At 39.7% G+C, this 288358-nt stretch overlaps 2 protein-coding genes and 2 pseudogenes across 13 annotated transcripts; 2 read left to right on the top strand and 2 right to left on the bottom strand.

Annotated features, from left to right (window-relative positions):
* Positions 1–56102: 56102 nt before the first annotated feature.
* LOC128113196 (sodium-dependent phosphate transporter 1-like) lies at positions 56103–56713 on the top strand (annotated as a pseudogene).
* A 125-nt stretch (positions 56714–56838) lies between these two features.
* Positions 56839–107220, bottom strand: LOC128113195 (integrin alpha-5-like; annotated as a pseudogene).
* Positions 107221–117890: 10670 nt separating this feature from the next.
* Erap1 (endoplasmic reticulum aminopeptidase 1) lies at positions 117891–165398 on the top strand. 2 transcript variants are annotated; one of them, XM_052743738.1, is made up of 20 exons: positions 117892–118089; positions 135819–135983; positions 140196–140733; positions 145413–145551; positions 148089–148223; positions 150208–150328; positions 151449–151603; positions 152166–152279; positions 153380–153511; positions 153815–153946; positions 154069–154140; positions 155916–156070; positions 157407–157486; positions 158273–158456; positions 159663–159819; positions 160485–160669; positions 161835–161996; positions 162469–162609; positions 163033–163114; positions 165146–165398. In XM_052743738.1, exons 3-20 carry the CDS (start codon positions 140213–140215, stop codon positions 165296–165298), a joined length of 2820 nt encoding a protein of 939 aa, XP_052599698.1. In that variant the 5' UTR covers positions 117892–118089; positions 135819–135983; positions 140196–140212; the 3' UTR covers positions 165299–165398. The 2 variants fall into 2 exon arrangements, with proteins under 2 accessions (XP_052599699.1, XP_052599698.1); XM_052743739.1 differs by lacking the exon at positions 135819–135983 and having other exon boundaries at positions 117891–118089.
* A 3075-nt stretch (positions 165399–168473) lies between these two features.
* Cast (calpastatin) lies at positions 168474–266334 on the bottom strand. Of its 11 annotated transcripts, none has more exons than XM_052743742.1 (32): positions 265907–266332; positions 253247–253309; positions 240870–240935; positions 216013–216072; positions 212440–212505; positions 211844–211882; positions 210183–210239; positions 209591–209704; positions 208120–208206; positions 204775–204843; positions 203494–203592; positions 202081–202161; positions 201471–201506; positions 200778–200864; positions 200558–200647; positions 199562–199663; positions 196355–196438; positions 195375–195422; positions 193889–193984; positions 192449–192544; positions 190524–190625; positions 189944–190027; positions 186412–186462; positions 186174–186245; positions 180980–181096; positions 178668–178772; positions 177105–177197; positions 175698–175733; positions 175120–175194; positions 173178–173249; positions 170720–170777; positions 168474–169063 (listed from the first exon to the last, which is right to left on the bottom strand). In XM_052743742.1, the coding sequence occupies exons 1-31, from the start codon at positions 265979–265981 to the stop codon at positions 170733–170735; spliced, it is 2367 nt and encodes a 788-aa protein (XP_052599702.1). In that variant the 5' UTR covers positions 265982–266332; the 3' UTR covers positions 168474–169063; positions 170720–170732. The 11 variants fall into 11 exon arrangements, with proteins under 11 accessions (XP_052599702.1, XP_052599701.1, XP_052599703.1 ...); XM_052743741.1 differs by having other exon boundaries at positions 175120–175212; positions 265907–266331; XM_052743743.1 differs by lacking the exon at positions 265907–266332 and adding an exon at positions 265260–265403 and having other exon boundaries at positions 175120–175212.
* Positions 266335–288358: the final 22024 nt, after the last annotated feature.

Below are 288358 nucleotides of genomic sequence, written 5' to 3'. Positions count from 1 at the left end.
TGTGTTTCCTATATAGCCAGAACAGTCAGCTTGCTCAGAACTAAAGAACTGTGCTTCCTACACACAAGGGCCATATCGAATTCAACTCTGCTCAGGAAACGGCAAGAACAGTAGTTTCTCTTGCGTCCAATACACTGCATTTGCTGGGATAAGACGCGAGTGCTATTTGCACTGTGTAAGGCCAAGTGAGCACAATAGTGAATCTCCTTACCAGAAAACAACTCTTGCTGCTAGGACCAGAAACTGCATGTGATTCAACTCCGTGGATTTCAACTCTAGCTTGCCTTAAAAGAAACATACTCTGCTTTTGAGAAAGCAGCACTCTTCTACTCTACTCTGTTTCCTATAGAGCCAGAACAGTCAGCTTGCTCAGAACCAAAGAACTGTTCTTCCTACACAAAAGCTCCATATCTACTTGAACTCTCCTTAGGAAACTTACAAAAACAGTAGTTTCTCTTGCGTCCATAACACTGCATTTGCTGGGATAAGACGCGAGTGCTATTTGCAATGTGTATGGCCAATTGAGCACAATAGTGAATCTCCTTACCAGAAAACAACTCTTGCTGCTAGGACCAGAAATTGCATGTGATTCAACTCCGTTTATGAAAGGGAATTAAACTATGGCTCGCCTTACAAGAAACACACTCTGCTTTTGAGAAAGCAGACTCTTCTACTCTCCTGTGTTTCCTATAGAGCCAGAACAGTCAGCTTGCTCAGAACCAAAGAATTGTGCTTCCTACACACAAGGGACATATCTAATTCAACTCTGCTTAGGAAACTGACATGAACAGTAGTTTCTCTTGCGTCCAATACACTGCATTTGCTGGGAACAGACGCGAGTGCTATTTGTACTGTGTATGGCCAAATGAGCACAATAGTGTATCTCCTTACCAGAAAACAACTCTTGCTACTAGGACCAGAAACTGCATGTGATTCAACTCCGTGGAATTCAACTCTAGCTTGCCTTAAAAGAAACACACTCTGCTTTTGAGAAAGCAGCACTCTTCTACTCTACTCTGTTTCCTATAGAGCCAGAACAGTCAGCTTGCTCAGAACCAAAGAACTGTGCTTCCTACACACAAAGGCCATATCTAGTTCAACTCTGCTTAGGAAACTGAAAAGAACATTAGTTTCTCTTGCGTCCAATACAATGTACTTGCTGGGAACAGATGCGAGTGCTATTTGCACTGTTTATGACCTATTGAGTACAATAGTGACTCTCCTTACCAGAAAACAACTCTTGGTGCTAGGACCAGAAACTGCATGTGATTCAACTCCGTTTATGAAAGGGAATTCAACTCTAGCTTGCCTTACAAGAAACACACTCTGCTTTTGAGAAAGCAGCACTCTTCTACTCTACTGTGTTTCCTATATAGCCAGAACTGTCAGCTTGCTCAGAACTAAAGAACTGTGCTTCCTACACACAACGGCCATATCGAATTCAACTCTGCTTAGGAAACTGACAAGAACAGTAGTTTCTCTTGCGTCCAATACAGTGCAATTGCTGGGTACAGACGCGAGTACTATTTGCACTGTGTATGGCCAAATGAGCACAATAGTGAATCTCCTTACCAGAAAACAACTCTTGGTGCTAGGACCAGAACCTGCATGTGATTCAACTCCGTTTATGAAAGGGAATTAAACTCTAGCTTGCATTACAAGAAACACACTCTTCTTTTGAGAAAGCAGCACTCTTCTACTCTACTGTGTTTCCTATATAGCCAGAACAGTCAGCTTGCTCAGAACTAAAGAACTGTGCTTCCTACACACAAGGGCCATATCTAATTCAACTCTGCTTAGGAAACTGACAAGAACAGTAGTTTTTCTTGTTTCCAATACACTGCACTTGCTGAGAACAGAAGCGAGTGCTATTTGCACTGCGTATGGGGAATTGAGCACAATAGTGACACTCCTTGCCAGAAAACAACTCTTGCTGCTAGGACCAGAAACTGCATGTGATTCAACTCCGTGGATTTCAACTCTAGCTTGCCTTAAAAGAAACACACTCTGCTTTTGAGAAAGCAGCACTCTTCTACTCTACTCTGTTTTCCTATAGAGCCAGAACAGTCAGCTTGCTCAGAACCAAAGAACTGTGCTTCCTACACAAAAGCTCCATATCTACTTGAACTCTCCTTCGGAAACTGACAAAAACAGTAGTTTCTCTTGCGTCCAATACACTGCATTTGCTGGGAACAGACGCGAGTGCTATTTGCAATGTATATGGCCAATTGAACACAATAGTGAATCTCCTTACCAGAAAACAACTCTTGCTGCTAGGACCAGAAATTGCATGTGATTCAACTCCGTTTTGAAAGGGAATTAAACTCTGGCTCGCCTTACAAGAAACACACTCTGCTTTTGAGAAAGCAGACTCTTCTACTCTACTGTGTTTCCTATATTGCCAGAACATTCAGCTTGCTCAGAACCAAAGAATTGTGCTTCCTACACACAAGGGCCATATCTAATTCAACTCTGCTTAGGAAACTGACAAGAACAGTAGTTTCTCTTGCGTCCAATACACTGCATTTGCTGGGAACAGACGCGAGTGCTATTTGCAATGTGTATGGCAAATTGAGCACAATAGTGAATCTCCTTACCAGAAAACAACTTTTGCTGCTAGGACCAGAAACTGCATGTGATTCAACTCCGTGGAATTCAACTCTAGCTTGCCTTAAAAGAAACACACTCTGCTTTTGAGAAAGCAGCACTCTTCTACTCTACTCTGTTTCCTATAGAGCCAGAACAGTCAGCTTGCTCAGAACCAAAGAACTGTGCTTCCTACACACAAAGGCCATATCTAGTTCAACTCTGCTTAGGAAACTGAAAAGAACAGTAGTTTCTCTTGCGTCCAATACAATGCACTTGCTGGGAACAGATGCGAGTGCTATTTGCACTGTTTATGACCTATTGAGTACATTAGTGACTCTCCTTACCAGAAAACAACTCTTGGTGCTAGGACCAGAAACTGCATGTGATTCAACTCCGTTTATGAAAGGGAATTCAACTCTAGCTTGCATTACAAGAAACACACTCTTCTTTTGAGAAAGCAGCACTCTTCTACTCTACTGTGTTTCCTATATAGCCAGAACAGTCAGCTTGCTCAGAACTAAAGAACTGTGCTTCCTACACACAAGGGCCATATCTAATTCAACTCTGCTTAGGAAACTGACAAGAACAGTAGTTTTTCTTGTTTCCAATACACTGCACTTGCTGAGAACAGAAGCGAGTGCTATTTGCACTGCGTATGGGGAATTGAGCACAATAGTGACACTCCTTGCCAGAAAACAACTCTTGCTGCCTGGACCAGAAACTGCATGTGATTCAACTCCGTGGATTTCAACTCTAGCTTGCCTTAAAAGAAACACACTCTGCTTTTGAGAAAGCAGCACTCTTCTACTCTACTCTGTTTCCTATAGAGCCAGAACAGTCAGCTTGCTCAGAACCAAAGAACTGTGCTTCCTACACAAAAGCTCCATATCTACTTGAACTCTCCTTCGGAAACTGACAAGAAACAGTAGTTTCTCTTGCGTCCAATACACTGCATTTGCTGGGAAAAGACGCGAGTGCTATTTGCAATGTGTATGGCCAATTGAGCACAATAGTGAATCTCCTTACTAGAAAACAACTCTTGCTGCTAAGACCAGAAATTGCATGTGATTCAACTCCGTTTATGAAAGGGAATTCAACTCTAGCTTGCCTTAAAAGAAACACACTCTGCTTTTGAGAAAGCAGCACTCTTCTACTATACTGTGTTTCCTATATAGCCAGAACTGTCAGCTTGCTCAGAACTAAAGAACTGTGCTTCCTACACACAAGGGCCATATCGAATTCAACTATGCTCAGGAAACTGGCAAGAACAGTAGTTTCTCTTGCGTCCAATACACTGCATTTGCTGGGATAAGACGCGAGTGCTATTTGCACTGTGTAAGGCCAAGTGAGCACAATAGTGAATCTCCTTACCAGAAAACAACTCTTGCTGCTAGGACCAGAAATTGCATGTGATTCAACTCCGTTTATGAAAGGGAATTAAACTCTGGCTCGCCTTACAAGAAACACACTCTGCTTTTGAGAAAGCAGCACTCTTCTACTCTACTGTGTTTCCCATAGAGCCAGAACAGTCAGCTTGCTCAGAACCAAAGAACTGTGCTTCCTACACACAATGGCCATAACTAGTTCAACTCTGCTTAGGAAACTGACAAGAACAGTAGTTTCCCTTGCGTCCAATACAGTGCACTTGCTGGGTACAGACGCGAGTGCTATTTGCAGTGTGTATGGCCAAATGAGCACAATAGTGAATCTCCTTACCAGAAAACAACTCTTGGTGCTAGGACCAGAAACTGCATGTGATTCAACTCCGTTTATGAAAGGGAATTAAACTCTAGCTTGCATTACAAGAAACACACTCTTCTTTTGAGAAAGCAACACTCTTCTACTCTACTGTGTTTCCTATATAGCCAGAACAGTCAGCTTGCTCAGAACTAAAGAACTGTGCTTCCTACACACAAGGACCATATCTAATTCAACTCTGCTTGGGAAAGTGACAAGAAGAGTAGTTTTTCTTGTTTCCAATACACTGCACTTGCTGGGAACAGACGCGAGTGCTATTTGCACTGTTTATGACCTATTGAGTACAATAGTGACTCTCTTTACCAGAAAACAACTCTTGGTGCTAGGACCAGAAACTGCATGTGATTCAACTCCGTTTATGAAAGGGAATTCAACTCTAGCTTGCCTTACAAGAAACACACTCTGCTTTTGAGAAAGCAGCACTCTTCTACTATACTGTGTTTCCTATATAGCCAGAACAGTCAGCTTGCTCAGAACTAAAGAACTGTGCTTCCTACACACAACGGCGATATCGAATTCAACTCTGCTTAGGAAACTGACAAGAACAGTAGTTTGTCTTGCGTCCAATACACTGCATTTGCTGGGATAAGACGCGAGTGCTATTTGCACTGTGTAAGGCCAAGTGAGCACAATAGTGAATCTCCTTACCAGAAAACAACTCTTGCTGCTGGGACCAGAAATTGCATGTGATTCAACTCCGTTTATGAAAGGGAATTAAACTCTGGCTCGCCTTACAAGAATCACACTCTGCTTTTGAGAAAGCAGCACTCTTCTACTCTACTGTGTTTCCTATAGAGCCAGAACAGTCAGCTTGCTCAGAACCAAAGAACTGTGCTTCCTACACACAATGGCCATAACTAGTTCAACTCTGCTTAGGAAACTGACAAGAACAGTAGTTTCTCTTGCGTCCAAGACAATGCACTTCCTGGGTACAGACGCGAGTGCTGTTTGCAATGTGTATGGCCAATTGAGCACAATAGTCAATCTCCTTACCAGAAAACAACTCTTGGTGCTAGGACCAGAAACTGCATGTGATTCAACTCCGTGGAATTCAACTCTAGCTTGCCTTAAAAGAAACACACTCTGCTTTTGAGAAAGCAGCACTCTTCTACTCTACTCTGTTTCCTATAGAGCCAGAACAGTCAGCTTGCTCAGAACCAAAGAACTGTGCTTCCTACACACAAAGGCCATATCTAGTTCAACTCTGCTTAGGAAACTGAAAAGAACAGTCGCTTGTCTTGTGTCCAATACACTGCACTTGCTGGGAACAGACGCGACTGCTATTTGCACTGTTTATGGCCTATTGAGCACAATAGTGACTCTCCTTACCAGAAAACAACTCTTGGTGCTAGGACCAGAAACTGCATGTGATTCAACTCCGTTTATGAAAGGGAATTCAACTCTAGCTTGGCTTACAAGAAACACACTCTGCTTTTGAGAAAGCAGCACTCTTCTACTCTACTGTGTTTCCTATATAGCCAGAACAGTCAGCTTGCTCAGAACTAAAGAACTGTGCTTCCTACACACAAGGGCCATATTGAATTCAACTCTGCTCAGGAAACTGGCAAGAACAGTAGTTTCTCTTGCGTCCAATACACTGCATTTGCTGGGATAAGACGCGAGTGCTATTTGCACTGTGTAAGGCCAAGTGAGCACAATAGTGAATCTCCTTACCAGAAAACAACTCTTGCTGCTAGGACCAGAAACTGCATGTGATTCAACTCCGTGGATTTCAACTCTAGCTTGCCTTAAAAGAAACATACTCTGCTTTTGAGAAAGCAGCACTCTTCTACTCTACTCTGTTTCCTATAGAGCCAGAACAGTCAGCTTGCTCAGAACCAAAGAACTGTTCTTCCTACACAAAAGCTCCATATCTACTTGAACTCTCCTTAGGAAACTTACAAAAACAGTAGTTTCTCTTGCGTCCATAACACTGCATTTGCTGGGATAAGACGCGAGTGCTATTTGCAATGTGTATGGCCAATTGAGCACAATAGTGAATCTCCTTACCAGAAAACAACTCTTGCTGCTAGGACCAGAAATTGCATGTGATTCAACTCCGTTTTGAAAGGGAATTAAACTCTGGCTCGCCTTACAAGAAACACACTCTGCTTTTGAGAAAGCAGACTCTTCTACTCTACTGTGTTTCCTATAGAGCCAGAACAGTCAGCTTGCTCAGAACCAAAGAACTGTGCTTCCTACACACACGGGCCATATCTAGTTCAACTCTGCTTAGGAAACTGAAAAGAACAGTAGTTTCTCTTGCGTCCAATACAATGCACTTGCTGGGAACAGACGCGAGTGCTATTTGCACTGTTTATGGCCTATTGAGCACAATAGTGACTCTCCTTACCAGAAAACAACTCTTGGTGCTAGGACCAGAAACTGCATGTGATTCAACTCCGTTTATGAAAGGGAATTCAACTCTAGCTTGGCTTACAAGAAACACACTCTGCTTTTGAGAAAGCAGCACTCTTCTACTCTACTCTGTTTCCTATAGAGCCAGAACAGTCAGCTTGCTCAGAACTAAAGAAGTGTGCTTCCTACACACAACGGCCATATCGAATTCAACTCTGCTTAGGAAACTGACAAGAACAGTAGTTTTTCTTGTTTCCAATACACTGCACTTGCTGAGAACAGAAGCGAGTGCTATTTGCACTGCGTATGGGGAATTGAGCACAATAGTGACACTCCTTGCCAGAAAACAACTCTTGCTGCTAGGACCAGAAACTGCATGTGATTCAACTCCGTGGATTTCAACTCTAGCTTGCCTTAGAAGAAACACACTCTGCTTTTGAGAAAGCAGCACTCTTCTACTCTACTCTGTTTCCTATAGAGCCAGAACAGTCAGCTTGCTCAGAACCAAAGAACTGTGCTTCCTACACAAAAGCTCCATATCTACTTGAACTCTCCTTCGGAAACTGACAAGAAACAGTAGTTTCTCTTGCGTCCAATACACTGCATTTGCTGGGAAAAGACACGAGTGCTATTTGCAATGTGTATGGCCAATTGAGCACAATAGTGAATCTCCTTACCAGAAAACAACTCTTGCTGCTAAGACCAGAAATTGCATGTGATTCAACTCCGTTTATGAAAGGGAATTCAACTCTAGCTTGCCTTAAAAGAAACACACTCTGCTTTTGAGAAAGCAGCACTCTTCTACTATACTGTGTTTCCTATATAGCCAGAACTGTCAGCTTGCTCAGAACTAAAGAACTGTGCTTCCTACACACAAGGGCCATATCGAATTCAACTATGCTCAGGAAACTGGCAAGAACAGTAGTTTCTCTTGCGTCCAATACACTGCATTTGCTGGGATAAGACGCGAGTGCTATTTGCACTGTGTAAGGCCAAGTGAGCACAATAGTGAATCTCCTTACCAGAAAACAACTCTTGCTGCTAGGACCAGAAATTGCATGTGATTCAACTCCGTTTATGAAAGGGAATTAAACTCTGGCTCGCCTTACAAGAAACACACTCTGCTTTTGAGAAAGCAGCACTCTTCTACTCTACTGTGTTTCCCATAGAGCCAGAACAGTCAGCTTGCTCAGAACCAAAGAACTGTGCTTCCTACACACAATGGCCATAACTAGTTCAACTCTGCTTAGGAAACTGACAAGAACAGTAGTTTTTCTTGTTTCCAATACACTGCACTTGCTGAGAACAGAAGCGAGTGCTATTTGCACTGCGTATGGGGAATTGAGCACAATAGTGACACTCCTTGCCAGAAAACAACTCTTGCTGCTAGGACCAGAAACTGCATGTGATTCAACTCCGTGGATTTCAACTCTAGCTTGCCTTAAAAGAAACACACTCTGCTTTTGAGAAAGCAGCACTCTTCTACTCTACTCTGTTTCCTATAGAGCCAGAACAGTCAGCTTGCTCAGAACCAAAGAACTGTGCTTCCTACACAAAAGCTCCATATCTACTTGAACTCTCCTTCGGAAACTGACAAGAAACAGTAGTTTCTCTTGCGTCCAATACACTGCATTTGCTGGGAAAAGACGCGAGTGCTATTTGCAATGTGTATGGCCAATTGAGCACAATAGTGAATCTCCTTACCAGAAAACAAGTCTTGCTGCTAAGACCAGAAATTGCATGTGATTCAACTCCGTTTATGAAAGGGAATTCAACTCTAACTTGCCTTAAAAGAAACACACTCTGCTTTTGAGAAAGCAGCACTCTTCTACTATACTGTGTTTCCTATATAGCCAGAACTGTCAGCTTGCTCAGAACTAAAGAACTGTGCTTGCTACACACAAGGGCCATATCGAATTCAACTATGCTCAGGAAACTGGCAAGAACAGTAGCTTCTCTTGCGTCCAATACACTGCATTTGCTGGGATAAGACGCGAGTGCTATTTGCACTGTGTAAGGCCAAGTGAGCACAATAGTGAATCTCCTTACCAGAAAACAACTCTTGCTGCTAGGACCAGAAATTGCATGTGATTCAACTCCGTTTATGAAAGGGAATTAAACTCTGGCTCGCCTTACAAGAAACACACTCTGCTTTTGAGAAAGCAGCACTCTTCTACTCTACTGTGTTTCCCATAGAGCCAGAACAGTCAGCTTGCTCAGAACCAAAGAACTGTGCTTCCTACACACAATGGCCATAACTAGTTCAACTCTGCTTAGGAAACTGACAAGAACAGTAGTTTCCCTTGCGTCCAATACAGTGCACTTGCTGGGTACAGACGCGAGTGCTATTTGCAGTGTGTATGGCCAAATGAGCACAATAGTGAATCTCCTTACCAGAAAACAACTCTTGGTGCTAGGACCAGAAACTGCATGTGATTCAACTCCGTTTATGAAAGGGAATTAAACTCTAGCTTGCATTACAAGAAACACACTCTTCTTTTGAGAAAGCAACACTCTTCTACTCTACTGTGTTTCCTATATAGCCAGAACAGTCAGCTTGCTCAGAACTAAAGAACTGTGCTTCCTACACACAAGGACCATATCTAATTCAACTCTGCTTAGGAAAGTGACAAGAACAGTAGTTTTTCTTGTTTCCAATACACTGCACTTGCTGGGAACAGACGCGAGTGCTATTTGCACTGTTTATGACCTATTGAGTACAATAGTGACTCTCAGTACCAGAAAACAACTCTTGGTGCTAGGACCAGAAACTGCATGTGATTCAACTCCGTTTATGAAAGGGAATTCAACTCTAGCTTGCCTTACAAGAAACACACTCTGCTTTTGAGAAAGCAGCACTCTTCTACTATACTGTGTTTCCTTTATAGCCAGAACAGTCAGCTTGCTCAGAACCAAAGAACTGTGCTTCCTACACACAACGGCGATATCGAATTCAACTCTGCTTAGGAAACTGACAAGAACAGTAGTTTGTCTTGCGTCCAATACACTGCATTTGCTGGGATAAGACGCGAGTGCTATTTGCACTGTGTAAGGCCAAGTGAGCACAATAGTGAATCTCCTTACCAGAAAACAACTCTTGCTGCTGGGACCAGAAATTGCATGTGATTCAACTCCGTTTATGAAAGGGAATTAAACTCTGGCTCGCCTTACAAGAATCACACTCTGCTTTTGAGAAAGCAGCACTCTTCTACTCTACTGTGTTTCCTATAGAGCCAGAACAGTCAGCTTGCTCAGAACCAAAGAACTGTGCTTCCTACACACAATGGCCATAACTAGTTCAACTCTGCTTAGGAAACTAACAAGAACAGTAGTTTCTCTTGCGTCCAAGACAATGCACTTGCTGGGTACAGACGCGAGTGCTGTTTGCAATGTGTATGGCCAATTGAGCACAATAGTGAATCTCCTTACCAGAAAACAACTCTTGGTGCTAGGACCAGAAACTGCATGTGATTCAACTCCGTGGAATTCAACTCTAGCTTGCCTTAAAAGAAACACACTCTGCTTTTGAGAAAGCAGCACTCTTCTACTCTACTCTGTTTCCTATAGAGCCAGAACAGTCAGCTTGCTCAGAACCAAAGAACTGTGCTTCCTACACACAAAGGCCATATCTAGTTCAACTCTGCTTAGGAAACTGAAAAGAACAGTCGCTTGTCTTGTGTCCAATACACTGCACTTGCTGGGAACAGACGCGAGTGCTATTTGCACTGTTTATGGCCTATTGAGCACAATAGTGACTCTCTTTACCAGAAAACAACTCTTGGTGCTAGGACCAGAAACTGCATGTGATTCAACTCCGTTTATGAAAGGGAATTCAACTCTAGCTTGCCTTACAAGAAACACACTCTGCTTTTGAGAAAGCAGCACTCTTCTACTCTACTGTGTTTCCTATATAGCCAGAACAGTCAGCTTGCTCAGAACTAAAGAACTGTGCTTCCTACACACAAGGGCCATATCGAATTCAACTCTGCTCAGGAAACTGGCAAGAACAGTAGTTTCTCTTGCGTCCAATACACTACATTTGCTGGGATAAGACACGAGTGCTATTTGCACTGTGTAAGGCCAAGTGAGCACAATAGTGAACCTCCTTACCAGAAAACAACTCTTGCTGCTAGGACCAGAAACTGCATGTGATTCAACTCCGTGGATTTCAAATCTAGCTTGCCTTAAAAAAAACATACTCTGCTTTTGAGAAAGCAGCACTCTTCTACTCTACTCTGTTTCCTATAGAGCCAGAACAGTCAGCTTGCTCAGAACCAAAGAACTGTTCTTCCTACACAAAAGCTCCATATCTACTTGAACTCTCCTTAGGAAACTTACAAAAACAGTAGTTTCTCTTGCGTCCATAACACTGCATTTGCTGGGATAAGACGCGAGTGCTATTTGCAATGTGTATGGCCAATTGAGCACAATAGTGAATCTCCTTACCAGAAAACAACTCTGGCTGCTAGGACCAGAAATTGCATGTGATTCAACTCCGTTTTGAAAGGGAATTAAACTCTGGCTCGCCTTACAAGAAACACACTCTGCTTTTGAGAAAGCAGACTCTTCTACTCTACTGTGTTTCCTATAGAGCCAGAACAGTCAGCTTGCTCAGAACCAAAGAACTGTGCTTCCTACACACACGGGCCATATCTAGTTCAACTCTGCTTAGGAAACTGAAAAGAACAGTAGTTTCTCTTGCGTCCAATACAATGCACTTGCTGGGAACAGACGCGAGTGCTATTTGCACTGTTTATGGCCTATTGAGTACAATAGTGACTCTCCTTACCAGAAAACAACTCTTGGTGCTAGGACCAGAAACTGCATGTGATTCAACTCCGTTTATGAAAGGGAATTCAACTCTAGCTTGCCTTACAAGAAACACACTCTGCTTTTTAGAAAGCAGCACTCTTCTACTCTACTGTGTTTCCTATATAGCCAGAACAGTCAGCTTGCTCAGAACCAAAGAATAGTGCTTCCTACACACAAGGGCCATATCGAATTCAACTCTGCTTAGGAAACTGACAAGAACAGTAGTTTCTCTTGCGTCCAATACACTGCATTTGCTGGGAACAGACGCCAGTGCTATTTGCAATGTGTATGGCCATTTGAGCACAATAGTGAATCTCCTTACCAGAAAACAACTCTTGCTGCTAGTACCAGAAATTGCATGTGATTCAACTCCGTTTATGAAAGGGAATTAAACTATGGCTCGCCTTACAAGAAACACACTCTGCTTTTTAGAAAGCAGACTCTTCTACTCTCCTGTGTTTCCTATAGAGCCAGAACAGTCAGCTTGCTCAGAACCAAAGAATTGTGCTTCCTACACACAAGGGCCATATCTAATTCAACTCTGCTTAGGAAACTGACATGAACAGTAGTTTCTCTTGCGTCCAATACACTGCATTTGCTGGGAACAGACGCGAGTGCTCTTTGCACTGTGTATGGCCAAATGAGCACAATAGTGAATCTCCTTACCAGAAAACAACTCTTGCTACTAGGACCAGAAACTGCATGTGATTCAACTCCTTGGAATTCAACTCTAGCTTGCCTTAAAAGAAACACACTCTGCTTTTGAGAAAGCAGCACTCTTCTACTCTACTCTGTTTCCTATAGAGCCAGAACAGTCAGCTTGCTCAGAACCAAAGAACAGTGCTTCCTACACACACGGGCCATATCTAGTTCAACTCTGCTTAGGAAACTGAAAAGAACAGTAGTTTCTCTTGCGTCCAATACAATGCACTTGCTGGGAACAGACACGAGTGCTATTTGTACTGTTTATGGCCTATTGAGCACAATAGTGACTCTCCTTACCAGAAAACAACTCTTGGTGCTAGGACCAGAAACTGCATGTGATTCAACTCCGTTTATGAAAGGGAATTCAACTCTAGCTTGCCTTACAAGAAACATACTCTGCTTTTGAGAAAGCAGCACTCTTCTACTCTACTGTGTTTCCTATATAGCCAGAACAGTCAGCTTGCTCAGAACTAAAGAACTGTGCTTCCTACACACAAGGGCCATATCGAATTCAACTCTGCTTAGGAAACTGACAAGAACAGTAGTTTTTCTAGTTTCCAATACACTGCACTTGCTGAGAACAAAAGCGAGGGCTATTTGCACTGCGTATGGGGAATTGAGCACAATAGTGACATTCCTTGCCAGAAAACAACTCTTGCTGCTAGGACCAGAAACTGCATGTGATTCAACTCCGTGGATTTCAACTCTAGCTCGCCTTAAAAGAAACACACTCTGCTTTTGAGAAAGCAGCACTCTTCTACTCTACTCTGTTTCCTATAGAGCCCGAACAGTCAGCTTGCTCAGAACCAAAGAACTGTGCTTCCTACACACAAGGGCCATATCTAATTCAACTCTGCTTAGGAAACTGACAAGAACAGTAGTTTCTCTTGCGTCCAATACAGTGCAATTGCTGGGTACAGACGCGAGTGCTATTTGCACTGTGTATGGCCAAATGAGCACAATAGTGAATCTCCTTACCAGAAAACACTCTTGGTGCTAGGACCAGAACCTGCATGTGATTCAACTCCGTTTATGAAAGGGAATTAAACTCTAGCTTGCATTACAAGAAACACACTCTTCTTTTGAGAAAGCAGCACTCTTCTACTCTACTGTGTTTCCTATATAGCCAGAACAGTCAGCTTGCTCAGAACTAAAGAACTGTGCTTCCTACACACAAGGGCCATATCTAATTCAACTCTGCTTAGGAAACTGACAAGAACAGTAGTTTTTCTTGTTTCCAATACACTGCACTTGCTGAGAACAGAAGCGATTGCTATTTGCACTGCGTATGGGGAATTGAGCACAATAGTGACACTCCTTGCCAGAAAACAACTCTTGCTGCTAGGACCAGAAACTGCATGTGATTCAACTCCGTGGATTTCAACTCTAGCTTGCCTTAAAAGAAACACACTCTGCTTTTGAGAAAGCAGCACTCTTCTACTCTACTCTGTTTCCTATAGAGCCAGAACAGTCAGCTTGCTCAGAACCAAAGAACTGTGCTTCCTACACAAAAGCTCCATATCTACTTGAACTCTCCTTCGGAAACTGACAAGAAACAGTAGTTTCTCTTGTGTCCAATACACTGCATTTGCTGGGAAAAGACGCGAGTGCTATTTGCAATGTGTATGGCCAATTGAGCACAATAGTGAATCTCCTTACCAGAAAACAACTCTTGCTGCTAAGACCAGAAATTGCATGTGATTCAACTCCGTTTATGAAAGGGAATTCAACTCTAGCTTGCCTTAAAAGAAACACACTCTGCTTTTGAGAAAGCAGCACTCTTCTACTATACTGTGTTTCCTATATAGCCAGAACTGTCAGCTTGCTCAGAACTAAAGAACTGTGCTTCCTACACACAAGGGCCATATCGAATTCAACTATGCTCAGGAAACTGGCAAGAACAGTAGTTTCTCTTGCGTCCAATACACTGCATTTGCTGGGATAAGACGCGAGTGCTATTTGCACTGTGTAAGGCCAAGTGAGCACAATAGTGAATCTCCTTACCAGAAAACAACTCTTGCTGCTAGGACCAGAAATTGCATGTGATTCAACTCTGTTTATGAAAGGGAATTAAACTCTGGCTCGCCTTACAAGAAACACACTCTGCATTTGAGAAAGCAGCACTCTTCTACTCTACTGTGTTTCCCATAGAGCCAGAATAGTCAGCTTGCTCAGAACCAAAGAACTGTGCTTCCTACACACAATGGCCATAACTAGTTCAACTCTGCTTAGGAAACTGACAAGAACAGTAGTTTCTCTTGCGTCCAATACAGTGCACTTGCTGGGTACAGACGCGAGTGCTATTTGCAGTGTGTATGGCCAAATGAGCACAATAGTGAATCTCCTTACCAAAAAACAACTCTTGGTGCTAGGACCAGAAACTGCATGTGATTCAACTCCGTTTATGAAAGGGAATTAAACTCTAGCTTGCATTACAAGAAACACACTCTTCTTTTGAGAAAGCAACACTCTTCTACTCTACTGTGTTTCCTATATAGCCAGAACAGTCAGCTTGCTCAGAACTAAAGAACTGTGCTTCCTACACACAAGGACCATATGTAATTCAACTCTGCTTAGGAAACTGACAAGAACAGTAGTTTTTCTTGTTTCCAATACACTGCACTTGCTGAGAACAGAAGCGAGTGCTATTTGCACTGCATATGGGCAATTGAGCACAATAGTGACACTCCTTGCCAGAAAACAACTCTTGCTGCTAGGACCAGAAACTGCATGTGATTCAACTCCATGGATTTCAACTCTAGCTTGCCTTAAAAGAAACACACCCTGCTTTTGAGAAAGCAGCACTCTTCTACTCTACTCTGTTTCCTATAGAGCCAGAACAGTCAGCTTGCTCAGAACCAAAGAACTGTGCTTCCTGCACACAAAGGCCATATCTAGTTCAACTCTGCTTAGGAAACTGAAAAGAACAGTAGTTTCTCTTGCGTCCAATACAATGCACTTGCTGGGAACAGACGCGAGTGCTATTTGCACTGTTTATGGCCTATTGAGTACAATAGTGACTCTCTTTACCAGAAAACAACTCTTGGTGCTAGGACCAGAAACTGCATGTGATTCAACTCCGTTTATGAAAGGGAATTCAACTCTAGCTTGCCTTACAAGAAACACACTCTGCTTTTGAGAAAGCAGCACTCTTCTACTATACTGTGTTTCCTATATAGCCAGAACAGTCAGCTTGCTCAGAACTAAAGAACTGTGCTTCCTACACACAACGGCCTTATCGAATTCAACTCTGCTTAGGAAACTGACAAGAACAGTAGTTTCTCTTGCGTCCAATACACTGCATTTGCTGGGATAAGACGTGAGTGCTATTTGCACTGTGTAAGGCCAAGTGAGCACAATAGTGAATCTCCTTACCAGAAAACAACTCTTGATGCTGGGACCAGAAATTGCATGTGATTCAACTCCGTTTATGAAAGGGAATAAACTCTGGCTCGCCTTACAAGAATCACACTCTGCTTTTGAGAAAGCAGCACTCTTCTACTCTACTGTGTTTCCTATAGAGCCAGAACAGTCAGCTTGCTCAGAACCAAAGAACTGTGCTTCCTACACACAATGGCCATAACTAGTTCAACTCTGCTTAGGAAACTGACAAGAACAGTAGTTTCTCTTGCGTCCAAGACAATGCACTTGCTGGGTACAGACGCGAGTGCTGTTTGCAATGTGTATGGCCAATTGAGCACAATAGTGAATCTCCTTACCAGAAAACAACTCTTGGTGCTAGGACCAGAAACTGCATGTGATTCAACTCCGTTTATGAAAGGGAATTCAACTCTAGCTCGCCTTACAAGGAACACACTCTGCTTTTGAGAAAGCAGCACTCTTCTACTCTACTGTTTTTCCTATAGAGCCAGAACAGTCAGCTTGCTCAGATGTAAAGAACTATGCTTCCTACACACAAGGGCCATATCTAATTCAACTCTGCTTAGGAAACTGACAAGAACAGTAGTTTCTCTTGCGTCCAATACACTGCACTTGCTGGGAACAGACGCGAGTGCCCTTTGTACTGTGTATGGCCAATTGAGCACAATAGTGACTCTTCTTACTGCTAGGACCAGAAACTGCATGTGATTCAACTCCGTTTATGAAAGGGAATTCGAATGTAGCTCGCCCTAGAAGAAACACACTCTGCTTTTGAGAAAACAGCACTCTTCTACTCTACTGTGTTTCCTATAGAGCCAGAAGGTTCAGCTTACTCAGATCCAAAGAACTGTGATTCCTACACACACATGGCATATCTAGTTCAACTCTGCTTAGGAATCTAAAAAGAACAATAGCTTCTCTTGCGTCCAATTCACTGCACTTGCTGGCAACAGACGCGAGTGCAATTTGCACTGGGTATGGCCAATTGAGCACAATACTGGCTCTCCTTACCAGAAAACAACTTTTGCTGCTAGGACCACAAACTGCATGTGATTCAACTCCGTTTATGAAAGGGAATACAACTCTAGCTCGCCTTACAAGAAACACACTATGTTTTTGAGAAAGCAGCACTCTTCTACTCTACTGTGTTTCCTATAGAGCCAGAACAGTCAGCTTGCTCAGAACCAAAGAACTGTGCTTCCTAAACAAAAGGGCCATATCTAGTTCAACTCTGCTTAGGAAACTGACAAGAACAGTAGTTTCTCTTGCGTCCAATACACTGCACTTGCTGGCAACAGAAGCGAGTGCTCTTTGCACTGGGTATGACCAATTAAGCACAATAGTGACTCCCCTTACCAGAAAACAACTCTTGGTGCTAGGACCAGAAACTGCATGAGATTCAACTCCGTATATGAAAGGGCATTAAACTCTAGCTCTATTTGCACTGGATGAGCACAATAGTGACTCTCCTTACCAGAAAACAACTTTTGCTGCTAGGACCAGAAACTGCATGTGATTCAACTCCGTGTATGAAAGGGAATTCAACTCTAGCTCGCCTTACAAGAAACACACTCTGCTTTTGAGAAAGCAGCACTCTTCTACTCTACTGTGTTTCCTATAGAGCCAGAACAGTCAGCTTGCTCAGAACCAAAGAATTGTGCTTCCTAAACAAAAGGGCCATATCTAGTTCAACTCTGCTTAGGAAACTGACAAGAACAGTAGTTTCTCTTGCGTCCAATACACTGCACTTGCTGGCAACAGAAGCGAGTGCTCTTTGCACTGGGTATGGCCAAATGAGCACAATAGTGACTCCCCTTACCAGAAAACAACTCTTGCTGCTAGGATCAGAAACTGCATGTGATTCAACTCCGTTTATGAAAGGGAACTCAACTATAGCTCGCCTTACAAGAGACACACTCTGCTTTTGAGAAAGCAGCACTCTTCTACTCTACTGTGTTTCCTATAGAGCTAGAACAGTCAGCTTCCTCAGAACCAAAGAACTGTGCTTCCCACACACTCGTGGCATATCTAGTTCAACTCTGCATAGGAAACTAACAAGAACAGTAGCTTCTCTTGCGTCCAATACACTGCACTTGCTGGGAACAGACGGGAGTGCTGTTTGCACTGGGTATGGCCAATTGAGCACAATAGTGACTCTTCTTACTGCTAGGACCAGAAACTGCATGTGATTCAACTCCGTTTATGAAAGGGAATTGGAATGTAGCTCGCCCTAGAAGAAACACACTCTGCTTTTGAGAAAACAGCACTCTTCTATTCTACTGTGTTTCCTATAGAGCCAGAAGGTTCAGCTTGCTCAGATCCAAAGAACTGTGATTCCTACACACACGAGGCATATCTAGTTCAACTCTGCTTAGGAATCTAACAAGAACAATAGCTTCTCTTGCGTCCAATTCACTGCACTTGCTGGGAACAGACGCGAGTGCAAATTGCACTGGGTATGGCCAATTGAGCACAATAGTGGCTCTCCTTACCAGAAAACAACTCTTGCTTCTAGGACCAGATACTGCATGTGATTCAACTCCATTTATGAAAGGGAATTCAACTCTAGCTCGCCTTACAAGAAACACACTCTGCTTTTGAGAAAGCAGCACTCTTCTACTCTACTCTGTTTCCTATAGAACCAGAAGGTTCAGCTTGCTCAGAACCAAAGAACTATGATTCCTACACACACGGGCCATATCTAGTTCAACTCTGCTTAAGAAACTGACAAGAACAGCAGCTTTTCTTGCGTCCAATACACTGGACGTGCTGGGAACAGACGCGAGTGCTATTTGCACTGGGTATGGCCAAATGAGCACAATAGTGACTCCCCTTACCAGAAAACAACTCTTGCTGCTTGGACCAGAAACTGCATGTCATTCAACTCCGTATATGAAAGGGCATTCAACTCTAGCTCTATTTGCACTGGATGAGCACAATAGTGACTCTCCTTACCAGAAAACGACTTTTGCTGCTAGAACCAGAAACTGCATGTGATTCAACTCCGTTTATGAAAGGGAATTCAAATCTAGCTCGCCTTACAAGAAACATACTCTGCTTTTGAGAAAGCAGCACTCTTCTACTCTACTGTGTTTCCTATAGAGCCAGAACAGTCAGCTTGCTCAGAACCAAAGAACTGTGCTTCCTAAACAAAAGGGCCATATCTAGTTCAACTCTGCTTTGGAAACTGACAAGAACAGTAGTTTCTCTTGCGTCCAATACACTGCACTTGCTGGCAACAGAAGCGAGTGCTCTTTGCACTGGGTATGACTAAATAAGCACAATAGTGACTCCCCTTACCAGAAAACAACTCTTGCTGCTAGGACCAGAAACTGCATGTGATTCAACTCCGTATATGAAAGGGCATTCAACTCTAGCTCTATTTGCACTGGATGAGCACAATAGTGACTCTCCTTACCAGAAAACAACTTTTGCTGCTAGGACCACAAACTGCATGTGATTCAACTCCGTTTATGAAAGGGAATTCAACTCTAGCTCGCCTTACAAGAAACACACTCTGCTTTTGGAAAGTAGCACTCTTCTACTCTACTGTGTTTCCTATAGAGCCAGAACAGTCAGCTTGCTCAGAACCAAAGAACTGTGCTTCCTAAACAAAAGGACCATATCTAGTTAAACTCTGCTTAGGAAACTGACAAGAACTGTAGTTTCTCTTGCGTCCAATACACTGCACTTGCTGGGAACAGACGCGAGTGCTGTTTGCACTGGGTATGGCCAATTGAGCACAATAGTGACTCTTCTTACTGCTAGGACCAGAAACTGCATGTGATTCAACTCCGTTTATGAAAGGGAATTGGAATGTAGCTCGCCCTAGAAGAAACACACTCTGCTTTTGAGAAAACAGCACTCTTCTACTCTACTGTGTTTCCTATAGAGCCAGAAGGTTCAGCTTGCTCAGATCCAAAGAACTGTGATTCCTACACACACGTGGCATATCTAGTTCAACTCTGCTTAGGAATCTAACAAATACAGTAGCTTCTCTTGCGTCCAATACTGTGCACTTGCTGGGAACAGAAGCGAGTGCTATTTGCACTGGGTATGGCCAAATGAGCACAATAGTTACCCCCCTTCCAGAAAACAACTCTTGCTGCTAGGACCGGAAACTGCATGTGATTCAACTCAGTTTATGAAAGGGAATTCAACTCTAGCTCGCCTTACAAGACACACACTCTGCTTTTGAGAAAGCAGCACTCTTCTACTCTACTCTGTTTCCTATAGAGCCAGAACAGTCAGCTTGCTCAGAACCAAAGAACTGTGCTTCCTAAACAAACGGGCCATATCTAGTTCAACTCTGCTTAGGAAACTGACAAGAACAGTACCTTCTCTTGCGTCCAATACACTGCACTTGCTGGGAACATTCGCGAGTGCTATTTGCACTGTGTATGGACAATTAAGCACAATAGAGACTCTCCTTACCAGAAAACAACTCTTGCTACTAGGACCAGAAACTGCATGTGATTCAACTCCCTTATTGAAAGATATTTCAACTCTAGCTCGCGTTACAAGAAACACACTCTGCTTTTGAGAAAGCAGCACTCTACTACTCTACTGTGTTTCCTATAGAGCTAGAACAGTCAGCTTCCTCAGAACCAAAGAACTGTGCTTCCTACACACTCGTGGCATATCTAGTTCAACTCTGCTTAGGAAACTGACAAGAACAGTAGTTTATCTTGCGCCCAATATACTGCACTTGCTGGGAACAGACGCGAGTGCTATTTGCACTGGGTATGGCCAATTGAGCACAATAGTGACTCTCCTTACCAGAAAACAACTCTTGCTGCTAGGACCAGAAACTGCATGTGATTCAACTCTCTTTATGAAATGGAATTCAACTCTAGCTCGCCTTACAAGAAACACACTCTGCTTTTGAGAAAGCAGCACTCTTCTACTCTACTGTGTTTCCTATAGAGCCAGAACAGTCAGCTTGCTCAGAACCAAAGAACTGTGCTTACTACACACACGTCTCATATCTAGTTCAACTCTGCTTAGGAAACTGACAAGAACAGTAGTTTCTCTTGCGTCCAATACAATGCACTTGCTGGGAACATTCGCGAGTGGTATTTGCACTGGGTATGGACAATTAAGCACAATAGTGACCCCCTTACCAGAAAACAACTCTTGCTGCTAGGACCAGAAACTGCATGTGATTCAACTCCGTTTATGAAGGGGAGTCCAACAATAGCTCGTCTTACAAGAAACACCTTCTACTTTGGAGAAAGGAGCCCTCTTCTACTCTACTGTATTTCCTATAAGACCAGAACAGTGAGCTTGCTCAGAACAAAATAACGGTGCTAACTACAAACGCGGCCCATATCTAGTTTAGCTCTGCTTAGGAAACTGACAAGAACAGTAGCTTCTCTTCCATCCAATACACTGAACTTGGTGGGAAAAAAATTGGATTGCAATTTGCACTATGTATCCCAATGGGAGTACACTAGTGACTTTCCTTGTCAGAAAACAACTCAAGCTCATAGGAATAGAAACTGTATGGGATTCAAATCCATTTATGAAGGGTAAACCAACACTAGCTCGCATTATATGAAACACACTCTGCTTTGAAAAAAGAGCAATCATCTACTCTACGGTGTTTCCTATAGAGACAGAACAGTGAGCTTTATCAGAACAGAAGAACTGTCCTAAGTACAAACACGGGCCATATCCAGTTCAACTCTGCTTAGGAAACTGACAAGAACAGTAGCTTCTATTTCATCCAATGCACTGCCCTTGCTGGGAACAGTGCGATTTGCACTGTGTATGGCAATGGGAGCACACTAGTGACATGCCTTACCAGAGAACAACGAAAAACAGCATGTGATTCAACTCCATTTATAAAGGAGAAACCAATACTAGCTCGCCTTACAAGAAACACACTCTGCTTTGGAGAAAGGAGCACTGTTTTACTCTACTGTGTTTCCTGTAGGACCAGAAGTGTGAGCATTCTCAGAACAAAAGAACTGTGCCTCCTACACACACGGGCCATATCTACTTCAACTCTGCTTAGTAAATTGAAGAGAACAGTAGCTTCTCTTCCGTCAAATACACTGCACTTGCTGGGAAAAGACGCAAGTGCTACTTGACTTGTGTATGGCAATGGGAGCATATTACTGACGTTCCATAACAGAAAACAACTCTTGTTCGTAGGACCAGAAACAGCATGTGATTCAACTCCATTTATGAACGGGAAACCATCACTATCTCCTCTTATAAGAAACACAGTCTGCTTCTGAGAAAGGAGCACTCTTCTACTCTACTGTGTTTCCTATAAGGCCAGAATGGTGAGCTTCTTTAGAGCCAAAGAACGGTGCTCCGTACACACGGGCCATATCTAGTTCAACTCTGCTTAGGAAACTGACAAAAAATGTAGCTTCTCTTCCGTCCAATACACTGCACTTGCTGGGAACAGACACGAGTGCTATTTGCACTGTGCATGGCAATTGTGAGTCTCCTTAAAAGAAAATAACTCTTGCTCATAGGCCCAGAAACTGCATGTTATTTAACTTCGTTTATGAAGGGGAAACGAACACTACCTCGCTTTTCAAGAAACACACTCTGCTATTGAGAAACGAGCACTCTTCTACTCTACTGTGTTTCCTATAGGGCCAGAACAGTTAGCTTGCTCAGAACAAAAGAACTGTGCTTCCTACACACATGGCCCATATCTAGTTCAAATCTGCTTAGGAAACTGACAAGAACAGTAGCTTCTATTCAACCCAATACACAGCACTTGCTGCGAACAGTGCTATTTTCACTGTGTAAGGCAATGGGAGCACACTAGTGACTTTCCTTACCAGAAAAAAACTCTTGCTCATGGGACAAGTAACTGCATGTGATTCAACTCCTTTTATGAAGGGTAAAACAATACTACCTCGCCTTACAAGAAACACACTGTGCTTTTGAAAAATGAGCACTCTTCTACTCTACTGTGATTCCTATAGGGCCAGAACAGTGAGTTTCCTCAGAACAAAAGAACTCTGCTTCCTAGACACATGGGGCATATCTAGTTCAACTCTGCTTAGGAAACTGACAAAACAGTAGCTTCGCTTCCATCCAATACACTGCACTTGCTGGGAACAGTGCTATTTGCACTGTGCATCTCGATGGGAATGCACTAGTGATTCTCCTTACCAAAAAACAACTCTTGCCCCTAGGACCACAATCTGCATGTGATTCAACTCGCTTTATAAAGGGGAAAAAAACACTAGCTTCCTTTTCAAGAAACATACGCTGCATTTGACAAAGTAGCCCTCTACTGTGATTCCTGGAGGGCCTGAACAGTGAGCTTGCTTAGAACAAAAGAACTGTGTTTCCTACACACAGGGCACAAATCTAGTTCAACTCTGCTTACGAAACTGACAAGAACAGTAGCTTCTCTTCTGTCCAATACACTGCACTTGCTGGGAATATTCAAGAGTGCTATTTGCACTGTGTATTGCAATGGAAACACTCTACTGACGTTCCTTACCAGAAAAAAACAACTTTTACTTGTAAGACCAGAAGCTGCATGTGATTCAACTCTGTTTATGAAGGGGAAACCAACACTAGCTCAGCTTATATGAAAAATACTCTACTTTTGAGAAAGGAGCAATCTTCTACTCTACTGTAATTCCTATAGGGCCAGAACAGTGAGCTTCCTCAGAACAAAAGAACTGTTCTTCCTAGACACACGGGCCATATCTAGTTCAACTCTGCTTAGGAACCTGACAATTGCAGTAGCTTCTATCCCTTCCAATACACTTGACATGCTGGGAACAGATCGAGTGCTATTTGCACTGTGTATGGCAATGGGAGTGCATTTGTGACTTTCCTTACCTGAAAATAACTCTTGTTCGTAGGACCACAAATTGCATGTGATTCAACACAGTTTATGAAGGGGAAATCAACACTAGCTCACAATACAAGAAACATACTCTGCTTTTGAGAAAGGAGCACTCCTCTACTCCACTGTGTTTCCTATAGGGCCAGAGCAGTGTGCATGATCAGAACAACAGAACTGTGTTTCCTACACACACGGGCCACATCTCGTTCATCTCCGGGTAGGAAACTGACAAGAAGAGCAGCTTCTCTTGCGTTCAATACACTGCACTTGCTGGGAACATACAGGAGTAATATTTGTACTGTGAATGACAATGGGAGAATAATAGTGACTTTCCTTACCCAAAAAGAACTTTTGCTCCTAGGACGAGAACCTAAAAGTGATTCAACTTCATATGTGAAGTGTAGGCAGCACTGGCTCGCCTTATGAGAAACACACTCTGCTTTTGAGAAAGGAGCACTCTTCTACAACACTGTGTTTCCTATAGAGCCAGAACAGTGAACTTACTCAGAACAAAAGAACTGTTTTTCCCAAGTACACGTGTCATATATAGTTCAACTCTGCTAAAAAAATGACAAGAACAGTAGCTTCCCTTGCGTCAAATACACTGCACTTGCTGGGAAAATACAAGAGAGATATTTGTACTGTGTATGGCAATGGGAGCATATTAGTGACTTTCCTTTTCCGAAAAGAACTTTTGCTCCTAGGACGAGAACCTGCATGTGATTCAACATAGTTTATGAAGGGGAATTCAGTGCTAGCTCGCCTCATGAGAAACACACTCTGCTTTTCAGAAAGGAGCACTCTTTTACTCTACTGTGTTTCAAATTGGGCCAGAACAGTGAGATTGCTCAGAACAAATGAACTGTGCTTCCTACACTCATGGACCATATCTAGTTCAACTCTGCTTAGGAAACTGACAAGAACAGTAGCTTCTCTTTCGTCCAATAGAGTGCACTTGCTGGGAACACATGTGAGTGCTATTTGCACTAGGTATGGCAATGGGAGTGCAATAGTAACTTTCCTTACGCAAAAAGAATTGTTGATCCAAGGATCAGAAATTGCATGTGATTCAACTCCGTTTATGAAGGGGAATTCAGCACTAGCTCGCCTTGTGGAAAAGACACTCTGCTTTTGAGAAAGGAGCACTCTTCTACTCCATTGTGTTTCCTATTGGGCCAGTACAGTGAGCCTGCTCAGAACAAAAGAACTGTGCTTCCTACACACACGGGCCATATCTAGTTCAACTCTGCTGAGGAAACTGACAAGAGCAGTAGATTCTCTTGCGTCCAATACACTGCACTTGCTGGGAACATACACGAGTGCTATTTGCATTGTTTTTGGCAATGGGACCACAATAGTGACTTTCCTTACCCGAAAAAAACTGTTGATCCTAGAACCAGAAACTGCATGTGATTCAACTCCATTTATAAAGGGGAATTCAGCACTAGCTGGCCTTTTGAGAAACACACTCTGCTTTTGAGAAAGGAGTACTCTTCTACTCTACTCTGTTTACTGTAGGGCCAGAACAGTGAGCTTGCTCAGAACAAAAGAACTGTGCTTCCTACACACACGGGCCATATCTAGTTCAACTCACCTTTAGAAATTGACAAGAACAGTAGCTTCTCTTGGGTCCAATTCAGTGCACTTCCTGGGTACATATGTGAGTGCTATTTGCACTGTGTATGGCAATGGGACCCCAATAGTGACTTTGCTTACTCGAAAAGAACTGCTGCTCCTAGAAACAAAAAATGCATGTGATTCAACTCCATAGGAGGGGGAATTCAGGACTAGCTCGCCTTACAATAAACACACTCTGATTTTGAGAATGGAGCACTCTTCTACTCCTCTATGTTTCCTATAAGGCCAGGACAGTGAGCTTGCTCAGAACAAAAGAAATGTGCTTCCTAAACAAAAGGGCCATATCTAGGTAAACTCTCCTTTGAAACTGACAAGAACTGTAGCTTCTCTTGCATCCAATACACTGCACTTGCTGGGAACAGACGCGTGTGCAATTTGTACTGTGTATGGCAATGTGAGCTCAATAGTGACTTTCGTACCCGAGAAGAACTTTTGATCCTAAGACCAGAAACTGCATGTGATTCAACTCCGTTTATGAAGAAGAATTCAGCACTAGCTCACCTTATGAGAAACACACTCTCCTTTTGAGAAAGGAGCACTCTTCTACTCCACTGTGTTTCCTATTGGGCCAGAACAGTGAGCTTGCTCAGAACAAAAGAACTGTGTGCTTCCTACACACACGGGCCATATCTAGTTCAACTCTGCTTAGGAAACTGACAAGAGCAGTAGCTTCTCTTCCGTCCAATACCCTGCACTTGCTGGCACCATACATGAGTGCTATTTGCACTGTGTATGGCAATGTTAGTACAATAGTGACTTACCATACCCGAAAAGAACTATTGTTCGTAGGACCAGAAACTGCTTGTGATTCAACTCGATTATGAAGGGGAATTCAGCACTAGCTCGACTTGTGAGAAACACACTCTACTTTTGAGAAAGGAGCACTTTTCCACTCTACTCTTTTTCCTATAGGGCCAGAACAGTGAGCTTGCTCATACATAACAAAAGAACTGTGCTTCCTACTCCAAAGTGCCATATCTAGTTCAACTCTGCTAAAACACTGACAAGAACAGTAGCTTCTCTTGGGTCCAATACAGTGCACTTGCTGGGCACATACACGAGTGAGTGCTATTTGCGCAATATATGGCACTGGGAGCACAATAGTGACTTTCCTGCTCTTAGGATGAGAACCTGCATGTGATTCAACTTCGTTTATGAAGGGGAATTCAGCACTAGCTTGCCTTATGAGAAACACACTCTGCTTTTGAGAAAGAAGCACTCTTCTACTCTACTGTGTTCCCTATAGTGCCAGGAAAAAAGAAGTGTCCTTCCTACACACTTGGGCAATACCTAGTTCAACTCTCCTAAGGAAACTGACAAGAACAGTAGCTTCTCTTGCGTCCAATACACTGCACTTGCTGGTACCAGGCACGAGTGCTATTTACACTATTTATGGCAATGGGAGCACAATAGTGACTTTCATTACCCAAAAAGAACTGTTGCTCCTAGAACCAGAAATTGCATGTGATTCAACTCCATTTATGAAGGGGAATTCAGCACTAGCTCAGCTTTTAGAAACACACTCTGCTTTTGAGAAAGGAGCACTCTTCTACTCCACTGTGTGTCTTATATGGTCAGAACAGTGAGCTTGCTCAGAACAAAAGACCTGTGCTTCCTACACACAAGGGACATATCTAGGTCAACTCTGCTTAGGAAGCTGACAAGAGCAGTAGCTTCTCGTGGGTCCAGTACAGTGCACTTGATGGGACCATGTAGGACAAGAAACATCATTGGATTCAACTCCATTTTTGATGGGGAAATTACCAATGAGTTAGTTGCCTTCCAAGAAAAACACTCTGCTTTTGAAAAAGGAGCTGTCTTCTAATATACTGTGTTTCCTATAGAGCCAGAGTAGTGATCTTGCTCAGAGTAAAAGAAATGTGCTTCCTACATGCACAGGCCATATATAGTTCAACTCTTCTTAGGAAACTAAGTGGAACCATAGCTTCTCTTACATCAAATACACTGTGCTTGTTGGGAACAGACGCGAGTGCTATTTGCACTTTTTATCTCAAAGGCAGCCCAATAGTGACTTTCATTACCTGAAAAGAAGTTTTGCTTGTAAGACAAGAGACGTCATGAGATTCACCTCCATGTATGAAGGGCAAATAATCACTGACTTGCCTTACAAGAAACACAAGAAACACACTCTGCTTTTGAGAAAGGAGCACTCTTCTGTTCTACTGTGTTTCCTATAGAGCCAGAATAGTGAGCCTGCTCAGACCGAAAGAACTGTGCTTTCTACACACACGGGCCATGTCTAGTTCAACTCTGCTTAGGAAACTGAGAATAACATTAGCTTGTTCCATCCAATGCACTCTACTTGCTGGGAACAGTACAAGGGCTACTTCGACTGTGTATCTCATTGGGAGCTCAATAGTGTTTCTCCTTCCCCAGAGAGATCTGTTGCTCCTAGGACAAGTGACACCATGTGAATCAACTCTGTTTTGGAGGGAATTAAACACTAGACTGTCTTACAAGAAAAACACTCTTATTTTGAGAAAGGAGCACTCTTCTACTCCACTGTGTTTCCTATAGGGCCAGAACAGCGAGCTGGCACAGAACAAAAGAATTGTGCTTCCCACACACAGACCATATCTAGTTCAACTCTGCTTATGAAACTGAGAACATTATCTTCTCTTCCATCCAATGCACTGTAATTGTTGGGAAAACACGCAAGTGCTATTTCCACTGTGTTTCTCCAAGGAAGCCCAATAGTGATTTTCCATATCTGAAAAGAACTGTTGCTCATAAGAAAATAGACAGCTTGTGTTTCAACTCCATTTATGAAAGTGAATTCAACACTGTGTTGCCTTACAAGAAACCCACTCTCCTTAGAGTAGGAGCACTCTTGTTCACTAATGTGTTTCCAAAACATGCCTAGCAGTTTGCTTGTTGAGACCAAAAGTACTATGCTTCCTACACACACGGGCCATATCTAGTTCAACTCTTCTAAGAACATGAGAAGAACCATAGTTTCTCTTCCATCCAATACACTGTTATTTCTGGGAACAGAGGGTAGTGCTTTTTCCACTGTGTATCTCAATGGGAGCCCAAGAGTGACTTTTCTTACCTTAAAAGGTCTTTTGCTTGTAGGAGAAGACACAATCATGTGATTCAACCCTGTTCATGAAGGAGAGTTCTACACTGAGTTGCCTTACAAGAAAAACACTCTGCTTTTAGGAAGGGAGCACTCTTCTGCTTTACTGTTTTCTATACAGCCAGAACAGTTAGCTTGCTCAGAACAAAAGATTTGTGCTTCCTACACATGGGCCATACCTTATTAAATTCTGCTTAGAAAACTGAGAACACTGTAGCTTCTCTTTCATCCAATGCACTGTACTTGCTGGGAAGAGACGTTAGTTCTATTTCTACTGGGTATCTCAATGGGAGTCTAATAGTGACTTTCCTCAACCTAAAAGAACTGTTGCTCATAAAAAAAAAAGACAGCATGTGATTCAACTCTGTTTAGGAAGGGAATTTCCACCCTGGGTTGCCTTTCAAGAAACACACCCTACTTTTGAGAAAGAAGCACTCTTCTATTCTTCCATGTTTCCTCTACAGCCAAAACAGTGAGCTTGCTCAGAACAGTAGAGCTGTGCTTCCTACTCACACTGGGATTATCGAGTTTAACTCTGGTTAGGAAACTGAGAAGAATACTATTTTCTCTCCCATCCAATGCACTGTGCTTGTGGGCAACAGACGCGAGGTCTCTCTCCACTCTCTGTCTCAATGTAAGCCCAATAATGTCTTTAATTAAAAGAAAAGAACAATTGGTCATAGGACAAGAGCTAGCATATGATTCTACTCCATTTATGAAGGGGAATTCAACACTGAGTTGCCTTATGAGAAACACACTCTGCTTTCAAGACAGGAGCACTCTTCTACTCTACTGTGTTTTCTATACAGCCAGAACAGTGAGCTTGCTTAGAAAAAAAGAACTGTGCTTATTAAACACAAGGGCCATATCTAGTTCCACTCTGCTTAGGAAACTCAGAACAATAGTAACTTCTCTTCCATCCAATGTGCTGTACTTGCTGGGATCAGATGCAAGGGCTATTTCCACTGTGTGTCTCAATGGGAGCCCAATAGTGACTTTGCTTACCCAAAAAGACGGTTGCTCATAGGCAAGAGACAGCATGTGATTCAACTCTGTTTAGGAAGGGGCATTCAACACTAAGATGCCTTACAATATACACACTCGGCTTTTTACAAGGAAGCACTCTTCTACTGTACTGTATTTCCTATAAAGCCATAACAGTGAGGTTGCTCAAAACAACAACAACAAAAAACTATGCTTCCTAAACACTCGGGCCATATCAAACTCAACTCTGATTAAGAAATGGTAAAGAATAGTAGCTTCTGTTCCATCCAATGCACTGTACTTGCTAGGAACAGACCCGAGGGTTATTTCCTCTTTGTATCTCAATGGGGGCCAAATAGTGACTTGCCTTACCAAAAAAGAACTGTTGCTTGTAGGACAAGAGACGGCATGTGATTCAACTCCATTTATGAAAGGGAAGTCAAACCTGAGTTGCCTTAGAAAAAACACACTCTTCTTTTGAGAAAGGAGAACTTTTTTAATATACTGTTTTTCCTATAGAGCCAGTACAGTGAGCATGCTCAGAAAAAAAGATCTATGCCTCCTACACATGGGCCATATCTAGTTCAACTCTGCTTAGGAAACTGACAAGAACATTAGCTTCTCTTCCATTTGATGCACTGTGTTTGCTGGGAACAGAGGCTAGTGCTTTTTCCACTGTGTATCTCAATGGGAGCCCAAGAGTGTCTTTCCTTACCTGTAAAGATCTGTTGTTTGTAGTTCAAGACAGAACCATGTGATTCAACCCTGTTTATGTTGGGGAATTCAATTCTGAGTTGCCTTAAGAGAAACATACTCTGATTTTGAGAAAGGAACACTCTTCTACTCTACTGTGTTTCCTGTACAGCCAGAACAGTGAGCTGGCTCAGAACAAAAGAACTGTGCTTCCTACACACACGGGTCACATCTAGTTCAACTCTGCTTAGTAAACTGAGAAGAACAGTAGCTTCACTTCTGTCCAATGCACTGCACTTGCTGGGAACATATGTGAGTGCTATTTCCACTGTGTATCTCAATGGGAGCCCAATGGTGACTTTTCTTACCCAAAAAGAACTGTTGCTTGTAGGACAAGAGACAGCATGTGATTCAACTCCGTAAATGATGTTGAATTTCAGCCTGAGTTGCTTTACAAGAATCATGCTCAGCTTTTGAGAAAGGAGCACTCTTCTATTCGACTGTGTTTCCTGTACAGTCAGATCAGTGAGCTTGCTCAGAACATAAGAACTGTCCTTCCTACACATGGGCCATATCGAATTCACTTCTGCTTACGAAGCTGAGAGTAATAGTAGCTACTCTTCCATCCAATTCTCTATACTTTTTGGGAACAGACACTATATCTATTTTGTCTGTGTATATCAATTGGAGTCCAATAATGACTTTTTTTAGTTGAAAAGAACTGTTTCTGTTAGGAAAAGCAACAGCATGTGACTCAACTTGGTTTATGAAGGGGAATTCAATCCTGTGTTTTCTTACAAGAAACACACTCCGCCTTTGAAAAAGGAGCACTCTTGTACTCTACTTTGTTTCCTCTACAGCCAGAACAGTGAGCTAGCTTAGAACAAAAGAACTGTGCTTCCTACACACAGGACATATCTAGTTCAACTCTGCTTAGGAATCTGACAAGAACAGTGTCTTCTCTTCCATCCAATGCACTGTACTTGCTGGGAACAGGCACGAGGGCTATTTGCACTGTGTATCTCAATGGCACCCAATAGTGACTTTCCTTACCCAAAAAGAATTGTTGCTTGTAGGACAAGAGACAGCATGTGATTCAACTCTGTTCATGAAGGGGAATTCAACCCTGAGTTGCCCTACAAGAAACACACTCTGCCTTTGATAAAGGAGCACTCTTCTACTCTGCTGTTTTTCCTATACAGCCAGAACAGTTAGCTTTCTCAAAAAAAAAAAAAAAGAACTGTGCTTCCTACAGACAGTGGCCACATCTAGTTCAACTCTGTGTAGGAAACTGAGAATATCAGTATCTTCTCTTCCATCCAATGCACTGCACTTGCTGGGAACCGATGCGAGTGCCATTTCCACTGTGTTTCTCAATGGGAGCCCAATAATGACTATCCTTTTTTTAAATTTTATTTTATAATTTAATTTAATTACATGTCAGCCATGGATTCACTTTTTCTTCCTCTTTGCCCTCACCGCCTTCCCCTAGCCCACCCCCCATTCCCATCTCCTCCATTGCAAAGACTCTCCTGAGGATTGACTTAAACTTGTAGATTCTGTCCAGGCAGGTCCAGTCCTCTCCTTCCAGGCTGAGCCAAGTGTGCCTGTATCAGCCCCAGGTTCCAAACAGCCAGCTCATGCACTGAGGACAGTTTCCGGTCCCACTGCCTGGATGCCTCTCACACAGACCAAGCTAATCAACTGTCTCACTTATCCAGAGGGCCTTTTTCAGCTGGGGGTTCCTCAGCTATTGGTTCATAGTTCATGTGTTTCCATTCATTTGGCTCTTTGTCCCTGTCCTTTTTCCAACCTTGGTCTCAACAATTCTCGCTCATACAAACCCTCCTCTTTCTCACCAACTGGACTCCCAGAGCTCCACCTGGGGCCTGGCCATGGATCTCTGCATTCGTTTCCCTAAGTCATTGGATGAGGTTTCTAGCATGGCAATTAGGGTGTTTGGCCATCCTATCAGCAGTGTATATCATTTCGGGCTGTGTCTTGACCATTGTTAGTAGTCTATTGTGGAGATATCCCTGTGGATTTCTGTGGACCTCTCTAGAACCCTGCTTCTTCTTATTCTCATGTGGTCTTCATTTACCATGGTCTCTTATTCCTTGTTCTCCCCCTCTGTTCTTGATCCATCTGGGATCTCCAGCTCCCCCAAGCTCTCTTTCCCTCGACACTTGCCCTTCATTACCCCCACTCACGTCCAGGTTGTCCATGTAGATCTCATCCATTTCTCTGTCATTGGGCAATCCCTGTGTCTTTCCTGGGGTCCTTCTCTCTAGGTAGCCTCCCCAGAGTTGTGAGTAGCAGTCCAGTCATCCCTGCCTTACATCTAGTATCCTCCTATGAGTGAGTACATACCATGTTTGTCTATCTGAGTCTGGGTTACCTCACTCAGGATGATTTTTTCTAGATCCATCCATTTGCCTGCAAACCTCATGATGTCATTGTTTTTCTCTGCTGAGTAGTGTTCCATTGTGTATATGTACCACATTTTATTTATCCATTCTTCAGTTGAAGGGCATCTAGGTTTTTTCCAGGTTCTGGCTATTACAAACAATGCTGATATGAACATAGCTGAGCAAGTGCCCTTGTGGTATGATTGACCATTCCTTGGGTATATACCCAAGAGTGGTATAGCTGGATCTTGGGGGAGATTGATTCCCAATTTTCCAAGAAAGAGCCATATTGATTTCCAAAGTGGTTATACAAGCTTGCATTCCCACCAGCAGTGGAGGAGAGTTCCCCTAGCTCCACATCCTCTCCAGCATAAGGTGTCTTCAGTGTTTTTGATCTTAACCATTCTGACAGGCATAACATGGTATCTCAGAGTCATTTTGATTTGCATTTCCCTGATGATTAGGGATGTTGAGCAATTCCTTAAACGTCTTTCAGCCATTTGAGCTTCCTCTGTTGAGAATTCTCTGTTTAGTCCTGTAGCCCATTTCTTAATTGGACTGTTAGGCATTTTGATGTCTAATTTCTTGAGTTCTTTATATATTCTGGATATCAGTCCTCTGTCAGATGTGGGGTTGGTGAAGACCTTTTCCCATTCTGTAGGCTATTGCTTTGCCTTGTTGACCATATCCTTTGCTCTACAAAAGCTTCTTAGTTTCAACAGGTCCCATTGACTGATTGTTTCTCTCAGTGTCTTTGCTACTGGTGCTGTATTTAGGAAGTGATTTTCTATGCCAATGTGTTCAAGACTACTTCCTAATTTCTCTTCTATCAGGTTCAGAGTAATTGGATTTATGTTGAGGTCTTTGATCCACTTGGACTTAAGTTTTGCGCATGGTGACAGATATGGATCTTTTCGCAGCCTTCTACACGTTGATATCCAGTTATGCCAGCACCATTTGTTGAAGATGCTTTCTTTTTTCCATTGTACAGTTTTGGCTTCTTTGTCAAAAATTATATGTTCATAGGTGTGCGGATTAATGTCAGAGTCTTCAATTAGATTCCATTGATCCACATATCAGTATTTATGCCAGTACCAAGCTGTTTTTACTACTGTAGCTCTACAGTAGAGCTTGAGGTCAGGGATCATATTGCCTCCAGAGGTTGTTTTATTGTACAGGATTCTTTTGGCTATCCTGGGTTTTTTGTTTTTCCATGTGAAGTTGAGTATTATTCTTTCCAGGTCTGTGAAGAATTGTGTTGGTATTTTGTTGGGGATTGCATTGAATCTGTAGATTGCTTTAGGTAAGATTGCCATTTTTACTATGTTATTCCTGCCTATCCATGAGCATGGGAGATCTTTCCATTTTCTGACATCTTCTTCAATTTCTTTTTTCAGGGACTTAAAGTTCTTGTCATATAGGTCCTTCACTTTCTTGGTTAGTGTTACCCCAAGGTATTTTATATAATTTGTGGCTATTGTAAAGGGTGATGTATCTCTGATTTCCTTCTCAGCCTATTTGTCAATTGTATACAGGAAGGCTACTGATTTTTTTTTGAGTTGATCTTATATCCTGCTATGTTGCTGAAGGTGTTTATAAGTTATATCAGTTCCTTGGTTGAATCTTTGGGGTCACTCAAGTATACTATCATGTCATCTGCAAATAGGGAAAGCTTGACTTCTTCCTTTCCAATTTGTATCCCCTTAATCTCCTTATGTTGTCTTATTGCTCTGGCTACAACTTCAAGTACTATATTGAATAAATATGGGGAGAGAGGACAGCCTTGCCTCATTCCTGATTTTAGTGGAATTGCTTTGAGTTTCTCTTCATTTAATTAGATGTTGGCTGTTGGCTTGCTGTAAATTGCCTTTATTATGTTTAGGTATGTTCCCTGTATTCCCGATCACTCCAAGACCTTTATCATGAAGGAGTGTTGGATTTTGTCAAATGCCTTTTCTGCATCTAGTGAGATGATCATGGGGTTTTTTTTCTTTGAGTTTGTTTATATGGTATATTACATTGATGGACTTTCATATTTCATATGTTGAACCACCCTTGCATCCCTGGGATGAAGCCTACTTGATCATGGTGGATAATTGTTTTGATCTGTTCTTGGAGTCTGTTTGCCAGTATTTTATTGAGTATTTTTACATCAATGTTCATGAGGGAGATTGGTTTGTAGTTCTCTTTCTTTGTTGCATCCTTGTTTGGTTTAGGAATCAGGGTAATTGTAGCCTCATGGAAGGAGTTTGGTAATGTTCCTTCTGTTTCTATTGTGTGGAACAATTTAAAGAGTATTGGTATTAACTCTTCTTTGAAGATCTGGTAGAATTCTGTGCTGAAACCATCTGATCCTGGGCTTTTTTTTGGTTGGGAGACTTTTAATGACTGATTCTATTTCCTTAGGGGTTACTGGACTATTTAAATAGCTTATCTGGTCTTGATTTAACTTAGGTTTGTAATACCTATCCAGAAAATTATCCATTTCTTTCAGATTTTCCAGTTTTGTGGAGTAGAGGCTTTTGAAGTATGACCTGATGATTCTCTGTATTTCCTCATTGTCTGTTGTTATGTCTCCCTTTTCAATTCTGATTTTGTTAATTTGGATGCTCTCTCTCTGTCTTTTGGTTAAGACTTGTCTATCTTGTTGATTTTCTCAAAGAACCAACTCTTTGATTATTAATTTTTTGTGTTGGTTTTTTTTGTTTCTATTTTATTGATTTCATCTCTCAATTTGATAATTTCCTGGCGTCTATTCTTCCTGGGAGACTTTGCTTCTTCTTGTTCTAGAGCTTCCAGGTACGCTTTTAAGTCACTTAGTGTGAGATTTCTCCAACTTCTTTATGTGACCATTTAGTGCTATGAATTTCCCTCTTAGCATTGATTTCATAGTGTCCCATAAGTTTGGGTATGTGGTGTCTTCATGTTTGTTGATCTCTATGAAGTCTTTAATTTCTTTCTTTATTTCTTCCTTAACCCATTGGTGATTCAGTTGAGCATTGTTCAGTTTCCGTGAGATTGTAGGTTTTCTGTAGTTTCTGTTGTTGTTGAAATCTAACTTTAAACCATGGTGCTCTGATAGAACACAGGAGGTTATTCCAATTGTTTTGTATCTGTTGAGATTTGCTTTGTGGTCAAGTATGTGGTCGATTTTAGAGAAGGTTCCATAGGGTGCTGAGAAGAAAGTATATTCTTTTTTATTAGGATGGAATGTTCTGTAGATATCGATTAAGTCCATTTGAGTCATAACATCAGTTAAGTTCTTTATTTCTCTGTTAAGTTTTGATTTGGGAGATCTGTCCAGTGGTGAAAGTGAGGTATTTAAGTCTCCCACTATTAATGTATGGGGTTTTATATGTGGCTTAAGCTTTAGTAATGTTTCTTTTATGTATGTGGGTTCCCTTGTGTTTGGGGCATAAATGTTTAGAATTGAAACTTCATCTTGGTGGATCTTTCCTGTGATGAGTATGTAATGTTCTTCTTGATCTCTTTTGATTGATTTTAGTTTGAAGTCTATTTTACTGGATATTAGGATGGCTACACCCACTTGCTTTTTAAAACCATTTGATTGGAAAGTCTTTTCCCAGGCTTTTATTTTAGGTAGTGTTTATCTTTGAATTTGAGGTGTGTTTCTTGTATGCAGCAGAAAGATGGGTCCTGCTTTCATATCCATTCTATAAGCCTGTGTCTTTTTATAGGTGAATTAAGTCCATTGAAATTAAGGAATATTAATGACCAGTGATTGTTCATTCCTGTAATTTTTTGGTTGTAGTGTGTGTGTGCTTCTCTTCTTTGGGGTTTATTGCTGTCGCATTATCTATTGCCTGTGTTTTCAAGGGTGTATCTGACTTCATTAGGTTGGAATTTTCCTTCTAGTGCTTTCTGTAGGGTTGGGTTTGTGGATAAGTATTGTTTAAATCTGGCTTTGTCTTGGACTGTCTTGTTCACTCTGTCTATGATGATTGAAAGTTTTGCTGGGTATATTAGTCTAGGCTGGCATCCATGGTCTCTTAGTGTCTGCATTACATCTGTCCAGGTCCTTCTGGCTTTCAAAGTCTCCATTGAGAAATCTAATTGGGTGTTATCCTGATGGGTTTGCCTTTATAAATCACTTGGCCTTTTTCCTTTGCTGCTCTTAATATTCTTTCTTTATTCTGTACATTTAGTTGTTTAATTATTATGTGGCAATGGGACGTTTTTGGGAGGTCTAGTCTGTTTGATGTTCTATAGGCTTCTTGTATCTTCATAGGCATTTTCTTCTTTAAGTTGGGAAAGTTTTCTTCTTTGATCTTATTGAATATATTTTCTGTGCCTTTGAGTTGGTATTCTTCTCCTTCCTCTATCCCTATTATTCATAAGTTTGGTCTTTTCATGGTGTCCCAAATTTCTTGGACATTTTGGGCCATGACTTTGTTAACTTTAGTGTTTTCTTTGACTGATGAATCTATTTCTTCTACTGTATCTTCACCACAAGAGATCCTCTTTTCCATCTCTTGCATTCTGTTGGTTATACTTGCATCTGAAGTTCCCGTTGGTTTCCTCAGATTTTCAATTTCCAGCATTCCCTCTGTTTGTGTCTTCTTCATTTTTTCTATTTCCCTTTTCAGGTCTTGGACTGTTTCCTTCATCTGTTTCGTTGCTTTCTCATGATTTTCTTTCAGGGATTTATTGTTTTCTTCTGCTTTATTTGTCCTTTCCTCTAGTTTTTTTTATAGCATTCTTCCCATTTTTTGTTTGTCTTTTCCTCAATTTCATTTTTGATTTCTTCTATATAAGGCTCTAGCCACTTCATGATGTTATTCATAAGGTTGCTTTCTTCTGCTTCTTCCATTTTGTGATGTTCAGGTCTAGCTGATGGAGGAAGGCTAGGTTCTGGTGATGCTGTATTGCTCTTCATTTTGTTGTATGTACTTCTGCCTTGACATCTGCCCATCTCTTTGTGGATTTGTTCTTGGTCTTATTAGCACTCTTGGTCCAGACAGAGCTGACAGATTCAGGAAGCCTCTCTCTGGTCCCAATGGAAGCTCTCTTGTCCAGATGGGAGCTCTGGGGAGGGATGGGAGCTGGGGGCTGGTCTCTACATCTCAGAAAGTGGCTGGGGTCTCAGGCGGATGGGCATGGGGGCAGGGCATGGAGATTGCAGGGTCTGCTGAGGATCTTGGAGAAGGGGAACCTTCCCAGTTGGAGTGGAGGAGATCCTTCCCGATGGCCAGAACCTGGGGCCAAGTTGAGCAGATCTTTCCCGGAATGGCTGGTGTCCAGGGATGGGACCTAGTGGCAGGCCTCTCTGGGTATGAGCCCAGGCACTCACCCCTTTTCCAGATGGGAGGTCTGGGGCAGGATCAGCATTTGAATTTAATGATATTAACTCAATGATACAAATAATAAGAATGAGTTGAACTGACAATATTGATTTTCCACTTCTTTCTGCCTATTGAAATCCAGAAACCCACTCCCTAGCACCTACCATCCACTCTATTAGTTGTGCAAGAGTTTTGTTAGCATTCAATATGTTCAAGGCCAAGAAACTACTGTCACAGAGTACTCTTCAATAAATATTCAAGAGTTACTGAATAAATATGTGCACATGAATTATAATAATCTGAAATCTATATAGATCTCAACTTATACCTCGGCAGATACCTTTCTTTCTGGTGATGAAGATATGAGCAAAGTTATTTTGTTTGCCCTCAGGAGTTTGCAGCTTAGCAGAAAACTAGAACAGATGTGTGTCCCATGCCATGCTAGTGTTATGGGGCTGTGTAGCAGGCAAACTCCCTTAATCTGGAATAGTCTTCATGAAACTAACAGAGGCTGGTTGTCTTGTGAGGGAACTATTAAAGCAAAAAGCAATGAGTAGATAGAGAGCAAGGGGAGTCATTGAAGACAGAGGGAGCAGGATATGTAAGCTAGGGAGGAGTGTGGTGTGTTAAAACAAACATCTGGACAAGTCTAGAAGGCCTGTAGCAGGGTGAGGGAGGTTGTATGGAAATAAGGCCCCAAAGGAAGCAGAGGCCAGGATTTGGGGCTTAATTCCAATGTCAATTGGAGACAATTTTAAACTTTTAAACAGGAAATGACACCATTCTTTCTTTGAAAATCATACTTTGGCTCCTGTGGCAGACTCCATTACTGTGAAATTCAACACATCTAAACTTAGTTGCTTACAACAAACAATGTCTTTCAGTTTCTGAGGTGCAAGAGTCCACACACAGCTCAGATGGCATCACTAGCTTGACACTCTCAAGGCTGTAACTGAGATTCTACCCAGATCTGCTGTCACCCCTGGTGAATGACTCAGGAAGGTCCCTTGTCTACATCCACTCATTGCTGCTCACAGCACCCATATTTTGTGGAATATTGGATGGAGACCTTCAGGTTCTTGATGGCTGTTGTGGGAGACTTCACTCAGTTTATTGTCTGTCTCCCAGACAGCTGACATAATGGCATTTGGCTTCCCTCAGAAAAAGCAAATGAGAAGTGATAGACTGAGGTGAAAACTAAAGACTGTTTTTGGTAGCTTATTTTGGAAGTTTTCCCATATTCTATTAGGAGAAAGGGGGCAGATAACATCAGAAGTTAGGGACATTTGAGAGCTGCCACCTTGGAGGCTATTATTACTACTATTCAGCAGAGAAAAAAATAGAGTTTGAGCTTTTGTGGTGACAATAAGAATAGAAATAAATGTTAATAATATTTCTTTTTTTTAAGTAGCAGAGTTATTTAGAAGAATAGAATACCCCTCATGGTATTGGTAGAGCATGATGGTTAGATATTGGAGGTAAAAGGATGAGGCTTCTCAGGAAGTGTACAGATTTCATTTGTGAGGTCATGAGTAGATGGCAATCCTATGCATTTGAAGTATAGTGTACATGTCTGTAATGTCAGCACTTTAGAGGTAGAGGTAGGGGAATCAGGAGTTCAAGGCCAGCATTAGCAACACAGGAAATTTGAAGCTAGCCTATGCTAGAAAATGGAGAGGGGTATTGTTGGAAGACAGTCCAAGAATGGAGTCGAACAAGGGGAATTCTGAATGCTTGTGAGAAAACAAGACAAGAGTCTTGTGACCTCAAAAACATGGAATTGTTCTTGGAATGTGTTTATGTGCCCCTCCCAGGAGTAGTGGATAGGAGTGACTAGATTATTATTACAGGTGGCTGTTGCTATTTGATTATATGCCTGTATTGAAAAACATGTTTTTGATGCATGCAGCTTGTTCCTGTGATTGCATATAGCTTTAACTCATGAAAATTCTATTAAGGTGACCTTTCTTAACCATCAGAGTATAAATTGTCTGATGTCCTGAATAAAGTTGGTGATTGCATGAGACTTTAGTCTGTCTCATTTATTGGTGCTGTTCTCCCAGATCCTATCACCTTTAGAGTGGTAAGCAAGTGGTGCCATGAATCAGGGACCTGAAGTCAACTCTGAGATAAGAGAGTGGGGGCCTCACACAAGGAGGTGAGTGGGAAACCAGAGAAGGCTTTGCATTATGATGAACTTGTGCATCATTTTTTAAAGAAAGTAGGAACACATATATTGGAATTACAACTATTAGATAGATTGCAAGTTGTTTCTTTATTATAATCCCTGTTTTGCAGAAAAGGAAACTTTAGATGGAGAAGTATGGGACAGAGTCCAAAAGAGTATTGGAAAGGCATGTAAACAAGAGAAAAAAATCCGTGTTCCGTTTTGGGTCACTTGGGAATTAATTTGGACTGTTTCCAAAATGCTTAAGGAAGATAAGGAGCATATTAATCACACTGGAGAGATGCCTAATTCCTTACAGGAATATAAATTGGATGATCTAATCTTAAAATTGATAAAGGAGGAGTTTTTTCCCATTCAGGCAAAACTGAAACTAAAAGCAATGCACCAATAACTATGCTGGTGACAGCTCCACTCAGTTCCTTTAGATATATATCCCCCATTGCCTAAATATGACCATGAAGTATTGGGGTGAGGAATTTGATAGTCAATCTAATCTTGAATGCTCTTCACTTTGGAGAGTCTATGAAAAAGCTAACTTTATAACCTAGGCAAGCTAGAGCACAGCGGGGAGGAAAAGGAATTTGTTTACACCTAACTATGCACTCACCTGTCTATTTAAAACTCAAGAAAGAGTGGGGGCATTGGACAGTCCTCACTTACTCTCTCAAGAGGCAAAGGAAGAACTACAGCTATTTAAAACCAGACTAAAATTGGCATTTGTGTATTGTGTGGCTCCTTCACTGCCTTTAAACTTACTTATTTTTCCCGCTAAATTGTCTCCTGCAGGTATCTTTCAAATGGATTTTTCTGTACCATAAAGACAATAGAATAGTAACTGCTTACCTTAGTCTTCTTGCTCAATTAGTAAATCAGGTGAGGACCTGATATCAACAGTTACATGGATTTGAACCTTGCTATATTATATTACCCTTAATGAACAAACAGTTTTTAAGAGCTTTATAGAACTCTATGGATTTTCAAATTTCACTTGAAGATTGTCATGGAAGGGTAGGAAATCACTATCCATCTGATAAACTTTGGGATTTTCTTATACAAACTAAATTTGTGATTACAAAGTTGTCAACCTTCTCCCATTCCACAGGCAGATACTTATTCATGCTTATTCAGGGATTCATGCTCTGTATATTCATCAATCTATTATTACTTCTTTATACTCAGCCCAACAGGTGGAACTGGCTGTTTTGATTCATCTATCATGGCTAATTTATAAATCCTTTAATATAATTTCAGATTCTGTTTATGATGTAGGATTATTTCCAACAATAGACACATACTCAGGCACACTCTAATCTCCCTGGTTTTATTGCAGAAGGAAATAAGGAGCTGATGCATTAACCTGCCCTATTTTTACTTCTCCAGAAGAAAGTTGGAAGGGGTATGCATCTGTCATTGCTGATGGATCCACTGAAACATGGATTCCTCTTTGGCTCCTTCAGCCCTGGCCATCAAGAATAACAGTGGAGGTGAGGAGGGAGTGAAAATCATCAGGAAGACAGCAAATCCCCAGCTAAAAGGCAAAGTGAGATATCGACTATACCATCAGAAGTCAAGTCTGCCCACCTGGAGCCAAGTTGAGGCCCTGGGTGCCAAGGGAGAAGTTATTCTATGAAACATACAGTGTCACCTGAGAATCTCTTTCTGCTGATGCTAGCTGCTTTGACCTGTGCATCTGTGGTAAGTGCCTCTGAGCATACATATTGGTCCTACATTCCTCATCCTCCTTTGCTTCAACTTGTAGATTGGATGGATCCAGCTCCTGTTATCTTTCCTAACAACTGTGTTTATGACTAGATCTTGGGACTCTAATAGACCCATTTATTCATCTGACAAAGGGACTGTCAGGATTTCCTTCCCATTTGCATAACACATCATAACATGTGTTCCTATTAAAGGCAAATATGAACTTATATTCCACAAGATGCTAGAACTGCTAATGTTATGGGTCTCTTTTCACACTGTTTTCTAGATTTTTTTAAAATTGGTATAATGTAGCTAATAATACTGGGAGTAGTTTAGATCTCTGTTCTATACAGCAGAGTATCACATACAGGGCTTTCACTGTTCCAGTGGAATTTGTTTGCTTATTGGACACTCATGCGTCAAATGACAATGAGATTTATCTACAACATCTCGAATCAAAACCAATCTGGATATGCTGATCCTAAAAAAGTAAAAAGGGGAAGACATCCGCACTTTTATGCTCCTTTCTCCCAGATTCTACTACTTTTAGAGTAGTAAACAACATATCACTTATCATGATATGGTGCCAGTATACAGAGATGGAACATGCAATTTTAGGCATATTAGGGGTCAAGTGCCTATAAGGTAATTAACTTTAATATAAAGTAGGTAATTCAATTCCAAAAGTTGGAACTCATGAAAAAGTTGTGGGTTAGATGATTTTGGCATTTGTCACCCACTACAGGGTTGGTAATTAAATGCTGTCTTAGGTCTGGTTCACAGGAGGCACAAATTTTCTCAATAACAAAGAATCTTTGGCAATGAGGTGGATAGTTTCTTTCTAACCTACTTATTGGTTTTTGGATTCATGTCATCTACAACTGGATATACAGCACTTCATAATGACGACATCCTAACATAGTACTCCAAATTCACATTGTGTCGCCAGATTGGTACTTCAGGTAGTTTAATCTTTATTGGAATAGTAATACCTGGATTACCTCACAAATGGCAGCCAATGGATTCTATGCCCCTAATCCCATGATGACATCTCCTCGAACATGAAGTGAGTTTATTAATCTGAAGAAATATTCAGAATCCCATAATCCTAAGGTACATACTCCTGAGTGTCTGGAGAGTGGGTGTTTCTGACGCATTGTGCTGGAAGTTTCTCCAGATGAATGCCTCCCACCTGCGGTCCTGTAGCTGCTGTTCTCTCACATCTTGCTTCTCCTGGTGGTGGCTCACAGCTTCTGCCTCACATCCACCATTCTCAGTTTGAATGTACTGCCTAACCTTATTCTGCCTTGTCATTGGCCTAACAGCTTTATTTATCAACAAATGAGAGCAACATATGTTCACAGCCTGCAGAAAGACATCCCACAGAACTTCCCCTTTTCTTTCCAATTGAAAAGGAAGGCTTCAACTTTAATATAGTAAAATTGTATATAATAGAACAGTTATCAATCAAGAATTACAGTTACAATAATTACAGTTACAATATCTACTCTATTTGTATTTAATAAAATTAGAGAAAATATTCATCATCTATCCTATATTTTTGAGTCTAAAGTTTTATATCAAATTTACCTTTTATTGTAACCTAAGAAAACTATAACTATCTAGTCTTCAACTTCATCAAGACCCCAGAAAGATATAATATTACCTAAGTAAACAGGAAGTGCATTGTAAGCAATTTCCAAAATTCTAGAAATAACAGAGACATCTGGCTACTTGGACCATCACTCAAATTTCCTTTGTTACATTGGGACATTGCTGGGGATGGCATATAAGATGCCTGATGTGCTACCAGCAGAGATAGGAGAAAAGGGGACCCAAGACTGTGGACCACCAACCCTCCGTGTGTTCCCATTCAGATCTTCTGCATAGCATGCCTCTAGAGGGCCACAGCAGAAATGCCTACATGTCCCAAGGTTATGCTTTATGGTATGCACATGTCATGCTCTCCTCTATATAAATACTTCTTGTAATACTAGTCTTTTTCTTCTATCTGATCTTCATGTTCTGTGTTCCTAGATCAATGTTGATTTCTGTGATACAGGAAAGGAGTGAAGTAAATTTCACTGAAAATTATACACAGATGATCATCCAGGCTGGGGCTAAGGCAGTTATGCAGTTCATGGGAAAGAACCTGCAGCCTGGGGAAGCTTTCCAGGTTTGGATAAACTGTACCAAATGTGTGGTCAACTATAGCACTTGGTATGTGTATTAACACACTGGACTCAAATTGGCCATGATGAATAATTCAGTTTCTGAGGATATTCCGAGGGCATTGTGTAAAACTTGAGACCCTAAGGGGTATTGGCTGAAGACTGTGGATGGAGTAACATATAGATGGGATGACAAACTGAAAGTGTGGGAACCTAGAATAGGAGGAAAATAGGGGCCTCCACCAAGAAAGGGAGATGGCAACTTTAATACAGATATTTTTGATTCCTCCTGAAGGAGTGTGGAGACAATGTTGTAAATGATGGAGTGATTGCTACAAGTTTTATTGGGTTCCTAGATTAATAAGTGTTGCCAATAAAGGTGAGCTTCCTTTCTTGGAAGCTCTGAAAATTGGATCAGGTCTTCCTTGGAATTGTTGGGATATTGAAGGACAGAAGTTGCTGACTTGCAGTGACAGATTTTTTGTCTGAGGTCATTGTGGCCCACCAGTCATGGGGCTTGGTGATTGTAGAGGGCTGAGGAGGACCCTAGGTGGCTGCAGGGGTCTTGAGGTTGGAGCAGGCTGTGTGAGAAGGAAATGACTGGTACATTGACCACTGTTCTTATTTTTACCTTTTTTGTGAAATAGCATGTTGCTAGCCTCTGAGTCAAATGCTCAGAAGATTGTATAATCATTAATAATAAAAACAGATTATGCTTGCTTTGGTGTTAAATCTGGGATAGTTCCTGTGTTTAGTAAAAGACGATGAAGGATATATTGGTGATTTTCTAAGAATAACCTTTGGAATCATGAGAATATTCTGTATTGGGTGATTTCCCCTTTTCTTTTTGTTACCCCTTGCTTATGATAATAAAAGACTGAGGTTACCAGGGTAAAAGCAGAAGCTAAGAGAAGCTAGGGAAACTAAAAAAACTGTAGCAGAGAAGCCACTTAGCAACTGCAGAAGCTCAAAGTGACCTGTCAGCTTTCACAAACACTGTCTCTGAGTCATTGCTATGCCTTCCAGGTATCTCATCGGTCAGATCCCCGAAACTGTTGAGGCTGGTCCCCAGCAGGACATTCATCATCAGCCTATAGGCCTAGAGCCTCTGGCATAGTTTTCAGTGAAGCAGAAAATTTGGAGGATTGTTTCACCTATTTTGGCAATTCATCAGTCACTTTTCTCTGTGTCTTGCAGAATGTCTAGCAGTTTCTTCTGTGAAGCAGGAAACTAAAGGACCATCTTGCCCTGTTTTGTCCATGTTCAGTTGTCATTTTCCTATGGGTCATGCACATCCAGTTTATATAACATACTGTCAAGCAGTCCAGGCAAGAGCATTTTCTTGCCCAAATGGCTAATCTTTTCCACATTGTAAGCAAACTCCATAACGAGTTTCTTCAATGCCCATCATCTTCTTTGAAGTAATTGGTGCTGCCAAGAGCAGCTATGTCTCACTGTCCAGAAAAGTGTAAGTTATTAAAACATTTAAAATGCCATATTTGGTATGTCTTTGAGGTGTTTGAAAATCACCTACCTAATTGAAATATATCTCTGGATATCTAGAAAATCTAATTAACATGACTACAAGTTTGAATATTATAGATGACTATTAATTTGTATTTTTAACTATACATTATATTTTTAAATGAACTGCATAAACATAATACCTTAAACAAGAATAGATATATATATATACAGTATAACAAAATTAGCTTTAAATTTGTATCAATAAACTGAAATCCATACCAATATAAAATATTTTGAGATTAACTGTTCAGTTTTTTGGATTAAAGTAGATTCAATAATCTACCCTTTTATCCTATCATTTCTATATCACTCCATGGACAGAAAGACAAATTATAGCCAGAAAACAAGTCATTCCTTTAATCCAGTTACTACAATTTTCAGAATAGAAGCAGAATAATTTGCAACCAAACAATATAAGGGAGATAGTAGTGTATCAGGTCTCAGCATCTTTATTTCTGACAGGGACACTGACACAGATGAGCAGGAACAGAGAGAATGTACTCCTTCCTAGAATAGCCCATGCATGGTTGGCAACCAACTAAATTGCTTGATTTGTAAATTATACTGAAATTTCATAATTTCCAATCTCATGGTTTTTCACTATTACCACTTGAATTCAATCTCACAATGTTTTTCTCTTATAAAAATGACTCCAAGTACAATACAGGTGTGGCATATACACATATCATTTATTAAGTTAAGATGATATTTTCTGGACTGTGCAATGTTTGTTTTAAAACAAATAGCATACTTCCTGTTTTCATAAACCAGGGATAAGGGTGAAAATGAATTGTAACTACCTTTGTACAACCACATGTGGGACAGGCTCTCCAGCTGAAACTAGCTCTTGATTTTCAGACCCTTGGAAGAAATGAAGAACTTGGGCAACCATACTGTCTGCAGTTTGAAACATAACCAGTAATGAGATGATGCCCCCCCTTTTTTCTACAAAGTGTGTTACCAGTAGCTTCTAACCAAACATACCAAGCCAAGGTTGAGACAGTGGCTTGGGACTTTGAATCTCAGATTTTACATGTTTTTAAATTTCTTCTCTTTCTATGGATTTTAATATGAAATCAGATATCTATAGCCACAATTTCATGTGTTACCATTTACTTATGGTGATATTTTATTTGTACTGAAATGTGATTTTATTTGTATGTTAATAAATAAAGTTGCCTGGGGGTCAGAGCTAACAGCAAGCCATTTACCAGAAGTCTGAGAGTGGTAGCACACGCCCTTAATCCCAATCACATGACAGGCAGATCTCTGTGTTCAAGGACACAGCCAGCATGGAGACACATGCCTTTAATCTCAATACCAACCATAGAGACCTGGAGGTCTGTATAGACAGACAGTGAAGAGGAGGTCATGTGGTTGGGTTTACAACCAATGAGAAGGCAGAACAGAAAGTCAATAAAAAGACAGACACACAAGAAGTAGTCTCTTTCTGAAGGGAAGGACAACAGCAACAGCGAGGGGTAAGAAGGCCGTCTTGGTCTTAGATCTTGGCTGCTGCTCTAACCTCTTGGGCTTTTAACTCCGCATTTGGCTCTGTGTTTCTTATTTAATAAAACCATTCAGAATTACATCTACATTTACTCATGTATAATATACCATTTACAAAACAGGAATATCTATTTATCTTATTTTTCAGAGCTAGATTTGGCCATGTGACTTGTGAAAGCAAAAGAAATATAGCAGAAGGGAACACAAGTCCATCTCATCCAGGGGACACATGTCTGTCCCATCCAGGCAGAAGCTCAAGAGCCAGCCTGTTGTACTTTTGTTATGCTGTCTCTACTCTGTGGCTGTGACCAGTGTAGATCCCAGCTGCTTTCTCAGGCTGGGTCCCTGGGTGATGATAAAGTGACAGGAAGCAGAGTCCTCAAGCAACACTGGCAGGAACTAACTGTATCAGGAGCAAGAAAAAAGCCCTTGTCACTGTAGGCCACTGCAATTTGGTGTCATTTGTCTCCACAGCATAATCAAATCAACCTGTTTTGATTGATGAAGGGTATATATATATCTACTGAATACCTACATTATGTTGGAAATATTTTTACAAGAAAGAAATATTGAAGGAAAGATAGTATGGGAATAACAAGAAAAATTTGGTGGAAAACAGTCTTTAAATTGTTAGTAGCACTAGATGAAAATAACCCACTTGTTCTTTTATGTTTAAACATATGCTGCTACAAAAATGATCAAATATTTTGTTTTAAGTGATTCAGGTTAGGGAAGTGGGTGGAAGAGTTGGGATCACAACATAATAAATACAAAGACGTTGAAAGTCTCAAAAAGTAAATGAGCAGAAATGCCTCTAATCTCAGAGCAGCACAGCTGGTGAGTGGGAATTTGTGACTCTTCATCTCAGTTAAACTTCATTTCTCCACCTGTGATCACTTCTCAAAGAAGTGAACCATCATGTCCCTGATATCACTCAATGGTCTCTGAAATTCCCATGAGGCAGGTAAGGTAAACTGTAGAACATTGTCTGTGACTTGAGGAACATTCTCATTGGTGCTTAGAACTTTACTACACTTATGTACATGTTGTGATTAGAAAGAAGTACCTGTCTCTGTCCAAAGAGTGTTCTCCACAGAGGAATGTGTGGTGTGGTTTAAAAAGTCTGTTGAAAGGATACTGTGATGTTATCTCAAAGAAATTCAGGACAGATTACTTCACATGTATCATGAAAGTTGTTTTTGGTGGGTGTGTGTGTGTGTGTGTGTGTGTGTGTGTGTGTGTGTGTGTGTGTAACAGAAATGTTTCAAACAGTTGTTTTCAGGGGTCCAGAGAGCTTGGTCTTCTGGCTTCAATTTCTCTCACATAGGAGAAGTGGGAAGTATCTGTGGCCACCAGCAGGTTTAGCACATTGCTCCTTCAAAAATAATTTAATTATTCTTTGACAGTTTCATACATGCATATAATATGTTTTGATCATATTTACCCTTCTTATCCCTCCCTCTTTCCAAACATCACCAAATTCCCTTTCCAACTTCATGTTGTTTTAAGCCAGTGATTCTCCACCTTCCTAATGTTGCAACCCTTTATATGTTGTGGTGGCCCAAAACCATAATTTTTTTCATACCTGAATTTTTGCTACTGTTATAAATTATAATGTAAATATCTGTGTTTCCAATGATCTTGGGTGACCCCTGTGAAAATGTTGCTTGACTCCTAAAAGGGTTGTGACCCACCAGTGGGATCCTCTGTCTTAAACAAACCCTCACTGAGTCTAATTCATATCCCCTGCATGCATAGGAGTGAAGACCTATATCAGTTTTCTGTTGACCCATTGCCAAGGCAACTTATGAAAGAGTTTATTTGAGCTTATAGTCTCAGAGATTTAGAGTCCATGATGGCTGGACAGAGGAAGCAGGTAACAGATATGGCATCTAGAGCAGAAGCTAAGGGTTTATATCTTGAACCACAAGCACAAACCAGAAAGAGTAAACTGGGAATGGCATGTGACTTTGAAACCTCAAAGCCCATGTCTAGTGACTTGCTTTCTTCAGTTAGGACACACCTCCTGAACCTACTCAAACAGTGCCACCATGGAGACCAAGTATTCAGACATCTGAGTGCATGGGGGTAGAGGGCACATGATATTCCAACTATTACAGCAGATATCCACTGGAGCATGAACCACTTATCAGGGGACACACCTCCTATCAAGAGAATTGACTTTCCCCAGCACCCATAAACTACTGAATCTTCTCAGCTAGCAGTAGGGCCTTGGGACCCTTTCCCCACTCCATTCTGCAATGTTGAGAGTGGCTTGATTTTGTTCAGGTCTCATGCAAGGCAACTCCAACTGTCCTGAGTCCATGATTGTAATGAGTACATCTATTTTAACATAGTTACCAGAACAGCACTAATTCAGTCAACCTATATGAATTAGAATCTTGGTAAGGAGTGCTTACATTTTCTGGATGTATGTGCTATCACATGGGCAGTGTAAGAGATTGGTATCGGCTCAAGATCCCAAAGATCAAGTTCTCAACACAAAGGAAATTTATTTGCCCCAGGGGTACAAAGGGAAGGGGATAAGGGACAAAGACAGCAGATAGAGGACAAGGGAGAGGGGAAAGAGGTATTTGTCCCAGAGTGTGACAAAGGACTGCCTCTGGATAGAGGAGACAGACATGATCCACAGGAAAATGATGATTTATAGAGGTAAAAGGTGAAACCCTGTTTTAGGATGAGGTATTTAATTTTAATTGGGCATGTTAATGAGGTGAACCAAAGGGGACTTTTGATACTAGAACTTCGTAATCAGTCTCGGGAGGAAGAAATGACCAAGTAATGGAAAAGACCTTGGTGGCTAGCTTTAGGAGTGTAATCTAACAGTTTTTATCAAGGTAGAGAGAATTGGGGAGAAGGGAAAGGCCTGCCAGAGCCATATTTTCCATGCTGGAACTGGCTAGAGTCCCTTCAGGCAGCATTTTCTACAACTCCAGAGGGAAACAAATATTACAAAAGAATGTATTATTTAAAAATAAATCAATATTTTAAGGTTTGTCTTTGAAAAAGTTCAAGAAGAAAACCCAAAAATTTAGTCAGGTAGGCAGAGAAATAAAGGAATAAATTACATTTTGTCATCAGTTTGACTGGTATATACACCATTTGCCTAAGAATGGCTTGTGCACAGATGACAAATTCAAACATATGTGACCCTTTCCACTATTGATCTTCCTGCTGTGGTGACTGATTTTATATGTCATAGTGACTGGCTTAGGGACACCTAGGTTTCTAGGTGTGTTCATAGGAATATTTTAAAAAGCAACTGACACTGAATCTGCAAAGTGAATGATGACATTTCCTGACCAGTGTGGGCATTTTTCTCCCACCTACCAAACCCCTTCATTCAACAAAAAGATGAAGAACATAAATCTGCTGTCTCTTCTGGATCTGGGCCATCCACCTCTGCCCATGGAATCACAGCTCCTGCATCTCAGGCCTCCGGACTCCCAGAGTCACACCAGTGCCTTGATAGTGTTGCTCCATTTTCTCCTAAAGTCCCATGGTTGGAACAGAATTCCCACAGCCCCTTTCCAGGAAGTACTCCTCACTTTGGTGTTAGTATTCTGAAAATTCACAATACTTTGGCAACAATCCCTTGAAGCACTTAGTTCATCCCTGAGCACAATAATTGGTTCATTTTTAGACTTTCATTATTAAAAAGTTGACAGTGTGGGCTGTAGAGACGGCACAGCTGGCAAAGTGCTTGCACTGTAAGCATGAAGACATGAGCTTGACCTCCAGCTTCCAAGATAAAAAACAAAGCAAAACAAAACAAAACTGGGTGTGATGGTGCTCACTTATAATGCCAGAACTGAGGAAGAGGAGGAGGATCTCAGGAGCTCATCAGATACACAGCTTTGTGTACATGTGAAAGACTCTGTTTCCTTAAAGGAAAGTGGACGGTGCCTGATAAGTTTACACCTGAGGTGGTCCTTTGGCTCCCACACTGGCACATACATGTGTATGAGCACCCACATGTACATGGATACACATGCATTCCACATTCCACAATACACATACAAAGGTTTGTATTCTTCATCTTTCATCTTTGATATCACCCCTCTATACACCCTGTGTGTGTATATGTGTGTGTATACATGTATGTATATATTTCCTAGAATATATATATATTCCCTAGAATACTATTGTGTAATCTTCCTACTCATGCTTCTCTTTTTTATAGTTTGTTTTTCTTATAATCTGCTTCATTATGTGAATTTAGTTTTAAATACTTGTCTGTTTCTTCTCTCTATGTAAATAAAAAATTGTTTTAGAGTTTCCTTCTTCCTGTGAAGACTTTATCTAAGTTGTTGGTTGTAATATCATCCCCTAACCTTCAGGGTGGGCTCTCTCTTCCAGTCCCTGGCAGGCTCCAGCTGTCTGTCTGGAAGCTGCAAGTCTGGGCTTTGCTCTGCCTTGCTGCAGCTGAGCTATGTTGCCAGTGAACATCTAGCACAAAATCCTTGAGACTTCCTTCTCATGAGATAATACTCAGAGAAAAATGGCATAATCTCCTTTCTGATGTTGAATCACTCAGCTGCCAGAAACCAAAGATGCAAGCAATAGGAGATGTGTGGGAATCTCATTGTTCAGGGCAAATTCTACTCACTGCATCTCTTAGAAGACTTCCTCTCTATCCACATTTGACTTTTTGTCTCTATCCCTTCTAAGCACCTTATATTTTCATCTGTTAAATTGTTTATTCTGTATTGTCGCTGATTAAGCTATGAGATTATATCAAAGCTAGCTCTTCTCTCTTTATATTCACTGCTAGATTCCCAAAGTCTGAAAACCATGCCTTGCAGATGGTAGTATGCAATTTTTAAAAAATCATAGAATGAATTAAGGTAGACCACGTGAAATTTCTGCTACTCAACTCACTTTAGCTACAAAGCACTGGTTTCAGGTAGTTCATGCCAAATGATAAAGAACCTGAGTGGCTAAGAGGCACAGCCATTTTCTTGTGACAAAGAACCCATAATAGGAGGCATTGGATATCTTTTATGATTTGTTCTGTAAAAGTTGTCTTGTAACTAGTAAGCACAGACCCAGAAACGCTAAATTATTCTGTGACTTTCCCAAGAGCCTATGATGCTCAGCAATCGTAGAACTGGGACCATAGTCTGGTATATACCAAGCACTGTTATCAGCTCTTGCAAAAAACAAAACAGCAACAACAACACAAAAGATGACTAAAATTGATGACTAAGCATTTCTGGGAGTGAGGAAGATAAAAACAAGCAAGCAGACCCAGCAGACCATTAAATAGAATTGTTCTGCACTTCCTACAATTTCAGCTAAAGGCCCAAAACTGAAGACACTGTAGCATGAACCTTTTCAAAATAAAGAGAGTGTGTGGAGCTGCTGTATCCATTCTCCATACACAGACTCCCTATCCTCTCTGGGAAAGGAATGCTGATTCTCAGTAAAGGATCAGCTAAGCAGGGAGAGAGAGCACTGCTGTTTCATCTCACCCTCTCCTTCTGGGGCTGAGACACAGCAGAGCACAGATTTCTTTCATTAGAAGGTGCACTTCTTATTCAGAAGATTGAACATGGTGGAATCACAAAGCAAGTCTACAGAGAGACCAGCAAAAGTAAATCATAACTTCCAATTTTCCCTGTAGAAAAACCAAGAGGGCCTGAGGAGCTATCATGAAAATCTCCCTGGAAGTCCAGTCAGACAGCACCCCTAGCCTTATGCAGACCTATAGGAAGAAGCCTCTACCATCTGACTCACTTCCAGTTCCTGGTATCCATCTTCATTTTACAGGAAATATAGAACACCCACTGAGCAGATGGCAGTCCCCCTATGGGACTGAAACACACTGCCTTGAAATCCACAGCTGCAGTGGCAACAGCTATTGACCTGAGCTAGCAAGTGTCACTTTTCCATTAGCTCAATGTTCACCAGGCCATCTGCAGCTCAGAGCTAAGCAAATGGAGCCATTTTTCCATGGTTGGCTAATTTCCATAGGTTGTTATGTAGAAAAGCTGATAAGCCATGATTGCTGCAAAAGGAGATGTGGGGTGTCAGAGGTCCAGCCAAAGTTTCCAGGAAGGTCATCATTGAAAAGGCTGCTCAGTAAGTGCCCAGAGATATTGTACTAATCCTGCAGCATCCTGAGGCAAAGGATGTATCTGCTGGGATTGTTGTCGAATAACCATTAGATATGAGGGAGAACTTGGTGTATCCACATTTACTATATTTTCTGATAGAAAATGTGGTCCCTTTTTTTTCACACACATTGGCAACCAGTGTTATGGAGTAAAGTATCTTATAAGATGACTAGACTTTAAAGGTGGAAAATAGTACTCTTAATGTTTGTCTTCTAGTAGAAAGTTGAATGACAAAGAGAAAAGCCCATTCTGGACATTGTGTTCTTATTGCTTATCACAGCATCCATCACATAGCAGGTGCTCTACAAATGCCTGAGGGACAAATGTGTAATAATCCATACACATTCCTCAGGAATTTTAGGCTATAGCCCAGATGGTGAGTCTATAAAGGGCACACCTATGATTCCAGACCTTGTGAGGCACAAGGAGAGGAACCACTGCAAATGGAAAGCCAGTCTATACTGCGAGTTCCAGGTCAGCCAGGAGTATGTAGGATCCTGACTCAAAAAAAAAAAAAACAACAGAAAAAAATAAATAAACAAACAGAGGAGACTGGGGAGATGGCTCAGTAGATAATGTGCTTGTGGTGTATCTCAGTGGGAGCCCAAAAGTGACTTTCCTTATCCGAAAAGAACTGTTGCTCGAAGGACAAGAGACAGCATATGATTCATCTCCGTTTATGAAGGGGAAATTAACACTGAGTTGCCTTACAAGAAACACACTCTGCTTTTGAGAAAGGAGCTCTCTTCTACTCTACTGTTTTTCCTATAGAGCCAGAACAGTGAGCTTGCTTAGAACAAAAGAACTGTGCTTCCTACACACACGGTCCATATCTTGTTCAACTCTGCTTAGGAAACTGAGAACAGTAGCTTCTCTTCCAAATTCTTTAAGGGAAAGTTTCATTTGCTCTTTAAAGGCCTCTGTAGATAAAATTATAAATGGTCTTAGTAAATAAGAAACACAGAGCCAAATACAGAGTTGAAGCCTAAGAGATCAGAGCACTAGCAAAGCCCAAGACTACCTTTAGCTTACCAGTTGCTGTTGTCTCTTCCCCTGAGAGAGAGACCGTCTCCTGTGTGACCTTTCTTTTTATTTCCTTTCTATTCTACCTTCTCATTGGCTCTAAACCCAACCACATGATTTCCTTTTCACTGCCTGTCTATAGAGACCTCCAGGTCTCTATGGTTGGTACTGGGATTAAAGGTTCAAGTCACCACTTGGCTGTGTTCTTGACCACACAGAGACTCTGCCTGCCATGTTATCAAATTAAGGGCATGTGCCACCACCACTGGACTTCTGTTAAATGGCTTGCTTTTAGCTCTGATCCTCAGGCAACTTTATTTTTTAACATACAAATAAAATCCCATTTCAGCACCATAGGACTCTACAATCTTCTTAAAGTCATTTTTATGTTTGATTTCTTCTGCTTCTTCTGCTTTGGGATGTTCAGGTCTTGCTGATGTAGCACCACTAGGTTCTGATGGTCCCATATTGGTCTTTACGTTGTCGACTACATTTTTGTACTGCCATCTTCCCATCTCTTCCTTCACTCAATGCAAATGGTGTCTGTGTCTGAGGGAGTCTCTTTTAGTCCGACTGATATTCTTGGTCTAATAGGAGCTCTTCGTCTAATCCAGGCTCTTTGTCTAATTGGTGCTGGTGGATTCTGTGTCTTAGTTCAATGGGCACCAGTGGGCTCTGTCTCAGGGAGCAGCTATTCCTGTTCCCAGTCAGTGCAGGGTGAGCTTATGACTCCGATTGTCACTGGTGTCACAGGGGGGTGTTTTCTTGGTGAAGAGGCAACCGGTTGGTCCCTGGGACTCCAACGGCTTGGGGGAGGGGCACAGAACCTTGGTTTTTGTATTAAAGCAGATTCTATAATTTACCCTTTTATCCTATCATTTCTATATCATACATTTCTGTATCATATCCCTCTTTCTTCTTTTAGAAAGAGATTGACTATGACCTATAACAATTTGTAATCAACCCACTAACAAAGATAAACATCCATAATCCATTTTTTTGGAATGTGGGCATAGTTTTCTAGCCTACTTGCTGCTGATTGGGGCTGCTGGTAGTCTTATGGGAACTCAAAGGAAATTTAGGATTATGGTCAAGTCCTGACTGGGGTTGTCTGAGAGGCTGGATTATCTTGGCCAGCAGCCTTGAATCTGTTCTGGATGTTGGATCATCTGGGCCATCTGTTCCAACTGGAGATTTTTTAGGGGGTCTTGTTCAATGAAACCATATTAACCTAAAAGAAATCCACAGCTTCTCATATTCTGTGAAAACAAAAGCAGAATCTCTTTTCCAAAGCAACATATCCTTAGACACAAATTTTGAAGTCTAGATACCTTTAAAATATACATATTGGTTTAACTTAGCCCCTACAATCATTTGTCTCTCTGCAGTTTAAAAATCCCAAAGACAACACAATAATATGCAATATCTAGACTCTCTGTGTAATTCCATCTTTATGTGACTTACCTTTTATATTACTTTTTCTGTCTTTTTAAAGGCATTATTTTTAATTATTTATTTCTTTATGTAAAGACTGCCTATACTTTTTTCCTCTCCCTTCCAAGCCTATGTACATTTTTATACACACTGTAAACCATTTAGAGGTTTTATTCCATCTGAATCTGTCTTATTGTATATCTGTAATCTTTTTCCAACCAGGAGAGATTTTGAATTGTTAAGCTGCTTGGCTAGGACTGAATCTGCAGCTTTGTCCACTGGCCCTGCCCAATTTGGCTTCCCAACATGGCAGAGGTACATTTACTGCCAGTTCTGGGAGCCATACTTATTGCCAACTCTCAGAAGCAGTGGGTCTATGCTTCATCAAACAGCATGTAGCCTAGTAACTTTTCTTGTCTGTACTAGAAAAAACTAAAACCACCACAAAGCATGCTGCATGGCAGGCTTGGAGATGTCTTTGTGTACCTTGGTGGAAATCCACCATGTTATAGCTCAAGCCTACATGCCAAGGCACCTCTACATCATGGCTCACATGAGATACAACTAGGAAGCTGTTTTTTAAGCTCCATTCTAGAATCTTTTCTTAAGTCCTCTCAGGTTTTAGGTGGAAACTCTTGCCACCATGTATGGGTGCCAAATGTAGCCAGAATTTTCTACGTGCCTCCTGGTCATACCACTCTTCAAGGGAGCTTTTTCTGTTACCCAGACCCATCTCAGCCTTAATATTTATGCTCATCTCAGATTCAGAGTGAAGGTTAGACACAGCATTGCAGTAACTGGTGTAGCTGTCCATTTGAATCTGCTTCTTGGTATCTGTATTAGAACATGTTTTTTTATTACAAACTGTCCTATGGCTCAGGCTTCTTGCTAGCTAGCATCTTCAAAACTGTGGGCTCTCCCTTGCTGGGGGCAAAAGTGAGTGAAACCATATGGAATGGCTTGATTAATGTGGAGATGTACAATTCAACTTAAGGCTTGCTCATGGCTGGCTCTGTTAGTGCTATGTTTGGTGCCTCTGTGTGACAATTAGTGGCTTTGTTTTTGAAGCTCCCCATTTCTGGGACCGACTGTATTGTTAGTACAACCATTGGTTTCTCCCTCGTGGCAAAGGGGCAAAAGGGTGTCAAGTGGTCTGAACTAATAAAAATTGTGATGTCTTGGTTCATTTCTCCACTGATTTCTGGTATTATGTCTGGAATTTTATTCTTCCTTGTTCATGCATTCATCCTCCATAAGGTGTATCCAGTTCCTAATGGCTTACATGCTTTATCACTTTTTATGCCTGCACAATCGGAATAAACCTCTTTTCCATTATGTAAACTGGAGCACTATTGCTGGGCTTTGACAAACTTCTTCTGTGGGGTACCATCCTCATCTCAGTAGGTTTACAGTTTTCTGTACCCTTTTTGTCTGGTTCTTTGTATATCCCAGTATGAAGAGAAAAATTGAATGAGAAATAAAGTCTAGTCCCTCCAAAAGTCTCTTAATGGAAAAAAAAGAACAACTTGAAAGAAGACCATGAAGAAACAAAGATATTTCTTGGGGATACTGAGAATAGAAATCATGTGTCTGAGGTGGCATGTGCCTCTGGGCCTCTCCAGGTTGTGGTAGAGTAGAGAATAGTGTAATTCAAACTGGGGACCTGGAGGAAACTCCAGAGCAAGAGCAGCTTCCCATGGACTTGAAGGAGGAGACCACCATAGATGGTACCATCAATGGTGTAGTGCAGTTGCCTAATGGGAACCTTGTTCAGTTAAGTCAAACAGTCAGCAATAAGATCAACCCCTTCAAAGACCCAAGAGGGAAATATTACCTGAGAAAACATAAAGTGCAAGCAAGCAACTTCCAAAAAAATTGCACTAATTAACAGAGGCAGCTGGCAGGCTGGATAGTCACCTAATGTTTCTCAACACCATTGGGGCATCCATTTTTGGCTATAGATCTAGAATATATGATAGACCATTATCAGAAGTAGGAATTTTGAATGTAGATGGAAGTTTTTCTGCATCCTGCCTGGTCCTGCAGTCACTTGGTCCCAAGTAAACACATAGAAGCTTATATTAATTACAGACTGTGTGGCCTATGGCTCAGGCTTCTTGCTAGCTAACTCTTACAACTTAACTCAACCCATTCCTATTAAGCTATGTTTTGCCATGTGGCTTTGTGTCATTACCTGTTCTCTCACATCTTGCTTCTCCTGGCGGTGGCTCACAGCATTTATCTGACTCCTTTCCTTTTGCTCTATCTCACTTGGATTTCCATCTGGCTCCATCCTGCCTTGCCATAGGCCAATGCAACTTTATTTATTAGCCAATGGGAGCAATAGTGTACAGAAAAAACCCACAGCTTATCTCTCATATTTTGTTTGTAGCAGCAGTGTCAATTCTTCCTCCTCATGTAGATAGAACTGTGGAATAATCACAACAGGGCTACAAAACTCTGGCAGGGAGTGTCTATGCAGGGAGTTATCATTATCTTACACAAAAGAAAAAGGAGAGAGGTGATATATATTGGTTTGGAACATATATGTGTTAGTGAGACTTTGGTAGTGAGTAGGCTTCTTGGACTGGAAGTGAAAACTGAATAGTTGGATAACTGATCAAATAGGAGATTATCTGACAGATAAGAGTCAGTGAAACATTTTTGTGGTCCCAGGGTAAAGGAGAGTGATATTGACCAATACAGCTGTCAGCAGAAGTCTATTGCTTGATGTGCAAAAGAAACAGTGAGAGACATAAAATATCTTGGGGTAACTCTAACCAACCAAGTTAAAGACCTATATGACAAGAACTTTAAGTCTTTAAAGAAAGAAATTGAAGAAGATATCATAAAATGGAAAGATCTCCCATGCTCTTGTATAGGTATGATTAACATAGTAAAAATGGCAGTCTTACCAAAAGCAATCAACAAACTCAATGTAGATTAACCAACCGTCTTATTAAATAAGAAACACAGAATGAATGCAAAGAAGAAAGCCAAGAGATCAGAGCTAAGAGCCTTACCCGCCTGCTGCAGCTATCCTCTTTAGCCAAGAGACCTCTCCGAAAAAGACCTACTTTCTGTCTGTTTGTCTTTACATAGACTTTCTGTTCTGCCTTCTCATTGGTTGTAAACCCAACTACGTGACTGCCTCGTCACTGCCTGTCTGTATAGACCTCCAGACACATATTGGAGCATGTGTCGCAAATGCTGGCTGTATCCTTGAACACAGAGAGATCTACCTAGCTCTGCCTACCAAGTGCTGGGATTAAAGGCATGTGCTACAAATGCCCAGCTCTGCTATGGCTTGCTATTAGCTCGGACCCCCGGGCAACTTTATTTATTAACATACAATTAAAATCACATTTCAGTACAAATAAAATACCACCATAGACTCAATCCAATTTCCATCAAAATCTCAACACAACTCTCTACAGACATTGAAAAAATAAAATTAAACTTAATGTGGAAAAACAAAAAACCCAGGATAGCTAAAACAATCCTGTACAGTAAAAGAACTTCTAGAGGTATCACCATCCCAGACTTCAAGCTCTACTATAGAGCTGTAGTAATAAAAACCATTTGGTAGTGGCATAAAAACAGACACAAGCATCAATGAAATTGAATGGAAGACCCTGACACAAATCCATACACCTATGAACACTTGATTTTTGAACAAAGAAACCAAAATTATACAAAGAAAAAAATAAAGCATCTTCAACAAATGGTGCTAGCATAACTAGATGTCAACATGTAGAAGAATACAAATGGATCTATATCTGTCACCCTGCACTCAAGTCCAAGTGTAGACTGAAGTTTCTTGGTCTTACCTAGTCCTGCACAGAAGCAGCCATTTTTATAAAATAATCACTCAGAGACTTAATATTAATTACAAACTGTTTGGTCTATGCCTCAGGCTTATTGCTAGCTAGCTATTACATCTTTTTTTATTTTATGTAAGAGACTTTCTAGTCATTTTACATATCAGCCATGGTTTCCCCTGTACTCCCTCCTCCCACCCCCAACCTTCCCCCCAATCCACCCCTATTCCCACCTCCTCCAAGGCAAGGTCTCCCCTGGGGAGCCAGCCCAGCCTGGTACATTCAGTTGAGGCAGGTCCAGTCCTCTGCTCCCTACACCAAGGCTGAGCAAAGTGTCTCAGCATAGACCGTAGGTTCCAAAAAGCCAACTCATGCACCAAGGACAGGTCCTGGTCCCACTGCCTGGGGGCCTCCTAAACAGTTCAACCTAATCAACTGTCTCACTTATCCAGAGGGCCCGGTCCAGTTCCATGGGGGCTCCTCGCTATTGGTTCACGGTTCATGTGTTTCTGCTGGTTTGGCTATTTGTACCTGTGCTTTTCCCAATCATGGTTTCCATAGCTCTTGCTCATATAATTCCTCCTCTCTTTCAGCAATTGGACTCCTGGAGTTCCACCTGGGGCCTGGCTATGGATCTCTGCATCTGCTTCCATCAGTCACTGGATAAGAGTTCTATCATGACAGTTAGGGTGTTCAGCCATCAGATCAACAGAGTAGGTCATCTCAGGCATTCTCTTGACCATTTCCAGTAGTCTATAGTGGAATCATCTTTCCTTTGTGGATTTCTGGGGACCTTTCTAGCACTCTGATTCTTCCTATTCCCATGGAGTCTTCATTTATCATGGTATCTATTTCCTTGTTCTCCCACTCTGTTCCTGATCCAGCTGGGATCTCCCACTGCCCTAAGCTCTCTTTCCCCTGACCCTTGCCCTCCATTACCGCCCCTCCCCATCACCCCAGTTTGCTCATGGAGATCTCATCCATTCTCTGTCACTGGGAAATCGCTGTATCTTTCTTAGGGTCCTCTTTACTAGGCTAGCTATTACATCTTAAATTAACCCATTTCAATTAATCTATGTATCATCATGTGTCTCATAGCTTTAACTGTGTTCTATTACATCTTGCTCCCATGGTAGCTCACAGTGTCTCCATGACACTGCCTTTCTTCACTCTGTATCCCTCCTGGATTTCCCACCTGGCTGTATCCTGTGTTGCCATAGGCCAAAACAGTTTCTTTACTAACCAATAATAGCAACATATATTCACAGCATATAGAAAGACCATCCCACAGCACTTTCCTTTTTCTGTCTAATCAAAAAGAGTATTTTTAACTTTAACATAGTAAAATTACCTATAACAAAACAATTATTAAGAATTACAGTTACAGCCAGGTGGCAGTGGTGCATGCCTTCGATCCCAGCACTTGGGAGGCAGAGGCAGGTGAATCTCTGTGAATTCAAGGTCAGACTGGGCTACAGAGTGAGCTCTAGGAAAGACACCAAAACTACACAGAGAAAACAAACAAACAGAAAAAGAATTACAGTTAAAATATCTATTCTACTTTTATTTGGCAAAAATTAAAAAAAATATTCTATCATCTATCCTATATTTGTGAGTCTAAATTTTCATATCTAATTTACCTTTCATCATAACCAAGGACAACTATAATAAAGTACATCAAAGACCCAAGAAGAATATATTAAAAGGATATATAAAATTCTTAAAACATTTTAAATGTCATATTCTGTAGGTCTTTGATGTGTTTCAAGATTATCTACCTAATTGAAATATACCTTTGTATGCCTAAAAAACAACTAAATGATGATAAGTTTGATTATCATAGATGATTATTAATCTGTATTTCTTAATAATATAATTTTAAATGAGTTGCATAAACATAATACCTCAAACAAGAGCAGAAATATACCTTAAAATTGTATTAATAAACAAAAATCCATACCAATGTAAAGTATTTTGAGATTAACAGTTGTTTTTTAGATTCAAGTAGATTTAATAATCAACCTTTTCCCATAATTTCTATATCATATCCCCCTTTAAATAAAATAAACATTCTATGGAATATCTTTCTGTATGCTGTGAACATATGTTGTTCTCATTGGCTAATGAATAAGCTGCTTTGGCCCATGGCAAGGCAGCTTAGAGGCAGGAGGAAAATCCAAGGAGGAAGACAGGAAAGAAAAAGGTGGAGTCTGGAGAGACACCAACCTGCTGCCCAAGCAGCAACATACTAGCAGGCCAGAAAAGCCATGGAACACATGGCAAAAAATAGATTAATAGTAATGGGTTAATTTAAGATATAAAAGCTAGCTAGCAGGAGGCCTGCCATAGGCCATACAATTGTAAATATTACTAAGCCTCTGAGGATTATTTTATAAGTGGCTTTGGGACTGCCAGGCTGGGTGGGACCATGAGGCTGAGTGGGACTGAAGAAAACTTACAGCAACATTTGGCTGCCCAACATTTAGAGATTCTAAAACAGAGCCAAAAGCAGTTTCCTATTTCATGTCTCACGTGAGCCTCAGTACAAAAATGCCACAGTATGCCAAAGTACAGAGACATGACAGCATTCAGGCTTGAGTGCAGCATGGTGGATTCCCACATGAGTACACAGTGCTGTCTCCAAGATGCATAGCATGCTGCATGGCAGATTCAGCTTTTCCTTATACAGGCAAAAAGAGTTTATGAGCCAACTGCATGCTTCCTGATGGAAGTATGGACCACAGAGTTGGCAGGGTAAGCGTGACTCTCTTGGGTACCTCTGCCATGTAAAAAAAGCTGAAGTGAGTGGACTCAGCAGCCAGGGTTGCCACTTCAATCTGAGACACGCTACAGTTTGCCATGATCATAAAAAGATTATAGATACACAAAAGACAGATTCAGATGGAATAAACATCTAAATGGTTTACATTATGTGTAAAAATGTATGTAAACAATTTTTATCAACAAATCCAGTCCTACAGAAAGCACTAGAAGGAAAAATCCCACCTAAGGAAGTTAGATACACCCATGAAAACACAGGCAATAGATAATCTCACATCAACAAACACCAAAGAAGAGAAACACACAGCACTACCAACTAAAAAAAAAAAACCCAACCAAACAAAAATTAACAATCACTGCTCATTAATATCCCTTAATATCAATGGACTTAATTCACCTATAAAAAGACAAGGCTAACAGAATGGTTACAAAAGCAGGACCCATCTTTCTGCTGCATACAAGAAACATACCTCAACTTCAAAGACAGACACTACCTCAGAGTAAATGCCTGGGAAAAGTCTTTCCAATCAAATGGACTTAAGAAGTAAGCTGGTATAGCTATCCTAATATCCAACAAAATAAACTTCAAATTAAAATCAATCAAAAGAGATTGAGAAGGGCATTACATACTAATCACAGAAAAGATCCAAGATGAAGTTTCAATTTTGAACATGTATGCACCAAATACAAGGGCACCCACATTTGTAAAAGAAACATTACTAAAGCTTAAATTACACATCAAATCCCTCACATTAATAGTGGGAGGCTTCAACACCCCACTCCCACCACTGGACAGATCTGCCAGATTGAAACTTAACAGAGAAATAAAAAACCTAACTAATGTTATGACTTAAATGGACTTAATCAATATCTACAGAACATTTCACCCTAACAAAAAAGAATATACCTTCTTCTCAGCATCCCATAGAACTTTCTCTAAAATTGACCAATACTCCATCACAAAGCAAATCTCAACAGATACAAAAAATTGGAATAACCTCCTGTATTCTACTGGACCACCATGGATTAAAGTCAGATTTCAACAACAACAAAAATTACAGAAAGCCTACAATCTTATGGAAACTGAATAATGCCCAAATGAATCATCAATATGTCAAGGAAGAAATAAAGAAATTAAAGACTTCCTAGAGTTCAATGAAAATGAATGTACTACATACCCAAACTTATGGAACACTATGAAATCAGTGCTAAGAAGAAATTTCATAGCACTAAATGCCCACATAAAGAAGATGGAGAAATCTCACAGTAGTGACTTAATGGCACACCTGAAAGCTCTAGAACAAGAAGAAGCAAAGTCACCCAGGAAGAATAGACACCAGAAAATAATCAAATTGAGAGCTGAAATCAATAAAATAGAAACAAAAAGAACAATACAAAGAATCAATGAAACAAAGAGTTCTTTCTTTGAGAAAATCAAGATAAACAAGCCCTTATCCAGACTAACCAAAAGGCAGAGAAAGAGCATCCAAATCAACAAAATCAGAAATGAAAAGGGAGACATAACAACAGACAATGAGGAAATACAGAGAATCATCAGGTCATACTTCAAAAACCTATACTCCACTAAATTGGAAAATCTGGCCGGGCAGTGGTGGCGCACGCCTTTAATCCCAGCACTCGGGAGGCAGAGCCAGGCGGATCTCTGTGAGTTCGAGGCCAGCCTGGACTACCAAGTGAGTTCCAGGAAAGGCGCAAAGCTACACAGAGAAACCCTGTCTCGAAAAACAAAAAATAACAAAAAAAAATTGGAAAATCTGAAAGACATGGACAATTTTATGGATAGGTATGACATACCAAAGTTAAATCAAGACCAGATAAACAATTTAAACAAACCAATAACTCCTAAGGATATAGAAACGGTCATTAAAATCTCCCAACAAAAAATCCCAGGACCAGATGGTTTCAGCACAGAATTCTACCAGATTTTCAAAGAAGAGCTAATACCAATACTTTTGAAATTGTTCCACACAATAGAAACAGAAGTAATGTTACCAAACTCTTTTTATGAGGCTACAGTTACTCTGATTCCCAAGCCACATAAAGATGCAACAAAGAAAGAGAATTACAGACCAATCTCCCTCATGAATATTGATGCAAAACTACTCAATAAAATATTGGCAAACAGACTCCAAGAAAACATCAAAAACATTATCCACAATGATCAAGTGGGCTTCTTCCCAGGGATGCAAGGATGGTTCAACAGACAAAAATCTGTCAATATAATACACCATATAAACTAACTGAAAGAAAAAAAACCCACATAATCATTTCATTACATGCTAAAAAGGCCTTTGACAAAATCCAACACCCATTCATGATAAAGGTCTAGAAAGATCAGGAACACAGGGAACATACCTAAACATAATAAAGGCAATTTACAGCAAGCAAATAGCCAACATCAAATTAAATGGAGAGAAACTCAAAGTGATTCCACTAAAATTAGGAATAAGACAAGGCTCCCTACTCTCCCCATATTTATTCAATATAATACTTGAAGTTCTAGCCAGAGCAATAAGACAACAAAAGGAGATCAAGGGGATACAAATTGGAAAGAAAGAACTGAAACTTTCACTATTTGCAGATGATATATGCAGATAGTATACATAAGTGATGCCAAAAATTCCACCAAGGAACTCCTACAGCTGATTAACACCTTCAGTAATGTGGCAGGGTACAAGATTAACTAAAAGAAAAACCAGTAGCCCTCCTATATACAAATGATAAATGGGCTGAGAAAGAAATCAGAGAAACATCACCCTTTACAATAGCCACAAATAATACAAAATACCTTGGGGTAACTCTAACCAAGCAAGAGAAAGACCTGTATGACAAGAACTTTAAGTCTTTGAAGAAAGAAATTGAAGAAGATATCAGAAAATGGAAAGATCTCCCATGTTCATGAATAGGTAGGATTAACATAGTAAAAATGGCAACCTTACCAAAAGCAATCTACAGATTCAATGCAATCTCCAACAAAATCCCAACACAATTCTTCACAGACCTGCAGAGAACAACAATCAACTTCATTTGGAAAACAGAAAACCCAGAATAACTAAAAGAATCCTGTACAACAAAGCCACCTCTGGAGGCATCACCGTCCTTGACATCAAGCTCTACTATAGAGCTATAGTAATAAAAACAGTTTGGTATTAGCATAAAAACGAGCATGTGAAGCAGTAGAATCGAATTGAAGACCCTGAAATTAACCCACAAACCTATGAACACCTGATTTTTGACAAAGAAGCCAAAATTGTACAATGGAAAAAATAAAGCATCCTCAACAAATAGTGCTGGCATAACTGGATATCAACATGTAGAAGATTGCAAATACATCCATATCTGTCACCATGCACAAAACTCAAGTCCAAGTGGATTAAAGACTTCAATATAAAACCAGTTACTCTGAACCTGATAGAAGAGAAACTAGGAAGTAGTCTTGAACGCATTGGCACCAGTGATCATTATCTAAATATAACACCAGTAACACAGACACTGAGAGCAACAATTAATAAATGGGACCTCTTGAAACTGAGAAGCTTTTGCAGGGCAAATGACACAGTCAATAAGACAAAACAACACCCTACAGAATGGGAAAAGATCTTCACTATCCCCACATATGACAGAGAGCTGATACCCAGAATATATAAAGAACTCAAGAAACTAGACATCAAAATACCTAACAGTCCAATTAAAAAATGGGCTATAGAGCTAAACAGAGAATTCTCAACAGAAGCATCTCAAATGGCTGAAAGACATTTAAGGAATTGCTCAACATCCTTAGTCATCAGGGAAATACAATTTAAAATGACTCTGAGATACCATCTTATACCCGTCAGAATGGCTAAGATCAAAAGCACTGAAGACAGCTTATGTTGGAGAGGATGTGGAGCAAGGAGAACCCTCCTACACTGTTGGTGGGAATCAGTATGGCACTTTCTCAGAAAATTAGGAATCAATCTCCCTCAAGACCCAGCTATACCACTCTTGGGCATATACCCAAGGTATGCTCTATCATACCACAAGGACACATACTCAACTATGTTCATAGCAGCATTATTTGCATTAGCCAGAATCTGGAAACAATCTAAATGCCCTTCAATTGAAGAATGGATAAATAAAATGTGGTACATATACACAATGGAGTACTACTCAGCAGAGAAAAACAACGACATCATGAGGTTTGCAGGCAAATGGATGGAACTAGAAAATATCGTCCTGAGTGAGAAAACCCAGACTCAGAAGGACAAACATGGTATGTACCCACTCATAAGTGGATACTAGATATAAATTAAAGGATAATCAGGCAACAACCCACAACTCCAGAGAAGCTAACTAACAGGGAAGATCCAAAGAGTGATGCATGGACCACCCTGGGAAGGGGAAATAAATGAGATCTCTGTAAGTAAACTGGGGATGAGGGGTGGGAAATGGAGGGTAGGGGGCAGGGGATGAGAACATAAGGGAATGGGATGGTTGAGCTGGAATAGGGTGGGAGGAGGAAAGCAATGAAAGAGATACCATGATAGAGAGAGATGTCATGGGGATAGAGAGAAACCTGGTGCTAAGGAAGTTGCCAGAAATCCCCAAGGATGACCCCAGCCTGGACTACTAGCAACAGTGGAGAGGGTGCCCAAACTGAACTGGATTGCCCCAGTGAATACCCTAACTGTCATCACAGAGCTTTTCTCCAATGACTGATGGAAGCAGATGCAAAGATCCACAGCCAATCACCAGGCATAGCTCCAGGAGTCCAGTCAAAGAGAGAGAAGAGGGATTTTATGAGCAAGTGCATCAGAATCATGATGGGGAAGCATGCAGAAATAACCAAACCAAACTAGAGGGAACTCATGAAAGTTGGATCAATGACTGTGGAGCCTACATGGGACTGGACTTGGCCCTCTGCATGTCAAGAGAGTTGTTCAGCTTGATCTGATTGGGGGAGGGGGCTGGCAGTAGGATCAGAATCCATCTCTGGTGCATGAGTGGGCTTTTTGGAGCCCACTACTTATGATGGGACACCTCGTGCAGCCTTGAGGCAGGGGTAAGGGCTTGAACTTGCCTCTACTGGATATGCCTCCCCATGGGAGGCGTTGCCTTCTTGTGGGTGGGAGTGGAGGGTGGGTTGGGAGGGGGAAGTTGGGGGGACAGGAGGAGGGGAGAGGGGGATCTTTGACTGGTGTGTAAAATGAATGAAAAAATTTCTTAATAAAAAAAGGGGGGAAATAAAGTATATATGTTGGTTTAGCTTAGCAGCCCCCACAATCAAATGTTTCTCTGCAGTTAAAAATCCCAAAGATTATCAAGGGCTGTTGAGAGCCAGCTTCACAGCCCTCTCAGAGTTTAAAGGGAAGGCTACTGCCAGCATAAGGCTCAAAGTTTCTGAGGGTGAAAAAAAAACTCTCACTCCATGCTTCTTCATGCCAATTTCTTTATTAATCCTCTTGTGCTACAATGTTTTTCGGGTTTTTATACACACATACAACAAAGGCAGTTTTCTAGCAATTAAAAAGTTACAGAGCTAGAATTTTTTCTCAGGAATATGAAACAGATAGGGGTTATCCCATGTGTCATCATCAGCATTTTTTTTATTGTTCTGGGGAGGCATGACTAGAACAGCACCTGGGCAGCACCGAGAGGCAGAAAAGCTGATTCAATAAGCTTCTAAATTCTAAGGAACTTTGTGCTTGATACTACACTGCTAGGTTAATACCCTGTATCAATAAAGCAAGGTGAGAACAGGTATAGGGAATTAATAGTTTTTAGGGTAGATGGAGGTTAGCACTTTTCCAAGTCAGCAGGAGAAGTTAGGGCACTCACTCTCTCTTAACAGGAGGGATGGGAATCAAATGAGCTTGGACGTCCCTTTATCTCTGAAAATGTGATATATTTGAATGATTCCCTTCCTGACCACATATCCTACCAAATTGGAGATAATCACAGGGAGCTAGTTTCTAATGTTTGTCTCAGGGAATGGAGCAGAAATTAAATCATGGGAACCAAGGTTATTGATGGTGTGGCTAGATTCTCATGCCAAAAGTCCCACAGAGTGGAGAAGTCACCCAATATGGGGCACATGGGAAAAATTGTTCACAATAATTTACACACTGCTGGGTCTTTTTTGGGGATGGGTCCCATTCAAAGAGGGGAGAGCTTATGGTTTCACAAGAGATTCACTGCAAGAACAGACATAATAAAAGGCAATATTCCTAGCATCTTCTGACTGGGTCTCCTCCATCAGAATGTATTAACTCTGGTGGGTTTCTTCTGCTTTATCAGCTGAAATCCTACTGTACCATAGCAACAGACAATAAAATAATATAGAGTATCCAGACTCTCTGTGTTTTTTTCGATCTTTACATGGCTTTTTTTTTATTACTTTACTACCTTTTTAAGGATTTTACTTTGTTATTTTAAAACTATATATTTCTTTTTTATGACTGTCTATATCTTCTCTTTTCTCTTTCAAGCCTGTGCATTTTTTAAACAGACTGTGACCAATTTAGTGTTTTGTTTTTATCTGAATCTGTTTTATTGTGTTTCTTTTTACCTTAAACTTCCATGTAGCATGCTGCCAGAGCTTGTATTGATATCTTAAGCCTGCAGGCAATGGCTGGAAGAAGGCTCTCTGTACCACAGCTCAAGTGGGAGACTGTGGGAGCCTGCCACACCACTTACCTCATGGTGGCTGGTGGTCAGCTCCACCTCACAGGCAGCTGAGGGGAGATCCATCTCTGCACTGCTGCTGGCATGAGACTAGGAAGCCCAGTTCAGCCCAGTCCCATCTGGAAGCAGCCTTGTTTTATAAAATAATCACTCAGAGCTGGGCAGTGGTGGCTCATGCCTTTAATCCCAGCACTTGGGAGGCAGATGCAGGCAAATCTCTGTGAGTTTGAGGCCATCTTGGGCTATAGAGTGAGTTCCAGTACAGGCTCCAAAGCTACACAGGGAAACCCTGTCTTGAAAAATCAAAACAAAAACAAAAACAAAAACACTCAGAAGCTTAATATTAATTACAAACTGTCTATGGCTCAGGTTTATTGCTAACTAGCTATTACATCTTAAATAAACCCATTTCTATTCATCTCTGTATCGATACATGTCTTGTGGTTTTATCTGTGTTTTATTACATCTTGTTCCCTTGGCAGCTCCCAGTGTCTCCCCAACTCTGCTTTTCTTTTCTCTGTATCTCTCTTGGATTTCCCACCTGGCAATATCATGTGTTGCCATAGGCCAAAACAGCTTCTATATTAACCAATAGTAGCAACACATATTCACAGCATATATAAAGACCATCCTATAGCATCCAAGTGGATCAAAGACCTCAACACAAATCCAGTTACACTAAACCTGATAGAAGAGAAAGTGGGAAGTAGCCTTGAACACATTGGCACAAGAGACAACTTCCTGAATATAACACCCATAGCACAGACCCTGAAATCAACAATTAATAAATGGGACCTCCTGAAACTGCAAAGCTTTTGTAAGGCAAAGGATACCATGAATAAGACAAAACAGTAGCCCACAGAATTAGAAAAGATCTTCATAAACTCCACATCTAACAGAGGACTGATCTCCAATATATATAAAGAACTCAAGAAACAGACATCAAAATACCAAATAATCCCACTAAAAATGGGGTACAGATTTAAACATAGCATTCTCAGCAGAAGAATCTCAAATGGCCAAGATACACTTAATGAGTTATTCAATACCCTTAGCTGTTAGGGAAATGCAAATCAAAATGACTCTGAGATAACATCTTTCACCTGTCAGAATGGCTAAGAACAAAAACACTGACAGCCTACATTAAAGAGGATGCCCACATAAGGGGAACACTCCTACACTGATGGTGTGAGTGCAAACTTGTACAGCCACTTTGGAAATTAGTATGATGGTTTCTCAGATAATTGGGAATCAATCTTCCTCAAGACCCAGAAGTACCGCTCTTGGTCAAATACCCAAAGGATGCTCAATTATATCACAAGGATACTTGCTCAACTATGTTCACAGCAGTATTATTCATAACAGTCAGAACCTGTAAATAATTAATATGCCCCTCAATTGAAGAATGGATAAAGAAAATGTGGTACATTTACACAATGGAGTATTACTCAGTAGAAAAAAAAAACATGGCATCATGAAATTTGGAGGCAAATGGATGAAATTTTTAAAAAAAAAATCCTGAGTGATATAACCCAGACACAGAAAAACATGGTATGTACTCATTCATTAGTGGATATTAGATGTAAAGCAAGAGATATTCAGACTACAACCCACAGCCCCCCAGAGATGGTAAAAAGGAGGACACTAACAGGGATGCATGGATTTCCCTGGGAAGAGGAAATAGATGATATCTCCTGGGTAAACTAGGAGAAGGGCGGGGTAGAAGGGAGGGGATAGGGGATAGGAACATGAGGGATGGGGATGGTTGAGTTTGGGATGGCACAGAGGAGGGGAGTAATGAAAGAGATATCTTGATAGAGGGAGCCATTATGGGGTTAGGAAGAAACCTGGTGCCAGGGAAGCTCCCAGGAATCCACAAAGATGATCTCTGTTAAGACTCCTTGAAATAATGGAGAGGGTGCCTAAACTGGCCTTCTCCTGTGATCAGATTAGTGAATACCCTAACTGTCATCATAGAACCTTTATCCAGTAACTGATGGAAGCAGATGAAGAGATCCACAGCCAAGTACCAGATCAAGCTCCTGGAGTGCAGTTGAAGAGAGAGAGGATTATATAAGCAGAGGGGATGTCAAGATAATGACAGGGAAACTCACAAATAGCTGACCTGAGCTAGTTGGAGTTTACGGACTCTGGACTCCCAGCTAGGGAGCCTACATAGGATGGACCTAGGCCCTCTCCATGTGGATGACAGTTGTGTAACTTGGTCTGTTTGTGGGGTCTCTATCAGTGGGATCAACACCTGTCCCTGGCATATGAGCTGGCTTTTTAGAACCTATTACTCATTCTGGGATGCCTTGCCCACTCTTGATGCAGGGGGAGGAGCTTGGTCCTGTCTCAACTTGATATGCCATGCTTTGTTGACTCCCATGGGAGGCTTTTCCTGTTCTGAACGGAGATGAAGGAGAAGTGGGGAGGGGGGAGGTAGAAGGGAGGAGAGGAGGGAGGGGAAATTGGTTGGTATGTAAAACAAATTTTAAAAATTTAATTAAAAAGAATATTTTTACAGGTTAGTGTGGACTGGGAGTTCCACACCAGCTGTTGAGAAATATAAATATCAGCAGAGGAATGTGCAGCATAACCAGTGGTATATAGTTTTTCCACTACTCCTGTTTTTATGTTTTATTCCAGGAGTCATTAATAATATAATAGGTTTTGAAACAGGAACGGCATCCTTGTTTGGGGCAGTCCATTGACCCAATCTCTTGTTTTTTTCCACTCATAGATTTCCTGAAGGAAAAACATCAGTGATAGGTGTTGGGTTGAGAATTGGGGAGTTGAGCAGTTGCAGGACAGGCCTGTAATATAACAAAGACTGTGATTATAATAGCAGAGAGTATGCTTGGGGTGGGGATTATGGCTTGGGCAGTGGCCACCAGATTATGGATGTCCTTTCAGACATCCTTGCAGAACAAGAACATCTCCTTTGTCCCTGACCATTCAGTGAGAGGCAGGTCATGTTTCTGGTTGGCAGGGTGATGTCAGACATTTCTGGCTGGACCCAAATAGGCCTTGATTGGACCTTTCTGTGGAAAAAAACAAAACACTTTCTTTTGTGAGAAGGGAGTCAGGTCTCTTTCATATTTTATCCATGGGGTAATGCCATCTTACCAAGAAGGGAGGATATTTAGAGTTTTTTTGTGTTGTTCTTTTTGTTTTTAAGTTGAGTCCTTAGAGTTTCATGGGTTTTGGTTTGGGTTGGGTTTTTGGTTTTTTATGATCCCTTGTCCCTGGGGATTGTAAGGAATCCCCAATGGGCAATCTCCCATTGTGGGCAGAAGGCCTTAAATTGGAGGCTAGTAAGTGGGGCCATTGTTAGCTTTTTGTTAAATTTAGGACAAGGTATGGGAACCATACCCTATAACAAATAGGGACTGAGGGATACTGGGAGAACCTGGCAATCAGGTCTAGCTTTGATATGTTAAATAGGCACCTCAGCCTCTTTTCCTAGGTTTGAAACAGATAAACATTAGGGACAGAAGATAAAGTTTAAAATTGGCTTTTATTAAAATTTTAAATACTGATCAAGATGGATTCTAGTTTACAGTAGGATCTAATAACCATCAGGCTAATGAAACCCAGATAGGAACTATCATTTAGTTATTATATTAATGAGCCAATAGTAATTAAGAGAAAGCAGAAGGGTCAAAGGCCTTGTGAGGAACAATATCTCTTTGTTCTGCATAAAGCAGGCCAAGTGTTTTATCATATTATTGAACAATTTTAATGAATCTACCTGTTGATAAATTTGAACCCATGTGTGTGTGTGTGTGTGTGTGTGTGTGTGTGTGTGTGTGTGTGTGTGTGTCAGTTGGCATTATAGGTAGTCATTGTATCCCCTATGTCAGGGAGTTTTCTTTTGACTTAGTCTTATCTAGCAATTGTGATGGGGGCAGGGACGATATACTCTCTTCTGTTAGCTGCTTTCAGCTGAACTGAGGCATAGGTTGTCAGTGCCCAGGAAGGCTGAAAGGTTGGGCAATGGGGCATTTATTAAATACATTTAATTATCTGCTCTAGGTGAGGGGACAGGGAGCATTCATATCAGCTGGACTGGTTCACATAAGTTTTCAGCAAGTCCAAATCTCAGCAGCTTGTAGTTTACAGGTTCCAGACTGGGTAGAAGTTAAAATTTGGAGCTTAAGAAAAATATTACATTTGAAACCTTTTTGGTTGATTTGTTGACAGATGGATTCAAGCCTTATGACTCTCATTCTTTGAAGCTTATATAAATTTCAGTTTACCAAAGGAGATGGAAGTTTTAGATATATAAGTATTACCATTGTATTGAAATCCACATTGTAGAGAAGTCAGTTAATTGGTGTCTGCAAAACAGCTAGAACAGAGCCGGGTGGTAGTGGTGCACGCCTTTAATCCCAGCACTCAGGAGGCAGAGGCAGGTGGATCTTTGTGAGTTCAAGGCCAGCCTAGTCTACAGAGCGAGGTCCAGGAAAGGCACAAAGCTACACAGAGAAACCCTGTCTTGAAAAACCAAACAAACAAACAACAAAAAAAACCCAGCTGGAACAGATTTACACATCTTGGGGTCATAGAAAAGACTATGGCTTTGGTTAAAAAGCATGAACATTTTTCCTATGACCAGAGAGTCAGATAAAGGTTGGACAGAGACGTCTTTAGTGTGACGAGAAGCACCTTTAAGTCTATATTTAGAGAACAACCAAAGGAAACTTAAAATTGAGCTTATGACTAAACAATGAGTAGTCAGTGTTTTCAGAACAAGATTAATAGCTTGTTAGAACTCCATTTGTTAATGTTAAAACTCTGAAATTTTGAAATCTTAGCATAATAATAGCATAGGATGGAAAAGAAATTTGAAACATTTTTATATACCTTAAGTCATCTTTATAACTTTACAAATTGTACTCATCTATTTATCTGAAAACACCCTTTTAGATCTACCACCCAGATCTTAATGTTCTCAGACTTCTGTAACTTGCATTTATACACCTTAATACATCTTCTTAGACTGTAGAACATTTTTATAGATCCTCACAACTTAAGGTTTAAACTTTATACTTTTTTTTAAAATCTAATCATTTGCCAGGAGACATAGATGGTTGATTACTGAGAGCAGTCATTGTAGAGTGAGTTCCTTTAAATAATGGAATAGTAAAATGTTACATTGAAATTTGTTTTGTAGGTTTATCTCTATTCTAAGTCTGGTAACAAGGTACACTGTATCTAGACCTAGTAGGAGCTCTAGGAGAATGAGGCCTGAGACCTGAATTTTACTCACAAAGAGAACTGAGAAGGAAGCTGAAGTTTTGTTGTTGTTAAAGGTACTTATTTATCAAGATTATATTATAGTAAAATCTTTTATGAACTTAAAATGTCTTAAAAACAGTAAATATTTTTAAAAGCTGTTTCTTAAATTATGTCTCACATTTTTGTAATTTAAATGTAAAGTTTTGAAAGTTCCCCTTAAGATCTTTCAAAAATAAAGTACATAAAGTTTAAGATCTTTCAAAAATAAAGTACCATTTTTTACTTCAAGAAGAAAAAACAGAGCACAACCATAATCCACAGGAGGTAAAAGCAAGCTCTAATCATGTAGATTATTGATTATTTTATATTTGAGATTTATTTATATACCTTATTTTTAGGACAAGACAGGAATTATCACACAAAAGTCTATCCTAATATAAAAATATCTTGGAGACCTGTTGTTGTCTCCTTGGTTGTCCCATTCCATGTGGTCACCTTTAAATGTATGGTGGTGAAGTCACATGGCATTCATCTTCTCCAACCCCATCAAAAATGGTGACCACCCATGTGGCTGTCTAGAGATGGCAGCAAGCCACATGTTGCTTATATGCCAGAATGGGATCATGGCACACATCTCTTTAAGATTACCTATGCACACATCTCTTTAAGATTACCTATGCACCGGGCAGTGGTGGCGCACGCCTTTAATCCCAGCACTCGGGAGGCAAAGGCAGGTGGATCTCTGTAAGTTTGAGGCCAGCCTGTTCTACAGAGCGAGATCCAGGAAAGGCGCAAAGCTACACAGAGAAACCCTGTCTCGAAAAACCAAAAAAAAAAAAGATTACCTATGCATTGATTTTTAACTATCAACCACATGTTACTAGTTAACCCTTTTTACAGATTTAACAGATTTTTAATGAAATTCAATGAAATGAACTTATAAATATTGAAGTGTAGAATGTTTACACAAACAAGTCTAGTTTTTTGGCAGTTCTGCTTTGCTCTCTGTGCCATGAAATTCAATCTGACACAAGGCATAAACATGCTTGAATCTACAGGAGGGAAGAGCCAGACCCCAACTCTAGAAACAGGTTTTTAATAAAATAGAACACCAAAAAACATCTAAGTTTTTGCTGAACACACAAGAATACACAAACAAATTTTCTAATGACACAGATTTCTCAAGAAATAGACAAACAAAAACTTCTCATGGAAAGGATAGTTTGTTTCTAATTATATAGATTTTTAAACCATGCCTAATGGGCAACTTATAAATCTTGAGATAAGAATTAACAGCATAACTTTAAAATATAGAGAAAAGACTTTTAGTGTCTTTTAGGCTTCTGCAGACAGGATCATAGCTCATGGGAGAGGGAAGGGAGCAGAAAAGGAGATCTCCACGTGGTGCTTCAGGCTGTAGGAGCCAACCTAGCACACACATGTATGGGGGAGAAACAGCAGTTGCAGGTACTGCAGGCAGGGGTGGCTGTTAGTTTTTCGGCTGCAAGGAAATGTCACGAAACATGACAGAATCCGCTAACAAGAGTTTTATTAAAGGTAAAGGGACAGAGAGTGAACAGGCCTGCGGGAAGCACGTGTGTGGAGAAGAAGAAGGAACCGGGAACATGGCGCCGGATTTTAAAGGCTGGGCATGGACAGATCAGCATCACTACTACACGCAAGCGCGTAGATCACACGGCCACGTTGCGTGCCTACGTAGCCAATAGAACGTCACAGATCTTGGTCACGCAAGATGCCCTGACCCGGAAATGGCTATCCTGACCTGGAGCTGGCTAGGCGGAAGTGTCCAGGTCCGCCAGGCATCCTGGTCACAAGAGATGCCCTGACCCAGAAATGGCTATCCTGACCTAGATCTGGCTAGGTGGAAGTGTCTGCCAGGCATATGCGAACAAGCCTGACCGTGGGGGTGTGTTGTAAACCTTTCAGTGGCTCTCCCCGCACTCTGAAAGGAACAGTAATTCTGGTAGGAAATGAACCCCTTTTGGAAGGGAAAACATCTGTATGGGTGGAGCACCAAGTGGGGGCAGGGCGCTGAGAACACTGTGTGGATATCTGGCTCCCTCATCCCTGGGATTAATTTCAGCAAGCACTCTTGCTGGGGAGTATCTGCATGCATGCTGCAAAGGCAGCAGCTTTAGACATTGCAGGAAAGGGCAGGAGCCTCTCCATTTCTGACTCCCATGTTGTAACAAAAATACCGACATGAAATTTATATAGTTTAGGGAGAGGGAGAGAGCATAGAGAAACAAGCAGGTTTGGGAGCAAAGGAAAAGGAGTAGAAAGTGGAGAATTACTTTTTATTTTTTGATTGCTCATACCCATGCCTCAGCAGAAGTGGCCTGTGACCCTGCCCATGCTATAGTGGCAGCCCTCAGCAGGTGGCTATGACACCCCCTATTGCCCACCCCTCACTAATAATGGGGCTCTTCAGTATTCTGTGGGCACCACAAGGAAGTTTATTGCCTACTTCAGAATGCTCTGAGTACACCAAGGGGAATCTATTGCCCAGTTCTGGATGCTTTGGAAATTGTATAAAACTCTATTGCCCTTATCTGGATGCTCTGGGTGCTTCCCAGGCATCTGCATGGGGACTTATCATTTTCTTCTCGATACTTTGGGTATCATTCCCATCTGCTCTCTGAAAGTACTTCATGGGAACCTATCACCCTCTTCTGGATGTTTTGGGTACTGCATCACATCTAACCCTATTCTGCATGCTTTCTGTGGTGGTGTGAATGAATACAGCTTCCATAGCATCATAGATTCAAGTACTTGGTTACCAGGGAAGGGCATTATTTGAAAAAATTAGGAGATATGGCCTTGTTGGAGGAGGTGTTCCACTGGAGGTTACAAAAAGCCCATTTGAAGCACAGAGCCTCTCCCTTCTGTCAGCTGATCTGGGTATAGAGACACTATGACCACAGCAACTCTTATAAAGGAAGAAAAACATTTAATTGGGGTTGACTTAGAGTTTCAGAAGTTTAGCCCATTATTATCATGATTGGAAGCATGGCAGTGTGCAGGCAGACATGGTGCAGGATAAGGGAGCTGAGAGTTCTACATCTTGACCTGCAGGCAGCAGACAAAGACTGTGTGCCACCCTGGGCATAGCTTGAGCATATGAGACCTCAAAGCCTGCCCCCACAGTGACACATTTCCTCCAACAAAGCCTCTTAATAGTGCCACTCCCTATGGGTCAAGCTTTCAAACATGTGACTCATTCTCTGAATCTCACCGTGGTGGATATAACAGAAGGATAGATCTTGTTTTCAAATCCAATCTGTTAGTCTGTGTTTTGAGGAGGGATTTGAGACCATTGATATTGAGAGTTACCACTCTGGCCTCCATCTGTGCACCCACCTATACACAGGTACCCACACACATGTCAGTATGTGTATACACATAAGAAAGTTTCAAATTAAAACATCATTTTAGATGTAATCCCAGAGTATATAAAAATTTACAAGATTAATATATATATATATATATATATATATATGTGTGTGTGTGTGTATATATGTATATATACACACACACACATTCTAAACTTTGTTAAGGAATTAATGGTCATATAGTGTACTAACTAATTCTAGAAAGAAAAAAGGCTTCAATTAGCTGCCTATACATGTCTTTGTGTTCGAGTCTTTTATCAGTTTTCTGCAGGAAATCACGGCCAGGCCTAACATCAACTGAAATCTCCAGGAAGAAGATGGGGCCCCACAACAACAACAATTCCACGTGGACAATAATAATATCACTAAGCTGACAAACATCTACAGATCACCTTTGAACTACAAAGTGCTCAGAGCAATTTTGAGATGGCTAGCTGAGATGATCCAGTCTCAAAGACTACTTTGAATAAGGATGAGATAAACCCTGCATTATACACAGACTGGATAATGAATGATATAGTTACCTTTCCTAGAATTTGACAATTAACCTAAAATTTTTCATTTCAGGATAAAGATACCTTCACCCATACCCAGCAGGAAGCAATTTAAAGAATACGACACCCACATTCCCAAAGAGGTGGTGTGGAGCGGGTGGTTTTTTTGGTCTTTTAATGGGTTTTGGGTCTGGGATAATTTTCATTGTTTAGGGGGGTTGGTTACAAGCTGGTGTCAAGGGTTAGGAAAAGGGCTAAGCAAAGGAGATTAGATTTAAGGTTCTTGTTTTAAAAAAAAGAAAAGAAAATTACTAGTGTTAAATACTTTACATTGGATTGGATTGTTTTATATTATATACAAATTATATATATTGAAATTGATATTGTTAGAAAATGTTATATGTATATTTCTAATTGTACTTATACCATTCATTTAACAATGTAATGCAATTTTCTGATCCTTGAATGTTATTATTACCAACTATAAGGATATAAAGAAATGAAAGTTAGTAGTTAGACATTATAGTAGAACTTGTAGTCATATTAGGTATGTTTTCAAGATTAAGCAGATATAATTTAGATAGACAAGTCATCTTCAAACCCTTCAGAGATCTACAGAATATGGCATTTAAAATGTTTTAATAACTTAGAAAATTTTTCTTTGACTATGAGACATGTCGGCTCCTGGCAGTACCAATCTACTTCAGAGAAAATATGGGCATTGAAGAACCTGCATATGGAGTTAACTTTCATTGTGGCAGAAGTTAGCCACTGGAAAACAAAGTATCCTCAAATCAACTGCTGATAACAGGACAAAATGGACAGACAGGACACGAAACAAAGGACTACTGATTCTTGCCAAAACAAGTGTGGTTACGGCTTTATCAAAAGTCATTTTCTAAAACCAGGACAATATGGCACCATCCCTGAAGTGGCCTTCGCAATCTGGAAAAGGTACAGTGCCCTTTTCTTGGAAGGTAGCTGAACAGGCAGTGGGCTGATGGCTTCTGATGTGCAGTGGAACGACAGCTGAAACAGTTATTCTTGAAGAGTAACTAAACTCATACCTCTCAATAGTAGACTGGCATTTAATAGAAGGATATGGAGAAGAATGGGATGCTGAGATGAAGCCACATACACACATAGCCAAGAAGAATGGACAGCTGAATTAAAAAAAAATCAGTTTCCAGAATTTTTAAATCCTGAATCATGACATGACACTAGTGGAATTCAGGTGTTTCTGGTACATGGACTGCTCTCACCCAATGTGAGGTCAACCTATTGACCTTGTGTACATCCTACTTCACAAATGAGTCTGTCAGATACACTAAGCCTATAGACTGAAGATGATGCCCCAACACTGTGGAGAAACCTCAGGTGACTATCCAGGCAGCTGGCTGTTTCTGTCAACTCACATTATTTTTTTTTGGAAGCTGCTTGCATGCACTTCCTGTTTTTATTTTTTATTAGGTAATATTATTTCCTTCTTGGGTCTCTGAGGGAGTTGAAGATTAGTTAGTTATAGTTGAAGATTAGTTAGGATAGAAAGTGAATTAGGTACATTTTGGACTTATCAAAATAAGATAGATAATGGAATTATTTTCTCTGAATTTGTCAAATACAAATGGGCTAGACATTGTTTAGGTATTGTATATATGGTATATAGTTATTGTACTTTTGTATATAGTTTTTCTTATGTTATAACCTTTTTCCTTTTTTCTTTTTATTAAAATAGAAAAGGGGAAATATGGTGATATTTTATTTGTACTGAAATGTGATTTTATTTGTATGTTAATAAATAAAGTTGCCTGGGGGTCAGAGCTAATAGCAAGCCATAGCAGGCCAGGTGGTGGTGGCACACGTCTTTAATCCCAGCTCTTGGGAGGCAGAGCTAGGCGGATCTCTGTGTGTTCAAGTATACAGCGAGCAAGGAGACACATGCCTTTAATCTCAATACCAACCATAGAAGACCTGGAGGTCTGTACAGACGGGCAGTATGACGAGGAGGTCATGTGGTTGGGTTTACAACCAATGAGAAGGCAGAATAGAAAGTCAATAAAAAGCACAAACACACAGGAAGCAGGTCTCTTGTGGAGAGGTAGGACAGCAGTGGCAGTGAAGGGTAAGGTTTTTAATCTCAGCTCTTAGCTATTGCTCTGACCTCTTGGCTTTCATCGTTGAATCGGCTCTGTGTTTCTTATTTAATAAGACGGTTACACCTGCACCAGAGAGTAAGTAGACTCCAAAATTGTGCCTAATGAAAAGACTTCACTATCTTTGTTTTATGAGAGAGTGGCTCCCTAATAATTCAAGCTGGGTTTGAACTCATGATGTACCTTAAGCTCATCTGAAGCTCAAGATCCTCTTGAATCTACCTCAATCCCACATCCAGCATCTCAGTAGTTCCTAGAGTGGAGGAAAGTGTGGGGCCTGAGAGACAAGGAACTGACATATGAGCACCCATGTAACTGACCACTAAAAGGGTGATCATTCCACAAGGTGTCCTATCCTAAAGAACCTGAATCTAATACTTAATATGTTCTATCTAAGATTTTATATATATATACTAAGTTGTAACTATAATTGCTAGTCTTCAATCCCATCAAAGACCTGAGAAAGAATATAATGGTACCTGAGAAATGGAAGATGGATGCAAGCAAGTTTCAGGAATCTTCCTAGAGTAGACAGAGACAACTGTCAGGCTGGACAGTCACCTAATGTGACCATTTTGTGCCAAGAAGACAAACTTCCAAATGGAAATGTCTTAGAAGCCCAACGTTCTCTTGGGATCAAATTGGTGCTGCCAGGAGCAATTGTGTCTCACGTCAACGGAATTCTAAGTTATTTAAATGCCATATTCTCTAGGTCTATGAAGTGTTTGAACATTACCTGTCCATCCAACCTATGTATCTGTAAATCTGGATAACCTAACTAACATAACTATAGAGATGACAAGCATAGGTGACTATAAATCTATAAGTCTTATCTACCGAAATAAACTAAGGACTAAGGCTTCATGTAAGCAAGTTAAACAGTGTATAAGCAAATGTACAGTAAAGGACGATGACTTCAAAATTGTGACAATACACAAGATATTTATAGCAGAGGTAGGAATGTATAATGTAATATGACAATAATCTTAAATATATATCAATATGCAGAATATCCTAAACAGAAGTAGAAATACATACAGTATGACAGATACAAATTTACATTTGTATCAATATACAAATATTTCAAATAAGAGCAGAAATATATGTACATTATAACAAATATAGGTCTGTATTTGTATCAATATACAAATTATCTTAAACAGGAATATAAAGATAGTTTATATTTGTATCAACATATAAGAATCCATAACAGTGCAAATTATCTAAGGCTGCTATTTTACTAAATTTGTTTACTAGTATATACAATAATCTACCATAATATCTTATACCTATCCATTCTATTTCTTCTTTTCCCTTTTTTTGAGACAGTTTTTCTTTTCTTAAGGAGAATACTGAGTTTAATATTTTCTTCCACCCCCAACCCTATAACCATAATCCATAACCCTGAGAAATACCAAACCTTAGGGAGAAGGGGCATCATTTTCTTAGAATTGCTTCCTGCTGTTTAGGGGGTGATGTTATCTCTGTTGGGTACTGTGAGAAAGCTCAGATAGTTAAATCTCAGTTAGACTAGCTGTAGATTCCACAGCAAGTCTCAGAGTAATGGGTAAGATTGCCTGAAATTATGGCAAGAAGTGTAGTATGATGATTATTACCATGGCATCATTCTGGATTGGGTAGAATTGCTGTTGGGGCCTCATCTTCCTTCTGGAGACTTCAGAGATTGCTATTGGAAAAACTTACTTTTTATCAAAATGGAAAGTTTAGATTTAAAGATGACATGGCATGTAAGAAAGGATTCCGAGAAATCAAGAGTAAGCATGGAGAGAATTAGAATCTTGAAGACAAAGGTCCCTTTTTATTGGTTTCCTTCTGTCTCACACCAGAGGGCTCTTTTAATATGGGACTGAAGAATCTCTCAACCTTTTCTTTTAGTAATATGCTTGGGTTTAGAGAAGGAGTGAACCAACTCCATCTCCAAAACCAGCTTGATTTATAATTGAATTGGAACCACAACTTTTCTAGATTGATAGAGATATAGATGTTAGACAGTGAGATTTTACCCTGTGTAGACTGGTACCAATAGACTCTTTCTGCTGTAGACATCCAGATATCCAAGGCCTTATGATTTCTGGAAGATGGGTAATTCCATTACCCTGGAAAGACAAAAACAGAACCCTACCCCAACCTTTGATTGTTAAACTTTTCTTACAACTTGAGATGTCACATTGGTGGGTGAACTTTTACTTCTCCTAATCAAGGGGTTTCTCCTGTTCAAATCGAATTTTTATTAATTTGTTGGTATTTTCACAAACTCTTCAACTAGCCAAGAGGGGCATGATCTGTCATATTGGAAAGAACAACCTGTAGATGTAACTAACCATCTTATTAAATAAGAAACACAGAACCAATGCAAAGAAGAAAGCCAAGAGGTCAGAGCTAAGAGCTAAAACCTTACCCTTCCTCCTGCAGTGGTCCTACCTCTCCGAAAGAGAGCTACTTCCTGTGTTAAAGTCTTTATATAGACTTTCTGTTCTGCCTTCTCATTGGCTGTAAACCCAACCACATGACCGCCTCATCACTGCCTATCTGTATAGACTTCCAGGTCTTCTATGGTTGGTATTAAGATTAAAGGCGTGTGTGTCCAATGCTACTGTATCCCTGAACACACAGAGACTTACCTAGCTCTGCCTACCAAATGCTGGGATTATAAGTGTATGCCACCACTGTCCAGCTTTCCTATGGCTTGCTAATAGCTCTGACCCCTGGGCAACTTTATTTATTAACATACAAATAACATTTTAATGCAAATAAAATATCACCATAACAACCTCTTTAGAAAACCATGATCCAACTTTGCTCAGTTGTTGCTGAAGGGAAGTTTTCAGTGACCGAGCCACTGGTAACTTGCCCAGAAGCCAGTAAACAACCCCCATCCATGTAGGCAACTGCAATAAAATACAACAAAAGACATGAAAATAGAATAGAAAAGATATGTTGGGAAGATGCTTCCAGAAGTATTTGGGGTTCCAGAAGGAACAAGAGGAGCATGAGAGAGGAACAGGGTACATATAATCAAAATGCATGTGCACATGTATGGAATTGCCAAAATGCTAGCCTGGTTTACCACCCATACACACTGCATCAGGACTCCGGTCTGAGAATTTAAGGAACACAGCAGCAATTAAAATCCACTTTGCCATTGCTTTTGAGACAAGGTCTCTCACTCTGTACACAGACTGGCCTGAAACTTATTGTATAGACTATGCTGGCCTAGAACCCACAGCAATAATCCTAAAATAGGCCTCCTTTATAAAGCAATGGACTGGTATGTACCTTCTCTGGCCATCTCTCATAGACCTTGAGGACTCACCAGGCACTTCCCTCTTCTGTTGCCCCAATTATCCAGGTCCTAAGTGCTGTCATTTATACTGGATTCACCTTTCTTTCTCCTCATGTGGCTCAACCCTGACTTATCTTGCAACCCCCACTCACCTCATTGACATCATAACAACAGGGCCCATATCTCCCTCCTTCTGAGACTGGTATTGAGGATGCCAGTCATTGACAGGGAACAGCATAGCTTTGGGCTTAGAGATGCTGAAGAGGAGGATGGTGCAGAGTGGGCAAGAGGGACCCATGTGTCCTCCTTTAGAAGTCTTCACCCTTCCCTCTAAAGAACCCATTCAGCCTAGGCACTGACCCATTAAAGAAAACCTGGGCTTGAGCCTCCATAGAGAGTGGAAAGGAGGCCATGCTGCTTTATGAGCTGTTCAGATTCTTGCTATAAGATAGAGCTAAGAGTGAAGCAGTTTGATGAGAATCCCCAGGCACCAGGCTCTGATACCTGCCTCATCCTCCCTTCTTACATTCTTAGCCCAATCTCAAACAAGGTCCAGTCACTCCCAACCTGGAAGACAAACTGGATGGTTTTCTTTGTATCTTGGGGATGAGAACAGTAAACTGAAGGCCACCCAAGAGCAGTGAAACAAGGAGGACAAAGGGGCTGTTAGTTGGGGTATTTAGCTATGTGCTGAGGCAGCAGGACCCTGCCCTGTGCTCTCTCCCAGGCCTTCCTTTTCCACGCCTGATTTATACTGGTGCCTGCCTTCATTGGGTTGCCCAGGTCAACCATCAACTGTTAGCTCTGGTTCACAACAAAGTAGTCACAGCTCAGGCTGGAGAAGTTCTGGGGACAAGTGGGCACAGGTCAGTCAGGTTTTGGTATCCCTCTTAAGGGGATCACTACTGCAGCCCCACTTAAGAGTTTCTTTCAGAGCCAGGTGTTGCTGGAGAATTTCTCTCCAGCTCCCGCCGCCAAATCACGCCAGTACCAGATCACACTTATAAAATAAACACACAGACATATTAAGTATTAGATTCAGGTTCTTTAGGATAGGACACCTTTTGGAATGATTTTTGTAACATGCCATTTACCTATGCTCTATACTTCTCTGGATTTTAGTATGTGTTTCTTGCTTGATATTGTTTGCATTGGTTGTAGTTCCATCTTATCTAGGTCATTATCCCTCATTATTCCTGGACAATATTTGATAACCATTCCTTTGTATATAGTCTTGTATTAGGTTAGAACCTTCTTATTTAGACAAAAAGGGGGAGATGTAGTGGGTAGCCATTCCAGCTTTGATCTGGAAGTTCCAACCCCCATTGAGATTTCAGCAACTGTCATGCCTACAAGGCAGGGCCAAGGGAGGTGCCTGGAGACCCGAGATCTGGATGGGCCAGTGCTCTCTCTGTTCCAGGACCCTGAACGGTGGAGGTGGACCGAGCAGAGCTCCAGAGAACACCACTGGACTGCGATACACCTTCCCCAGACTCCGTAACCTACCTATCCCTTAATTTGTAAGTTACACCATTAAATAAATCTCCTTTTAACTACGTGGAGTGGCCTTAATAATTTCACCAATATCCAGGCATGGTAGTGCATGCCTTTACTCCTAGCACTTAGGAGGCAGAGGCAGGTGGATCTCTCTGAGTTCAAAGTCAGACTGGTCTACAGAGTGAGTTACAGGATAGTCAAAGATACACAGAGAAACCCTGTCTCAAAAAACAAAACAAAACAAAACAGAGTTCCTCCTCATCCCTGGGTGTCTGAGAAGTCCTGAGTACTCAGCCTCCAGAGGGGCTATGACCCCAAGTTTAGCCTCATAGGTGCCACTCTCATCTATATTTTGGGCATGGAACATCAGGTTCAGTGAGTTGTTATCACCCAGATACACGTTTCTTCTCCCTAGAGGGGACATGCAGGGTAAGGACACTAAAGAATGAATTCACAAACCAGGGAAATGGGGCATGGTAATAACACAGTGGGCCCTAGTTCAAGCACGCATAAGTCATTGTGGAAGTATTGCATTTAATTTGTCTAGAGCCAGAGAAACAAGTGCTCACTCTAGACATAGATAAAATCCAGGGATGCTCACAGACCTCACAAGGCCGCTCATCTAGGGTGTCCCTGACTCTTTGTCATGTGACAGTCTCATTCAACAACACATATCCAACTGTAAGTCAGGTACACAGATGTCCTCACTGCCTTGAGAGGGGTCCTGCCATCCCTTTCCCAAAGCCCTACCTCAGGTTCCAGGCCTGTCCTCCCATGTTCTTTCCTTTCCTTGTCCTCTATCCAACTCTTGCTCTGGTAGTGTGGAACTGACCAGAGGTCATGACTGTCATGGGCACTTTGGGTCCAAGTGGAAGTTGAGAACAATGTGAATTAGACAGAATAGGGCTAGGGGAGAGAAGGGGGGAGTGCACAGAATCAGGGACTCTGGGGCCTCATTGGCCCTCCTTTTAAGTGTCCCTTCTCCCACTATTTGCTCAGTGCTAAAATCTGACAATCCTCATTGCCCTATAGGCCTAGGCACTTAGTGTCTGGCTCTTCTGATGGAAGGCCTTTTTCTTTAGCCTCCCAAGAATCCCAAGCCCTTTGGGGGAACCTCCCAGACATATACACAGACAGACAGACAGACAGACAGACACACACACACACACACACACACACACTGCTGAAGCCTTTTGTTCTATGAGGCCACTCCCCCCCCAAAGTCAGGCCACCACCCCCCAAGGCCAGGCCACCCCCACCTGCAGGCCTTACCCTGACAGAGATCTTCATCTCACTGAAGTCCTCCTGAACCCTGTTCTGGATAAGTATGGTCAGGGTAAGAGTGTCCTGCTTGGAGGCCAGGAACAGCATCCACCAGATCACCCCCTTTTGCTTCTGCCAGTCCAGTTGGAGTTCTATCTCTAAGCCTGGAGTCAGGAAACAGGGCACGAGTCTGCCTTTAGTATCTGCTGGACTCAACCCTTCCATCCCACCTTGCACTCTGCCACACTCAAGCAGTCTCCCTCACCTATAGAGTTGGGGATGTGTTTTCTAGAGGCATTGAGGCAGAAGCTAAAGTTGACATTGGAGAAAGACCAAGGACAAAGTGCTGAGTGTTATGCCCAGATCACAGGGACCCCAAAAGACCACCACAGAGACTGAATCCCGTAAGTAAAAGCAAAGAGCCTTTATTTCAAGCTTGGAACTTGGTCTCTCTGTCTGTCCAATACAGCTGTGAGAGAAGAGGGCCCCAAGCCCACACAGGGTAGGGTTTTTATAATAGCAAAGTTTGGGGTGAGGTGATTTCTTGGTTCCTGATTAGCTGACATTTGTCTATGGGTATCTATAAAAGGAAAATAGGTTTGTGCTAGGCTCAGGGAAATCTGGTGATCTTATCTAATCTTATCTAATGTTTGTGTTGGAAAGTTTGGGATGTCAGGTACTTCCCCTTAGATGCTGGCCCATCCCTTGGTGGACCCTTGGGTGGTGTCAGCTTATGACTTTTCCCGGATCCAGGTGTTGCCTGTCAGTAAGCCTGCCACAGCAGCTATGTCTGGGCCCCAAAGCCTGCCATGGCAGCTGTGTGGTCAAGCTGTTTGGGGTCCCTCACATTCCCTCCCTTCACAAGTACCAATGACAGGACTCAAACATGATTCCTATCTGTCCAGGGGTTTAAGGGTATTGGGACCTAAGAACCATTAGCTAACAGATTTTTCTAGGGCAGTGACATCCATATCTATTGCCATTCTTAAGGCCCAGCAGCTCTGATCTTTGAGTACAGCCAGTTTATAATCCTGAATGATTTATATAGAAATAATTTCTTTTTGGTTTTTTGAGACAGGGTTTCTCTGTGTAGCTTTGCACCTTTCCTGGAACTCACTCTGTAGTCCAGGCTGGCCTCAAACTCACAGAGATCTGCCTGCCTCTGCCTCCTGAGTGCTGGGATTAAAAGCATGTGCCACCACTGCCCGGCCAAAATAATAATTTCTAAAGGCCATATAATACCTCTTTGGTTCTGGAGAAAGAAGATCAAGGGTCTTATCTTATTGCAGAACCATTCTAGTTAATAAATTCATCAACTGACAACTCTGAACTTATTTTCCTGGTATGTCAATGGACATATAGTTAGCCATTTTGTCCCTTATGCCAGGGAGTTTCTTTTTGACCCATCATTTCAACCTATTTGGGGTAGGGAGCATAGGACAATGTATTGTCTTCTGGAACTACTTCAAGCTAACACTGGTGCATTGTAGTCAGGGACAAAAAAGGCTGAAAGCCAGGTCAAAGGCTGAAAGCCTAGTCAAAGACTGAAAGGCTAGACAATGGGGCATTTGTCAGAAGCATGTGGCTATTTGTCCCAGCTATAGAGTCAGGGAACAATCACATTGGCTGAACTGGTCCACATCAGCTTTTAGCAAGTCCAGAGCTTGTAGTCATTTGGAGCAGGTTGTACTCAGCAACCGAAGCTTGGATGTGTCTGCCAGCCAAGTGGGAACCAATTGAGACAAGTTGAAACTAGGAACAGAAGTTAAAATTTATGCACTTATTTGGAAATTTTAGGCCCATTGTTTTAGTAATTTGAAAGGGCAAGAGTACCAAGAACAGGAAAAAGAAAAATATCATCCTTAGGAATAGACAGGTGGGGAAAATTTAAGCTATAATTATCTGGATTCCTTTTGACCTCTGTGAAGTGGATCCAAGTTTTATGACTCTTTTAATCCTCTAGGCCTATATGAATTCTTATCTTTCAAAATTACATTAAAGTTTTAAATATATTAGTATAACCAATCTGTTCTGAAATCCATATCACAGACAAAGCAGGTATCTGTAAAACATAGACAAATGGGTATCTGTAAAACAACAGACGTGGACTCATATCCTTTATGAATCCTAGCAAAAACTATAGATTTGGATCAAAAGCATGTGCATTTTCTTTCTGTCCAGAGATCCAGGTATAGATTGGACAGAGATTTCTTTGGCCTGTTGAGAAGCAGTTTTAAATTTATATTTAGAGACAACCAAAATAAATCTAAAATGTTGAGCTTGTGACTGAACAGTAAGTAGTGACTGTTCTACCAGCTTATCAGAACTCTATTAAATGTTAAGGTCTGAACTTTTATATCATAGAAGGAAAAGCAATCCAAAACATTTTCATAATCTAAATCATTTATTTATATCTTCAAAACTTGCACTTATATCTTAAATCATTTCCTGAGATCCTCAAAGCTTATAAGCTTTCATATCCTCAGACCTTTTTTCAGACCCATATTTAAAGTTTTATGGCTTATTTAAAATTTTCATATTTTAGAACATTTTCTTAAAAATGAGGTAACAAGCTAGCTATAGACTTGCTGAAGGATCTGGTTGTCTGATGCTGCCAAGCTGACAAAGTTATAATGAGCCTAGCCATCAGTACTATCAGAGATCTGAGGATAAATTATAACTGAGTGCAGACCAAGCAGCTTCTGAATCTATAGAAAAATGACAGGGACCAGTCCATACCCAGTTAGCCATACCCAAGTCTCCATTGCATTGGAGGCAGAGGTATCAGAACAGCATCAATCTTCACCTGCTAGGCCTAAAGGGGAGAGTTTTTCCTGTAGAAGAGGGACATGGGGAAGACTGGCTTTACTTTGACTAGGCAAAAAGTGTGCAATCAATTCCCAGTGTCATGCTACTTGTTCACAGTCTGGGCCAGGTCCTGGTGGCAGGTGTTGCATTGGGGCATCTTGCCCTGTGGTCAGCATTACCACAACCAAGTGGAGACATCATAGTGACTTATAATCTTCTTTGGAGACCTTGGGTCACTGCTAGGATCTGGGAGTATGTCTGATATAATAAACTTTTTAATCAATGTTTTAAATGTCATATTCTGCAGATATCTGAAGTATTTGAGGACTGTCCAGGTATATATGAATAGAAAAACTTTATTTCTAGTTGCTTGTTTTAAGCTCAACCTTGAAAACATATACAAGGGACTATGTAAAGCTTATCCCTGTAATTATTTACATCAGTACTTAGCATGACTACAATTAAAGAACCTCACTATTTATAAGATGACTGACTATGTACCTGTGTTCTCTAACAGTCTACAATATGTAGTCTTAAATACAATGATTTTTGAATTGAAGCACTTCTAGTATCAAATATGGGTTCAGTAAAGATTCCAAAACAAAAATAGCCATTCTGTGGATAAAAACAAAACAAGTTTGTACCAAGCTGTTGAGGCTGTCTCCTGGGAAAGCAAAGAGTGACAAGTGAAAGATCCCAGGGTAAAATGGGCACAACAACTGATGATCTTCCAAAAACAACAACAGCTCTACCTTTAAAATAGTTAACAGACAAGTCTGTATGGATTCAGCAATGGCCTTTAACAACAGAGAAACTCTAGGCTTTAGAAGAGCTGGTACAAGAGCAGTTAAATGCTCAGCACATTGAAGAATCAACCAGCTCTTGGAATTCTTCTGTATTTGTTATTAAAAAAGAAATCTGGTAAATGGAGAATGGTAACAGACCTCAGAGCAATTAACAAAGTAATTCAGCCAATGGGCTCTCTACAGCCAGGAATTCCTTTGCCTACTCTGTTACCTAAAGGATTGCCTCTTATAGTTATCGATTTAAAAGACTGTTTCTTTTCAATACCCTTACAAGAAAAAGACAGAGAAAGATTTGCCTTCAAGGCAAATATAATAATTATATTATATATAATAATTCTCAAATGGTTAAGAGATATTGATGGAGGGTCCTCCCACAGGGAGTGTTGAATAGCCCAACCCTGTGCCAATATTTTGTACAACAGCCATTGGAAGTGATATATGAAAAATTTTGCTGGGCAGTGGTGGCACACGCCTTTAATCCCAGCACTTGGGAGGCAGAGGCAGGAGGACCTCTGTGAGTTTGAGGCTAGCCTGGGCTACAGAGTGAGTTCCAGGACAGGCTCCAAAGATACACAGAGAAACCCTGTCTCGAAAAACCAAAAAAAAAAAATTCCTAAATCTATAATTTATCATTGTATGGATGATATTTTACTAGCTGACTCAAAAGCAGATACTTTAGAAAGAATATTTGAAGAAGTAAGGAAAATTTTGCCTTGCTGGGGATTACAAATTGCTCCTGAAAAGATACAAAGAGGAGATTCTATCAATTATTTAGGATATAAAATAGGTCTACAAAAATTAGACTCCAAAAGGTGCAAATTAGGAGAGATCAATTATGGACTATTAATGACTTTCAAAGATTATTTGGAGACATTTCTCATCTACAAACTATTGTTAGAGTAAAAAAATGATGAACTGAGTAATCTGTTCAAAACCTTAGAAGGTGACAAGGACTTAAATAGTCCAAGAGAATTATCACCTGAAGCTGAGAAAAAATTGGTCTTGGTAGAAAAGAAAGTACATGTGGATCATGTCGATCCAAAGCTGGATTGCATTTTGGTTGTTTTACACCCTAGGTATTCTCCTATAGGAATTTTAATCCAGAGGGAAGATATCATATTGGAATGGATATTTTTTACCAAATAAACAGAGTGAAAAATTAAAAATTTATGTGGAAAAGATCTCTGACTTGATTTTGAAAGGAAAATTGAGACTTCATCAATTAGCAGGAATAGACCCTGCAGAAATTGTCTATACCTTTAACTAAGGAGAACATTGTAAAATTATGGGCAGAAAGTGAACCTTGGCAAAGAGCTTGCAGTAATTTTTTGGGAGAGATTAACAGCAACTATCCCCAAAGCAATAGAATTGAACTTAAAAAGAGAGCTGATTGGATTTTGCCTCGAATTGTATGGGAAACACCCATATCTGGAGCTCATACATTTTATACAGAATCAAACAAACAAGGAAAGGCAGGTTAAAAATCAGAAAATTTAAGTAAAGTGGTTTAAAGTTCTTATAAGTCAGTTAAAAAATTGGAATTGTATGCTATTCTGTTGGTATTAATGGATTTTTCAGAATCTCTCAACATAGTTACTGACTCTCAGTATGCTGAAAGAGTGGTATTACATATTGAGACTGCAGAATTCATCCCTGATGAGTCAGAATTGACTTCACTATTTATTCAATTACAAGATATAATCAGGAATAGGAAGCATCATTTATATATAACTCACATCTGATCCCATACGGGTCTGCCAGGGCCTCTAGCAAAAGGTAATGATGAGATTGATAAATTATTGATAAGAAACATGCTGGAGGCCTCAGAATTTCACAAAAAACATCATGTCAATAGTAAAGGTTTAAAAAGGATTTTTCCATAACCTGGCAACAAGCCAAGGAAATTCTAAGGAAATGTCCTACCTGTTCCTTTTACAATCAGACTCTATTACCAGCAGGATGCAACCCAAAGGGTACTCAGAGAAATGAAATCTGGCAGATGGATGTGTTTCACTTTGCAGAATTTGAAAAATTGAAATATGTACACCATATCATTGAAATCATTCAGGATTTCAATAGACAACTGCTTTGAGTTCTGAAAAAGGTGATTCTGTAATCATGCATTTGCTGGAAGTTATGGCCATCATCGGTATACCTGAACAAATTAAAACTGACAATGCTCCAGCATATGTCTCTATTAAAATGAAACAGTTTTTTGCTTATTACAATATAAAACATGTTACAGGTATACCACATAATCCTACAGGCCAAGAAGTTATAGAAAGATCAAACAGAACTCTAAAGGATATGCTAAATAAACAGAAAGGGGTAACAAAACCCCCCAGAAATAGACCGCATAATGCTCTTTGAATTTTTCTCAATGCTAATGAGAAAGGAACAACAGCTGCAGAGAGACATTAGATAATAGAAAAAAAACACCAAATTAAATCAGCCTATTTACTTTAAGGACATGCTGACATCAGAATGGAAACCAGGATATGTGTTATGTTGGGGACAAGGTTTTGCTTTTGTTTCTACAGGAGAAGGTAAGCTGTTGATACCATTAAAATTGATAAAGGTTCAATTTGAACAAGACCTCTTAATTAGAAGAGGTGATAGTTCATCAACCAGCATGACCATCCAATTTAAACTAACTTATATCATTAACACATGCCTTTTCATTTAATCAGATATAACTTGCCCCAAGGGAAGCTCCCAAAAATTAGTCTTGGGAAAAGGTTTTTGTTTTTGTCTTTTAGGAGAATGAAGGCTAAGGAATCTGAAGAACACTGAACAAATGAGACATCTGAAAAAAAAGGACAAATCATCTAGAAAAAATGCCACAAGAAAAAGAGTAAAATGGCCTATTGGTATATCATCTATAAAATTTCATAAGTCTTCCTAAGTGTTTGTTTCTGCTCTTCTCTAAAAACATTTAACACAAATGGTGTTCTTGTAGTCCCAGTTCAATTAAAAATTAAAGCTGACTTTGGAGTTGGAGAATGGCTCTCTCCTTCTTTAAACCCAAGCATGTTGTTAAAAGGAAAATGCAAACTCTGTATTGTGCCAGAAGAAAGAGCCATCTTCTGATATGGGACAGGAGAAAACAAAACAAACAAAAATTAAGGGACTATTCTATTACTAATAATCTCAATTCTTTGATTCTATCCTAATTCTTTAATCTTTTCTTAAAGTATGAATTTTATATCAAAATTTACATGATTAATATATATATATATATATATATATATATATACACATTTTTAAACTTTGTTAAGATATTAATGGACACATAGAGTACTAACTAATTCTAGAAAAAAGGCTTCAGTTAGCTGCCTATACATGTCTTTGTGTTCAAGTCTCCATCAGTTTTCTGCAGGAAATCATGACCAGGCCTAACATCAAATATGAAGTCTCCAGGAAGAAGATGGGGCCCCATAACAACAACAATTCCACATGGACAATAATAATACCACTAAGCTGACAAACATCATCTACAGATCAGCTTTGGAATACAAACTGCTCAGAGCAATTTTGAGATGGCTAGCTGAGATGATCCAGTTTCACAGACTACTTGAATAAAGACTTTAGATAACTTTGGCATTATGCACAGACTGGACAACAAAGGATATAGTTACCTTTCCTAGAATTTGATAATTAACCCAAAATTTTTCTTTTCAGAATAAAGATACTTTCACCCATAACCAGCAGGAAGCAATTTTAAAAACACAACGCCCACATTCCCAAAGAGGTGGTGTGGGGTGGGTGGTTTTGGGTCTTTTAATGGGTTTTGGGTCTGGAATAATTTTCATTGTTTAGGAGGGTCAGTTACAAGTTGTTGTTATGGTTAGGAAAAGGGCTAAGCAAAGGAGATTAGATTTAATGTTCTTGTTTAATATATATATTATAGAATAGAGGTTAGATTATTGAATTTACTCTGAAAAGTAAAGAAAAGATATAGATATGATATAGATAAAAAGATAGATTATTGAATCTACTTTTAAAAGACAATTACTAGTTTTAAATACTTTACATTGGATTAGATTTTTGTATATTGTATACAAATTATATATATTGAGATTGATATTGTTAGAAAATGCTATACGTATATTTCTAATCTTTTTCAAGATATTGTACTTATATAGTTTATTTAACAATGTAATGAAATTTGCTAATCCTTGAATGTTATTATTACCAACTATTAGAATATAAAGAAATCAAAGTTAGTAGTTAGAAATTACAATTGAGCCGGGCAGTGGTGGCGCACGCCTTTAATCCCAGCACTCGGGAGGCAGAGCCAGGCGGATCTCTGTGAGTTCGAGGCCAGCCTGGACTACCAAGTGAGTTCCAGGAAAGGCGCAAAGCTACACAGAGAAACCCTGTCTCGAAAAACCAAAAAAAAAAAAAAAAAAAAAAAAAAAAAAAGAAATTACAATTGAACTTGTAGTCATATTAGGTATGTTTTCAAGATCAAGTAGATATATTTTAGATAGACAAGTCATCTTCAAACCCTTCAGATATTCACAGAATATGGCATTTAAAATGTTTTAATAACTTAGAATTTTTTCTTTTTTTTCATGTCAGCTTCTGGTAGCACCAATCTACTTCAGAGAGAATATGGGCATTGAAGAAACTGCATATGGTGTTAACTTTCATTGTTGCAAAAGTTAGCCACTGGACAACAAAGTATCTTCAAATCAACTGCTGACAAACAGGACAAAATGGACAGACAGGACACAAAACAAAGGACTATTGATTCTTGCCAAGACAAGTGTGGTTGTGGCTTTAGCAACATGCATCCTCTGAGGCCAGGACAATATGGCACCATCCCTGAGGTGGCCTTTGCAATCCAGAAAAGGTACAGTGCCCCTTTCTTTGAAGGCAGCTGAACTGGCAGTGGACCGATGGCTTCTGATGTGCACTGGAAATGAAAGACCCTAACCCTTCAGGCTTACACCCCCCAAGCCCCAGGAGAATGAGGAACTAAAAAGCTAGTTCCAAGGGCAGACTGACTCAGCCATTACTCAACTACCCTTACCACAATGTATGGAGATTTCTGTTAAGAGATGTTGCTCAACTGTAACTGGGATAATTGCAAGTGTTCCAGGAAAGACCACTGTAACCTTCGTGTAACCTTCGCTCCCGCCCTGATGCCTGCCCTTTTGAGGTTCTGGGAAAATGTGCATATGGACGTGATTGTACCTACCCTGTGATTAGGCCATGATCTTATGAAATCAGCCCCTAGATATGAACCAATCAGAACGAAATTGCATGGCTTTTTGTGGGTTTTTTCCTTCAAAAGTACCTATGTGGCTGCAGTAGGGTGGGACTCTTGCTCTTGGGAGGAGAGGAGCCCGACTGTACAGCCGCATCAATAAACCTCTTGCTGTTTGCATCAACTGGAACAGAGTCTGGGTTCTTGGGGTGCCCACCCAAGAAGGCAGTACCCTGGGTCTGGGGTCTATCAGAACAACAGCTGAAACAGTTATTCTTGAAAGAGTAACTAAGCTGAGAGAGTCTAACCTCTCAATGGTAAACTGGCATGTAATAAAAGAGATGAAGCCACACACAAGCCAAGAAGAATGGACAGCTGAATTCCAAAAACATCAACAATGTCCAGAATTTAAAATCCTGAATCCATGACAGTACCCTAGTGGAATTCAGGTGTTTCTGGGACATGGACTACTCTCACCGAATGTGAGGTTGAAATGTAGGCCTTGCGTACATCCTACTTCACAAATAAATCTGTCAGATACTGAAGATGATGCCCCAATATTGCAGAGAAACCTTGGGCGACTGTCCAAGCAGCTGGCTGTTTCTGTCAACTCACAATTTTTTTAGAAGTTGCTTGCCTGCACTTCCTGTTTTTTTAGGTAATATTATTTCCTTGCCTGCACTTCCTGTTTTTTTAGGTAATATTATTTCCTTCTTGGGTCTCTGAGGGAGTTGAAGATTTAGATAGTTATAGTTATAGTTAATTGAAGATTAGATAGTTATAGTTATAAAGATTAGATAGTTATAGTTTTCCTTGTTAAGAATTTCAGAAAAAAAAAACTCACTAAAGAGGTGAAGTGTATAAATTTGAAAGACATTATAAGACAGTTCTCTGGTAGTAATATAAGTTAGGATAGAAAGTGAATCAGGTACATTTTGGACTTACCAAAATAGGATAGATAATGGAATATTTTCTCTGAGTTTGTCAAATACAAATGGACTAGACATTGTTTAGGTATTTAGTTCTTGTATATATTGTATATAGTTATTGTACTTATTGTATATGGTTTTTCTTATATTATATATAACTTTTTTCCTTTTTTCTTTTTATTAGAACAGAAGGGGGAAATATGGTGATATTTTATTTGTGCTGAAATGTGATTTTATTTGTATGTTAATAAATAAAGTTGCCTGGAGATCAGAGGTCATAGCCATTAAGCAGAAGTCTGGCAGTGGTAGCACACATCCTTAATTCAATCACATGGCAGGCAGAGTCTCTGTGTGGTCAAGGACACAGCCAAGCATGGTGACCTGAACTTTTAATCCCAGTACCACCATACAGACCTGGAGGTCTGTATAGACAGGTGGTGATGAGGAAGTCATGTGGTTGGGTTTAGAGCCAATGAGAAGGCAGAACAGAAAGGCAATAAAAAGACAGGTCACACAGGAGAAGGTCTCTCTCTTTCAGGGGAAGGACGGCAGTGAGTGGTAAGCTAAAGGCTATTCTCTAGTGCTCTGATCTCTTGGGCTTTTAACTCTGTATTTGGTTCTTTATTTCTTATTTAATAAGACCATTTAGAATTTTGTCTACAAATAGGAGAGAGGGATGAGTTGGGTCCTGGCCCATGGGCAGGGACTAAGGGAGCCTAGAGGCTAGCATTGCATACATAGCCTGCCTTCTAGATCTCAGCCTGCTCCATTTAACTGGACTCCCTTCAGAATTCTAGCCCTGCCACATTATCACCTGGGTGATTCTTAAATTACAAAGTTTAGCTGCCAGAACAAGGTATATTCTTGTGTATAAAAGTATTGAGGTGCAGCTTTAATATCTTATTATCAAATAACTTATTTATCAAACACATGCAGCCAGCTATCTATTTAAATTTTCTAAAAGCTTGCTGTTGAACACTTGGCAAAGACATAAGTACTTTGGTGTAAATCTCTAAGTTAGCTTTTGTTAATGTGAATACCTCTTTATAACCTTAAAGTTTTATCAGTTAATACCAATCTGAAATATTTAAGACTTTTGCTTCCTTAGTCTAAAAGGAGATACAATGAACAGAAATAAATGTACTTACCCTTAGTAAAAGATGGTTGCCAGACACATGGCTGCCTGTGTCATGATGAGGTCACAAGCCAAGATGGAGGAAAGTCACATGGTTGCTGTTTAAAACATGTTTTTCTAAACAATAATTACATGTACACATATGCACAGTTGGATCTAAGTTAAATACACATAGCTATAGAGCTAAAGCTAGCTTACATTCATACATATAGAGTTAAATCCAAGTCACATACATGTGTACATACACACACGTATGTATCTCTATTTTTAATATAAACATTTTGCAGTGAAGAATTATCAACTATTTTTAAAATGAAGAAAACCAACCAGAATTAAACTAATATGATCAAATTTCAAATTCAGTGTTTGCAGGTATGAGAAACCACAATAAACATAGTTCACATCCCCTCTGGCCTTCTACAACCCTCTATATACCTTCAGTCTGTTCCTTTGATTCCTCAGACATTTTTGCTTCAGACAAATTTCTCTTTCCCTTTCCTTCTCTTTATTACTCCAGTCTCCTGCCTTCTTTCTTATTTTCTAAGCACAGAAACTTTAACCAAAGTCTTTCTTGTGGTTCCCCTCAGAAGTCTAGAATATATTGTATGGCTACAATATTTTAAACAAGAACAGAAATTTGGCAAGCCACAAGAAAATATTATAGAGATTCAGCTGTGTATTAAAGCTATACTTTGACCAGCCAAGGGTCTATCAAAAGGCAACCAATTTATTATGAATATTTGGTGTTATCCAGCTTTTAATATTTCAGCTGTCTTCTGCTATGAAATTCTTGTGTGCCCAAATATTTCCAGACCTGCTGAACCTAGAAAGGCAACTAACTCCCCCACTGAGCCTAGAAGACAAGCTGACTGGAGACACATAGCTTTGTTTCTTGTGCTAATGAAGTTCAGATCATTCTCTTGCCTTGAGGCCTAGTGGCTCTCCTGAGAACCACTGAGAACAAAAGAGGTTTTTACATATCAAGGTGGAAGGCAGGGTGGAGCAACATTCCTGAGGAGGCAGAGAACCATGGCGAGGGGAAGAAGAGACAGGCATTTTTCTGTAGAGCAAAGACAATGGCATGACCAGGGAGAAGGAAAGAACACAGAAACGGGGACCACCACATGAGAAAAGGATTCCCTGGGAATCCGGACAGCGTCTGCCGCTTCATCAGGTTGGATGAACGTGTCGGCCTCACGTGGCCCCCAGGACGCACCCAACGGCGGTGGTCCCAATGTGAGAAATATCTCAGGCTGCAGACGTGGGAGATGGCTAGAAATCTTAGGCCGGCTTAGGGGCCTACTGTAGCCAATGAAGACCATGGCCGGGGGTTCCTCTGGTCTCAAGAATACTTGTGAGGCACCAGGCGATCAAGGGTCATTCTCACAGATTCAGGAAACCATTTACGGTGGCCGAAAAATGGGAGGACTCACCAATCGGAGAAAGCGGTGTTGCATGGAATTTGTTTGCGGTCAGGCGAACATACGGAGCAGAGTTACCGGTTTGTGTAAAGCAGTCCCCGGTTTATGGGTTTCCAGGTGCAGGGCGCCCGGAAGTGCCCACTCGGTTTCAGCACCAAAATGTTAGTTAATTGGCTGCCTTTATTAAACAGTTTCAATATATAGCTCAATCTTATAGTCTCACCTTTCATGATATATTCATGATACTTTCTAATAATTTACTTCCTGAGGAGCGCAGGCGGGTATGGGAGCAGGCTAAGACCCATGCAGACAAATTCGTCAAACTAACCTTTCACACCCTCCAGGAGCTGAGGTGGTTCCTGACTGAGAACCACACTGGGACTATAACACCCAGGGTGGCTGTCTAGCCAGAGATAGGTTTATTACCTGTCTCCTGACAGGTCTCCGTAAGGCTGCCCTAAAACCAGTAAACTATGAAAAACTAAAAATGGTAATTCAAGATAAGGATGAAAATCCGTCTCATTTCTTAGAGCAGCTCACCAAAGCTCTACTTCAGTTCACTAGCTTAGACCCAGAGAGCCCTGAGGGCAGGCAGCTGCTAATGACCCACTTTGTCTCACAGAACTTCCCTGACATTAGGGATAAACTTAAATGTTTGGAGAACGGCCCTCTAATTCCACAGGCAGATATGCTGGCAATAGCATTTAAAGTGTACCATGGGAGAGATGAAAAAGCCCATAAAAGGAGCTGCCAGATGCTGGCAAGCACTGTCCGAGCAGCTCCCCGAAAGCCGTCTGGTCCCTGTTTCAAGCGGGGGAGAGAAGACCATTGGGCTGGGCTTGCACCACCAACCCACGAAGGGCACCGACAAAGCCTTGTCCAAAATGTTACCAAAAGGGTCACTGGTCAGCTGACTGTCCTAATGTCCCAAGTGACATAGGAACGCCAGATGAAGACCACCCTTCAGCTGACTTTGTAGGCATGGCCTAAAGCGAGGGCTGACACTGCCAGGTTTCCACCCCGGCCACTCCCATCTCACACAGGGAACCTAGGATAATTATAAAGGTCAATGGGCACCCCATCTCATTCCTTTTGGACACCGGAGCTACCTACTCTGTCCTGAGAGAGTTTTGGGGGCCCACCTCTCCTGCTCGTCTCCCTATGGTCGGGGTTGGGGGACAGCCTTATCTACCTCATCAGACACCACCACTCAATTGCATTTTCAGAGGCATCCCTCTCACACACACGTTCTTAGTGGTGCCAAGCTGCCCTGTACCTTTAATGGGGAGGGACCTTCCAGCTAAGGTAGGAGCATCCATTTCTTTCGCTCCACACATTCGCCTTATCCCACACACGCCAGCAGCTCCCTTACTTCTCCTCTTAGCCACTCACTCTTCTGACTCTAACAATTCTTTTCCCCTACCAGCCTCTCAGGTAGACCCAAAAGTCTGGGATACCCAGAACCCTTCTATTGCTAGACACCATCAGCCTGTTATTATCCAGCTACAAGATCCTACAAGATATATCACCCAAGCTCAGTATCCTCTCTCACTCCAGAGCCTAAGAGGACTTAAGCCTATCATTTCTGACCTTCTCAGGAAAAAGCTGCTCCGCCTAAGCACTTCACCTTTTAACACTCCCATACTTGCAGTTAAAAAGTCTAATGGAACCTACCACCTGGTTCAAGACCTCCGGCTCATTAACTCTGCAGTGGTCCCTCTCCATCCAGTAGTGCCTAACCCTTATATTCTCCTATCCACTATCCCTTCGGGAACCTCTCACTTCTCAGTTCTAGATCTCAAAGACACCTTCTTTTCTATTCCTCTCAGTCCTCAGTCTCAAAATATCTTTGCTTTTACCTGGACTGACCCTGACACTCACTGGTCCACACAGCTGACCTGGACTGTTCTGCCACAGGGATTCAGAGACAGTCTACACCTATTTGGTCAGGCTCTGGCCTCTGACCTGCTTTCTCTGTCTCTCCCTGGCTCTAAACTAATACAGTATGTAGATGATATTTTACTCTGTAGCCCATCCTTACAGGTTAGCCAAACTAACACCTCTGCTCTCCTAAATTTCTTATCCAGCCGGGGTTACAGGGTATCTCCTTCTAAAGTTCAGCTGTCCACTCTCCAGATCACCTATTTACTCCAACTCACAAGGCTATTACTGTAGACAGGAAGCGTCTAATCCAGTCCCTCACAGTCCCTTCTACTAAACAGGAGATTCTGTCTTTCCTAGGAATAGCTGGCTTTCTACGATCCTGGGTTCCATCTTTTTCTCTCCTTGCTCGCCCCTTATATGAGGCAGCTCAGGGCTCGCCACACGAGGCCCTCCTTCATCCTGTCACTAAACCTTTCCAAAAACTCCAGCAGGCTCTCCTTCAGGCTCCAGCGCTCCATCTCCCAGACTTAATCCGTCCCTTCTCCCTCTATGTAGCAGAGAAAGAGGGATTTGCCCTGGGAACTCTAGGGCATCAGCTGGGACCCTCCTTTGCACCTGTAGCCTATCTGTCAAAGAAGCTAGACCTTACCAGTCAGGGCTGGGCACCTTGCATCCGTGCCTTAGCAGCTGCAGAGCTCCTTATTCGGGAATCAAAGAAGCTAAGTTTTGGGTCATCTATTACTGTTTTCTCTCAACATAATCTGACCCATCTTTTAACTTATAAAGGCTTACAAACTTTACCTCCTTCCCGAGTTCTTTTTCTCCAGGTGGCATTACTAGAGGATGCCCCGCTTACTTTCCGGACTTGTCCACCTCTTAATATTTCAAGCCTCTTCCCTCAACCTAACGCTGACTATTCTCCTCATTCCTGCACTGAAACCTTAGAAGAGCTGTTACCTCACCCTTCACACATACAGGAGGGCACATTGCCTCAGGCTACTTATACCTGGTACACAGATGGCAGCTCCTTCTTATATGAAGGGACCCGTAAAGTGGGTTATGCCATAGTGTCAGATACTGAGATAATAGAGGCACAGGCATTACCCACACACACCGCTAACCAACAGGCTGAGCTGATAGCTCTCACCCGTGCCTTCCAATTGGCACAGGGACAATCTCTAAATGTTTACACAGATTCCAAATATGCTTTTCATATCCTCCTGTCCCACGCTGCTATTTGGAAGGAGCGTGGCCTTCTCACAACAAAAGGGGGATCCATATCTAACTCAGGCCAAATAATGGCCATGCTGGAGGCTTCCCACCTCCCCAGGACTATAGGAATTATCCACTGCCGGTCTCATCAGACCGATAGCTCCATCAACTGGGCTGACCAGGCAGCCAGAACAGCGGTCCTCCAGGGCCAAGTCTCACCTCACCCACCACAGGGAATCCATACAGTACAGCCTACACCCTCACAGGGAACTCCAGACACTAGACAAATTCTTTCCTATCTACACCAGCTCTTTCACCCTAATAATCTTGCTCTGTCTCAATTCATAAAAGCTCACTTGCAGCCCACCTCTGAGGACTTACAGTTCTTAAGAACTATTACTGCCTTTTGTGAGATCTGCCAAAAAACAGATCCCAATACCAAATACAGGAGTCAGCCTTTCCCCACCCACCAGGCTAGAGGTTCCCTGCCAGGGACTGACTGGCAGATCGATTTTACCCATATGCCCACCATCAGGAAAGTTAAGTATCTCCTCGTGATGGTGGACTCATTTTCAATTTGGGTGGAGGCATATCCGGTTTCTAATAAGCGGGCTCAGACAATTGCAGACCTCCTTCTCCGAGAAATTATTCCTCGGTTCGGAGTTCCTGCTTCTCTCCAGTCTGACAATGGCCCAGAATTCACTTCTCAGATTTCTCAGACACTAGCTAAGGCGTTAAATATTCCCTGGAATTTCCATATCCCATACCACCCTCAATCCTCAGGAAAGGTGGAGCGTACCAACGGGTCTTTAGAAACTATTCTTACTAAGATGTCACAGGAACTTCATCTCGACTGCGTAAGATTATTGCCTCTAGCTCTCCTCAGGCTCAGGGCTCTCCCTAAAAAGCCTCTTTCAATCTCTCCATTTGAACTAATGTATGGAAGGCCAGTTCTAACACCAGGTCTTTTATCCAAACCTCCAACTATTCCAGATAGCCCGTTAACTCCTCTTTTATGTCACCTAAGGTCTATTCTATGGAGCTATGCAGACTGTTCATTACCTCAGCCATGTGACAATAATTGTCCACCTCCAATACACATTGGGGATCAGGTTCTTCCCTCCAGGCCAGCACCCCTCACCCCTTTCCCCTAAGTGGCAGGGACCCTTCAAGGTCATTCTGGTTACCCCCACAGCTGCTAAACTCGAGGGTTTTCCTCACTGGGTCCACCTGTCTCGTTTAAAACCTTTTATCTCACCTCCATCCCAGAAAAATCTCTCTTCATATACAGTGAAACAAACAGGGCCTCTCACTCTCAAGCTCCAGAGGACACCAGGATCCTCTGCCTTGTCACCAATTCCAGAGGAATAAAGTATCACCCCTTCATTTCCCAACCAGGGCCACACAGAGCCAGAGGCAAAAAGGACCATCAAAAATATCTAGGTGGTAAGGAATAATGTAATACAATAATCTATCATTGTTCAATACTCAGCAACTGATCACCTGTGTTTCCTAAATGCTAACCTAATAAGGGAAACAGGTGCCTTAAATAAACTACCTCTAATAAGGTTTGTCTCAAATAAAAATTAAGCAGAGTACTAAGGCCAGATCTACCTCAGGTAAATATCACATGTCTCTATCTGGGCAGGCCAGATCTACCTCAGACAAATGCCAACTCCAAAATAAAATAATAATGATTCTTTCTCTCTAAGCTTTTTCTATGTCAACAGTATCTTGTCAAACAGAAGGTTCCCAGCCACAGCACGGATGGACAACTGCAGAACGAGGGGATGGCAGAATGTCATTCCAGGACCTGCCCACCATCATCCCAGGACTTCACAAGATACCCTCTCATCCCCCCCCCCCCCCCCAAGAGCCAACCAATGCCCACTATTCAGCTGGAAGCAGTCTTTGAGAGAAACGTTGCCCCCATACCAAGTCAACCACATTTTTTTTTCTTTTTAAAAAGGAAAGATCAGGGATGAAGGGTTCACAACACGCCCCCATGGTCGGGCGTGTTTGCATATGCCTGGCAGACACTTCTGCCTAGCAAGGTCCAGGTCAGGATAGCCATTTCCAGGTCAGGGCGTCTCATGTGACCAGGATCCGTGACGTTGCATGGCAAGGTAGGTGCGCAACGTGGCTATGTGATCTACGTGCTTGCATGGAGTAGTGACGTTGATCTGTGCATGCCCAGGCTTTAAAATCCGGCGCCATGTTCCCAGTTCCTTCTTCTCCACACACTTGTTTCCTACAGGCCTGTTCACTCTCTGTCCTTTTATCTTTAATAAAACTCTTATTAGCGGATTCTGTCGTGTTTCGTGACATTTTCTTGCAGGGGAAGAACACAGCGCAGTCAATTAACTAACACCTGCCTGTCTGCAAGCTTAGTTTTCAAAGGGAAAAATCACAAGGTTACATCATTTAGGGGTGCTAGTACGGGTACAATTCTGATTGGCTCGCTTCTAGGGGCTTTCTAGAAATCATGGCTTAATCTTACTTCTAAGGGAGTGGTTACCCGCCACCATTTCTCATTGGCTGCCCTCAGGTAGGGACATTTTTATGGTCAGTTACCCTGGAAACCAGTGTTGGAACATTCTGTAGTCCGGCAGTCATTACCTCGTGACTACCTTGTGACTTTGTACTTTTACACTTCCTGGTTTCTGGAATCTGGACTGACTTGTTTCAGTAACTATTGGCCTATTCCTAGAAGGAGAAATCTTAGGCCTTAGTTTTTGGGTGAAAGCATTTTGGTCTTATTTCTAAGATGGTTCATTTTGGTCTCACAACAGAAGCTATGTCTGGGCCCCTAAGCCTGTCATGGCAGCTGTGTAGTCAAGCTGTTTTGGGTCCCCCACACTGAGTGTAACTGGAACTGGCCTACTACCTGCCTCAAAAAGACCCAGACTTTTTGTTTGAGTCAAAGACACCACTGTTTGTCCCTTCCTGAGGCACACATGCCACCCCACCCCCCCTCGCCCTCCTCCTCCCACCTCCTCTCCCCCAGCTCCTCACTCCCACCCCCACTGCAGACTTCCCACTGACAGGTGCAGATCTCTGCAGGCTCCTGGCTCAGCTCACCAGAACACGGGGTTTCCTTCCAGGCTGCAGCTGTGCTCCTCTGGGTTGAACATGGAGGGCAAGATGGTGAGAGATGGCTGGCAGATATAATGGGGCAACCCCTGCTGAGAGTGAATTGTGGGTTAAATAGAATTAAGGCTCCCCTGAGGGCTGAGCATCCTTCCCAGGACTCCAGTTTCCTCTGCACTGATGTTCCCAGTCTTAGTTCTAAAAGGTCATTTCTAGTTCCCCAGGCTGCTTCAGTCTCTGAGTTCATACCTGTACACCAGAGCCTTGTTCACAACGAAGGACCCAAGATTAGATCTGCAAAAAGCCAAGATCTGCAAAAAGCCACCACGCTTTACAGCAAGCCCCAAATCAGGATCCCAGCTTCCTCATTCCATGGCTCTAGGCCTGAGCCAGGGAGTGTGCCATCTGGTGGTACCTCCCTAGAATTGCACCCTAGAGCTTAAATTCTAAAATGAAAGGGGCAATGGACACAATTTACTAGGGTATCCAGACAGATCCAGGCCTTTTCAAAGGGGCTGCAACACCTGGGAAGGCTTAGTGCACAGTACTCCTAGGCCTCGGGGAAATATAAATATGACTCCCTGTTGGGTCTTCCCACCAAAGAGAGCCCCAAAGGTGACATCTGCAGGATATAAAACTCATCAGATTAGGAGTCCAGGGGTCTAAAAACCCTACCTTAAAATCTCAGGATCCTATTTTTAGCCCTCCTGTCAATTCCTATTCTAATCCCTGGGTAGTTTAGCTGACAGAACCCTCCTACTAAATTCCTGTCCAACCACTGCTGTGGGATGGTCTGTATGTCAAGTTGATTGGTCAATAAATAAATCACTGATTGGCCAGTGGCTAGGCAGGAAGTATAGGTGGGACAAGGAGGAGAATAAGGCTGGGAAGTGGAAGGCTGAGTCAGGGAGACACTGCCAGCCGTCACCATGACAAGCAGCATGTGAAGATGCCGGTAAGCCACAAGCCACGTGGCAAGGTATAGATTTATAGAAATGGATTAGTTTAAGATATAAGAACAGTTAGCAAAAAGCCTGGCACAGCCATACAGTTTTTAAGCAATATAAGTCTCTGTGTTTACTTGGTTGGGTCTGAGCCACTGCGGGACTGGCAGGTGATAGAGATTTGTCCTGACTGTGGGCCAGGCAGGAAAACTCTAGCTGCAAATGGCACCCAATGTGGGTGACACTCGACTTGCAGTATGGCGGGAATGAGGCCTCTGCAAGTGGCACATTAAGCTGCATGGTGGATTTAGCCTTTGCTAGTATAAAGCAAAAAAAGAAGTTTCTGGGCTACATGCTGCTTGGATAAAAAGCATACAGACCCACATTAGCTCCCAGAGCTGGTGGAAAACGTACCACCACCATGTTGGGAAGCTGAGGTGGGTGGAGCCAGCAGCCATAGCGCCGTTTCAGTCTTACAAATGCAGTTTAAAGCAATAGATTCACAATAAGACAGATTGAGATGTAATAGTTTACAATGTATGTAAAATATACGTAGGCTTGAAAGAGAGAAAAAAAGATGATATATACAGTTATATAAGCAAATACATAGTTTTAAAAAATAAAGTCTTTAAAGAGACAGTAAAATTAATATAAAAAATAAGCCACGTAAAGATAAATATTGCACAGAGAATCTGGATTGTGTTGTCTTTGGGATTTTTAACTGTAGAAAAACATTTGATCGTAAAAGATGTTGAGTTAAACCAATATGTATATTTTAAAGGTACCTTAACTTCAAAATTTGGATGTAAGAATGTGTTGCTTTGGAAAGGAGGCTCTGCTTTTGTTTCCACAGAAAGCAAGAGGCTATGGATTTGTTCCAGATTAAGATACATCAGGTTTGACCAGCCAAGACCCCCTGAAAGGTCTCCGATGACACCATGGCCCAGATGATCCAACATCCAGAATGGTTTAAAGGCAACTGGCTCAGACAATACAGCCTCATGGACTATTTCATAATCCTAAAATTTTCTTTGTGTCCCCAGAAGATACAGCGCCCCCCTCCAGCAGGAAGTAGTAAGAGAAGCTATGCCCAAATTCCCAAATTATATGTAATTTTACTTTTTCAAGGTTAAAACCTTCCTTTTTGAAAAAAAAAAAGAAAAGGGGAAGTGCTATGGGATGTTCTGTATGGCAAATGTGTTGCTCTGATTGGTTAGTAAATAAAACACTGATTGGTCAGTAGTCAGGCAGGAGGAAGTATAGGCGGGACAAGGAGGAGAAGAATTCTGGGAAGTGGAAGGCTGAGGCAGAGACACTGCCAGCCACTGCCATGACAAGCCGCATGTGAAGATGCCGGTAAGCCAAGAGCCACATGGCAAGGTATAGATTTATAGAAATGGATTAATTTAAGATATAAGAACAGTTAGCAAGAAGCCTGCCATGGCCATACAGTTTATAAGCAATATAAGTCTCTGTGTTTACTTGGTTGGGTCTGAGCAGCTGTGGGACTGGCGGGTGACAGAGATTTGTCCTGACTGTGGGCCAGGCAGGAAAACTCTAGCTACAAACCACCTCTCCCCCGACACACACACACACACACTCAGCCCCAGTCCCCTGGGCCATGACACTTACCATGGTAGCCAACTTGGTCCAAGTTCCCCAGGGATGCCAAGGAGCTGCCAAATCAGCCAAACTCATCTTGGGCAGTGAGGGTAAGGGTGCGTGTTGGTTCTATGCCAGCAGGTGCTGCAGGTAGATGTAAACCCTGCCCACCTCTGGAGGTCTCCAATGAGCTGTCTGCTCTATGATCAGGGGTGCCCTTACCAGCAGGTCATCAAGCCTGGAGAAAAGGACAGACTGAAGCATCTTGATACTCTTGTCTTGCCACAACTTACTACCCTCATACAGGAAATCCCAGGCATTCTGGATCCCTAGGCTCCCTACTGTGAGTCAGACCTTAGGGCTCTGATGTAGCATTTAGACTTCTCCTTGCCCTGACCAAGGGGAAGATAAGCATGAATGAGAGTCTGGAACAAATTCCCTGAGGGGGCACTCTGCCTGCACTGTCCCATAATTTTTAAACTACCATTGGCTTTATAGGTTTCCTTATTTTCTTTGAAACTGCATGAATATAAAACACAGTGTAAAGTTGGAATTGTTATGCTCAACGAGGTTGTAGATTATGAGATTATATAGTTCCTAAATTATATGTAGTCATTCAGTTCTATAGGGAATGCCTGCTGTTGTTCAACATGCCTGGGCTGGGGTCACTCATTTCTCCTTTCATTGTCATTCTGTAACCTTTTGACCTCTGTTTTGTGCCTGAGACTGGCCAGCACTTTTGGCCTACCTTACTCTTAGGGAATGTGTTCTATTAGTAAAGTTATTTGGGTCTGTCAATGAGGATATTACATGAACTTCATTTGTTAAATGCTCAGTATTTCAAAATGTCTTGCAAAGGGACAACATCACTCATATACTTCATAGTGAGTGGGGAGGCTTGACCCAGGCATGTTGCCTATCTTTACTTCTGTGTTAAGTTGGTATTGCCTTTCCCTTTCCAATGTGCTATTTTTGAGGTAATCTTCTTGCCTTTGGGTCATCTTTCACTATAGTGTTTTTACTTCTGGACAATATTTATTCATTCTTTATAGCATACTCAATCATTTTTGTCACATGAGAGTCTATGGATCAAAAGCTACAGTGTGGCCCTTCTGATTCCTCCTCTGCACTATGTACCATGTTTTAATCTCCAAGAGAGTAATTATGTAGCTCTGATTTCAATTAGAAGGAGAAAGGGAAAGGAAAGATCCCAACAGTTGCAACTGACTCAGGCTTTGTTTTCTTTCTCTCACATTTTTAATTAAGGCCCAGAAGATGGCTGATGCTGCCTACTTTAGAAGGCTGATACTCAGAAGGTCAATAAGTCTCTTGTGTTTTCTACATAAATTGTGGGAAATCCCTATATCCTTAGAGCAGTAGTAATAAAGTTATTTATTTTAAATAAAGCTTATATTCTCCCTGAAGTTTATTATCTATTGTCGGGGTGTTCTTTGTTGTGTGGGTTGATCAAAGAAAGAGTTCACTCCAAGATAAAATCTTAAGGCCTATGTGGCAGCATGAAGGTCCAGCTGCTGATGAGCTGAACCTCAAACAGTTGTCTAAAAGTATATTTATTGATTATTATACAAAGTTGTTCTTTTTGGGCAAAGTATTTCCTCATACCAAGGTTCTATCTAATCTATATGTCTCTCTAAAGGAAAGCATCACATGACCACATAACTTTAGTCCTTTATTGCATACCATTTGCAGTCCACAATAATCCAAGAGCTTCAGGTATGCCAGAGGTGTATTATGACCAAAGTCATACAAAGACTGTAATGTCCCTTCAGAATACCAATTCTATAAATCATGGAAAACAATCATTGTTTTCCAAAATGAGTCTTCACTGTTTTCCACAATTATTCTTCAAGGTCAAAATACTTCTAGAAAACAACTATTCACCTAATGTTTATACCCTGGATACAGTGAAAACTATTCTAATGTCTACCCCAGATACAGTGGCTCTGCTATATTCCTTCATCTGTCTGTCTATCTATCTACCATCTATCTTTCTGTCTACCTACCTATCTATCTACCTATCTCTCTGTATCAATCTACATTTGAAGATCTATAGCATCAGGACTTCTCAGAGTGGGACTCACATGTCTTTAAAACAAAACAAAACAGGTTTCTTTCAGTTACTCTGGTTTTTCTTACATGTTCTCTTGCTCCAATTTGCATACTGAACCTTTCATCTATGACCAAGTTACTGATTACAAAAAATTTAAAAAGGAGTGAAACACCTGGGTAACTTGGGTATTTTATTGAGCAGTGCATTCAGCAAATTAAGTACCTAATGTAAATTTTTACTTTATTATGATCTTGCTATTTTCTTTCTTGATGGTCAGGTTTTTTTGTTTTGTTTTGTTTTTGTTTTTAGATTACTGAACTCATTCAGATTCTAAGGAATTTAGCAAGGAAAAAAAACAAATCTAACACAGCACCAACATAAAATTCAGAATTCACATTAATTTAACTCATGTAAGTTTAACAGCTTTGATTCTGTCTTGTTCTCTTTCCCTCTTCTATTAGGTTGAAAGGTGGACCAGTGGCAAGGAGTTGGCTAGTACTTTGAGTTTCTTGAGACTCTTTGCTTTGTCTGTCTGTAACCTTGCCAAGCTTGCCTCCTGAGACCTGCTCTGAGGTCCAGTTCTATGGCTCCTCTTCTTTTGCCTCTCTGATGTAATTCTCTTTGTCTTCAGGCTTCTGTTGGTTTCATATTGTCATCTCTGTTTTATAAAGGATTTAGTCACCTTCCTTACCAAATGTTCAATTCTAGTGACTAGATCCTGGTCTCCTTAGTAGTCATGAGGACAGGAAACACATTCTCCATGAGTTTGGCATCAGTTCTTCAGGGGACCAAAAGATGACTCATTGTAAAAAATCCATTTGTACATTGTGAAGATGCATCTTTGCCAAGGTGCCTTTTGATTGGTTTAATACAGAGCTAAATGGCCAATAGCTAGGCAGGAGGCACAATTGGGACTTCCAGGCACAGAGAGGACTCTGAGAGGAAGAGAGGCAGAGAAGTCAGCCAGATAGAGGAAACAGAAGGTGTCTGATGGAAGAGAGGTAACACCACGTAATAGAACATAGATTAATATAAATGGGTTAATTTCAGTTATAAGAGCTAGTTAGGAACAAGCCTAAGCCATAAGGCAAGATTTATAAATAATAAGGAGTCTCTGTGTTATTATTTGGGAGCTGGTTGGCAGGACAGAAAAAGACTTGTAACTCAGTTTGTGTAAGTAAAAGATTTTAGGTAGCATTAACTTCTCATTAATATGTCATAATTTGGGAGATATAGAAAAAATCTTACTAGTTTCTAGTGTCTAGTTTCTTCACAAATATTTAATATTTGTCTGTCAATTGTTTCTCTTATGCATATATCTTTTATTTCAAAGACATAGACTATCAATCCTATGATTATACATAGGCAATTCACTCAGGTACACTCACAACTGTCAGTAAAAAATAAAGGGAAATGGGTTGGGGACAGGTTACTAAGAGTGTCTGCCATTGTAGTTCTCTAGCTTAATGAAGTTTCTACTCAGAAGAAAAAACCTACAGTGTTAGAATCAAACTAAGTGAGATGATTCATGAGGTTAACAGGCTAATTTTCCTGACCTTCTTGGATTATTTTTAAAATTTATATTACCTTGTTTCTTTCTCTTTTCTTTCTTTCTTTCTTTCTTTCTTTCTTTCTTTCTTTCTTTCTTTCTTTCTTTCTTTCTTTCTTTCCTTCTCTCTCTCTCTCTCTCTCTGTCTCTCTCTCTCTCTGTCTCTCTCTCTCTCTTTCTCTTTCTATTTATATCCTGACCAAAGTTTCTTTCTATCCTCTCCTCCAACCCCCTCCACCTATCTCCCCTCTGCATCCTACTTCTACCCCATCCACTCCTCCTTGGTTTCTATTCAGAAAAGGGCAGGCCTCCCATGAATATCAACAAAATATGGCATATCAAGTTGCAAAAAGGTTAAGCACCTCCCCTTGTATTAAACCTGGGCAAGGAGATCCATCCAGTATGAGGAATAGGGTCCCAATAGTTGACAAAAGGGTCAGAGACAGGTGCTGTTTCCACTGTTAGGAATCCCACAAGAAGACCAAGTTACACAACTGTAACATACATGCATGTATCTTATTTCTTTAAAATCTTTATTCTCAAAGTATTTTCCTTTTCTGTTGTATTGTAGTTAGTTCTTATCTCCAAGGGCTTCTTAATTCCTGGCTTATTCACCTTTTAGACACATTGCAAATAAAATAAAGGTCCTCCCTTAAAACACAGACAACTATGCAATACACAAATGATATGCATACTCATAGAAAGACAACTCACTTTTTGAACAACTGCTGTGTCAGAGTGACCTTTATAAAGCCAAAAAGCTCGGATATCAGCTTTAATGTGTTCAGATTGGCAATATACACAGTAAACTAAATGTTGAGTTGATAGTGAATTTCAAATGTTGTAACAGAGAAGGCCCAATTCTGCATATTATGAGCTTCATGTGATTCGTCCAGATATACTGCAAAAGAAAAGCCTTAACAACAATTATATTTTGCATTTTAACAAGATTGTCTTTTCCAGTAACAGATAATCTTTATATAACCAAACATCAATTTCCCAATAGATAGATGTGTAACACAAAAATACAATCCTCAAAATAAGAAATAAAAGCAAAAGCATCTCTTATAAATGTATGGTCCATGTATGTTGTGCTCAGTCTCATTAACAATGAAAGAAATTCAAATTTAAAGAAAAAAAATGTAATTATGATTTATTTCCTTGTTGAAAGGAGTGAAAAACAAAACAAAACAAAACAAAAAACCACCAAACAAAAAACAGAATAGGAATACAGAATGCCTGGAAAAAGGGACAAATAATATTCCTGTGTTCGGTCAGGCTACAAGAAGTAAAGACATGTCTGGGTTCCCTCTTGGCAGGTATAATGGAATGAATGCTTGAGAATGGAAAGGAAATAGGAAATATGTAATCAGTCCTTAGAGTCTTAGGTAGCTAGACAGACATTAGCTAGTCTAGAGGCCAATGAGAATGGACATCTCCCTCATAGTTTAGGACCCCACCTAGCCACACTAGGAAGGAAAGCAACCTTTTCAGGGCTTTGTTGAGGGCCATTAAGGGAAAGTTACTCCTCCTGGTCAAAATAATGGAATCTGAGTTCTGTGTCTAGCCCTGGTGGAAACATGCCATCCTGATCTGCCTTAAAGATTAGAACAATACATATTATTACCACCTCCCTTAAGACCTAATCCAGCTGGGCCTGTCAATCACCTTAGTCAGGAGACTAAGTTTCTGAAGGAGGGTGGATTCACCTGAAGATGTGCTGAGGGTGTGGGAAGAGTAATTATCCCCTTAATGAGAGAATGTACCTGTTCCTCCCAAAGCTCCTTCCTCAGTTTGGTTGCTTTCTGAGCTTCACTGAAGAGACTACTTGTCCAGAGTTCTCACTTGTCTCACTTTTTCTTCTTTTTATCTCTTATTCAGATATCAAAGAAAAATCTGTTTTTAATTTATTTATGTTTTATGTACATTGATGTTTTGCCTGCATGAGGATGTCAGATCCCCTGGAGTTGGAGTTACAGACAGTTGTGAGCTGCCATGTAGGTGCAGGAAATTAAACACATGTCCTCTGGAAGAGCAGCCAGTGCTCTTATCCACTGAGCCATCTCTCTAGCCTGACCCAAAAAAAATCTTAAGCATGCTTGCTCTGATACTCTTGACTTCTCCCATCTTCTGTGGGCCCTCCAGCTGCTTTCTATAGCTGCTTTGGACCTCTATGGCTAATTTAAAAGTAATAACTTTGTCTCCATCTTCTTCCTTCTCGTAGCTCCCAAGTTTATAACTTGCCTGACTTGTTGTTTTTCTTTCAGACTAATAAAATGGTCCTTGAGCTTCTGAGTCCATTTTTAAATCCTCTATTAATAAGACTAAGAAGGGAAGGCCAATTCCTTACTAACAACAGCACCTAGATTGCATTTCAGGACCCAGTGGTTCTGGAAATTCTAGAATAGTTTTGGTGCCTTAATATGTGATTCCTACCAAGACTATTCATTGCTTCCTTTTATGATGCTCTTTCAAGATGATTTGAACTCTTTATATTGTCTGGCTCCAATTGGGTGAATTAGAAAAGAATATATTATTTGTCTTGACTGCAAAGTCCAAGAGTACAGCCTACTTAGCCCCAGCTGGACACGAGGGTGTGTTACTAAGTAAGACGTGGGAAAACAACTTGGAGGATTTATTGTATTCAGTTTTATATGTTTCAGTCCATCATGGCAGGGAGGACAAGGTAGAATGAAATAGTGCATAGATTCAGGAAATAGAATGTCTTACTTCTAGGTGCTCCCCTTCCCCTTTTGACCCCACCCTGTCAAATTAGTTGATGGAATAGTGCCACCTGTATTGAGGACAGACTTTCCCCCCTTTAGTAAATTCTCTCTTGAACACACACTTAGAGATGTGTCTTAGGCAATTCTCAATCCAGCTGTCTTAGTTAATTTTCTATTGTTGTGAATACACCATTACCAAGGAAACTTATAGAAGAAAGTTTATTGGTGTGGTGGCTTACAGTTTCAGAGGATAAATTCATAACCATCATGGCAGGGAGCAACATGACATCAGGTAGACAGGCATGGTGCTTGAGCATCTTGAGACAATAACTCTGAGGCAAAAAGAGCTAACCCCAAAGCCTACCCCCAGTTACACACTTCCTCCAAAAAGACCACATCTCCTTATCCTTCCTAAATAGTTCCACCAACTGGGGACCACACATTCAAATATATGAGCCTATGGAGGCCATTATCATTCACCCACCACACCAGCCAAATTGACAAAGTTGAACCATCACAGAGGCCTTCAGAGGGTTTGTTTCCTCTTTCTGCTTTCCTCTGAATTGGTTGTACTTTAAGTCCAGCTCCTATATGTGGTTGCCTCTGGCAGGTCACTTACCATTTCAATCCCTCAGTTTCTTCATTATAGAAAATTACACACATATCCAGCAGGAGGCATCAGAAGCAGAAGGCAAGGAATGAATGGATGGATGCAGTTATCTCTGTTACCAGAGCAACCTTACTTATTCTGTCTTTTCTCTAATTCATGCTTCTGAGTAAGCCAAAAGGACAGTAGAAATATTATGAAATGGCAGTAACATTGGCAATCAAATAAAATAAATAAGCCAAATTTTGGCATCAATTGACAAAAAACTTATTAAGGCAGAAGTGACTCAATTAGAGAGAAACTGAACCCTGCTTGTTCATATTTGGTAACACAAAACCAACACTAATTGATCACTGTAATACACCAAATCTGCACCTATTTAAACAGCTCAAGCCTAAGGAGGTGCCCCCAGCACACGCCCCCTCCCTCACTTCTCCGCTCACTTTGGACTAAGGACAGTGAAAAGCCCCGGAAATGGATGGGCTCAACTGGGCCTCCTACACTTTATGGTTGACAGTATGGGTAGTTTTTCCAACTACTTATTCTGGCTGAGAAAACACCAGGGGAAGTGTTATATATTATTCAGCATTGAAGTGGTTTTAAAAAAGAAAAGATTAGCAATTCTCCATACTTTCTCTTTTCTGCCATAAGGACCTAGGGGGTCAAAGCTGTGTACACACAAGATGAGAAGCCTTCCCAAGTCCAAAGTGGCTGTTCAGGGTGTAATACTCTGCCTAACAACAGTGCCTATGTAGGATGTGTGAAAAGCAGCTCTGGGTGCTTAAGGAATGTCTTTTACTTTTTACAACATCAAAATTTAACAGTGTACTCACTCAGGAAAAAATATCTAGACATTTTAAAAAGGTTTCTTCAGGAAAGTTCATTCATAGGAGCTGGCTGTAGATGCACTTCTAACTGGAAGTGCTGAATGAAATAGAGGTGGGGTGAGTAAGGAGGAGTGAGTAAGAACTAGCCAAGGAAACAGATTTGATGGAAAAGAACAATGACCTCAGAGTCAACAGACCTATATGTAATCCAAATAGTTTCTTTTTGACTGAGCAAGCTGCAAATCTCTGTCTTCTCAACTATAAAATACAGTACCTACATTATAGGGTTGCTGGATAGATGGGGGGGGGCAGACAGATAGACACACACACACACACAGAAAAAAAGACAGGCAGACAGAGACAGATACAGAGAGGACAAGCAAGTGAGCTGTGACTTGCATTCAAAACAGTAACTAATGGTAGGTAAGTGTGAGAGCCAAAGTTACATTTTAAGTTTTAATTACTATGTCTTAGAGATTCACAAAACAAATATGTCTCTGATCTGCAAGTCCCTTGCCCCCAAACAGATAGTTCCTGAAATGCTGAAGGCTATTTTTTATGGGAGATAACAAGCCACATGTTTTCACTCCCTTAAACAAGTTTGTTTGACTCATCTGCACAGGAAGTGCTTGATCACATGTGGGCAGGAGGTACGTAGACAGAAAATATGTCAGGATATATGCTTGCCCCTGATTGGACCTGATGGGAAATGCAATGAATTATGGGTTTTTCTTCTTAAGCCCTTGCCATACTTGATTCTGGGCCATTTCCCAGGAACATGGGTATGGATCTAGTCAGAGTCCATCTACCTGGCCAGTATTTAATTAAACATTGCTTCAAATTTGGCTTTAAACTGTGGTAGTGGTCTTATTCTCTATCAGTGGGATTAACATAAGCCACAAATCTAGGTATCTGTAACACAAATCTTAAAAGGTCTTATTAAATAAAAAACCAGGTATCAGGGTTAAAACCCAAGAGATCAGAGGAATAGGAAAAGTCACAACTAACCTCACCTCACCAACTCCACAGCTTCCAAAGAGACCTACTTCCTATATACCCACACCTATATGCCTTTCTGTTCTGCCAACTCGTTTCCTAACCGCCCAGCTACATCACTTCCTGCCTAGCTACATCACTTCCTCTTGCAGCCCAGCTCTGTCATTTCCTGTCTGTCTGTACAGACCTTTAGACCTTTATGGTTAGTGCTGGGATTTAAGGCATGTGCCACCTGGCTGTGTTCCCAGTGTGGCCTTGAACCCACAGAGATCCAGACAGATCTCTGCCTCCCAAAAGATAGGATTGAAGGCATGTGCTACCACTGCCTGACTTCTATGTTTACTATAATGGCTGGCTTTTTTCTCTGATCCTCAGATAAACTTTATTGGGGGCACAGATAAAATATTACCATAGGTATCCTTTCTTTTTCCCTCTGACTATTACTAAGTTTGGTAGTTTTCTAAGTTTTCATTTCACAGACTCTATAACTGATCTTACAATTTAAATTCTAAACTCCAAGATCAGCATTTTCAAAAATGTCAGGTAATGTTTGGAACTAGAAGTCAATGCTGCCAAATCTACTCTTACACTCTACTCTATACTGTTCTTTGATTCTAGAGACTAAACCACAGCCAGTGTAACTGAGGGAAATTCTGAGTCAGAGTAAGTGTGCAGTGATGTTAGCTTTTTCCTTGCCCATTGGCCAAGCTCTTTCCTGCCTAGTTCACACAGAGGCATCCACTTCCTCCTGTATTTTCAACTGACTTCTGTATCAGCTTCAAGTCTTTTGATCCATTTGCTTCTACCAACCTGATCTTCAAGGAATGTCTTTATGTCTATGGGTATAGTTCAGTGGTTAAGTACCTGCCTAGCATTCACAAGACTTGTGAAGAAGGAAGAGAGGGAGGGAGGGAGGGAAGAAGATAGTATGAATATATTGATGTAAAAGGGAAGCTTATTATTAACAAAAGGGAAGCCATTACATAAAATAATAATAAACAAAATGCAAAACAATGCAAGGGTCTGAACAAGCTAAGATAGGTCTGAGTTTTTAGAGATGCCTGGAGACTTGTAAAGCTAAAACTACTCAATGATGCAAACCATCATGTGATCACAGAAATTACCAGATTCTGAAGCCCACATAATCCTGCTTAATTTTAATAAAACACTTCCCATATTTCCTCTCTATTTGAATCTGGGACAGGGTGCTAAATTTTCTAATACAAAATGTCCCGGGTGGTACATATTTTTGCAGAAGAGAGCCACAAGTTTAAAAAAAAGTGCTGAAAATTCTGCTCAGACTTGGATGTCAAGTTCTTTTTTTTTTTTTTTTTTTTTTTTTTTGGTTTTTCGAGACAGGGTTTCTCTGTGTAGCTTTGCGCCTTTCCTGGAACTCGCTTTGGAGACCAGGCTGGCCTCGAACTCACAGAGATCCGCCTGGCTCTGCCTCCCGAGTGCTGGGATTAAAGGCGTGCGCCACCACCGCCCGGCGGATGTCAAGTTCTTAATGGGCAGGAGGCTGAGAATCTAGCCTAACCAAAAGCCTGGGAAAAGCAAGGATGGTATTTGGACAGTGAATAGAATGCAGGATCAACCACAGCCTTTGGTGAATTTGGATACTTGTGTTTTATTGCTTCTGTTTAAAACTAGGCTTTCATGGTACTTTGGGGAAAAAAATAATAACAAAACCCGAGGCGGTATTATAATGAGGGAAGCAGACAATCCTCTGTGGTGCAGTCTCTTCCTTATTAGGGATAGGGAAGTTCTGGAGGCCATCTCTAATCATCGCCCCCCCCCCCCACACACACACAAACACGCACACATACACACCCTAAAACAGCATCTAAAGTACCTAGCAAACCCCAAAGCCCTCAGAATTTTACCACTGGGTACTTCTGGGTTGTTTATTTGGGTGAGTGGGGGTGGCGGGGCGGGCGTGGCAAGGCTATCAGCCACTTGCAGAGAGGAAATGATGAACATCTCCATCCAGTGGGTGTCCCTGCAGTCTTGGCGGGCAAAGCCAGTTTGAAGGCCTTACTGAGCACCAATCTTGCACATTGCTGTGTTTCCTCTGTTAGTGAAGTTAGCAAACAAAGTAAACACACCATAAGACACACAGAAAAAAACCCAAAACAAAACACTGCGTTCTGATGCTCTGCCAGCCCCGCAGCATTCATTCCCAATCCGGGTCCCTAAATTTGGGCCCGAGGCTGCGGTAGCCCTGGCCAGGCCGCACCCCGGGCTTGCTCTTCTCTCCTTTAGCACCTCGGTCGGGGATAACCCGCGCCTGCCCTCGCCGCCTCTGCCCAGCTCCACTTTCACTTTCGGTCGGGGCGGCGAGGCTGTCGGCGGTGAAGGTGAGGCGGCTTGGCTGGGCCTGGTGGAGCGCTGGGTCGGCGGGGTACCGGGCTGAGGGGGGCTCTCGCTAGCTGGCACCAGCGGGGACTCAGGCTCCAGCCGGCAGGACGGGCGCGGTGGGTCGGGAGCAGGAGTCTGCAAAGCGCCTAGGAGCGCCGGGACAGGGCGGGCGGGCCCGGGGAAGGCGAAGGCCGTGAGGCCTGCGCACTCCCCGACTCGAGTCACGGTCAGGCTGGCCTGCTGCCGGCCACGCTCCGCCTCGCTGCTGGAGGCTGGCCAGCGGCTCCATCCCCGTAAGGCCTAATGGCGACCAGGGAGGGCGGGGTGGACTTTGGGGACAGGCCTTGGAGGGCACCTTGAGGGTGTTCCGAGCGAAGAGGCGCTGGGGAGAGCATGGAGTGTCCAGAAGGCTAGCTCCTTCCCTCTGGCTCCTGTACTCCCAGCTTCGAACCCCACCCACCCACTCCCAGGTTGCTGAACTTGACCTTTATGGAAAGCAAAGTGAGTGCCTTTTCTGGGCGCTTCACTCACAAGATATGCTGCTGGAGTGGTTAATTTCATAAGAGGAAGGGAAGGAGCAAGAGAACACTTTCTTAAGCTTTCGATGACGGTTCTTTGAGTAACTCAGGTTTGAAAAGAACACGTTTTTCTTTTGAATGCCAGAATTACTGTCCGCTCCGTATATGGTCAACAATTTACAATTTTTTTTAAATTGGCTACAGTTTCACAGCTCCCACCCCCAGCTCTTTCCTGCCCACATTTGGAAATGTACCTTAAATTGACAGCTTTTTAAGGTGGACCTAATAGAAAAATTCTGGTATATTTACATACATTTAACTCCACATTGAAATAATTTGCCAGAAGTGATGAGCCATTTTCAATATTTGTTAACTTTACTGTTTACAAAAGTTTGGCTTATACTGGGGGAAGTTAGGAAGCACAGGTGTTGCTGATTGTTGATTTGTTTTGCATTGATTGTCCTAATACAAATAGGAAATCATGCAAACAGTGGCCTTTAACTTCCTTGAGGAGCATGAAAAGTCAGAATTACCAGACAGCTCAAATAAGATTTCTAAAATGGCAGACACTTCTTAAGTCTGGCTTGGGTTAAAGTTAGGTAATAGAGCCTGCCACACGTTAACAATGGACAATTCTTCAGTTTCATCATATGAAAAATGAAAGTATTTTACAGTGTTCTTTAAATTAGAATGTAATCTGTGTTACAGTGTCTGCTTGAAGTTTCATCTTCAGTTTTTTTTAGATATCGAAGTTAAACATTTTAATAAATGAACCCACGATCCTTTCTCCCTTTAAAAGTTACTGTACTAGTCTTCTCTAGTTCAATAAAAGACACCAGTGCCTACCAGATATTCATTCTACACATACTGTAGCCTTTCTTGATAACTGCCTTCTCTTCTATCCCAACTTCCAGCTCATCCTAAATACAGAGGAGCTCCACTCTCTCCAGGCTTACCCTCAGGCCTTCCTGCTTGCAGCTTTCATTTCTTGGTATAGCACCGGAAGGATTTTATTAATCTGTTAATTGGATCCCAAGACCTTCTAGCTAAAAGCTTTGTTTGTCTTTGTGTTTAGGATTGTATTCTCCTTCCAGTACTGAACACATCTGCAGGAGTGTACAGTGGTCTGGCCTCTGGCCACCTCTGCAGAGCCAGTTCCTCCTTTGTCTCACCTTCACTGGCAGTCAGAATCACTGCTGTTTACTCCTCTGCCTACAGATGTGCTGCTGTTTCCCCTGTCTGGGAACCCCTTCCCCTGTTCCTAGTCAACCTGCGTTTTGTTCTTTAAGGCTTAGCTAAAATATCCTTAAGATAGCCCCAGCCAAAATGTAATTTGACCTGCTCTTACTCTGAAGGTAGAGTGTGTGTGTGTGTGTGTGTGTGTGTGTGTGTGTGTGTGTGTGTGTGTGTGTGTGTCTGTGTTGTATGTATATACACCCAGAGCTTCACCCTGTATCTGTATAAACTTATTAATCTCTCACCACCACCAGCACTGGAAACTTTGAGGCCAGGGACCTGTGTCACATTGGTATCCCTAGCACCAAGCAAAAGGCCACAAATAGGCTCTTGATAAATGTTTGTGTAATCCATTACTAAAAAACATTTAAACTGATTTGGTCTTTGCAGCAACCTTGTGAGGGGATATTGCTCATTTTACTCATAAAGAAAGTGAAACCAGAACTAAAGTAACATGACCAAGGTCACACAGTTGGTGCTGAAGCAAAGACTAAAAGCCAGAATGTCCCTTTTGCCTATAAGACTTTAGATACTCTGTGTGTGTGTGTGTGTGTGTGTGTGTGTGTGTGTGTGTGTGTGTGTGTGTGTGTGTATGTGTATGTGTGCGTGTGCACATGTGATTATACACTACTGGGTCAAGACAACAAGTGTAAAATGCTGATGCTTCATCAGAGCTTAGTAGTTATTATATTTCTCCTTGACTTCTGTTCTTTTAAGTGTTAGTGAAGCAGTTGCATATATTGAATAAATTATTGTTTTAGGGAGCTTTCTCCCCATGTGTCACTCTTAGAGAATGTTTATTTAATAAAGTCAGGTCTTAGGAGGCCATTTGGAACTATGAAATGCTGTGTTGAAATGAATACTTATACCAGATGAGAACAGCTATTTTTTCAAGGAAAAGGCTAAACATACTGGAACATGACCTCAGATTGTTTGGGATTAGCCAAGGAATTTTAACAGTGAAATACTTCTCACTACATTGAGTTTTATCAAACCCTTCTCAGGCTGTACTTTTAGGTACAGTGGGAATGTGAAGATAGATGCACTATCGCTCTACATCAGTTTCTGGTGCAGTCGGGCATGCATCATAAGTGCATCAATGACAGCATTAAGAGGCAGGGCTAGGAAAATGCTGTGAGAGGAACAGAGAAAGTACTGGGAGTGGGGTGGGGTGGAGTCAAAGAAGTAGTTATTTGCGCCTGGTATATTCCAGGAAGGATTCTTAGGGTTGCCTCATTTGAATTGTACCTTGAAAGACATGAGAAAGATGTTGAGAGGGAGGGAATCCCAGAAAGAGATGCAGAAAGAGAAAAAATTCCCAGGTAAATTCTGATAATAGTATACTAGGCTTGGGGTGGGTGCTGTAGGATGTTCTGTATGCTGTGAATATGTGTTGCTCTGATTGGTTGATAAATAAAATGCTGATTGGCCAGTAGCTAGGCAGGAAGTATAGGTGAAGCAAGCAGAGGGGAATGCTGGGAAATGGAAGACTGAGTAAGGAGATGCCAGCCTGCTGTCCAGGCAGCAGCATGTAATGTCACACAGGTAAAGCCACGGGACATGTGGTGACATATAGATTAACAGAAATGGGGTGAGTTTAAATGTAAGAGCTAGTCAGTGGAAAGCCTGAGCTAATGACTGAGAAGTTTTAATTAATATAAGCATCTGTGTGTTCATTTGGGTCTGATCGGCTGGGCGGGACACAGAAAAACTTCAGCTACAGGGTGGGTGTGGGGTGCCTGGGTAGAGCCTTGGTTCCCAGACTTTGGGGGATAGAGAGCCTGATTACCTAGCTCAGCAGTCTAGCGGGGAGAGGAGCCTTTGAAGACTACTTTAGAGATGTTTTACAGTTTGGTGATGTAGAAGAAGAATCTACTTCTTAGTGATTCAGTTCCAAACATCCAGTGAGTACCTGTGGCATATCAGATCAAAGGACACAGTCCTCTGGGAAGTTCTTTTAGAAAAGAGAACAAGACGTTGAAAAATATTGAGTGCCCCGACCAGCGGTGTAGATGTAACCAACCTTCTTATTAAATAAGAAACACAGAACCAATGCAAAGAAGAAAGCCAAGAGGTCAGAGCTAAGAGCTAAAACCTTACCCTTCCTCCTGCGGTGGTCCTACCTCTCCGAACCAGAGCTACCCCTGTGTTAAAGTCTTTATATAGAGTTCCTGTTCTGCCTTCTCATTGCTTGTAAACCCAACCACATGACTGCCTCCTCACGGCCTGTCTGTATAGGCCTCCAGGTTTTCCATGATTGGTATTGATTAAAGGCATGTGTATCCAATAATGGCTGTATCCCTGAACACACAGAGACTTACCCAGCTCTGCCTACCAAGTGCTGAGATTACAAGAGTACACCACCACTGCCCTGCTTTCCTATGGCTTGCTAATAGCTCTGACCCCCAGACAACTTTATTTATTAACCTACAAATAACATTTTAATACAAATAAAATATCACCATATTTCCCCTTTTCTATTATAATAAAAAGAAAAAAAAGGTTATAACTAACAAAAGAAAAACTATATACAAAAGTACAATAACTATATACAATATATACAAGTAATAACCTAAACAATGTCTAGTCCATTTGTATTTGACAAATTCAGAGAAAATATTTTCATTATCTATCTTATTTTGGTAAGTTCAAAATGTATCTAATTCACTTTCTATCCTAATTAATCTTCAACTATAACTAACTAATCTTCAACTCCCTCAGAGACCCAAGAAGGAAATAATATTAGCTAACAAAAATAAAAACGGGAAGTATATGCAAGCAACTTCCAAAAAATTGTGAATTGACAGAAACAGCCAGCTGCCTGGACAATCATCTGAGGTTTCTCCACAGTGTTGGGGCATCATCTTCAGCCTATAGGCTTAGCGTATTTGACAGACTCATTTGTGAAGTAGGATGTACACAAGGTCAACAGTTCAACCTCACATTGGGTGAGAGCAGTCCATGTACCACAAACACCTGAATTCCACTAGTGTCATGTCATGATTCAGGATTTTAAATTCTGGAAATTGTTGATGGTTTTTTAATTCAGCTGTCCATTCTTCTTGGCTGTGTATATATGGCTTCATCTCAGCATCCCATTCTTCTCCACATCCCTCTATCAAATGCCAGTCTACTATTGAGAGGCGTGAGCTTAGTTACTCTTCAAGAATAATTGTTTCAGCTGCTGTTCCATTGCACATCAGAAGCCATCGGCCCACTGCCTGTTCAGCTGCCTTCGAAGAAAAGGGCACTGTACCTTTTCCGAATTGCGAAGGCCACTTCAGGGATGGTGCCATATTGTCCTGGCCTCAGAAGATGCCTTTTGATAAAGCCATAACCACACTTGTTTTGGCAAGAATCAGTAGTCCTTTGTTTCATGTCCTGTCTGTCCATTTTGTCAGCAGTTGATTCAAGGATACTTTGTTGTCCAGTGGCTAACTTTTGCCACAATGAAAGTTAACTCCATATGCAGTTTCTTCAATGCCCATATTTTCTCTGAAGTAGATTGGTACTGCCAGGAGCCGACATGTCTCAAAAAAGAAAAATTTTCTAAGTTATTAAAACATTTTAAATGCCATGCTCTGTAGATCTCTGAAGGGTTTGAAGATGACCTGTCTAAAATATATCTGCTCAGTTTTTAAAACATATCTAATATGACTATAAGTTCTATTGTAATGTCTAACTACTAACCTTCATTTCTTTATATCCTAATAGTTGGTAATAATAACATTCAAGGATCAGAAAATTGCATTACATTGTTAAATGAACAGTACAATTAGAAATATACATAAACCATTTTCTAACAATATCAATTTCAATATATATAATTTGTATACAATATAAAACAATCCAATCCAATGTAAAGTATTTAAAACTAGTAATTGTCTTTTTCTTCTTCTTTCTTTCCCTTTTTTTTTAAACAAGAACCTTAAATCTAATCTCCTTTGCTTAGCCTTTTTCCTAACCCTTGACAACAACTTGTAACCAACCCCCCTAATCAATGAAAATTATCCCATACCCAAAACCCATTAAAAGATCAAAAAAACCACCCATCCCACACCACCTCTTTGGGAATGTGGGCGTTGTATTCTTAAAATTGCTTCCTGCTGGGTATGGGCGAAGGTATCTTTATCCTGAAAAGAAAAATTTTAGGTTAATTGTCAAATTCTAGGAAAGGTAACTATATCCTTCATTATCCAGTCTGTGTATAATGCCAAAGTTCAGGGCTTATCTCAAGTCCTTATTCAAGTAGTCTTTGAGACTGGATCATCTCAGCTAGTCATCTCAAAATTGCTCTGAGCACCTTGTAGTTCAAAGCTGATCTGTAGATGATGTTTGTCAGCTTAGTGATATTATTATTGTCCACGTGGAATTGTTGTTGTTGTGGGGCCCCATCTTCTTCCTGGAGACTTCAGTTGATGTTAGGCCTGACCGTGATTTCCTGCAAAAACCTGATAAGAAACTCGAACACAAAGACTATATATGTGACTTTTTAGAATTGACCATTTAAATATTAACAAGGTTTAAAATGTGTATATATATATATATATATACATTAATCTTGTAAATTTTGATATAAAATTTATACTTTAAGAAAAGTTTAAAGAATCAGAATAGAATCAAAGAGTTGAGATTAGTAATAGAGTAGTCCCTTAATTAATTTGGCTTTTCTCCTGTCCCATAGCAGAAGATGGCTCTTTTCTTCTGGCATGATACAGGGAGTTTGCATTTTCCTTTTAACAACGTGCTTGAGTTTAAAGAAGGAGAGAGCCATTCTCCAACTCCAAAGTCAGCTTTAAATTTTAATTGAACTGGGACTATTAGAAGACCAATAGTGTTAAATCTTTAAAGAAAAACAGAAACAAACATTTAGGAAGACATAAAATTTTTTAGATAACATACCCATACGCCATTTCACTCTGTTTCTTAGGATAGACGATTTGTCCCTTTTCTTCAGTTTGTCATTTGTCCAATGTTCTTCAAATTCCTTAACCTTCATTCTCCTAAAAAAACAAAAACAAAAACCTTTCCCCAAGATTTTTTGGGGATGTTCCTTTTTGACAAGTTATCTGATTAAATGAAAAGGCATGTGTTACTGGTGTAAGTTAGTTTAAATTGGATGTTTAAGATAGTTGATGAACTATGACCTCCTCTAATTAAGAGGTCTCTCTTGTTCAAATCGAACCTTTATCAATTTTGATGGTACCCACAGCTTATCTTCTCCTGTAGAAATAAAAGCAAAACCTCATCCCCAATGTAACACATATCCTGGTTTTCATTCTGAGGTCAGCACATCCTTAAAATATATAGGTTGATTTAATTCTGTAGTTTTTTCTATTATCCAATGTCTCTCTGCAGCTGTTGTTCCTTTCTCATTGGCATTGAGAAAATTCAAAGTTAATAGAGCATTATGTAGTCTATTTCTGGGGGGTTTTGTTACTCCTATTTGTTTATTTAGCATATCCTTTAGAGTTCTGTTTGATCTTTCTATAACTGCTTTACCTGTAGGATTATGTAGTATACCTGTAACATGGTTTATATTATAATAAGCAAAAAACTGTTTCATTTTAATAGAGACATATGATGGAACATTATCAGTTTTGATTTGTGCAGGTATACCCATAATGGTCATAACTTCTAGCAAATTAGTGATTACAGAATCAGCTTTTTCAGAACTCAAAGCAGTTGCCCATTGAAATCCTGAATAAGTATCGATAGTGTGGTGTACATATTTCAGTTTTCCAAATTCTGCAAAGTGAAACACGTCCATCTGCCAGATTTCATTCCTCTGAGTACCCTTTGGGTTACATCCTGCTGGTAATGGTGTTTGATTGTAGAAGGAACAAGTAGGACATTTCTTTACTATTTGTTTGGCTTGTTGCCAGGTTATGGAAAAAGCCTTTTTTAAACCTTTACTATTTACATGATGTTTTTTAATGAAATTCTGAGGCCTCCAGCAGATTTCCTATCAATATTATCAATCTCATCATTGCCTTGTGCTAGAGGGCCTGGCAGACCAGTATGGGATCGGATGTGAGTTATATATAAAGGATGACTCCTTTTTCTGATTGTATCTTGTAATTGAATAAATAATGAAGTTAATTCTGAAGCATCGTGGATAAGTTCTGCAGTCTCAATATGTAATACTACTCTTTCAGCATACTGAGAGTCAGTTACTATATCGAGAGGTTCTGAAAAATCCATTAATACCAACAGAATAGCATACAATTCTGATTTTTGAACTGAATTATAAGGACTTTGAACCATTTTACTTAAATTTTCTGATTTGTAACCTGCCTTTCCTTGTTTGTTGGCATCTGTATAAAATGTACGAACTCCAGATATGGGATTTTTCCTCACAATTCGAGGCAAAATCCAATCAGCTCTCTTTATAAGATCAATTCTATTGCTTTTGGGATAGTTGCTGTTAATTTCTCCCAAAAAATTACTACAAGCTGTTTGCCAAGCTTCATTTTCTATCCATAATTTTTCAATGTCCTCCTTAGTTAAAGGTACGACAATTTCTGCTGGGTCTATTCCTGCTAATTGACGAAGACTCAATTTTCCTTTCCAAATCAAGTCAGAGATTTTTTCCACATAAGTTTTTAATTTTTTATTTGGTTTATTTGGTAAAAATATCCATTCCAATATAATATCTTCCCTTTGCATTAATATTCCTGTTGGGGAATGCCTAGAAGGTAAAATAACCAAAATGCAATCCAACTTTGGATCAATATGATCTACGTGCCCTTCATGTACTTTCTTTTCTACCAAGGCCAATTCTTTCTCAGCTTCAGGTGATAATTCTCTTGGACTATTCAAGTCCTTATCACCTTCTACGGTTTTAAACAGATTATTCAGTTCATCATTTTTTACCCCAACAATAGTTCTTAGATGAGAAATGTCTCCAAATAATCTTTGAAAGTCATTAAGAGTCTGTAGTCGATCTCTCCTAATTTGCACCTTTTGAGGTCTAATTTTTTGAAGTTCTATTTTATATCCTAAATAATTAATAGAATCTCCTCTTTGTATCTTTTCGGAAGCAATTTGTAATCCCCCACAAGGCAAAATTTTCTTTACTTCTTCAAAGATTCTTTCTAAAGTATCTGCATTTGAGTCAGCTAATAAAATATCATCCATATAATGATAAATTATATATTTAGGAAATTTTTTACGTACCACTTCTAATGGCTGTTTTACAAAATATTGGCACAAAATTGGGCTATTCAACATTCCCTGTGGGAGAACCCTCCATTGAAATCTTTTAACCGGTTGAGAATTATTATAAGTAGGCACTGTGAAAGCAAATCTTTCTCTGTCTTTTTCTTGTAAGGGTATTGAAATGAAACAGTCTCTTAAATCAAAAACTATGAGAGGCCATCCTTTTGGTAACAGAGTAGGCAAAGGAATTCCAGATTGTAAAGAGCCCATTGGCTGAATTACTTTGTTAATTGCTCTAAGGTCTGTTACCATTCTCCATTTACCAGATTTTTTTTTTAATAACAAATACAAGAGAATTCCAAGGGCTGGTTGATTCTTCAATATGATGAGCATTTAACTGTTCTTCCACCAGCTCTTGTAAAGCCTGGAGTTTCTCTGTTGTTAAAGGCCATTTCTGAACCCATACAGGCTTGTCTGTTGACCATTTTAAAGGTAGAGCTGTTAGTGTTTTTGGAAAATTATCAGTTGTTGTGCCCTGTTCTTGTATGACATGGATGGCTGGTGAGCACTCATTAGAATAATATCTTTTAATATTTCTCTCAGAAACATGTACTAATTTATGATTTGTTTCTGAGATTGGAGGGATTTTAATCTGAGTATTCCATTGTTGTAACAAGTCTCGACCCCACAGGTTCATAGCTATGTTAGCCATATATGGTTTTAATTTTCCATTCTGTCCTTCTGGACCTATACATTCAAGCCATCTTGCACTTTGTTTCACTCGAGATAATGTCCCAATTCCTAACAGTTGAACATTTACCTCCTGAAGAGGCCAAGTTGGATGCCAAAATTCTGGTGCAATTATGGTAATGTCAGCACCTGTGTCTACCAGAACAGACAACAAAACACCATTTATCTTTATTGTTAGTTTTGGTCTTTGTTCATTAATAGAAGTTTGCCAAAAAATTTTCTTTATGTTTTTTCCTGAATTTCCTATTTTCTCTGTTTCATCATCTCGACTAACATGATTTATTCCAATAGACATTTGGTTATTTAGTTGCTTTGAGTAGGGGTTTCCTCTACAACTGCAGGAAAGGTTTGAACTGGATTTACTGTGGGGGCCTGCCTGAGGCCCCTCTGGGAGTTTCCCGAAGCTCGAGGCAGAGGATTACCCTGTCTGTCCCTTGTTGATCTACATTCGTTGGTCCAGTGTTTTCCCTTACCACACCTTCTGCATACTCCAGAAGGAAGGGGCATTCTGTTGCCAGTGTTCCTTGAAGAAACATTATTTCTAGGAATGACCTGTTTACAATCCCTTTTCAAATGTCCTTGCTTTCCACATCCAAAACATCTAACATTGCTCAAACCTTTTGAAATTGCTTTTCCTACCCACATATCATCATGGTCATAAGCCTCTACATTAACTGTATCTCTAATCCAATCTTCCAAAGGTGCAGATCTTGCCTTTAACGGCCTGATTATTCTTTTTCATGCTGCATTTGCATTCTCAAAGGCCAAAGATTCAATTATTATCCGACTAGCCTCTGAATTCGGGACCATTTTCTGTACTGCTGAAGTCAATCTTTGTAAGAAATCTGTTTGAGATTCTTTTGGGCCCTGTATAACCTTTGTAAATGACTCAGTTTTTTTTCCTGGTTCTTCAACTCTGTCCCATGCATTCAAAGCTGCCGCTTGACATAGAACTAAGGTTTGGACATCATATAAACATTGTGTTTCTACTGAAGCATATTGGCTTTCTCCAATAAGCTGATCCTGGCAGATTTGTATTCCGCTATCCCTCCATTGTTTTTCTATATTTTTAGCCTCATTATTGAACCACATTTTCCACTGGAGATTTTGTCCGGGTTCAAGAACAGCCTGTGCCAATTCCCACCAGTCCTTTGGTATAGTCCTATTACAAGTTGACCAGGTGTTTAACATTTGCTTTACATATGGGGAGTGCATGCCATAAGATGCTATTGCTTCCTTAAATCTTCGTAAGTCTAACATTTTAACTGGAGCCCAAGTATTTTGTTCATTCTCTTCATCAGGTAGCTGCTGTATGGCTACCGGATAAATTAAGGGTGATTGTGTGAAAACTGGCTTTCTTTCTGTAACCTTATGATTCAATTTTGAAACAACTTCACTATTTATTTCTTCTGTCTGAATTTGAATTTCTCTATAATTCATCTTTACTGGTTTAACAGGTTTTTCTAAGACTGTTATCCTGGCACTTAAGTTGACTATCTTTTTAAATAGTAAAACGAGGATAAGAAAAGTAATAAACTGAATAATTCGATCAATATTAATCTTTTCATATAGTTGTTCCATTGTCAGAGTGCCTAAAATTTCAAACAAAGCCCAATTTTCTTCCAATGTACACATAAAGCCCATTTTTTTTCTTTTAATGTAGAAAAAATTTTTCTTTTAAATAGATATGTTAATTGACTTACCAAGTCTTGGTAGAACAGTAGAATTCCAGGGAATTTCAAAACAGCCACCTGGTTTTCGAGGTGTGAATCCAGAGAGAGAGAGAGAGAGAGAGAGAGAGAGAGAGAGAGAGAGAGAAAGCGTAGCCGCTTGAGCCCAGTCAAGCCTTGGCTTTACAGGCAGGCAGGGCAGGCCTGAGTTGTTTGTAGCAGTTGCAAGTAGCTCCAGCTGCGGGTCAGTCAGGCCTGGGCCCAAGCTAGGCAGCCGGGCTGCCCAGGCCGGAAACCCGACCTGCCGCCAAGCCAAGCCAAGCCAAGCAGTTTTTAATGGATTCTTGTCATGTTGGGTGCCAAATGTAGATGTAACCAACCTTCTTATTAAATAAGAAACACAGAATCAATGCAAAGAAGAAAGCCAAGAGGTCAGAGCTAAGAGCTAAAACCCTTCCTCCTGCGGTGGTCCTACCTCTCCGAACCAGAGCTACCCCTGTGTTAAAGTCTTTATATAGAGTTCCTGTTCTGCCTTCTCATTGCTTGTAAACCCAACCACATGACTGCCTCCTCACGGCCTGTCTGTATAGGCCTCCAGGTTTTCCATGATTGGTATTGATTAAAGGCATGTGTATCCAATAATGGCTGTATCCCTGAACACACAGAGACTTACCCAGCTCTGCCTACCAAGTGCTGGAATTACAAGCATACGCCACCACTGCCCTGCTTTCCTATGGCTTGCTAATAGCTCTGACCCCCAGACAACTTTATTTATTAACCTACAAATAACATTTTAATACAAATAAAATATCACCATACAGCGGGGTATCAATGGGGGCGACCCACCTGTGGGAGAGAATGAGAGGGACGGGGGAGACACGAAAGGATGACAGCAAGACAGTGTGTTCTGATCAAGCTGCAAATTTTATTCTCCTCAGCAAGGTTTATATAGCATGGGAGGGGAAGGGGAGGAGGAAAGGGGTGCACGACCTGCCGTACGTGCAGGTGAAGGGGGACGTGCAGGTGAGGGACTACGAGCAAGTCGTGCAAGTCGTGAGGCTGCTAGGTGGTAAGGTCACTGGTCAGGGCCCATTGTTCTTTTTTTTTTTTTTTTTTTTTGGTTTTTCGAGATAGGGTTTCTCTGTGTAGCTTTGCGCCTTTCCTGGAACTCACTTGGTAGCCCAGGCTGGCCTCGAACTCACAGAGATCTGCCTGGCTCTGCCTCCCGAGTGCTGGGATTAAAGGCGTGCGCCACCACCACCCGGCTTAAGGGCCCATTGTTCTGTTGCTATGCTACCTGACCTGCCTGACCTGTTCTTTATCTTCAGGGGCATCCGGTTTAGGGTAGGGGCTTGTTCTCTGGCTTAGCTAGTACTTTTCCATGGTCCATGTTTGGTCTCTGACATCTCCCCCTTCTATACGTATAGCAAAACAAAGAAAGGAGGCCCAAATGTTTTTGCCATGACGGGAGAGGGGTGACAGAGGCTCTATCCCTGATAGGTTCCATTATCGGCTGTCGGTCCATGCAGGCGTCCCCACATGCCCCGAAGGAGGATGGAACGATGCAGTTTTTTACAGGGGGCGGGTTTGAATCCAGGAGGAAAGAGTATAGGGTCTGCATAACCGCCATGCAATAGAGTATGTCATCCAAGGCACCCAGGATGGTGGAGCACTTTAGTCTCCCTGCCTTCTGCAGTCCTGGCTGCACCCTCAATCCCCTATGTAGTGGGCTCCAGCTCCTAGGCACAGGTGCATCCTCCCCTGGGCAGAGGGGCCTGTGCTGATATGGAGTCTTTATCTGGTTCATCGAGACCATGATCATGGAGATCGAGGCGATGGTAATGAACCTGAATTTGTTTTGCCTGAAGTTCGGCCAGCTGACTGCGCACTAATCGAGTTAGTCGAGACATGGCCCAAGGGCCAAATGTCAAGACAAGAATGAGGCCAACCAAGGGTCCCAGAAGGGACGGCAGGAGGGTGATTAGCCAGGGAGATGCAGAGAACCAATTTTGGAACCAGCCTAGCTCTTGATCTCTTTCTTTTTTGCGCTTCTCTAAGCCTTCCCGGACTTTGGCCATGCTATCCCTTGCTACTCCTGTGTGATCAGTATAAAAGCAGCACTCTTCCTTAAGAGCGGCACACAGACCTCCTTGCTGTAAAAAGAGGAGGTTGAGCCCTCGGTGGTTTTGGAGGACCACCTCTGGAAGGGAGGTGAGGGAGGATTCAAGGGCGGAAATGCCTCGCTCAAGCTGCGCTATATCTTCATCTATGGAAATTCTAAGCTCTGAATAATGTTGATTAGATAAAACTAGGGAAGCTATGCCAGTACCAGCCCCTGCAGCTCCGGCCCCCAGGAGGACAGCCAGAGTGACTGCAGTCACGGGTTGGGGCATCCTACGCTTTCCTCCCTTCAATAAATTTTGTAATTGTGGGCGGTCTGACCCCATCCCAGAGAAGAAAAAGAAAATTTGTAGGTGGGAGCTATAAACTATAGTCAGGTTGTATTCCTCCCAGTCCTTCTTGGCTTGTGGGCGTTGGCAAATGTTGATCGCGCGCTATCACCGCCGGCATGATCTCCTGAAGCTTATAAGAACCTTCTTAATAGACAAAATCTTAGACATGTTAGCAATATAACAATGGTGAACTTTATCAGAGCAAAATTATGAGTCCTTGGAGCCTCAACAAAACATCAGGATAGCCAGAGAATGAAATCTGAAATGTGTTATTTATATATCTCTCAAGTCTCATATATATTTTGACAAAAATTAATAAAATACATTTAGAACAGAATTATTAGTTCTAATCATATTTCTATAAGTTTTGATGAACAGTTCATCAAAAGGATCTGGAATTGTATCAATTTATTTATATTCAAGGCTCAATATTTAAGAATCTAGAGGTAAATAACAGTCTGTATTCAGACTGGCAGCTTTAGAGCACCTTTGTCCTGCAGCTGCCAATATATGGTGTGACCAGGCAATTCAGGATTCATAAAGGCGGGTCAATGTCCTATAAAGACTTGTATCCTCCTCCTGACATTATGAAAACATCAGGACCTTTTTAAATATCAGTGAGGAGATCATAGGTGTAACTTTGTGACTTGGCCTGGTGGTGATGAGGAATACCTGTAGTGGGGGATATGAAAAATAAGTACCAATTCTTAAGAGCTCTTGAAGTATATGTAAGGCTGTTGTCTATATATGAGCTCAAGGCATTCCTAAGATTAAAAAGCAGTGAAAGAAATGGTGTATTATTTTTTATTTCATAACCATAAATCATAAGGACATAAGCCTCGTGGGTAAGTAAGCTTCCATAGGGAGAGAATTTATAATTGTTGGACAGACATATGAAAAGGTGTCAGGATATCCTGTAGAGCTATTTGTCATTTTATAGACTCACAAAACTCATAGTTTGATATAAATATAATATCATCTGTACAATAAATGTATTGTAAGATATATGTACATACATATACATGTATACATAAATATAGGTTGGGGGACTGTGAGGAAGCTATAATTGACAGTTAGTTTTGATAGTTAATCTGTATATATAATGAGGAACTTTGCTCAATTAATGAGTCCTGGATAAACATAACTTGCATTTCCTGCTCTGTATGTCAGCTTTGGCCTCCATCATGGTAGGGTGAGTAGGCAAGTTAAAAGTGAAATGCTGACAATCTTTAGGTTGAGGAAGTATGGTAAAGAAGCAATCTTGTATATCTATGACTATTTTTTTTTTTTTTTTTTGATTTCTGGGGATGGCCCTGGGAGATGGCAAGCCAGGCTGTGAGACTTTTCTTGGCTTTAATAAATTTTATTTAAATTTTTAAGGACCTGTAACAGTCTATAAGCCTGATTTTCCTAAATAAAAAGATATTGGGGTGATTTAAGGGCTGGTGGGGGACTTTATATGCCCAATATTTAAGTTTTTCCTCCACCAGACAGGTAGCAATTATAATTTTCTCAGCATTTAAAAGCCATTGTTTGATCCAGATAGGAGAATTAGATTTTCCTGACCTTCTGGCTACATTATTAGCTTGACCTAGGCCTGTAAGAGACGAAGAAGTAATAGTCGTCTTAAGTACTTGGCCAATCTTTTTCTGAAATATAAGAAACATCTATGTTTATGTCTAGCAAGCCAATTATCTTCTTTAAGTGTTTAGTTGTTTGGAATATTTAAATTCCTGAACCCAGAAGGCCATATCACTAGAATCCACATCAGCAGCTCCCTTAGGCGCTGCCCTATATGAATCTGAATTGTACAATGATCTTAATCTCTCCAGTAAAGTCAGAATAGCACATCCCTAGGGCAACCTTGTACAGCCGAGGAGCTACGGCCTATAATTAGCCCCAGTGTCCCTTCTGAGGCGGTCCATAGACTTTTGTATTAAGGTATACATAAGTTTATTTTTAAAGCCTATATATCTATCTCAGACCTCAATAAAAACCTTATCCATAGATCTAACTTAGGCATACATCCTCAGTATCTCTGAGTTACTTATTGAGATTTATGTATTATTTATAACATATCTAGATGTTTATATGTCATATTTCTCTATCCCAATTATTTGCATTACACATATAATAAACTATTTCTTAATGTTCTTAAACATTCTTTATATCTAATCATTTATATCCTTATAAAAACTTTACACTAAAAGCATTTTTGTATTTAATTCATCAGGAGATATAGGTGATTGATTACTGAGAGCAGCCAATGTGATGAATTCCTTTAAACAAAGGAACAGTCAAAGTTTATTTTGAAATCTGTTTGGCAAGCTACCTTTTCTATGAATTTGGATAGCAAGGCAAATTATCTTTTAGGCCTGGTAAATGGGGATATAATCTAAATGATCTCAATGCATAGTTTGGACAAAACCCTGGTAGTAAGGGGTATGGCAGTTTTGTCCAAAGCTTAAACATTTTAAATGCTAGGGGGCTAAGTAATGAATTGATTATATGAAATTTAGCATACTCAGCATGTATATAAATACGATTTTGTATACATTAGAAGATTTGATCATTTATGATGATTAACCCTTTATTTGTATGCTAATAATTATCTCTAATAGCTTATAGCTTAAGTACAACTTATCCTTAACAGTTTACAGTTTAGGTCGGCCAATCAATCAATAAGTTTTATTTCTTAATTATCTTTAATTAAAGTAAACTTATTCTTAACAATTTATAAGTTAGTTGTCTTTATAAACTTAGAACTTAGGTTTTATACCTGTCAGGTTTAGCCTTTAAAATATTAAGTTTGTACTGAAGTTATTTTAATACAGAAACAGGAACTCTTATTTAAAAATATAATATATGAGGAGAGTAACACATTAATAAATCCTTTAAGGAGTATCATGAAATGAGATAAGCACAGTAAAACAGTAAAACAAAGGAGGATTTTTTTTTTTTTTTTTTTTTTTTTTTTTTTTGTAGCAGCTGCACCCAGTCTGTATCAAGCCAGATAGCCACCGGAAATGGCAAGGTGAGGAGAAGGGTGGAGATGACTCACAGGCAGAAGTGAGCTGAGATGCAGATAGCAGATAGTTAGGTTCAGAGGGAAGAAAGCAGATGTTTAGGATTCCAACCTCCAAACATCTTCGGGGGTCTGATGAATCCATACAGGTCTTAGCAGGGTGTCCCCTAAGCAGGACCTGTTTTTTTGAAATGGGTTAATCGAAGTTCTTGTACTTGGCCAAGATTTTTGTAAATTACCAAGAACTTAAAAGTCTACCCAGAAAGAGGAGAGAGAAAAAGACATTTTTTTTAGGAGAGCTGGGAGTTGCCATTAGTTTTTAAACCGGCTCTGGCTGTGGCACTTGCATTGTTATTTAAATGATGGCTGCTGGAGTGAGCTCCTAGTTAGCAATTAGAAGTTTAGGCTCAAGTTGGTCCTTAGATCAATTTAGTTTTGGCACACAAAAAAACTGTTTGTAGCAAGACCCTGCTGCTATGGAGAACATAGTGAACTTCATTAACTCTAGTTTACACTCTCAGGAGGTCTAGTAGTGTGATAATTTTGTGTTACCTCCTTGTAAGACCCTGAATGAAGTAAGGGCAGGTTTCTCCCTAAAAGGGAGGGGTTAGAATCTCTGTCGCTTATCATAGTCTGAGGTAAATGAATTTCATAAGGTTGGCAGCTTTTAGGGGTCTCCTAAATCTTTTTTTTTTTTTTATAAACCTTTAGGATATCATTAACATCAATCGTCCCTTCTTGGGGAAACCAGGAACAGTCCTCTTAAGTGACTAAAGAATTTGTTGAGGTCTTTTTTTTAACGCCTTATCCCTCGTGTCTTGAGAGCCTCTTTAAAGCCCTTAAGGAAAAAGGTAATGGGAAGAACTTCCCCATCCCATGGTTAAGCCTAAATTTAGACTAACCTCGTCCTTCCAGATCTCCTCCGGATCGTCAAGAAAGGGCATCAAGTCGGGCGGTCTCAACGGACGATCACCAAAAATCTCCACCAGACGTCTGTGCTTTCCTGGAGAAGGACATTCAACTCCCAACGAGGCGAGGGTCGAGCCACCACGTTGGGCACCAGTTGCCCCAGCCAGCGGGGTATCAACGGGGGCGACCCACCTGTGGGAGAGAATGAGAGGGACGGGGGAGACACAAAAGGATGACAGCAAGACAGTGTGTTCTGATCAAGTTGTAAATTTTATTCTCCTCAGCAAGGCTTATATAGCATGGGAGGGGAAGGGGAGGAGGAAAGGGGTGCACGACCTGCCGTATGTGCAGGTGAAGGGGGACGTGCAGGTGAGGGGCTACGTGCAAGTCGTACAAGTTGTGAGGCTGCAGAACAATGGTCAGGGCCCATTGTTCTGTTGCTATGCTACCTGACCTGCCTGACCTGTTCTTTATCTTCGGGGGCATCCGGTTTAGGGTAGGGGCTTGTTCTCTGGCTTAGCTAGTACTTTTCCATGGTCCATGTTTGGTCTCTGACAATTGAGTCCACTAAAATGTTACAGGTCCAAGATAGAACTCTTCACTGAATTAGATAGAACACAAAATTCAATGGCTTTTAATGGTTATTGCTAATTATAAACATCTTACTTTAGATTAGGTAAAAATGAAAGATAATTTTCTTTTTAGGAAAGACCAAGAACTTAGGGCAGTTTGCCTCATTTACCCGCTGACTTTGCATGGATAAGCATTGGCATTTGAGCTGTCTGAATCACACCCCATTTTGGTTTCCTGGCCCGGAAGCCTTGAGGCACAGCTGTGTTCTCTCTAGCTCTATTATGAGCCCGTTTGTGCTAAGTCTTTAGTGTAAGGCCTGACCACACCAGCTGCTCATGAGCCTTTCTGTCAACTGAAAGCCACTTGCATCTCTTCCTGTGCTGCTGGAGAATGCTGCATCTCCTCCTGTGCTGCTGGAGAATGCTGGGGACTTTCCCAATGCTTGCCTGTTTGAACCTGCCACATTCATACCACTTTCTTCTGTCCTGGGCCAAGGGCCACACCTTCCAGATAGAAGCAGGATATCAATTACCTTTACTCTGTCTATCCACTCAAGGAAGTCCAGCATTTTGTTCCTGATTTGGCATCGTGCCTGAAAATATAGGGGCAGTAGTTCCATACCATATTAACACTTAAGTTTTATTTTACTTTAAATTGTGCTGTTCCTTCAATATTCTGGAGATGTCTTTCAATTGGTTTTGATTTAAAAAAAAGAAAGAAAAGAAAAGAAAAGTAAACCCCAAATCAATTTTCTCTGTTCTTACCATCTGCCCTTTCATTTGGGTGTTGTCTTTGGAATTCAGATTGTAGTCTCTACATTGATGGTCTGGGGAACCCCTTCTGTTCCGCTACTAAATACACTACCAACAGTGAGAAGGTAGTAGTTTTAACTCTGAGTTAGGGAGAAAAAGTAGGATGGAGAATGAGTGGTGGAGGAGTATGCATCAAATATTGCCTTGTGGTAATGTCCTGCAGCACAGCTATTAAAGGGTAGAGCCAGAGTTTGGAAGGGATTATGGTGGAAGCTTTCAACCCTGGCTTGCCAATAAAATCCCTAGGAAGTTTTTTAAAAAGTTGATTATTAGATTATGTCACTATAATATCCAGTTTAATTATTGTCAGTAGGGATCCAGGTATCAAAAACTTGAAAGAGTCATACATATATAGTTATATATGTTAGAATGCCTCTATCTGGCATTAATAGATACAGACAGAATCTTCCAAAAGTACTAGACATTTAAAATTGTCTTCCTTGTGCTGTTGGGAACACTCACCACTCTTTTTGTTTTTCCTGAGACATCCTCTCTATGTATCCATGGGTAGCCTAAAACTTGCTACATAAACTAAGCTCACCTTCAACTTGCACTGATGCTCCTTCCTCTGTCCCATGAGTACTAGCAAGCACATCTGAATAGTAGCACTCTTCAGATCCACTAGAAAGCATCATATGATTTTCAAATTTTAACTCTTATCTTAGTTGAAAGTAATAGACACAGGCGATATAAATTTGCACCCCAAATAATTGAAATAGTTATTATAACTCAGAAATCTAAGCAAATAGTAACTCCACTAAAGTTAAATAAAAAAATATTAGATTGAAAAAAGCAAAGGAAAAGATTTAGTTAATTTTTTTTTCCTTTCTTTTTTTTTTTTTTTTTTTTTTGGTTTTTCGAGACAGGGTTTCTCTGTGTAGCTTTGCGCCTCTCCTGGAACTCACTTGGTAGCCCAGGCTGGCCTCGAACTCACAGAGATCCGCCTGGCTCTGCCTCCCGAGTGCTGGGATTAAAGGCGTGTGCCACCACTGCCCGGCCGATTTAGTTAATTTTAATGATATAAAACTCTTCATAAGTGATGTAACTTTGCAGCCAGATTTGAGAACCTTTGTATCTTAGAGTGAAAACTTAGGAGTACATGATCATTTTGGAGGATCCACATTTCTAATTTGGTTCAAATGTCCAGAAGCCAGAGGAGTCTGAGAGAATTGGAACCATTCCCTCAAGCTCGTCTATTAGGGACCCTTCTGTAGTCATACTTTTCTTTGGGTCACCAGCTCATGAATAATGACATGGAGACTTATTGATTATGAAAGCTTGGCCTATAGCTTAGGCTTGTTCCTAACTAGTTCTTATAACTAAAATTAACTCATTTTTATTAATCTATGTTCTACCATGTGTCCTTATCTTGCACCTCCTGTTTCCTCTCCATGTCTCCTGGCTTCTCCTGTGTGCCTCAATTCCTCCTCCTCTTCCTTTGTCTCCCTGGAAATCCTACCTCTACCTCCTGCCAAGCTATTGGCCGTTCAGATTTTTATTACACTAATCACAGCAATACATTTTCACACAGTGTACAAATATCCCACAACACCCTTCCTGGAAAACTTAGGATAAAAAGGGGTTTGTGTAAGATAATGAAACTATGCTTGATTCTGGAGAATAGATTTCAAACACATATTCTTCATATGCCCTTTAGCATAAGCATAAGCAAAAACATATGGGCTGTGGCATCATTTCCAGTAGGCTATAAGTATAATCTTTATATAACTTCCTTTGAGGCTAGGCATTTTCCCACAAGTCTCTCTGGAGTATACTTCTTTCCATATAAATTTCCTAGTCTATGGTCATACCACCCTGAACTCTGATTTCATCTGATCTCGGAATCTAAGCAGGGTCAGTCTTGTTTAGTACTTGGATGGGAAGCCATACCAATTGCCCAACAGTTCTTTCTCTGTTTTGTCTTTATGCTTTAGCTCCTGACCTGCTTACTCGAAATGCAGTACTTGTAATGCCCTGTTTTTTTTCCAAATCTGAGATGTCCTTCCGGGCTGTAATCACATTCTGGCCTTGCATCCCAGAATCACTGCAGCCAGATTTAGTCTTTTGCTTTATAAATATCATTCTATTCTTCCCAATACCAAGTTATTATTGTTATTAAAACACTCCACCATCCAATGTTGTGTTGTCTATTTGTACATGAATATTTAATAGCCTCTCTATCTTGTGAGGACTGCTAGGATGCAAGGCCTGTCACCTTCTGCAGAAGCTGAACAGTCTAGTTTCTTGCTGTTTCTTTCCCCTGCTTAGTGTTGTGGACACCTCACTTAACTTCAGACAAGTGAACTTCAAAGCTGGTGAAGCTGTTGTAGAGTTTGTGGCACATCATTGTAGCCATAACTGCAGCAGAACCAGATTCTGACTCCAGGGCAATAGAGCACTACAGGACCCACCCCCCAAGCTCCCCCACCGCCGCCCGCGATTGAATGCAGATGAACAATGGTGCTTTCATCATATTCTGCTGCAGCTCTTCCTGACAACCCTTACCTGTTTTATTCCCAAATATCTATTTATTAAGCTACTATAGACCCTTTAATATTTCCTCTTTTTTTGGTTAGAGTTTCTTCTATTACTTTGTTATTTTATTCTATTATTTTAGTTGAACTAAAAGTTAAAATTTGAAAGTCAAATGATGCTTTCTAGTGGGTCTGAAAAGTGCTACTAGCCAGTTGTGCTTGCAGTTCCAGTATTCAGAGACAGAGGCAGGAGGATAACTGCATGCTAAAAGCTAACCTGGTTTATGAAGCAAGTTTCAGGCTACCCAGAAATACACAGTGAGGCTATCTCAGAAAAAAACAAGAAGAATAAAGAGTGCTCCCAGTTGCAAAAAAAGGCAATTTTAAATATCTAGAACTTTTGGAAGATTCATCTGTGTCTGTTAATTATTGACTGATGCATTTTGGCATGCTATAATAATAATATTTAATATTACTGACTTTTAAATTTGCTTTTCTGCATTTTGCTTTTATTGTGCCTGCAGGTAATTTGAGCAAAGAGATGGTGCCTCTCAAACAGCCGATGGCAAGCATGCCCTTTCTACTTTCCTTACTATTGACTTTTTTAACTGTGTCATCTACTTCTTGGTGTCAGAGCAGTGATACAGCATCTGCAAAAGCAAGTAATGGCGCCCCATTCCCTTGGAATAACATTCGACTCCCTGAGCATATCATTCCACTTCATTATGATCTCATGATCCATGCAAACCTCAGCACTCTGACCTTCTGGGGAACAACAGAAGTAGAAATCAGAGCCAGTCAGCCCACCAGCACCATTATCATGCATAGTCACCAGCTGCAAATATCTAAGGCCACCCTCCGGAGAGGAGCTGAAGACAGGCTGTCTGAAGAACTGCTGAGTGTCCTGGAGTATCCTGCTCATGAGCAAGTTGCACTGCTGTCTCCCCAGCCACTCCTTGCTGGACCCCTGTACACAGTTATTATCAACTATGCTGGAAACCTGTCTGAAAGCTTCCATGGATTTTATAAAAGCACCTACAGAACCCAGGAAGGGGAAATGAGGTAATGGGAAATGTTTTCAGCTTCCAGTGTGCCCACACTAAATGTATTATTTAGATGCTTGTTCCTTTCACACTGAATTCTGTTCAGTCATGTTTAACATCTTTAGCCTGTTAAAAATGACTAAATCTTTTTCCTTGCCTTTTTTTGCCTCATTTTTTTCCGTTTCATTTTCATTCCTCCAGCTTTAGCAGAGTAAATGTCTTTTTGCTTATATAATTAGATTTCTGGGCTATAATAAATATTTTAATTCTTTGCATTAGTTTCCTGGGGCTGTCCTAACAGGTGCCACAAACTAGATCCCTTAGAATAGTCTTGATTTTCTCCCAGTTTTGGAGGATAGAACAATGAAATCAAGTCCTGAGTAGACCTGTGTTCCTCTTACTCTGGATGAAATCCCTCCTTGCTCTGTCGTCTCCTGATCCTCTCAGCTCTAATTCTCTTTGCACCCTGAGTGTCTAGAATCCAAATTTTCAAATCAGAATACCAGTCATATTGCTTGAGGTCCAGTTCCAGCCGCATCTTAGCTTTATTTCACTTGCAAAGATCCCATTTCCAAATATGGGCACACTTGGACATACTGAGAGTCAGGACCTCGACATGTCTTTGGAGGCAATCACAGGTAATGTTTTTCTCTCCATTAAAAATTTTTTAAAGATAACTCTAATGCCTTGCTTTAGTTCTTGCTTTAGCCCACACTTCTGGGCCAATGTTACTGATATGACCAGCTAAGGACTTCATCAGTTGGAGGGGCCACAGCAAGACTGAGGCTATGGCAAATTTATTGAGAGAAATCAGACTTTTTATACCCTTATCAGAAACAGAATATAGGGGCAATTTCCATGATCAATACAGCTGTAGGTGCCAGGCTACAATGATGTTTGCTGTTGGGAACATAACAGGAAGGTCCTTGTGCCCATGGATCTCCAGAGAAACCAGGAATGTTAAGCACACAGGATTGTCTTTCCAATGGGAAGGAGGAAAAACCTGTTCTTCCATCCAGAATGCTGAGATTTGGAAGTGGTTAACAGCCTTATCTGTTGGGCCAGGCCATATCAAGCTCCTACAACCAGGATCAGAGGTGGCTAATAGTCCAAATGACCTCTACATTATCTGTATGACAAGACCAGGCCAGACCCTTAGGTCCTTAAGCTAATACAGGTACTGTGTCTCTAGAGCGTACCTTCTTGGAAGAAATGATGTATTCCCTAAGTTTCTATGTAATTATGATTCCTTGTGCAGTGGGGATTGTATTACACCAGGAAAATTTTTTTTTCCAAATTATACATTGGGAATAAACTGCTTGTTATTAGACTCCCCGAAATCTTATCCAGGTTGACAAGGTCAATCTGCATCGGCTGTTCATTCTTATCTCTTTTGGGGGTTCACTTCCCCACCTGGATACCTCAGTGACTCCCTTAGTTTACAAGTTACATAGGGTACACAAGATTAATATCTTAGACCAATTGTCTGTCCAGCTTCCATGCTTTCTTGATTTCTAAGGGAACATACAGAAAAACACAAACTGGCCTAAATGCTTCACTACCTGAGGGATTACCTCCATCTCTCAGGAACTGAAAGACATACCATGCTGTCACGGACTGGCCCATCGGGGGGTACCATGACCATAGGAGAACCAAGGCTTGGGTAGTCAGGAAGGCAAGGATTCGGCAAATGACAGACAGACAACACACTCAGAAGTGGTTTGAATCTGCTGCAATTTTACTTCTGCACATCAGTAGTTTATATACAGAAAAGAAAACTATAAAGTCATACAAGGAACAGCAAGAGCTTGGCAATAATTCAATTACATCATCTTTAAAAAACAGCAAGCACACAATTATTAATCAGTGCTAGACATATCCCTTCACCCACAAGAACTTTATGACCCAAAGAGCAGTCTGTGATTTCTAAACTTAATACAGTTCCTAGACTTGTGTAGACTTCTTGTGGTTGCAGCTGTGTCCTTTATCTTACCCCAGCAGTTTTTTAGTTTATAATACATTTTTACTTTTCTGGTTCCCATGGCACACTTAGCCAATTTGGATGCTGCAGACCCTCTCTGAGTCTTTTTTAGTTTTTTTTAACCATATATCTCTTTTAACATAAAACCTTTTTACCTGTTGGAATATGGACTCTTGTACTTTTACACCTATAAGGGGAAGGGGTTCTGATGTAATCCTTAAGTTTCCCATGCTGAACTTCCTTAACAGAGGGGCCCACCATCTGCCTCCTATGAGATAACATTTTCTACCATAAATCACTTTAGTTGGGATTCCTAAAGGATTCCTAGTGGGTGAGTGTTCATTCCCTAGAAGTGCCTGAACTATTATACTTTCTTTATCTAGTGGCTTGGGGTCTTTAAAAAATAGCTCATTCTGCTATATTTAATTAAGATCCATGTCTAGCTTCCCCTTTCCTCCATAGTTCACAACCCAAGCATTCATTAATTTTGGCTGTGCTTCATAGATTAATTAGAACATTATCAGAAAAGCAGTTAAACAGAACCCATAGCCCAGGGAACTCATGATCTGCGAAGTACATCTTCTTTGAGAAGGAAGCATAACACAGGCACTCTGCCAGGGACCTCCATGGAGCTTAGTCCCGTGGGACACGTATCTCCCGGCCGCTGTTATTGACATAATGTTCACATCACACGGACGACACTGGAGTTGGTGTGGCACCATGCCCCAGGAGCTATGGACTCTAACCTAGAAAACCTACAATGCATGCCTCTCAAGGCAGCTAGGCCAGGCCAACTTAGTGATTACCTGTAGGGGAGCTCTTTTATTTAGTAGTTTTTATTTTTATTTTTTATGCTTAAAAGTATTTTTGCCTATATGTATGCTAGTGCAGCCCTGAAGTACCTGTGCCGGGGAGGCCAGAAGACAGCAGTGGAGCTCTTGGGACTGGAATTATTGATGATGATGAGCTGTCATGTGCATGCTAAGAGTCAAACCCAGGTCCCCTGGAAGAGAAACCAGTGCTCTTAACCACTGAGCAGCCCATCACCACAGACCTCAGATTAGGAACAGATTACAAATTTCTCTCTCTCTCTCTCTCTCTCTCTCTCTCTCTCTCTCTCTCTCTCCCTCTCTCTCTCTCTCTCTCCCTCCCTCTCTCTCTCCCCCCCCCCTCTCTCTCTCTCTCTCTCTCTCCCTATCTCTCTCTCTTTTTCTCTTTCTCTTTCTTTTGAGGCAGGGTCTCACTTTATAGCCCTAGCTGGCCTTGAATTTACAAGAATCCACTAGCCTCTGCTTCCCAAATGCTGGGATTAATGTGCACAACCACACCTGGCCTGTTTGAGGAGATCTTATACTGAATTATAACATCAGATTTTCTTTGTAGATTATGTTGATTCCATATTCTTTTTGGTAAAATAAAAAGTCAAAATCAGATTATAGCCTCCAGCTAATATCATTGCAGAGTTATTCCTGGATATCCATGTATGTTATTATATATAAATGAACTCATATTTTCTGCTTTAGAAGCAAGGTTTTTAAAAATGTTTTTTATCACTGTTCATCATGTCAGTAATTTTATTGAAATATATTAATTTATTTAATATCTAAAGATCTAATGTATAGATATTAAGTTGTTTCTACTTTATAATATCAACAACCGTTTAAAGAATACCCTTATACATATTCATTAGACTAAAACCAATAAGTCAGAGTCTACAATCTTCTGAAAACCTTGTTTTCTTACTTCTGATTAAGGTCATCTTTTAAGAGCAAAATGTTAAAAAATGATGTCTCCCTCAATTCTTATTAGTTTACCCATTAAGAAAGTAGAGCAATTTTAGGTATGTTTATTAATGAATAAGTTTCCTTTCTGAATTGCTTATGTCTGAGATTCCACTTATTCATTGACCATTTTCTAATCAATTTTAGAGTGTATTGTCTAGGGCTATTAATTCTTCCTTGCATATTTTCCTATGTATTTTTCATAAGAGATTTTGTTATAGGATTTTTTTCTTTTCCCTTTTCTTTCCTTGTGTTGCATTTGTAGGAAAGTATGTGTACGTGTGTGTATACAAAGTCAGATGTCTTCCTAGCATGCCCTCTTCCACTCTCCCTCCCTCCCTCTCCTCCCTCCCTCTCTCCCTTCCTTTTTTCTCCCTTCTTCCCTCCCTCCATCCTTCCCTCCCTCCCTCCCTTCCTATGTATTTATTTAATTCCCTCACTTATTTATTTATCAAGCCACTGAACCTGGTTAATGCTCATTGACTGGGGAGACTAGGTGGCCAGTGATCTCTGGGAAGCTACCTGTCTCTGTCTCCCAGGTGTTAGGGTTACATGTCTTTATATCCAGCTTTTCATGTACGTGTTAGAGATCTGAATTCAGGTCCTCATGCTTGTAGGATAGGCATTTTACCAGCTGAGCCATTCCATAGCTCCTTTTTTTTTCTTTAAAAAATATCCATTTGCTCCAGAACTTGGGAAGCAAAGGCAGGCAGATCTCTGTGAATTTAAGGCCACCCTGGTCCCCATAACAAATTCCAGGCTAGTCAGGGCTACACAGTGAGGCCTTGTCTTAAAAAAACAAAACAATAGCAACAACAAAAAAACAGTAGTCAAATCCAAGGACCTTAAATTAACTCCAGGAATTAAGATGCAAATACTTACTTCAGAGTCCCTGGTGCACAGCCCTTGATTTCATTTCACTTCCTGTGGTTGTAGAATACTTGCATCAACACAGTTTGAACCCACAGCTGCTAGAATGGCCTTTCCCTGCTTTGATGAGCCTGCATTCAAGGCAAGTTTTTCCATCAAGATAAGGAGGGATCCAAGGCACCTGGCCATCTCCAACATGCCCTTGGTGAGTGAGAATGCCATCTGCTCCTGGGAAAACTGCCTTTCTCTGTGATGTCTGATCCTCCAAAAATATTTCATTTACCTTTGTTTTTATTTCCTGATGGTTATATTTAATAACTTTTCTCTTCACGTCCAACCAATGTGTTTGTTTTAAGCCACAATTTGTTGATAACCAAAGAAAACAATATCCCTTAAAAACTCAGGTTTTCAATATGACACATGGGAGGGAATTGTCAGGAATTCACACTAGGTTCAACAGATATTTCCCTTCACAAAGTGCTTTCACCTTCATTTTCTCCTGTGATATTTTATGAAAGCTTTGTCTAATAAAGCATCTCCTAGTGATGTCAGAAGTGACACCCATAAAGTCTCACTAGCATGACTACCTAAACATGAGCTGAACAAGGACAACATTATACATGCCAAAATGAGCAGGGAAAGCCCATGAGGGGCCTCAGCCCTACACAAAAAATTACAGGCAACTAAGGAATGCTGAGAGTGGGAGAAATAGTCTTTCCTAGGGAAGAGCACACCAATTGGTTGTTCAAAACCAAATGGCAAAATGACAGTAAATAAAGAAGCTGAAAACATATATACAAGCAGCATTAACAGACTGATCAGCTTGTATATTCATGTAACAACAATTAATGAAAAAAGTGGTTATGCATTTAAAAGAGAATGGGGGAAGGTATATGGGAGGGTTTGGAGGGAGGAAAGGGAAAGGGGAAATGATGTATATATTATAGTCTTAAAAATAAAATAAAGTAATAATAATTTCCATTTAATCTCTACTGTCATTAACTATACAGCAGATAGTTATATGTGTGATATTAAACAGGCATCCAAAAGAGCAGTAGTCTTTTCAGAGCCTCTAATGTCAGAGCTGAATAGTAAGAGTTGTGTTACCTCCCTTAAGAGAAGCCATTTCTCCAATTTCAAGGCAGATGTAAGTAGCACTCAGTCTGATTTTAAAGCGTGGCAGGAAGATGTCCATGCCAAAGTAAGAAAACCACTCACCTACTTTCTTTATCTCATGATCTACTGAGTCAAGCATGACTGCAGCTGTGATGCACCATTACCAGGAAATACATGTTTTTGCTGTGATTCTTAATTCGTTGACATTAGGTGAGACCCAGGGTAGAATTCTAAAGAGTTTCCAACTTCATTATGGTGACCATGACAAAGGGACCCAGAACACCAAATAAACATGACAACAGTACAACTCTTTTGAACACCTGTAAGATCCCGTTATCAAGCAAAATTCTGCCCACCCTAGAGTGCTGTGTCCTTTGCAAATCCTTATCATCTAGCTCTGTCCCTGTTCCCACTTTTGTATATAAATAAACAAATAATTAGGCTGTCTTGGTATAAATTTGAGATAGAAAATATACATTTTCATATTACAGTTTCCTACCCCAAGCACTGTTATGCCACTGCTCTGTAGCACAGATGTATTCTCTGAGAGTGCCCTAGCTCTAGGGAAAAAAAAAAATCAAGGAATTTGTGGAAAAATTCATAGGCTTGCAGATGGAAAGCAGGGAGCTCTAGAAATAGCACAAAGATAATGGCATCCTAGTCCACTGGGTATCCAGGATCTGCCTGGAAGCACAGCAAAGCCTCTACTGCCATCTTGTTCCTGGAGCAGGAAAGTCTCCCACTAATAGGAGTGGCCCAGCTTCCCACACAGATGTGGAGCTGAGAGGAAGAACAATGGGTATTTTGAGGGGCTAGAAAGACAAAGTTTAGGCAGTTGGCAGGGACTTAAGTACATCTTAGATTAGTACAGTTAGGTTGTTTTCCTATTAATTAGCACACCAAAATGGAAATTTTGGCTGAGTGTATATTGAAGCCATTTAAATGGAAAGGATAGCTTGAGATTCTTGAGGAGTAAAGCTAAGTTGTTTAGCAGCATTGGTTGAAATGACCGGAAGCTAACTGGCAAGTACCATACTTAGGGACTAGTAGGTGTTAGAAAGGCTGAGGGCACAAAAATGGGCAGGTGTGGGATCGATCATAGGAAAATGTCCATCTGCATGCTTTTCCCTAGTCTGGTCCTTTCCGTAAGTTCTCACCTCAATACTTATTGTGCTGAAGTATTAGGTTTTTCTCTGGGAGCATGCCTCTTAGACTGTAACCACAAACATGCAACTCTGTCTTCAAGGTTTCTTATACCTCGGTTGGACTTAAAACTCATTCCAATAAAACCAGGCTGAGACTGGAAGAGAATTTGCATATTAGACAAAGTAATAGGGCACTTTCAACTTCATAGAAAAACCAGAAGTTCTTTTTAGATAGTAAGTGGTTATGTACGTTTTGCCCAGTGTAGAGTGTACTTATATCCCAATAAAAAAGAGATTAAATCAAATAGTCTGGCCTTGGCATCTAAATTATAGTCAGATTTCTAATAGAGACTTTAAAAAGTAATTAAAGAAATATTGTGCTGTTCCCTTCAATATGTCTGTTACTTCTGGAGATTTATCTTTATAATGTGTGACAGTGTGTTGAACAATTGGAATACTTGGTAATTTACTCTGATAATAGGTGAAATCTGTGAATGTTGCCGAAGGACTCATAGAAGACCATTTTGACGTCACTGTGAAGATGAGCACTTACTTGGTGGCCTTCATTATTTCTGACTTTAAATCTGTGAGCAAGATGACTAAGAGTGGAGTCAAGGTGAGCATGTGATTGCCTGACAAGATGATCAACCTGTGCTGGTGTTCCTGTTTTCAAAACTGTAGTAGTCCTGCTTCCTGGGACTCTCTCAACCTTAGGGAAAACAGGATAGCATATGATTCTATTGTCACAAATACTTACCTGATAGCAATGCACTAATAGTAAAAATGTAGAGAGACCCTGGCCATGCATAAGTCATGAATTGCTAATTGGCTCTCTGACCTTGGCCATTTTTCTTGTGGAATGTAGATTATGCTTCTTTTAAATGTATAAGTTGGCCAGGCATCATGACAGAGCCGATCAGATCTCTGTGAGTTCAAGGCCAGCCTGGTCTATATAATAGTGAGTTCCAGGCCAGCTAGGGCTACAGAGTGAGACCTTGACTAAAAAAACTATCAACAAACAAAGAATAAGTAAGTAGTTTGGACTACATCTATGAGAGGTTTCTAAGCTTGCATCTGATTATAACTGTCTACAATATTGAAGGCAATGTTGTGGGGAGGAAAGAAGATAAAGTTACTTACTGTCTTGGGGTAGAGGGAGTCTTTAGGAAGAGCAATTTATGTCAGAGAATATTAGAATGCTGGAATAAAGCCCTGCTTCAAGCATCATTTGCGCCTGAGCTCAGCACTTCTGCCTTCACAATGCTGTCGCATGGCCCAGAAAGGAAACATTTTAAAGGGGAACTGAAGTTACTGTAATGCTGTCCCTGAGGCCTGAGTGGCTGGGTCACTCTGAGTTATCATCTGTTCTTCTAGTGCTTTGGATATTTGAAAGGAGAGTTAGTGACTGTTGCTTTGCATGTTTTCCTGACTCTATTGTGCTCATGTTTTTATAATGTCTAAGCAATGCTCACATTTTTCATCTTCCTTCTCTTCCTTGAAACACATTAAGTATACATATTTTATATCCTGGGCATGATCATCGTCATATCTGATGTTTTTGTGCATCTTGTTTCTGCAGGCTCTTGTTCATGGTATTTTATTTCTTTGCATTTCTTACGGGTTATTCCTCAGTCAAAAGTGGACTCTTCTAGAAAATGTGTCTCTACTTCTGCCAGGTGACAGAGTTCTTCCAATGCAAAGATTACTTTAAATGAGGGTATTAGCTTCAAGATATTAGGTTATCTAGTTACTGCAGTTTCAGCTCTTAAGTACTGTAAGCGTTCATTTTAAACTACAGTTTCTTTATTCTCCTTTGTGTAATACCAATGTATAGCAAAACCTTTCTTTTCTCCTTCCTTCCTTCCTTCCTTCCTTCCTTCCTCCCTCCCTCCCTCCCTCCCTCCCTCCCTCCCTCCCTTCCTTCCTCCCTTCTCTCCTTCCTTCCTTTTTTCCTTGCTTTCTTCCTTTCCTTCCTTCCTTGCTTTCTTCCTTCCTTCTCTCCTTCTTTCCTTCCTTCCCTCCTTTCTTCTTTCCTCCTTTCCTTCTTTCTTATCTTTTTTTCTTTCACTTGCAGTTTCTTTGAGAGAATTGCAATTTATTTTTAGTTTACCCATACACTAAGGAGGTAGCCTTTGGGATGTGGTTTTATGGAGGGTTGGTATCTCCTGCTGTATATATTTCTTGCCTTGACCAGGACCTGCATTCCACTCTTTGTCCCTAGATTCTGTCAATGCCATAAGAACCAGAGTTACAGTCCATCTGTGTTGGACTAGGATCCACAGGGGAAAGGCTGGCTGTGAGGCCCTGCTGACTTCCTAGGGTCAAGCTGACATCTTGCTATTGCTTTCTAAGTCATATTTATTGGCATATTATGAAAACATTTCAGAAAACTGCTTTAAGCCTATATTTGTAGCTTTTTGTCGTTTTCAGAAATGAAGATGTTTAGAAGCAGACAGAATTAAAATAATGGAATTCCCAAATGTCTTCTGTAATATTGACATCCATATCCCATAGTAAGGACCATTAAAGCCATTCTTCTCTCTGGTTGTGGGGGGAAACCACTCTGTTATTTGAATATCCTCCTGTGCCTTCCTCTTTAGGTCTCTGTGTATGCTGTGCCAGACAAGATAAACCAAGCAGATTATGCTTTGGATGCTGCAGTGACTCTTCTAGAATTTTATGAGGATTATTTCAGCATTCCATATCCTTTGCCCAAGCAAGGTAGTATATTATAGACATTTCCAGGTGGCATTTGATTGCCCCCAACTTAGATCACATTATATTATTATTATTATTATTATTATTATTATTATTATTATTATATTATTACTGCTGCATCCCCATGGTTCTCCACATTGCTCTTCACATAATGATGTTCCCAGCAAAGTTCAAACAACAAGTTGATCCTTCTGAGTATCCCCTCACCTCTGCTTTATACAATCAACTACTAATGATAAATCACGGCACAATGTACAATTCCTGGCAATGTGGCCTGAGGATGACTCTACATTCAGGTGATATTAGAGACAGAAGAGTGCAGAGGCTGCTTTTTTGTTTTTGTCATTATCAGTACATACTTGGCAGGAGAATAGAGAACAACTCAATATCCTTTTCTGAATGAGTACATTTGCCTATTATAAGAATAAGAAAATTGAGATTTTTCTATGAACCCTCAAAGCTATTGGGTATTTTAAATATATGTAGGTGTAGGCATCCCAAATACAGTGGATTATGGAGATGATTCTTTTTGATTGTTCAGTCCCCAAACTCATGGTCTAAATAGTAATGATGGAGCCAAGCCTGATTCCTCAGGCCTGTATTCCTAGGTACTCAGAAGGCTGAGGCAGGAAGATTGGAAGTTCAAGGTCAGACTAATAAATGGAGTGAGACCTGTCTCAAAATAAAAAATAAAGAGATGTGGGGATATATATCAGTGGTAGAGCACTTGTCTAGCACGCATGCACGGGGACCTAGGTTCAATTTGAAGTATTGCCAAATGAAGTCTCTCTCTCTCTCTCTCTCTGTCTCTGTCTCTGTCTGTCTGTCTCTCTCTCTCTCTCTCTCTGTGTGTGTGTGTGTGTGTGTGTGTGTATGTAGCAATCAGAAGGGATATCCTGAGAGGTTCTAGCCCAAGAATGAGTCACTTTGGTAGCAACATGATAGTCATGGAGCCTCTCTTTCTCCACAAGGAAAGCTTTCTCTCTGGAGCTCCCTAATTCTGGATGCATGGCTTAGCTTTTCATTGTATCCTAATACCTATCCATTCAGATGTTTATTTAACATGTTTTGGGGAGTATATAGCTGTGAGATTGATAACAAGCTATATTCCTTCTTGCCCAAGATCTTGCTGCAATTCCTGACTTTCAGTCTGGTGCTATGGAGAACTGGGGCCTGACAACATACAGAGAATCCTCTCTGTTATATGATAAGGAAAAGTCTTCTGCATCCAGTAAGCTTGGCATCACAATGATTGTGTCCCATGAACTCGCTCACCAGGTACAAACATTTAGTCACATGTAAGTTTTTTGATCTTTGGGAATTTCATAGGTGTATACAATAACATAAGATCATACCCATTCCTTATTTCTGCCCTCATTCATTTCTGGGTCCCCCTAGCAAAACATCCACATCCCAACTTCATATCTTCTTCCTTTTAAAAACAATTTTTTTGACATCCCACTAAATACAATTAGTGCTGCCCATAGGTACATGGGTGGATCCTTCACTGGAGAATAGGCGATCTAGCAGCCTCAGAGAAGAATGATTCTTAAGGTGACTTAACGTTCATGTCTCTTTTGGGACAAATGATGCTACTCATATAGTTACTTTGTTTATTTTGTCATTTCATAGAAGAGTTATTTCTTTAAAGCATTATGTTTCTTGATTTTTAATGAATGTTGAAAAGTTCTCATTTTTCCTCTGATAAATGTTTCCATTTATAAACTGATAGTCATTTTACATGTTTCTAAGTTTATTGAAGCTATTTCTAGCATAATACATAGCAGATAATACAATTTCTCTATAAATTTGTGAATAAGCAGTCATATTTTCCTTTCAGTGGTTCGGCAATCTGGTCACCATGGAATGGTGGAATGATCTTTGGCTCAATGAAGGATTTGCCAAGTTCATGGAGTTTGTGTCTGTCACTGTGACCCATCCTGAACTAAAAGTTGTACGTGGTTGTTATTTATGTTTTTATATCTTAGGTTAACCTGTTGTTTTTTCAATACTTCTGAAAAATACTCAGCATTTTTGATTTTATAATTTATAGAAATGATAGCTTCATGGAAGCTTAGAGATGAATCATGTTTGAAAATGCTAAATGAACTTTCTATATAAATGAAGTATTAAGTTGTATTTTCCCTTAACAGTAAAGAAATAGAGCTAATGATAGGCTGAGAGTTCTGTGCCATTTTCCAACTTTCAGGTTGCTCATTGCAATTTAAATATTAGATGAATATTACTGTTAATCTGCATACAAACCAAATTGACAAATTGTATGAGTTATGGCTGAAGTAACCATACATTACATTATCAACCTAGACTTTTAGATCACAAATTTAATGTTTTAGAACTTATATGTGTATTTAAATACCATGTGTTAACCTTGAGAAAATCATAAATAGCAAACAAAAATAAATTCACTTTCTATAAAAAATTAATTTTTTAGTATAATTTTCATTTATGGGTAGTTATTTCCCTTTTTCATATATCTATACCAATAATATGCTTATAAACAGTTGTAATTATAGGTACATATTATATTATATTGGCATGCATCATAAGTGTATCCCATTTCTACATCATCTTTAATAATAAAAAAAATTATAGATACATATTTGGCTGAATATGCCAAGTAAAGAAAGCTGAGGTTGGAATTTCCTACTAATTTATTGTCTTTCACTACATGGTGCTAAAGTTAAATATATATGCTTTGATGGAATCACTATACATTTTTACTTCTCTGTTTTTTGTTTTTTGGCTATAAGTGGAATGGTTTTGTTTTTAGTTTAACATGAGATTAACTTTATTCTAAAGTGGTAAATATCCAAAATAAATAAAATATAAATTGCTTACTTACAGCCACTGTTTCTTGGGTGCTTGGGTGCTCTTTTTAAAAAGCTTAGCAAGACTATTGTATTAATTCTAGAAATATGAAATCAGTTGATATAGAAATTGGAATTCTAGTCCCGTTACCACAGATCAAGCCTTCCTCTTTTCATTCTTCTCATCTTTCTTTCTCCCCTTTCTTTCTTTTTTCTATGTCAATAGGAAGAGCATTTCTTTGGCAAGTGTTTTGATGCAATGGAAGTCGATTCATTCAACTCCTCACACCCTGTGTCCACACCTGTGGAGAATCCTGCACAGATTCGGGAGATGTTTGATGATGTTTCTTATGAAAAGGTAAAAGCAGATTGCAGAGAAGTTTGGGCACTAAGTCCATTAGTAGTTGGATAAAAGGGTTATAGCTCAGGTATGGGATAGCTTTCTCTACATCAGGGGCAACCCAGATTTGATGGTTTTGGTCCTGACTATGCTAGCTGACATGAGCTCTTTCAGGTTGAACTTGTGGTTTTTCCATAATCCTAAAGATTAGATTCTGGTCAATTCTTTACTCTTTCTATGGTCGAAAAATTTCAAAAACTAAATGCAGCTGCATTGAAATGTATAAACTATAGATAACAATTATTTTTCTTATCTTTTCAGGGGGCTTGCATTCTGAATATGCTAAGAGATTATCTGAGCGCAGATACGTTTAAAAGAGGAATTGTGCAATATCTCCAGAAGTATAGTTATAAAAACACAAAAAATGAGGACCTTTGGAATAGCATGGCAAGTGTGAGTAGTGCTAGAGAGCTACCTTGTTTTTTTTTTTTTTTTTCCTGCATTGTGGTACTCCTTCACAAAGAACTAAAGTGCTTTCTACAGAAATGAGAGTGATGTTTTATGTTTGGTTTTAGATTTGCCCCACAGATGGCACACAAACAATGGATGGCTTCTGCTCTAGAAGCCGTCACTCAGCACCAACCTCAGTAAGTCTCTCTGTCTGTACCTGACCACCCATGCATGTTCTTCTCCATATTCTTTAAGGGGTATCTCTGTGCCAAACTTTTTGAGGTCCTCAGTTAAATCACTCTCATCCCATTCAACTTAAATCATTTAAACCAACGCAGGCTAACAGCCTTTTACAGATTTTCCTAAGAATTGTCTATGTAAGAGGGTGTCACAACCTTGGTGACTTCTCACAAACACTCATTCCTTTCACTCCTAACTCCCTAAAACAGTGGAGTTAGGAAAAGTTTCAGTGGTGAGCTGTGTAGATGAATTTCTAAATGGTCTTATTAGATAACAAACACAGAGCCAGATATAGGGGTGAAAGCCTTAGAGAGATCAGGGAAATAGAGAAAGCCACAGCTAACCTTGCTTCCAACTCGGCAGCTTCCAAATGTGAGTTACTCCCTGTCTACCCATGCCTATATGCCTTGCTGTTCTGCCATCTGATTTGCTCTCTCTGTTCAGCTACATCACTTCCTCTTCCTGCCCAGCTCTGTCACTTCCTCTTTGTCTGTACAGACCTCCAGACCTCCATGGTTAACTAGTGTTGGAATTAAGGCATGTGCCACCACACCTGGCTCTGTTTCCAGTGTGGCCTTGAACACACAGAGATCCTGCCTGCTAAATGATAGGATTAAAGGCGTATGCTACTACTGCCTGACTTCTTTGTTTACTTATAATGCCTGGCCTTTTTCCTTTGATCTCCAGGCAATCTTTATTAAAGTACAAATAAAATATCACCACATTTCAGCACAAATAAAATATTACCATAGGGCTGGGATTAGATTCTATCAGTAAAGAAGGTATCAGTCATTTCCAGAGCGCGGCATTTGAAAAAAATCACACAATGGCAGAGAAAAGTCTTGGACACTTACTATGCATCAGGCTCATGCTAAACAATTAGGCATATAATCTTTATTCCTCTCAACAGACCCATGAGCCAAGTGCTATTACTATCCAGGTTTTTAAATGTGGTAATGGGAATGTGAGATCTAAGAGTATATGGTGGTACCTTGCATGAATTCCATTTTGACTCATGTTTTCAATTGTTCATCAATCAAGGATTCATACCAGCTGAGCCACAAAATAATCTGACTCTGTTTAATCTGGATTTGTGGAATATTTTCATAGAAAGCTATGGATGACTAGAAATTCAACCAAATTTACTTACCATATTTTTATTTTCTTGGCCTTTTTGCTTTCAGAGATAGCTTTATTAATAGTTTCTAGTTAATACAATAGAATATTTTATCCTTTATCTTTTCTTAAAAGCCTTTTTAGTGCCAAGAAATACATCTTTTGTACTTCCAACTGCTGGTCAAGTACAGGCCGTCTCAGAGCTATCGCTTTAGAAGCACAGCCCATTCACTGAATAGTTTTCCTACCTTGGTTGTCCAAGAGCCAGCACAGTCATGCTGGTGTTGAAAACCTTGCTGTCCCCTTACCCCCTTCTCTCATTCTGTTGCTCATATGCCAGCTTGCTGTCCGATGGATATGCCTGGCCATTAGCTGTGCAAAACAGGGCCAACTGTACTACCAGTCAAGACACATAGGTTTAGAGGAGATGATGAAAAGGTAGACAGTTGAAGGCTCAATGTCCAGGGATAGGAGGGAAGGGCACCTAGGAAAGGAAGCTAAATTACAGAGGAGACGGAAGTAGCTAGTGGGTCCGGGAGCACAAGCTTGCCTCTTGTCCTCAGAGGTGGATCTCAGATGATGCATTGCCCCCCTCACCCCTTTGTCTATAAACCAGCACTGGCTTCAGGAAGGCGTAGATGTGAAGACCATGATGAACACGTGGACACTGCAGAAGGGCTTTCCCCTGATAACCATCACTGTAAGAGGGCGGAATGTGCACATGAAGCAAGAACACTATATGAAGGGTTCTGAAAGCATCTCAGAGACTGGGTAATGTTCACAGGGAGTATCTCCTCCTGGGTGGGATAAAATCTTCCTTTTGAAGTCCTGCCCTCACCCCTGTCCTTAGAATGTTTCAGCTGAATCTGTGTGTTCCACTCAGATAACCTATACCCCTACCTTCCCAAAAGGATTAAAGGGGCTTTGAATCTCTGTAAAGCTGGCAATCTATCATTATATCATTATTTTTACATTCTCCTGTTTAGTAGTTTAATAGGATGTCATTTCTAGTTGCTGGCTTGAAGTCAGATCTGATCTAAGTAAGCAGCTGCTGCTAAGTTGCAGTGGGGCCTGGCATTAGTTGGAGCTGACAAAAGAATTTATGTGATTTCCAGGAATTACAAAACACTCAATTCTTTTCTTTAGAATTCTGAGTTACATTCTGGAGTATTATTAGAAATGACATGTTGCTACTTGTAAGATATTTGCTATATCTTGAAATAATTTCAATTGGAACATTACAAAAGTGGTGAAAAGAATTTCTACATATACTTTACACAGATATGTGTTAATTCTATCACACTTGATTTATGATTCTCTATACATATTAAAAAAGAAAGCATTACATAATATATAACTTACATGTGTGTAGGCAATATGAATGCAATAGCATATGTAACATATTACATATATTATATATACACCAAGATATACAGAGAAATTATATTTTTAAGAAAATAAAAACATTCACTTATGTAATCATAGCACAATTAGGAAATAAACTTAATACAACATTTAATCTATAATGCCTATTCAGTTTTTCAAGTTGTCTCAAAATGTCTTCATATCAAAATAGAAAAATTTTACTCCCAAATTTAGTATATTTCATGTTTTGTTGCCACATAATTTTGGTTTCACTTTTTTGTAGCAATTTTCCAGTCCTTGTGCCCCTTGACATTTTTGAGTTTTCTAGTTCAGGGGAGTTACTTTACTAGAATTTTCTTCAATTATATTTTCTTCTACTATTTCTTCTTGGTCAGATTCAGGTTGTTTGGAGAAACTCCACAGAAGAGAAGTGACATGTATCTTTTGGGTACATGATTAAGGAGGGACATGATGACAATTTGTGCCATTACTAGTGATCATTATTTGAGGTTAGGCTTTGGGCTGCTAGTCATTCATCACTTGAGTCTGCTTTTCTCTTCACATTAGAGTCCGAGAAGGAGGAATAGTAGCTGAGCTGGAAGGCAGCCTCAGCATGGTATCAGGTCTTGGCAAAACCTTCTCAATACCACCATTTTAAACTGGCACCTGATGGGTAGATGTCTTAAAAGCTGCTTGTTGAGTGAATACAAACATTGAGCAATGCATACTTGATTTCTTTTAGGTATCTGTGGCATGTTCCCCTGACATTCATTACCAGCAGATCAGACTCAGTCCAGAGGTTTTTGCTGAAGACAAAGACAGGTAATTTGTCACAGAAATAATTAGTTTAATTCAAATAAGAAGTATAGAAGTGGGTAGAAATTAGCTACTGAACTTCTCTAGGTATTGATTTTGGCTAAAAGAAAAGGGAATAGGTGAGAATTCTTGCTAGACATTGGTAGAGTGCTTATCTTGTAAATGTGAGGACTTGAATTTGATCTCCAGCACTTACACTAAGAGAAGGTGAGTGTTGCAGTACATGCTTGTAACCCCAGGTGCAGACAGTAGATCCTGGCTGTCAAGTCCAAGGCCAGTGAGTGTTCCTATTGCATCTCTTTTCCTGACAAAATATACAGAATCTGAGGAACAGTCAGTGTCATCCTCTGGCCTCCACATGTGTGTATGAATGTATACATACATACATACATACATACATACATACATATATATATGCCCTCACATACAAAAATAGAGATTGGATTTTTACAAGGGAAATATACTGACATAAATTCAAACAGTAGAGTGCTATAACACTAAAAAGAATAGATTAGCGATGAAAATTCTCATTATTTAGTTAACAATACTGGGAAATATTTGTTGGTCAGAAATGTGGTTGCATCATTTCTATAAATATCACAGAACCTGTGTCTAATGTGACCATTGACATTTGTCTACTGGGTCGCTATTATTTGATTTCTACAAGAAATAAATGAACTCCGTTTGTTTAGTATTAGAGTTTTCCCCAATCTCCTTGTATAACCTCAGATCAGAAAAGCATCTCTCCATCCAGAGAATAAATAGTTCTGAGACTTAGCCTGTTTGCTCTAGATGTGCTCATCCTCCCAGAAGCAGTGGAGTGGATCAAATTTAATGTGGGAATGAATGGCTATTACATTGTTCATTACGAGGATAATGGATGGGATTCTCTGAGTGGCCTTTTAAAAGCAGCACACACAACGATCAGCAGTAATGACCGGGCAAGTCTCATCAACAACGCATTTCAGCTTGTCAGGTAATGCAAGCTGCATCAAGTTGTAGTTTATTACTGAAAGCAGCTGTTTCTGTTCAAATACTTGATTTCAATCAAAAAGTGATTGGTTGGTTGATTGATTGATAATGAGACTTTGAAAGGCATCCCCTCCCCACGTTCTTCTAACAGTGCAACATAGCTTTAGCCTGAAGCTTAATCTTCTGCTTTAACTGCTAGTTGATGTAAAAAACAGAATCTGTATTTTAATCTTTCTCATTAATAATTGAAATCAGGCTAAGGCAATGTGCAGGAAACCTTGAGACAGTATCCTGGTGAGCCTCTTGCCTATTTCTACAGCTTTATCTTGCAGCTTTTCTGACTGTGTGTCTTTAAGCCTCTTGAAGCCTTTGTGTGAGACTAATTAATGCAGGTCCAATTGTTTACATTGCATCTACTGTCAAAAATATAGATTTCTCTTTTAAAGATAATGAATTCCACTGCATCTTTAGGCACTATAGTTTATATAATTTGGCCCTATCAAATGATCTTTGACTAATCGAGGCTAGAGTGAACATTACTTATTCTTCCTTGTTTTATGAAGGGGAAAGGAAGTATTTTCTGAGCTGAAAACACAAATACCTTCATTATTTAGGCAGTGATGAAGTTCTAAGGGAGCCAGCTGGGTGGGATGAGACAGCTCTGTAATTCTCAGATTTGCTATCTCTCTACCCTGAATGTAGAATCTTTCCTTCTGGTTCTCTTATTACTACATTGAGCCTCCCAAGGTGAAAAAAGCAGAAAGAAGTTAAAGGTTGATTAACCAGTTGCTTTTTCCTGCACCCAAGTTTTTCTGCATGGCCTACTGTAACTGGAATTCTAGAGGGGTCTGATATCCAGTATATTTTGCGAACAGAGAAAATGCATTTATGACAGGGATTCTTATTTTTTCTAAGCAGCAATCTCCTGGATCCCTGAGGATCTTGGATCGAAGTTCTTAGCTTAGTCTGAAAGTTCAACACACAGTTTGGTGTATTCTATGTGACAGACACTAACATGCATCATTTCATCTTAACCACAAGCTGGACTTTATAATTATGAATCTTCTTCCCCAATGTCATCTTGTGTGCATCAGAAATGATTCTGTTCCAAAAATTCATTATTTATTGCTGCTTTCTAGAAGATTATTGCAATATATGTTGAAGCAAAAAGATTATCTATAAACCTGTAACCATGTTGTCTCTTGCTCAGCATTGGAAAGTTATCGATTGAAAAAGCCCTGGATTTAACTCTGTACTTGAAAAATGAAACAGAAATTATGCCTGTATTCCAAGGTCTGAATGAACTGATACCCATGTATAAGTTAATGGAGAAGAGAGATATGAGTGAGGTAGAAACTCAATTCAAGGTAAAACCTAAGATAAATCAAATAGCTATAGTATAATTGCATTTTTTCTTATGTATATACACCTACAAATACACGTATATGTTCTCTTATACATTAAGGAAAAGCAAAAATTCAGTTTGGATTGACTGAAGCAAATGTTAATCTTTTGATACTAAATAGGAATAGTGGTGTTAGATTCTGTACTTAATTTTTTCCCCCACAAATATTTTATTTCACTTGACTTATCTGCTATAATTTCTAATCATGATATTTTCCAGGATTCTAAGTGGCACTTGAAGAAGAAACCCAAAGTTGCTGTTTTTGAGCAAATGTGACAATTTGTACACTTTGCTCATAAAATTTAGTCTGTTCATCCTAATTTATATAAATGGGAAAAAGTAGATGGGATTCCTTTAGAAAAGATTACTGTGATAATGTTAAAATATGTTTTTTTTATTTTTTGTTCCTTTTATAACTGAATTAAATAGAGTTGCAAACTTTTAAAGAAGTGGAGTAGTTCCATTTGATTTTTTTTTTTCTTGTAAGGGGACCACTCACTCAACATTATTAAAATACATTCAATATGTGTTTATGTGATTTTCTCATCACCAGGAGAACTAGGCTGTGTGAATATGAAATGCTGTGACAGTACTCATATTTGTCACTGTTCCTGTTGTGTTCCTCAGGCCTTCCTCCTCAGGCTGCTGAAGGACCTTATTGATAAGCAGACATGGACAGACAAGGGCTCTGTCTCAGAGAGGATGCTCAGGAGTCAGCTCCTCCTCCTTGCTTGTGTGCGCAAGTATCAGCCCTGTGTGCAGAGAGCAGAGGGCTATTTCAGAGAGTGGAAGGCATCCAATGGAAACATGAGGTCAGTTCACACTGAACATGCAGTCTATTGATGTAAAGAGTATCCTTCCTGTTCCCCATATTGGCACTAACCACAGGGAGAGGCTGGATAGATAAGTCTTCCCTATTTCATGCTTTTGGAAAATAAATTGCCTTCTAAAATTTATACATTTCTCAACTTTCTATTTTAAGAAATGCAACAAAGAACTTCTGTGCCTAAAGATCAATGTCTAGGGTTGGAGTTAAAACACAATTTCAGTTACTCCTACTTTGTGTAGTGTGTATAAAATGATTGAACTGACATGACCATGGCAGGCTGAAACAGAGGCAATTATTTTTACAGGAATTTATGTGGGGGGACTTTCCCCCACTTTTCCCAGGGTACTCTTGAGGAGAGAGGATAAGAAACTTGTAGATGGAAATGATAGGCCTAGCAAACGAGAGGAAAGACAGAAACACAGGGTAGCTTTGGGAAGACCTGGGTTAATACCCAATGGCCCAGAACTTTATTCAAAAGGGCTTTTTATAACAATGCCAAGGGGTGAGGCAAAGGACCTCCCCCTGCTAGATACAGCCAAGTGTAGACTCTTCCAAACACCTGGTACCCAGGCCCATGGCACAGTCATCCTCTTATGCAGCCCTGCTGAGTAAAGCAAGCTCAGATCTCACTAGGATATCTCTGTGGGCTCCCACAAGTTGATATCTTCAAAAACTCTACCCAGAGAATCTAGTAATTGTTCATACTGGAAAGATAGGCTTTGCAGTGTCTGCAACCCCCACTCCTGCTAATCTGTTTGTATTTAGAATTTAATGGCATCCAGGAATCATTTTTGGTAACCATTTGGATATTTGCCTTTAAAGGACATGTTTACTAACCAAAATGCTATTGAGATTCCTTTTCTTCATGGAATAAATTTTGAGTCTCAGTTGAATTTCTTTCTTATCATTTAAAAGATAGATGCGTAGGCATTTATGAGTGACATTTATTACTGTATTTCTGAGGCTGCTTAAATCTAATTTTAGACATTTTTTCTTGCCTCTTTTCATAAAGTGTAACAGAAGGAAACAGTATTCATGCTTTCAGGAATGAACCTGTGAATATGAAACTAGTTCATAACTGCTCCCTATTATGTATCCTAGAGCACTTGCTCTGTCTCAGGACCTTATGTGTCTGTTCTTTCCCACAGCCTCCCTATTGATGTGACCATGGCAGTGTTTGCTGTGGGGGCCCAGAACACAGAAGGCTGGGATTTTCTTTATAGTAAATATCAGTCGTCTTTGTCTAGTACGGAGAAAAGCCAAATTGAATTTGCCCTCTGCACAAGCCAAGACCCAGAAAAGCTTCAGTGGTGAGTCATGGTGTGATTGATGTCCATGTAGCCAAGGGAAACTGAATAAAAGAGATCATTCTGGCTCTTGTTCTTGCTCTATTACCCATGAATTATTTATTTTGCTGGAAACACTGTGTAAGTGGGCACACATCTACTAAGGATGCCAAGTAATCAGAACCAAGTATTGTGTGTCTTTACAGCAATAACGTATTTGAAATATTTAGGGATACTTGTAGAAACTGTTTTGAGGAAATGAGACCTATATATAGTATAGGTCTTTTAACACTATATAAATGTTATTAAACACTATATAAATGTTAGCTCTTAATCATGTTGCTATAGTGGATTTATCAAGACTCTACCAGTTTACCTTTTAGGACTTTATTATTGGCAAACAGATTTTTTTCTTTTATAAAAGTTATTTTATTGAACATTTTTGTTACTCTTCAATCACTTAATTAATTACTAACATTTCTTTTAATCATTATAGGCTTCTAGACCAAAGTTTTAAGGGAGAGATAATAAAAACTCAGGAATTTCCACATATTCTCATACTCATTGGCAGAAACCCAGTGGGTTATCCATTGGCCTGGAGGTTTCTGAGGGAAAATTGGAATAAACTTGTACAAAAGTAAGTAGTGTCAAAAATTGTGGTAGGACTGCATGCACTCTTCCATCTCCTTCCTTCCACGTGTGCTTACCCTTTGCTATTTATATGAAGGAGTATCTTAGGTTGAAGATAACTTTTCAAATTAAAATATCCCTATGTGATTTACAGCATGAGTCCATTGCTAACCCATGCATCTGGATAGTAATGCTTCCCACCCCAGCTGCTTCTTCCAGTACTCTTGGGCTTGCCTGAAGCCTCCCTCCTCCAAAGTCAGTGTAGCTTTCCCCTAACTCTTACAGCACTGCCTAGAGCTGTCATTTCCTTTATGTTCTTGATCTTTTAATTACTCTTGGTATAGATTACATTTTACAAATAGATTGTTTAAATGCTATATACAAGACACTTAAAGTGTAAATTGAATGGACACCTTTTGTCATTTTCTAGGTTTGAACTTGGCTCACCGACCATAGCTCACATGGTAACGGGAACAACAGACCAGTTTTCTACCAGAGCTCGCCTTGAAGAGGTAAAGGGGCATGTGTGTGAGAAATTCTTTCTTTTGAACTTAAGTGTCAGTTAGCTATTAGAAAAAAGCAGGAACAAGAGGTGTGGTATTCTGAGAATGAATCTGGTCATTTGATGCAATTTTTGAGTTCCAGTGTGCATGCATCTCATGAGACAAGCTTTGCTCTGCAATTAAAAACTTGGACTTTGCCAGGTGTTACGGCATATGCTTTTAATCTAAGCACTCTAGAGGCAGCAGCAGGCTGTGAGTTAAAAGCCAGCCTGGTCTACAAAGCAAATTCCAGTTTAGTCAGGAGTATATAGTGACACCTTGTCTCAAAACAAAATAAAAAAACAACAAAAACCTTCAGCTTAAAAAGAAAATGACTCAACACAATTGGCCCTCACTTAAAGAAGTTAAAAGTGAATCCTAGAGGTGCAGATGGACAATATGCTGACCACCTATTGTGGAAGAGGCAGGGAGGGTCCAGGTGTTTCCGGATCTAAAGTCATGTTTCTCTTTTCACTTATAGTATCATATACTTCTCAAAAGAATTTTAGGCATCTACAAGGTTCATCTGTAAAATAAATGTTAAAGAATGAAAAACTACATAGAAGATAGGAGATAACTATATGAGGGACCTACTACTTATTGCAATGACATTTGACAATTATCACAGAGCTTCCTAGTGGTCAGGCAAAAATAACAAATTGGTATGAAACTAGTCAGAGGGACTAACAGACATATAAATTCTACAAAAGGGGACTTTCTTCCACCCTTCTAAGCAGCGAGGCACATCTGAATTGGGTATTCAGCTGAATCTGTGTGACAGAAGACACAATCTGGGGTCAAGGAGAAGTGTTAAAAACTGACTTTGCTAGAGCTTGTGTAGAAGTCCACATTTCAGCCATGACACCATAATGGGCTCAAGGATAAACGAACTATTTTAGATAATAAGTGAAGTGAAATTATTGATGTCTTATTAAGTTGTTGAGTGCCCACTGTAATGAGGATTCAATCTTGTGTCCTGCAGCAGTAGACTGAGCTGAAGCATAGGGTGGGGCAGAGAGAAGGGAATGTCTCCTCTCTCCCCCAGCCACTGGACTTTCAAGTAATTTTAGAACAACTCTGCATCATTACTCACTGGAACTTGATCTTTCTAAAAGTCACTCTTTCTCCACCTGCTATTGGTAAACTCATAACATGGTGTTATGATATGGGTTTTTGAGGACTTAGCTGTCTGGAATTCATAACTAATAAAACATCTTGTACTATACTTCCTTCTTGACTCCAAAAAAATGGATAAGTGCTGTGAAAATTTATGGGTTGTTGTTACAAACTCTTGAAGGTGACAGGAAATAGTACTATTTTCAGTGCTTTGACAAAGGCAGCCTGTCCATCATTTGAGCTTAAGGATTCAGATACCCAGGGATGCAACAAGAACAAAGATACATTTTGAGGAGAGAGTGCTGCAGTCTCTTATCTTTCTTATCCCTCCATGTAGATTTAATCTGGAGGGAATAAAGCAGGAATTGTGGATTGGAGTAAAAATATTGGCAAGGTTTGGGATCTTACCACCATAACTTACTAAGAGTCCCATTTCTTTATAGTGTTGGCAGTAATAAAGGACAGGCTCCAGAAAATGACTGCACTTATGTCATTGATAATGTTTTTCTTGGCAAAGAAGATACTCTGTACATTGTGCTTTTCAAATATATTGAAAAACTTAAGTCTTTATCTGTGTATATGTAACAGAATCCATGTTAATAGTCACACTTTTGAACCTTAATTATGAAATGGTAAACAGTAAAGACTTTTAAAGTCTGGCAACTGTGAATAAATAAAAGAGCTACAGAATAAAAAAGAACCTGACATCATGTGGCATGAGTTCATTTTGTGTAGCCCAAACTTAAGTTATACATAATCATATCCAGACCCCTTGGACTTCCTTCTACATGGAGTTCTGGCTCTACTTTTCTTTTAACTGGCTTTAAATAACCATTTGCTTAATGTAACAAAACTAATGTTTAAAATTCACCTTTTCCTCCCAAGGTAAAAGAATTCTTCATGTCCTTGAAAGAAAATGGTTCTCAGCTCCGTTGTGTTCAACAAACTGTTGAGACCATTGAGGAAAACATACGATGGATGGATAAGAATTTTGAAAAAATCAGACTATGGCTGCAAAAACAAAAGCTGGAAATATAACAGTTTGTTTCTTACCAAGTTCCTGTGATTTGTAATCAACAAAATTTTGTTCAATTTGAGTATTTTCAAACTAAAGATAGTTGTTTTGGCTCCCACTGAAGATATTTTCTTATTTCATTTCACTTGACCATGTCTGAGAAAAGTTTGTCTTCAGTGTCTGTTGCTGCCATGGGTCTGGCCGACAGTTATGGCCCTGCAGTGTAAACCCAAGTGCCCAGTTCCTTGCCACAGAAAAGCCAAGGGGCTTCTTCTCATTTCATACTTCAGCCCTGCAGCTCGCAAACCCTGTGCCTCCTGTGTCGGTCACTCATCAATGTCTCTTCAAGACTGTGGCTAGTGAGGCACATGTGTAGCAAATGCTTGGATCGTTAGCCACACTGGAAAACAGCTGTGCCGCAGCCCTCCTGTTGCTCGCTCTAAGTCTCCTGTCCATCCTGTCTTGCTGGCTTCATGTCTGGGTGCTGCCTTGCAGGGTCCAGTTAACCAGGCATCTTTGCCCTCTGGGTTTTTACTGATAGACGATTCTAAGACTCTGGAGGGAATGGGTGGAGGCATTTATTTCCCTGTGTTTATGTCTGGCAGGTTTTCACAAGTCTTCCTCCTGAGAGATAGTCTTCTTTTCCACACAGTCCTTTTCTATTTCTTGTCTCTAGTAACTGCTCCTCATCCATTCAGGGCAAGGGACAATCGTGGGAACCTGGTGATACCAGTCGTGGCAATACTGGTCATTTTTACATACTCTACTTAAACCTTTGTAAAAAAAAAATGTGCATCTAGAACCCTCCTCAGATAAGTCTAAATATGATAGCCACCTACTTCCTTTGGAACCTCACTCCTAAAAAAATAGAGTGCATTCAATTCTGTATCAGAAATACCCTTCATTTTAAGATACACTGGAGAGTCACTGATCCTAAAGTAGGGAGTTGTGTTTTAAATTCCTGAATGACTCATATGGCACTTATTGAAAATATATTATTGAAGACTAATAAAGGATAATATGAATAATGTACTTATATTAGTACAAGGAAAGAATTCTTTAAGTCTTACATAAGAATTTTTAGATGAATGGCATGTATTTCAGGATAAATGAGTATGACTGATAAGAACAATGTCAAAATAGAGTGCTGTAATATACTATGGAATAGAGATACTGTGGGGCTGGGGACTCAATTATCATATTTTCATTGCTCTAAAAAAATACCTTAAATCAGCTCAAACGAAAGATTTTGGCTCAGTGCTTTTAATCTGTGGTTTGCTGGATCTCTTGTTAACTGGTCTATGGTGAGACATTATTGCAACCATAACAGTTACCAGGGAAGAGTGCTTACCTAATAGTGGCCAGAAAATAAGAAGAAGAGCCACTGTGTCTGGGTACACAGTGTACTGTGTCACAGCATACTCCCACAGACTGGACCTACTTCCATCTACCTCCTAATAGCCCATTCAAATATGAAGTCATAAATGCAAATAGACTGCAAATAGATTAACCCACTAAAGAGCTGAGCCCTCATGATCCAGTCCTCTCTCTTACTATTGCCACCAACTGGGAGCCAAAACTTCAACATGGGAGTCTGCTGGAGGGATACTTCATATCAAAACTACAACGAATGTGTTTACAATTCTATATTTTTATAGTGACTCCATGTGATGGCTTGAGAATAAAATAAAAATAAATCATTTGTAATTTTTTCCACAGACTACATCTAAAAAAGAACACATAGCCAAGATTTTCATGTAAAATATTTTCCTTTAATTGCATTTTATATCTTGATTAATGAAACACAAATACTGATTTTTGCTTTGGTCACTTACACTTTTGGAAAATCCTATTTTCTAAACAGATAAAATATTACATGTGCAGCAACATTTTGGTAATAAAATCCATCTGTTCTTTACTTCTAAGGAGATAGCTGCAATTGTTTTCTCTTGACTAGATGGATTTAAAAAGTAAAAGGCAAAAAAGAATGAAAAGGACTTCTTTAGTTCCATGGCTTATGCAAGTCACTGTGAGTTACTAGTTGAGGATATTCCCAATTAAGAAAAGTATTATAGGTACCTTAAGTGTATGTATGATTTTATAGGCACTCTTAAATTTATGTATTTTGTTACATCATTTAAAAATATTCCTATATGTGTATGGACGATTGTATACTACAGCCATAGCCTTGGAGGTATATTTGTCAATGTCAAAGGTTTCAACATGTTTTTAGAAACAAAAAGAGCAAACACCTATATTGCCCAGATCCAAGTATCAGACACCAATGGGTTCAAATCTCTCAGGGAGTGTATTCTTTTCTTGTCAGTTCCTTGAAAACAGAACAGTACCACCCTTTTTATGAGACTGGGAATTCAACACTTTCGTAGGTAGAATTTGACATCTAAAAGGTGCATGGATGAAAGTCCTTTTCGATGCAGTTAACAAGTATCATGTTCATTATGAGTGTTATTACTTTTGCTTAGTCTTACCTGCCACCAGGAATCACTGGTGATGTTAGTTATGTTTAGTAAAGTTAAATAAAATCCTAATAAAATCTTTGCATTGATGGAAAAGAAGGCTGTGGTCTCTGGAAATGAGAAAATTAAAGTCTGGTTTATATATATTGACATTTTTTTTTCCAGCATTCAATGTCAGGAAGTATAGATGGAATTGTTTATCAAAATTCCATCAATAATATCAGTTCAGTGCTCAGAAAAATCTGAGATACCATTCAAAGATGTTAGGATACCTTAACCTGCTATGGTATAGAAGCAGATTTTAAATTTCAGTATATATATATATATATATATATATATATATATATATATATATATATATATATACTGTATGTATGGGTGTATGTATGTTATTTTAAAGAAATTCATTTTTGTGTTTGGTAAATTTGACTTGCATAAAACCACATATAGACAGTGTGGCAAATGACTCTAAGCAAATGATTGCAATCTGGGGCTCATGCAGAGAGTGGAAACCATAGTTTAATGTTATGGTAAACCAGTATAGTTTAAGCCACATGAATATTCTAAGAATTCCAACTTTAGTGTTGAAACTTGCTGTGCAGTGACATCATTAGCCTGTGCTTTGCTCTGCTGCTGACTTAGTTCAAGTCTCAGTGTGACCTCTCTGACCATGAGTAGAAGTCCTCATTCCTAGTAAAGGAGAGATCAGGTACAAAAGGAGACTAGTGCTTCCTGGTTTGCCCAGGTTATCTATCAATTTATTACTAGCAGCCCCAAAGGAGTTATGTGCCCAACATACAATATTTTATACTTGACTTATCAACATTAACCCAAAGATACATCAAATACAGTTCAAAAGCCGAAGAGGAAAAGAGGTAATAAGAAATCAGAATACTGACAAAAGATGAGAGCATTATTTTTCAAATGCTAAAAACATTAAGTGCAAACCAAAACTACTAATGAGATTTATAGGCACTGTATGTATAATGTGCAAAAGTTTGCAAAGGTTTTCTGGTTTTTTTTTTTTGGTGTTTTAAGAAACTATGAAATATATTTCTTACAAATATAAAGTTTCCTTCTCCCACCTAAAGGCAATTTAAAATCTTTGAAGTTTATCCATACTCAATACAGTAACACAGGTAAACCAGACAAATTCATTTTCTTTTTGGAAAAGAATAACAAACCAATGTTTAAGATGTCAAAAGACGTAACAAATACCACTGTCTAGAAGCCACCCAGAAAAGTTGTCACCAAAGCCGTTGTTCTTCAAAAGTCACCATCCACCAGCTGAAGAACTTCTATTCAGATACCCTGAAAATACAAGTATATATGAATGGGTTATGAATATAAAATCATCACTTAACTGAGAAAATATGGAGTAGTTGGTGTACTGATTTCTCTATAGGAAATGAAATGGATCATGGTAAAAGAGCTGGGCCTGATTTTATCCATATTTTTCTTTTGAAAAATTCCCACTTTAAAATTTCATTTAGGTGTGTATGCCACACTGTGCGTATTGGAGTCAGGGGGTAACTTTTGTGGATCTACCAGGTGCGTCAACAAGGGAACTTGGGTGGTCAGGCTTGGTGCCAAGCATCTTTATCTGCTGAGTCACCATGCCAGCCCCATTTCAATTTTTTTTAGGATTTGTTGAGCAAGCAGTTTCATTTTATGACTTGTAGGAAAGCCAGAGCCCATCTATTGAAGGATAGGTCAGAATCAATCATTGTTCTTTCCAAAATTGAGACAAATAAACAAGGTTAAAAAGTTTAAACTGTCTCTATTTCCAAACTCTATCATTTCCACCACTCAGCATGATTGGTATTTCAGATATCAATTAATGCCATTTTGCTACAAATTGTAATATGTTAATTTGCTTTGCAAGAAAAACCTGTACAGAATCATCTGGATTTCAAAGATTCCACTAGCTTCTGGTGTATGATTTTCTTTAAAAATCTTAAAAGTCTGAGTACCTTAAAAGGTTTTTTTGTTTGTTTGTTTGTTTGTTTTATTTTTTGTTTTCCAAGACAGGGTTTCTCTGTGTAGCCGTGGCTGTCCTGGAACTCACTCTGTAGACCAGGCTGGCCTTGAATTTACAGAGATCCACCTGCCTCTACCTCCTGAGTGCTGGGATTAAAGGTGTGTGCCATTGAAAGGACCAAGCAGATGCCATAACAGGCTGCTCAGTCTTCTCTCAGAGATCAGGCCTCAATTTCAGTTTCCTGAGACTTGAGCAAGCAGTTTCTGGGAGGGCCATGAACAAAAGACTGCTTAAAGTTTAGCCAGATGTTTACTTTCTGGGGCCCCTCACCAACTTAGAGTTATGTGCAGTATGTGCTTGACCAGCCAGCCCCCATGGTGGCTCAAGGACAAAGCCTGGGACTTGTGCTGGACTGCCCCCAAAGTAATAAATTGTAACCACCAACCAGTAAATTCAAAGGTTACATACCCTCACCCAATTAAAAGAGAACAGAGATAAAGATAAACCAATCCGAGTTGCACCCGTGCAAAACTCCCCTAACCCCCCTGAAGGGCTTGTGGATTTTGCCTTTAAAAAGCTAGCCACACAAAGAAAAAGCAAGTTCCTCCTGGCCTCACGACTACGAGTGAGTGCTTTGGATCGAGCTTCCCTGTCCGCGGCTTGTAAACAGAAATAAACCATGCTAATTGCATTCTGAACCTAAGGTCTGTGGTGGTTTGTCTTTGGGGTCCCAATCTGGGCATAACACCATCACCACTCAGCTCCTTAAAGAGTTCTTCATCATATAATTCTTTTTTAAATTCTAGTAGCACAATAATCCCTTTAGTCCTTTTTGGAGAATGGAATGCTTTGAACTTTGAAACTTATGTTTCCTGAAAGTAGTCCACAAGTATGAAGTACTCAAGAGATAAACCTCATGTCTCTCCCCATAATGCAGGTTGCCAGAAGGGACAGTTATTGCTATGTACCATGAAAACTCAACTTACCAAATGTGTAACTTTAGCTTTCCTTTTCGTCAGCCTTTGGATTGGACACTTCTGTCTTCTAAGGGGGAAGCAAAGCTAGAGTCAGTGCTTTCATCTCTAAATCAGTGCTCAACCCTGTTTCACCAGGAAAGTTTAATGAGAAAATGGGCTCCTAGGGACTAAACAAACAGAAGATAAAGGGGGTGGGGTGAGGGGTGGGGGAATTAAAGAGTCTAGTCTATGTTTTTCTTCATTTGACACAAACATAGTCTGTCCTTTCACTCTATTTTTAAGTTATAAGCTATAAGTAGTCTTAATTAATCCTAAATTTTCCACTTTAAACTTATTTTTTTTATTGGCCACTATAAGAAAACTTTAAAATGCAGAAGTGTTTCTGGAATTAAAAGGACAGCATCTCACCATCCCACAATGACCCCACCCTCTTCTGCACTGGGAAGGGGCCGACTGACTCATTTCCACTGTGTAGAGCCATTACATTTTCTATTTTCTGTAAATGGGTTGATCAGGCCCCTTTATAATTATAATTAAATGATAAGGGATTAATAATTTAACCTATTTGAGACATAATGTTCTTGCATCCTGTGATAAAATCAATTACATAAAGATTTCATTAGCTTGTTCTTAAGAAGTACTGATTCAATCAATGAAAAAAAGAGGCCATGAATTTGAAAGAGAGCAAGGAGGGATAATATATCAGAGTTTGGAGTAAGGAAAGGGAAGGGGGAAATAATTTAATTGTATTATAATCTCAAAGAGAAAAGAAAAAAAAAAAACCGAAGTGTTGATGCAACTAGACCATGAAGGTCTAGTTTAATTTCTCCTGGTCAGAAGATTGTAGTTAAAGTTATACATGAAATTGAAAGGAACTTAAAAATTGTCTGAGTCAATATCCATTCCTGACTCCAGCTTGAGGGATTTTAGTGATACGAAGTGTCCAACTATTGTGCTACATATGCCCAGTTCTCAACACTTAGTTTGAACCTGTAACTTCCATTGGTTTTCATTCTACTTTTCACAACATGGAAAATTATGTACTGCTACATGAATTGGATATTGAATGCCCCTCAAAGAGCTATGAATAAAATTCTTGGCCGCAGGCAGGAACTACCAGGGGTGTTACAGACTTTTACAAGGCAAGGCCTTATCTGATGTCCTTAGGCCATTGGTGGTGTGTCCTTATCTCTCTCAGAGTTGTGGTGCCCCATTCTCTTCTGTGTTTCCTGACTTAGAGGTGAGCAGTTTGCCCCCCAACAGACTCAACCGGGGGAACCAAGCAATAGGAACCAAGTAATAGGAAATAGATGGAACCCCTAAATTGATCAGAATCAGTCTTTTCTCTTTGTAACTTAAATATCTCAGGTATAAGTGACATAATGCTGGTCATTATATGAGTTGTCTCATTATTTACTATCTCCCTCACAAATACTGTGCAACTAATACATTGGACTGTGAAAACTCTAATATCTTTCCTAACTTTACAAATTACCTTCTGTCCTAGTTAGAACTTTGTCAACTTAACATTGCCTAGAGGCACCTGAGAAGGGATTCTCAGTTGAGAGATTGTTCAGTTCAGCCTGGTCTGTGGGCATGTCTGTGTAAGACTGTCTTGACTGGTAATTGATGTAAGAGGGCTGAGCCCACTGTGAGCGACATTAGTCCCTGGGCAAGTGGACCCGGCTTGTATAAGAAAACTGGCTCAGCATGGGTCTGTGAGAGAGCTAGCAAGCAGCATTATTCCCATGGTTTCTCAATGACTGACTGTGAGCTGAAGTGTGAGCCAAATAAACCCTTTCCTCCAGTAAGGTACTTTTAGTCAGGGTGTTTTATTATTGCATCAGAAGTCAAACTAGAATAAATTCCCTGTTCTAAAATCTATGTAAGCCACATGCTCTGGTGGTACTGTAATAAAAGCAAGAACCACGTGCCACTTGAATTGTGTGAATGACACATTTCATTTATATTTTCAAAGCACCGGTTACTTAAAAACATTATATATGCATATGTGCTCCTATCTTTAAAGCTTCAACTTAAATAGCTTTTAAAATCTTTTTTCTAAATTTTATGTGTACTGGTATTTTGCCTGCATGTATATCTGTGTACCACATGTATGCTTTGTGCCCCAAAGGCTGGAAGAGGGCATCCTATCACCTGGATCAGGAGTTCCAGATGGTTGTGAGCCGCATGTGGGTGTCAGAAACCAAATCCAGATTCCCGAAAGAGCAGTCAGTACTTTTAACAGCTCAGCCATTGCTCCAGCCCCCAAGAGATGCATTTTATTTATTTATTTATTTATATACCTATCTATTTATTTATCTTAGTAAAGCATGCAAGGAGGTAGCTATTGCTTAAAAGATTTTTGCTCTAAATAGCTTACAATAACAAGCTAAATCACTAACAAGTAAATCTTACTTCCTTGCAATTGTTAAACTAATACTGATATGTTTATGGCCATGTTTACCTTGGAGGAATCCTTTGTTTTCACTCCATTCTTGGGTGCTTTGGAACTTGAACCCATCTTCTTGCTCTTCTCCTATAGCAATGGAAATATAATGAGGCTAGTATCATCATCAATCCATGGAGACACTGGTCATCAGATGAATCCAGACTACTCTTATTAAACAGCCTGCACATTCCCAATTTAACTGAATAAAAATGGGTAGCTTGGTACTGATTTTTAAAACAATAGTGAATATACTCACATTTTAGTCTGTACATTAAAAAAAAAGCTGGTGTGGGATGTCTTTCTGTACACTGTGAGTATGTGTTGCTCCCATTAGTTAATAAAGCTGGTTTGGCCTATGGCAAGGCAGGATAGAGGAAGGTAGGAAATAGAAGCAGAAATACAGAAGAAGGGAAGAGTTGGGGAGATGCCAGCAAGTCACCCAATATACAAGATGTGAAAGTATTGATAAGCCACTGGCCACATGGTGATACATAGAATAATAGAAATGGGTTAATTTAAGATATAAGAGTTAGTTAGTAATAAGCCTTAGCTACTGACCGAGTATTTATAAATATTATTAGCCTCCAACTCAATTATTTAAGAAGTGGCTGCTGGGTATTTAGGAACAGGCAGGCAGGAGAGAAACTTCCACCTACAAAAGACTACAAATAAGAAAACTGTGTTCACACTGGTGTTTAATACATCCCATCATGTCATGTGAACCCCAAATATATACCTACAATTTTATTTTAGAAAACCAGAGGTTTAAAAAAAATTCAGAGCTTTTCTTTTCTTGGACTGACTTTTATGTGCCATGGAGGAAAACAAAAACAAAAACCCAAACTCCTGTTTTCAGCGTTAGCAGAGAAATGAATCTAACAATAGAAACTGTTACAGAAAGCTGTATAGGCTGCATGTAAAAGCACAGTACATTTACCAAAAAAGAAGAAACAAAAGGAAAGAATGGATTGGAACCAAGTGGAGAGAATACAGGGGAGGAGGGAAAAGTAATGGGAAAATAAAGTGAGACAAGAGAATAAAGAGGAAAGGAGACAGAAACATCAAGTAGGCATTTCTAGAAGAAAGAAGCAGGAGGCTGAAGGAGTTTGTCAATTAAATCACTTGGTGTGGAGGGCATGATCAAGTGTTGTGTTTAAAAGCAGTTAAAACAACAGCAAACAGACTGCAACATCCACCCTTTTGTGTGATTTCAGACATGTGCTTTATAGGTTAAGTGCACCACAACTGTTGTTGAATTACACATTTGTTTTCATTCATTTTACTAACATATTAATGGAACAAAACAATGGGTTTAGTTTTTTATTCAATTCAAATTACATGTTTTGAGCACTTATTAAATATTAGCACTCTGCTAATCTGAGCACAGAAATCAAAGATCCAACTATAGATGCAGTACCCAGCTCAATGGAAAATAGGTAGCTGGTGACAGGAGACCACATGAAGGGAGACTGGGCAAAGGCTGCCAGGATGGCCTAAGAGGGGACAAAAACCAGAAATGGCCCTGCAGAGCCTGAGTCATCCAGCTGCATCAAGAGGGACAGGAGGAAACTCCAAAGAACAAATGAGTGGAAGAGAGTCTAGGGGGTCAAAAAAATGAATCATGAAAAATGAGCACAGATAGACTTACTGTCACTCACAAAACCATGTGGCAAACAAAAATGATGGCTTTGGAAGCTATAGGCCACATGCAGAACCTTGATGGAATTCTGTTAAATTATGTGTAATAAACAAACCTTGAGAACAATTTTGTAAAAATATTTACTGACAAAGACAAGGAAATACAACAAATAATAATGCTGTGGGCAGTGGAATTATAACTTTCCTTTAAAGTTCTCTATAACATTATTCTATTCATTCTACACTGTAAAAATCGTATAGATGTATACACACATGCTCATGTGTATTTCAAAGAAATAAGTATGAAAAAGCAGAGTACCTTTGCTGTATTCTGTGAGGTCTCTGTAGTTGAGGGGCAGCTATCCAAATCTTCTGAGAGGGCATCAATGGGGTCCTGGTCATGATCAGGCTTCTAAGATGTTAGTAGAAACACAAGGGGATTGCCATAGAGCAACATCTCACATCCTTAACAGTAAAATATGTTTAAGAAGAAAAGCTCACTGGCATTTATTTTCCTAAAAATACTACACTATGTAAAAGAGACACAAAGCATGAAAACCTGAGCATTCAGTCTCATGTATCCTGAACCAACCTCAAATTCACTATGTAACCATGAACTTGGTATTTTTCTGTTTCCCTTACCAAGTGTTGGGGTTATAGGCATGTACCACCATGCTTGGTTCATTTTATACTCTTTACTATAAGTTTTCTTACTCAGAAATCTGGTGCTATTTTTAAAAGGCTCTTGCAATAAATAAATTAGAGTTAGTAATATATAGGCTTATCTGCACACATTGACACAGGACAAAAATACTTAACAAATTTTAGTTTCTTTAAAATTTAAAAGAAGGCTACATCTATACTAAAAAGAATGAAAGTATATATCATAGTATTTACCTTTGATTTCTTTGTAGGTGGCTTCTCTGGTTTGCCCTTAAAAATAAGTTAGACTTTTGTTTAACCACACTATCTCTGTATAGGCTCACTCAGTCAAAGACAGTATTTTTAGAATCTATTATTCAAGGACTATACAGAATTGATAAACTTGGCACCTAACCCAGATCTCTACCAGATCTTCATCTTCACAGCCATTTCAATAGCAACAGGGATACAAGGATTTGATTCTGGAAGTGACACAGAGACTATGTAGAAATTTTCTGCCACTAGTTATTAAAATTTATATCCACTTAAAATATTACCAATGATACTTCGAGTTTTTTTCTTTCTTTCATTGGTTTGGGTCATACTGGAAATGAGCCTAAAGCCTGGTACATTCCAGGCAAGAGCTCAGTGAGCTACATGCCTAGCCATCTTTTTTTCTTTTTCTTTTTCTTTTTTTTTTTGTTATAGTTTGTTGTTGTTTTGTTTTCTAAGTTACCCAGGATTGCCTTGAACTTCCAATGCTTCTTGCTCATCCTGCACCAAGGCTGATGCTCATTGTATTTCAAAAGATCTGAAGATTCTTTTGAGACAGGAATTACAAGTACCACTAACTTAAAGGATTTTATTCTTCTTAAGGTGAGAACACGAAATGAAACTCCTCCAATGATGGCAAACAAGATGATACGGCAATATCAACATGGGGCACGGTGAATGATAGCAGGGTACAGAATTGCCAGGAACACTTAGTGTAAGCAAAACAAAGGACTCCTATTTCAGCATGCACTGAGGCCCCACCAAAGGCTTCAGAGCATACGGATGGAACTTGGACTCCCTTGCTCCATTTGATGAGCAGGACTGGAAAGGATGATTTATCCATCCCCAAACAGAAAGGGAAGGCAGTCAGATAGGTTTAAAAAAACGAAAATCTAGGGACTCTGTGATGAAGAAATAGACTGGTGACTACAGAGAGGTTTTGTCTTCCCTCAGGCTCTGCAGTACTGCAGGAGAAGGGAGGCGAGGGTGGGAGGGCAGTCTTGTTTATTTGTCCTCTAAGTTTTCCCACCACTGCTCCTCTGGTCTCTTTATACACAGACTGCTTCCTTTGACATCTCATTCCTTCAGTCCTTTTTAGAGACTTTCCTTGAAAAATTAATTCTTAACTATATATTTTTTGGAATCATTATTAAGAACCAGTAAGCATTACTCAACAGTGTTTTCACAGCAGGGCTCAGAACATGAGTATCTAATAAGACCATCTCAAGAAGATACAGCAGAGGGGTAGACAGCCTGCTTGTCACCTCTGGAGGGCCATGAAAAGTACTGTCATGATGTACTTTTATGCACTGTAAGAATGCAGGTTCCATTCACTTCCAGTGAAGTTTTAGAGCAGTGGCCTAATCTAGACTGTGTGCCTTAGTTTACCTGCCCATCATTGTCCAGGAGATGCCTATACTCAGGTGGGATAGTGTCATCTCTTTCTCCAAGTTTCTCACGATGTTCTGCTTTAATTTTTTCCTAAAAACATTGAAGAGATAAAAGGATGTTCATTTCCTTTCTCACTTACAAAATACAATTCAAGGTGCAGACGCTACAGTTATTGTATTCTCCTGAAGCAAAACATAAGAAACAGAGCAACAAAATGGATGGTAAGCAGAGAGTTGCTGAAAAATGTGAATACAAATTCTTCTCTATGTCAGCCCATATCTGTGAATTTTCAAATGAAAGGGTTAAATAGTTATCTTCAGAAACCTTACTGGTAGCTAAAAGCCCACAGGAATAAAATTTATTTTCCTGATTGAATTTTGCTTTTCATATTAAAAGTAAGGTCCCCATGCCATGGCAGGCAGAGAGATAATATTTCCAGCTCTATTTTAAAGCACTGTAAAGGAGCAAGCCAGGAGAGACTGACCATGCCCATGCTGGTACCGTGCCCTGTGAGGTTCCCTGGTCTCTATCATAGATTCTATGGAGGACAGATTAATCTCTGTGCAGCATTACAATTTAGTTTTTAAAATATCAGTTATGTTAATCTCAATATTCATACAATGGTGAGAGAATGACAATGACAATGTCTTGTCTTTGGAACATTGTTTCAGATGCTCAGAAAGTTACTTCCCTTTTATTATTTTATTTTTTGTATGTATGATTTGTGTGTGTGTGCATGTGCATGTGTGTGTGTACACAGGCATGTGCATGCCACAGCATGAATGTAGAGGTTGGAGAACAACCTTGAATGTCATTCCTCCACTTCCACTTTGTTTGATACAAGGTCTGTTGCTTTTCCAATGCACATGCCAGACTAGCTGGTCCACAACCTTCCAACAGCTCTCCTGTCTGTGCTGCTGATCTCTGTGTGGGCTGGAACTATGGACACTCACACTACATGACCAAGGATTTGAACTCATGTTGTAAGGCTTGTGTGGCAAGCACTTTAGCCACTGAGCCTTCTCCCCAACTCCAGTTATTTCTTGATTCTAAAATATGACCAAGTCAGTTGAAATGGCTTGTTAAATGTGCCTTAAATATAAATGTTTATACACATTGAATATAGTGCAGTAAGTTCATTGTGTCTTTCTAGACATACCTCTGCAGAATAAAGCTTCTTACACACAATTTGAATTCAGATTCAGTTATGCTTCCAAAAGAGATGCAGGGGAAATCAGTGCTAGGCATGTGATCTCTGCCACTATGAATACAAAGTGTAGCCACTCAACAAGTATATTCCTTTGGGTAATGGTCCCAAGTAAGACCAGGAAAAAAATATTAGAAGAGAAAAAACTTAAAACATAGCTTTATAATTCAGTCTGGAAACAGGAATGTTCCTGTAATGCAATCTGCACCACAAACATAATCTTTAGTGAGAAAAAAGAAAAGCAAACTACACCATAAAACAGGAAAATTAGATGGAACGGTCGAGCTGTTCACCACCTCCAGACAATGCCAGAGTGTCTTTCTTCTGTGTGGAGGTAAGGGACTATCGTTTACCTTCACTTTATCATCTACTGGTTTGTTCTCATCTGGGTCAGGCTGTCTTTCCCCAAGACGGTCAGAGAGTTCGTCCAAGGCATCACTGAGTTCTTTGTCTCTGTGCTAAAAGATAAATAATTCTGAATTAGTTACAAGTTAGCCAAACTGTTCATGGAAATCACCCAGCAACCCCATCATTTTAGAATGGACATCTAGGAGTAAGTCACAGGGATAGACTGTCAGAGAACAGATACGCTGATGGTGGAAGAGACAAAAAGCAGTGAAAACGTTTCCTCCCCTAACCAGCTGCCTCATGAAAAAACACCAGGTTAAGGAAGTCTTTTAGTGGAAACATCAGGGTCTGCACACAAATAAGTGACCTAAATCTTACTAGAGGCTCCACCAAAAAAAAAAAAAAAATCGCTTTCCTTTTTAATCCACTGATAGAGTCAGATGGCTAGCGAGCAGAATTTTCAGTAGAGCATGAAATACGTCTTTGGCTACTCTAAGATCAGATTGGGGGAGGGGTGGACATGACAAAGTATAGCCATAAAACTCAGTGCCGTTATCCCCCCATTTCTTGAAGCACAAAACTCCACAGAAGTACAGTTGGTGTCAATGAGTGAAGAGAGTGTCTCTGACACATTATGTGGGTTCCTAAAAAACTTCAGAGAACTTTGGAACTAGTGGAGAATCTCTTTTCTTTAACCTCCAGGAAGGCCATGAAAGCTAAACTGAAGAAAGTGGTGGAAGGTATTCTAGGGGAAAAAACCCACCAGATCACTGTAGTTCAGGCTAACCAGAACAATATTTCATTTTACATTTGTTTACTGTACAATTCAGGTCAGGCAATTCACCTCCCATGCCTGAGTTTTCTCAGCTAGAAAAACTGAGTGATACCTACAAGTCATACTGTTGAGAGGACTATGCACTGACACTCAGTAACAGTAAGTAAATAATGCATCGTTATTGATCTTGTTATTGTAGTGAAGTTCTACAAAGCTATTCCAAACTATCTTAACATAATAGGTTCAAAATGTTGACTGTCTATATCTATGTGGGTTTAGTTTATATCCATACAGATTCAATTTAAAATATGTCTGACGTCTATATTGTACAAGACACTCTGCTGGGCTGTGTCCTGCACTGTTCTCTAATTACTCTGAAAATGTGCTATCATATTCAGTCTTATTTGCTGTCCATGGGAATCCTCTAGGTAACACAACAGTATATTCCAGAAGAAACAAGTACAGGGAAGCTAAACTAACTGCTTAAAATACATTGCTAAAGAATGAATGGAAGCCAGGTTCTGGACTGGAAGCCAGCTGAAGAGAGGAAGGAGAGATTGTATGAGCAAGGGGGGTGAAGAGCATGACGGGGAACTCACAGAGACACCTGACGTGAGCTCCTGGGAGCTCACAGACTCTGGACTGACAGCTAGGGAGCCTGCATGGAACTGACCTAGGGCTGCATTTGGCTGACAGTTGTGTAGCTTGGTCTGTTTGTGGGGCCCCTAGCACTGGGATCAGGACTTGTCCCTGGTGTGTGAGCTGGCTTTTTGGAACTTATTCCCCATGCTGGGATGCCTTGTCCATCCTTGAGGCAGGGAGAAGAGCTTGGTCTTGCCTCAACTGGATATGCCATGCCATGGAGGCCTGCCCCTTTCTGAACTGAGGAGGAGTGGATGGGCAGGGGGGAGCATAAGACAGGAGGTGGAGGCGGGGAACAGGGAAGAGAGGAGGGAGGTGAAATTGTGGTTGGTATGTAAAATAAATGAAAAATTTTAATTAAAAAAAAAAGCATGGTGAACCTTTCCCTGCTATTCTCAGTGATATTTATGTTTTTTCTAGATCCTTCTCAAAAAAGGCTTTCCTGCAAGGATAATTTAATCATATAGCTTTTTGAAAATATTTCTCAGGGTACTCCGCACATGTACAATTTTTCTGACCGGCTGTTAGACAGAGCAAAGAAAGTTTGCATGAATGATGGTAGTTTAGTTAACTCTGATGCTCACACAGAATTCATTAAAATAAACCTTTTCACTTAGTTTTACTGACATTCTAAACACACACACATAAGGAGAGAGAGATTACACATCACTGTGCTTACAATAGACCAACAGCAACATTAAGTTCCTAGGCTGGAAGTGAAATATTTTCATGTTGTCCCCTCACAGACAGGATTTGTCATCTCCCAGAATCACCAATCTAAGTTTTTCTGTAATACAAGGTACTGGATTTTCCTAATAATTTTTCCTGTTTTCATTTGTGCCTTGTTTTCTTTCTTGTTGCTGTTTTAAGACTATTTCCCAAGGACAGTATGTTGCTCACCTCAGTATCAGGTGGAGGGGCTGCTGCATGGGTGCTAGGAGCTGCGTGGGTGCTAGGCACAGGTGTCTGGGAAACTACTTCAGAGATGGCAGCAGAAAGTTTGGCATCTTCAAATTCCTTTTATTAAAAAAATTATTATTAACATGTTGCATATAATATTATGACCATAATATCATGGTTTAAAATACAGGTCTTAAAACCATTTTATTTTATTCCTTTATTCAAATACATGCCTCGTGGCAATCTTTAAAGCACTGTTTTCCCATTTCTGTCTCTACGGTATTTTTACAATTTCTCATTTTTATTTTCTTAGATCTATTTTTATTGCTAATTATGTGTATGTATGTGTGTCTATGAGGGTATATGTGTATGTGAATACAGTTGGCCATGACGGTCAGAAGAAGGCATTGGATCACCTGGAGCTGCAGTTACGTAAAGATATGAGCCACCTTATGTGGGTGCTGGGGACTGAATTTGGGCCCTCTGGAAGAACAGTATGTGCTCTTAGCCACTGGGACATCTGTCCAGCCCATGATTTCCTGTCTCTATTTCACATCTGGTATTCTAAATGTCATCCAACAATTTACTCAGAGTTCCATGACTTTGTTTATGTGTTTCTTCTTGGACACTGGGTTATTAAAAGTTTTTAAAATTACTTTGCAATTAAGTTTTATATAAGTTATAGACGTGTCTTTTGGGAGGGGGCACTTAAAATGTTTTTTCCAGCTTAGCTTCTGTTCAAATGAATTCAAGGACAGAAGCAAGATGTATGGGAAGTGCCAATGGGATAAGACCTATCGAAGTTATGAATCTAGCATCCTGGAGTAGCCGAGAGAGAGTATATTCAAACGTGGACCATTTCCCTTAGATGGACAGAAGTCTTTGGGTACCAAGATGAGGAGGGCTTTAGAAGGAGGAGTATAGCCTCATATCTGATGCTCCAGTTAGATAGAGAAAGTTAGATCTTTAAAAATTGTCATATTCAGTGTTACAGTCATTGACAAGAGATAGGAATTCTGTAGAAGAGAAAATTTTAAACTTGTTTATTTTTAACTGATACAGAGTGGAAAATCTGTACACATTAATGGAGTAAAGTACAATGCCAAAATGCATTTATATATTATGTAATGTTTAAATGAGGTTAAATCTATTTCTGCAAATATTTATCATTTCCTTATGGTAAAAAATTTCAAAATATTTTCTTCTACCATTTAGCAACATTTACCTCATCATTTTTTAATAAACGAGTCTTTAAAATTCACAGCACTGGCACTCTCTAATACGAATACATACTGCTGAAAAGAATGGACAACAGTCCTGTTTGCTATTGCCATAGTTAGACTTTTATATCATATGTTCACTTCTGGTAACTGCACAGTGACATACTTCTGTCACTGTCACACTGTGCTATATGCATTAAGCCATCATAGTGGTTTATTCTGAATGATGCACAACAAATTATTTCTGAAACTTTCTGAAATAATATTTATTCTCTGGCTCCCTTTAACATGCTACATTTCTCATCTATGTTGATTTCCTTTTTTACTCCTGTGAACTCTCTTGTAAGTTATTCTTGGAACCAGTGCTGTAGTTTTTACTTATTATTACTGTATCAAAGGCCCAAGATTTTACTGGGTTAATAATACCTAAAACACTTCAAAATAAATATGCTTTCATATTTTTATAGATTTACTTCTCAAATACATTTTAGAATAATTTTATTGAGTTATAGAAGGTATCTTAGGGATATTTTAATAACAAAATAATTTATTAACTAAACAAAGGAATAGCCATTGTTCTTTTAGAACAATGAACCCATCTTAGATAGATTCCTATTGCTTTGCCTTTTTCTATTCATTTTTTATTTTGTGTTTTTTATGTAAGTTTAGAGTCTCCTATTAATAAAATTTACTGATTTGTTTTTAACAAGAAACTAGCACACGTAATATCATTTATATGTCTTATCTCAAACAGCCATACCCACAAATATATGAAGGTATTCCTTTTGAATGTTTGTGAATTACTACTTTTCAGCTATTACTAATGACTTTCCCTTATCACATTTAACAAAAATTAAAGTTTTATAATTTTAGAAAATGCCTCTCATTTTATATTAAATATTTTGTTCTTGGCAATGAACAGATACCATTAAGGGATTGCCACTCTTTCAAGGTTTTTATTTAAAGCATGAATGCATGCTAAATTTCAAATATATAATTTTGTTTTAAAGATTTATTTCATGTGTTTGAGTGTTTTATCTGCATGCACAAAAATACACCATGTGTTTTCCTGGTGTCTGTGAAGGTAAGAAGTGGGCATCAGATCCTTTGGGCCTATAGTTACAGACAGTTGTGAGCAGCCATGTAGGTGCTGAGAATCAAACCTGGGTCCTCTATAAGAGCAAGTGGTTAACAGATCTTAACTACTGAGAAAACTCTCTAGTCCTGTTTCAGTTTTTGAGACAGTATCTTACTATTTACACCAGGCTGGCTTTGAACTCACAGAGATCCACCTGTCTCTTGCTGAGATTAGAGGCAGACACCATCACCCCTGCCTGGTCTTTAAATGTATCTTTTATATGAACATAACTATTTGATTATTTCTAGTGGCTATACTACTATGCTATATTGGCAATTTCCTTGCCAATGAATATGATTTTGGCAAATAATGACTTCAATACATGTTATAGTAAATGTCAATACTTTAATACCTGTCAACTAAAGTGACCTTTACTGACATTGTCATACTTGATGAGATTTTTAAAGTGAGAATGATTATTTGTAAGAAGCAACTTTGCAGAACATCTCCCTTTTCCCGACATATTTATGTCACAGCGGGGCTAACCAGAAAGTGACCTTTAGAAGAATAAGCAGTTCTCACATTTTCTTTAGTTTTGTTTTTTTTTTTTTTAGGTTTTATGAATTGTACTGACTGTGTTTTTGTCTAGAATTTCTTTAAAATTCTTCTGCAGTTTCTCCCCAAATCAGTTTAACTCTGCTACTGCCTGTTACATCTTTCTTGTTTTTACATTAAATTTGAGTTTACTGTATTCTTTTTCCTTTATTATATCCACCAGAACGTTTTAAGATTTGACATTTGTAAGAACAAATTAATGGTTGGCTTTGAAATATAAAAACAGAATTGATGTCTGACATGCATGTGTACTTGCCAGTATTTTACAAAGCACCCATGTTTTCAAAAGAAACAGCTTCTGGTCAGTTAGCCACGAGGCTGTGGTCCTGTCCCAGCATGTTAGGTGCTACATTCCACACAGGCTCAAACTTCCTACGCTACATACTATGGCTGTTAGAAAATTAAAATTCGACAGATATCTATTGAGAGCCGCTGGTAGCAAAAAACCATGGGAGTATACAGCAGGTGACAACTAGAGTTCAGAAGGTCAACCTATCAGAACTAAGTGTTCTGTTAGAAGAAATCATCATGCAAGGTGTTATGGAATTACTGCCTTTTGAATGAATTGGCTGTCTCTAGTTGTAAACTTCTTGTGCAATAACAGCCATGATTCTCTCTATTTACCGTGCATTCTCATGTTATATGTACATGTAATCTCATGATTGTATCTCAATCTTGGGCACAACTTTCCCTATACATTTGGAGTAATTGCATAACTGTTCCCAGCTGTGCTTATTTTACATAAATCTGGCCAGGGTCATTCTCCAGACAAAAGTATTTCAGCTAAGATACCTTTTTCCAAGGACAAAACTGCACATTAACATTAGCTCATCTCACCCACAGCTAGAGAAAATAACCACTAGCAATTAAATCCTCAACTCCTTACCTTCACCCCGGAGTTATTTACACAAGACCCTAATTTAAGGTGGATTTACTGCTTACATTCCTGGGATGATGTTTTAGTCACTTGCTAGTTACTGAGTTAAAGTAGTTACTTCCCACTGACCCAAGGAGATTGCCTTCAAGGCCAGGCAGGTGATAGGTGCCAAGCTTCTTTCTTGTGCGAATCAAGTTTTAATTCCTTCTCAGCCAGGTGCTATTCCTAGATTCCCTAATTGATCTTAGCCTTTAACCAGAGAACTCCCTTTAGTCATTCCCCTTTTGGATTTTAATTGGAAGTTGACATTTATTGTTTTATGTGTGGATCCTTATCACCTCTCTCTGCAACCCTGAAAACTCCAAGCCTTGAATTGCTTTGCCAAAGAACTATTGCTTGGGTATACATACTGGTTCCCGCACAGCACGAGGGGAATTGATTGAGCAGAACAAGATGAGGACGAAGATGGAAAGAACTAGATAGGGATGAGAGAACAGCAGAAGGGACTGAGAGCTGAAGGAACTGAGAAGAGCTAAGTATGAGAACAGAAAAGAAACTGTGTAGACAGCATTTACTTAGAAGAATAAAGTGAATGGACTAAAGAACTCAGTGTGCTTAGATTCATTTTATATCCCTCAGATTAGAATCCTTAGCTGCTTGTAGCTTCTATTCTGGACCCTGGTAGAAATCTCCTCAGGGCAGGCACCTGGGGAGAATTTGTTAGATATCAGATTTATCAAATTTACCTGGTTTTGTTTTTAAAGATGAATGGCAGGAAATACATGAATACTGCTTTGGCTACTTTTTAATTTAACTTTATGTTGTTTTATTTTCAATAGTGTATTCTGAATTTATTTCTTGACATTAGTATTATTTGGAGAACATTTTAAAATTTTACTTACCCCATAATTTCCTTTCTACTTTACTATGACCAACAAGGAGGGCATATACAGTAGTTACTCCATTCTATTTGAATTATGAGCCAAAATATGAGACTTTGTCACTAGAGTTTGTAACAGTGTCCCAAATAATGTTCTAGTCTGTTATCTGATATTTACCAAACTTAGTATTTGTATTTCATTTACTATATTTTTCATACTGACAATTTTTCCTTTGATTGTTAATTTTCTAAAAAAATAAAAACATTGTAAAAAGTAAATTGCTTTAACTCAAATCTGCTTAGACATGTCTCAAAGAGGGGGTGACACATTCAGTCCCAAGGGCTACAGAGAAACCCTGCCTCAAAACAGAAAGAAAGAGAAAGAGAGAGAGAGAGAGAGAGAGAGACAGAGAGAGAGAGAGAGAGAGAGAGAGAGGAAGAAAGGAAGAAAGAAAGAAAGGAAGAAAGAAATGACAAGACAAGAAAAGAAAAGAAAGCCAGTTAACCAGGTGCTTCATACTTACAAGAGATGGTATGTTTGTGGTACTGCAGAAGTCCTGAGACAAGGCATCAAGAAGGAAGTCATCACTCAAGGGCTGCAAGAGACAGAAAAAATATCAACAAAAGGAATGCTGGCGTACCTCCTCTTTGGTGTCTACCATATCACACTCTGATAAGCTCACTAAAAGGGAAAGCTATGCCCTTCCCAGATTACCAATCAGAGGACACAGAAGACTGACTCAGAGAAAGCAGATGGCTTACTGGAAGTTGTTCCTTGGGCTCTTTTGCCAGGAGTGGCTTTCCATCCTTATCCTATTCAGAATAAAAACATGATATTAATTATTTTACATATTATCCCAAATATGGAACCTATACACCTTATAAGGAATTAACAGGCTAAACCTACTGTATATTTTCACATAGGTTATTCATTTAAGAAACATTATCATAGCAGAGAATATATGCACTGTAATTCCATTCATATCTAGAGTCAGTTTTACATGCATCATGCCTTCCTTGGCCAAGGGGTCTAACAGCACTTACAGTGTGGCTTGTGACCCAAAGAACAGAAATGAATACAAAAGAAAAATATGTGAATTTTTAAGTGGTATGTTTTAGGGGTGTATCAGCAAACCACTCTTTTATAAGGGGATACTGGGACCTCAATCAGCTAAAGTCCAAATGCTCAGGGAGCTTGTTTTCTGGGTGGAGCACTCTCAAATTTAGGGCTCAGATTATGTTAAGCTTCAAATGTGGTTTCAAGTGGTACTTTTGAGTGACAGAACAAAACCAATGAATTATTTGAGCCTCCTTAATAAAAGAAGATCTATAAATTAATGACAGATTCCATTTATTTGTCTGTACAAAAATAAATGAGTTCAAGGTTACATTCAAAGATTTCTCCTAGGAAAGTGGTCAAAATGTTTTGCTTTGTTTTCTGTATTTCAAATGTGCTATGTAAATGTTTAGAGCTATCTGCTGCTTTCTTATAGCTAAGACAACCCTTCTTGCCCTCTGAATTCACTTGTAGCTTTAGCCCTTTTTAAAGGAGGAATCTGCTACTTCCAGACCATGTTTTAGCTGAGAAGTCAGTAAAGATCCCAAGTGAGGCATGGGACCCTGAAGGCTCCTTTGCTCTGCATTAAAATGGAAATCTACCTTTTATTACCTCATCGTTGAGTAGCAGGAAGGGGAAATTTGAGGTCTGACCACAACAGAGAGCAGATCCTCACTATAGTGACCTGAAGTGAGGTAGGTAATTAATGACAATAATATTTAAACAAGAGGACGCTAAATAAGGGGGGGGGGGCAGGGAAAGCAATCCCTGAAGTAGCACTACTAAGCTTCAGTGAGGGCAGGGAGAAAGTAGCCAGCTTCCTACTGATCAACCGCATATGGCCTGCTTCCATGGAACTAGGATCAGAGACAGATCTGTGGCCTTGAAAATGTCCTGAAGAATTTTTAAAACAATGTATTATGAGCTGCAAATAATTGAAACTCCACCAGTTTTGGCTGCAGTATGAAATGCATAAGTGTTCAGGATAATAAACTTTAAGTAAAGGAGAATTCAGTGTAAGATCTTGAGTCGCAAAATAAACTAGTGCATGTGGATGGGTGAGGACTCTGAATTCAGCTTCTCGAAACTGCTGTTAAAGTACATTTGAACTTTCCTGTTGGAGGGCACATTATGAAAATGACTACTTGTTCAACTGCCTATGTGTCTACTCTGTTTAAAATGTACACTGGAACTGATAATAATGGGATCGCTCCATTGGTTACTTGGTCTGCATATCCTGCCCTTTCAATATGAAGAGAACAGGTCAGCTTATCACTTTACTCAGTGTTTAACAAGTTCTCATATAAGTTTTCAACTTATACTTAAGGATTAAAAAGTTTTCTGTATAACTTCTGTTTAACCTGCAGAAGGTTTTCCTATATTGCTTGTGCTATCACAAACCACATGTCTGAAGGGAAAAATATTTGGTGGCCTAGATGTTAATTTTTCTTTATATTAAAGGACGAAAAGGCTGCTTAATATATTTTAGTCTCTATTGCTATTGCCCTTGGTTGCTTCCCAGAGTTTGAAGGTAAGTCCCTATTGCTGACACCACTACAATTTTGGACACAGGATTTGGAGGAACTGACCTGGAAGACTCCTCCCTGAGGACTAGCTTTCACTGTATTAGAAGATGCTATGCAAGCTGCCAAGGGAGAAAAGCCGTCAAAAGTCCTACCCAGCTATGATGGGTATGAACCACAATGACTAGTATGACAAGATATCCCTAAAGGTACAGTCGTGACATATATCTTGGTGCTACCCATCAGCTTTCTAATTAGACTTAAATCCTGCCCAATAGTAAAGAATTTGTGTCTGGTACTGTATACATAGCCAAGAATCCATGGCTGGTGAGGCCATGGAACTTTATAGAGAATCTATTATTGCAACTTTCCCAAACCAACATTATCTTTAACTGCATTCTGTTTGTTTTTGGTATTTTATTTTAATTACAACATCTCTCCCTTTCCTTTTCTCCCTTCAAACTCTCCCTTACACCCCTCCTTACTCTCCTTCAAATCTGTGGCCTCTTTTTTCATCAATGATTATATGTATACATGTATTGTGTATACATGTATATTCCTAAATACAAGCCATTGAGTTCATATAATGTTACTTATATGTATCTTGTTTTCTTGTTTTGTTTTTGTTTTTTGTTTTTCAAGACAGAGTTTTTCTGTGTAGTTTTGATGCCTGTCCTGGATGTCGCTCTATAGACCAGACTGGCATGGAACTCATAGAGATCCGCCTGCCTCTGCATCCCAAGTGCTGGGATTAAAGGCATGTGCCACCGCCGCCCAGCACTTATATGTATCTTAACTGTGTTCTTAATACTAATCCTTATACCCACAGAGAAGTGTAGCTCTCATCCCTCATCAGAGAAGCTTCTTGTTGCAGCAGATGAAGACTCTTACAGAAAGCTACAACTGACCAAAATGCACAGAACAACTGACCATGAGGTGTCCAGCTCCAACTGATATATCTACAACACAACCCCACAACTAAGGCTTAGGGAACATCATAGACAAACAGGCAGAAAGAGTATAAGAGCCAGAAGACCAGCACGTCTGCTGCAGAATTGCATCTTCTATATGATGGGAAAGCTGCACTCATGAAATCTCACAATTTGATTGCTTAAACAAGACTTGAACAATGACAATATCAGCTGACATGCCAATGAAGAAGAGGGAAATCTTAAGGGGTCTCATGTCTAGATGAAGAGTATAGGTGACTAATGAATGCTGAGAGAGGAAGAAACAATATTCTCCAGGGATGAACTCCATAACTGCTCATCCAAACCAAGTGCTAAGTCCTAAAAACAAACATACAGACAAACAAAACTAAATGACTCATTAGCTTGTATTTATATATTAACTTATGTGTATACAAGTATGTGTGTATGTGTGTGTGTGTTTGTATGTTTTCAAAAATAAAGAAAGAGGCCTTGAATTTGAAGGAGAAGGGGAAAGGTAGAGACATAGGAGGAGTTAGAGAGAAGGAGGGGAAATGATGTAAATTCAGTATACACACACATATATGAAATTAAAATGAACAAATTTTAAAAGAATATGATTTAGCTCCATATCTAGTATTCTAACATGGTATTAGTGCTAATACAATTTAGGGTCAGAACATAAAGAAATGGCATCTTTATATTCCAGATCTATTATCAGTTCCCTCTTTATGATTATAAAATTTAGTCAGAAAATGATGTGGGAAAATATTCAGCCTGCTTACCTTGACCTCTTCTAGTTTATAATCAGGAGGAATTGTTTCTTCTTTTTCACCAAGTTTTTCATAGTCTTTTTCTTTAGCCTTCTCCTAGATAAAAGTGGTATCATTTTTTAGGGTTAGTGTCTCCTCCTACACAATGCATTTCTCAGAGATTAAATTTGAGGTTTCTATTGTTAGCTTCAAACATGCATATGACCATTGTTAACAGATCCTCAACTGCTTCAACTTTTAACACTTTTTCCAGTTAGCAGGCTCAGATACCACCTCTCAAACTGCTGGGCTAACTACCTGTTGGGAGGAGTATTATTCTACTTTTCTTAGGAGCCCTCAGCAAAGGATGAATATAGGTAGACAAAGATGGGATTCATGAAACTTAGACACAGGCATATCACCTATCCACTATAGTGATTCAACATTGGCACTTCCTAATATTTAGCTTATTAAACAGGATATATGCAGTATCAGAGAAAGACCACTGATCATGCTTTACAGATAGATTTTTAAAAACAGAGTGTTAACTTATTGGAGGGCAGAGGTGGATGGTTAATAAGTCATTTTGTGGACACATTTGAGCCACCATTACTTTGACTTTATCCACTACAGGTTTTTCATCTTCTGGATTTGCTTCTTTTTTCCCCAGGCTTCCAGCCAAGGTTTCGACAGCATCATCTGGCGCCATGCTCTTCTGCAAGGACAAAGGTGATTAAACCTAAGTTGTTACTCACGCTTACCAATTCAGAAAGGCACATGCTTATTTCAGGTCTACACTATCTTTAATAACTTGAGCCATCAATGTAATTAGAATGGAGGTTTTGAAATGTTAAGAATGTTAAAAATTAGAGCAAGTTTCTTATATTAAAAACTGTGCATGCAATTTGTATATGGACACTAAAGACCTTACAAAATCCAGCTAGAATTTTGGCCCATGAAAAAAGAAGATAAAGATAACAGAAGCTGACAGAGGGAAGAAGGCAGAATTTCTGCCACCAAGCTTGGCCAGGCCCAGGGGAGAAGGCACAAGTTTGTTCTCTGGTGCTCCCACTAGCCATACGGTTAACATACATGGGCTCAAGATTCTCCTGCTTGTGACTGACCACCATCAACATACAATGAGAGTGACCTATCTGAGTCTTGCCATTCTGAACGAAATATGCTCACTCATGATGTTATAAGCCAGATTTGGCTACACCAACATTCAAACAAATGAACAGGAGTACAAATGAGGCATGTAAGGGGAAATGAAGAAACCACGTATGGGTCAAAAGACAGGACAGGTTTTGGCTTTCCAAACTATGGGTCATAAATGTTCCTTAGTGGTTTTAAAAAATTAAATGAATGCTTCCTGGCCAGAACATTTTTCATAGATAGAAAACAATACAACACACTTAACCTGAATAAATACCACTCATTTAAGTGTTTCTTTTTTATTTTTATTATTGTATAGGTGCTGGTTCTCTCAAGCATCTAAATGAACATATCCAAGTACACCGAGTGCTTTGCATTTCTGCCTCACTGCCTTCCTTGGGATGTTATTTTCACTTCTCAGTGTGACCCTGCCCTCTACATGGAAGCCTTTGTAAATTCCTAAAAGAAAAGGTTCCTTCATCCATGTTCCATCTGCCTGTTTTCCACACAGGAAAGTTCAGACTGTGTCATAACTTGAGGTCTGGCTCATATTTGTAGAAAACTGAAAGGTATCCAAGACCACCACCATATTTCTCATTCACATTACAGTTAAGGACCAGGATACAGGTACACTGCTGAAGGTCAACAAAAAGCCTGCATTCCTCATTTATACAGGAAGGTGATTGGAAAAGACTTTACAGTGTCTTTATAAACATCAAATAAGGAGACTAGCAGATGTAGGTCAGTTATGGAATGCCTACGAAGCATGTCTCAAGCCCCAGCACATCCTTAGTGCCACAAACGATAATGAGAAGATGCATGGAATCTGGAACATATGTGTCCTAGAAGAGCAAAGCTAGTCACTCAGAATTCAGATTTTGTAAGTATAAAGCAGTAGTCTCCGAGTCATCAGAGGATAGAAACTAAAACCATAGAAATCAAAATTAAATAAGGATTTAGGTAAACATCACTTAATTCAAAAATTCAAAGAAAAGCAGAAAACAAGAAACAGTGAAGGCCAGGCAGAGGGATGCTTCGATCTTTCTTCCAACGTGGAAGGGGGCAGAATTGTGATCATGATTTGGATACAAAGCCAAAAAGAAATGTGACACCGGACATTCAGGACACAGGGACTATTGGAGATAGTTATGGACCTACAAGGAGTTTCAGAAGATAAAAGCAAAGCAGCAGGCAGCACCTGAATTAAAATAAAAGTGCAGAAGAGTTTCCCGCACAGCCCTGCAGCCGAAAGAACAATGAATAGCAACTCTGTATTAGCTTTCCCTTCATTTTCTTGGCATAGTATGGTGACACACAGTAGAAAGTGGGGGGAGAAAGAACAGGGCCTGCTCAAGACCCTTTCAGTGCAAGGGCATCACTCACCGAAGATGCTGGTTTGGGTGGTGCTGACTGTATGCTGCACATGGAGGCCCGAGGCACAGCCTCGGCCACAGGAGTTGGGGATGTGTCCTTAGATTTCTGAGAAAAGAAGCAAGTATTCTGAATAATTTTAGAATTACCTGACTAATAAAACAGAACAATAGTGACTCAATTAGACACTACGAGATGTAAGTTGTAAGCACGAGTCTTTTGAATGCTTATTGAGTGATATGCATACCAAAGCATGTTAAAAACTTTTCAATTACTGTAATTGCAACTTGCAGACTCAGTTTCACATTTGTGAAAGGAAAACATTGATAAATACACACAACATCTCAAGGATTGATCTGAGAGCATATTTTAAGTTATAAATCTGCATGAATCTAAGGAATGATACTGAATAGGAGTCTCAGAGTGGTCCCTGGACTTGTAACCTCAGCAACACTGGATATCTTGTGAGAAATATATATTCTTAGGCTCTCACCACAATGCAGTGAGGAATTCTAGGGGCAGGGTCCCAGTAATTTCCAAATGCTTTTAATCCAGACACTTTAGCAAAGTTTTCCTACATGCAAAGCACCCAAGAGAAAGAGTAGTGCTAAAGCATGCTCTCATCATCCTTGAGAAACTGTACTGTTTACAATGACAGATGTTAGGGTTAAAGAAGCACCAGTAGTATAGCTCAGAACCTTTTTAAATTATTGCTTTAACAGGGATACACACACACACACACACACACACACACACACACACACACACACACACACACACACAAAAAAAAAAAAAGAAAACAAAAACAAAAAAACCAAACCAAAAACAAAAACAAAGAACAACAACAACAACAAAAACCCATAAACAAACAAACAACCAAGCAACTAAGAAGCCCTGCCATGAGAATTTCTTTTAATAAAGGGTGTGTTGAACGAGGAACGGAAAGTACCAATAACAAAAGGTTGCTTTTGCAGAGCCTTCCCATTGAGTAATGCAGTAATGCAGCAAACCTGGTGGAAAGGAATCCACGACTAACATATACTAGTGGCATGTACAGAATCTGTTCACAGGGAGTGGCAACTTCAAGGTTGGAGTAGGGGAATGCTGTAACTAGAAACATCCTTCAAAAAGGGTGACTCTGGTGGACATAAAAGCGGGAAGGGCTGAGAGGCATGGCAATTTCATTTAAACAACTCCGTGACAGCAATCAAAAGGGAAGCTTGAATATAAGCACTTCACTGAAGGAATGACTGCAGGTTTTAAACTTCAAGAGTATTAGGGATAGGCTGGCAATAGAAAATACGTCTAGAAAAAGGCAAGAAGAAAACACCATGTACAAAAGGTGACACGTAGATCTTCATGGGGTTCCTGTATGCAATAATAATCTGGGCTTCACACGTCTTCAGATTAAAAATGAACATTAAAAACCCTTAAGACATTATTAGAACATACTTCTATTTTCTCAGCTGGTATAGATGGTTTGTCTTGACATGTAGATCGGCCAAAATCTTCTGAAAGTTGCCCAATCAGCTCTGCTTCACTCAGGCGCTGTAACAAGAAATGCTGCGTTATGAAGATGCTCTGCTCTGTAAAATCATAGGACAGTATTTTTTTTTGAGGTTAATATGGTTTAGCTACATTGTATTATCTAAAAGCAAAAGCTAGCTTGATAAGGCATATTCTTCATTTATTGATGTGAGGGGAAAAAAATGGCACACACGTATATTTTACTTGCCACCTTAGTGCTGTGAAAGTGCTAAAGGTTTATTTACTCACCTGATAGGTCAGCTCTAGGAACTACACAGAAGTCCGTGGTGAGGTCCAGACTTTTAGTCTGGCTAATCTCACTTTGTGATGATTTTATTTACAAGTACGTTACAATAAAGTTTTAAATATTTAAAAAAATAGAGTAAATCATTTTTCAAAGTAACAAAAGGATTTGCTGTACACCTTTACTCAAATAAGATTTCCTGTTTTCTCCAGTGAGTATTGCAGTTATTAAAGGTGACTATTCATTTCCTAGTCCTTAATGATTTTCTTTCAGAATAAAGCAGAGAAAACACATTCATGTACTCATTTTCTATAACCAGGGAAAGGAAGGGAGGAAAAGTAGGGGGGATAGAAAACGGTCTCTGGCAGGAAAGTTTGATAGCCCCCATTCCCCCAGCAGAGTCAGTCCATGCGGGGATTCTATGAAAATATCCTGTGGTGAAAAGGAAGAAGGAGCAGAAAGAGAGGCAGTGGTGTGAGTGCTGTTTCTAGAAAGGACATGGCTGCTGCACTGAACTCACAGCAGCTGAAGTCTGAGTACAGTTGCCTGCACAAGATTGAGCTCACTAGCATTCCATTACAGAGGGAGAGGGGGTCAAGAAGCCACATAATTCTTTGAGGAGCTACTGACACAATAGCTCTACCAGGCATTAGAACACAGGAGCTATTTTTCTTTAGTGGTATATCTACTGAGAAATTGCCCATGCTCATGGGCTCATGCAAGCAACACTAACTTTACTCAATGGCTCATTAAAAAATGAAATGGAGATGTGAAAAGCACTTAGAGCAGTGTTAAGCACATAGTAGGTGACTAAAAATGCTGATTGGTGTCATCTTGACAGGAAACTGACTATATATATTTAAGGCAAAATAAAAGTGTTAAGAGTAGTTACTAAATCAAATTCTAAATTAAATGCCAAAATAATATAATGTAAAAGCTCTTTTAGCATTAACTCCTAATGATTGGTGAATGCTGCTTAATAGTCTGGTAATAATTCATAAGAGAAACCATCATTAAAATATATGCAAAAGAGCAGAGGCCTCAGCCTTGAGTTACCATAAGAATTCACTCCAGTACTAGGTTGCATGTGAAATGTGGTCTTTTAAAATGATCCTAATTTACACTTTATATTTTTGCTGGTTTTGAGTGCTAGGAAAATTTTCCAACCTTAGACTTTTCTTCAGGCTCTGGCAATAGTGGTTTTCCATCTTTATCCTGAAAATAAAATTAGAAATTTAATGGAGATAGAATAGAAAAATTTGCTTTCATGTTCTATTATGTTTGTTTTAGGCAAATCCAGGATATGAGAGGTAAGCTTATTTTTTCTTATACTTGAGTGAATTAATTTTAGATTTAATTTCTATAAGTACCAATACAGGAATCTTTTCTAAGGATGCTATGATTTGTTTTTCATTACAAGTTACTGAAAGATTTACTGTTTGGTAAGGCAAAAAGATAAATAAATAAATAAATAAATAAACAAAGAAACAAAAGAGAATAGTGCAGTTGTATTAATGAAATTGTTTTTTGAGTACTTATTATGTGTATGGGTGTGTGCAGAGTTAGTTTTTCTCTATCACCTGGAATCCAGGGATCAAACTTAGTCAGTCTTGGTGACAAGTGTCTCTACCCACTGAGTCATCAGGCTATCCCTTCCTTAATGGGATAAATAAAGAAAAAACTCAATTCTACAGAGCTGGGTTTGTAATCCCAGCAGCTGGGAGCTAGAGGGGATCAGTCCAAGGATGGTCTCCACTTCAGAGTGAGTTTGAGGCTAGTCAAGTCTACCTTGAGAACCTGTCTTAAAATATAAAAAGCTTCAATTATCCAACCCAGGATTGGGATAATTATCATTTTTGGATTTTAAACACCATTTAGTTTTTGAACATGAGTTTTCACAATTTAGGAAATGTTTTCTCCTCTTACCAAATAGTCAAATAGGTTAGAGTTTTAACAACTTCTTTAGAAGCCATGAAAGGACAAACCATCCCTGGGGGGATTGGTCCTGTGGCTTCAGAGAGCCAAGAGAAACAGGTCCAGCATGTTCACAGTTAATAACTGCAGTGCGACAGCTTTGTTCCTGGTGTCAAGGGGAGGAATATCATAAGCATGATGCCGATAAGTGTGTTGTTATGCAGAGAACTTACCACAGCCGGCTTTAACCTGTACTCAGCCGGGACTGTATCATCGTCTTCACCACACTTCTCCTGCCTTTCTTCTTTTGCTTTTGCCTGATGAAAATGGGGAGGAAAAAAAAGCAGCAGTTAGATGATGTAAGTAATATAAACTGTTATCACCTACTTCATATACTACAGAATAACCCAGAATAGGGTTAGAGTGTTTGGAATGCTCTGTAAACCACAAAGTGCAAGTCTGTGGAAAGCAGTTGTGAGCAGGCACTGGGACAGACACTCTGCTTGGTCCAAGATTTAGGAAGTCATGATGCCCTTGAGAGTGTTGCCTCTCTAGCTAATAATCCTTCCTTAGCTCACTGACTCTGAATGTTCACCAAAGTAAATAAAGGCCCCTTGGAGGACAGTAAGTATAGGCAGAAATTAGCTGCAATTATTTTAATAGCTTTCATATATCTTGCCCAACAGGGCAGTTATTTAAGAAGGGAGAAAAGCACATATCCAATTCTCTCATCTAGTTCAACAATGATAGAAGCAGATGGTCACAAATGTGGCTTCTTCATGAAGAACTGGCTTTAATGATTTATAAAGGACTCATTCAATAGCAGCAGGACTTACTTCACAAGATCACTGAACCAGGAGCAAATAAATACATTAGAAATAAGTACCTCTACAGTACACGACTAATTCTCCTCTATAGCATCTGTAATGGAATCTGCAGGTGGGTCCTATAAAATACCATGTGTAAGGATTTGTATCTATTTCAAGGCATGGATTTATAATTCAGAACCTAAGGTACGCGGCACAATTTACTTAAGCAAATCAGGAGTCAACTCACTGATTCCGTCTCCACCTCAACCTCAGACTAGACTGGCTACTTTCTTGATTAATTCTTAAAAATTATCAAGAAACTTTAGTTAGCCATGCACTGTTCTTTGTTCTGGGACTAGAGTTGTATGTTATTTAGGATGGAAAGGTCTTCGTCTCTTTTCAAATTTCAGGTTTTACTCTATTACTGTCTGTGGGCATTCTGATATGCAGCAATACTGTCCAACTCAGGGAAGTATGCCATGTCTAGTCCCTAAGGAGACTCCTTGAATATCAAGGGCCATCTGTACAGGAAGACTATCTCCATACTTCCAGGCTATGGGCAGATATACACACAACAGGATCCATTTTTTTTTTTACCTCTTTGATCTTTATATTTTTAAAATGGCCACACTATTCAAGACACCAAAAACACCAAGAGGAAGTCTACCATACTGCAAACATGCTAGACCAGGTACACATACCTAAAAAATGGGAGTGGCTTAAACGATATCATTATAGGCAAATAAATGTTTACTTTATGGTATGATGTAATATAAGACAAAGTAGAATTGGGTCTGTTTTCTAGAGGCTTCCATAGTTTGTACAGGTGCCATTTAATAGGGGAGGTGATGCGACAGCCACAGACTCCTATAAGAACTCCTATAAGGACCTTTAGGGGCCTTATCAAAACACCAGGCTAATCATTATAAACAATCACCGCCAGACTCCATAAATTAGCTCAAGAATTTAGAGGATTGAAAGATCTTCTTAGGAAATATAGTTTAGGACTAGCGGAAAGCTAGCATGACATGAATGGAAAGTTATTTTTATTAGTTTACTGATACTGGTTTCTAGGACAGTGAACACACTCCTATACCACTCCATAGAGTAATGGCATTGTGAACACACTGCTATATACACTCTGGAGAGTTACCCATGCTGCTGCATGAGTTCCTTTCACGTCACTGTTTTCCACCTATTCATCTGGGTTAGTGACTGGGTTAGTTAGACTGTCCTGGGACTTCTATCAGGTTTACACATTCTCTTTCCATATATATTATCTTATTAAATTATTCTATTTATAAAAAGCCTGAGGCAAAAGTGAAATCCATAGCTCCCAGGTTATAGAACCATAATATAGCACCTCCTGGCTATACCCAGGGCTCCACCAAGACCACCCTCCTTAGAGACAACATGACTCTGAGTAATATGCACCTCACAGTGTTTGGACCCATGTTCTCTTTCTTCTGAGCACATCACATGCTCCTGAAGGACAGGGATTGTTTCTCCAGCTCCTTTGCATTCAACATCATGAAGCTTCTCATGCCACACTGCAGCAGGTGAGCCCTCCCAGAAAGTAGAAGACAGAAACTGGCCCATCGTAGACCCGGGCCAATTCAAACTCAGGCAGGGTTCCTGGTAGTCAGGAAGACTGCCCTTCCCTGACAACTCAGAACAGGAAGTGACAGCAGAGTCAGGGGCATTGTGACAATGCTGCTTGCCAGTTTCCTTTCCCTGATCTGATAGGGTAGTACTCCCAAAGCCTTTGGCTGTCTACCTCCAGGATTCCTGCCTTGTTAGATATAGGCAGCTTACTTCTGTCCTTTTTCTTTTCCCCAGAGAACTGATTTGGAAAAGCATACAAAAATCATAACTTATATCACACTTCTACACCAGCTACAAGCTTGGATGGATTTGCTAAGGGCATGGAGGCTATGAGACAAACATGCTGTAAGTGTGTGAGAGCTCCAGTAAGCAAGTAGTTGAGTGATTGTGGCTCAATTTATTTCAACCTGAGACAATTTTGTCAACCTTCTTCCTCATAAATATACAAAAGAAGGCTCATTGCATTCTCCCTGATCATCTCCCTTCATAAGCACTCTTTGGAAAATACAAATTCACAATACTCAGCAAAAGCTAACTTTACAGGTTCTCATCAGACTACTACTGTTATCATGCTTTGGCAAAGATTTTTGTTTCTTTTTCTCCCTGCCCACCCACCCCCCATCTCCGTTTCTTTCTAGACAGGGTCTCACCACACAGCCTAGGCTGTTCTAAAACGTGTTCACAATCCTTCTGCCTCAGCCTCCTAATTTCTGGGATCACGATATATGCCAACATACTGGACCAAAAGGTTTTGCATTCTTGAAGTGCTGGATTCCACCCCAGGTCCTTGCACAGACCAAGCCCAGTACCCAACCACTGAGCCACACCCTCACTTTTCAAATATTGACACAGTAAATGTTTTACACAAACACTTAACCATCTGCCTTGGTTGCTCACTCCCCAGCAATAAATATCTACATTTACCAGACTCTGAAAATGAGAAAATGAAGAGTAATTCTAACAATGTAAAAGAATTCTAGTCATGTGCCAGTGCTCAGCTTTGCATATGAATTACAAGGCCAGTACCTCTTTGACTTGTTCAGCTTGGCTAAGATGGCTCTCAGGGTCTGGCTGCCGGGTGCCCAGTGAATCTGACAGAGCCTGCAGGGCTTGATCACTCATGACATCCTGTTAAAAGGGAAAAAGTCTGTGCATAAAAACAAAAAACTCTTCAGAGTTTGAAGCTTAGATAATCCACATAATCAATTTTCTTATTTGTGAAATATATATTTTAAATACAAACGGTAAATTGTGGATTGGGAAATTACTATATGAAGGAAAATTAAAACAGGAAGAAAAAAGGACTTACCTATGAATGAAAACTTGGTCTAAGACACCAGACCTCTTATTATAGCAAGAGCTATAGGGCACACTTCAACACTTATTTTGCAAGTAAGATATATGATTATAATAGAAATGGTATTACAAAAGACTCTTATCAAAAAAGCTGCCAGCAAGTAAACTTGAATGACCCTGTTTTTCTTGTAAAATGTCTTCTGAAAGCCTGGCTCTTCAGCAAAACAGCTAAGCTCAAGCAAGTGAGAAAGCTGAAGTGACCTCTGAAGATACAATTTCGGGGCTATGAGATCTTCCACTGTCAGGGTGTGGTGCTCCCCACAGCTCTCTCAGCCATTGAGATAAAAATAAACTATTCCCTCCAGCAGGGCAGAAGCAGGGGCAGCTCTGATAGAAGTGGTCCTTAGCATTATCAGCACCATTCACACAGGGTGCACCTGCCCACATCTAGCCTGGAGCTGCAGGATCAACTTTGAAGACAGAATCATCTTGTTGCTGAGGCAGCAGAAACAGCTGTGCTGGCATTCCTATAATGATCCACAAAGCTCCCTTTAGGAACTCAAGCCTAAGATTTCATATTTCAAGAGCAGTTTCTCTGTGTTACAACATAAGATGGTCTTGTATGACAACAGTAAAGGCTGTGCTTTAAAATTATTCATAAATAAGCAAAAATCAGGTAAGTAACTGTTGTCATATAGGCCCTTGGCTATTTAAGGAAGTAAGTACCTCTTCCACCTTCCTTTTTTTCTCCTGGGGAGGAACAGGACTTCTGGTCACTCCAGCAGCCTGAGCTTTGAAAACGTCCCCTGTAGATTTCTGAAAAAGAAAATTCAAAAGATTTTTACAAGTGATGGAAATTCAATTGTGATAAACAGAACTAAAACATTATTTTTATACCCAAGATACTTTCTAGCAAAGTTCTCTTTAATAGGACTAAAAACAATACCTCTTTCTTAATTTGCTTTCCAGGCGGAGAACTACAGGTGAAGTCAGATGACAGGGCGTCTATAGCATCATCAGGTCCCATGGGTTTCTAGAGAAAAGACCACAGAGTAACTCCTAAGAGCCAAACTAGAGATTAGGAATCCAGAAAAGAAATATTCTTTGCATTCTTTAGATATCAAATGAGAAATGTCAATGAAATAACTCAGAAGGAAGCCTTGTTTGGAAGGCAGTGGGTGCGCCTCCTCCTTTTCCCCCCTTCTAATGTAGTTACATGTGCTCATACTACTAATAATTATTAGCATTTACTATATCTTTCTATCTTCTTGACCCTATCATCTCCACCTCCATACATATATATAGACAAGGAACAGTGAAACAGCCCCATGCCCACCGTCTTTCTAGGAACAGAAAGAAACATCTGAGTGAGAGATTACCATGGTCATCACCTTCAGATACAGAATTGATAGGGCTTTTTCATTGTGAACCCAGGCCCTCGTGCATACAATGCAAGTACTCTGCCACTGAGCTATAACCCCATTTTACTTTTAATTTTGAGACAGAGTATAATTTACCCAGGCTGGCCATGAGCTCAGCTTCCTGAGTGACTGGGATTATAGGTGGGGTAGTTCTATGCCCCCCAAAGAAAGATACACCATGGTGACATAGACCTTAGAAGACATGTACACAAACTCACAGAATCTGAAGGAGGTACTGTGATCCCTTCCTTTTTCTGAAACAAAAATGAAAGAAGTTGAGAAGTCAAAATGAATTCTTCTGATTGATAAAAATGTATTCTCAGTCTATGATGAACTAAATTGTGTGCTCTCCCACTCATATGATGAAGTTCCGAAGAACCTCAGAATAGTACCTTATGTGGATATAAGAAATCCAATGAAGCTAGGTCATTAGTGGGAATCCTTATCAAGTGATATTAATGTCCTTATGAAGAGAGCAAATAGGGGCCCAGGGAAACACAGAGGGAAGGTAATATGAAAGGACTCATGGAGAAGACAGCCATCTATAAGCCCAGCAAGCAGGCCTAGAAGAGAGCTACCTCTCAGAGTTCTTAGAAGGAGCCAGCTGTTCCCTAAGTGTGACTTCCAGTCTCTACAAATAACAGAGAAATCTCTTGGTTAAGCTATCCAGTCTGTGATACCTTGTCAGGTTCCAAAAGGTAAACACACAGAGGGTACTTTTCAATAATAACAACTGTATATGCCCCATTCAATTTTCTAAATTTTGATATTGATATGAAATTATCTTCCAAGAAATAAATGGTGAAATAAAAGTGGAAGATAACTTACAGCCAGAAGTTCCCTGTACTCTGGAGGAATAGTCCCTTCTTTTATACCCAGTGCCTCAATGTAGGTAGAATCCATTGGGTCCTGGAATTAAATCACACATAAAGACATATTATGCAATTAATATGCTGAGAATGATATGTGAAACCAAAGTACTATTCTAGTACTAATTTTCTGTAACTATTGAGATGAAAGTAAATCATTAAGAAGCTACAACTGAACGTAACCCTTAAGTTCTAATGGTATGCTAACAATTATTTAATTAGCTTTATAGATAGAACCCTGCACTTTAAGTTTATCATTTTCATCATTTTCTATTGAATTGTCTTTTTCTCTGTGTTTTTTATTCTTTATAAACTTTAGAAGTAAATACTTTGTTACTTTTGAAAATATGGTTTATTTCTAATACCATGATACATACATGTAATTTTTATCATTTTTTAGAAACTAAACTGGAGCATATTTTAAAAATATTCTGCATGTAGGAATTCATAAACATTATACATCATAACTTTGCATGTTTTCAAATGTTATATAAATAGTATCATTTTGTTGCTCTGGTTTATTTTACCCAAAATTATGGCTTTATATTATACAAATGCATGAGGAAGCCATTTTCCCTTTAGAAAAAGGAAGCACTGAGTAGCTTCCTATATTCTGTTAACCACATTGTTTCCAAATGTTCTGCCAGTTATCCTTCTCTGTACACACTAGTAACACTTCCAGGCTCTCTCTCTGGAAGGGATCTGTAACTGAAAGGGACACTTATCTTTAGTACCTAGTGCCTTAGCTGAGTTGTCAAACTTTTAAACTTCTGGTAGTCTGGTCACACAAGTGGCACCACACCATGTGGCTTTATGTCATCTTCCTAATTCCCTGGTAGACCTTCATGTTATTTGTTCATTGTCCAAACAACTTTCTCTTAATTCTCTACTCAGTTGTCTTTTTCTCTGTTTTTCTATTTATTGTAAACTTTAGAAACTAACATTTAATGGTATCTATTGACAATGTTTTCATCTAGTCTATATTTTTAATACAAGGAAACAAAATTACATTACTTTCTGGAAAATAAGAATAGATTAACTTAAGATCATAAGGATATAAAACTCAAAATAAGTTCAAGGCCACTGCATCACATCTAAAGGACAAAAAACAAGACTTTCTGGCCTAGTCAGCTGTTCCAGTAAGTGCTTTAGCACCCTCAGATATTTTCTGAATCAATGCAATTGTGTAGCTGTCACAAGGAGACTATTTCCACCCTCACCACTAAGTTTTGGTTTCTATTATCAATGCTAATACCATCCTGCTTCTACATAATCAACAGAACATGAGATTGCCTCCTGTGCTTAACAGTCATGGCTTTACTTGCTTTCCTATTCATTGAGGATGAATTCTTACTAGCTTCCAATCACATACCAAAACTATTGGTCCAGTGTATCGTGGATCATCTTTGTTAGTTTCTTCAGGTTCCCCTAAAGTGTCTATCAGGTCATCTAAAGCAACATCTATGCCTGACTGGAAATGAAAGAGAAAGATATGTAAATGTTATTTGGTAGATATATTATCCTTGATTTTTAACTACAAAACATGTACCAAATACTGTAATTTTTCCAAGCACAAAAATAGTTAAAATTCAGTCCATTTTTATTATGAAGATGCAGAGTCTAGATTCTGAGTTGGAAAGATAAAAAGCCACATTAAGGAAAGAATAACCATTTCAAAACGTACCACGTCATTAACTACAGCAACAAATTTATCACAATGGCTATCAAGTCAAGGTACTGACAATTAAAATGGAAAAAGAAAAAAAATGCAAGGATTAGCCATGCGGCACTTGTTGCTTTTCAGTCCCCCAACTTCCAAGTTTCATACTACAAAATCTGTAGACAGCCCCTCTTCCAAATAAAATCTATTTTTAAAAATGAATTTTCTTGTATTTTTCCCTTTCTTTATGAGCATTGTTGTTGATTACTTGCTTGCCCAAGGATAGCTCTGAAGAGAAATCATGTGAGATCAATGGTAAAGACATATGAACTGACAGTTTAGACTGTCAACATGAACTCAATATATTAATGAGAGGCTTCTACCACCTTGTTTTGTAGTTATGGATGACTCAATATGAACAGGCACCTGAAAATGGAAAGACCCTCACTACAGACCTCAAATCTAAAAGTATCACTGAAGATGACCACATTCCCATGATGGTTTTAGGACTCATCATTATTGATATATGCAATAGAAATTAGGGCCTATTAGCTTTAGACTATTTTTCCTTTTTAAATTATTGTTGTGGTTTCTTGGGGGAAAGGGGATAGATTTCAAAGAAGTACCTTATATTCTTTACCAATAGAGAGGCAATACAGAATACTTAAGACAACCCCCAAGATGTTCTCACTCTAAAACCAAGTGACAGAAAGAGTCACTTTCCAAGTCTCAATCAGCTATACGTGTTGCTAAAGAACACATATTTATAGACTAGAAACTGTTAATAAGCTCTGTGTCCTGGAACTAGAGTTTCAAAACAGAGGCTTGAACCATGAATTGGTATAAACAGTGTGAAGGCTGCACTTTCAATTCAGTCATAATTTCTTTAAACTCTAAGTCATTAAATGTTTCCTTTAAAACCACAAGAAATCAGGCTGAGACAAGCAGCAGAGGACAAACGTGTGATGATGAACTGGCATGTGATTTCCATACCTTGCCAGATGGCTTGCTTAGTTTGGACTCCAATGGTGAAGCTGGCGTTAATGACTTCTTTTCTTTTTTCTAGTGGGGATTTAGAAGGACTTTAAAAACTTTCATATACCTTTATGAAACAGCACTATGATACAATGAAGATGAATTATTCAAATATAATAGCCTCGGTCATGTACTTAGTCCCCTGATCTGCTCTGATAGTAATGTTACATATTTAGAACTATCACAAACATTAAGCCTATTTAATGATGAGGGAGAGGGGCTTGGAGAGGTCAGGTTCATGGACAGAATTGGATGTATCTGATTTGTGATAGACTAATTTATGCACATGACAAGTCTAAGGAAAGACAGATAGAAAGGCAATTAGAATATTGTTTGGTATATGAAAGAGACGGAGGTGGAAGAGGAGGGAGAAGAAAGGGAGAGAAGCGAGGCAGAAGAGGATAGGGAGGGAAAGATTGAGAGAGGGAAAAGAAGAAGGAAGGTGGAGGAGATGAGGCAATTTTCCCTGGGTTGCAGAGCAAGAATAAAGCCATGGTCTGTACCAGGACTGCCTGGCCCTTAGTTCACCGTACTTGTCCTGGGCCTTGCAACCCTATTAGTTCTTTCTGAAGCTGCTACTTGCAGCTACTGTTCCCTGGGTCTTTACTTCCACTCATCAAGACCGCTGTGTCTCTTGCCTTAGTATATCATTGTTCTTTTCTTAATTTTCCTCTCTCACCATTAATTATTGTGGTTCCTCTCCAAGACAGCTAGTAACTTTCTTACAACCTTCCTGCCTCTGTCGAGACATCAAGTATCTCTGAGGAACATCACTGTGTCACCTCTCACCTCTCACACCTGCCACAGCAAAGGAACATTCTGATTCTGTGTTTGTGCTCTTGCCCTGTCACCTTGGGCATCTCTTCTGCTTTGTTTCCAATAGCACATATTCTGTATGTTCCCGACTTAGTATGGTGGTCTATTCCAAATTTTCTAGGGCAAGGGACTAAGCTCTTGGCAGGAGCTTATTAAATTGGTGAGGCTGTTTTATTAATTTATGGTCATCCAGAGCCATGTATCATTTGGAAGCACCATATTTGGTAAGCAGATCCCAGGCTGCCTGCATTTGTACACCAGCAGTGACATGCATGGCTGTTTGAGACTTCCCAGTCACTTCCCCTGTCCCTTGGTTTCATAGTGATGTAAGGACAACGATGCTACCTAACTCGGGGTTGTGAGGATTATGTTAATGATAACTAGTGTTTGATACTTGGAAAGCACAATGTAAGTACTTGCTATACAGTTAAATACTAAATAATCAATTGCTATGCTTTTAGTGTTGAAAAAAAAGGTAGAAGTCAGAACCCCCTTCCGGGAGTCAGTTACCACCTTGTGCAGACATACTCACACACCTTCCTCTTCCTTCTTCCTGTCTCAATCTTTTCCTTTCTCTCCATTATCTCCCTTACCTCCTCTTTCTCCCTCTTCCATTCTACTTCTTCTCTTCTTCTGTGCACCGAACAATACTTTAATTACTTTGTTACATATCTTTCCTTAGGCCTGTCATATACTTCAATCCAGTCCAGCCTGAACTAGGCACCCTTTCCCCACATGAATTCTACGAGCTTCTGTTGATTTTTGAAAGGTAACCAGAGGCTCAGGGACAGCGCTACAAGGCCCCCACTCCACTCATCTCACTCATAAGGAGGCACTTGCTCTCAGTGTTGACCCTGTGCTTGGACCACATAGTGAGAACTTCCAAAAGTCTTGTGCTATGGAACCTGTCTTATCCTACTTCAGTGTTATCAGCCTACTCATGCCAGATTCTGAAGCCCCAAAACATTGTACATTTTACTTTACCTCTGCCCTCTTTGGCCAACTCCCTCCAAAATCTGAAGGTTTCACCTCTGTAATAACTTTGACTAGCTCCCCCCCTTCTATTCTAGCTCTAAGCCCCACTATATAATTACTCAGCAGCACCAATGAGACAGGCCCCAAGCAACCTTCACCTCCCTGTCACTACCCACAAGCTCTACAGCATTCTCTCCAGCAGCCTGAACCTGTCTTTCTGGTCTTACTGCCGCCTCTGGACTCTTTGCTTTATGACACTGGAATGTGCTTGTGCCCAGAACTCATCTGAAAATTTCCAACACTTTGAAGTCTTTGCAAGCCTGGAATCCTGGCTGTCCTTCCATGCCTTCCGCAAAGGTCTATACCCTCTCAAAGTCCTGTGGATTCCCCAAGTCAGATGAAATCCACTCTTTTCTCACAAAGTGTCTCTCTTACTCTGTCCTGAGCTAAAGTTCCACCTATTTCGACACTAGATGGGCTAGCCTGCAGCTAGCACGTTCTAAGGTCAATTATAAAATGCCACATACTAAACTAAGACAGATCTAATTAATCCTACTGAGTTGAGGAATCAGTAGTAAAGTCAAATAAAATAACTTATGGAAAGGACCAGAAACAAGCCAATGCATAACAGAATTCCATGCAAACTTTTCTTAGTAGGATCATTTAGCTTTTACTGATAACTTGGGCTAGTTTATACCTAGAATAAAATCTCAAATTTTGAATACATTTAAAAGAATTTATTGTAACATATCTAGTCCTTGACCTTAAATCTACTCATTTTCAAATTAGATCATTTAAGTACACCCATGGTAACAAGACTGTTCCAGGGGATGGTGGGCTCCTGAGGGAATATACAAATAATTTATTGCAAAAACCCATATGTGAGTGTTTCTACTTAAAAGTTTTTATGAGTTTGGTTAAAATAATGTGCCTGGTATCCCAAGATCCAAGAAAGCAAGATGTTTCGGGGTATGTGTCACACTTTTTACTTTTGTCTATGACTTTCTGCACACTTCCAGACTGGCATCTGAAGCTCCTCCAAGGCTCTAAGGCAGGCTTCCGGGACTGGCCAGGACATCTACAATCGTGCTAAGAGGGCTTGGCAAGCTATCAACTCATGCCTCTGCTGTGCCTCTGACTTAGTGTTAAGGCTGCTGATGCAAACATTCAAAGCTGAGTGTAATGTCTGCTTATGCACTTCTGAATGTTTTATGTCCTTGATTTCATACCTTTGAGTCTGGAAGGCAGGGCCTGAACCAACTCACATTTTAATTCTTTTAGTATTGATATCAGGCTTTGTATGCCAGGTGCCCAATAAGAATTTAATGGATATACACATTTCAAAAGTATTTTAGTATTTTTCTCTCTTTAAATCCCCAAAACATATAATCTTCTTCACAAAAATTCATACACAGTGTCCATTATTTCTGAATGTCAGGTTGTCTGTTATGTGCTTCTTATAACAAGTCTGATAAGCAGAGAGGATCATGTTACATCTGCATGTGTGCTCACCTTGTCTTCTGCCTTGTCTGATGCTGCAGCCACAGTCACACCAGCAACAACACCCCCTCCAGCAGCAGGAGCATCTTGTGATTTTGTCTGAGAGCAAAGATAGAAGAGTGACAGGACTAAATAAGTACCTTTGACTATGACCAAGATCATGAGTTTCAGATGTCACCAATACCTGGCAGTTTGCTTTCATGGAATCACTGTCAAGAGAGTTTACTAGCTTCTTCTGCATATGGCGCAATGTTGGGCACAACATAGGGCTGGGCTCAGGAGCCTGCAGAGTCCATTCAGGTTACACAGATGTGAAAACACCATTGCACATGGCCAAAGAGTCAATGTGCTGTGGTAAACTGGATCCCACAAAGGAGTTGTGGTTGCCCTGTCAACTGATGTCATCAACTGATGTCATGTGAACCCAGTTCTCCAGATAGTCTGACTTTTAAGAAAAGCTGTAAAGTAGGATTTTATGTGAAATGTCCTGACATCTTTTGCCAGCACCTAATTAAAAATAATTTTGAGACTATTAAAAATAATTTTCAACATTTTCAACCAAACAAACAAGGAGTTGTATTTAACTCCCGAGTCACATATTTGTGAACTCTGATATAAAACACATTGTAAAGTGGGCCTAGTTTCTATCTTCAAATGTTTTGAATGAGAAACATCTCATAGATATTTCTTCTTCTAAGAGCAAAGTGCCTTTAACTGTATAATTACAGAATAGATTTCTGAGTTTAGGTTTCATGAGTTCATGTCTTCCAAAAGATCCTAAAAATGCATCAGGACTTCTGTGTAAAAGCAGAGGGAGTCAGTCATGCTGCAGTCCCAGGTGCTTTGAAGGTTGAGTCAGGAAAATTATTTGAGCCCATGGATTCAAGCATAGATGGGGTAACACACACACACACACACACACACACACACACACACACACACACACACAGTGGAAGGGGAAAAGGGAAAGAGTGAGAGTGAGAGTGAGAGTGAGAGAGAGAGAGAGAGAGAGAGAGAGAGAGAGAGAGAGAGAGAGAGAGAGAGACGGACAGAGAGATGGACACAGAAAGACACAGAGACACACAAACACACAGAGAAACAGAAGAGACAGGGCAAATATGAACAAGAATGTAAGGCAATAGTTCTCTGACCCAAGTTTAGAGGGGACTAAGAGGCAGCCTCATTTCAAACCTTTCTGCTTGGGAGACACAAGAGTCTGCTACCTTGTTGTCATGACTGGTCACCATGAGCAGCATGAGAAGGTTGGACAGTATGTTTCCCTAAATCTATTTGCTGGCCTTACTCAGACCCTCCATAATTCCACATTCCTTCAATGCATCTTGCAAAACTAGTGCAGCAACAGTACCAAATCATTACAATACCAAACGCATCCAGTGCAACCACACAGATTCAGCCTTGGGCCAATAGGAGCCATATCCTAATAGTACACTGATATTAGTTGCTTCATATTTATCAAGCTCACCTTTGGTTCTGCTGATTTTTCTGACACCATCTTCTCATTTGATCTGGAAACTGCTTTTTCTTTATGAGCATGCTTACTTCCTGTATCTGATGCATGCTTGGGAAGGTTTTGGGGCTGAAAGCACACAACATATATTATTAACATGATGGTGGCTTAAAACAGCTCAAATATTTTTCTTTATAGAATAAGGGCTGTATATAACAGTTGTGCTTTTTGCAGTTGTGAACTGCACAAATATCAATTAGTGTGAAATAAATGCCATTGTACTTTATGTACAAAATCTGAAATATTGCAATTCCTCCCAAAACTATCATTAAGAATCACTGAACATGCCAGGCGATGGTAACACACACCTTTAATCCCAGCACTTGGGAGGCGAGCAGATCTCTATGAGTTCAAGGCCAGCCTGGTTTATAGAGCTAGTTGCAGTACAGTCAAGGCTACACAGAGAAAAAACATTATCTTGTGGGGGCGGGGATCAATGAACACTGCTATTGCCACACGATGGCACCGGGTCAGCTGAGTAAACAAGTCAGTCTCACAACAGAAACTGCTACCTACACAGGGTCAAGTCCTAGTGAAAAATGCTTACCTCTGAGCCTTCCTTTGGCTTTCTTTCTTGGGACTTTTTCTCATGACCCACAGATGGCTGTTAATTTCAAAGAAGTAAAAGCTGAATTAATGTATTGGAATCTACTATTTTTATAATTACACCACGAATACAATTCAGACTAAACCACTCTGTCCTCAGGAGAAGCTCCAGGCATACACAGTATCACCAGTGACCTGCCAACAGTCTCCATTGATGGCAATTATCAGAAAAAGGAAAACTGAGTCTTTCCTGTAGAAAGATGTCACCAAAGACACACATTTCTCTAAACTCTGGGCTGCTTTGCATATTCCTTAAAACAGATCAGTAGCTGTCAGACTATCTACAAAGGCATCAAAAGATTAAGGTGAGCATTAAGTTTGCTGAGCAGTGATGTGCTCTCTGCCCCCTATGGAATTCATTTGGAAAATTCTCTGTCCATAGGAGATGAAATATGATCACATCCCCAAAAGTCCAATTCTCTTGACATTTGGTAGATAAACCACAAGCATTGAACTATGGAACAGAAGACAATTTTCACCTAGTTGCTAAATTCTTCCCTCTAGAATCCACTATGTAAAGGCTGAAGGCAGGGCCCACTGACAGACAGTTCCTTTACAGAATCAGATAAGCCTTACCTTTCACCCCATGGCCCTATCTATGTGTCTCTGCTTCCATGTTCCACTCAGGTCTCTGCCCTACAGAAAACCCTGTGGTCTTATCTAAGTATTTGCTTCCACAGTTGAAAGAGTGAAGTGCAGCACCGCACTGAAGACAAAGATGTGCTGCTGCTGGCACTCTGGAATCACCTTTCTATGGAGGCAGAATGACTTTTAGAATGGACAGCCAGGGAGGCAAGAATAGTTGTTCCCAGGGGAAAGGGCTTGAGCGACTCATAACATCTCCACCATCCCAGAGAAGACTGTCAAGATTAATTCACTCTCTGTCATCCAAAGATGCAGGGCAGGTTCAGCACACTTCTCCTAGTGTTTCAAGGTACCTCTAACTTGCACTGTCCTTTGTCCTTTTAAAATATTAGTGTGTGTGTGTGCATGCGAGTGTACATGTGTGTACATGCATATGTGCCTGGGTGAGTATGTTGTGTATGTGTACATGTGTGTGTATGAGTGTGTGAGTGCATATGTGCAAGCATGTGTATATGTGTATAGGTGTGTGAATATGCATGTATATGTGTGTGAGTACTTTTTCTGTGTGCACATGTATGCTTGTACACACATGTGTCATGGTAGAGTGGTAGAAGTCAAAAGGCAACTTTCAGGAATTGGTTTTCTCCTTCTGCTGTGGGTTCTGGGGGTTGAACTCAGGTGCTCAGGATTATATAGCCAGCACCTTTATCTCCAAGGTCATCTCCTCAGCTTGACCTTTCCTCCTTTGTTTCTTTCTTTAAAAATATTCATTAAAATCTAGATTTGAATAAAATAACTTGTGAAATACTTTAGTTTATAAAATATTGTATATCTTTTTAACAATGTATGCATTTAATGTTGTAAATATTTTATATGCATTCCAAAAATTTATATTCAACAGAATAGTCAAAGTTATTTAAATTAGCTGACAAATCCCTTTACACATATAGGAAACTACTAATTCATTGTTATTAAAAAAGGGTCAGAAAAATTCACTCACAGACTTAAATTATTTACCTTACTTGATTGTGACTTCTCAGACTCTGTTTTCACAGCCTAAATTAAATAAAAAAAGAAAAGAGAAGTTAAAAAATAACAAGGGAGATACTTTACTAAGATTGTAATGTTTTCAACTAAGTAATTTTGCTATTATTATCAATATAAAATTTATGACTTAAGTTGATCACTCACTTCAGCTATTACTAGTCATAAGGCAAATAATACTTTATTTCTTGTTGTGTGTATGAAGGATATACAAAGAGTTTTACTAATAACATTGCAGTAAACACGGAAGCAACATAAAACGTATGTCTTCCTCCTTCAAATCCAAGGGCTGTCCTTCCAAGTTACTAATGTAATTTTTTTTTTTTAATCATTGAAATGCTTACCATAGATTGGGTTCAAAGTATTAAAGAGTAGGGTGGTGGCAGCCCCGAGGCACAGAGAGCAGAGCAGTTATTTTTAGTACCAGCATGTGCTTAATGGTTAAGCCTAGAGGAAGCCTGTGATGGAGTCATGCTGTTACAGATGACTGTGGACTGAAATTACAGTGTGTGCTGAGAGGATGAAGTGACTAGTAAACAGAACTGCCAGGCACAAGTGAACCACATCACCTGTTTTCTGTGCCTTTTCTTGTCAGGCAGATGAGGTCCTTCCATTTGTTTGCAGACTGGAATGGCCTAATAGAAGAGCATATCCCCAAGAATGATTTCATTTGTATCTGACAATCTACATAATGGGCCAAAATGTTCATTCAAGATCCATTCTTCTAGCCTAACACATCTCCTCCACAAATACATATCTAGCTCTTACGGGATTTAGGCACATAAACACCTGGTACCAAGCAAGTCTTTCAGGTTGTATATTTTTTTTTCATGAGGATTTCATCTATAAAATTAATTTTTACTGTTACATCTTTGTGTAAAAACTATTATATTTCTATCTGTATTTCCCATGTTTGACTATGACCAAAAAAAAAAAAAAGCCACAAGTATCATTATCAGCTTTATGAAATTTCATCCATAGTTTTAAAAACAAATTGGTAAATTATGTGTTATATTCCTGAGTGTAGAATTGTATTCTAAAGTTCTAAGCATGCTTCTAAAGGGCTTCTTGGTGCAATATTTTACAGACTTTTAACCAGCTAAAGGTAACCTGTCCAAATAAACAAAGAGAAAAAACCTCCATAAATGCATACAACCAACACTGATGGAGGCAAGGTAGAAATCAGAACTTGATTCCTTTTTATAGACATTCCAAGGCAGTGACCACAAATCAGTCCCAATGTCTCCCGTAGCCTTTTCCCTTTTGGCTGCTTGAAGACGTCCACAAAACTTCCATTTAAATTGTATTATTTGAAGAAGCTAAGTAAAATACTGTTTTAATTTATCATGTCTGATGCTTTGTTGGTGAAGGTACAGTCATCTTCATGAAATGCCTCCTAGTTACACCAGTATTCCTATTGTTTGGGGGGGAAAATCAAAGTTTATTATTAAATGTTTCTAAAGAAATTTGGGGTTCTTTCACACTGTCTTTGCTGATGAATTTTTGTTTGCATTCCTCTGTGAATCTTAGTTTGCACAAATATAATTTATTAAATAATTTACAAAGGCTAGTATTATCATAATTAAAATTTATTAAAAGCTTCAAATTTACAATTTAGTAATCAAGATATTGCTTGGGAAACCTTTAAACTACAATTAACACTGTGTATTCAGACTTAAGAAACTTTTAATATAATGTACATTTAAATCAATAATCACAACAATGATTTTTGGTAGTAATGGTGCCAAAGTTAATCCTAATGGGACAAATAATACATTAGGGCCTACCCATCAGATCACAGTTACCAGGAGTTTTCCTAAGTTCAACTAACCACTCAATTGTTATGGGCCATGACTCACAGAGACAATATTATTATCATACCTCTTTTCAGTAAATAATTCAAGATCTAAAACATCAAATAAGTGCCCAAAAAGAGTGAGTAATGGAGCTGGAGTTGTGTATTTAGTCACAGGGCTTCATGGTCTCTCCACTGGCCAGCAGTTCACTCACAGTGGGCATTGGCTTGGGGACAGGCACTGTTCACCATTTGTTTCCTTATGCAGTCCTCTGAAATGGGTGCTATTATCCTTTTTCTTCACATTGTTCAGATAAGGGAACGAAGCAAAGAGGGACTGTGCAGTACCATACTGGTAAAGAAACAACATTCTCTGATGTGCTGTCTGGCTCCAATGTCCATGAAGCACAGATTGTCAGGAATTACATCATGACTACAACTTATCTGACCTTTCATCCTACAATCAATGGTATGAAAACCAATCTAACATTCCAGGGCAAGAAATACAGAACACAGGTCTAGACACACAATCTTCTTCATATATAGTCTGGCCTACTTGAAAAATGTTAACAAGACAAGGATTTGTAATTACTATATCCCTGAATTAGCATATTTTCATTAAAAGCTCAAAGTATTTGCAGACATGAACCTATAAAACTCAAGATCCTGACATCTCCAAGAAGAGGTTACTACAATCATCACCGCATAATCATGAGAAACAGCAGAAGCAATGAAGATTCGATGATTGAGAGCTGTGGACTGAAATACACCAAGGAAAGAAAATAGAGAACAAAACTAGTTTAAACCAGTCAATGGTGATACTTCATCACATGGGTCTCATTCTTTGTCCCAAGCCCTCTTGTCCTCTCCTATGTTCCTTCCTTCTTCCAAGGTTTTGTTTGTTTTGACTGCCAGGAATTAGCATGATTGATGACTTGTGATGCGCGAGAATTGCTGATACATGCTCTGGAAACCATGGGACCTGGAAATAAGCACTAGCCCTCAGGCTGCAACATGTGATCCCACCTGAGCAGCGGCTACATGAACCAAAACAATAGAAACAGCTCATATATCTGTCTTTCCTAGCCTCTGATGGCAAATCTAATGGGGTTTTATTTTGCATTTTGTTATGTATATGCTTCTTCTTTAGTCTTTTAAGATTAAGATAAATTGAAGCAGCTAGGGACATCCCTCAAAAGTATAGTATGTAGTTGCTTGCATACATGAAGCTTCAAGGTTTTTTGTTCAATCCCCAACACTACAAATATATGTATGCATATTTGTATAAATGACTTTTAAAAATAATTGAACAAATGACAACTAATTAGTTACTGATAGTATAGTTAATATTTTAATATGATTAGGAAATCAATATAAAATACTAAATAAATATCAATATTAAATACTAAATAAAACAGTCAGGGAAATACAAAATTTAAAGCTAAACTTTATAAAACTTAGGTAAATGAACACTCTCAGATATTTGCACAGTTCTAATTCAAGATAAGGCAAGAGGATCCCTGGTAGTAACTTCTGCTGCCACATCCCCTGGAACAGGAGACTGCTGAGGCAGCATAGTGACAGGGGACACAGACAGCAAATGTAAGCTGGAAGCTGTAGATAGAGCAATTTGATAATAATGGAACTGGGAGTTCTTAATGCAGTCAAATATGGGAATACACAAACAAACAAGTTGAGAACACTTTGCAAATGCCTCCTTTTTAATTTCTACCGTTAAATAGTTCTAAGAAACAGCTTGAGTCACAGTAACTAAGGTGGAGACACTAAGGCACCTTCAGCCATCTGTCAGAACTGGACTCACCCTATGCAGCAACTATACTTCTTTTATTCTTCTGAAATTCCAAGGAATAAATATAAAAATAAATACCTAAGAGAGCTCTAAGGAGTTTGTCATAGAGACAATACTCTCCTCCATGACCCACATATCAGAAAGCATCTCAAATCATCAGTATCCTGTTCTTTTGCTTCTGTGATCACTTAGTATAAGCTTTTTCTATTCTAAATGTCTACCAAAATATTACAACTGTTACCTAAAAGAGGGAATCCCTATTCATTCAGTTCCAGAGGAATATACTCAGAAAGATTATCTCCATGCTCTTGAAAAATGTAATCAAAGGCAAAAAATTCCAACAGTGACACTTTTGAAAGATTCTGAAACAATAGAAATCTCTTAGAGGAAAATTTGCACAAGATTCAAACTCAGGAAGAAGCTGCTGACTTCCAGAGTGTGAGCTTCCTAAGCTAAGGAACCCATCTGTCAACAAGCATATTGTTCACAATCAACTTAAAGTGCATTTGCTCAGGCTTCCCCTTGAAGGTTCTTTACCTTAGCTTCTGTGGTACTCATACCGGGAAACTTGCTGGCTGCAGCAGATGAAGCTGGCACCTAGAAAGGAAACAAAAAGTCAGACTTGCCATAATCCCCCCTGTACTGGCTGGTTTGTGTATCACCTTGACACAAGCTATAGAGTCATCAGAGAAAGGAGCCTCAGCTGAGGAAATGCCTCCTTAAGATCTAGCTGTAAGGCATTTTCTCATTTAATGATCAATGGAGGAGGGCCCAGCCAACCTGAGTTTTCTCAGGTCCTCTCAGGCCCTGTGGTCCTGCCTGGCCCTACAGTCCTGTAGTTGCTTATAAAATAATCACTCAGATGATTAATATTATTTACAAACTGTATGACCTATGGTGGGCTTCTTCCTTGCTAGCTCTCTCATCTTAAATTAACCCATTTCTATTAATCTATGTTTTACCACATGGCCATGGCATTACTGGTCTGTTGGCATCTTGCTTCTCCTTCGGTGGCAGCTGGCATCTCTCCAGACTCCACCTTTCTCTTTCTTGTCTGTCTCCGTGGATTTCCTACCTGAACCTAAGCTGCTTGGCCAAAGCAGCTTATTTATTAACCAATGGGAACAACATATATTCACAGCATACATAAAGATCTCCCCCAGCAGCCATCCCTGGGCTGCTGGTCCTAGGTTCTATAAGAAGGTGGGCTGAACAAGCCATGGGAAGCAAGCCAGTAAGCAGCTGCTATCCATAGCCTCTGCATCAGCTCCTGCTTCTGGGATCCTACTCTGTTTGAGTTCCTGTTCTGACTTCCTTCAATGATGAACAGCAATGCTGAAGTGTAAGCCTAATAAACCCTTTCCACCCCAACTTGCTTTTCGTCATAGTGTTTTGTCACATCAATAGAAACCCTAACTAAGATACCTACTAAAAATTATCCTCAGCTTTTCTTTACACTGCCCCTAACTTTCCACCTTGGTTTCGCCTAGTTTATTGTATCATGTTCACAACATGTACACAACTCCCAATATGTGTTGCCGCACATGGGATAAAAGTCTGTGACCAGATCAAATGGGCTCAGCTTAGAGTCTGTTATGTGCTACATAATATTATCCAGTTACTGTGTTTCTGATCTTCAGTTTCCCACACACAACTTTTCTTCAGTAGATAACAATTACCTTCCAAGTTTATATACATTACTGTTTGGTAAACTTTGTTATAACTGTCAATACTATTTTTAAAAAGAATGTGCACTTTGACACTTGTTAGAACCCTTTTTAAATTTTGTTTAAATCCTAGCTGGCTGTGTTATTTACTAGCACTGTGACTTTAAGCCTCAATTTTTCAGATATGTAAAATGGGACATAGTATCTATTTCACAGGTTTTATAAATATTTGCAATAATTGTGTAAAATTTCTGCCACATTATAATGTTAACAAAATTACTAGCACATTATTCCTAACAGGACATAATTTGAGTGTGAAGGAAGCCCCACGTATATTTGAATACTTGGTCCCCAACTGGTACTTTTTTGAGAGCTATGGAACTTTTAGAAATGGACTCTACCTGGAGGAAGTGGGTCATTAGGATGGCATGGTTAGGGGATAGACTGTATCCCCGAACCCACAAGCTAAAATAAACTCTGCTTTCTTTATGTAAATTCTTTCAAATATTGTATCACAGCCATTAGTAACTTATCTATCTATCCATCTATCAACTCTCATCTATCTATCTATCTATCTATCTATCTATCTATCTATCTTCTATATATTATAAAATAGAAGAAACAAGTATGTAACATGAATGGCAATTGTCCTTTTAACGCAATATAAGAAAAAGAAGATGGAAGATGGATATAGAGAGAAAGTTGCTGTATATCTGTCTCATATCGGCTCCTCCTTAGAGCACAAGACTTAATAAATAGCCCTCCTTTGGAATGCATGGGGGAGGTGGAGTCCTACAAGTGAATAAACTAAGCAGTGGGTGACACCTGAGCATGTGGATGCATGTATGGTATTGAGTACTATTCCATTACTTAGCTTGTATCATTGTGATAATATTAAAATAGGCATTTATCATGTTGGCAAATACCAATCCAGGTTCACTTAAACCTTTTCACATTAGGATTTCCAGCTCAGGGGTCCATCTGGGAAAAAGCTGTCTACTTAACCAATCCACTGTCAGTAATTAGTTGTGACTATCAGGAAGATGGAAAAGTATATAATGTGGGTCTCACTCTGTCTCCAATCTCTGGCCCAGAGCCACTTCAGAAGCTATATTAAGAGCAGCATAAGCCTGTCACTGCCCTTTTCCCACTCACATTCCCATTCAAGGGGATGGTAGTATGACTCTGTTACTATCTGTTGCCCATGACCAAAATCACTTACCCACAGACATCAACTAACACTATAGTTGAACTATGGTAACTTACAGATAGAAGACCACAGTTTTAGCACACTGACTTTTTGAACAAAGTCATATGAACTTACTTATTTCTAAGCACTCTTAGGTAGCAATCAGGTGTGCCTTTCAACAGCATGAGCATACACACACACACACACACACACACACACACACACACACACACACACACTGCAGGCACTGTAGTAACCGCTTTCACATTCCCTTTAGGATAAAAAAAAACTAGAACATATACAAAGATTTACCTTACAGCTAATTTAGTGGAGAAATATATGAATATCCATATTTTTTGTTGAGAATAAAATTTGTTAGAGATTAAAGGGCTCATATGTAGGTAATTCCACCTCCACAATATGAAGGTAGAAATGTTCAAATTTCTAACCAAATTCAGTAAGTCCCCATTCCTTCAGTCGTTTTCCTCATCCATGTCAAACCAGCAGCAGGAACAAATTCTGTACATGAAAGTGCTTTTTATGATGAAAGTCTTTAGACAAAGATTAAAATTAAAATTTTAATTTTAATTAATTAATTTATTTAAATGTTAGTATTATTATTATTTATTTTATTTGTATGAGTATTTGCTTGCATGTAAGTATTTGCTATGTGCAAGCCTGGTGTCCAGTGGAAGTCAGAAGAGAATATCATGTTCCCTGGTACTGGAATTGTGAACCACCATGGGTGTGCTTAGAATTGGACCAGGATACTCTGCAAGGGTACCAAGTACTCTTATCCATGGAACCATCTCTCCAGCCCATCAAATATTAATTTTTAAACATAAATTTATTAAACTGTTTATAAAATCATATATCTTCAGGTTATTCCTGCCTGACTAATATTGCATTAAATAATCCCTGAAAGTGAGCCTCATGTCCAATAATGGAGACATTCAAAGGCCCACCAAGAATAATCAAACCTCTCCATATAGCAGCTACAAATAAGTATGGTCCTAACAGGACTTTAGTTTAAAGCATTGGCTCCACCTGTCCTCAGCATCGAGTCCTCCATGGAAGTTTCACATTAAGACATGTCAAGTTTTCCAAAACTGAAATACAAATGCGGATTCCTGGGGACTGGGGGCAAGGGGAAATGATGCTACCCCATTATTGATCTGCTCAACTCTAGGTTATTGCGTCTTGTTCAGCTCTTATTCTAGAAGTGAAGGTAAAGAATGTTTAATGTTTATTATCTCATGTAAAGGACTGAATATGCTTTCATTTTGTACCACTTGAGTTGCCAAGCATGAATGTAAATAATGAGTAAAAAGTTATGAAAAGTTAACTCCTAGATCTTTAAAGGATGTGAACCTTAGCAATGAATGACCTTGTTAAAGACTAACATATAGACTTTAAACAGATGAGAAAATGGAATCTCATGTCCAGGGGTTACCACAGTTTACTGGTTCCTTCATTTTATGTGGAAAAAAATGTGTGTACCTCTGTAAAGTTCTGGGGATACTGTGGTGAGATAGATAGATATGCCTCTGAAATACCTTTTCAGGGTTGGCAAGAGTTAAACAATCACTCCAGCAAATCAGAGTCTCATGAAAACTCCGACCATGAAACCAGAGCAGAGGACTGCTGAGACAGGTGATTCTGAAGGTATGACAGATTATATGGTGGCATAGGACAAGGAGGAACCACAAAGGCAAAAGGCCAGTGTGATGGTTTGAATAGGTATGGCCCCCACAGACTCATGTGTTTGAATGCTTGGCCCACAGGGAGTAGCACTCTTAGGAATTGTGGCCTTGTTGGAGTAGGTGTGGTCTTGTTGGAGGAAGTGTGTCATTATGAGGCCTCATATATGCTCAAGCTGCATACACAGTCACTTCTACTGCCTGGGATCAAGTTGTACAACTCTCAGCTCCTTCTCCAGCACCATTTCTCTTTGTGCACCACTGTGATAACAGACTAATGTAAGCCAGCAAATTAAATGTTTTCCTTTATAAGAGTTGCTGTGGTGATGGTGTCTCTTCACAACAATAGAAACTCAAACTAAGACACCCAGGGAGATGCAGCCTTAAATAAGGCATGCATAGCTGTATATGTCAGCACTAATGCCAAGTCTACCTGTGTCCCTGTACTGCAATGCTTAGCACCATTGGTCCTCGGAATGTCAAGGGGCTGCCAGTTTTCAAGTATTCCCATGCACTGAAATGCCTCCATGGAGCTAGCACTGGGTGTCAGACCACATTGCAGCTGAAACAACACTTGCCCTTCCAAATATCCAAGGAAATTTCCTAGTACCCAGAGCATTACTAATTCTTTATAATATGAGCTAAGGCAGAATCAGAGTAACAAGCATCAGAGAAATGCCCTGATAAAAATAATGCACCATCCTCCCATTCAAGAGCCATTATTTAAAAAGCACTGCTCCAGGAGTTGAGAATACACAGACAAAATCACATCCTTGAGGAGTTGAGTCTAGTGAGGCAAAATAATCACCAAGGTTTGTCACATAACTTAGGTGATTTAGCAGAAGTGTTAAGAATTTTATCATAGGATATGACAAATGTTTGATTTTTAAATAAAGTTCAGGTCGAACTCAAGCTTGTTATGAGGCTGCATGAGAAGAAAAGACCATTTGTAAAGGTAAAGTAGATTTTTGGCCCTGAGAGCCCTTGAAAGTTCTGATAAATGAGAAAAGGTGGGAGAGTAGGGCGTCTGATAAAGGGATGGACTCTGTAATGATCTTTTATCCATTGTGTTGACGTTAATTCCAGTTAAAAGAAAAATTATTCCCTCAGCTCTTTACTTCTCTGGCTACAGAACAGAGACCTGACTTAATGTTTATTTGCCAGAGGCACTTGCCTTCTTTTCAGGCATGTTCACGTCGTCCGTGATCCTCACTACCTCTGCTGGAGCCAGCCAGGCTCACTTTAATCTCTCCTCACCTCTACCTGCTGATTCAGTTGAGAAAAAACAGAGTGGAGCATCAGATGTACTAGATTTTCTTCTTCTAAATTAAACCTTGCTTCGTTTTCCAACTAGCAATACCAGCCTTAACATTTCCCCACATGCAGCATTGATGGCCCTTCATATTCTTGGGCCTGCCTTTGTCGAAAGTGACCAAGACATCAGGCCCCATGCCTGAGCTCTTCTTTTCCACTTGATAATTCAACAGCAGCTTCATCATGAAACATTGACCCTTTTCACTTATTGGCTGCTGTCACACTGGGAGTCTCAGGTTCTTTCCTCATTCTTCTGATCTGCTTCCTTCTGGAAGCTTCTTTCACCTACTCCATGATCCTTACTACTCACAATCCCATCAGTTACTATGACTTTTAAAATGCTTTCTTAGAATATTGAATTCTCTAGAATTTTAAGTATCTTCTATTGTGTGAGCAATTCACTTTATCTTATCAACAAGCCTGCTTTGTCACGAGACTACCTTAGAAAGAGGAAACTGAGAGAGACTCAGACTAAGATTCCTGCTTTGTCACTTATTTACTCAATTATTGAACTCTTTGGGGCCTCAATTCGACATCTGTAAAATGGGCATATCACCCGTTGGCTTTGGACTTGCAAGAAATTTATCCCATTCAGAATCATCTGTATTCAGAATGAGTGTTGGTTGTCAACCTCCTACCATTTCATTTTTTTTTTTCATTTCTACTGCCAAACACACTCCTGGTCTAGTCACCCACACCAGCACTTAGATTATTCCAAGGTTCCTCTAATAGTTTCTGGGCTTTGTTCTCTCCTACCTGCATCCCTCCCTATTCCAATTTATCTCTCAATCCTTTTGATCAAACTAATGTTTCCAAAATAAATAAGTCATCCTATTTCCACACTAATAATATCAATAGTCTTCTAATATATGTTGGATATAGTTCAGTGCTTTCTGTCTTTTTCAAGTTCTGCATTATTTGATCTGTTTAGTCATTCATTCTCTTACTATGACTCCCTACCCTATGTTCCCTCACACCAGAATGGAGTCCTTATCATCTCATCAGAATCTTAGCAGATAGTCCGATGCTCTAATTCATAGTGCAATGGGGGAAATCTAGCTTTAAGACTGCTTGGTGGAATACAGCGGACAATTCAATGCATGCACAAACTCAAGCAAGTTATTTAGCCACTCCGTGACTCAGTTTCCTCAGAGGCAAAATGAGAATAGTTATAATTTTTATTAATTAAAGCATTTTGAAAACTGTTTTAAGGGTAAGCTAAGGTATGTGAATGAATGATGACTGGTAAATAGCAACCGCTCTAAAATCACTACTTATTGTCAAAGCTTCAGCATCATGCTCCTCCCATCTCTGACCTCTGAGCTCTTCACCATGCCATCCCTAATGCCTAGGAAACCTTTCACAATGGTTCAAGGTATAATCCATAAATTCTATACTTCTCACTTGAAGTGTAATCATATATTCTACACTGGAGGCTGACCCATCTCTTGTGATAAACTTGGGTCATGATTTATCAATGAAGCTATAGGCCTATCAGGAAACAAGGTATTCTCACTCTTTCCAGTGCCTATTATGGTGCTGAGTACAGGGTAGCAGAAAGGAGCTCAAAAATCATAGGTTGATTGAAATCTTGATTCCATTTTTAACTGCAAATAATAAACTATAGTTTTAATACATTGTTTTTTTTTTAATTTTAGCCTACAACAATGCTCAAAAATCATAGGTTGATTGAAATCTTGATTCCATTTTTAACTGCAAATAATAAACTATAGTTTTAATACATTGTTTTTTTTTTTAATTTTAGCCTACAACAATTATATAATATGTCATAAGATTTAAGTTTCAGTCTTGGTGGCTTCTTTGTGTCCTGTGCAGAATGTCAGTTAAACCTAAACATTGCCTGACTGCAGGACCAGGTGCTCTATGGGGTTATTATAAGATCTATTTCTATATCCCAAAGCAAAGGGCAATTTGGACAAAACACAAAATACTAAACCCTATATAAATTTAATAAAAAGACTGACAAATCAACACTGATTTTTAACTTCTAAAATTAGCACTACAAGAAAAAAGCAAGTCATTCACTTCTGATTCACAAACTAGGTTCTTGCTTAATAACATGTTTCAACTAATATAAAAGAAATCAGCTGTAACCACAAGATCTCTGAAATAAAGAAGCATGTGCACTGCACAAGGCAGCAGCCAGGCCCATCCCAGGTGGTGTGTACCCTGCCAGTTCCCAAAGCTGGCCAAACAGAAGTTGCTCATTTTGCATTTCTATGAAATCTGCACATCAATAAACACAAATTATTCAAATGCTGCACTGTGTGAACTTTACTGCATGATCTCTAGAAAATTCACCTACAGACTAGAAGAGAAAAGTGGTAAAGATAACATATTCTGAACATTTCATCATTTACATGACTACTGTCACTATTTAGTTGTTGAACATCTTAGAAGATCTCTAGACAAACAAGCCCCTGAGCCTCTTTGTACAGGACACCTTTAAGAAACACTTAGTAAATGCCTTATTCCCTAGCAAGTGCCTTCTTAGGGAAAGCTACACTCTCTACAAACAGCAATACTGCACCCAGTGAATACAAGTTTACATGTTTCCTTAATAATGGGTTATTCACTTCAGGGAATGAATATATAGACATTCAGATTTGTTTCCTGTGTGCCATGCTGTCATATCATAGCATACATTGGTGTACTGTTAACTATTAAATACAACTGTGCTTTAATAACTGAAATTTCTTGTGGGGTCATTTAAATGAGGATAGAGGTTACCAAAATGATGCCTGTAGCTACAGTTTTCCTGCCTGGCCCACAGTCAGGAAAAAATCTCTCTTACCCGCCAGTCCCACAGCCACTCAGACCCAACCGAGTAAACACACAGAGATTTATATTGCTTATAAACTGTATGGCCTCAGCAGGCTTCTTGTTATCTAGTTCTTATATCTTAAATTAACCCATATCTATTAGTCTATAAGTTGCCACATGGCTCGTGGCTTACCTGTACCTTACATCTCGCTTGTCATAGCAGCCGCTGGCAGTGTCTCTCTAACTCAGCCTTCCTCTTCCCAGAATTCTCTTTTCTGCTTGTCCCGCCTATACTTCCTGCCTGGCTACTGGCCAATCAGTGTTTTATTTATTAACCAATCAGAGCAACACATTTAACATACAGAACATCCCACAGCAGATGCCAACAGTAAAAGATTTCTAAACATGAAATGACAAAAAATTAATTCAAACACATAAGAATAATTGTGGGCTCTAGAGCATTAAGATGGAGGGTTTGGGACATATTGAGAGCTGTGCAGCCTGAAGGGCTCCAGGAAGACCCACTGAAGATCTTTGGCAGGATCCTCCTGAATGGAGGTTGGCGGAGCTCTGCCTAAGTTTCAGGCCTTCTTGGAGTTGAAGATGTAATCTCTCAGCTCACTGCTCCTGCTGCCCTGCCTGCCACTAAGCCATAATGGACTCCTATTACTCTGCAACCATAAGCACAAACAGACTTTCTTCCATTAAAAAGAAGAGGAGGAGGAGGAGGAGGAAAAGAAGAAGAATTAAGAAGAATTGTGAAGTGCCCATCTATGTCACATGATGGGACATTACTGTGGCCTCGATTCTGAACACACAACATAGCCAATCTGCACTGTGCCTGAGATCACATCATTCAGTGGCAATAAATGCTTCCAGAAGAACCTCAGCTGAGATTGTAGGCTACCATTATATTATAAATCACAGAGGTTTTATTGTACATACAAATTTTCCTGATTTTAAAGACACATAATGACTTAACTGTGAAAAACAAAGACTTTTAACATTTCCTTCTTTTCATTCCTCAACATGTAAGTATGGAATTAGTTTGAATTGTGTTGTGGTAAAATGTTCGGTTTTCAAAAACTGCTCTTTGAGTTGCTGCCTTGAATTTCACAAAAATACAATTAAGTGAATTTTGGCTTGAGATTAGGACAGAGTTTTCAATAATTTTTTAAATAGTCCTACACATCCTTCTGCCATTTTGTACTATGTATTTGTGTGAAATAGCATTCTCAGGTCTGAAAAGTATAAAATCAAAACACTGACCACCTACAGACTACACTGAAGATGTTGTATGTCCTTCAGTATCAAGTGTTCAATGAAGACTTAATTCTTAAAGTAAAAATGAACAATCACATCCATCTTATCAGTCTGCAATTTGACTTTTGTCTTTAATGGTAAAATTATGAATATAGCAAATAATTATTTCAAAATAAAATTTCCTTGTGATTTATTATCAGTAAATATTCAAGTTGTATACCTATTCTATACACCTTGTATCCAGGGTTATATAAAATTTCTTGTGCTAAAAGGGGTTATGGTGGAAAAGGTTTAAGAAGCTCTGATTAACAACATATAGTGCTTAATATAATAAAATAGGAATCTGATGACATATAAGCAAATGGTCATTTATAAATGAAGGTGAGCTATCTCAGGGAGAATACAACAGTGTGCTAGCAGGTTGTTTATATATCAGAGCATAGTATATAACAAGGCTGATCATGGGGTCTGGAGAGATGGTTCAATGGTTAAGAGCACTGGATGTTCTTCCAGAAGACCTGGGTTCAATTCCCAGCACCCACATGGCAGCTCACAACTGTCTGTAACTCCAGTTCTAGGGGATCTGACACCCTCACACCAATGCACATTAAATAAAGTTTAAAAAGTATTAAAAAAAAGACATTTGAAAAAAAAACAACAAGGTTGATCATGAAAATACCTAGTGTAGAATTAAACATCATTGGTGGTCAGCAGAGACAATCTGCATTTCTCAAGGATGGTTCCAACGATGATTAGGAAAGCCTTGACAGAGGAAGAAGATAGTATTCATTGCATATTTAGTGCAATGTGATCAATAGGGAGGTGAGGAGCTATAAGAATCTTCCCCTTGTTACGAACTGGGTCAAATGGTTTACATAGCTGATTTCAGGGTACCTCTACAAACACTTAGGAGGTAAACATCATTATAAGTAAATGAGCAAAGTGAGGCTTGGAAGGGATGGACCCTTGGTTTGAACACAAACCTGATAACAAGGTCCATGAATATTTTGCTATGACAAATTCCATTCCTTCACTTAAAAAACTAAAAATAGTTGGAGGTTGCAAAAACTACAGATGAATTCTTGAAATGAGGAAGCATTCCAGATGAGTAAAATAGCTTAGGCAAACTTGGATATGGAGAAATTCTGCAGCCACTCAGTGCAGAGTGTAGCAGATCTAGTACTCCAGAATGAAGCAATCTGAATATCACCTTGGGGGAGGGGTGGATGATGACAGCTCAACTGAGAATGTCATACATTTATGAGGTATATTAAAGAGATGAACATATTTAAGATAAAAATAGAGTGTCAAAAGTCAAATTGCTCTTGGCAGTGGAGCATACATGAAACTTTGGCCTCTGATGTAATCAAAATAAACAGGCAAATGTTGCCTAGCAACTGGGACAATGGCCACAGCTGATGTATGATCTCAACACAAGCTAGGAAGATCAGAGAGTGGGTGACTATACTTATGTGTATCTGATTATATGTCCTATCACTGGGCATTCCATAAGCTTATGAAGGTCCACAGAAGTCAGGAAGTCAAGCTTTTCTAGTGAGTCAAGCTGTTCCAGCATGGCAGGCAGCCCTGTAGTTACCATTGCTTTAAGAAGTTTCATACTAATTTTGTTTATCTTTCTCAAAGAAGAAACTGTCTGTCTTTGCAATACTGGGATTATAGGTATGTATTACAATGTCTGGCTCTGAACTGTGTTCTTAATATGAATGTTAAGATGGCAGAAATTATAGCAAGGTTCTCTTATCCAAGATGACTTTCAGAAGACCAAAATTAAAACAGGGAATGAAAAATAAGACGGCATGTGGAAATTCACAATACACAATGATCACAAATCTTCATAAATACTGAAGAGTCATTGTGACAGTAGAGAGAAGAGTATCTGTGGGTCTTGACTCTGTATCCTGACTGCATGAACTGCTGTGTGACCTTCAGCAAAGTCCTGAACTGTTCTGTGCCTACTTCATATAGCAGTGCATCCCAGTTTATTACTAATTCATCCCACCCTCGCTTCAGATAGAAATGCAGTGGGGTAGAGTATATTTTAAGGTATGATTGATTTGAAATTGAATTAAACAGTGTGGTCAATTGCCACACCAACTCCAGTGTCGTCCGTGTGACATGAACAATTATGTCAATAATAGCTGATGGGAGATACGTGTCCCACGGGACTAAGCTCCCTGGAGGTCCCTGGCAGAGTGCCTGCATTATGCTTCCTTCTCAGAGAAGATGTACTTCACAGATCATGAGCTCCCTGGGCTATGGGTTCTGTATAATTGCTTTTTTGATAATGTTCTAATTAATCTATGAAGCACAGCCAAAATTAATGAATGCTTGGGTTGTGAACTATAGAGGAAAGAGGAAGCTGGACATGGATCTTAATCAGATATAACAAAATGAGCTATTTTTTAAAGACCCCAAGCCGCTAGATAAAAAAAGTATAAAGGTTCAGGCACTTCTAGGGAATGAACACTCACCCACTAGGAATCCTTTAGGAATCCCAACTAAAGTGATTTATGGTAGAAAACGTTATCTCAAAGGAGGCAGATGGTGGGCCCCTCTGTTAAGGAAGTCCAGCATGAAAAACTTAAAGACTACAACAGAACCCCTTCCCCTTACAGGTGTAAAAGTACAAGAGTCCATATTCCAACAGGTAAAAAGGTTTTATACTAAAAGAGATATATGGTAAAAAAAAAAAAAAAAAAAAAACAAACAAACAAACAAAAAAACTAAAAAGGACTTAGAGAGGGTCTACAGCATCCAAATTGGCTAAGTGGGTCATGAGAACCAAAAAAGTAAAAGTGCATAATAAACTAGACAAGATGAAGGACACAGCTGCAACCACAAAAAAGTCTACACAAGTCTAGGGACTAAGATTAAAAAACACAGACTGCTCTTTGGGTCATAAAGTTCTTGTGGGTGAAGGGATATGTCTAGCACCAATTAATAATTGTGTGCTTGCTGTTTTTTTTTAAAGATGATGTAATTAAATTATTGCCAAGCTCTTGTTGTTCCTTGTATGACTTGATAGTTTTCTTTTCTGTATATAAACTACTGATTTACAGAAGTAAAATTACAGCAGATTCAAACCACTTCTGAGTGTTGTTGTCTGTGTGTCATTTGCCGAATCCTTGCTTTCCTGACTACCCAAGCCCTGGTTCTCCTACCGTCGTGATACCCCCAGTGGGCCAGTCCGTGACAGTCAATGACGGTTACCTTTGAATGTGAGCAAAAGTCTGTAATTTCCTACATACTAAGGGAATTTTTGGTTATATACTACTATTAATTCTACAGTATAACAGTATTAATACTACTATTAATATATACTACTATTAAATAAAATAATATTTTTTACATTCAAAGATGGTGAACACTTCTTTCATGCTGCCTATGTAAGGGATCTAAATAAGCCCAACTAAGCTAGTATCTTCTGTCTTAGGGTTAGTATTGTTGTGATGAAACACCATGACCAAAATCAACTTAGAGAGGAATGGGTTTATTTGTCTTAACATGTACCAAGTCACAGTCCATTGAGGGAGGCCAAGCAGGAATTCAAACAGGGCAGGAACCTAGAAACAGGAACTGAAGTGGAGTCCATGGAGTGCTGCTTACTGGCTTGCTTCTCATTGCTTGCTCATTCTGTTTTCTTATAGAATACAGAACCACCAGCAAGATGTGGTACCACCCACAATGAGCTGAGTCCTCTCCCATCAATAACTAATTTAAAAAATACACCACAGGCTTGCCAATCTTATGGGGGCATTTTCTCAATTGAGGTTCCCTCCTTTCAAATGACTTTAGCTTGTATCAAGTTGACACAAAACTAACCAGCAGATCTCTAATTCTAATCAGTAGACATAAACATAAATAAAATCAGGCGATATTAATACAATGGGCACAACAATAAAAGTATATGATTAATTTCCATTGCTTACTTGAATTCAGATACAAATTCTGCTTAGTTATTCATATAACATAAATAAACTAAGCATAGGACTGCATAAGATCAGTCACTAACAATAACCAGAATTAAATCAAATCTTCCTATCTGTGTGACACATGTTAAATTCTCTGGGGCTATGGTTTTTTATTTATAAATACGTCTTCATATGAATATGATATATTATATATTATATTAGAATACGATATATTAAAATGTCTTAATACATCTTCACCTTATGAATATACAAATACTGAGAAGAATAAATGAAATATTGTGTGAATCCTTTAGACTAGTAGTTGTTGGAGAACACCTCTGAGCATACTGGAAGATGATTGGCTCACAGTGATGTCAGAAACAGACCTAATAGCTGGAACTGGGAACCCAGTATCTCAAGATGAAAGGAATCCTGGCTGCAGGCCTTGTACAGAGTTATTGGCATAAAGCTGGGAAATGCAAAGAACAGACTATCCACAGCACATATTAAGCAATACCACCCCAATAACCTCTGTCCTGGGCAATGGCAATGCACTTTTTCTCTGGATGGAACCATGAATTTAAAAACACACTTTGACAAAGAGGAAAGCCATACCTATGCCATTGAACATTCAGAAATCAAATCACTCTCTCCATGTGGCACAGGGGTTTCAAGCACAGGCATCCACACACATAAAACCTGAATGATCACAGGTAGGATGTTTTATGAGTATCTAGTAGAAACAGGTCTACAACACAAGGAGATAGACTCCTGGAAAACAAGCTTCCCTAAAGAAGTTTCAAGTCATATGTTTCAAATGCCATTGGGGAAGAACACACTATGTGAAAGTCAACAGTTTCAAACACTGAGGAAATGATCTTCAAGGGCTGAAGACAACAAAGTAATATGAAACAGATTTTATACTTTTTAAAGTTCAGAGACAAAGGAATGAAAATGCCACATCATTCATAGACAAAGATGTGAATTATGGTAGGCATCCCTGAACAGGAACATAAGTGAGTGGATGAGACAATTGCAGATATTAATCTAACTACAGCAGAGAAAGAGCTGGAGAATATTAAAAAGAAGTCACAGTGGTGGACAGTATAAATTATATCCATGAGTTTCAGTTCCTTGTTGTAGGGCCAGCCTAGAAAGTTATAGAAAAGTTATAGAAAAAGCACATATAACTGGAAAACGGACTAATAATTCTATTTTCTGCAACTTTCTCTGGCTACATTCTTAATATAGCTGATGACAAAGTAGAATAAGAAAAAAGCCGAGCTTTCGATTTCTCTGAGGAACAGTATTCTTTCACACTTTTCACAGCAACTGTTCAGGATATCCTTGGAGGTATCAGGGTCTGGTTACTTGAATCACTTGTATGAAGAACCTCACTCTATCACAGGGTTCAGGGGGTGCAACAGCATACTAAGAGAACTTGCTGTCTTCTATGTGATTCAGAACTCTAATTCTGACTGATGTTTTGCTGTGCTGGCAAGACCAGAAGGCTGCTTACAGGTGGGATCTTTGTAGTCTCATTCCTACTCAGAGCAGTGGTCATCAAACTTTTGATAAATGTTAAGAACTTTTCCAGAGATTTAGATTCTTCAGTGGCCCTGTTTGGGTGGCCAGAGAAAGGGCTTGAGAAATTTCTCAAGAGAAATTTTAACAAAATTTATCCCATGGGACTTTAGTGCAGATACACCCCAGTTGATACTTCATGAAGCACTGCCCAATTGATTCCAGAAAGTTGCATGACACCCCCAGGATAAGACTGGGAAAGCATAAGTGTCATGGTCAATCTAGAGTTACCCTAGTGACCCATTTCCTCTGTTTGAAGGCCTCCTCTTCTCTGAGGAGATTCCAACTGCTAAAGCATAGATCACTGTGTCTAACGAGACCTTTGTTAGACATAGCTACATTCATCACTCTTTTGATATCCATCAGAAAGTCTCTTATCAATGTTCCCCTCACCATTCACCTCACATGCACCCATGTCATATGCACTATGGAGCCTACATAACAGAGGCAAATTATATAAGGTTAACTCAATGAGCTCAATAAAAGCAGATATGAATCCTTTCCTAACATATAAATATCTCCTCTCTCCAAATAAATCTAAACATTGGATGTTTTTAAAGACAGATTGTATGTAACCTTGGCTGACTTAGAACTTGCATATACACCAGGCTAGCCTTGAATCTGCAACAGTCCTACTATCTGTGCCTTATAAGTGCTTGTTGGATAGAACACAAAGGTTTCCTTAAAAGACTATTTTACTTTCTGAACTCTAATTGACAGTGGTCACCTGTCAATTTATTTTATTTTATTTTTTGAAACGGGGTCTCACTATATATCACTAGTTGTTCTGGATCTTGCTCTGTAGACCAGACTGGCCTTGAACTCACAGAGATCTGCCTGCCTCTGCCTCCCAAGTTCTTGGAGTAAAGGCATACACCACCACATGTGGGCTCAAAGTTATATTTTTAATCTTTATGACTTTAAGAGTATTTCAGGGGCTGGAGAGATAGCTCACTGGTTAAGAGCATGTACTACTCTCTTGGAGAGGACCTGAGTTCAGGGAGCATACAGCCATCTGTAAATCCATCCGTGATCCAAAGCCTATAGTCTCTCCATGGGCACTCATACTCACATGCACATGTCCACACACAGATACACACACACACACACATACACACATATAATTTAAAAAATCCAAATCTTAAAGAGTATTTCAAAGGGATTGGTAATAAAACACATAACTACTATGCTGTGGGATGTTCTGTATGGCATATGTGTTGCTGATTGGTCAATAAATAAAACACTGATTGGCCATTGGCTAGGCAGGAAGTATAGGCGGGACAAGGAGGAGAATAAAGCTGGGAGGTGGAAGGCTGAGTCAGAGAGACACTGCCAGCTGCCATGATGAGAAACAGCATGTGAAGATGCCGGTAAGTCGTGCAGAGTCACGTGGCAAGGTATAGATTAATGGAAATGGATTAATTTAAGCTCTAAGAAAAGTTAGCAAGAAGCCTGCCATGGCCATACAGTTTGTAACCAATATAAGTCTCTGTGTTTACTTGGTCAGGTCTGAGCGGCTGTAGGACTGGGAGGTGAGAGAGATTTGTCCTGACTGTGGGCCAGGCAGGAAAACTCTAGCTACACTACTATCAACTCTAAATATTAAAAACTTTGGAATGAATGTATTTGAACCATTTGTGTGAAAGGAGCTAAGCAAATAAATTTTCTAAGTAAGCGAAACTGTATGTGATTCTTCTTATCTAGCTAAAGGCACAAATCCTCCAGATGTTGGATGCCAAATATGAAATCAGAAACTAGACTGAAACAAATATGTCATTAGAGATAAGAAAAGCATGGGATTCCAGAGCAGGTGAGTCTAGCTGCCCATTAGCTTGCCTCTCCTTTTTTTATACCTTTGTGTTCTTGGCAAGGAAAATAAAGACACTAATGCGTACAAACCAAGATGAACAGCTGGAAAGAATGACTCTCAAAGCTAGTTTGGACTGCTGCTGTGAGGCTTCCAGTTTACCTGTAGGAAACCCCAGGACAAAACGAAAATCTCAGGCACACATGACAGTGGATGGAAGTCTAGTCTATGCACAGGGGAAAACAGTCAAGGGCATCTCACTAGAGAGTTTTAGAATCATCCAGATTAGTTTTATTTTAGTATGAACAGAGTCCCTGAACACTGTTGTATTAATGTAGAGACTTGTTTGAGGTTAGAAAGAAATGGTAAAACAACATTCATTATTTTTCTCTATACATTGCAAATAGTTTTTGAAACTTAACATGCTCATCATTTGACTAAAGCTTAAGAGTATATTATATAAAAGGTGGAAATAAGGAACAGATAATAATGCAACAGCATCCTGGGGTTCTGTTCATATTAAAATAAAGCTAATATATTTTGCAATTCAGTTAATGTAATATTTATTGAGTAAGTGCTATGTGGAAGGCACTATGGTAGATGTGTGGAGGTTCAAAGATGAGGTTATGTTTCTGGCAGGTTCACAGCATAGTAAACCTTAAATTCTGAAAACCAAAATGAGACTGTAATAACTTTTCATGCATTAAGACTCAATGTTTGGGAAGTATTTTTCAGAGAGCTGTTGAATATATACTAAGAAATAATAAATGGGGGTGGATATTACTTTCCTAATCTTTAAAATGGATACAATAAAAGTATTTTATATTTTCATCACTACCATGTTATATCAATACTCAGGGTAAGTCAGAACACAGTATTTTTCAGTAAATGTAGCAATGAGTATTAACATTGTTCCAATACAAATTATGCTAGCCTATTTTCATGGGGCCTATTGCAGTCACTTTGAAATAACTTATTACTGTTTAGTATAGACAAAAGAACACTACTGTGCATGAACTAAGCAATGCCTCTTTGCTACTAGCATGAGTACAGTTGTTACCTAAATAGCTAACGTTCAAATAAATAGACTTACTCAAGTTCTAGATATTGTAAATTATCCTTAAAATATGAAGTAACAGAATAACTCAGAACTGTCACAGAAAGTGCCAAAATAAGTCCGTTGAAAAGTATTGGGTACCTGATGTGCTTTCCTTCAAGCCATTCAGAGGGACATATAAAGAACAACTGTGCTTTCCCAGAAGTCCTATTAATACAGCATATTAGAAAAATATGTTGTTCTCAGGCCAAACATAAGGATGCTAATACATATGTTCCAGATTCACATCATCTTCAAAACGAAGGAACTGTAAACTATAAAAAGGGAGAAGATGCAAAGACATGTGTGTGTACAGGAATACAAGCCTAGTTTCATCAGACAGTTCATATTTTAGGAAGGGAAGTATTTCTACCTATGAAGTGGTAAGAACTTAAAGGTATAGCTGTTGTTATAAATCATCAATAGGGAAACTAATAACCTGATCAGTTTTAAGAAGCTAGCTCAAACTAATTACTCCTTTTTTGTTGGTTTTCTTTTGGTTCCATTCTTCTAAATTATTGTTTTATACTATACCTCTTACATTTTCATTGTGGGGGAGATATATTCTTGTCCAGTTCTACCAGAGACTAGAGGAACTGAAACTGAAATTAGTGGAGACTAATTCTATGTAATCAGCTCCTTCCATGCACTGGGAATCGTCTCTCAAAACTGAACCGCAACACAGACAGCATTCGTATCAGAACGACTGCTTCATAAACACCATCTCACAAGTTTGTAACAGATACAAAAATAGTTAAAACACAGGTACACACACACATACATGCTTTCCCTCTTTAGCCTCTCACCCCAATCTCTTCTTCTCCATCACTCTCCAATGTGAGTTTTCTAGTTTGACGTGAATTTGCTAACCTCTGCCACTTCACTTCAGCCCTTTATACTTCTAGAGCCCAAGTGTAACCCCTTACCACATCCCCATGAAATCAATACTCCTTTCAGATACTGAAAAATCAAACTCATTCCCACGAGCAAAATATCAGCTCTTGGCCAGAGAATACACTTCCCGCCTCTGAGCAGTACGTGCCGCTCGCTCCTTATTGAACTGCTCTGCAATGCAGAAATTTCATCTAGAAAAACATTTTGACAGGCAGGAAGCTTCCAGAGCTTCTGAATAAGCACGCCTGTTTCACTGATGCACAGGTGGTCTGTTCTTAAAGACTCCTGGCTCCCAAGTCCCACTGAATAGGGGAAGCTGCATAAACTCTTGGCCTCATTTTCTCAGGGTGCATGCACAGCGGGAATAATGAGCTTGCTTCTCAGAGAGTAAACAACTGGAGAATGTGGGGCCCTAACACTGACATCCTGAAATCTCTGAGAAGACACCGTGTTCTTGAAAGAGCAGAAGTCTCTATCAGTGATGTTATCCTACTACAGTCTTGGTTTGTGTTCAGGGAAACAGAGCTAAAACATGTTACAACACTTGCCCTACCACACCCAGTATGTGTCAGGTACACAGAAAGGTCACGCACAGTGAGCTCATTCTCTGAAACAGAGGTCATAGACTGGGGGCCCAAGGGAGTGGGGGGGTGGGCGCAGGCCTCCAGGGTCGGGTAAGGGGCAGGTGTCTAATGCTGGAGACCAGAAAGTGTCAAGCCAAATCATTAGATAGCTGCTGCTGTACTTTCAACATGAGGTCCAGGGGACGCAAACCCCGGTTTTGTAAACCTTCATGTCCTGTCAGCAGATAAATTCCCAGCTGTAAGGCCAGTAGGAGTGTTCCAGACAGGAAGGGTGGGGGACAAATTCCTTCAAAGTTAGACCTATCCGGAGAGAAACGATAGCTTCAGTCGTGGCAACAGTAAGAGAACGAGTCCCCGGTCGGGAGTCAGCTGGCCAGGGGATGCTTAGGGCCTGCAAAAGTCAGACGCGGCTTTGGAGCAAAGCGACTCAAATCAGTACTCACCGTGAGAGTGACGTCGGGCTAGAAGACCTCAGCTTGGTTTAGAGGATGATTACATTCGGGTTGAAACTCAACCTCTGCCTTTCAGTTCCGAGCCTAAACTGAGCCCTCAGAGTGACGCACAGGGCGGGGCGGAGCCTGCCACAGCTCTTGCCCTGCTCCGCAGGATGATCGCCCTGAACCAGCGAGCCTGGGCTGAGGTCCCTTGGTGCTCCCTAGTGGTGCTTGGCTTTCCCAGGCTGGTTAATTTAGCCCACAGCCTGTGGTGCAGACCAAACGCCCTATGTGCCCTATGTACGAGGCAGGGGAGGGCAGGTCTACTGCTCCGGAATGTCACTTCTTGACTAACAATATAAGCAGCAATGGTGGGCGCCCTTCGCCAGTACACTCCCTAAATAGCCCTTTGAAGCCCTGAAGCTAATGAAAGGTTATAATCCCGGATTCCAAACACCTAAAACTGTATATTATATATTTTTTAAGAACAGTCTAACAGAATACAAATTGTACTAAATTATTGTACATTACACAGTTTCATGATTGAAAACTTCAAAGAATGGATTTGAAACTATTGAATAAAATGTGTGAATGCATAAATTGATACTGCTATTCTAAACTGATAAATTAATTAATTAAGGTAACAGTCTAAGAAGAAAGCCAAGTTATAGAGTGACTGATGCAGTTAGTTACCATATTTTAAAAGACATGTGGAAATCCAAGTTTTCCTAAAGCCACAGACCAACTAAGATAACCACTCTGGTCGTTGGGCTTGGGGTTGGAGTGGAGGAGTGATGGTGACCAGTATTTGAGGAACAGAGGACCCAGCTGAGAGGACAACAGCTGAGCAAAGATTCAGTGCTGTATTCAGCCATACAGAGGTGATAACTGGGAATCACAAAAGAGGGAGCTCTCCCTTTAACTGCGGTGTCAGCCGGGGAAGGTGCCGCCCTCCACCTTCCCACTTAGGGTGTCCCACACAATGGACTTGTTCTCATTTTCCTTTTACTTCCATCAAATAGAGCCTGAGAAGTAAGACAATGTCCAACGCTGACATTTTATAATGCCCCCAAAAAATCTTGTTAGAATTCTTCTTAATGAAAATATAACCTAAATTTCACTTCTTGTTTATAGCTAGAATTGTCCTTTCTTTGGGAGAAGTTAGGTAGTTCAGTCCTAGTTTTCACTGAGTTATTTTCCTCCTGATAAAAATAGCACAGAGTTAGCTGGGACATACTCCATGAGGCACGAAACCCGCTCGGAGCTCCCAGAGTTAGGCAGCTGTGACTTCAGCGAAAAGTGGGAGGAGGGAAGGATTTCTGTGCTGCAGATGAGTCAGAATAGTAACCACAGGGATAGCAGTACTCTTTCCAGAAATTCTTAGGAGAAAGGGGCTCCCAGCTCAGAAATGAGCAAGCATGTTCCTTACTGCCTCCTTTGCCAGGCAATGCTGTGCCTGTCACGTTCTTTGAGGGTTGTCCTCTGTCTGAGTGTGATTTTCAGATCATGTGGTGTTTTCATTACCTGACAGTGCCTATTCAATACTTAAATACTAGGCCTTGCTCCACCCTGGGAATCAATTCTTTGACCTCAAAGCTGAGCATCTTCATTTTGGACAAATTCTCCATTGATACACAGGTAACCTAAGACAGAGTCATTAAACAGTTGGGAGCTTGTAAGAAAAGCAGGGCATCAACCTCACCCTAGACTTTCTGAATCAGAAATCTCATTTATTTTAGTAACTCCCTATGATCCAATTGCATATAAAAATAACATGAGGGTTACCAAAAGGAATGCACTGCCAAACGTTGGTTACTTATACATTACTCTACATAATATTTTTAAATCAGTTACAATTATATTATGATTACTAATTTTAAAATAGATTTTCCTTTAAAATCAGAATTTAGCCTTGTCTTAAGCAAAAGTGTTGATATGATTATGAACTTAATGTGCCACTTCGTAGTACATTAAAGTATATGTATAATTATTAAAATAAAAACGTTTCCTATCTACCTGAATCATCTCACAAACCATATGATACCCAGGGGATTCTAACTCTGAACGTCAGAATTAATCCAGTTCCTGGCACAGATTATGAAGAAGAAAAACAGGAACTGTGGTACCAAAGTTAAGAGAACATAACCCATGCACAAAGCATTTCCCCAATGGCTGCTTTCCTTTTGTTGATCTCCTCCCTTTCAGATTGGGGAAAACATTGCTTGCAGCTTCTTCTGTTTACAGACAAGTTGCTGCTGAAGAACAAACCATCAGTGACCTAACCAAACTTTCTGTTCAATTAGAGAGTTCTCCTGCCTCTCAATCCTTAGTGGATACTTGCCACTTGACAGCTGATGGCATATTCAAAAATCTTTAGCATATTGCCAATTTTACATTTCAACAGTGTGTCCCCCAAAACTAGAATGTAGAAAAATTATATATCTGTAGTCTTTTGTAGAAAGATTGAGTCATGTTTGTTACATTGGCCGGTCAAATATGCTATACTCAGAGAATTCAGAGAAGGCTGGGGTTAAGAGTGCTTGCTGCTCTTAAGGGACACCTGAGTTCATTTCCTAGTACCCACACAGGGCAATTTATCATTGTCTAAAACAGCAGGCCCAGGGGATCCAACACCTTCTTCTGGCTTCTGAGGGCACCTACTCACATGGCCCATACCCACACATAGACATACACATTTACATAAATAAAAATAAATCTTTTGTTGTTGTTAAGATGAGCTTGGAAATAAGCAGCGTGAGGAGACTTCGAACCATAAGGACAGCAGTTCTACAGAAAGGTTTTGACAGCAACAGTTTCTGGTATCAGCCCTAACTGAGGTAAATGCTGAGCTGTGGTTGTAGCAGGATTTAGGCAGAGAAGCTCCATGTGCTGTTATACAATACTCCAGGCAACAAAGCCTGAGTCTCCTTCTGCTGGATTCCTGTGAGTTGCCTTTGAGCTGCTTACTGTCCCTGAAGAAATTCTTTTCTATCCTAAACTAGACAGGGTGGATTCTAATCAGAAATAACTTTGACTATTACATCTTAGTAGCACATTCTTCTACTGAGATATTCCATACAATCCATTTTGATGGTCCAAATAGTTGTCAGAAACCTTCCAGCAATAAAACTGGATGACAAATTACACATCACAATTATTGTCATATTGACTCTAATCGGAGTCTATATAATGTCTACAATTTCATTAGTGTTCATTATCAATTTATTAAAAACTGAATTTTTAGTGCTCAACATTTTGCAGTAACTATTTTGAGTTAGATCTATCTAAATTACATCAGAGTTTTGGATCTTTTAAGCCTATAATTACATGGCAGATAGGATATTGCTGACAGAGATAATCACTCACTTTGTTAGGACAAATTCTGTTTTGGAGTAGGCAGAAACATTCTATAAACACATCACTAGCATAAAATCCAATATATGTTTATTTCTGAATACCAATATAATCAATAATTATACAGTCATTAGTTATTTTAACTGTCATGTTGAATGTGTTCATAATCAAGCAAACTAGGACTAAACTGCTGTGGGATGTTCTGTATAGCAAATGTGTTGCTCTGATTGGTTGGTAAATAAAACACTGATTGGCCAGTAGTCAGGCAGGAGGAAGTGTGGGCGGGACAAGGAGGAGAATAAAGCTGGGAAGTGGAAGGCTGAGAGAGACACTGCCAGCCGCCACGATGACAAACAGCATGTGAAGATGCCGGTAAGCCACGAGCCATGTGGCAAGGAATAGATTTATAGAAATGGATTAGTTTAAGATATAAGAACAGTTAGCAAAAAGCCTGGCATGGCCATACAGTTTGTAACCAATATAAGTCTCTGTGTTTACTTGGTTGGGTCTGAGTGGCTGTGGGACTGGCAGGTGAGAGAGATTTGTCCTGACTATGGGCCAGGCAGGAAAACTTTAGCTACACTAAACCTCAAAGCCTCCACTATCTGCCATTTGGTCATGACTTCTCTGTTTTGGGATATTTTCTTTCTTATATGTATTATGGTAATTATACAGGAAAAGTCTTCACTTATCTCTCACCAATACCCCCTGCTTTTTTCATCGAGGCCTGAGATTCTGTTACTGAGTTGTAGCCCTTTCAATAAGGTATCAAAAGAAATAAGAGAATGCCTATGTGGCAGTTTGAATGATAAATGTCGTCCCTAGGCTACTGTACTTGGATCCTTGGTCGCCAGTTGGTGGTGCTGTTTAGAGAGGTTTGGGAGGTGCAGCCTTGCTGGAGGAAGTTCTGCACCGGTGGCATGCTTCACACTGCAGCCAGTTCACTCATTTGCTTGGTGATTGATGTTGAAGACGTGTTCTCTCAGCTTGCTACCATTTCTCTCCACTCTAATGGACTCTTATCCCTCTGTCACTGAGAGTCCAAATAAATTCTTCCTTCTTTGAGTTCCTTAGTCATCATATCTGATCACAGCAATAGAAGGTAACTAATACAACTTAAAACCTAAGAATTAAGGTTGTGAGAGAGGTTGGAGAGAAGAATTAAACCCTGTAAAATCTATATTCTTCCAAGTTTGCCTTTAAACACTAAAACAAAAAAGATGTGGTCAAAATGCCTCCAGTTTCCACCTATGCTATGTCCCTCTGTTTCTAAAGATAGAACAGGGTTATTGACCACTTAACCTCAGAAAGGTGGGCTTGTAGCTTCTTGTGTGAAAAAGAAAAAACTGATGAAAAAGGCCTCTCAGCTCACAAACCTATTCTAGAAAAAAAACTAGGTGTTGTGTTCCGCTCACTAGTACTGAGTATCCAACAGTTGCAGTTAACAATAATTCTGGAATCTTCAAATGACTTCACTAAATACCACTGTATACATGGGTTTGCTAAATACAGGTCCCAATTACATAAAAATTAAAACTTCGAAAATCTTCTCCAGCACATTAACAACAAATACTGAGGACTGACCAGAGGGACCACAGTGAGCAGGTTTCCCAGGAGTTGGCAGCTGTCCAGCCCTAGTGCAGTGCTTCATAATTTTATTTCATTTCCCCCCCTTTGCAGCAGCCATTACAACAGAGATTGTATTCACCTTCTGCTGAGCTCAGTTATACTAAGGAAATACATGGCAAAGAGTAAATCCAAACTTCAGACTGTTAGACTGAAGAAACAGTACCTCTTCGGTGAGCAGCAGTGTTGTGGGGTCCCCAGTATCAGCAACAAAGGTGGAAACAGTGCAGCTCTGAAATAGCAAAGCATCCCTGTATTTAAGAGTCATGGTCTCTCAATGTTATTTGCCATTTTTACTGTCTGGTAGAAGAGAGATTTGAAAAGGTCTATAGATGCACTCAAGATCTTAAATTTGGGTGGTACTGGTCCCAGTCTAATTTTACAGGTTCAACATCTTTTCACTGACTCTTGGATTGAGTACCCTGAGGATTCTGAACACAATAAAATATCAACCATTCATCAAACAAATGGTATCAATGTAAAAATTAACAGACTTCATGGGGTAATCATGAGTTTTAAAGAACAGGTACTTAAATGAAATACTGTGTGGAGAAATATCAAATAGCATAAGATTTCAGATAATCTTGTATACAACTGATCACACACAGAGTTGCAATAGGATCAACAAAAATTTTTCTCTTATTTGTGGACTTGAAAGGTGAGGTTTCAGTGATTCCTTTATAAGTTGCAAAGCTCAAAAGTGTTAATATTGCAAGAAAATACTCAGAATTTATGGAATTGTCAAGGACCATTCATGAAACCAAGGTCAATCCTACCTCTTATTGTTTGGGGAGCTCATCAAGGTTACCTAAATTCTCTGAGCTATTGTTTCCTAAGGAATAGAGGAAAAATAATATAAGGTTCTGAGAGGGTTTTATAACATAATTATACACAACACTCAGCAGAGAACCTGGTGTGATGAATGATTATGAGAGATATTTGAGTCACTTTTTGAATAATTAGGAGAACAGAACAAGAGTTCACTCACACTATATGCAAAGCCCAAGACTATCTACAAATATTTATTATAATAATAATACCTATTGAACACATTATATGGCAGAAATAATTATAGCATTAATGGTTTTAATAGATTTTAAATCATTCAAATCATTTCAAGTGGCTAAATCCAGGACGGGAGAGATGGCTCAGTGGGTACAAGCTCTTACTGCTCTTGAAGAGGACCTGTGTTCATTTCCCACTCATGTCAGCTCAGAACTGCTTGTAATTCCAGTTCCAGGGGTTCCAACCCCTCTTGCCTCAGAGGGCACCTGCACTTGTATGGTGCACAAAAGCTCACACAGGACCTAACACACACATAAATAAAATGTTCTTAAAGAAGCTACATCCTCTCTCCCAACATAGAAATAATATGATACCCAATAAGTTTTCATATGTCATGCCCTTCCAATCAGATGTCAAAACAAATAAGCAAGCAGCTATGTGGCTGTATGGATGATAAATGCCTCCTGTAGGCTCCAGTACTTGAACACTAGTTTACCAACTGCAGTCTAGGGAGTTTTAGGAGATGCAGCCTTGCTAAAGAAAGGATGACACTGAAGGCTGGGGTCCTGGGGTGTATGTGTGTTTGTTGCTTTCCCTCTTGGCCCCATTGACTTGTAGAGCAGAGAGGATCAAAGCCTTTCTTGGATTCAGAAATGACCTACTTTGGTGGCTGTAGCAGCTCCACCAGCATGGTCTTTGGAAGGCTGACTGCTCCCCAAAATTGCTGTTTTTTTCTTGGAAACAGAAATTATTAATTTCAGTGGGAGAGAACACCTTAACAGTGTGCAAATTATCATATTAAACAACAGTCAGATTAATACACTAAACACACACACAAAGTAAACAATCATTCATAATGTTGCCTGGAGAGTATATAAATAATGAAAAGGAAAGCAAGTTTCACAAAAGTTCTCCCCTGAGCAGTCATCATATTGAACCATAAAGCCTTTCCAAAAATGTCACTCCCTGTGTAGTGGCTACGTCCTTTTTTTTTATGGTTCAACAGAGCATGTGTAATGAGCGACACAACCTCTATGGAGGGTGATTTTAGTAATAAATCTTAAAGACACAATTATACTTAGAAAATGTCTTAGAAAAATAAAAGCAAGAACTTTTCAATTAAAGTGTGAACTACTATAACATCAAGAAACTGAAAACAGTATACACAATACTTAGGAATGTTGAGTACTTATGATGTGCTAAACACATACTCACTGCCATCCACAGATGGAAGAAAACTCTGAGATAAACATGGTAGGAACAAATACATATGAACAAGACACTATTCACACATATCTGGAATGTATTAAAAAGTTATAAGATAAGACATACACAAACAAAATAAAATGCAGCGCTATTTTACATACAGTGTTTCAAGAGTAGGTGTCTTGTGTCCTACACCTGTATCTTGACTGAAGTGCTGGCTACACAGACTTGCACATATAATAACATGGCCAGAACAATGTATACATGATGGATAAATATTAGTTCCCTAGGATTGATATTGTACTATGGATATATCATCAATATCAATATATAATAAATATGGATATGGTAATCAACATCTATATGCCATTCTTACAACTTCCTGTGAATCTATAATTATTCTGAAATCAAATGTTTTTTTTTTTGGTTTTTCGAGACAGGGTTTCTCTGTGTAGCTTTGCGCCTCTCCTGGAACTCACTTGGTAGCCCAGGCTGGCCTCGAATTCACAGAGATCCGCCTGGCTCTGCCTCCCGAGTGCTGGGATTAAAGGCGTGCGCCACCACCGCCCGGCTTGAAATCAAATGTTTTAAACGTGTTAGGGAAAGACATGGTAAGTATAATAAAGATATTAGCCGAGTATCTATAAGCAAAAAGCACAGTGCCTGTGATGAAAATTAAAGCAAGTAGAGTTAAGAACTGATTAAATGTCACAGAAGAAAAGACCTGGAGATGGGCAACAGAAAACATCCCAAAAGACCCCAGAGAGCAAAAGGGCCAGAAGAAAGTTATAAGGAGCATGTGGGTGTTAGTGAGGGAAAACAAGCTGCTAGCTCACATGTAACTGCCAACTTCCAAGGAAAGGTTTAGAAACAAAGTACTTAAAAAATACGGTCAAAATATTTCCAAATGTTATGAAAACTATAACCCTAACAGTCCAAGAATTTTAATAAATCCCAAGGAAGGGTTGGATATTGTGACAATGCACTATTATGAAAATACTTCTTACATTCCAAGAGACTGGAACTTTTGCTGGACCGCACAACCAGAGGTCACCTTGAAGTCACTTAAGACTAAAGACTGCTATCTTATTGTGTACTCTGCCTTTAAGAGGACAACGTAACAACCAATCTTACTTGTCTTGGATTTCCAGGTAATCAACGTTTATTATCCAAATTAAGGCATAGCTGTAATCTTAAATTATGTACTCTTCCATGCCCTGACCCAGAGTAATGCATATGTGTCAATTGCTGAAGGCAGCAAATACAGAGGTAGAAAGCAACTGCCTAAAATGCACCATAAAGGCTGAACACGTTAATGGACATTGGCTGATGAACAATGATGTCTGTTGCACTGTCTGTTGTCAGGAACAGTTGGGATAAGTTGGATCCAGTGACATAGTCCCTTATGAAGCTGTTAAAGATTTCTGTGAAGTATCCTGTTCTTTCTCCCGTGGGATACTTACTGTGCTGTTCAATAAAGACAAAGCAAAGTCCTTTGTTAGGGACAGAAACACACAGATACACACAGTGAAAGACCACACAGACACAGATTCACAAGACAGCCTTTAGGCAGGCACAGATTCAGACTCATGCAACAGAGAGAAGATGGAAGGCATAGAGAGCATGGAAAGGAAAATTCAAGTCTGGACCACTCTTGGTTAAATGACTCCAAGAAGTTCTTCTATTTCTTTCTTTAATAAAACACTGATGCATTATTGTTGACTTGAGTTAATCACTATTGCAGTTAATTCATGCAGAGTATAAAACAAAGGAACAAGCAGATCTTCAAGTTTATATCCCCCAGACACCCAGTGACGATGCCATCTGCCTCATGCAAGGAAGTTGGTGAGACTGTACCTTCCCCCAACCCAGCAATTCTCTTTTCTGTGTCCACACAGAGTGAAGAGGAGTGTATGAGGCCACTGGCCTGCCTTTCTACTTAAGACACAGAAAACAGTCTAGAGTTTTCAAAGGGGTGGGATGCTGACTCTAGCTCACAATGATTTACACAAGACTAATCTGATGCTACATGTGACAGTTTTGAGTACACAAACTTTTGTGTCTGAATGACTGTGGAAATTTTTAAAGGTTTAACTTTGAAGCCAGCATGCACAAATAACTGCTAAAATGGATTTGTATCCCTGTTTATTGAACTACCTTAAGAAACTGTAACAAGGACTGGAGAGATGGCTCAGAGGTTAAGAGCACTGACTGATTTTCCAGAGGTCCTGAGTTCAATTCCCAGCAACCACAAGGCGGCTTACAACCACCTGTATTGAGATCTGGTGCCCTCTTCTGGCCTTCCGGGACACATGCAAGCAGAACACTGTATACGTAATAAATAAATAAATCTTTAAAAAAAGAAAGAAAGAAAGAAATTGTAACACACCATCTGAATATCCTCAAAGGTAAAACAAATGCTTATCTTCCTAACATACAAATAGTAACTGAAACTGCCAAAGTTACTCAGATTCATATCTGGGTAAACAGAGGAGCAGATAATAATCTTAGTGAAAATAACTGAGAGGGGAGATAAACTGTTTTATGGTATGAAGACAGTGGAAAATGGCTTTCAAATTATGTCAACAATGGAAATTATCTTAGATTATTGTTGAATTTTATTGTTCTGAAGTCACCCATTTCTTGTTTCATAACTCAAAGAATTACAATGCACCCTTAAATCAATATGAAACATCATTGGTCAGATTTTCATCTTTTATTTTTTAATTTTCATTTAACCCATGCATTTTAATTAATAGCATATTAGACTTCGTGGAACATGATTTATAAGCTCTGGCTAAAATATGTAGCTTTTGGTGTGTTTGTTAAACCAGTTCCATACTTAATAGTCACTCCATTAAATGACAATAATGTATTACAACATGAAAACATATTATCTGGAAACATTATCCAGAGAAAAGATACCTTTTTAAAGGGCAGGCAGATTCCTCAGCACCACAAATTATAGTACTTTAATTATTATTCACAAAAATTTTGTACAGCATGATGTAAATGCTCCACAAATAAGTACAAGTTACTTTTATTATAAAAGAGTATGAATATGTGCTATTGCAAATGTAACACAGTAAATGGGATATTCTGATTGGGGAAAGTATTGATAAATGTTGTAAGGAGCAAGACTAGTGAGTAACTCCTAATGCTATGTAGAAATTTTAAATGAAAATATGTGCCCTGTTTCATAATCCAATGACACACACTCTGGCAACACCTCTGGCAGGGTTTTGTTCTATTTTTTTTTTTTTTTGTTTTGCTTTGGTTTGGTTTTCTTCTTTGTTTTGTTTATTACTTAGTTCCTATTCAGCATCTCTAGGTAGAAATCTGCAAGGTGGTCCAGTCTCATCTTCTGGTCTAGAGGCAGCTGAGCTTCCAAGGAGTCTGGAGAATCCTCTCCAGGCTGTCCCTATATTTTATCTCAGCAAGGAGGGAGGACTCTGCCTGCACCATAGAACTCCAAATGACTTTATACTTCTTTGGATGATAGAGTACAACGAAGAAAGAGAAGAATGAAGAGATGTAGAAACAAATTACAAAAAGATGACAACAGTAATATGAAAGTCTATGGAGTGTGGTCTTTGTATTTTGAGGTACAATTATTTTTTTAATTAATTTAAAGAATTTTGAGAATTTCATGCATGAATATTGTATTTATATAATTTCCCCTCCCCCTCTCCTCTCATGTCTCCCATCATAAATAAATAAACATATATACACACTGTGATGTCTATTCTTGGTTGTCAACTTGACTACATCTGGAATTAAATAAAATCCAAAAATGAAGGGTACACCGTAAGGGAATTTTACTTAATTTGAATTAGGTAGATCCATTTCTAATCTGGATCTCTGAGGCAGGAAGACACATTCTTTTAATCCAGATCTTGAGGCAGGAAGATATACCTTTAATCTGGGCCACACTTTCTGCTGGAAGCTATATAAGGACATGGAAGAAGGAAGCTTTGCCTGCTTGCCCTAGCCCTGCTAGCAAGTCCATTGCTTCACTGACATTTAAGCCTACTTCTTCGAGATTCCAGCATCTACCTAGATAAGCTGAGACATCCAGCCTCGTGGACTGAGCAACTTCTTGATTCTTAGACTTTCTGTTCACAGCCAGTCATTGTTGAATTAGCTGGACTGCATCCTATAAATCATTCTAATAAATCTACTTTCTATGTATATAGAGAGACATTCATTCTATAAGTTCTGTTATGCTAGAGAACCCTGATTAACATACATACATACATATATATATACACACACACATACAGATGTATACATACTTACATACAAACATATATAGTCACACACATGTATACTTACATACAAATATAAAACCTGCTGAGTCCACTTAGTGTGGCTATATACCTGTTTAGTACTGACCACTTAGAATTGGATAATCTGTCAAACAGCCCATCCCTGGAGAAGAGTGATTCTCTCTCTTGCAGTAGGTATTAATTGCCCATAGTTCATCATCTGGGGTGGGACCTTGTGAGGTTTCCCCCATATATATTGGCATATGTCTTAGTTAGACTTTCTATTGCTGTGTTAAAACACCATGGCCAAAAGCAACTTGGGAAGGAGAGAGTTTATTTTAGTTTACAATTCTCTACTTATACTGTATCACTGAGGGAAGTCAGGACTGGAACTCAAGGTAGGAACCTGGAGACAGAAACTGAAACAGAGACAATGGAAGAATGCCGCACACAGCTTGCTCCTCATGGCTTGCTCAGCCTGCTTTCTTACACAATGAAGGCCCACTTGTCTAGGGTTGGTCCCACTCATGGTGGAGTGGGCCCTCAGACATCAATCATTAATCAAGAAGTCAAACAGACTTGCCTTTAAGCCAATCTTATAAAGGAATTTTCTGAATGGAGGGTCCCCCTTCCCAAATGATTATAGCTTCTGTCATGTTGACATAAAACTAACCAGGACAGCATGACAACTAGTGTTGTCATCGTGCAGGTCTTGTTTGGGAGACCATAGTTTTGAGATTTCATAGGTGCAATTTTCCCTGTCATTCATAGAATATACTATCTTGAAGCAGATGTCCCATTCTGGTCCTCTGACTCTCACAATATTTGTAGCCCCTCTTCTGTGATGTTCCCTGAGCCTTAGGTGTAAGAGTTGTGTTGTAGATGTATCAGTTGAGGTTGGGTACCCCACAATCAGTTGCTCTACATTTTGGCCAGCTATGGATTTCTATAATAGGGATTAAGTTCCTCCATACATTTCATTTCATACCTGATGTATACATAATAAAATCCCACTAGAAAAAGGAATTTTAGCAGGGCCTAAATGCTCCCTGTCAAAAGGCTTATAACTGAGAAAACTCAATTTAAGAACACACACATAGGGAACAGAATTAAAAACAGTATAGTATACTCATAGCTATTGTCGATCTCCAAGTAGAGACAATTATCTACTTAAATTTGAGTAGAAGGAACTTAAAAAACACCAAAGAGAAAGGAAGTCAGGCATTTTTATCCTGAAGACCAAAGTACTGAGTATCTCATAACATAATACCACCAGAAGAAAATGTGGAAAAACAAATGCCTCCTGTTAAACATAGTGTATTGCCACTATAACCAGACTAAAGAAAATAACAGAGAGACTGAAGGGGAGGTGAAGAGAGGTAAGAGAGTCACAAAGAAACAAAACACAACATTTAAACCTATATTTTAAGTCTCAAAGAGCATAATTTACAAACAGAAATGCAGGGGACAAGTTTCAGTACCACTAACAATGCAACATAATAGTAAATTGGGAAAGAGGATTAACTGGAGACTGTTGTGGAATATTCCTTTACACTGTGTGAAGGTGTGAGACTGTTGGGGAATATTCTTTTACACTGTGTGAAGGTGTCTCACTGTGATTGGTTTAATGAAAAGCCAAATGGCTAATAGCTAGGCAGGAGGTATAGGTGGTATGGACAGAGAGAGAGCTAGGGGAATAAAAAAGGCAGAATCACCAGCCAGGTGCTAAGCAGGATGGGCATAATGGGAAGAGGTAATGAGCACATGGAAGAATGTAGATTTAAAAATGTGGGTTAATTTAAGTTATAAGAGCTAGTTAGAAACAAGCCTAAGCTAAGGGAGAGATTTCATAGTTAATAATAAGTCTCCACGTCATTTTTTGTGAGCTGGTGGCCCAAAAAGAAAAGTCTGTCTACAGGAGGCAAACAATTAACACATCAAATCTCAGTGTTATGTGAATGGAGGTGGAAGCAGGATGTTCACCATCTGCCCCACTACAGCAAGTTTACAGCAGTCTGAGGCAGCTTGCCTGAAATATAAGCAAGTAAAAAGAGGTGGTGTATGCAGCTCAGTAGTAGAGTGCTTGCCTAGGCTGTGGGAAATCCTGGGTTCAGTCCTCAGTATAATTGGGGGTTGGGGCTAAAGTAGGAACAATAAAGAGATACTTAAGTCACAGACATCCCAGGAAAAATATTCGTTTAAAAAACACAAAATGGGTACATTTGGGAATTTTTTAACTGTGAAAACAAAATTAAGACTAATGTATCAGAATTGAGCTGCACCAATCATCTTCTCTGTAAAACAAGAAGCCTACACAGCAAGAGGTAGAAAAAATTTGAAAGAAAATACAAACAAATGTTCATAATAATTTCCTGCTGATTGACTTTGTTCGGAGAAGCCAATAGGAAAGCACATTCATAAAACTGCTTCTTCCTAGGGAAGAAAAAAGCATCTTTAAAATACTCTGCACTAAAAAATACTCTGCACGTAAAACTTTAGAACTAAATATGTGGGTGTGCGGGTGCTAGAGACATAGTTCCTTGAAAGCCTGAAGTATGGTGGTACATATGGAGGACTGACATAAAAAGCCTTTGTATGCACAGGTGCAGAGGCACCTACATATACATGCACTCCTGTGTATACACAGGAACATGCATGTGCACACTCATATATACACACATCCCCAAAATCAACTAAAATTGGGGTTCTGAATCCAAATAATTTTGGAACCTGGGTTTAGATGGATTTGGTATTGGGCACTATTGTCCAGGAAAGCAAATGGGACTGACCTTCGCACATTTCTACCACTTTAGCTCCAGTTTGGTACATGGACATGATAAAGAATGACCTACACTCAGAATGAACTCTTACAGTGGCTTATAACCATAAAACAATGTTTAGGGGTCTGCTCTAGGACTTGATTTATAATGATGGCTAAATCAGTTACATGCCAAAACACTGTTCAAACTATCAAGACAGGTTCTTCCCATGTAGCCCTGACTGGCCAGGAACCTTGCTATATAAATCTGTGTCAGTTCTCCTACCTTTTCCAACCCAGTGCTAAGATTACAGGATTGTGCTACTCTATACCCTTTTTGTCATAATTGGAAAATATGTATCTGCCTCAAATTATAACTCATTTCCAGCCCATGCTCTTTTCTTGTCTTTGCTTATAAAAAATGGTATTTCACTAAACACACAGTCTTCCTTGTCTATGGATTCAACCAACCATAGATCAAGGATATTTGAGGAAAATTACAGATCTATACAACACAGGTATGACTTCCCCTTGTTATTCTTCCATAAATAATATACTACAACAACTGTTCCAATGACATTCACTTGTACTAGGCATTCTTAGTATTCTAGAGGTAATAGGATATGGAAGGACTTAGATTAAGTAGACATCCTATGTCACCTTATGTAAGGATGTGAGCATCCACGGAGTTTGTTAGCCACAATTGGCCTTGGAATCAGTTCTCCATGAAAACAGAGAAATGGTACTACAGAAAGACATAGGTCAATGCACCAAGATGTAAAAGATGGCCATCTTTCTGGGTTTTAGATTCTAGAGATGGTATTGTGTCCTTCAAATAGTTTTTCCAATGATTATATTTTAGATGTATGACTTTTAAAGATTTCCTAAAACCTAATGTATTTAATAACTATAAATATGACATTATCACATTAAAAATACACACAAAATTATCAGTGAGAATTGAGACTATGGGTAATATTATTTTTTCTAGTTATATATTAATTCTCTGACTTCATTAAAAGAAAAATATTAGAAGCTTGAATCATCCAATAATTGATTTACACATGTTAGAAGAAGTAAGCAATGAGGAAGACAAGGCTAGGCAGGCTCTTCAGGCAAGACAAACATAAGAACTACCTCTCCCCTTCATTGCTACTTACAGAGTTCTCTCTTTAGTTACAAAACACACCCATCACTAAATTTGAAGATTTTAAACTTGTCTCTGAAAGATCTTGCCCTTTCAGGTTTTCTTTAAATTTTATTTTCCAGGACCCCACTAAAGTTACGTTTCTAAAAGGCTCATACTCCCCCAGTGTGGTCAGTTATGTCACTCAAATACTTTAAATAGATTTGATTGCAGGTCTTGGGAGACTTCTTTGTTTCAAAGTATTTAAAGATGCTGGTGTTAAATGTTTTTGTTTTTCTTTTTCCCTGGGCTCTGGTTCTATTTTAGACTTCTCAGCCCATGCAACTTTTGGTTTTTGAACTCTCCTACATTTAAGAAAAATTTGATGAATTCATAACAAATGGTGTACACAAACTTTTATAGGTTCTTACTCAGTTCCATCTTCAAGCTTTGCCATTTGAAATGCAACATAATAAAAGACACTTCACATGTTTCATGTTATTAGAACTGCTATAGGCATCTGCAGACCACTTAGCTGCTATACAGGGAATGCATTCCAAAACAGTAAAGGCTTATTACTAATCGACAATACTTAAGGAGAAAGTTTTGAAACACAATATATCAGTAGTTGTCATTTCTCATTAAACATAATCTGTTCCTATTAAACTACCCTCACCCACAAGGCCTTCCTTTGGGCCTTTGTCTCATGCCTCTAAAGGAAATGGAGAAAATAAAAAGGGAAGAAAAAAGTCATCAAGACCTCCCTCTACCCATGGAAGAGTAGTTTTCACACTGATTTTCTCCTGTAATTTCATGTTCCTGGGGATAATATAGTGGAGTATTCTGGTTTGAAAATGAATTACCAAAACCTAAAACTGTTTGGCTTCTGTTTCTCATGTGTTGGCTTGCTTTGAAATGGGGCCTCATTTTGTAAGTCAGACTGACTTTGAACTTAGGCCCCCTGGCCTCAGCCTTCCAAGTAGCAATGACTGTCCTGTGACAGAACACCAGCTCAAACATTCTCAATTCTACCATTTTTTTCAGAGGAGGGGTAGAGAAAAGAAATGATACATGCTTGGAGAGAAGAATCAGTTTCAGGAGGCCCTTCTTCAGAAATTTTGGAAAGAAATGATACAGTAACTGACCATGAATGCTAAGTACAAAAGCACTAGCCAGAAAACCAGGAATACAAAGGCTAAAATAGTACCTAACATAAGACTGCATCTTGAATTATCCCCTGGGTCACAATATCTCATCATTTGCTACATTCGAAAAAACCATTGGAGACTTTGAAAAGATATCATTTTGGAAACATCTTAGTTATTAAGTATCAATTTCCATGCTTGTCTTCTTTGGCCAAGGGAAGTAGTCAGAATTTGGTGAGAGCCCAGAGCTCATAGAATTCTTCCTGTTAGAACAAATAGTTCTCTTCCTTTTGTCTCCAAATCTGAATGACCTGTTAATCTAGGCCATCACTACTCTCAAGAAAACATCTGTCCCCTCCTGCCATTGCATTTGGCTTCCTTCTATATTTGCCATGCTCACCAACAAAACAAAAACTTCTAATTCTTGTAGGAAGACATTCAAAATTGAAGCTCTGTTTCTAAATTAAAACTGTCTAAAAAGGTTGCTTTCTGATGGTCACTATGGAGATTTTATCTTCAAGATTTCCCATTAATATTCTTTAATCACATCTTAGTTCAGGCTAAATTTTTAAAGGCTGGGAACGTGGCTCAGTGGGCAAATGCACTTGCTGTGCAAGCATGATGACCTGAGTTCAAATCCCCAGAACTCATGAAAAGCTGGATCCATAGTGTGAATCCCAGGGCTCCTAGAGGGAGATGAGAAGCAGAGACAGGAGAATCCCTGGGAACTTCTGGGTCGACTAACCTTGTGTACATAGCAGAGAAGTAACAGAGACCCTGAAAGTTGAAGGCAACTGACCTCTGGCCTTCAAATCCATGCACACAGGTAAATGTGCACTCATAGTATCCAGTTACAAACATCACTGCACAGACATACACATATGCAACATAGTCCAAATACATACAAAAAACTCCATAAATTTGTCAATTGACCAATAAGTATACCTTACTACATCATTATTTAATATCGCAAAACAGAACTCACAATTTTCAAAGCAAAACAAAGAGAATGATAATCAATATTATAGAAATTACCTCATCTGATCGTTTCTTTTCTCCTGATTTGGAAGATGATCCAGTATTCTTCTCATTAACATGCTAAAAATAAAAATTGAAAATTAGAAACAAAAAGACAATTGCATCTTTAATTCAGAAAGGTTATCTGTACAAACAACAACAAACAAATAAGCACCCCTTTCATGTTGCCCTAGAGAATATCGGGAATTCTCCATTAGTGGAGCCTCTCAAAATCAAAGGATCATACAGATATTCATTTAGGAGCCAGGAAATCAGTCTATAATTAACCACGTGAAAAGCTGATGGTAATGCCACTTTGGCATCTAATCCCCCATAAAGTACTTCATGGACTTCTAAAGCACAAATTGCTGGTAGGGGAGACATCTGGCTCATTGCTGAGATGAGATCTTTTTTTTTTCTTTTTTTTTTCGGTTTTTTGAGACAGGGTTTCTCTGTGTAGCTTTGCGCCTTTCCTGGAACTCACTTGGTAGTCCAGGCTGGCCTTGAACTCACAGAGATCTGCCTGGCTCTGCCTCCCAAGTGCTGGGATTAAAGGCGTGCGCCACCACCGCCCGGCGAGATGAGATCTTTTAAGGACCATGTTGTGTCTAAAGCCATACTTAAGCAATAGTTCAGTATGGGCACAAGAAAATAGTATATGATAAGGACAAAGGTCTACAACAACCTTCTAGATCACCCATCAGCTCTGAATTCTCTCAGAGTTCTTCCACTGAATAGTCACCAACATGAAATGATAAAACGTGAAGGAAAGACCATGCATGTAACTGCTCCTATTTATGCCTTTAAATTTTAATTACATCCTTAAATAGAATAATCATTATTTTCCTATACAATAAAGATAGATGTAAGTATTTTTTATGAGGAACATAGAGTTTCATAAAGTTCAAATGCTCATTTGTTTTGACAATAAGGTAAAATAAGTCAATATATTCACTCTCCTCTATTGATCATTTTTTTAAGAAAAAACTATTTGCATGTTCCTTGGAAGAGGAAACAAAGTATTATTTAATTTTTTTCATACTGTGAGAAGTGCTAGATACTGGAAAAAATAAGACAAGGGAGTCAAATGTGAGAAAAATGACAGTTCTCTCTTGGTTTCAATCCTGATCATCCTTATTGAAACCAAATTATAGGAGCTAGAGATGGCTCCGTGGTTAAGAGTACAGGCTACTCCTCCAGAGTACCTGGGCTTGGATTCCAGTATCCTCATGGTAGCTTACAACCATCTGTAACTCCAGTTCCAAGGGAAAGCCCTCTTCTGTCCTCCATGGGCACCAGGCTTGCACATGGTGCATAGACATATAGGCTAAACACTTCTACACTTAAAACAATAAAATAAAAAATAAACCAAATTTAAAAAATACTGTATTTTCTATGACAGAATCATAACATGGATATGTAGACAGAAATTATAAGAAGAGTAATAATAATTATTTGTATTATCCACAATTTATTTTATGCCTTCTTATATGATACTGAAAAATGAGCTGTGTGGTTTTATGAATGAGAAATTAAGCATTTTAAGAAATCTGGTGTTTTGGGGACACATAACTAGTAAATGTGAAACAGTCACAAGGCAAGTTTTTTACTTCAAGTCTGTTGTTTCCCACTTTACCATGCTAGATGAAATTGGATAATAGCAACCTTAGCCATATCAACAGATATAGTAAAAGGAAAATGAAATGGCCAAGATATAAGAACTCACTCGTGTCAAGAATACTTCCTGCAAACTTTATCCCCTACAGAAGCACTTGCAGAGATTAACTGAAATGAGCCATATTGAAACAATTTGATGAAAAGAATTCCCTTCAGGGTTTATTATTGCTCTGTGGATATCCTATCTAGATCTAAAAGTGAGAGCTATCAGCATTGAGTAATTGATGAATCTTGAAAAAAATAAAAAACAAAATAAAGCAAACAAGCAAGAGGACCTAAGAGCCTGTGCATAACCCAAGTGTGACAATGTGGACTTACTGGAGCCTAAGGTGGAGGGGTCACTTGATCCCAGAAACTTGAAACCAGCCTAGGCAACATGTTGAGACTGGGTCTCAATAAACAAACAGGTAAGTAAATAATAAGCAGGTCCACAAGGCCACATGTACACTAGAACTATATACCAAGTTATAATTGGTGAACACAATAACAACACTAAGGGCTAGAGAATAATTTCCTCAAATCATGAAGCCATTAGTTTGAGGTTAGCTCTGTAGGATATTCTTGCATAAGCTCCTGAAACAGAAACTGGATGCTGTATTTGTAATGGACTATATAAAAATAATCCAGCCACCTCAGATGATTACCAACAGCCAGCTAGATGATTAGCTACAAAACTAGAGGTCTCCTAGGAGATCAAAACCCAAATAAGGCAAATCCAGTAATTTCTTTATCTGTGTTCAGCCTGTGAAAGCATCCATCACTCCTGCTGCTGAAACCCAGCTCGCTCAACGTTTAGGTTTTAACATTGCCCTATTCATGAACTGTATCATAGCTCAGAAAAACTCACTTAAATTTATTTTGTCTGAACTCTTTCACATCTCTAAAAGAGCCATTCAGTTTGAAGATAGTATTCGATAGGGTCAAATCTACAAAACCACTCAATCTGTCTCCTTGCAGATTCAGTAACTTCAGAACCAGGACAGCACATTCACTCATCTGTAACCATATAGGCTTTTCAGTAAAGTAACAATACCCAGGGTTTTATTGGTTATTCACAGCTTTGAGTGTTTTTTTGTTTTGTTTTGTTTTGTTTTGCCAATATGACATTCCATTCTACAAGTGGGACAGTCTAAGTTGCTCTTTCCAGTACAAGTCTCCCCTCTCCACAGGACCTCACTCTGCTTCTTGTTCATGGGGCAAATGTGAGCCATAGGCACTAGCCACCAGCAAGCATGCTGAGAGCCATTTCCCCATTGAGTACAGCAACATGTATTATTTAAACACATTCTAAAAAAGGTTTCATTGGGGTGCTTTATGATTTCTACCACAGTCCCAGACATTTAGCTTCTTCTATAGAGACACTAAAAATTCCCCAAGGTTTGTAGATTCCAAACATTATTTCCAGAGAGTTACATGCTTTTTAAAATGCTGAGTTACAATTTCAACTTTAAATTACTGGTATTTTTATTTTAAATTATTTATTTCAAATTATTTTAAAAATTTACATTTTTAATAGAATAGAAAGGTCTTTATTAACAATAATTGATACAAATAAAAATCACTTATGATCAAGCTCCAACATTTTTTACAGCTTCCTGAATAAAATTCTTTAATGAAGCATTTTATTAAAGTTTTTTAAACATACATAAAAGTTTTAAGACTAATATCCTGATTTCCTATATTTCCACCACTTAGATTCAGAAGCTAATTAATGTTATTACTGTATGTCTTAGTTGGGGTTACCATTGCTGTGATGAAACACCATGAACAAAGCAACTTGGGGAGGAAAAAGGTTATTCGGCTTACACTTCCATATCACTGTTTATTATCAAAGGAAGTCAGGATAGGGCAGCAACCTGGAAGCAGGAGCTAATGCAGAGGTCATGGTAGGGTGCTGCTTACTGGCTTGTTCCTCATGGCTTGATTAGCCTACTTTCTTATAGAACTCAGGACCATCAGCCTAGAGATGGCAACCACTCTAAGAGAATGCCTTACAAGCTTGATGCAGCTGGATTCTATGGAGGTATTTTCTTAATTGAAGTTCCCTCCTATCAGATGACATAAAATCACTCAGTAGACTGTATTTTGCTATATTTGCACAAACATGTGCACAGGATTATGATGTATACCTGTATTTGAAAGTAAACTGAAAAAATCTTGAGATTTAACACTAAACATTTCAAACACTAAGCATTTCCTTAAATTTAGCACAGTTCCCAGTATAAATCCAATGCCATTATTATGCTAAGAACATTAACAAGAACTTCCTAATCACATTCAATTTCTAGTACACAGCAACTTTATAATCATTGCCTGCTGTAGAATAATCCTCTCATGCACTGTAAAAATTTGTCACTCAGATTGGTTTAAAAAATGCTAATTGGCCAGTAGCCAGACAGGAAGTATATGTGAGTTGGCCAAACTAAGGATGATGTGAAGGAGGGCAGAATCAGAGAGATGCCAGCCAGTCGCCCAGCAAGCAGGACATGTAAAAAAAATGAGGTAACAAGCCATGAGCCACGTGGCAAAGCATAAATAGAAATATGGGTTAATTTAAGTGTAAGAGTTAGATAGTAACAAACCTGAGCTATTGGCCAAGCATTTATAAATAATATTAAGTCTCTGTGGTAATTTGGAAGCAGCTGCCAGGATGGGGAGTGGGCAGTCCAGATAGGAAATGCCCATTTACAATTGCCCTCACGGCTTCTTGGACTTATTCTATAAGCAGCATATATATAATCCTCTAAATAACATCAAATCAGTTAAATGTTTTCACTGAAATTCAAGTATTCACTGGGAATAACTGACCTCAAGTCACTCAATTCAGATGGTGAATAAAATATGTGGGGGTGATATTTGATCTATCTAAGAAACCTGCAATGAATTTTTCTAAAAGGTAACAAAGAAAAATTAGTTTACCACAACCACATGTGGCTGGTAGGATGACAACAGAGGAGAGAGAAGCATGGGGCAGAGAAGGAGCAACAGATTCCAAAAGAGAATGGACTAAACTATTAATGGATTCTATATGAGGGGAAAGAAACTAGTGTCAGTGCTAGGCATTCTGCATGTGTTTCCCTTTGCTCTCCACAATGACGATAGAGACCACACAGTGTCTCCTCATTTGTGGATAAAGAGAGTTGATGCTCTGCTTTGCCAAGACACTTAATGATTACCATCTGGTAAAAAACTGGGCCATAGAGAATCAGGTACAACCTAGATAGGATTTTGTGATTTGCATCAAGTCTTTATGATAATCTAGCATTCTAACATGAAAACAAAACAGCAGAGCAAAACATATTCTGATTCTAAAAAAAATCTGTTATAAAGAATTAATCAACACTTAATAAATGTGGATTAGAGGAAAAGCCAAAGCCAGAAAAGAGCAAGACAGAAAACCATGCAGGGTTAAGACAGATAGAGGTGGCCAGTGCTACAGGAATTTTAGTGGCAGGTGTGTGTTTGGGAGGGGTGGCAGATAAAGAGCTTTTCTCTCTTACATCAAGGAGGAATAATTCTCCAAATTCTTTCTACCCCAGACACTGCCAGATATTTGGCAAGGATAGCTTTCCTGTGTCCTCATTCTAAGACATAACATTTTATGCTTGAAATAGTTCCCCACAGCAAAGCCATAAACCTATGAGGAAGTTAGGAGTCATAAGGATTGCAGCAGGAGCTCTTACCCTGCTAGGGACTTCTGCTTTGCAGCATCTGGGGACCTTCCTTAGTGTTATCTAGACACACACAGGTACACACACAGACAAGGGGTACATGCCACACAAAGTGGGATACAAACAAACATCTGCCTACAACTGAAGACAGAGAACCAGCAATTCCAGGAGTATAAGAAGTACTTAAGGCTAGTGTGCTTCTGAAACTAAGGATTAAAAAGGAAATATAAAGTTTCTTTTAGGAGAAAATAGAAATAATCTATAAGAATGGCTGCATCAATCTGGAAATACGCTTTAAAATATTGATTTTGTACTTTAATGAGTAAACTACATGGTTAATGTGTGATGTCTAAACAAAGCTGATCGAAAATGTTACTTAAAAACTGTACTTCAGCATGGAGATAGGTCACTCAGATATACACAGTCATATCCAGAGACACGACAGCAAAATTGTGAAGCAAGGACAAGGTTTACTGAGGAGCCCTGGATCTCCCCAGCACATACAGCTCAGCTCTGTCAGTCCTGTCACAAACTCGAGGAAGGCTTGTCCCGGCTCCCGAGGACAGAAACCACCCAATTAGGTTAGCAAGGCTTCCATCCTGCCCAGTATGCTATAAACACTAAAGGAGCTTTGGAAGACAGTTGTGCTAGAGTGTAGGATATTAGATTGTGTCTGTGTAGGTCAGGGAGTGGATAAACTTTTCTAAAATTCCTTTGCTGTTTCTATTATGCATCCAGGATCAGGGACAACTGGTTTTGAATGGAGTCTTGTAAAAAAAAAAAAAAAACTATAAAAAAGAACTATAAAAGAACTCCCTGCTTTTCAGAACAGCAACTGAGCTGGTACCATGGGGAGTTTCCCAGGGTCAAGCAGGCTGGGTATCACCTGGGGAAACTGATTGCTCAACAATGGAGCTCAGTGCCCTATTTTTACACTGGCATTTCCGGTGCAATTCCAAGCCTTTGTAGGGAAGGACTAGATCTTCCTATCTTCACAACATCCTATCTCTCAGTAAAGCAAACAAACTGCCACTTGATTGCCACTTGCTCCCTGATGACTTCCTAAATGCACACACTGCTTTTCTAACCAGATGGAGATTATATTCTCTCTTTTTCTGGACATAGAGTAAGACTATGAGTAACAGTGCTTGTTTAAATGCATTTATTTCCATAAACCTCTGAAAATCCCTGGAGAAGTATGTTTGGTCTTTTTAGGTAACTAAACTAGATGAAGTAGGAAGACTAAAATTAAAGGGCCATGTGCAAATTGGTGTTTTCCAAAAGAAAAATAAAATAAATAACAGCAACAAACCCTTAGAGATCTATGCGTGCATGTGGTCTGCTAATTAAAATGAGATTATTCACCAAGCAAGCCAAAGGACTGAGATGTAAAGCTGCATTTGCTTCAAAACAGGGGTAGTCCTGGGCTTTGCCCCTGGAGGTGGATTCCTTCCCCCACACTTTTGTTGGTATCAACAGAGATCTAGGCTGGCTACTTGTCAGAATGGATAATCTCAAACTGGGTTTGGCCAGTGAGAGGTAAGTAGTGTCTGGGTGAGAACCTAGAGCTGTGGTTCTCTACATGTGGGATGCAACCTTTTTAGGAGTCAAATGACCCTTTCACAGGGGTCGCCTAAGACCATCAGAAAACACAGGTATTTACATTATGACTCCTGATAGTAAGTAGTAAAAATACAGTTATAAAGTAGCAATGAAAATAATTTTATAGTTGGGGGTCACCACAACATGAGGAACTTTATTAAAGGGTCGAAGCATTAGGAAGGTTGAGAAACACTGACCTAGAGTGATATGAATGTGTGCACCCACCCTTAATTTCTCTCTGATCTCAGGGCCTATCCAGGATATAGTGTTTGCAGCAGGCCAAAAAAATTGTCATTTAGGCTTTCTACAAGGTGATCTTGAAGCTCCTTTAGTCCCTCTTACCTATGACTATTGTAGCTTTTCCTAACTTCTAAAGTCTGGTTACCTTACCTTTCTCTGCTGGCTTTCCAATCTTATCTGTTGCCTGAGAAGCCTACTCCCTATCTTAAATTCCCCTAGACTTAAATGCTCAGAATCACTGCCATCTCTTAGCTGATGTGATAAACTGATAGAATAGAAACCTGAAGGCTATGTGATCTTGGGTAAATAATTTAACCTTTAAGTTTCTCCTCATTTAATAGAGAATGGTACTATCCCAATAGCTAGTATATTTTCAGTGTTAAAGTGTACCTGGCCCAATGTCTGGTTCTTTTTTTTTTTATCCTGGCTAATAATACCTTTTATTAAGAGTTACTGAAAAAGATGCTACTGTAGAAAGAATGGGATTTTAGAATTGTCTAAGCCCATGTTTCTTGCTGCACTGGGAACACAGAGGGAACACAGTCAACAACCATAAAGAATAGAAGTAGGCCTAAAAGACAAAGCTGGTCTTAAAAACTACAAAGTGATACCATAGTTCTTTTCCTCTTTACATCAGTGTGATTGTGTGAAACAAATATGAGAACTAAGTATAGATATGAAAGTTTCATTTTCTAAGTCTTCTTGACACCAGGGAAGAAGAATTTAGTGTTTTACTATCCCTAAAGTATGAGGAGCCCTAGTTGCCATGGTAAGTGTTTGGTGCTCCAGCACATCACAGTGCATGAGATTATCTCACACCAGATCACACCAGAGAAAATTAACTGCACGTAGAATAAAAAATCCATTCTTTTCAAGAGCCTACAACTTGGCTATGCATGGAACACTTAAAGTAGCAATTTACATGCATTAAAATACTTTGTGTGGGAGCAGGATCTGGTGATAAATCAAGATAGAATGTTGACTATTAATGATGCCAGCTGATTTGTGACAGTTCATTATAACCTTTTGCTTCTGTTCATACGTAAAAGTTTTACTAAGAAAAAGTTTAGAAAACTGTAGGTGACTCTTATCTCAAGAGTGTTTTCCCCATAGAGTCCCCCAAAGGCAAAATTCTAGCTATTTTAGTTTTAAAACTGAAAAATGTCAAAACTCACAGAAAAGATGACTGTGAGGGATGGAGTTTATTAATGATAAAAAAGAAAAAAAACAGTGAGTGTCCATTATAAACTAATGTTGTGGGAACAAAATAAAAAATATCAGAGAATGTGGACCAGTGAGATGGCTCAGTGGGTAAAGGCACTTGCCACCAAGCCTGGAAACTGATTTTGATACCTAGAAGCCACACAGAAGGTAGGAGAGATCTGGCTCCACAGGCTGTCCTCTAAACCTCCACATGCACACTATGGCATATGGACCCGCATACAGGCACGCACGCAGGCCTTCCTTCTCCTGAATTAATTGGCTCTCCATCTGAAATGTTAACTTATCCAACCAAATTTCTTCACTGGATGGAAGAGTTTGGGCAGTTTTTCTTAACTAGTAAAGTCTGATAGATGTTTTTCAAAAATATGGTAGTCATAAAACTTTCTTAGTAAGTTTTCATAAAAGAAAGTGAAATAACTTGAGGAACAGAACTTCACTGTCATGCTAATAAGATTTTATATCTTAAAAATACCCTAAAGTGGGGAAAATGAAGGTCTGACTGATACACCCTGCAAGTCCTGAAATAGCCTGCTTGCAACTAATTACCCTCTTGTCCACCTTGGACTCGCAAATGACCACCCTCTGTTTCCACCCCAGAGAGCCACACCACTTTTTAAAAAGTACTTGCATAATATAATTAGCTTTCTGGGAAGTTTCAAAACAGATTAAATAACAATATCATCATATGTTACTTAGTTTTAAAGGCTTTTATGCAATGGAAAATGATCCATTCAGGGACTGTCAGCCAAAAAAAGTGAAAAAGTGACATTTAACCTCTTCACTCTTTCTAACTTAAATACTATCCTCCTTGTGCAGACCTTATAATTTTGTCGGGTTTTTTGTTTTGTTTTTGTTTTTTTTTCCCTAAAGTTCATTGCATCGACGTTGTCTATATTGCCATGGGAAGTTTGCAACACTTTGCCCAGCCTGGCTGAAATGATGGAGCCTTCCAAATGACTGGGCTCCTTGATTATGCTCTCACTGTGGCTATGAATCTAATTAAACTAAGAAACACCTTTAATTATCACAGGATAATAGAATCAACTTATGACTCAGGAATCTGATTACTGCTGTAACCCAAATTTACTCTTAAGTCTGATAATCAGGATGCTCATCAGATATTCTGTAAGTGTAGTTTTTAATATTTTATGAAGTGACTTTTTTACTATAATCAGAAAATTCTTCAGACTGTGATGGTATTCAATGTGAAAATATACAATATTATGTTTCTTTGGCTAGCTTTACAAGTAGCATCTTCTTAAAAGAACATATCTTTACATTACTCTAATGTATTCTGCCTCAAGTTAGATCATTCACATTATTGTTAGCATTTAAAGAATGCTACTAAAGATATTATAGGATTTGTCAGAAGTATTCTGAGATGGATGTGTGCACAGCCATCCATTGGTATCATTTGGAAACTGACTTCAGGAACCAAATCCTACAGATGCTCAAATGGCTTGTGTAAAATGACATGTTTACATCTAACTTATGCATGGCCTCCCGTGTGTGCTTTATGCAAAACAGTTTTATACTATTTTGTTTGATGAACAATACAAAAATTAGTGCATGTTCAGGAAAGACACAATTTTTAAAATTATTTTTGATTGGTAGCTGAAAATGTTGATAAAAGGGTCCAACTGCCAATCTTTATTCATAGGCACATAAACAAATAAACAAAACTATATATACACTGCACGTATGAAAACATGTATACATATTTTATATATACATAGAATATATATAACATATGCATATATATGTATCTATATGTTTAAAGTTGGTTCTGCGAACCATTTGAGAGAAATTTATGGACAGGCTTTGCATGCCCTAAAGCTGCACTTTATATATGTATATTGTTGAGAGAAAGTACTATATGACTTCCATTTAATTTTCAAAATGATCTGTGATCACTTATAAATGGCTTTTTTTTTTTAAAGTTTAGGAACTGCCCCCCTAGAGCTTTCCCGTCTGATGCTATACCACTAGTCACAATAGCAAGTGTGATTGGGAGGGACTGTGGGTATAAAACACACAGCACATAAAGATTTTGAATAATTAACACAAAAAAGAGGTGAACAATCATAATTGTTAGCACATAGTTACATGCCTAAAGGTTACCTGGAATGGGTTAACAAAAACGTTACTAACATTAATTTGACCTCTTTAAATATTTTTGTTAATGTGGCCGTTAAATGCTTAAAGCCTGTGTGTGGCTCACTGCACGTTTCTCCTACAGCTTGATCACAGGCATGCTGAAAGAGTCTAGAAAGTTGCCACCATGATGAAGTCTAAGCAGTAGTTCCCAAACTGGCTTCTAATGAGTATTTTAGTAGAAATCTCAAGGTGGCTAGCATGGTGCAGTCGGCATTAAAAGGAAAGATTTAAGCTATCTTCATCTAAGGAGTCTGGCATGATTTCCTTTAGACACTGCTGAGCTTGGACGGAGAAGTCTGATATTAGTTGAACACCTGCCATCCATATTTGCAGATAATTTAAAGGGTGCATTTTGATAAGACTCTTGGGACAGTTATGACTCAAAGAAAACTTCTGCTCTTAGAACATATCAATAAAACTATACATTTAAACAACACAGAAAAGTGTTAAAGCATCACTGAAAACACATATGTGGCATGTCTGGTGAATCTAGTCCTTATGTTTATCTTGGCTATTTTACAGATACGGAAACACATTTTAAAAGACTGACTTATTGAAAGTATTGCCATTTGAATCAAGAAGAGAACTCTACAGTGCACTTGAAGCTAGCACACCTGGGTGATCAATGAACACTCACTGCATATGTAACCATTTTCTAACTTTAATACAAAGTTTCTAGATGCAAAGATTGTCTGGTTACTATATCTTTACTTTTTTAATGCCACATGATGAAAGGAAGGTGGACCTAAGTTTTTGAAATTCTTGCCATAAATCAACTTATGACTCCCAAAGTGTTTGTGAAGTCTTGTTTGTCTATTTTTAATGTCAATGTTAAAACCATGCTTCCTGGTTTCAAAACATACATGTGCCAGCTTGACTGGGTATCACACCTAATTGGTAGGACAGGCGTTCAGTGCACTAACCAAATAGAACACGTTTGTCCTCTTGCGAAGTAATACAGAGTAGTGAGATATCTCATTCTCTCCCATCCCAGCCCATTGTTCACATCTCTCATTCCTTTCAAGAGTATCATTGACCACAGTTGCTTCCTGATGTTTTCTTCTTTTCCATTCCCCGCCCTCCACTTTTGAATTTGAAACTGCACGTTCAGCATTCTTTTCTTTTTCAGTTTTAGCTTTATTTAGCAGTTGAAAAACTAGATCTGGGCTCCAGTGGCTCTTGTCTATGTATCTACATATGTGTTCCATTCAACTTGGGAGCTCGAGCTGAGCTTGGTGCACCTCGCCCCCTAGACTCCACAGCCCAGAGCATATCCGCATACCACAAAAGGGTGAGCCTCCGCCTTCTGCCCCAGCCTAACCAGAAGGTCTGCAAGGAGGTTGTACCCGAGCCCCACTCCTGCCCTTCAAACTTCTGACAGCATTTCCTCTACTACCCAGAGTGGCGAAATAAATACACTCCCTTCCCAGTCCTGCCCAGGCTTGGTCGCTTCTATTTACCGTCTTGTACCACCAGCTTGCGAATGCCATGGCGACAAGCCCCTGACTTGCTCCGAGACGCGCGGATGGGGATCCTTCGAGGACGCAGAGTGAGGTGCTGGTGGACCTAGGCTGACTCTGCCTGACTGGGACCTGGCTGGCACCCTGCTGGGCGTCTCGCAGCTGCCAGGTGGGAGGGCACAAGGGGGAGGGGCGCTACGGCCCGCCCACCGCTAGCGCGGCCCCGCCCCATCCTATTTGGCCCCAGGCTAGTTAGGGAGGAGGTGTTGGTTCTTCAGGCTGCCACTCCTTACATGAGGTTTAGGGGCGACACACAGAGGACAGGCTCCCTCTGTCCAGTGACACGAGCCCACTCACTCTGGAGGTCGCGAGTGAGCTTTACTCCCACTCCACTCCGAGGCACACTGCCTCGGTCTCACTAGCCCTCTTTGCTCCACGAGCCCCTCCACCCCGCTAATGTCACTACCCAATTTGGAGAGCCTCGGGCCACCTGCTTTCCGGCAGGCACTGAGCCCTAATCCCTTCCCCGACCCTGGAAGGTGCCAAACCGGGACAGGTTGGGCAACGCCCCAGGACGGCGGCCAGGCACTCCGGGTGCAGGATCCCTTCGTCTCTTGCCCCGGGGCTCAGACAGGAGAGCTACTCACCTCCTGGGTGTGGCGGGCTGCTGCGCCGCGCCGGGGCCTGGGAGAGGCGGCAGGTTTCGGGCCGGGCTGGGACATTGTGGCGAAGTCGCTGCGGGCTCAGCCTCCGGGTAGGAGCAGCGAAACTGTGTAAGAGGCCCCGGCCAGACCTCGGGGCCGGAGGGGCAGGACGGTGCAGTGAGGCAGCTTTTCCGACCCAGCCCTGAGCCCGCGCCCAGCTCCCACTTGCCCGGCTGGGCCCTCCCCTTCCTGCCCGCAGTTCACAGCAGCAGGCCAAACTTGGCGGCCCAGAGCGGTAACTTAACACCCTCCGCTCCGGGTTCGTACCCAGAGACCCTCCCTGGACGGGCCCCAGAACTGCAGGGTTCTCCGTGGATGACAAACAGGGGGAGCCGAGCCATAGGTTGCAGTTCCCGGGTCGACTTGTCCAGGCCAATCTAGTGATTGTGAAACAGGAGAGCGGGACTGGGGCGTGGCCTAGACCTTTTTTCCTAAGAATTTGGAGAATGAGACACCTTTTCTTCCATCTATCATTAACTCAAATCTAGCCTAAGTTTGAACTGTAAATAAGAAAGCGGATCTTAAAAACAAATTGGTCTCTGAGTTCGAGCATGCATTTGTGTGTTTTTGTGTCCCATTCTTTTTTTTGGTGTTTGGGGGGGCAATTCTGAAAGTTTACTAATGTTTTACAAGCAGGAGCCTGCTTGCTCTTATCCAAACCAGCAGTAAGCACAGATTTTAAACACATATCCTTTTCTGGAGACTGTGCGTTTTGTTTCTGAAGTTGGATTGCTTTTGTCTTGGGCTCATCTTAGGCGGCACTTCCTGGTTTGGGGCTGGACATGAAATTTAGCAATCCCTTTGAGTGCTCATCAAGAGTCTGCCAGCATGCAGCTGCTGTTGGCTGATGATGCTGGTCACGGAAAAGCTTGTGCCACCGCAATATCATCGTCCTTTCCGGTCTTGAGTCAAAATGCTGAAGTACTGTGTTTTAGACAGTTGGAGAGAAAGAAGCCAGATTAGGCATGCTATAAGGAGCTTGACAGAATCAACATACGTTAAAGATAACAACGCTAGTTCTCAGGCTTTGCTTGACTCAGAATTCACATTAGTCGAATATTGCTGCCCAGCACATTATTGCCATGAATAAAAACTAATCTCAAGGAAGCTGAAGTATTTCACTTTGTAGTTAAGAGTTACTGAGACCATGAAAGGAAGGTATCTGCATGTGGGGAACTTAGAGATCCCCTGTATAGATAGAGATGGAATTTCCTACAACAATGTTTGGGCATATTGTAACTGTCCTTTCAAAAAAAAAGTATACCATCAGTTTCCTGCTACAAGGAGGTATCGGAGACCTGTGTTAAGGGATTTTATAGTACCACAAGAGAAACACAAAAGAAAACAGTTGCTCCCCACCCACCCCCACCCCCACACACAGGACAGGGCAAAAAAAAAAAAGGCAGGCAAAGGCGTGGTGGGGGGTAGAGTAGGGGAGGGCTGTAGGATCCTGAGAAGGGGCTTCTTGCTTTAATGGAGGAGGGACTGCTGGTCAACCATGGAGAAAGACTGCTCTGACCTGTTCCTTTATCATATGCTTGATCCCAGTGTGTTGAGATCCTCTCCAGGCTATTTTTACATTTTACATCCTTTTTCATCCCCTCTGCTTCTACTCTGGTTCAGAATTTACCACTTTTCATTGGGAAATGCGTAAAAGGAGAAAAGGGAAAAAAAAAATGAAAGTGGAGCTGAGAGGGCACTTCAGGGGCAGAAGGAAATTGGTAGACCATTAGATTCCAGAGGCCAAGGCAAGAGTGAATTCTCAAAGAGTAGGTTGCCCCACATTATGGGTTATATAAACATAAAAGATATAACCCTAAGGTTGAATCAGATGAGGAAGGAACAGTGCTGTTATCTCAGACAGTAGCTAAAATTGAGAATTCTAAGTACTTTTGAGTTATCCAAGTAGAAATCCCTTTCCACTTCAGGTAGTGTTTATTTCTATACCAATTCCTATCCCTGGAAAAGAAGCACTGCAAAAAAACAAACAAAAAAAAAAAACAAAACAAAACAAAAAAAAAGCTAGATGATGTGCAGCATCCTCCAGTTTCCCTGATATTTTTTTCCCACTTCCTTTTAGCCAAGTTTTCTTTGCTCAATTGTTATTGTTTCCTAAAAGAAGGAAAAGAGTCTTCACAAATAGGCAGACTGATTAATAGGTACAATTCTCACAGCTCCTCCTCCTCTACCCCATGTATCATGCATGTGTCTAAATAGGAGCTTCATGCTTCTGATTGTTAAATTCCCCAAAAGTATGGTTTTACTGGTTAAAAAAAAAATCTATGCATAAAGGAGAGGAAAGTATGCCTTTCTTGGAGAATTATGAGAGGCCATAGGAGCCTTGGGGTGCTCTCAGGTCACCCACTTAAAGCATGCACATAAATACAGATGAAATGAGTGGAGGGAAATGAACTGATATGGAAGAGCAAAGGAAGATGAAAGAAAGAATAATGGCAAAAAGCAGTTTTTGATTGGCACTGCCGCCAAGCAAGAACTTGAGTCATACAGTACCTACAGCTGAGTCCTTAGGAGTTTATTACTCATGAGTTCTGCTCTGCTTTCCTCCAGATGAAAAACAAAACAAAATATCCGCAAATGACCTTCACATGATCTTTTTCTTATTTCTGTGAACCAAAAAAGACCGTTTGAATCTTCTCAGGAGTGCTCTTAGAAGGGACACTTGAGGAAGGTGAGGCAAAGGGAGGCAAAGAGAGAGGTTGAGCTGGGAGACAGGTTCAATAGATGTCTCAGGTAACATTGCAGGATGTTATCGTGGGATGGCCATTTAGAGTTGTTTGGGATTAAGTCTGGAGAACAGGAGCTAACCCTTGAATATACCTGGATCAACCAACCACTAGCTATTATTATTGGCAAAGAGATAGAAACTACCAAATTAGGCTACCAGATAAGGTCTGTCTCATAGAAGTGTTCCTGGGAGCTAGGGCAAAGTCTCTGTTGCTGCTGGAGGACATAAGAATGGTTTGTTGCATCTATTACACTATGCAGTGCTCTACAACACCATAAAGCTTAGCAAGGAAAGTTGAGGAGGGAATACACTTTGCAGAAGCATATTGTCAGACTGCCTCATCATGAAGCATTGTGACTGAAGACATGCCTTAACCTTTGGAAGAAACCCTTCATGCTCCCAAATGTCCATGTACTTCACTTTACCCCAGACTCAATTGTAGCTAAATTGGAGCAATGAGGACAGATCACTGAATTAAAAGAGAAAGTAATGTAGTTAACTCCAAGGTATCGAATAAAAGAGCAATATGAATTCTCCACATTTCCTCCATCTTCTGCTGTAAGCCTGAAGTTAAAATGTGTTAAATGTGAAAATGGGATGGGCCAGTGGAAACAAGCTGCCTTGGGGAGCCACTGGGAATGCAACAGACATGACAAAGAAGTACTTTCTTGTAAGTACTTTTTTGGCCATTGAGGACTCAGGGAGGCTGGTTATTGTTCTGTAGCCTGTCTTAAACTACTAAAAGGAATATATTCATATTTTTTCTTTGTATATAAAAATTTTAATCTGTGCCTGGGCTTTGAAACTCAGTACAACAACCAGAACATTTTCCTCTAATGTATAAACTTCTATGTATAATTAATTTTTACAATTAGCATGGCTCTTCTTTCTACTTTTCTTTTACTTGTTGACAATTTTACACATTCATCAACATATCATGATCATATCCATCCAAATCCTCCTCTCCTCTTTATATCCCTACTTTCTCTAAACCCAGAGTCCTATTAATGCTACCTGCTTGAATATTGACTAAGCTTCTTCGCTTGACCATGTGGAGACAACCATAACCACAGTGCAAGAGAGTAAATAGCGTGTAATAGACATGTTGTGTCCAGAGGACAGAATTTCACAGCACTCCTCATTCTCCAGCTCTTACATTCTTTCTGTCCCTTATTCTGAGATATACCCTGAGTCTTGGGGTCAGGGATTGACATAGATGTCTCATTTAGGGCTGTGCACTCAAAGGTCCCTTATTCTTCATATTTTGACCAATATGATTAGGAAGTTTCTATGGTTAAGGCTGAGAGCAACACCAATCCATGAGTATAATCATAAATATCTAGAAGTTTGGTGTCATGACCATTTATCAGAAAAAAAAATGGCAGTAAATCACCCCTAAGGCCTGTAACCTCCCATGCTTGCTAGTTTTATATCAACTTGCCATGAGCTAGATACATTAATGAGCAGTGAAGATGAATTGAGAAAATGCTCACACCAAATTGGCCAATGGGCAAGCCTGTCATGCATTTTCTTAATTAGTGATTGATGTAGGAGGGCCCAGCTCCCTATGGGAGGTGCCACCCTTGGGTTTATGGTCCTGGATGCTATAAACGGAAGGCTGAACAAGAAATAAGAGGCAAGCCAGTAAGCAGCACTCCTCTATGGCCTCTGCATCAGTCCTTGCTTTAAATTCCTTCCCTGGCTTTCCTCTGTGATGAACTAATAAGTTGTAATGTAAACCAAACTCATTCCTCCTCAAGTTGCTTTTAGTCATATTGTTTTATCACACAGTAGAAACCCTAACTAAGACACCTGTAGCTTGAGTTTTCCTGCCTGGCTCACAGTCAGGATAAATCTCTGCCACCCGCCAGTCCCACAACCATTCAGACTCGACCAAGTAAACACAGAGACTTATATTGGTTACAAACTGTATGGCCGTGGCAGGCTTCTTGCTAACTGTTCTTATAGCTTAAATTAATCCATTTCTATTAATCTATACCTTGCCACATGGCTCGTGGCTTACCGGCATCTTTACATGCTGTTTCTCATCATGGTGGCTGGCAGTGTCTCTCCCACCCAGCTTCCTGTTCTCTCTATTCTCCTCTCTGTTAGTCCCGCCTATACTTCCTGCCTGGCCACTGCCAATCAGTGATTTATTCATTGACCAATCAGCAACATATTTGACATACAGACCATCCCACAGCACTTCCCCTTTTCTTTTCTTAAAAAGGAAGGTTTTAACCTTTACACATCTCCAAAGTCAGCTTGGTATATTTGGGAATTTAGGCGTAGCTTCTCTTACTACTTCCTGCTGGAGGGGGGCGCTGTATCTTCTGGGGAAACAAAGAAAATTTTAGGATCATGGAGTAGTCCGTGAGGCTGTATCATCTGAGCCAGTTGCCTTGAAACGGTTCTGAATGTTGGATCATCTGGGCCATGGTGTCATCGGAGACCTTTCAGGTGGTCATGGCTGGTCAAACCTGATGTATCTTACTCTGGAACAAATCCATAGCCTCTTGCTTTCTGTGGAAACAAAAGAGACTCTTTTCCAAAGCAACATATCCTTACATCCAAATGTTGAAGTCAAAGTATCTTTAAAATATACATACTGGTTTAACTCAGTTTCCTTTACAATCAAATATCTCTCTGCAGTTAAGAATCCCAAAGACAACACAATCCAGATTCTCTGTGTAATATTCATTTTCACGTGGCTTATTTTTATATTAATTTTACTGTCTTTAAAGACTTTATTTTTTAAAACTATGTATTTGTTTATATAACTGTATACATCACCTTTTTTGTCTCTTTCAAGCCTACGTATATTTTATACATATTGTAAACTATTACATCTGAATCTGTCTTATTGTGAATCTCTTGCTTTAAACTGCAGCAGCTGTGGCTGCTGGCTCCACCCACCTCAGCTTCCCAACATGGCGGCGGTATGCTTACCGCCAGCTCTGGAAGCCATCGTGAGTCTATGCTTTTATCCAAGCAGCATGTAGCCCAGAAACCTCGTTTTTTGTATTGTACTAGCAAAGGATAAATCCACCAAGCAGCTTAATGTGCTACTTGCAGAGGCCTCATTCCCGCCATACTGCAGGTCGAGCATGCCCGCATGCTAGGAACCCGCCAGTAGCTCAAACCAGCAGCTGCCCCTTATTTGAGAGAGACAATTAGGATGCTGTTTTTAGCTCCGTTTTAGAATCTTTTCTCAGTTTTTAGGTGGAAACTCTTGCCACCACGTTGGACGCCATTTGTAGCTTGAGTTTTCCTGCCTGGCTCACAGTCAGGATAAATCTCTGCCACCTGCCAGTCCCACAACCGCTCAGACTCGACCAAGTAAACACAGAGACTTATATTGGTTACAAACTGTATGGCCGTGGCAGGCTTCTTGCTAACTGTTCTTATAGCTTAAATTAATCCATTTCTATTAATCTATACCTTGCCACATGGCTCGTGGCTTACCGGCATCTTTACATGCTGTTTCTCATCATGGCGGCTGGCAGTGTCTCTCCCACCCAGCTTCCTGTTCTCTCTATTCTCCTCTCTGTTAGTCCCGCCTATACTTCCTGCCTGGCCACTGCCAATCAGTGATTTATTCATTGACCAATCAGCAACACATTTGACATACAGACCATCCCACAGCAGACACCTCCAAAGTCAAGGGTTTTGACCAGGTTTACAATAATAGGCACAGATTCCCTTCTGAGCAGCAAGACTCAAACCTAATCAGGAATCAAATCAAATCAAGAAGTGGTTGGTTACACTTCCTAACAGTCTTGCCATTATTGGACTAGTAGGCACACCTTGCCTTGCAGACCAATATTGTAGCATGCAAGGATCACTGCTGGGTGATACTATTAAAACTTCTCCCTAGCCCCAGCATCCTACTTAGCATCTTCTGGCACTATGAAAGCTAACCAACAGATAGGAAGATTTTGAGATCAGTTCTTGCTTAATTTCTTTATGTCCTGCATCTAAAGTACGTGATGCCTTCAGCAATAGGGTTTTGTTATCCAGTTATTGTAGAGGTCCACAAAGATTTCTTATTGAGATCTGAGCTTGCTTTACCTAGGAGAGCTGCATTAGAGGATTGCTTGACCATGTGCATGGTTTCTAGGTGATTGGAAGGCTCTACACTTGGCTGAGCTAGGGAGAGGTCGTTTGCTCCACCCCTTGGCATTCCTATAAATAGCCCTTTAGAAGAGCCAAAAGGGGCTGGTGGATAAGGATCCAGGCCCTCTCGAGGCTATATTGTGTTTCTATCTGTCTCTCCCCCCTCTATATTTCTATTTAAATATTTCTCACTTGTCTCTCCACAAGAGTACCCTGAGGTAAAAGTAGGATCAGATCTCCCACAAGTTATCCAGTTATGGTAGATAACTGAGCTATGATAATAGTCTGTGTTGTTCTGGGTACTCCATAATACTCTCTGAGCATTCATCAGGAGGTATCCCATACCTGGCATTATTATGTCACCATAACTTCCTATTTCTACCCATATACTAGGATAGTTTTAGTGCATACAGTCTATCTCTTAAATAATCTTGCGTGTGTTTTATATACATATATATGGACACAGTGCCAGTGATATGCCCGGGTGATTGATATGTGCGTGTGTGTGTGCGTGTGCGTGTGCGTGTGCGTGTGCGTGTGTGTGTGTGTGTGTGTGTGTGTGTGTGTGTGTTATAGAGAATAGATGGAGGCAAAGAAAGGAAAGATATCATTCCAAACAGTATTTACTGTTTCTCAAATTTACACTATACTTTAAGGATAGATATAGAGAGAAATAGGAAAGAATTTTCTTTCTCAAGGGAATAGAACAACTCAGATAATTAGAGCTGTGCTTGAAATTTGAAATTCTATTTTCAGATTTTTGACATTTAAGTATTTGTTGACTAATATGTTGATGTATTCTTTTCCCACAAAATTGAACATGGCTGACAGATAATCTCTAAAAATATACTGAAAAAAATTTTGAATGAAGAAATGAAAAAATCAGATAAATATGACTATGGAGAGAAGCTACTGTTGATTTAGTTCTCCTCATGTCATTTATATGAATTAAACAAAGACCTATTGTGGCTTGGATTCCTCAGCAGCAATGCAGGGTTTCCCGCAGAAGATGCCAGAGACTTGTGGTGAGGTGAGGGCTCCCAGTGATCTGCAGCATTGCAGAGGGTGTTCCCTGTATCTCTAGAATGTTTTCATTTGGGACAAAATGCCGGTGATGTGCCCAGGTGTGTGTGTGTGTGTGTGTGTGTGTGTGTGTGTGTGTGTGTGTGTGTGGTATTGTTTTGTTGCCTTCTCTTTTTGGAACTTCCACTAGGCAGACACTGCGTTCTGAGTAGATTCTATACTATTGTATCCTCCCTGAACTCTCTACTTTGTAGTGAACCTCTTATCCTTTTAAAGGTTGAGATGGTACATTTGCCTTGCTGTTTGAAATGAAGGAAAGTGCCTGAGATGTTGACTAGGAGCTGCAAAGCCTCTCTTTCCAGCTTGGGTACAAAGCTAGAGTCCTCAAACTGGCATTGCACCTGGCTCCGTACTATCAGAGTCCACCCCCAGGGCTCTCAAGTTGTAGCTTTCTCCACTCTTTAACAGGTCAGTTTCCACTACTCCTCTCCTACTTTCCATTTGTAAGATTGTATTGACATCTATGTCTGCAATTGTCCCATGTCCTAGTCCCTTTATCTATGTAATTTTTAACTTTCCTTTTTTTATTTAAACTCATTTTTTTCCCATTTTACTGGGGTTCCATGGGAGAGAAGCAACAAAAAGACGTGATCAATCTATCCATTAAACTAGAATTTCCCTGTGATATGGATTAAAAACAACAGCTCTGATTAACAGACTCATTTTATAGAAAAATATATTGAATCTCAGAGAGGTCCACTAAGTAGCCTAGTACCTTAAAACTAGATCACAGCTGTTTTTACCTGAGTCTGAAGTCTACATTCTTTTTTCCATATAGAATTCTATTTTCTATGGCCACGTGGAGCAGAAGGCAGGCAACTCTTGTGTTAACAGGTCGTTCAAGGCTGACCAATACTAAGTCATTCCCAACATTAGGTACAATGTTTGACTTTTCTTTATTTGATAATTACAAATGATTTCCGACCTTCAGTCTATAATTAGAATATTTGTCATGTAAGAATAACAAACTTTAGGGGAGACTATACAATGAATGGGTCATAGGGACTATCTTTAAGCAAAGATAATTGATATAATTTCTTTTTATCCTAAGCACTAAATACTGCACAATTAAAACTCTGGAGGAGAGACATAAAGCAGAACTGAGTAACCTACCATACCTAATTATAAATTTGGCTACTGATACAATCAGGCACCCACAAAAAGAAACCCCACGCTTAGGTGACTCCTCTTTGAAGCTTCCTTAAATGTTCATGGGGAATCCTGATACCCAGCATTCAGCCAAACCCACATAAGGAATGAGACATGCACCTTTGTTCAAGATTGCGTCTTGACTCTTTGCATGTGTGGTCACCTTGTCAATCTTAAAAATGATGCAATGCAAAATATAAGATACAATGAGTGAAAGATTCCTAAAACAAGAATAAGTGGTGACAGAAATGGTGGCCACCAAGGTTCCAAGAGCTGAGTATTGCACATTTGTGAAGGAGCACACAGTGCATGAAACCCTTTCCTATAGTACACAGGTTTGGGAAAGGTGACTGAACAAGAGTCAAGACCACATAAGGAGCTGGACTGATCCAGCTGAGTGCTGGAGGAGAATCTCTCAGAAGACTTGGCAGGTTCCCCTGTCACTGCCCTTCCCTCAGTCATTATTCCCCAGATCAAAGAGCTACTGCCTGGGCTATATTCTCCCAGGCTCCAGGGAGACACCACTCTGTACCTTGTTTTATCTTGTATCTCCAGGGTTGGACCAGACCTCCCACGGAGTGTGAATAGACTTCAGGCCAGCCAGTCTAGATCCTCTGTCTTGCAGCAGAGCCAGGGCCAAACCTGCAATTGAAGATAAGCAGACAGGTGTTCATCATCATGGCCTTCTTCTCCAAAGCCAACTACTTCTTTCCCCCTGGGTACAGGGGTGAACACTGGGTATAGGTATGGGTGTGTGAGTGAACTAAATGAAAAACAGGCTCCTGAAAGATGTCCCATTCAGTGTGTGTGTGTATTTGTGGGGTGGGGAGAGGAATCTGGGGGAAAAAATAGGCAGTTAAAAGGGAATAATGAAGGTATTGCTTTTAGAAAAAGGGCAGCACCTGGAGGTCAGGAATTTGTGACCTGTCTTTGGAGCCTGGCCTGCCATCTGCAGCTGTGGGATGAACAGTTCTCTTCTGAAACCTCCCATCTCCTCTGTGACATGAAGATACCAAGAAAACCTTGGCGCATTGCAGCAAGGATTCACAAAACCCACAAAATGATAGAAGCACGAATAATTTTTAAAAATTATTTTCTTTTCCCTGTATCCCCTCTCATCTTTATTTTGTTCTTTGACCCAATATTGGAAAACCAAGGAATATTTTATTTTGACTGCATTAGGAGAAAAAAGTTTCAGGCACCACAACAACTTTCTTAAGCATGTATAGCAAGCAAGCACTCATCGCGCATCCCTTGGGCATTCTCAATCCCTTCCTAGTGGCAGCCTTGGTTTAATATTTGTTTTCCTTTAAAGCTCCCACCGAGACTTCCCCTCTAACTCCTGCCCTCTCACAGTCCATTCCCTTCTTCTCTTCTCCTTTTCTCTGTTGTTTTCTTGTTAGGGGTCTCTGTTTAAATTTTCTTTTACTTCCTCTACTTTCCACATTTTCCTTTAAGTATGTTTATAACCTTCTATAAACCTGAATTGTGAGAATGTGATGTAGGCAAAGGAATTCATGTGTTTGCAAGGTTACCAGCTTTTTTCAGTTTTTTTTTAACTTTAAATTAATTAATCAATTAATTAATTTTTTCCCAGCCCAATTAAGTTTCCTGTCCCTCACTCCTGTCCTCCCATCCCCTCCTCCCAATCCTATCCATCCACTACCTCTCCCTTCCCTTCAGAAAAGAACAGGACTTCCATGTATATCAGCCAGACATAGGATTTTAAGTTGCGGTAAGACTAGGCACCTCCTCTCCTATTAAGGCTGGATGAGACAACCCAGCAAAAGGAAAGGATCCTAAGAGAAAGCAACAAAGTCAGAGATAGCCCCTGCTCCCTCTGCCAGGAGTTCCATATAAAGATCAAGCCACACAATTGTAACACATGTGCAGAGGGCCCAGATCAGTCCCAGGCAAGTTCTCTGCTGGGCGATTCAGTCCCTGTGAGCCCCCATGAGCCCAGGTCATTTAATTCTGCTGATTTTCTATGGTGTCTTTGGTCTTTCTGGCTCCCTCAATCCTTTCTACCCTTCTTCCACAGATTTCCCAAGGTCCACCTAATGTTTGGTTGTGGGTATCTGCATCTGTTTCCATTAGTTGTGTGGGGGGGAAGCCTCTCTGATGGCAATTAGGCTAGGCAATGAAACATGAGTATAGAACAATATTATTAGGAATTATCTAATTGACTTTCCCCGTTTTTTTTTTGCCAGTCATATTTCATCTATTCTAGGTCTCCAGGCTGTCCAGCTTCTGGGTCCTGGCCCTCCAGAAATTGTCAGGGGTAGATTCCCTCTCATAGTATGGGTGTCAAGCTGGACCAGTCATTGGTTGGCCACTCCCATAATTTCTACACCACCTTTGTCCCAGCATATCTTATAAGCCTGCCAAATTGTAGGTCAGAGGTTATGTGGCTGGGTTGGGGTGCCAATTCCTCCACTGATAGTCTTTCCTGGTTACAGTAGATGGCCAGTTCAGGCTCCATATCTCCCATTTCTAGGGGTATTAACTAGGGGAACCCTCATAGATTCCAGGGAGTTTCCATTGCACTAGGTTTCTAGCTTATCTCAGAGATGCCCCTGATTGGAATTGTCTTTCATAGTACTCTCTCCCTCCATTCTCCTCTCACCCGATTTCTCCTGTTCCCATGCCCCCAATCCAGACATTATCCCCCCACATCCACCTGTGATGTCTAGTCTATTTCCCCTTTGCAGTGAGATTCATGGGTCATCTCTGCCTCCATCATGAGCCTTCCTTGTTACTTAACTTCTTTGGGTCTGTGGATTGTAGCATGGTTATCCTTTACTACAGCTAGTAGCCATATAAATGAGTACATACCATGTTTGTCTTTCTGGATCTGGGTTACCTCACTCAGGATGATTTTTTTTCTAGTTCCATGCATTTGCCAGCAAATTTCATAATTTGTTTTAAGCAGATGACTAATATTCCATTGTGTAGGCGTACAACATTTTCTTTATCCATTCTTCAGTTGATGGACATCTAGGTTCTTTTACCTGACTTCTCAATGCAGACTCTAAAAGCCAGAAAGGCCTGGAAAGATGTCTTGTGACTCTAAGAGACCATGGATGCCAGCCCAGACTACTATACCCAGCAAAATTTTCAATCACTATAGAAGGAGGAAGCAAGTTATTCCATGACAAAGTCAAATTTAAGCAATATCTATCCACAAATCTAGCCCTACAAAAGGTAAACTCCAACCCAAAGAGCTTAATTGTACCTGTGAAAACAAAAGCAATAAATAATCTCTCACCAGCAAAACCCCAAAGAAGGGAAACACACACTACCATCACTACCACCACCAACATCATAACAACAGGAATCATATCTCTCAACATCAATGGACTCAACTCCCCAATAATAGACACAAGCTCACAGGATGAACACAAAAACATGACCCATCCTTCTGCTGTATATAAGAAACACACCTTAACAACAAAGATAGACATTACCTCAGAGTAAAGGGTTGGAAAAAAGATTTTTCCAATCAAACAGGTCTAAAAAGCAAGCTGATGTAGCTATCTTAATATCAAACAAACCAAAATTAATCAAAAGAGATGGGGAAGGACATTTCATTGTCTTTTCTTAAAGTTACATTTTAATCTAAGAAACAGTGTTTTGCCTGCTATCCAGAACTTTCAATTGTTTGAAGGAAGTAAGGTATTCCACAAACATGTAGACATGTATGGTATAAGCTGTCATTGACTGTACTCAAATGTTGTCAAAAATAAATTAATCAGTTAATAATTAGCATATAAAATGGGGAACAGAAAGTTGAATAGTAAGAAAAAAAGCAGTGTGTGGAGTTTTAAGAATATTGTAGCATTTTTTACAAGTGGAAGCTAGGCTGAATTAATTAGCAGAGAACAATTAATGAGTATAAAAGATAGTACTAAATTATAGAAAGGCTCAAATTCTGGAAGTCCTTGCAACATCAAGAAATTTAGATTTTTTTTACTACTTTTATCATACTATGTTCTTGCTGTAGAAATGATTGAGAAAACATAAACCAAGATGGTTTACACCAAATGCTAGTACATGTCATGTTTTTTCTATATGGCTATATAATATACACGATATTTTTTCTAACATTGGTTCCTGAACATTTCTCTATGTTACTGAGAAAGAAATAGAAAAGCTTAAAGCCCTTAAGAGATCAGAAAAGGAATAGAAAAACATGGGACAGAATAATGCTGAGGCCTCATGGTGGGTAAACCTGTGCCAGGTCATATAGACTATGCAGGATTTGATTTACGAGGAAAGACCTCTCCAGCAAGAACAGCAATGGGGAAAATATCAGGAATGGAGTTCAGAACATGGGTCATGTGTGGCCTACAGGCAGAAAGCACTATGATTAGGGAGGACAATTGAGCTGGCTGTATGTGGACAGAGTTGGGAGAGCTGAAAGACCCAGGCAAGGGGAGAGCTTATAGGACCTGCTCTTTACCATTTCTGAAGACCAGGAAGGAGAAGTGGGTTTGAATGGGGGCCATAGTCAAGTGAAAATGCCTTATCCCCCATCCAACAGTAGCAGTTAAAAGCAGTACAAGAGTAAAAATGGGGGCCAGGCGGTGGTGGCGCACGTCTTTAATCCCAGCACTCGGGAGGCAGAGGCAGGCGGATCTCTGTGAGTTCGAGGCCAGCCTGGGCTACCAAGTGAGTTCCAGGAGAGGCGCAAAGCTACACAGAGAAACCCTGTCTCGAAAAACCAAAAAAAAAAAAGAGTAAAAATGGAATTACCCATAGGGAGAGTGTCTAAAATGAGAGCAGTCTAGGTGAGAACAAGGCTATTGTTTGTGGTTACTTGAAAGTCCTTGCTTTTCATTAGCTGTCCTTGAGGTAGGTACTTAATAACATATTATTAAAACCAGGGTAAAATCAGTATATTGTAAAATTTGGTGGGCCACTATGAGCAGTTTTAATCCCAGCACTCAGGAGCCAAAGGCAGGGAGATCTCAGTGAATTCAGGGTCAGCCTGGTCTATATAGTGAGTTACAGAATAGCCAAACAATGGAGAAAATAGGAGAGAGATAGAGTGACAGAGAGAAGACAGAGAAGAAAAAAACAAATAGAAGATAAAACTTATCTATGACCTGCCATCATCATCATTCTCAATAATTTGTTTCAGTAAACCAAGATTTTTAACCTTGAGTCAATTTTTTTTAAGAGAAAGAAAAGAAAACCACATTTAATAGTGTACCAGAGACACATGCGGGTTGCTTTTCATGTGTTCCAGACTGAAATAAAAGTGAGTAGGCAATTACCACTGTGTATTAAAACATATTTTTCTTAATCCTTGTTTTTTATTTTTGGAATTGTTCCCATTTATAAGACATATTCTACATTACTATGTTTTTTACTTGACAATAAGTAATAAAGACAAAATTTGTTTAATGAAACTTCATGCTGTATTTATTTGGCAAATTATTTGGACTGGTTGCAAGATAAAATCTTTTTTCTTCTTGAGGACTATGTAGGAGAAAAGTCAGAAAAATCAATTATCCAAAACTGATTTGCATACTTTATATGTACTTTGGTTAACCTCTGAATGTGGTAGGAATTTAATACTTAAGTAACAGGAAAGCATCTTGTACAAGTTCAAACAAAACCCAGGAAGATGACTTCAGAGATATAAAACACCTTTTACAATCAAAGACTTCTGACTGCAATGGGACTCCAGAGATGGCTTGCACAGCTAAGGGCTGTGACTGCTCCGAGTCACACTCCCTTCCCTCTCCTCAGAGCCCAGGTCATTCTTATTGCAGAGGCTAGGTTTCTGGTTCTCAGTTCCCATGATAAAGGCTGGGTCTGGCTTCCTGCCACAGTTCCTGCCACCTGAAGATATTTTTCTTATTCTAGTTTTCACCTCCCACTAGGGAAAGCAAACCCATTTGGGTGAGTTCAAAGCAAGTCTGCCTTGGTCAAATGTGGGCTCAGGAAGGAGTGGGATGGTGGAGCACTAATTGTCCACTCCTAGAGGATCTGAGGGAGATGGAGCAGAAATTTCAAATGGTCTCTGGGCAGTCTCATTCTAATCCTCTCTAGAAATTAATGGGTATAATCAATTGTTTGGGGATTTGTTTATTTTTATACTTATACATTTACAAAATGCATTTCCAATTAGTATTAAATTGGGTTAAGAAATCAAGATTGTCTATATGCCCAAATTGTCTTTATCTAAAGAGACACTTTTTCTCCATGAAAATAACTATGTATCATTCTTTTAATGGACTTGTAGGCCATTAAAAAGCCTCTTCAGCATGTTGTCCTCATGTGGTAACTTGAACCTCACAGAGAAAGGACAAGAAGAAAATAAAAGCAAACCCAAGGACTGCACATGAAGGTCAGTGACAGCACATTTACCTAGCACATACAAAGGAATGGCTTCTATCCCAGTACCACAAACAAAAATAATCTTAAAACTTTCAGAATAAATAAGACAAAAAACTGTACACGTAATGTGAAGTGATTTGCAAGAAGAGTCAAGATTACTATAAACACTGGAAAGAAGTGCCATTTGGCTGACATTGAAACACAATTTTACCCATGATGATTTTATTTTCTGGGTTAGTCTAACCAGATCTTCTGCAACATTGTGTGGTTTGGGTGTGGCAGTGGAAGTCTGGGATGAGTCACACTGATGACCAATAGTGGGAGACTTTTTTTTTTCTCTTTATGATGGAATGTGGTTTGTTCAGCTTTGAAGGCCTTCTGGATATTCTGCAAGCAGTCTTGTGCTGGTGTGCATGCCTGCAATTCTAGCACCTGTGAGACTGAGTAGGATGAAGAGTTTGAGGCTAGTCTTGGATGCATGGGGGAAAGGGGAGCAGAAAGGAGAGAAGAGGAGGAGGAGGAGGTCAGGAGGGAAGGGAAGGGGAGGGGAAGGGAGAGGAAGGGAAAGAAGTCTTGAAAGAGGAAATGAGAGTTAGGTCAGGGAGGGATATTCCTGTTTCCTAGAGAAAATTAAAATAATTTTTTTTAAAGATTTATTTGTTTTATTTTATGTGTATGAATGTTTTGCCAGCATCTACATCTGTGCACCAAACACAAACCTGGTAACTGAGGAGATCAGAAGAAGGTATTAGATGCCTTGAAACTGGAGTCATGGATGATTGTGAGTCAACATATAGGTGCTGAGAATCGAATCCAGGTCCTCTGCAAGAGTAGCAGATACCTTTAACTGCTGAGCCATCTCTCCAGCACCAATATGACTATTTTGTGTTTTTAATAGGAGGTGGTAGACTTAATATAGATATTAGAAAAGACTAAACTATTAATTTGACTTCTGTCATAAAATGATTTTATGGGATAGTCTTTGGTGTACTGTCTTTGCCAGGACACCATTTTATTGGTTTAATAAAGATCTGAATGGCCAATAACTAACCAGGAGAGAATAGGCAGAACTTCCAGGAAGAGAGAAGAACTTAGAGAGGGATGAGTCTAGATATGCTAGAGAAACCAGTGAGATATAGAGAGAGTCGGACATACAGAATGAAGAAGACGTAAAAAGCCATGTGGCAGAATGTAGATTAACACAGGTTAGTTTAAGTTATAAGAGCTGGTTGGGAACAAGCCTAAGCTAGAAGTCAAGCTTTCATACTTAATAAGAAATTTCTGTGTCGTTATTTGGGAGCTGGCAACTCAACAAGAAAGTCCAACTACAATGAGTTGATTTCTGTGCATCACTTTCCTCTAGGAAACTCTAGATAAAATTAACACATTAAGAAATTCATCCAGTTTTCTTAAGTATTGGAAGCAAGCTGTTTGCTATGGAGAGGACTGAAATTTTTGTATAAGAAATTAACCCAACATAAAGGTTGTTTACAGAGTGGGAAAAGAAGCCACAGGACAGTGACCACAGCTGAAGAATCCAACTCATTTGTTAAGGTTATAGAGTATGACTCCATCTTCTGTGCTGCCTTTAGGTATGAGGGACCATAATGAACATCTAACTAGTCTCTAGATAGGAGAATGGCAGGGGTTTGTGTTGGATACTATCATTACTAAGCATATATCATGCCAGAGTTATCTCAAATAATCAGTCATTTTATCAGCACTGACATAAACTAAATCAATTTCTCAATCGAATTTGTATTTTCTCAGGAAATTAAAAACGCCATTCTTGAGCATGAGCATATTCAATTAAATTCTGGCTGTTAGCGTCATCAAGAGTGTGGTCTAGGCCAGAACTTTCCTATTGCTCAACCTATATGGCTCACCCTCTAGTCTGGAGAAGGTCTAGAATGCTAGCAGAATAGAAACAGGTCTGGAGCATCCATTCACTGAGTAGGAGATTGCTTCTCACTAGAATCCAGTAAAAAAAAAAAAATGCTTTACCCTATTTAGAAGACCACCTGCAGTTTTTAGTAACTCAATATATTAATAATAACACACAATTTAATTACTTTAGCTAGGATGTATTGTGCAATTATACACAAGACACTGAATGCTTTAATACATCACCTCACTCAGCCCTCAGAAAGACTTCAAGACGTAACTGCTTAGTTTTACTACCCACAGGTAACAGGTACAGGAACTGAGGAACAAAGTGGTCAGGTGACTGACTGCTGCGAGTTGCAGAAAAATGAAATAGGAATTGAGCTGACAATGGCAAAAGCTAATACCTGGAAGAGCAGTGCTCTTCCAGAGGATAAAGCCAAAACTCAAGGGGTCTTGGTGATACTGGCTTTTGAATGTATTAGCTGTTTCCTGCCGTGAATCTCTTGTGTGCTGTTGTAGCTTTTCCATTTGATTATTTTTCCAAAAACTTCTAACAGTGTGGTTGATCATTCATTGGGCATAATTTCCCTGAATTCCTACTTCATATTTCTGTGACTCACAACAACTGACTAGCTCAATGATACACACTGAAATTTGAACACAGCTGTGCAGATCTCCTAGTTCTTACGCTTCATCTACTATGCCCCATTGCCAAGTTATAGCTTCCTCCAACAAATGGGAACTCATATATAGCTGAAAGTTTTTTCAGCTTTACTGTTTCAAGTATATATTGATACATAAATTAATTCTTAGTTATTTTTTCAAAGATATTTTTAGAATAATTATAGATTTACAGAAAAGTCATAATGATTATGCACAGGGTTTTTAAATTCTGTCTGTGGCTTCTTTCACTATTTCATTTACTTTTAGTTTATTTTACTTTGGTTTCATTATAGATCCCAGACTGACCTTCATCTCAGATCCTTTTCAACCTGGCTTCCAAGTGCTGAGATCTCAGGCATGCATGACTACTCCTGGCAGTTCTCCCATTACTAACACTGTGCATTACTGTGATTCATTTGTCACAACTAATGAACCAACAATGGTATTCTACCATTAACTAAACTCTAAGTAGATTTATGTTTTGTTTTTCCCTAATATCTTTTTCCCATTTTAAGATCCTATCCCAGACACTATTTTACATTTATTTGTCATATCTTAATAGGCACTTATGCGTAACAGTTTCTCAGATTTATCTTGGTCTTGATGACCTTGAATGTATTGAGAAATGCAAGCTAGGCATTTTAATTTGGGTTTGTATAGTGTTTTTCTGGTCCTTGGGTATAGGTTTTTGAGGACTATCTCAGAAGTGAAGGATCATTTGTACTGTATCATGTCAAAGACAGAATGTGAGCTATCAGGTATAATGTTACCCTTACTGTCCATAGTGTTTGTCAAGTTTCTCATTGTAAAGTTGCTTTTCTCATATTCTCTGTGAGTCAACCACTTGACTAAAAAGCCAAGCTCACCACCTTAAAGAAGAAATAGCTACTACATTAACTGGCATTCTTGTGTGTGGGTTTTTTTCTCATACGTATTTATTATTTTATATAATAATTTATGCATCAATATGGGTTATAGGTGTTTGCTTTATACTTTAGTCTGAATTAGAGCATTTGGGTTGCTTTAACAAAATACTATAGGGTTGGGGATTTAGCTCAGTGGTAGAGCGCTTGGCTAGCAAGTGCAAGGCCCTGGGTTCAATCCTCAGCTCAAAAAAAAATACTGTAAGTCCAATGGTTTATTGTCTCACATTTCTGTGGGTTAGAGGGTAGAAGATTTAGATGTCAGAAGATTTGTTGTTTGGTGAGAGACACATCTTCTTACCGTAACTCAGATAGGGAAAGGGTGGGGGATTTCTCTGGCTTCTCTTTCTCAAGGGCAATAATATCCTTCAGGAGGGCTCTACTCTTACTTTCTTATCATCTCTCAAAAGCCCACCACCTAAAACCTTCCCTTTGTGGGTTATGTTTTAAGTGTGTAGACCTTGGGAGGGGGGCGGACATTAACACCAGACACAAGAGGATCTACCAGCCCAGTCTACACAGGGATGCCTCGTCTCAATAAACCAAGAAAGGGAAACAAATGAAGGAGGCCAGTATGATAGTCCATGCCTATAAACTCAGCTCTCAGGTGGCACAGGAAGAGGATCCACAAAGTCGGGGACATTCTCAGCTATAGAGTAAGACAGCTGTGAAACCCATACTCTAAAAGGACAGTGTTTATGATTATATATTTTCTTGCCCAAATTGTTTTGGCTTTGGTCATTGCAGCTCTTGTAATTTTTTATTAGCACATGTTAATTGTGAAAAATAATGCATTTCATTAAGAAATGTTCATGCATATATCTGTTATATTGATCACAGTTACTACCCTGTTATCCTCTCTTCATCATCTCTGAAATTAGCTCCCTTTCTGATTTCATGCCACACACACAGACACACACACACACACACACACACACACACACACACACACACACACACACACACTATATGTATTTTCTTCATGTAACAATAAATATTTGCTTTCCTCGTTACTTTCTCTAATTTTCCCTTCCTACCCCATTATACCCCATTTTTCCTCCTCACTATTTTACTTTTAGGTCATGTATGTATATATTATGTGAGAAAATAATGCAATATTTGTCTAAGTGTTGCCTATTTCTCTTGATCTCTGATTCTACCCAGTATCCTGCAAATTACATATTTTTTCTAGTTAATGGGAACAAATATTTACTAAGTAACTTTTTTTCATAACTTTTGATATCAGAAAAATAAAACCTATAATTCTCTTTACAGCAAATATAAAAATAATATCAGTACTTTGGCCATCTTAAATCTAAGGCCCTTTACCACAAAATAGTTTTAAACTTTATTTAAACTGAGTTTGTAATCCCTATGACTTCCTTAAATATATAAAATAAAGGAATATAGTAAAAGTAGCAAATACTAAACTACATTAATAGTTTATCATTCTTAGTTTGTGAATTTTAGAAACATTACACATACCTACTATATTTGGGAGTCCTTGGTTTAGTTGTAGCATACAATGCAACTAAATATGAAACATGCTTGGTGACACTTGTCCACATCTACAAGGTGGCAGCTAGATATTAGGTTTCAATACTAACAATTAACTATCCTTCAAACAATTAGGATTACATCGTAATATGCCACCAAGGCAACCTTTTTATAATGAAGAAAAAAATAAAAATTAAAGTCCTTATTTGTAAACCTTTATTCAAAATGTAACTTTTCAAGTGGAAACAAAAATAAAATTTCTCTACTTACTAGTGAATACACAGAAGATTTTAATTTTCTTTTGTGGTAGGAAAATAATGCTTCAAAAAATAACTAGTAGAAAAATTCACCAACCTAATGTTTGGTTCTTTCAGTGTCAGCGAATTTGGGTATGTAAGTGTGAATTCTGGTTCCTGGCTGTGTACTCCTGAGCTTGAGTGAAGACAGTCTACTTAAAGAGGTGAACTACAGAGAAAATTCCAAGGAAAGCTTTTTTCATTAAATGTGGTTTTCTATGTTCTTAAAAAATGCAATTATATCCGACTAAGACTGTGTTTCTACTCTGTAGAGGACAGAAGGGAGTACTGTGCCAAGGGAAGTACAGGGAAAGTTCTTAGTACATATAATTGGATCACAGCACCAGGTTCCTGCAATGGCAAATCCTCTGCTCGTACATCCCCTTGACTTAGGGTAACCTCGTTTTTCCCAAGACAAATAGGCCTAGAAATGGGAGTTACATAATTACGTCAAAAGACGTAAAAGTTCACAAGCAGAGGGAATCATCCTCAAGACACATGTATATAGAAAAGGAATGACACCCTTAAGGTCAAGTTATCTCTTCAGCAATATTCTCCCTAGAGGCAGAGGTAAAGAGACAAAAAGTAAAAAGGCAGAGAAATGTTGCAATCTTCAAGGAATAAAAGTACAACTTATTTAATGGGTCATTTAGAAAAGAAACCCTTGGGAGTTGATGGAATTGATAGGAAATATTCAGACCTATGAATTGCACAGGCCCCTGGGAAGTGCAAATTTCTTCAGCCTACTCTCATCATCTGGAATATGTTTGCTGTGAGGGGCTGGATGAGCTTACAGTGTATCTACTGAGAGTTGCAGAACTATGTTTGAATCAACTGATCAGAAATAAGAGGAAGAAATGCCAGCTGTCTGTCAGGCTCTTGCACAAGACATCCTAGGAATTTGGGAGAATCTTCTAATGAATCCCAAAGGCATTTCCAGTGAAGAAGTAGAAATGGAATCTAAAGCTTTTCCACAAGGGAAAGATTCAGTTGTGATATACGGCCAAGTAAACCATTTCCTATGTACTTTGTATTGCACATATGAACACCTAAGCAAGGCCTCTTAGCCAGTCCACTTAAGGAAAAAACCTCTGCAAAATTTCCTAACTACTTTTCAAAAGTAATGATGACTCAGGAATGCAGTCATCTCTCCTCAAGTCCCAGTTATACTTTTTCTGGAAAAGTGAACTCAGTATATAAGGCCAACCTTTGAATCAATGCACAAATTTACATAGATTTCTCATGTTATATTTCACTTAAGCAGTGAAATTTACTTTTATAATAAGACAATTGTTTTGTTAATGCAATTATTGGTCTAGCAAAATATCTTTACCCGAACTCTTAGAGGTTAAAAATATGACAGCACTATAATTTCTAAAGGTTAATTGAGCTGTTTGTTTATATGTTTCATCTTATTTTAGAGACCTAAACTTCCTTTGATTACTGTCCCTACAATAGATCACAGGGGAAAATATTTACAAAATACATTCTAATAGCCGAATTCATTTACCAATAGAAATAATTTTCAATGTAGTCTATGGTGGTATTTTATTTGTACTGAAATATGATTTTAATTGTATGTTAATAAATAAAGTTGTCAGGGGGTCAGAGCTAGTAGAGCCATAGCAAGAGCGTGGCGGTGGTGGCACATGCCTTTAATCCCAGCATTTGGTAGACAGAGCTAGGT

This window comes from Peromyscus californicus, unplaced genomic scaffold (assembly GCF_007827085.1).
Source record: "Peromyscus californicus insignis strain IS unplaced genomic scaffold, ASM782708v3 Scaffold_18__1_contigs__length_77618521, whole genome shotgun sequence".
Taxonomy (NCBI): Eukaryota; Metazoa; Chordata; class Mammalia; order Rodentia; family Cricetidae; genus Peromyscus; species Peromyscus californicus.
This window is presented reverse-complemented; position numbering and strand designations above follow the sequence as displayed.

Coding starts and splice junctions, on each gene's coding strand:
- Erap1 (XM_052743739.1), top strand. CDS start 140,213: ATGGTGCCTCTCAAACAGCCGATGGCAAGCATGCCCTTTCTACTTTCC. Junction 148,224..150,207: donor TGACTAAGAGTGGAGTCAAG/GTGAGCATGTGA, acceptor CTTCCTCTTTAG/GTCTCTGTGTATGCTGTGCC. Junction 162,610..163,032: donor TGGAATAAACTTGTACAAAA/GTAAGTAGTGTC, acceptor GTCATTTTCTAG/GTTTGAACTTGGCTCACCGA.
- Cast (XM_052743741.1), bottom strand. CDS start 265,981: ATGTCCCAGCCCGGCCCGAAACCTGCCGCCTCTCCCAGGCCCCGGCGC. Junction 253,310..265,906: donor CAGCCCGCCACACCCAGGAG/GTGAGTAGCTCT, acceptor TTTTATTTTTAG/CATGTTAATGAGAAGAATAC. Junction 186,463..189,943: donor ATAAACTAGAAGAGGTCAAG/GTAAGCAGGCTG, acceptor TATTCTGAATAG/GATAAGGATGGAAAGCCACT.